The sequence below is a fragment of the Arvicanthis niloticus genome, chromosome X, assembly GCF_011762505.2.
Source record: "Arvicanthis niloticus isolate mArvNil1 chromosome X, mArvNil1.pat.X, whole genome shotgun sequence".
NCBI classification, from domain to species: Eukaryota; Metazoa; Chordata; class Mammalia; order Rodentia; family Muridae; genus Arvicanthis; species Arvicanthis niloticus.
The window spans coordinates 58,791,450-59,035,242 of record NC_047679.1 but is presented as its reverse complement, the minus strand read 5'-3'; the positions used below and the strand labels follow the sequence as shown (position 1 = coordinate 59,035,242).

Here is a 243,793-nt window from a genome sequence, read left to right as displayed (position 1 = left end):
GAAACCCCCCCAAAAAGGCTAGTCTGATTATTGGACTGCATTGTTTGAAAAGAGACTCCTCTTTTGCTATTTTAGTCCAAAACTGCAACCCTGACATCTAAGCATGACCAAAGCTGTTGCATATTTTACGAAAAATAAACAGAACAAACAAACTAAAGGGAATGAACATGTGTTGCAGAATAAATGTGGGCACAAAATTGGAAACTTCAAATTTAGAAAACTTATTTGTGATTTGCAGAGATTATGAATGAAAAATGAAATGAGGGAAAAAATGGATCTGTTGGTTTGAGATATACCCCCAATCACATCAGATAGAAGTAATGGCTGATCTGTGTGTGACAATTTCAAGTTTGTTCAATATTAAAAGAATTACATGCCAATGTCCAGTTGCTCATATACATATAAGCATCTGTAAGTATCCCTAAGGATGATGGGGTACAACTGTCTTCTAAGCACTTAGGAGAATGCAAGGTCACTGCAAGTTTGAGGCCAGCCTCAACTACATGTTGAATTGCAGTCTAGTCAGGACTGTATAGGTAGAATTTTTCTCATTCCCGTCCAACAAAAGGTAAAAATTCACATATGTGTAAGCATGTTGGCAAGCTGAATATTATACATAAAGTGTATTGAAGAGAAATCAAGAACATTATAAAATAGGAAAAAATACATTTTGGGTGGCTATAGATTAATGATTAAGAGTGTGTGTGTGTGTGGGGGGGCGGTTAGGACATAGCTCGATGACACAGTATTTACCTAACATGCACAAAGCCTTGGGTTCCAAACGGCACAAGAGTGCATGTCCTTCCTCCTCCCAAGGATGGATGTTTGGTTGAATGTGGAATTTGTGCTTTGGTTTCCTCACCCAATAAAATGCTAGGTCTGCCTACTTTGGATGGTTCAAGCATGAGATGCAGATAAAGGATCTGTATAGTGGTCGACATATAGTAAATTCTCAATACACGTAAATGGGGTGTTATTGTTTCACCAATTATGTGGAAGTAAAGAGGTCGGAACAAGAGCTCATTTTCAGGATAAAGTCAAGATACATCTTTGAGGTCAGCAGTGACTGAACTGGACCCCTCTATGAAGAGGTGGAGGGGATCAAATGACGTCGACCGCCTTAGCAACAGGCCCCCAAAGAAGGTGAATTTCCGTAGCCAATAAGACTCTGAGCTCTGGCAGAGGTAGCCAATAGATGACGGAAAGAGGAAGAGGGAGGACGCGCCAATTCTCCTGCCTGAGCCTCGGCCCAACAAAATGGCGTCGGCGTCGGCCTCGCTTTGTTTCCGTGGCTCTTGCAGCGGCAGCAGCGGTAGCAGCCTCTGAGCTGTGAGGACGATCCAGCACCAGCTGCGGTGACTACTAAGATCCCAGTACGTTTCGCTCAGCCACTGGCGCCGAGGAGCGCAGAACGGTACCCAAGGGGTTGCCGAAGCCAAGCGGCCGTCCGAGCCAAAAACATGACCGCTGAGCCCATGAGGTAAAACGCAAGCCCTTGTCACGGGCCCCGGCGTTCTGCTCCCGGGCGCCTTCCACTCGAGTGGGGTGTTTGCAAAGACGTGCGCTAGGTGCCCTAGGCCCGCGCGCGGCTTCGCGGTCAGCGGCATCGTTTTCCCTCTAGGTGAGCGGGGCTGGGGGAGCGCGGTGGGAAGCCCCAGCCGGGGCTCGGGGTGTGTGTATGTGTGTGTGTGTATATGTATATGTATGTGTGTGTGTGTGTATGTATGTATGTATGTATGTATGTATGTATGTATGTATGTATGTATGTGTGTCGGTCGGGGGTGGCATGCGGCGCGCGCGTTGCCTTCCCCGCCTCCCGTCGCTGCGGAGTCGGGAGCCCCTGTTCGGCTCACGCCTCCGTGCCCGCGGCGTCGAGGCCGGTGGGTCGCGGGGCGCTGAGGGCTTACGGTCATTCTTCCTAATCTTGGGGCCTAGCGCTTGCGTGGGGAAGGAGGGGGAGGGGGGAGAAGGGGGATGGGGGGAGGAGGAGGGGCGGCGGGAGGAAGTGAGATCCTGGGACTAGCGAACCCCAATGGTCGCTTGCATTGGAAGTCCTCCGGCTCTCCGCGGATCCCGGGAGGACAGGCGAGCTTTGGAGGTAGGAGGGCCGGCAAGGTGCCTCGGAAAGGTGTCTTAGCTTTTTCCCCGACTCCAGATCCTAGAGGGTATCTTGGGATTCCTCCTGGGCGGCGGAGGCAGAGAAGGGCAGGCTAATGCCGGCTTTTGCTTTCTGAGAACAGCGACAGATTACTTTGCAGTGAAGTCCGGTTTTTAACGGGACATCCGTTGTCCCCCGCCTCCCCTGCGGCTAGGGGCACAAGTAGTTAGATCATGTTTTTTTTTTTAATTTGTTCCACGAGAATTGGGGAGCCGGTTAACGGGGATTCACCAGAAGATTTATTACAAAGGTAGATGAGAGCCCAGGCCCTATATTACCGATCAAATTAGATTCAGGCTGTTTTTCTATGCGTTTCTGATTTGCTTCTTGACTGTGTGGAGTAGTTAATCCGAAATGTAGACTGCTTTTATGCAGATGCTTTGGTTTTTCAGGTAGTTTGATATTTGACCTTTCATCCCAAGATTGAATTAAGTGATTTTTCTACTCGGATGGGATGCAAGCTTGGTGTCTTGTGGCAAAACAAAATTACAGGTAGCGTGTATCATAATTGCATCTGTAGTTGGCAAAAATGTGCCGTTGAGTGACTAGGACAGCACTTTAGAATTTGAGAATGAGCCTATCCGATTATTTTCTACTTTAACAAACAGCGCATAGATGATCTCTTGGGGAAAATATACTTCAGTTCTTAAAATACAGGTCCTTAGTTGTGTAAAGACCATTGCCTTCCTTTAACTGACCCAAGTAAAACAAATCTTTTTTTAAATGGAATATTAAGCAGCATTGGCTTTCATGTTCATTTATTTGAATGGACCACCTTACAGGTCAATATGACTAGATTTTACTTCATTTCTTAGTTGTCTGTATTTAAAACCACAGTTTCTCCTTTGTGGCTGGTGAAGCTGAACACTGAAGGATTTGAAGCCAGCCTGACTCAAAGCTAAAAATCTCCAAACAGAAAACAGGTGTTGCCTGTATTCTCTACCTATCCGGAGGCGGAGGAAGTTCAAGACCAGCCTGGTCAACATCCTATGACTGTCTCAAAAGGAAAAATAACTTAGGTTGTATTTGGATTTTCATCTTTTCTTCCCCTCTTTTTGAGACATGTAAAGCAAACTGGCTTTGAACTGAAGGATAATCATAAATTTTCCAGAGCTGGCATGACAGGTGTCACCATGTTAGGTTTTGCTAGGTTGGAGATTGAACCCAGAACTTTTGTATTATGTTAAGCAGGCATGCTTCCAACTGAGCTATCCCCTCTTCTTTTCCATACTGTGGATCTTGTGCCGCTGAGCTAACTCACTGCTCTCCAGGGCTGCACAGCCTGCCCTCTTTTTGAAACAGTTTCACTAAATTGACCAGGCTGGCCACTGGTTCCCGTCTCACCTTTTCCAGTATCTGGGACTAAAACATAGGATTTGGCACAACTTCCTTGGGGAACTCCTCCCCGTTTTTTCAGGATGAAGAAATTATGCATATCACTTTATACTGGGTTTTTGTTTATTACTGGTCTTGTTTTTTATATCCTGGTGTTGATAATAATAAAATTCAGTACTTACGTTCCTTGCATAATTTACAGATTTTAAGGTTACATTTAGTGTGTGTGTGTGTATGAGAGAGAGAGAGAGAGAGAGAGAGAGAGAGAGAGAGAGAGAGAGAGAGATCTTCCTTTCATCATGTGGGTGCTGGGGATAGAACTCAGGCTCTCAGTCTTAGCAGCAAACACCTTTTCCCACTGAACCATCTTGCCAGTTCATTTGTATTATGCTTTATTTTATTTTTTATAGTATAGAATATAAAGTTTATTATTCAGGGCATGGGAGGTAAGAGGGTAGTAGAGGCAGAGGAGAAAGACAGGGAGAGAGAGAGAGAGAGAGAGAGAGAGAGAGAGAGAGAGAGAGAGAGAGAGAAGAGGTGCCATGAGCACGTGGAGAAGAGGGGGAAGGGAATGGGGAAGGGGCGAGGGAACAGAGTGGGAACAAAAATGCAAGAGAAAACAAGAGATAAGGGCTGTATGCTTTATTTTTAAAGGTGTCCTCTTCCATTATTGTGAAGAGTCACCATGACCACAGCTACTCTGATTTAAACGTTTGATTGGGAGCTTGCTTACAGTTTCAGAGGTTTAGTTCATTATTATCATGGCGAGGAACACCATTTCCTGTCTCCTTTCAGTGTTGTTGACCTCGGTACACATTTCTCACTTGGGCTGGTTCCATGCCTGCTCTTCAGCTTTCCTTCAAAGGTACCTCATGACTCTGGCATCTCCAACATCTTGGAGTCTTCAATAAAAGCCAGGTTTCATCTTCGCAGCTTCAACACAATTGCCTCTCTAGGTCTCCACATAGGGACACCCCTGCCACAAGCCTGGCTTCTGTGGCTTTTCTGAGTCACAAAGGAGATTCCATAATCCCTTTCTTTTATCCAGAACCTCGTGGCCAATGCTGCCAAGTTCGGCTTGATGGGGCTGGAACTTGGTCCCTTCCTTCAATTACATTTGCATCTGCTTTCTGTTGCTCCTGGTTTCCTTCTCTGCTGAGGCTTTACAATCCCTCTCAGGCATAGGAAGTTCAGCTGGGCGGAGTCTTGCCCGGAGGATTCCTTTTAGCATCAAGCTTTTCTTTAAACTTTGTATCTCTTCAGCACCAAACTGAATTCCGCTACACTTCCTGGTGTGTCCTTTCTTTTGAAAGTGTATATTTTATGTTTCTCTTTTTCCAGTTTGCTTCTTTTCATTATATATCTGCATAAGAATGATAACTATTAACCACACTAGGTCAGTCAGTATGGTCAATATTGGTTTCTCTTAAAATCTTCTCTGCCAATGGCATTAATCTAAATCTCTCCAGTTTTTCTTTGGGTTGGTTTTTAGGGCAAGGACAAAAAGTACCCACATTTTGCCAGAATGTCACAAGAATAGTTTCTAGGCCACTTACTAATATTCTTCACCACTGAAACTTTTTGACTTGTCATACAGTTCAAATCTCCCTCAGCATTAGTGGTCTTCCAAGCTCCTAATAGGGATGCCCCATTAAGCCCTGCTTAAAATGGCCAACCGATTTTCTAGTTCAAAGCCCCAAACTCTTACACAGTCCTTCAGCAAACAGCATGGTCAGGCCTGTCACAGCAATACCCAGCTCCCTTGGACTAACTTCCTTTTTTAAAAAGAAATTATTTATTTTTATTTTCTGTGCATTGATGTTTTGTATGTAAGTCTTTGTGAACACTTCTTATCCCCTGGACTGGAATTACACACAGTTGTGAGCTGTCTTTTGAGTGCTGGCAATTGAACCTGGGCCCTCTGGAAGAGAGGCCAGTGCTCTTAACTGGTGAGCTATTTTTCCAGCTAACTGGTTCCAAGTTTCGTTTTAGTCACTGTTCTGTTGCTGTGAAGAGGCACCATGAACACAGAAACTCTTAGAAAGAAAACCTTTCATTGGGAGCTTGTTTACAGTTTCAGAGGTTTAGCATAGTGCTGAAGCAATAGCTTAGAGCTACATCCTGATCTGGAGGCAGAGGGAGAGGGGAGGAGGGGGTAGGGAGAGAGGGGTAGGGAGAGGGGGGGCGGGAGTGAGAAGGGAGAGAGGGAGGGAAAGAGACAGAGACTGGCTGGGCCTGGCATGCCTTTGGAAACCTCAAAGCCCACACTCCAGAGATGCCACACCTACTCCTCAAATACTCACTTCCTAATTAAACAATCCAATACGTGAGCCTTTGTGGGCCATTCTTATTCAGATCACAAGGCCGGAAGAGGCTATTGGGTCCCTTGAAGCTAGAGTTTGAGGCAGCTGTAAACTGAACTCTGGTTTTCTACAAGAGCTCTTAAGTGCTGCACCATCTCTCCAGACCCAACTTGTACAGTTTGGATTAATTTCCAGAATACTACTTCATGTTCCCTATTTTGCAGAGAAGGAAACAGAATCTGATGGAAGTTTTACAACTTGTAAATTCTCGTCTGTCTTTCTGGTTGAGAAAAGGTCTCAGTATGTGGCCCACGATAGCCTTAAACTCAGTTGGTAGTCCCTATTCAGCTTCCCAAGTGCTGGGGTTGGAGGTATTGGCCACCACTCCTGACTTCAGTAATTGAATTCCTTTAATTAATCTAAAGTTGTGGGGTGTCTGTGTGTGTGTGTGTGTGTGTTTTTGTGTGTTTGCCTGTTGAAGCCAGAATCTGGCGATGGATCCCTTGGAATTGGAGTTATAGGTAATTGTAAGCTGTGACAAAGGTACTGGGAAACTAGGGTCCTCTGAAAGAGCAGCAAGTGCCCTTAATTGTGGAGCCATTTCCAGTACCAGAAGTTTTAACCTGAAGGAATTAGTGCCTGCCTGCCTGCCTGCCTGCCTGCCTGCCTGCCTGCCTCTCTCTCTCTCTCTCTCTCTCTCTCTCTCTCTCTCTCTTCTTCCTTCCTTCCTTCCTTTTCTTCTCCCTCCCTCCCTTGCTTTCAACAGGATTTCTCTGTGTAGCCCTGGCTGTCCTGTCCTGGAATTTATTCTGTAGACCAGGCTGACCTCAAGAGATCTGCTTGCCTCTGCCCCCTGAGTGTTGGGATTAAAGGCGTGTCTTACTCCATCTACCCTTTCTTAGTGCCCCTTTAAAGGATTTTTTAATTGTTATATGCATTGGTGTTTTGCCTGCATGTATATTTGTGTGATGGTATCAGATCCCCTGGAATTGGAGTCACAGACACTTGTGAACTGTTATATGGGTGCTGGGAATTGAACCCAGGTCCTCTGGAAGAGCAGTCAGTGCTCTTAACTGCTCAGCCATCTCTCCAGCCCTCTTAATGTCTTCTTAAGCTGCCAACTTTTGCTCACTTTATTTTAGGCTCAATTTTTTTTGATAAAAGTAGGTTTTTTCCCAGCTGTTTTTAATATATTACAATTCACCTTCTAAATTGAAATGTATAATATAGTGAGGTGGGGGCTGGAGAGATGGCTCAGTGGTTAAGAACACTGACTGCTCTTCCAGAGGTCCTGAGTTCAATTTCCAGCACCCATATGGTGGCTCACAACCATCTGTAATGGGATGCAATGTCCTCTTCTGGTATGTTTGAAGACAGCTACAGTGTACTCATATAAATAAATAAATAATATTTAAAAAAACAAAAAAATATAGTGAGGTAATCAAACATTTAATTTCAGGAATGTCTTAAAATATGTAGTACCATTCCTTGTAAATAACCATATTTATAGGCCCAATGGTGGGCTTCTGGAGGCAGTGGCAGGTGGATCTCTGAGTTTGAGACTTGGCCTGCTCTACAAAGTAAGTTCCAGACAGCCAGCTACACAGAGAAACCGTGTCTTGAGGGGTGTGGAAAGCCCCAAAAGACAAAAATCACATATATCGACGTAGGGTGTTAATAAAAAAAACTACTGCCCTGATTATTGCTGTGGACGAATTTCATGGGGGTTATTAAGGGTGAAGTGTCACTGATCTCCCTGGTCATCATAATCCCATTTATAGAAAAGAAACCAATAGGCAATGCTCGAGAGTCAAGCCAAAACCCAGTTTCTCCATTGCTCCACCCTTCCTGGCTTTTCATCTTTATAGCTTTCAATGTGAAACAGATATAATGTGTGCAGCCATACTTTATCATTCATTGTCTTTTGTGTAGTAATTCCAGATGTTTTTCTTCATTAAAATTTCTAAGTAGGAGAAAAGCTAATTTTTCACTTGTGTTTACAAAAAACCAGAAATGTTCTCGGGCTCTGTGGTAGGAAAATGCCCAATAGGCAAGAGCCAGGAAAATGTAACAGATGATCTGGCTAAATTATATGCTGAATAACCAGCTTAGATTTAAAAACTTTTCTTTTTTTAAAAAAGATTTATTTATTTTATGTATATGAGTACACTGTAGCTGTCTCCAGACACACCAGAAGAGGGCATCAGATCCCATTACAGATGGTTGTGAGCCACCATGTGGTTGCTGGGAATTGAACTCAGGACCTCTGGAAGAGCAGCAGCCAGTGCTCTTAACCGCTGAGCCATCTCTCTTATATTTTTAAGACGGAGTCTCACCTTGTTGTTTTGGTTACCTGGAACTCTTTTAGATCCTGCTCAAATGTTAGAAGATGTAAGCCACCCTACTACCCTGCTGGCCAGTTTTTTTTTTTAAAGGACTGAGTCTCACTGTGTAGCTCAGGTTGTCCTTAAGTTTTACATCCTTTGGTCTCAGCTTTAATGTAGTCGGAATTACAGACTCCACTTTTGGCTTTTAGTCTCTTTAACTTTTTTTTTGTTGTTGTTGATTTGGTTTTTGTTTTTTTTTCGAGACAGGGTTTCTTCCTGTAGTCTTGGTTCTCCTGGAACTTGCTCTGTAGACCATTCTGGCCTCGAACTCAGGTCCACCTGCCTCTATTTCCAGAGTTCGGGGATTGAAGAAATCCACCACCACCACCTGGCTAACTTTTTTTTTTTTTTTTTTAAAGATTTTTGTTATTGTTTTGGTTGACTTATGTTTTTGACATTGTGGAAAATCAACATCTGGTCACTTAGAACTTGCATTATAGAGATCTTGGTATAGAGAGAATTGATGGTACAGAGATTTGATGGGACTTCTCATTCTAATCCTTATGGCAAGTGATTATTTGAAATGCTGACAGTCGAATAATGTGTTATTCTCTTCCACCCAGTCTTGGGGACCCAGCCAAGGGTTTTGTGTATGCTAGGCAAGCACTACGACTAAGACTAAATTACATCCCAGCTGTTACAGGTCGGTTGGTCTGTCTGTCTTTCTTTCTTTTTCTTTCTGTCTTTGTTTCTTTTTTCTGTCAATAGGAAGCTTATTTAAACAAGATGCTTTATTTAAAGGAGAACTGTGTAGGATGCGTTTTCTTTTTTGTTATTTTTCTTATGTTCCTTCTGGAGCTGAGGACTAAACCCAGGGCCTAGCAAAGTAAACCTAGGACTAAACCTTGCCTAGCAAGAGCTCTACCACTGAGCTAAATCCCCAACCTCAGTTCATTTTTTTCAAGACTACTTTACCACTACTAAAAGATAGATTGCCATACATGTAACTGTTATATAAAAAAAAAGTTAGGAAATTGTCCTTGGTTTTACAGTGACAAAGAAAAACATTAGCCAGGTGATGGTATCACATGCCTTTTAGTCTCAGCACACGGGAGACAGAGGCAGGTTGGATTTCTGAGTTTGAGGTAGTCTGGTCAACAGAGCTAGTTTTAGGATAGCCAGGAATACACAAAGAAAATCTGTCTTGAAAAATTTTTTTTTCTACAGTCTAACAAGGTGTGTAAAGAGTTTTATGTTGTTGAGTTCATTTGTTCCTGCAGTATAAAGAGGAATGAGCAGGCCATTAGTGGAGAAAGGGGATATTTTCTCAGAACCAGTACCTTCCTCCAATCTCCATTTGAAGTTGGCTGAAACAGAAGACTGGCAATTCAGTTTAAAGAAGCTCACTATGCTTGTCCATGGACACCAATTTCTTTCTGTACATACAGCAAAGGAGCAGGGAAGCGGGTGGGGGGAAGAACAGAGAAACTGCTGGGACCAAGTTGTGGCTTTCTATTGGAGAATATGTTCTTGGCCTATAACACAATTTCGGGGGTAAAATAGCAATTTCCCTTTCAGTAGACAGCTCCTGTCTGCTGCTGAAATGCATGAATCTTCTGTTCATCTTCCATTTCTAACTGTGCAGTTCTGTCTGGTTCACTGATCGATTGTCCATTAGACCAGGAGCTGATCTGCCTCACTGACAAACTCTCTTGTTGCTAATAGGCTTTCATAGGGTATAGGCCTCTTACTTTTCACTGCACCACAGAAGCACCCTGCCCCAGACCACCTTCACGTTAACATAATTCTTGTTTTCAGGCTTGACTCCTTCCGTGGCTTTCTCATCTGTCTTGGGGAGAGCCACCTCACAAAAGAGGCTCAGGTCCACACTGAAGCAACGAATAAGCAGCACCAGGGTTAACAGAAGGTGGCAGCACTAGTGGACCACAAAACCTAACTTGTCTGTCTTGTCTGTCTGTCTGTCTGTCTTTTTTTTTTTTTTTTTTTTTTTTTTTTTTTTTTTTTTTTGGTTTTTCGAGACAGGGTTTCTCTGTGTAGCCCTGGCTGTCCTGGAACTTACTCTGTAGACCAGGCTGGCCTCAAGCTCAGAAATCTGCCTGCTTCTGCCTCCCAAGCACTGGGATTAAAGGCGTGCGCCACCACCGCCCGTCTGTCTGTCTGTCTGTCTGTCTGTCTCTCTCTCTCTCTCTCTCCCTCCCTCCCTCCCTCCTTTCCTCCCTCCCTCCCTCTCCCTCTTTCCTCTCTTTCCTCTTTCCTCTCTTCCTTTCCTCCTCTCCTCCTCTCTTTCCCTCCTCCCTTCCTTCCTTTCTTCCTATTTTACATTGTTACTTTTAATAATGTGCATTTGTGTATGTATGTATCACATGATGTGGGTGCTAGGATTTGAACTCAGGTCTTCTTGAAGAGCAACAAAGGATCATTTTAATGAATGAGCTATGTCTCCATGCCCATCTCCATTTTAGACAAGGTCTCCATTGTGTAACTCTGGGTGGGATAAAACTTGCTATGTAGGCTAGGTTGTTTTAAAACTCAGAGATGTGCCTGCCTCTGCTTTTCAAGTGCTGGGATTAAATGCATGTACCACCACACTGGCTAGTTTCAAAGTAGAAGTTGTCTGAATTGAGAGATGTTAGTTAGTGTCTTTGAAAGTGTCTGGTATGCTGTTATTACCAAGCAACTGTATAATAAGCCAATATTTTAAATACACTATTTGAGCAATATTTGTGTGTATGTGTGTGTGTGTGTGTGTATGTATTTCAACTGAGTGAGACCCTGCCTAAAAATGAAAAGAGTAAACAGGGCTGTGAAGATAGGGTAGTGGTATAGTCCTTGTGTAGCATGAGTGAGGAGTCTCGGGGAGTTCAGTCCTTCCTAGTATTGCAAAATATTCGTGACCCTAAGTTTTCAGACACTGGTTTCTTGTGGTCTAGGCTGGCATCAGGCTCCTTGTACTCTTAATCTGCCTTCTCCTAACAGCTGTGATTGTAGGCATTCAACTTTAACCCTGATTTTGATCAGGCTAGGTTTTGGTAACTTTTGATGTAGTTGGTCATGGAGCTGTCACTTATATATTGTAGTTTTCTGTAGGTAAGTATATGCTATATATAGATGTGACTTTTCCACTATGTGTGGTGGTGCATATCTATCTAATCCCAGTTATTTCAAGGTTGAGGCAGGAGGATTATAAATTCTAGACAAACCCGTGCAACATCTTACAAATCTGTCTCAAAAAGCAAAACAAAACAATATCTTTGGCTGAGCAATGGTGTCCCACACTTAATCCCAGCACTTGGGAGGCAGAGGCAAGCTGATCTCTCTGAGTTTGGGGCCAGCCTGATCTACAGGGTAAGTTTCAAGAAGCCAGGGCTCAACAGAGAAACCCTGCCTTGAAAAAACAAAAAGGGGGCTCTGCTTATAGAATTTCATTTTATTTGCTTTTTGGGTTGTAGGGTGAAGGGTAGTGCTGAGGGGTAGTTTACTTATTCAGTGTACATCATTTTTGCTCTGAAACTTAGAGGATTGTAAACAGATGTTTTGTTGCTGATGTGCTCGGTATCATTTATACATAAAGGGCAGACATTTGTTGGGAAGAGTAACCATTTTGCTTGAAGGTTGCTAATTTTGGCTCTAGATTTTGTTCTACTTTAGATCTATTGTATCTCTGTCTTTGTGATTGAAATGATAGCTCTGAAAAGACCTATTATGATAGCCAGTTCTTTTTGTTGGGAAAGATTTTCTTGCCCTGAAAAAAGTTCTTTGAGATTTTCCCTATAGCTACTATTTTCACATCCTGCCTCTGAGAAGTCTGGTTTGGCTTAAAATAGTCATTTCTCTTCTTGGCTTTCTTCTTGGTTTCTTATCTCTTGTTCCTCATAATGTTCCTCATAATTTTTGTTCAGGGTATTACTGGTATGATTGTAGAGTTGGCATATCAGTAACCTACACCACATTTTGGGAGAATGCCTTGTCAGTTGATCTAATACTTGAGTGTCAGTGAGGAGCAAAGCTGGGCACTGTTAGTGTGTGTAAAAGGTAATACAAATTTATGTCTTTCCCACATCCCTTCATTGCACCACTTCTCAACCCCTCACCCTCCACTCCATCCTCATTCAGCAAGATGGCTCAGCAGGTAAAGGTGCTTACATTTTGCCCCTGAAATGCCCATGGTGGAAGGAGAGAACTGATTTACAAGCCTCCATGTGTACTATAGCCCATGCCACCTCTCCAGGACTCTGCAGGATTTCCTCTGCAGAGTCAGAGGTCAGCACTCTGTGATCTAGCTACCAATTTGGGGCCCTTATTTATTTAAAATTTCTGTAAAGGTCCATTGGAACATACCCAAGCCTGCTTGTTTATTCCACCTGGCTGCTTTTGTAGCAACTACAAAAAAATCATTTTGTAGTTGCAGAGTTGAATAGTTGCCTCTTATAGTCTACAAAGCCTAATGGAAGTGTTCTCTGGCCTTTATAGAAAGCTCGCTGGTTTTCTCCACTGAGTAAATGTAGGAAGACCACACCCAGCGAGTAGAGTTCATAAAAATACATGCATAAACATGTGTTCATGCCAAACGATTATCAGCTACCTCCATTCACTAGTTCACTATGTTAGAAGCTACACCTAACTTCATCTTAACAGTTTTCCATTCAATTTCTATTTCTATTACGCAGTAATTCACAAGCTGCAAATGTTTGTTTTCAGACAGTCTTAGGGAAAGGAGGCCTGAACCTCACCTTATAAAGCCCATTCTGGCTTTAAGCATACCCTGATCCTCTTGCATTACTTCCTGTGAGTGTAAAATATGGCATATGCTATCATACCTGGCTTATGAACTGCTGTTCTTCTGAAGCCCACTTCAACAAGCAGATTTCAGGTCTGTTTTCAAGGCAGAGTGTCACACGTACTGTGTACATTTCTGGATCTTGTGTAAAATTGCTGTCATTTTGGAACTGAAGAGATGGCTCTGTAGTTAAGAGCACTCACTGGCTGCTTTTCCAGAGGACCCAGGTTCAATCCCTAGCACCCACATGACACCTCACAAGTGTCTGTAATTCTTGTTATACCTTCTTCAGGCTTCTGCAGTGTTGCTCAAGTGTGGTGCATAGACATTCATACACGTACATATACAAAACATATACATAAGATAAAGGGAAAAAGCCTGCTGTTGTTCGATCATTCCTTCTTTCTTTCTTTAGGGTCTCACTCTGTAGTTTAGCCTTCCTTCCTCATCACTTTCCACTCCCAGTTTCCTTGCTTGCTTGTTTGTTTAGACAGGGTCTCACTCTGTAGTCCAGTCTTCTTTCTTTATCATCTTCCCTTCCTGGTGCTGGGATTATAGGCATGAGCCACCACATACAGTATAACAGTATTTTCATCTTAGCACCACTACTTTCAGGAACTCATTTGTTATATTATTGGACTTATTGTAATTGTTATCCTGTAAAAAATACTGATTCATCAGGTATTTTAGGAGTATTGTGAAAATCAAGGAAATTATTGGCTATAAAGCAGATTAGTGTCAGACTCACTAATTTCTCATATTACTACTGATTATTATTGCCGTGTACCAGAAAATGTTCTAAACACACTGAACCAGATGGGTAGGAGCACTGCCCCACAGAGTTTACATTGTCCTTTTACAAATCTCTTAGGATATGCCCATCAAATTGCCATTTGAATAATTTTGTTTAATACCCACAGATTAGTGCTCCTGCCAGACCTTTCTTTTTTTTCTACCGTGAGTGATGGAAACTGTGGGCTCAAATTGTCAAGCCTGCTGGAAATCTGGAAATCAGTGAATGTTGAATGCTCAGCCTATGTGGTACGTGTATATCACTTCCTGTAAGTCTTAGAGAATATTACAGAACCGGGACAGACAGAATGTAAGAACTAGAAGTAGCTACAGCGATGACTTGCTGTTCTTTCAGAGAGTGAGCTTACATGTGCACACTTACATACACACAGGCAAACACTCATACACATAAAAAAGGCTGGAAGAAGTGGAGAGAGGTAGAACTTCTTAAGAACATATCACTGTAGCTTTAATTTTTTTCAATGCCTGCTTTTAATGATTTAATGTTCTTAAATGCTTTAACCTCCCTTCTAGCCCACTACCCACCAGAGGTAGTGGAAAAGAAGGAATATGGGGTAAGTAGGCCTGTTTAGAAAGGTTCTTTGGAGCATCAGTATTGTCCAGAAATCATCAGTTCAGTTAACAGGTTAGCAGTGGCACTTGAAACACTTCACAGATAAACTAGCAGTCCAGTTTGATGGAGTTGGGATAGCAAATGTAGATTAGCAGTGGTGATGGCACGACCTAGCAGAGACAATCAGACCTCAGCCAAATTGATACGAATCAGCAGGAGGGATGGATTAAGATCAGTAGAGATGTCAGGAGAAGTTCTCTGCTGTGCATCTCACAATAATGCGGAGATGAGCAAATAAGCCAGACTAGGAAGCATTGTAAAGCTAGCTCTACAAGCAAGCCCCTCTCACAGTCCATTGTGTCCTATTCATACTCCCTGCAAACATTGCATGTCCTCTGGGGGGCTTGTCTCACCACGTCTTGCCATATGAGTCTGTATCAATCAGCTGACATCACTCTGCCAATCCCACGTCTGAAGAAGTGGCAAGAGGCCACAAAAACTTTTCCAGAAGTTTTTGATGTGTTTCTCTATGGAGTCATGACAAATTGAGCTCAACAGTGCATGTAAGGTGAACCAATAAATGGGTGGTGTTAGTGAAGAATCCTTCATCACACATCCTTTTACATGTCTGCTTTAGCAAATCATCCTTTCAACTGTGCCTGCTTCAGGAGAACACCATCTGACACAACTGACTTTCCAAAGAACCCTTAAGTTCTCACTTCGCATCACTGTTATACTTTTTAAAAAAGGTTTATTTTTACTTATGCATATGTATGTTTTTTTGTGTGTGTATGCACTTTTGGTGGGTGCCTGTGGAGACCAGAAGAGGGCATTGGATCTCCTGGAGTTGGAGTTACAGGAGAGGATGTGAGATGCCCAATATAGATGCTAGGAATGGCTCCTGTCCTCTTGCAAGGGTAGCAAGCACTCTTAAGTTCTGAGCCATTTTTCCAGCCCTGCTGTTACATATTTGATCCCACAGGGGTTGTAATTACTGCTGTGGGATCAAGTATGTGCCTGATAGCATTATGGTTTTTTTTTGGGGGGGGGGTCGGTTAGACCTCCATGAAAATGACTGCTAGGAGAGATGAGCTCAAGAGGCACTACTCCTTGTCTGTCAATAGCCAATTAACTATCAGTGGGGGATATCTTTAGTGGTGTGTAAGTAATCCCTCACTAGGCCGGCTAAGTAAACCTAGTAAAACTTCCTGAAACTAGAAGAGGGGCTAGGTTGGAAGATGAAGGAAATCAGTGGCAACTGAAAGAGAGTAGGATCGCAATAGAGATGAATGATAAGAATATATACATATGAAACATAGACTATTATATATAATCAACATACAATAATATCAAACCTGTGCTAATATATATTTTGGCTACTAATCCAGTTCTCTGCCTGGAAAATGCTTTTGGTGTTGTTGAAAAGATATTTTAATATCCATTTATAGAAAAAAATACATTTAAATTAAAATGAGTATTTTAACTAAGGCTGGGACATGCCTGTAACCCAAGTTCTTGGGTGATAGAGGCTGGAAGACCAAGAGTTTAAGGTTAGTAGTTTCTTTTGTGCGTGCCCTAGGGATTGAGCCTTGGGCAGGGCTTCCTGTGTGCTTACCATGGGCTAACCTGCCAGTATAGAGAACGCTAGTTTTCCACCTTTTCTCTTTCTCCCTTTTCCTGTTTTGATTTACTTTTGTATGTATGTGGGTGTGTATGTGTGTGAATAGGTGGTCGATGCCTGCAGTGGCCAGAAGAGAATGGATCTGGAGTTACAGGCATTTGTGAGCTGCCTGATGGGTAGCTGGATTGTAACTCTGGTTCTCTGTAAGAGCAGCAAGTACTCTTTTTCTAAGATTTAGGTTTATTTTTATTTATGCTTCAATGTTTGTGTATATTGTGAGTGTATGCTACATGTGTATGCTACAGAGTCTAGAAGAGGGTGTTGGGTTCCCTAGAACTGGAGTTCCAGGTTGTTGTGAAACACTTGATATGGATGCTAGGGACTAAACTCAGGTCCTCTAATAGAAGAGCAGCAACTGTTTCTAACCATTGAGCCATCATCTCTCCAGTTGGAAGCAAGTACTCTTAACTGCTGAGTCATCTTACCTGGCTTCCCACCTCACCTTTGTTTTGGTGCTCCGAGTTAAACTCAGGACCTGGGACATTGTAGGGCTTCTATCCTGCCTCTGCTTTCTGAGTTCAGGCCTTCCCAGGCCAGTATGTTACAGCCCTTTCAAGAGTCTGAGCAATTGGGGCAGAATTGCACGTAATAGGTGGTATTTGCGTGGCTCAGGTAAGGATCTCATGACTTTCCTCTTCCTCTTCTTCTTCCTCCTCTTCTTCCTCCTCTTCTTCCTCTTCTTTTTCTTCTTCCTCTTCCTCCACTTCCTTGTGTTGAGATTATTATTAGTTATGTATTGCCACTCCTAGCTTTATGCACTGCTAAGAGGGAACCTAGGGCTTGGTGCATGCTACTAGGTAAGTGTTTGCCAAGAGAGCGACATCCCCAGCCCTCCTTTTTTTTGAAGACAGGTTTCTCACTGTGTAACTTTAGTTGTTCTGGAGCTTGTTTTGAACTTTCAGCTATCCTCTTTCTGCCTCCCAAGTGCTGGTATTTTCTATTTTAAAAATCAAAATTTCAACAGGTACTTACTTTTTTCTGTGTGTGGATATGTATATGCCACAGTAACTGTATGGAGGTCAACTTGTGGAAATACATTTTCTCCTTCCTTTTGGGTTCCATGGCTTGGCATCAGCACCTTTACCTGCTATCTAACTGTTCCTCTTTTTCTTTTTTAAAAATGTTGACTGTTTCATGAATTTGTGATTCATTTTTGCTGAGGCCATGTTAATCTTCCCTGCATCATTCCAGTTTTAGCATATAGGCTGCCAAAGAGCACTGAAGAAAAAAATTTTTATAGTTACTTTTGTGTGTGTGTGTGTGTGTGTGTGTGTGTGTGTGTGTGTGTGAGTGATGTACATGTCAAAGGGCAACTTGTAGGAATCTGTTTTCTTTTTTCAGTATGTTATTCTTGGGGAGAGTCAGGCATAATGGCAAGTGTCCTTAGTTATTGAGCTATTGAAATGGAAACTTCTAGTTCTTTGGAAAGTATGCCAAAGGATGTTTTGCTGGGGCACACAGGTGAAATGATATCTTGCTAAAGCAGACACATGAAAGAATGTTTTCCTGAAGCAGACACAGGTGAAAGGATGTTTGGATATAGCAGACATGTGAAAGGACGCTTGGTAAATATGGGCCCACAGACATTTGGGGATGAGCACTGAGCCTTGGTTTGGTTTGCTCTGTATGCTGTCCTTTGCTAAAGACAGGCATGTATTGGTTCGCCATCCATAGCATTGCTGAACTCAACCTGTGATACACTTCCATTGAGAGAAACTCACCCAAGAACTGTTCGTGATTCCTGTGGCAGCTTGCCTCTTCAGCAGCCTTGCCTCAGGCCAATTGGCAGGCCTGGTGGTTTCTTCAGGATTGAACTACACCTGCCTGGTATCTGCTTGTTGAAAGGACTGGACTGTAGTTGCTGGTTCATGTCTGGTGTTTGCCTGCCTAGAGGACTGGTCTGCAGCTGCTGAGTCTTGGTTTTTGTTATGGGACTGAATTGTTGCCCAAGAAGATTAAGCTCACCTCCAAAGAATTATTGCTGAACAAGTCCACTTCCCCCTATCCTAATAACCTTTCTTTTCAACTACCTCTGCTGGGCTAGGGGAGAGATTGAACCCTTATTAAAAGTAGGTTGCAAAAAATTATGCCAAGAAGCTATCTTGCTGGCATTGAGGAAGGTGTGTGTGTGTGTGTGTGTGTGTGTGTGTGTGTGTGTAAGTAAATGAAAGTAATTTATTTAAAAAAATCTGTATTAGGTGTTTTTCCTGCATGTGAATGTCTGTGTACTACATGTGTGCCTGGTACCCATGTAGGCTAGAAGATGGCATCGAATTCCCCTGAAATAGGAGTTACAGACAGTTTTGAGCCACTACAGAGAAACCAAATCTGGGTCCTCTGCAAGAGCAACCAGTGCTTTTTAACTACTGAGTCATCTCTCTAACCCGAGGAAGTAAAAATTTTAAGCTGATTCTGTTGAAGAAATTGTATAAAACAGTAACAGGCCAGAGATATGAAAATAAGTTGAAAGAAATTAAGGGGCTAAAAAATGATAGAAAACAATAAAACATCAATATAAGGCCAAGTCTGTGTGAATCATATTATTGAACCATTTATTGTTAACCTATTTCAAGACAGTAGAAAATTAATCTTTGAATTACAATTTTCTTTTCTCAACTGGGCAGTGGTGCCTCATTCTTTTAGGCCTAGCACTTGGGATGCAGAGGCAGGTGGATGGATCTCTGAGTTCCAGGCTGGCCTGGTCTATGGAGTGAGTTCCAGGCTAGTCAAGCTATGCAGAGACACCCTGACTTGAAAAACCAACCAGCGAGCCAGCCAGCCAGCCAGCCAGCAGCCAGCCAGCCAGCCAGCAGCCAGCCAACCAGCCAGCCAGCCAGCCAGCCAGCCAGCCAGCCAGCCAACCCACCAGCCCACCAACCCACCAACCCACCAACCCACCAACCCACCAACCCACCAACCCACCAACCTACCCACCCCAAGACCCAAAGCCAATTTGCTCTTTTCATTTTTGCCATTTGACCTTTCATTTTTCTCTTTTGTAGTAAAAATTATGAATTGTGGTAGATACTTAAAAAAGAAAAAAATGCGTATCTTAAAATCTGAGCCATTTTCTGTGTTTGTGTTTTTATTTATCAGACATGTGTTGGAAACAACATAGGTGCTGGATATATGGTGACCCAATAATCTCAGCATTCATGAAACTCTGACAAAAGAGGATCATGAGTTCTTATCTAGTCTGGGGAACTTTGAAATCTCTACCAAATGCATGCATTAAAAGAAACCAAGTGTGGTGGTGGTGGCACATGCCTTTAATCCTAGCACTTGGGAGGCAGAGGCGGCCTGGTTTACAGAGTGAGTTCTAGGGCCAGCCAGGACTACAAAGAGAAACTCTGCCTCAAAAAACCAACCAACCAACCAACCACTCTTCCCAAAAACACCAACAAAAAGGGAAACTAGGGCCCTGAGAGATGGCTTAGTTAATTAAGGTACCTGCTTCTAAGCCCAAGGACTTGAGTTCAATTCCCAGGACCCACATGGTAGAAGGAGCAAACCAGTTCCCACAAGTTGCCTCTGACATCCACATGCGTGGATACACACACTAAGTAAAACATAATAAAACATGGAAAAGTACTGTACTTGTTATGCAAGAGTTGTGACTCAATTCAGCCCCTAGGGGGAATGTAAAGGTAAAAGGAGAGAACTCCAGAAATTGTCCTCTGACCTCCACACATGCATTATACACACATATATACAGTAATAATGAATACTTAAAATCAATAAATTAAAACACCTGGACTCTTGAATCGTACAACTTTAAGCAGTCTCCCGACATTTTCACATGTGTTTTTCCGTAAAAATTGTTTCCGCTGGAACCTAGTGTCTCAGAGCAGCGTTTTTAGTTCTCATGTCTCCATGGTTCTTTTAGGGCATGGGCATGTTCATACCCTTTTTATTATATTTGAGAGTTTTCCACTCATATTTGTTGTAGCTTTTATATTTGCTACTTTTTTTATTAATTGCATATCACACAGAAAAAAAATTTACCATTTTTTAACCATTACACTTTTTTTGAGAGTTTCATTGATTAGTCTTGGCTCTCTTGGAAATTGTTATATAGACCAGGCTGGCCTTGAACTCGCAGCAGTCCTCCTTGCTCTCTCCAGTGCTGAGATTACAGGTGTGACTACCACAGTTAGCTATCTTAACTTTTTGTTCATTTTCATTTTCTTCTTCTTCTTCTTTTTTTTTTTTTTTTTTTTTTAGGTGGAGGTCTCACGTAGCACAACTGGCCTGGAACTTGATAATGTAGCCGTGGATGACCTTAAGCTTCTGATCCTCCTGCCTCCTTCTCCCAAGTTGGAATTACAGGTATATACCTCTATGCCCTGTTTTATTTTAGTCTTTTTTTTTTTTTTTGAGACCGACTCACTATGTAACCTTTGTCGGCCAGGAGCTCACTATGTAGACTAGGCTAGCCTCAAATTTTTAGAGATCTACTTGTCTCTGTCTCCCAAGTCCTGGGATTAATGAAATGTGCCTCCACATCTGGCTCATTTTAAGTATTTGTTATTTTGTTTCTTCGAGACAGGGTTTTTCTGTGTAGCCCTGCTGACCTGGACCTCTGTAGGCCAGGCCACAGATTTACCTGCCTCTGCCTCCCAAGTAGTCAAAGTTGCACCACCATCACCCTGCTTAAGCAGTTTTTAAAGTATATAATTTCTGGCATTAGGTATATTTCCGGGACTGGAGAGATGGCTCAGTGGTTAAGAGCACTGACTGCTCTTCCAGAGGTCCTGAGTTCAATTCCCAGCAACCACATGGTGGCTCACAACCATCTGTAATGGGGTCTGATGCCCTCTTCTGGTATGTCTGAAGACAGCTACAGTGTACTCACATAAAATAAACAATTCTTTGCGCCGGGCAGTGGTGGAGCACGCCTTTTAATCCCAGCACTTGGGAGGCAGAGGCAGGCGGATTTCTGGGTTCGAGGCCAGCCTGGTCTACAGAGTGAGTTCCAGGACTGCCAGGGCTACACAGAGAAACCCAGTCTCGAAAAAAATGTATATTTCCAAAGTTATACCACTGTTACCAATTTCCATAAAGATTTTGTTTGAAAATTGAAGCATGGCCTTGGAGAGATGGCTCAGAGGTTAAGAGCACTGACTGCTCTTCCAGAGGTTCTAAGTTTAATTCCCAGCACCCACATGGTGGCTCACAACCATCTATAATGGGATCTGATGCCCTCTTCTGGTGTGTCTGAAGACAGCAACAATGTACTCACATATAAAGTAAATCTTTTTAAAAAGGAAAGAAAGTTGAGACATTTTGAAATTTTTTTTGAAAATTGAAACATTTGAAACAGAATCTTAGTACCTGTTAGGCAATAATTTCTGAATGCACCCCCCCCACCCCCACCCCCAAGGCAAGGCCTTTGGTAGCCTCTAGTCTACTGTTCCTTTGATAATTTTTTTCTGGTATGTTTATGGGATTCATCCTCTTATTGATAGTTTTTTTTTCTGCTGCACCACATTGGAGCTTGGAGTTCAAGAGGTGGCTGGGCACATCAGGCATATTCCGTCATCTCTGAAGGGTGGGTGTGCCCTTCAGTTGTGGGCTGGTCAATTATTGATGGCCTACTTAGATCACAATGAGGTCCTGGTTAATGAGCAACGCCACTGCTGGTAGTGTCTTCTTAGCCAGGCATTCTTGGGATAGGTGGCCAGTTTTATTGCCATAGTGTTTCCTTTTTCCTGTAGTTCTTTTAACTTTAAGGAACTTCTTTTAAACTTGTTACATTTATTTATTTATTTATGAGTTTGCATACTCAATGTCCTTCACTGCATGTGAAGGTCACAGAATAGCTTGTCGGCATTAGTTTTGTCTTAACACCACGTGGGTCCTGGAAACTGAATTTAGGTCATTAGGCTTGGTGGCCATCACCTTTACCAAATGACCCATCTCACTGGCCCTTACAAATTTTTTTTGTTATTGCTTGTTTTAGAATTTGGAGATTACATTTTAATTAGCATTTTAAGTTCTTTAATTGGTGGGGCATAGGGCTTTGTTGATTAGTTTTCTCTCTCAGTTACAGGGTATTAGGCACCACACAGGTAGACAAGGAACAATTTCTTAGTGGGGTGTAAAAGATTTACTTTTATGTGCATTAGAGTTTTGCCCAGATGCATATGTATGCAAGGACACCAGATTCCCTGCTAATAGAGTTACAGACAGTTGTAGGCTATGATATAGGTGCTGGGAATTGAACCTGGGTCCTTTGGAAGAGCAATTAGTGCTCTTAACCGCTGAGCCATCTCTCCAGTCCTCACAGCCCAAGATAAAATGTAACAAGACTCCAAAGTTGCAACATTCTAGCCTCTGACACACTGAAGTCTGAAATTCTAATCAGTCAGCCTTTGCAAAGATAGCATCTGTCCACCCGCCATCTCCCCAAGACAGTGTTTCTCTGTCTTGCCCTGGCTATCCTCCTGTAGACCAGGCTAGTTTTGAATTCAGAGATCTGCCTGCTTCTTCTGGGATTAAAGGCTTGTGCCACTACTGCCAGGCCAGAAATTCTTGTTCATGCCATTTATATTTGTCAACTGTTTTTCAATACAGTATTTCTGTTAGTCATACTTACTTTACATCCTCAATCTGATAATTTCAAATTCTCCATCAAATTGGAGTTTGCTCTTGATGTTTACTTTGACTCTATAGACTGTTTTTTTTTTTTTTTAATATTTTTTGTTTTGCCCCGTAGCATGGCATGCTAGCCTCCCTTGTCTTTGTGGTTGGAAGCTAGGCATGCTGTATTTAGTAACAAACCAAGATAACCCTCTGGATTTTGTATGTGGTTTTGTTTTTTGGGTACCACTGTTGATCAAACTCAGCCTCATCTGCCACACAAGTGTTAGAACAGACTGTTGTGGGTTTGCCATGTACATGCTGGGAACTAAATAACCCGAGTGGCCCTGTCCAGCCTAAGTTTCTCATTTTGACCTTGGAAAATATTTCCTGAGTTTCATATCCACTTGGGTAAAACAGGAAGGCAAGAAAAGTCTGGGAATATTTTATTGCCTTTCCTCCAAGAAGGTAGATAATGCTTTGGGCATATTTTAATATGTTTGATATGTTGATATATTTTGATATGCTTTCCCCCATTCCTGCTCAAGGCACGAGGTTCATTCTTCAAATATTTCCAATGAGATCTTCATAAAAACAAGGTAGTTCCTTGAAAAAAAAATTCAGCAAAATATTGGTGTTCCTTCGAGACTGAGGCCACAGTGGTGGTTTCATTTTTTTCTATGACTTACAGTTGTGAGCGGCCATTGAGTGCTAGGAATCGAACCTGGGTCCTCTGGAAGAGCAACCTGTGCTCTTAACCGCTGAACCATCTCTCCAGCTGTCTCCAGCTGCTGCCACAGGGGTTTTAACTCTTCATTCAATCCGTTCTCGGCTTCCAGCAGCTTGTCAGAAGCTATTTTAAGTACTCTGTTTCAGGTAAACAATGGCTCCTTGTATTTCCTTGTCTCTAGGGTTTTTGTGGTATGTGTGTGGTGTTCTGCCCTGGACCTGAGATCTAATGGATCTAAGATAAGCTAACAATCCTCAGTTTGTTCAGTTTTCCTCCTCAATTTCCCTCGAAGAATGAATTAGAACCTGCTCCTCATAGAAGACTAAGAATCAAAGTGTTCCACAAGTATTTCAAACAAACAAGAGCCCCCCAAAAGAACGTTTTGTATAGAGCAATAGATAATAATAGATCAAAAAGCTATTGTTTTTTATTTTTATTATTATAAACTCGGGGTTGGAGAATTCTCAGTGACAAAGATCACGCTTAATGTGCTGCTTAAGGCCTTTAGTTCAATCTGCAGCTCAAAGTAAAGTTCAAGACATACAAAGCATCCCGGTGGCAGTGTATGTTTAACCCAGTTCCAGGGAATCCAGTGTTCCCCTCTGGCCTCTTCCAGCACCAGACACATACTTGGTGGAGTCCTCCATGCAGGTAAAACATCCAGAGGTTCTGATTTATTCTTTCTGTGGTGCTGAGGATTGAACTCGGGACTTCATGCACTTGTTCTTCCACTGAGCTTCATCCCCAGTTCAGGAATTGAGATGATTGTTTTAAGTGTTAGCACCCTGTCTTGTTACTATTATACTTAGTGGATAGTGTAGTATGCACAGTAGCCTTGCCTGAAAAATAAAGCTAGAGACTTAGGTAAAGTTATGTGTTTAATCTGGAGAGCTGGCTCAGAGTTAAAGAGCATTTGCTGCTCTTGTAGAGGACTCAAGTTTGGTTCCAAGCATCCACATGGCTACTCACAGCTATCTAAAACTCCAGTTTCAGGCTATTCAGCACCTTCTTCTGGCTTCTCTGGACATCACACATATATACTTCAGACAAAACACATGTATGTATGTATGTATGTATGTATGTGTATGTATATGTATATATGTGTATGTATAATAGAAATACATAAATTTGAAAAATTAAAATCAGAATTTTTTATTCATCTTTTTCATCTATATGAGTACATTGTAGCTGTCTTCAGACACACCAGAAGGGGCCACTTGATCCCATTACAGATGGTTGTGAGCCACCATGGGGTTTCTGGGATTGAACTCAGGACCTCTGGAAGAGCAGTCAGTGATCTTAACTGCTGAGCCATCTCTCCAGCCCAATCAGTGAGAATTTAAACAAGACATTAGTAAAGACAATAAAGAACATAGATTTAAAAATTGTAGAGATGAGGGCTGGAGAGATGGCCCAGCAGTTAAGAACACTGTTCTTCCAGAGGTCTTGAATTCAATTACCAGCAATAAACATCTGTAGTGTGATACAGTACTATAGTGGTTCATATCATCTATAACGTGATCTGCTACCCTTTTCTGGCATGGAGGTTAATGTGCAGATACAACACTCATATACATAAAATAAATAAACCTTAAAGAAAATCTGGAGACAAAGTAGGCATGGCAGTACTCAGTGACAGTCCTAAAGTTCAGGGGGTGGGGACATTAGGGTCAGAGGTTCTTGGTTGTTTTCATGTGCATATTCGAGTTTAAGACCAGCCTGGGGTACAGGACTCGTCTCAAATACCATCACAACATATAACAAACAAAAAAATTCCTTAGGCAAAACCCACAGACACTTTGGAAGCACTGTGCTCTATTAACTAGCTATGTGTTTGTTTTACTATATCTTTAGTCCTTTTAAGAACTTTAGCATTCAGAGTTTTGAGGATTATCTGTTAGGATAATTGCTTTTTCACTTTTTAAGAAGACATTTTTTGTGGGGTTAGTGGATTGAGCCCAGGGCCTTGTACACATTAGGTAGAGGCTCTACCAATATGCCTCACCCTCAGCCCAGTTTTTCATTAACTTTTATTAGTGACTGTTTTAAGTTTCTCCAAAGGATGCAGTATAGGATTGCATTTGATTGGAGTTGCACATACTGATTTTTTTCACTGAATAATTAAAAATGGAAACTACAATTCTCTTACTGCATTTTGTAAATAAGGGCCTCTGAGCCTTAGTTTTCTGTAATAAGACTCTTTTGGTTTTTAAATCTGATCAATGTGTATAAAATGCACATTAAAATATAGCAAGGGTTTGTGAAGAACATTCTCTAGCATCTCTTCTTTTCTTCCTACTTTCCTTTCTTTTTTTTTCTTTCTTTAGTTTTTGAGACAGAGTTTTTCTGTGTAGGCTTGGCTCTCCTAGAACTCACTCTGTAGACCAGACTGTCCTCAGACTCATGGAGATCTATCTGTCTCTGCCCTCTGAGTGCTGAGATTCTGCCACTACTGCCCTGCCAGCAGCTGGTTTTCCAGTGGTTAGTATTCAGTGGCACAGAGAAAACCTGCATAGACTTCTGCCTTATTTGGCAGCAAAAACCAAAGCATTAACAAAATCTACAGATGGGTGTGTGTGGCTGGAGGAAAGGCTTAGCAGTTAAGAGCCCTTATCCCCTCCTCTTGTAGAGGATACAATTGACTTCCCAGGAGCACCCCATCCATAACACTATCCATAACAGCAAGTTCCAGGGGATCAGTGCCTTTCTTTTGACCTCCTTGGGCACAACATGTAATAAATCTAAATAACTAAAAATTGCCATACACTTATGCCTTATTTTCTAAACTTACACAGTTAGTATCTGACAGCCATTAAAAACAATATTTTATGATGATACTTGAATAGGGAGGTTTTTGTCTTATTTTTTTATGTATGTGAGTACACCACCACAGTCCTCAGGGCATTAGATCCCATTACAGATGGTTGTGAGCTACTACCTGTGGTTGCTGGGAACTGAACTCAGGACCTCTAGAAGAGCAGTCAATGCTCTTAACCACTGAGCCATCTCTCCAGCCCCCAAAGGGAGATTTTAAAAAAAAAAAAAACACTTCTATTTCAGTGAGCTTTTCATTTCTTTAAATGATTTCTTCAGGCTCACGGTTTCAGAGTTTTCAGTCTGTCATGATGGCAAGGGTGTAAGGCAGCAGAGCAGCTCCAGAAGCAGAGAGGGAATGCTTGTGCTTTGGGACACTCATTTTAAAAAGCCCTTTTAATAATAATATTTAGGTCCTCAACATGTGGGCTGGCCTGAGCACACTGTGAGTCATTGTTTACTTAGTTAATCCTCTCTCTGCAGTCACCTTCACACCCAGCCCTGTGCTTTGCTAATCCAGGGACTTCTCAATCCAGTAATAAAGTTGACAAGCAAGATTGGTTAGTTGTTCCAGCTCTAGTGAGTATTGAACTTTTAAATAAAGCAGGGCATGACTATATTGGATTGGTGAAAAGCTGATTGTCAGCTATTGTTTAAAGTGCAGTTTATGGAGATGGACAAATGAAATCACTTTTTTTTTTACCTAGACCTGATAATTCTGAAACTACTCATATGCACATTTTTTATGAGGGGGTTTGATTTGAGACAGGGTTTCTTTATAGCTCAGATTGTCCCCAGACCCAGACATATCACAGTCTTGTGCTACTGTACTGATTGGCACACCTGTTTCCTTTCCTGCTCTATATTCCACCAAGAGCAGATCAGCATGAAAATTTTGAGGAAATATGGTCAGTAATGTTTTCAGGTTTTTATCTTAGTTTTTGACTTACACATAAAATTTTAAAAGAAAAGTAGTTGAGTTAAAGAAGGCAATAACAGATTTTCAGTCAATAAAAGGAATGTGTTCATTATAACATAAACAGGTAGGAAAAATGTCACTTGTTATCTCCCTCCCCCCATATGCTTTTTAATTTTTTTTAACTTCTTACCATGTAGATGTTCATGCCACAGCATACACATGTAAAGGCCACAGGCCAACTCTATTGTGAGGAGTTGCTCCTCCTTTTTAATGGAGTTCCAGGATTGGCCCTTAGGTCCCTAGGTTTGTGTGGCAAGCACCTTTATTCACTGAGCCATATTGTTTGCCCCCTGATCTGACAGGATCACTTTGGCCCGGAACTCACTATGTAGCCCAGAGGTTGTGTGCAAATGCATGGCTGTTTTTCTGCCTGTTTCAACCTCTTGTGTGTTAGGATTACTCTTAGGAGGGATCACACCTGGCTTGCAACCTGTGTGAACTTATTTAGGTGGCACCCACTGTTCACAAGTTTGGATATTTTATAGTAGTATATTTACATATTTTTAAAATGTAATAACTAATTATACTTTACAGATAATTTGTAGTTTGCTTGTTTTGGTTGGCCTTGTATGTAGTTCATTCAAGTTGAACATTATTCTTTCAATATTTGAAGTACTCTAGAATCTGAAGTGTTTAAAAACTCTGTTATTTTATGAGTCTGCATGGGGTTATGTGCATGTGTGCGCAGGTGCTCAGGGAGGGCAAAAGAGGACATCGAACCTTCCAGATTTGGGTTACAGATTGTTCTGAGCTACTCAATTTGGATGTTGTAAACTGAACCCAGGTTTTCTTTTCTTTCTTTCTTTTTTTTTAATTCTTTTTATCTCCATCCCCCGAACGGTTTTCTGCAAAAGCAGCAAATATTTTTAATTCCCAGCAAATTCCCATGGAGGAGATGAGAATAGCTTAATGCCCTTGTGCCAGTGGAGTAACTGCCGGGGAAGAGCTGTCTCCCAGGAAGAGAATAATCTGACAGATCTCATAGTTTACCTCACAGCATATACATCTTTCCTTGTCAGTGATCGGGGTTACTCGAGAAGAATGATCTAAGAAAGAGACACTGCAGGATGAATGTACACTTTCTCAAGCAGCAAGGGTAGGGGGAGTCAGCCTCTCAAGGACTAAGCTGGCAGCTTCCTAGAAGCATTTTTTATTGTTAATGCAAAAGGCAAAAGACACTTTCAGCCAGTTTATTTCTGAATACCAAAACTTCTGTTTTTTTTTTGTTGTTGTTGTTGTTGGTTTTTTTGAGACAGAGAATACCAAAAAACTTCTATCTGATGATCTGATTGACTTGAAGGAAACATCACCTAAGCAATTCTTATTGTCTCAGGGACTAAGTTATGCAAAGGCTCTGAGAATCCTTCAAAGGAATAACCCAGTAAAATACCAGATATCAATCACTGACGAAAGGCTACTTCCAAAGCCTGGGATTCATGTCAGATATAATGGCTCTGCTAAGATTCTGCTGGATTTCCTGGATTTTGTTTCATCTATAAAGTATAACTGTTACTTCTGAGTAAAGTTATTTACTTAGAATTATTTTCTTTGGATAGAAAAAAGGCAAACTTCTTAGGTGAAGTGTCTTGAGGCTTATTTTGAATTGTTTTATAGAAGTATGGTAAACCTTTGTCCTACAAGTAGTTACTTTCTCTAATTTTCTTTTATGTTTTATTTCACCTGTCTGTCTCTATCTGTATTCATCCTTCCTGTCTCCCTTCCAGCATGCATTTATCCATCCATCCATCCATCCATCCATCCATCCATCCATCCATCGTGTACATGCACTCGAGCCTGTGAATGTGTTTCCTGTGTGAATGTATAGGCCAGAGGACAGATACACCATGTAGGGCTTGAGGATTGAACTTAGGTCATCAGGTTTGACAGCAGGCACTTTTGTCTGCTGAGCCATTTTGTGTAACTTTTAATAGGATTTGTTACATAATATGGTATTATGTAGATCATAATTTTATTGTATTTCATTTAGTCTTTTTTTAGATGGTTTTCCCAAGTATCCCTGGCTGTCCTGGAACTTACTCTGTAGATCAGGCTAGCTTTGAACTCGGAGATAACACTTGCTTTTCTGCCTCCTAAGTGCTGGGACTAAAGGCATGTTCCACCATACCTGGCCAGAACATAACATTTTGACAAGACTTTTAGGGGTCTACAATCAGTGATCATCAGTGGTCATCTCTATGAACATTACTAAACAAAAGCGACACTCTCTTAGAAGAACAAATGTCTGCAAGGAAAAGTATTAATGCTTTAGACTTCAGCATCTGTCTTCCAATTAATTAACTGGAAACTAATTGTACTTAATTGGAAATTAAAAGTACAAGAAATTAAATGTGCTTTTAAAGATCTGATTTTTATTTATGGTGTCTGTGTGTGTATGCACATGTGCATGCAGGTGCTTGTGGGTGCCAGAAGGCAGCATCAGAACCCAGAAGCTGGAGTTAGTTATAGATGATTGTGAGCCATAGGACATGGGTACTGATTACCTACTCAGGTTCTCTGGAAGAGCAGCAGGTGCTTTTGACTACTGAGCCATCTCTTCAGCTACACATACACATTAATTGGCCAAGAGCAATGCTTGTCTTCTGACAACAACATGTGACTTCTGGGACATGGTAAAGCAATTACCAGAACTCCAAAGTCAGGGAGCACAGGTGAATTTTTATGGAGAAGAGAACTTGTCGCAAATTAAGAATGAATAAAGGAACTTGCTGTGGTCAGAGACAGATATGGCTGCTAAAGTAAGTGATAAAAGAGGTATTTTATTTTGTGTGACACCCCCCCTCCCCAGACATGTCAAGTTCTTTCCCATTCAATCTGGTACTGCTAATGCTGCTACTACTTCCTCCTCTTATTTTCCCCTTTTGCCTCTGAGACAGGGCTTCTCTGTGTAACCCTTGCTGTCCTTCCTGGAACTTGCTTTGTAGACCAGACTGGCCTTGTACTGAGAGATCTATTTGCCTCTGCTTCCCCATGCACCACCATGCAGAGATAATCTAATACTTCTTGATTTCCTAATAAAAAGGAACACAGAACATGAAAAGTTGCTTTCTAAAAGGAAACCCCCCAAAGAAAAATACATTTGCCTCTGCTTCCCCATGCACCACCATGCAGAGATAATCTAATACTTCTTGATTTCCTAATAAAAAGGAACACAGAACACAAAAAGTTGCTTTCTAAAAGGAAACCCCCCAAAGAAAAATAAGTGAGCAAATGCAGAAGTTAAGTCATATAGAGCTGGGTTTGATCATGTATACTTTTAATCCTTACACCTGAGAGGTATAGGAAGGCAACTCTCTTGAGTTTGAGGTCAACCTTGTCTGTATAGTGAGTTCCAGGACAGTTAGGGCTACACAGAGGAAAACCCTGCCTTGAAAACCAAATCCCCAAACCAGCCAACCAAAAATGTCACATAAAGCATGCTTTAAATGTAGTTGACTATATCACAGTAATAGAACATACTGTCATTTATGGGACTACTTTACATTGCTTAAATGTCAGATTTGTTTTTAGTCCTCTACACAGTGTCATGTTTATTTAAAATGATGCTATTAATACCTTTCTATGACACTAACTGCACACCAGGAAGGCCATGATAATACAATCCAAGGAGTGGAGTTCTCCAAGTTGCAATGGGAAAGAACATACGCTTCTGATTCCATACACATGAACGCCTTCGTTGCTGTAGGAAATAAATCCAAGCAGAAGGAATGGAGATGTGTAAACAGGATTCTTGAGGGGAAAAAAGTTGACACACTGCATGCGTTTAATGTTTGTCCTGTCTGCCTTACAGTCTTGTGATGCAGCATGTAGTATCTATAGTGTTTTCTCTTTTTGGGGGGTGGGGTGGGGATTGGCATAGAGTTGTTTCTAAGTAGATAGTGAGTCTTTCTGGTTTTTTGGGGAGTTTTCATTTGGTGAGTTCAGTTCAGAAACAGTCTCATCAAAAGCCACCTTAGCCAGTGTACTGACAAGAGTAAAATACAAAAAAAGTTAAAAGAGTTAGCACTAAGCAGACTAGCTTGGAGGGCCCTCCTTATGTTCTGTAACTTTGTATCCTTCTATGGCTTAAAACTTACTATTTAGACCAGATTGTTCTTTAACTCAGAGATCTACCTGCCTCTTTCTCCAAAGTGTTGAGATTAAAGGCATTTGTGATCAGATGAAGCTGAAATGGCTGTGAGTTGCCTTATAAGGATGCTGGAAACTGAATTTCAGTTCTTGGCAAGATCAGTATGTGCCATACTGAGTCATTTCTCCAGCCCCATTGCCTATTGTTTTTAATCAGATCCACCTTCCCTCCCTCCTTCCCTCCCTCCCTCCCTCCCTCCCTCCCTCCCTCCCTTTTCCTCTTTTTGGTTTCTTGAGACAGGGTTTCTCTTTGTAGCCCTGGTTGTCCTGGAACCCAGCCTGTAGACCAGGCTTGCTCAAACTCATAGAGATCTGCCTGTCTCTGCTTCCCAAATTCTGGGGTTAAAGGCACCTGCACCAGTTCCAACTTTTTTTTTTTTATCAAGAGAGAGGTTTGTGTTTCTTTTCCATTATTGATGGCTCTCCACGTAGACCTATGACCCTTGTTATACTTTTTTTCACGATTTATTTTTATTTGCAATTGTTGGTGTGTCTGTCTGTGTCTATGTGTGCACAAGAGTACAGATGCCCTCACAAGACCGAAAGGGGTGCCAGATCCCTTGGAACTGGACATAAAAGCATTTATGAGCCACTTGCTTGGGTCTGTTGCAAAATCATATAGGTGCACATGCTTAAACCACTGATCCATAGCTCCAGCCCCTGACTATTATAGGCCAGTGAGAGCAGGCTATGCTTCTCCTGGTTGGATACTTTGGTGCTATATTTGATTACAGGCCTTGTGAAAGTGGTCATGTGGTTATAGTACGAATCACTGAAGAATCTTCTTGAGCACCTAGTCTTATAGCCACAATCCCATCCCAGGGTTTCACTGTGTAGCCCTGTGGGTTCTAGAGTTTTCTCTCTCTGTTGTCCAGGTGAGCCTTGAACTCACATGCATGCTAAAAACAAGAGCCCTAGGAGTTCCTTTGTCTTTTTTTGTCCTGGTACATAAATATTTATTTCTTTATGTAAGTTTTTATGCTAGTGTCCTTAAATTTTAGTTGTGGATATTTTTGAAGATATATGTTCAATTTTCTTTTTTATGTTTCTAATAGGTGTGTATTTTCTTGAATTTCTGTCCTGACTTGGGCCATTTTTTTTACTGAGATGAAATTCACATAGCATAAAACACCATTTTAGCTATTTAAAAATATACAAAGTTCAGTGTTTAAATAAACTGAAAATACTTTGCAATCTAGTTTAAAGAGTTTATTTATTTATTTATTTTTGAGGTAGGATCTCATGTATCCCAGACTGGTTTTAAACTCACCATGTAGACAAGAATGACCTTGAGCTTCTGGTCTTCTAGCTTCCGAATGTAGCACCTTATCCAGTTTTATGGTCTTTTATGGTGCTTGGGATAGAACTTAGGGCTTTGTGCATAGAAGGCAAACAGTTTATCAACCAAGCTACATGCTTAACCTCTAAAATTTTTTTCTCATCATAAAAGGGTTTCCTTGTATCTTCCAATTCTCCTTCTACTCATCTCCTAGCAACTGGTGATTTACTTCTTGTCTCAATGAACTCGCCCATTTTGGGTGTGTAAATAGAGAAATTCAGTCTTACAACATGTGTTGTATCTGCCTTTTTTATTTAAAATTGCCACTTTTAAGGGTCACTTAACATATTTTAAGAGTGCTTAACATATTGCTATTTCATCCTGTTTTATTGGGTGGTACTACATTTTATTGGATGATACTACATTTTATTTACCCATTTGTCTATTGGTGCATATATGAGTACTTTCTACTTCTGGAAATTATGAATTTTGTTGCTATCGTAATTATGAAATAAAGGTGGATGAATTTTTTTTTGAGACAGGGTTTCTCTGTATAGCCATGGCTGTCCTGGAACTCACTCTGTAGACTAGGCTGGCCTCAAACTTGCAGAAATCCACCTGCCTCTGCTTCCCAAGTGCTGGGGTCAAAGGCGTGTACCACTATCAATCACTGTGCCTGGCAAAAGGTGGATAAAATTTAAACATGAATATATTTGTGCCTTTTATGACCCCAGTTTTTTGTTTAAACTAATTTGTGGTTTTTAAATTTTCTGTGATTTTAAAAAATTAGGCGATAGGGTTTTTTGTGTGTGGGGGTAGGAAATGCTGGAAATTAAACTTGGGGCCTTGTGCATGTAAGGTAAATATTTTCTATGTCCGTATCCATTTCTACTGCTTTATGGTAAGATTTACTTTGTGTTGAATTATTTTAAATGTAACTTACATTTAAACATACCATATTTAGCACATTGAAAGATTTAAATATCTTGGAAATGTTAATAGTGTCAGCATTTTTCTTAAGTGATAATTTGAGCCTGTCCATGAGCATATGGGTAGATTGTGTTATTTATATATTCATATACTCAGCAAAATAAAATTCATTGCCTTTAATTTTGACTTTGAGCATGAATATCCTCAAGACTAATAAGACTACAAGATAGGCTTCACTGTTTGTTAGAGATTTATATTTATTGTAAGGACATTGTTAAAATTTTGTTTTGATAGTGAAAGCAAGTTGAATACATTGGTGCAGAAGCTTCATGACTTCTTAGCACATTCATCAGAAGAATCTGAGGAAACCTGTTCTTCTCCACGACTTGTCATGAACCAAAGCACAGGTAATTTAAATCTGACTGTGACGTATGTTGTCCTATTTTATTTATTTCTATTCATTTATTTTAAAGATTGATTTATGTGTGTGATGTGTGTGAGGCTTCCTGACTTTGTGTGCACCATATGTCTGCTGCTGTCTATGAGGCCTGAGGACTGGATTCCTCTGTAACACACTTCCAGATTCCCTAGAACTGGACTTAGAGGTGGTTGTGAGCCACTCGATGAGGGTGCTGGGAACCGAATCTGGGTCCTCTGCAAGAGCAGCAATCATTCTTAATTGCTGAGCCATCTGTCCAGGCACCCCACTTATTATCCTAGTATGGAGCAGCTATTCTAGAAAGTTGGATTAGCAAGCTTATAGAAGAAGTCTTTATAGGGTGTGTTTGCTACTATCTGCTCTAAGAGTTTAATTTTGGAAAGGAAAAATAGAAAGTTGTAAACTGATGTAAACTAATGGATGCTTAGAGAGTGAATGAAACACTTAATAGTGTTTGATATGTAATGGGAGTTTCTGCTGGAGGAGGTAAATAAGAATTAGGAGAGGGATGAGCAGTGTAGGTTTCTTGTGATAGAACTCAGGCCATTAAGCATTCAGGTCACATGTTCTATAACTGTATCTCTAACCAAGAGTAGAAACATTTTACTCCAGTGGCTACTTGTGTATTAGAATTTAAATTGTTATGTGGCTTAAAGATAGCACTCAATAAAGTTGGACATGCTGTGTCATAAGCAAAGTTCCAGCTCTTGGTAGACAAGTAGGCTATGACAGGATGGTAGCTGTGAGTTCAAGGCCAGGAGGTATTACAAAGTAAGTTTTAGTGTAGTCTGGCTGCAGTCAAATTTTATAAACAACAACAATAAAACTAAACCAAATGAAAACAAAAACAAAACATTAAAAGAAAGAATTTGGTGAATATATTTTTATAAAACAGATTGACATTTTTTCCTCCTTCATTTAAAGAAACATTGTTTAGACAGGATATTGCTATACATCACAGGTTGTCTTTGAACTTGTGATCATCCTGCCTAAGCCTCTTGAATGCTGATATTATAATAGAAAATTTCTTTAAAAATATCCTATATCCTGTAATGATTGGTTACTACATATAGCAAATACAACATCAAAGCTTGTGCATGCATATACAATGTGAAAAATAAAAAGTAGCAAGATCATTGTTAAAAGTTCAGCCATATGTTAGAGTATCAACTCACTGGCTAAGCATTTTCTAAAAATTTAGAGTAGCAAGCCACAGATTCAAGAGGTTCTGATAGGATTCATAGAAGCAGAAAAGCTACACTAGGACCAGGCAGATTTTGGTGCCTGTGAAAGCCGGATCCCTGGAACTCAGTTAAATTGGACAGTGAGACCTAGTTCCAGAGTTACCCTCTGACTTTGCACATGTGTTCCATGGCACACATACCCACTCAGGCACTCTACCCCACCGCACAAACACGCTTTTGCAAAAGGAAAATTATAGTTAGTCCTTATTAGATTTTATTTATTTATTTTTGAGACAGGGTCTCAGTGTGTAACCCTGCCTGGGTGACCTGGAAATTTGCTTTATAAACTAGCGTTGAACATTTTTCTACCATTTGCTTCTGGAGTGTTGAGACTAGAGGCATGGGCCATCAGCTAATAGTCAAACTGTTTTAAAGAGGGGAATCTAAGAGAAAAAAATTATAATCTTCCCAGAAGAAAAATGGCATTACTTCCAAAGGAACACCACTAATACTGTAGTTCTTCCCAGATGACCATGACAAGTTAAATAAATAAGTAAATAAATAAATAGATAACAGGTAGATAAGTTTCTGCGCATTTTATCACAAGGCACATGGTTTCATTTATCTGTTTATTGATGATGTTATTAGGTTATTTGGTTATGTTGGTTATGTTTGTACTTTGTTGATTACTATAAAGTGAGAATTTATTCTTTTGTAACTAACAATGAGATCAGAGAGATTTTGAAATTAGTCTTTTTGTCATCAAATTTTACCTTATAAAGTGTTTTCTATTACAAATTACTATGTTAGTGGCTCAGGCAATCCATAGTTGTCATCTCAGAGTTCTTTAGGTGAGGAATCTGGTGGGCTTTGCTGAACTGTCCTCTGGTATCACAAGGTTGTCAGTGTGTCAGCAGCATGCCCTTCATTTCTGTTTAGCTCTATGCAAGACGGTGTTCCCAGACTTCTTTAAGGTTTTGGCAGTATTCAGTTCTCTGTGGTCTGAGACCCCTCTGGCTTCACTTCTTGCTGGTCAGGATCTTCCCCCGTTATTTATTTATTTATTTAATTTTTAAGGTTAACTTTACCAATTTACAAAAAACAATTGTGGTAGTGAAGCCATCATCACAGATTGGGGAACCAAGGTTTGTTGCAGGATATTTGATCACATTGTTAACCCCAAGATTGTGACTTGGAAAAACCTTGTGGTGACGTGGCTCAGCCCTAGCATATACCATTAAGCCAAGAGCTTTCTGTAAACAAGAGCTAAATAAAGTCAGTGATTGGTCAAGAGGTGGGGCAAGCAACCAGCTGACAGGGAGTGAACATAAGAAAACCCAGGAAAGAGAAAGGAGGGGCTTTGAGTTGAAGGATATTTAAGACAGTGTGGAGGGGATGTTGGTGGGGTAGGAGCTGGGTGCTTTCTTTCTCTGCCTCTCTGAGCTAGCATCTCGCTCCCGAGTCTTTATTTAGTAAATCGAACCTTTGGGATTTTGGTTTTAAAAATCCATAGAGGTTATGGAATCTTGTTGGCCATTCCTAGAAAGTTTGTTCTATCACAAAGTCTGTTCATTGCCTGATTAAACTACTTGCTGCCTTTATTGGTTGAAGTATTACTAAGATAGGAATTTATGATTTATCCTTTATGCATTTATTAGTATATCCAAATTCTTTATATTTCCTACGAACATTGTCACTATCATTCATTTAAACTTTTATTATATTTAGTTTTCATATGTGTTTGTGCATGAATGTACATATACTTGTTTGCTAGAGCACGCCCGTGGAGGTCAGAGGACAATTTGTAGGGGTCAGTTTTCTTTTTCCCCTCTTTGGCACCTCAGAAATTGAATTTAGGTTGTTAGACCTGGCAGCAAACACCTCTACCCACTGAGTTATCTTACCAATCCTTGTTTATTCTTTTTTTCTTTTTTAAAATTTTAATTAAAAACTTATTCATTATATAGTGTTCTGTATTGCAGGCCAGAAGAGGGCACCAGATCTCATTATAAATGGTCATGGACCACCATGTGGTTGCTGGAAATTGAACTCAGGACCTCTGGAAGAGCAGTCAGTGCTCTTAGCTGCTGAGCCATCTCTCCAGCCTTCCTTGTTATTTTTCTTTTGACATTCAAATTGTACCAATTTCATGCTATCTGGATGATCAAGATGTTTAAGACTTACAACATATAAAAGTGTGTATGATGTGCTCATTGTCACCAGGAAGCCTTTGCTTCCTTTTACAGGGAAAGCTAGTATATATGTGTTAAATTTTTATGAGTTGCCATCAGCACTTGTAATTTGATACCACTTGTCTTTCCAGTCTTCTTTTGTATTTACAGCTGGGTTTCTCTAACAGGACATTGGGCTCCCCTCATCTTCAACATTTATAGTCATTTGCCTAGACTTCTTTGTACTCACAGTTACATTATAGTTGCTAATCACAGAAATGTAAGTGGACTTTAGTATTTGTTTGAAATTATCCATCTATCCAGCTTTGTTTTAAGATAAGGCTTCTCGTGGTAGACCTTGCTATCCTGCAATTCACTGTGTAAACTGGGCTGACCTTGAACTCAGAGATCTGCCTGCCTCTACCTCCTGACTGCTGGGATTAAAGGAAAGTACCACCACTCTGGATTTTTGTTGTGCCAAGTTCTCTCCTAGCCCAGGTTGCTTTTTAACTGGTAAGCAATCTTCCTGTTTCAGTTTCCTAAATGCTGGCATTATAGGCATGAACCATGCTCAACCGTTTATTCATTTAACTGACATATTTTTAAGACAGGGTCTCAACTTAGAGACTTAAGTACAATCCCCAGCTTTTTTTTTGTTGTTTTTTGGATGAAATTTATTGCCAGAATCCTGTGTTCACTAATTGTTTGAGTTGGGCACATTAAGAGTCTGCTTCTCCTAGTGGCAGTGTGCGACCCTAGTTGGACTAATCGTCATTACTCACAAATATCAAGTACTATATGTATTGTGGGCAGCACAGATAGGGAGTTAGACATAGATAGGTAGTCACAACAATGGAAGGGAAGAAGTTATAAAGTAAGTAAAGTGAGCCAGGGACTCTCACCTTGAAGAGAGCTATCAAGTGAGACAGTTCAAAATTGGCAAAAATGAAAATCCTCAAGCAGAAAAGAAGACCTACCCACATATTCTTCTGAATGAATTGTCTAAGTGGATCTTAGTCTAAGCAGTGGGGCCAGGACTGAAAGGACAGAACGAATTTCTGCTATCCCCTTTGTATAGAGCTTGCTTTTGATTTCGGATGAGTTAACTATTCACCACACAGTTAGCATCTCTTTTCAGGATTTTTCATGTGCTGGAATTACAGATGTGTGCTGTCTGGGGAGAGAAGATAACTGCACAGGGGATCCCTTTAAAACACTAAAAGAATGAGAATGCTTAATAGGATAGCTGGAGACATTCTTAACCTTGGGCTTTTCTATATAAGAATACTAATACACATTCTTGTTATATTTTAACCTAAATATATTGGGGGTTTTACTTTTCTAAGTTCTTTAAAAATTTCATTTGTTTGTTTGTCTTTAAAGAATTATTTATTTACTTTACCTATCTGAGTACACTATAGCTGTCTTCTGACACACCAGAAGAGGACATGGGATCCCATTATTGATGGTTGTGACTCACCATGTGGTTGCTGAGAGTTCAACTCAGAACCTCTGGAAGAGCAGTCAGTGCTCTTAACTGCTGAGCCATCTCTCTACTTGTTTGTTTATTTTTTAAGACAGGGTTTCTCTGTATAGCACTTGCTGTCCTGGACCTTACTCTGTAGACCAGGACCAAGCTGGCCTCAAACTCAGAGATCCAACTATCTCTGTCCCCTGAGTACTAGGATTAAAGGTGTAGGTTACCACCACTCAGCTTTTTTTTTTTTTTAATTAGATTTAATTAATTTTTAAATGTGAGTGTTTTGCTTGCGTATATGTATACCACTCGCATGCCTGGTACCACTTGCATGAGGTCAGAAGATAGTATCAAATGTTCTGGAACCGGAGATAAGGATAGATGTGAACCACCATGTTGGTGCTGGGAATCAAACCCAGGACCTCTCAAAGCAATAGATGTGCTTAACTGCTGAGCCATCTCCACCCCTTCTCATTGAGATGGTAAAATGGGGCATCTGATGGCTGTGTTGCTAGGCTAGTACATGATCCTCCAGTTTTAGTCTCCCAAGTATGACAGTCACTGCTTAGCGTATGCATCTATTTTAAAGTATCTATTGTTTTAAAATGTTTAGGATCTCACTTGACATTTCTTTCTTGGGTTTTTTTGTTTTTTGGTGGAGAGGGGTTTGGTTTTTCGAGACAGGGTTTCTCTGTGTAGCCCTGGCTGTCCTGGAACTCACTCTGTAGACCAGGCTGGCCTCGAACTCAGAAATCCACCTGCCTCTGCCTCCCAAGTGCTGGGATTAAAGGCGTGCGCCACCACCGCCTGGCTGATATAGAGGTTTTTAAATATTTTGTTGAAAGTTTTTATATCACTACTTATAAGTAATAATAATAATGTGTAGTTTCCTCTTTTGTAATATCTTACTTTAATTTGATATCAGGGTAATAATGGGTCCATAAAATGAGTTAAGAAGTATCCTCTCCTATTTTTAGAGGAATTCACAAAGAATTTGCATCCATTTTACATGTTTGTTATGATTAGTGGTTAAAACATCTGGACTTAATGCTTTTCTTTGTGCGTCATTTTTGGTGACTAATCTGTTCCATGTTTTAATTTTTCAAAACCCAAGTTCATTAGTTTGTTTTCTTGTCACACAGCATATGGTTCATAGAATTTATTTATAATCTTTTTATTTTGTTAAGGGTTGGTAGTAGTAATCTCTTTTACTTGTAAATCAGACTATCATAAAGTTTATTCCATTTTCTTGGAACAGTTACTTTTTGGCTTCTTTAATTTTTTCCATTCCCTGTTTCATTAATTTCTATTCTTCTGTTTGCTTTTGTTTTAGTTTACTCTTATGTCTCCAGTATTTTAGTTTTAATATGTGTATCAATATTTCGCCTTACATGGCTATGCACCACTTGCATGCTCAGTCAGTGCCCATGGGCATCTAATCAACTGGAACTGTAGCTGTGGGTGGTTGTGAGCTGCCTTGTAGGTGGTGGTAGTCACCTGGGTTCTTCTATAAGAGCAGTGAATGTTCTTGCTAGCTAACCCATTTCTCCAGCTTCTGTTGCCAACATTTTATAATGAGATGAAATATAGCTTATTAATAGGCATCTTATATGCAGAGTCGGAGGCAGGTAGATGTTGAGTTCAAGACCATCTTGGTCTATATAGTGAGTTCCATGACAGCCAGAGCTCCACAGAGAAACCCTGTCTTAGAACCAAAAAATAAGTCTATTACCAATATCACTGGTAGCTTTAAAATGGGCTTGGGAGACTGTGGGCATACATATTTTTCTTTTGTTTGTTTATATATTTATATTTATTTAATTTACTGAGACAGTAACCCCTCCTCTGTAATCCTTGCTGACCTTGGATCTGCTATGTAGGCCAGATTGGCCTCAAATTTGTGTTCATCTGCCTGCCCCTGCCTCATGAGTACTTGAATTACAGGCATGTGCCACATTGCTTTTGGTGTTTAATATGTTGAAGACATGATAAGTATTCTTTATTCTGGGGGCTAGAGAGATAGCTCAGTGGTTAAGAGCACTGAATACTCTTCCAGAGGTCCTGAGTTCAGTTCCCAGCAGTCACGTGGCAGCTCACAACCATCTGTAATGGGATCTCATGCTCTCTTCTGGAGTGTCTAAAGACAGCTATAGTGTACTCATATACATAAAATAAATACATCTTTAAAAAACATATATATATATATTCTTCCTTCCTTTTTTTAGATAAAATCAGTGGTTCTGGACTTAATTCTGATATGATGGAAAATAGCAAGGAAGAGGTAAGTAGAATTTTGAAGCATTTTAAAGATGTTTACTTATTAACAGTATTTGTTTTTAGTGCTTCCAATGTTCTACCGTTTAAGGCTACTGTTGTATGCACTTATTGTTATGAAACTTCCGTTTGTTTATTGTTTAATTTGTGGAGGTGCCCATTTTTATCATGCAGTTCACCTTAGCATGATACTTGAGGTCAGAAAAGGGTTGCTAATTAAGAAGGTATTTAAACACCATTATATTTTATCATTTTGAGGTACCCATTGTGGAAAAGGCTCTAGAATTTTTTTCTTGGGCAGACTCTCTGTATCCCTGGCTACCTGCTTCTGCCTCTCGGACTAAGGGCATTGCCACCATGCCCTGCTGGTTTTAAGATTTTCCAAAGCATGCTATCCATAGTTTCTAAGCATTATCCTAATCACATACACTGAAGTCCTTCATCTTTCACACAGGCCTACTTTTTAAGACAAGCTATTTTGTGCCATTTATTAGAGAATAGTACCTTTTGAAATCCTTAAAAACCTCCTGTCATAAACCTCTTTAGTTCTGCTCCTTTCTTTTGGGTTTGTTGGCTATTAGACAGATCATTGTAAACATTGTATTCTTTCTCACATTCTTAGCTGGTAAATATAATAATTTGAGAATTAGCTTAGTGATAGAGTGAGAATAAGCTCAGTGATGAAGTGCTTTCGTAGCCACACACACTCCAATACCATAAACAAAAAATCCAGAAGGATCAGGCATGGGTGCAGCCCTAGTACTCAGGAGCTAGAGGCAGGTGGGGCTCTGAGTTTAAGGACAGCCTGGTCTTCATAGCAAGTTCTAGGCCAGCTGGAGGTACATAGTAAGATCCTGTCTCAAAATCAAACAAAACTCAACAGCAGTAAAAAGAAAACGGAAGAGCTAGGGTGTAGTTCAGTGTTAGAACACATGCTAAAGGTGGGCCCTTGGGCCACTCCCCTAGTAGCGATGGAAATTTGATTTGCTAGCTTGATATTGTGCCGGTGATCACAGCTACTATATTAGTAAATATATGAAATTATTAAATGTTTGAAACTTTCAAAGAACAAAAGAAATCTTAATAAATAGAACACATGCTAGGTGTCTTGGTTTAAATCTCTATAATCCCTTCACTTCCCCCAAAAGAGACAAATTGAATCTTCAGTCAAGGAAACTCAATCACGATGAGAATTAGTGGCTTTATGGGTGGGGATGGGGATGGGGTTGGTGGCTTGGTGATGTTTGGGCTGAACCCAGGACTTTACAGCTTTACCACTGAGGTACGTTCTCAGCCTCAGAATTTGATTTTTAAGGCTTTTGAAAGAAAAAGCCTTGGGCATAAAAATAATATTGTTTTATTACTGGACAAAAGGTCCTATAGAGGTATTGGGACAATTTTACTCACCTTTGTGTTTGTTCTTTGTTCTTATGTTTAGGGAGCTAGTACTTCAGAAAAATACAAATCTTCAGGTTCATCAAGATCAAAGAGGTAGGTTGATGTTGAAAGGAATAAAATGTTTTCTTTTTTGGTTATTTTGTTTAGTATTTCTAAAAACACAATCTGTTTTATGAACTTGCCAATTGTTTTAAATAAACCATTTTTGAGATGCTTAAAGATGAATACTGTAGTGTAATAAATTCCATTAGATTTGTTGTATTGAGGTTTCAGTTGAAAGGGAATTTTACAAAAGGATTTATATAATTAGTGATATTTGTGATATATAGTGCTTTACAAAGAAGAGAAAGGAGAAATGTTGAATTTCTCTTACAACAATGTGGGTTTTTAAGAGTTTTAAGAGTTATCTGATGTATGGGAGGGAAGAAGTCATTGCAGTTGTACATTGTAGGAAGTCTTTTTTTCTTTTGAATTCTCAAACAATTCATAAGGACAGGAATTATTTCCAGGTATACCTAAGACTCATTATTCCATGGGCAGGCAGTTCTTTCTAGAAAATTTCTTGCTTTGGCCATCCTTATATAATAGAACTACTACCTCTTATTAAAAAACAATTTGCTTATTATTGATTTATTCTCTAATTTCCTTAAGAATGTACCTGCTATCAGAATAAAGTGTGTGTTCAGTTAGAATCTTTAGTGACTCTGATGGTATTCTGATAGTTATGGTCTTGGTATATTGCTCCAATGGTCAAAAATGTCCATAATGCTATAACCTTAACTTTTTTTTATAGGAAACCTTCAATTGTGACAAAATATGTAGAATCTGATGATGAAAAACCCACGGATGAGAATGTAAATGAAAAAGCTGCTACTGAGAATTCAGAAAATGATATTACTATGCAAAGTTTGCCAAAAGGTAATCTGTATTGATTTTTCACATTAATTTAAATGGAAATATATTTTATTATGACCATTGTTATACATTGCTAGTGGTCTGGAAATAATGTATATTTGGGGAATGAAAGCATATGTTATTTAGTTAGGTGAGATAATTCAGTTAGTTTAGAAAAGAACAAAATTTAACATTTTTTCATTAATTTTTTTTTTTAATAAGAGGATGACAAACTTTCCAAATTACATTTGAGTATGGAAGTAGGCTTAAGGGCTTAAAATACTAAGTGTTGATTTTAATGTCAGTGATCTTGCCTATTTAAAAATGCAATGGCTCTTCCTGAAAACAGAGCATTTTGAAGTCTACTTCAATCGTAGTGAATTTGTTTTTGTGTAGTGCTGAACCTTATGCCCTTGGCCTTTTGCATGCTAGGCAAGTAATTCTGCCTGTTGTCTTTCTGAATTCTGATATTCCCTAAGAATGTTAACTGTTCAATAGATTTAGGGGAGATTTCTTTGAAGTTCCTCTCTACACAAGCGTTGTCACAGACCTTTTGACTGGTAGTCCTACCTGTGAAGTGTCATTGATTAGATTGGAGAGAAAAACAAATGCCAACTGGAAACCTTGGGCTCTTTGTTCAAGAGTGAGAGCAATGTGATTAGATGATAAGAGAATGATAAAGGTCTTGCTGATTTTATGGTGTTTCAATTCGGAACTTTTGTTTTCCTTTGTTAAATAATATGTTCTAGTCTCTTGGCAGATGTTTTAAAGCTGTATTTACTAAACCTCTGTTTATATGTATGCTTTGACTTCTCAGTTATGGAAGTTTGTTGAATGTGAGTATGAGAGATTGGGCTTCACTTAACTAGGCTAAGCTAGGATAATTTGGAATTATAAGATGAAGAAAAATGAATAAAATGAAATGAGAATGATGGAAAGAAGAAAAGGTAGAAGGAATTGCCGATGACTATAATTTACCTGGTTTTTACACATTGTCTTTAACAATTTCATGTATTTGTTTTGGTGGCTGACAGCAGAAACCACTAATGTAGGAGTTTGAGTCCTAATGGCGGTTACTCACTTCTGAGTCTTGTTGTCACTGGGAGTGCTTTGGTTGTACGGAAGAACTAGGAATCTAAACATCTCTTTTAATGGGACTGTAGCCGGAAGTTGGTATATGATGTTACCAACCTGAGCTAAGCTTAATTCTCATATTCAAATACCAAGAACTGTTTCATAAGCTTACATGTGGGTGATTATTTTCATTGTTACTCTTTGAATATGCATACATAGCTTACTGTCAATTAATTACCTCATTTAATCCTGTAAATCAGTGGTTCTCAACCTTCTTAGTGTTTTCACTCATTAATACAGTTCCTCATATTGTAGTGACCCCAACCATGAATTTATTTTTGTTGTTGCTTCATAACTGTAATTTTGCCACTGTTATGAGTTGTAATATAAATATCTGTATTTTCCAATGGTCTTAGGCAACCCCTGTGAAAGTGTCATTTGACCCCCAGAGGGGTGGTGAATCACAGGTTGAGAACCACTGTTCTAAACAGTACAATATAGTAGTTATTGTTTCTATACTGTTAGAAGTTGAGGATCAAATTCAGAGCTGAAGAGATTTTTTTTCTTTCTGTGAAGCACAGATTTTAGCTCAGGCCTATCTTAATCCAGTGCTAATGGATCCTCTTTATACCACAGCTTTGCTTTCATTTATAACAATTGTTAGGAAGGAACACTAATTATTTTTAAATCTTGAGAGCTCTTTTTAAATGCTGGGGCTTCTCTGAAAGTATATACATGAAATGATTGTCATTTACAATTTGCATTGTCATTTACAACTATCATTTTGGAATGTGAGTCTTTAAGCTTACTGCAGTATACTGTGATCAGTCCTCTGCCCTCCCAGCCTTTTTTATACTCTCCTTGTTTCAATATTAATACCAACTAGATGGCAATAACTTGCTAAAATCTACTTGGTGCTTTTACGTATCTCTGTGTTTCATATGGAACTCTGACAACTTGCATTGATTTTAATTGTTCTTAGTAATGGCCAATTTAGTACTAAGCCCAGTAACGTACATAAATGTTGAGGCTTGGGCCTTTTAGATCATGCTTGTTTTATTTGTTTTCTCCACAGCCTGGAGGTTTTAGAGTTGTGGAAGGATAGTCTTAAAACATTTTAATAGCTGTCAACAAATGAGCTCTACAGTTAATTGGTTGACTACTGCAGTTCAAGTATCTTAAAGTGACCCTCAGTTTAAAAGGCTTCAAGGACTTTGCTATGGAAGCTTTGTACTATGGTGGAAATTGTGTAGACTAGGTACAGCAGCAGTAGAAGGAGCGTCACTGTTTCCTACCCTCCATAAGCCCCTTCCCCCAAAGAAAGGTTGAAAAACTCTTAAAAATCTTTAAAATTCTTTTTCTAATTTGAACTGTGAGAAAAATAGGATGTCTTTCTCCTTCTGCCAGTTCCTTTAGGGGACTTAGCAGGAATGTTCATTTCCTAAGAGCTTTTGTCATAGGCACTAGAAACATTGTGAGCTGGGCTGAGGCTTTCTATTTGACTGACACATTTCTTTTAGTTCATAATACCTCCCTCCTGTTTATGAACTAAACTTCAACAAGTAATTTGATTGCTGCCACTTGGCCCTTTTACTACTACCTTGTGGTCCTTATACAAGTACTAAAAGCTTGACAGAAACAAACTATGTACCAGCAATGTTGGCTTTATCTGAAATGAAGTCTTGCACTTCACTTGCACATTTAATATGTGTAATTGGTTTTTTAAATGAAATCATTCTAGGTACAGTGATTGTACAACCAGAGCCAGTGCTGAATGAAGACAAAGATGATTTTAAAGGGCCTGAATTTAGAAGCAGAAGTAAAATGAAAACTGAAAATCTCAAAAAACGCGGAGGTAAATACAAGTGAAAATGAAACATGAGTTGAAATTGCTGTCTATGACCATATTGGAAAATCTCATATGCTTACCAAAAATACCTCCACTTTTCTGCCCATTGTTTATTAAAAGCACTACTTAAAAATAATTTCTGTTTCTCTTTGCACTCTGAAGCAGAAAAGGTTAAAGTCAATTTCTCAAAAACACCTTTGCCTTCAGTGGCTACTAATTGTTGCTCAGCACCTCTTCTCCACCTACTGGTTCTAGAGGACATATACGCCAGAGAAGCGTGAGTGTGCCTCCAGTGGAAGCAATTTCAAATTGTGCAAAACTTTGCCTGGGGCCTCTTCCAGGTAACTTCATCCGTACTCTGAATAATGCTATGGACAGTGATAGAGCAGTGCGTAGGTGTTCCTTGGAGTGCTTATTTAAAATACCAACCCCTTCATTCCTGACAAGGTAGGATTTCTGGATGAGCTCAAGAATGTGCCCCAGTTTGTTCTTCATGGACGCCATAGACCTCATTGCAACAATAAGTAGAGGAGATGGGAGCTGGAGCAATGAACTCCTTCCATCTTTCAGTTCTTCCATTCTTGGTTTCCCCTCATACACAGCCAGAGTGTCTAGCTATCTGTAGAAAGAGCATTGGGAGAATTTACTTAGAAATCTCTTACAGTTGAGTTTCTGCCCCACTTTTTTGTGTGTGATTTTTAAATAGTGCCTATATATACTTTTTGGGCAGAATAACAGAGTCAGAATCTGTAAGTATAAGAAGAATGACTCTCAAAAGTAGACATGACCTACATCTCCAAGTAAACGTGTTATGGAAGTGTCCCTTTAATATTGTTTATAGTACATAATTATGAATTATATTGATTTTTGTAGAAAACTTTAGGTTTTTATTTTATGGTATGCTTATCTCAATAGAGCTAGTAAATATTTTCTGTACTTAAGATAATATCAATTTATTAAGTAATTTGTTAGGTTGCAGGTGAAATCAAGGGATTGTTGTTTAGTCTTTTGTCCACAAGAGGGTGTTGCACCCCTTTTGAACATAAAGATTATAATCAGATTCCTCAAATTTGTAGTAGGAAAGCTGCCGTTTCAACGACAAAGCTAAGGTACTGTTTTTCAACCTTTATCTCCATATAAATAGTAACTGGTAAGGATCAGTAGCACTTTATTTCTTTTGTTGATCCATCCGGTAGTAAAGTCAAATAACTGTGGACAGCATTGTATTAAGATTAATGTTTGGTAGTGTCTTTTGGTAAGGCACATTAGATCAGTGTCTGAAATGTGGAAACAGCTTGATGGCCGAATGAAAGAAGGAACCACTGTTGCTGAAGAGTGAATTCCTAGTGCCATTTTGGTATGCTGTGGTACTTGGGTTTAGCAGACGTGTTGCTGGAATTTTATTGGATATTCATTGTAAGAATATCTACCTCATGCTTAAGGGTCTGTTTATTTTGTAGTGATATGGTCATACCTAAATATTTTATGTTTATTTTCATCTCAGTGATTTATATGTCTAAGCTGTCAGAAATCTCAGGAGATATAATCTTAGGATTGCTAATACATTTATGTATGAATAAACTAGTAGTTTGAGGTTAAGGATGACTATAATTAGTGTTCAGGACATTCTGGCAGATTAGTTCCCAAATGGAACAGGAATTTATAAAACTGAGAATGTAAACTATATCAAACAATTTTAAATTAATTTGGAACAAAATTATGGCACAATAGCAAAGCAAAAGTACATTTAAGGAACTTAATCTTAGCCTGTTTTAATATACTTTTCCCAGTTAAATTGTTTAAAGTATTTATTATATAATCTTTCTACATGGCAAACATATTTTATTTTTTTTAAAACCAGTAAAATATGTTAAGCTAATAAATGCAAGTGCCTTTTACGTTTATTCAGTTACACTCTTTAAGATACTTTATCATTAAAAATAAACTTTTGCCGGGCAGTGGTGGCGTACACCTTTAATCCCGGCACTTGGGAGGCAGAGGCAAGTGGATTTCTGAGTTTGAGGCCCCCCTGGTCTACAGAGTGAGTTCCAGGACAGCCAGGGCTACACAGAGAAACCCTGTCTTGAAAAAAAAAACAAAATAAAACAAAACAAAACAACACAAACCAAAACAAAAACAAAAAAAAAAAACCAAAGCCTTTCAACTACATTCACAGAAACAAGTGCATAAAGTAACATTTGAACATTTTACCATATTTGCTTCAAATCTCACTTAAATACTCAGTCTTATTCTCATCCATTTTCCTTTTTTCCTATCCCCCAGGTAATGATTATCTTAAATTTTTATGCATGTGCATCTATATATATGCATGACTTTTTATATCTCAATGTGAGTCAAAAACAATTTTCATAAAAGGCAGTATGCTGTTTCTATGCTTTGGAGCATTGTTTTTTTCCCTGAAATTTATTCATGCCAATAACTGCATGGGTTTCCTTTCACTGTCCATGCAATGCTGTACTAGTATAGTTCTCAATAGGAAACAGTGCTTATTCTCAGGACCACCAAGTTAAAAAAAAATTCACGTGTAATATATACACAAGAGTACCTGGATGTTTAATGAATAGAATTTAACATTAGATGAATTTTCAAACTGGAGCTTTTATTTATCTTCTTTGTCTTAAATCAGTATTTAAAATGAAGTACATGTATGTTTTTTAAAAAACACAACAGATTATAAGCATCTAAGATGAAAACTATTGATATAACAAACTGACTCATAAAATATTAGCAGCATATATAGTAAAGTCTCTGAAAAAGTGTTACTGTGTTCCTATACTTTAAAAATTTAAAACACCAACAAATAAAGATACAGTAATATTTGGGTTCATGGTACTTTGAACCTCAGAACTAACAAAAAGACATAACAGAATTAAATGACGAGAAATATACATGGTATTTTGTCTGTTATTGAGGGATAGAGACAGTCACTCATGACCATTTGCCTCTTTTCCATTTTTAATGTATACATTTACACTGATTTATTTTGAAGGGTAGTCACACTGTGATTTGGATCAAGGTCTTGATTGCATTTCAAGATCATCTGTAAATACTTGTCTTAAGAGATTTAAACGTAGTGTTTAGATGTGGGAATTGCTGTCTGTTGTCTGACCCTCTGTTTCTTCACTTTCTCTGTTTCTTTCTGTCTCTGTGTATCTGTGTATCTGTCTCTGTCTGTCTGTCTCTGTCTGTCTGTCTCTGTCTGTCTGTCTGTCTGTCTGTCTGTCTCTCTCTCCCTCTCTCCCTCTCTCTCTCCCTCTCTTTCTCTCTCTCTCTCCCTCTCTCTCTCCCTCTCTCCAGGGCATCACTATGTAGCTCATGTTAGGCTCAAATTCCTGGGCTCAAGTGATCCTCCTTTCTCAGCTGTCCAAGTTGCTGAGATTCCAGGTCTGTGCCTGTTTTTGTTTTGTTTTATTTTTAAAATTTCTTGCAATGATTTGGTATTCTCAGAATGAGAAGGACTGCCTTGGCATAACCAGGGATTAAGAGTGAAGCAGGAGGGGCCAGAGCGATAGCTCAGTGGTTAAAAGCACTGGTTGCTCTTCAAGAGTATCCATGTGGTTCACAAGGGATTTGATACCTTCTTTTGGCCTCTGAGACTACAGTACAGGCAAACATTCTATACACATAAATAATAATAAAAAGCTTATAAGAAAATATGAGGCGACTGAGGTTTTCTGCTTCTTATTTTCTTGAATAAGTTGTCTTCAACCTGTTTTCTTACAGTAAATATAAAATAGAGCTGACCTCTCCCACCTCTCAGATATTCTGCTTGCTGCTAAAAAGATGTCATGTTTGCATTTGTCACAATGTCATGTTTGCAAATAGTATACATTATTGATAAGGTAAAGGTTATCAAGTAATAGAAGGAAGTAATTGGTGATTAATAATGTTGAAGTAAATTTTGGGAATTGGTAAACCCAGTTTTTATGTTCCATACTGATAGGATCTGTGCCAACAATTGTATTTCAGAAGCCAAATCTTCATGGCCTGTCTAACTGAACTGTAAGAATGAAAAAGAATTGGTTTCTCCTTTGCTATTTACTTTTCCATTCCCTAGGAACTGATATTGAATTTGTTTGCAAGGCAATGGCAGATGACAGAGCTCTTGAGTCTGGGTGTGGTGGCATATGCCTATAATCTCAATATTGCGGAGACTGAGGTGGGAGGGCTGCTGTGAGTTTAGACCAGCATGGGGCTACATTTCAAGTATCAGGCCAGCAGGGCTACTTAGCAAGAACCTGTCTTGAAAAACAAAGAGCGTTTGATTTTTATTTTAAGGAATTTTTCATGGTGTTTCTTTAGATTATGTCAACGTGTAATAAGTGAGTTTTGCATCTGTATGATGAATGTAGTTAGCATTCATCTCAGAATCAGTCAAGATTGTTATGGTCTTTTAAAAGGTTAGTAAGATTACCCTTTTAACCTGTATCTAAAACATTTTCCCAAGGATTATAAACTCTTATCATTTTCTAATACCATCTGAGTGTAAATATGTGAGTCATGATCACTCTTTGCTCCTAGAAGATGGACTTCATGGGATCGTGAGTTGCACAGCTTGTGGACAACAGGTCAATCATTTTCAAAAAGATTCCATTTATAGACATCCTTCACTGAAAGTCCTTATTTGTAAGGTATGTATGGATTTGTTGATAAGGGGTTTTGCCCTTTGAAGGGCTCACAGTGTATGAGAAATGAAAATGGCCATTATGTAAAAGGTATTGTACTCATGGGCTTATAAGGAGCTTGTATCATTAGAATTTATGAGATATAAATTGATACCTAAGATATGGGTAAGAATTAGTTTGGTTAAGTGTGATTACTTTGTTGTAGATGGTTGGCATGGTGTTCAGAGGTTAGGAGGTGAAGGGGAGACTTACTATATTTAAAACCTATTGTTTCTTGTATGTGCATATGTGTGGTTTCTAACTTTCTGTTATGCATATCCCTTCTCTATATCTCCATGTCAACCATATCTTTAATATGATTAGGAAATAAAAGATTTTAAACTGTTTTATATATGTTAATTATAGCTTTAACGGTATTTGTGTATTTTTTTTTATTAAGAAAAACCTGGATTTGGTTTCAGGTATATCTATGATAGCAAGGTTATAGGATCTCCAGCTCATGTTGGATTATGTTAGCTTCTTTCCCAATAAAAACACACCCCTTCAGCCAGGACTGATGATACATACCTTAATCCTAACATTTAGGAGGCAGAGGCAGGTAGATCTCTGTGGATTCCATCCCAGAGTGGGTTACATAGTGACTTCCAGGACAGCCAGAAGTCCTTAGCGAGACCCCATTTTCAAAAAAGAAGAAGAAAAAAAGAAAAAAAAAGCTACCTTTGAAATGCAGAAGAAAGCCATAAGCAAACATGACAGATGTTTTTGGGTATGAATGTTTGATAGATGCTGACCTTTTCAGCTCTACCAAGCTTCATTTTGTTCCTTACACGGTTTCCCCTTTTCCCCCTTTCTTGAATTCATTTGATTGAGAATCCCATTCAAAGTACCATTTGTGTAGTGTTCAGTTTTAATTTCTGACAGTCACATCTTCTATCCCTGGGTTTGCTACTTGCTCTCTTTCCCTATATTCTTGACCATTTCTATCCCATGGGGCCTGTGTATTGAATACTGACATGTCACTAATAACATGTCATTTCTCTTTCCTAGTCCCACTGAAAAGGAATTGGGTTAATGAGACTTCAATTTGATACTTTCTTTGCCTCTAATTCAGTCACATTAATTATTGGACATTACTTACCTGTTAATGAACCTCAGACTTCCCCATGTTGTTAATTGTTTAGCTGTAGATATAGTGTTTATATATGCTAACTGTTAACCGTTTTAAGTAGCAGAAACATAGTTTTATTTAGAACTTTGGTAGCTAGTCGTATGAAATTAGAAATGTGTTTACTAAATAGATTGTCTTTTGTATACTTTAATATAAAGAGTAGTGGTTCTTGATGACGAGAATTCCATTTCAGGGCTTCAAGGAGCCAGTTTTTTGAAATAGTCCTATGTTTAAAGTATTGGGTAGTACAGTGTTTTTGCTTTTATCACTTAAAACATGCACAACCCTTTCACATTTTAATTGCTTCAAAGTAAGATTTGTGACTTGTATATTTTGAATAAATTTCCCCTTCTCTTTCCTTTGAATAGAACTGCTTTAAGTATTATATGAGTGACGATATTAGCCGTGACTCAGATGGAATGGATGAACAATGTAGGTAGGTATTAACTTCTCATTCAATATTAATTGTTGTCTACTTTGGGGTTATTATCAACTTCATTAGATGTTTGTTTTTCTCCCCTTAGACATGATTTTTTTCTGTGTGTGTAACAGTCCTTGCAGTCCTGGAACTTGCTTTGTAGACTGGGCTGGCTTTGAACTCACAAAAATCAACCTGCCTCTGATTCCCAAGTGTTGTCATTAAAGGCATGCACTGTCAAGTCTTGTTAGATTCATCACTTAAATTTTATTTGAAAAATACTTTTAAAATCATGTGTCTTCATGCATGTGTGTCTGTGTGTATTTATGTGCAGTTGTGTACAGTTACCCTTGGAAATCAGAGGTAGAATTCTAGTCACTAATGAGCTGTCTGATAGGGGTGCTGGGATCCAGACTTCTTCTCCTGCAAGAGTACTGTGTTCTCTTAACTTCTGAGCTATCTATCTAACCTTAGTAGATACATGTTTTGTAGAATTTTCATTGCCGTGTTTAGTTGTTGGTTGTTTTTTCCCACAAAAACTTGTTTAGTTTTACATTTCAAATAAAAGTAAGCAGATCATCTAAATTACTACTTTAAAAATGCTGGTAGGAAATTTTAATTACCAACAAAGGCATTAAAATTACTTTCACTAGAAATAACATTTTAATCCTTAAACCATTTCAGATGGTGTGCAGAAGGTGGGAACTTGATTTGTTGCGACTTTTGCCATAATGCCTTCTGTAAGAAATGCATCCTGCGCAACCTTGGTCGAAAGGAGTTATCTACAATAATGGATGAAAACAATCAATGGTATTGCTATATTTGTCAACCAGAACCTCTATTGGACTTGGTTACTGCGTGTAACAGCGTATTTGAGAATTTAGAACAGTTGTTGCAACAAAATAAAAAGAAGATAAAAGTTGACAGTGAGAAGAGTAGTAAAGTATGTGAGCAAACATCCAAATTTTCTCCAAAGAAGAATAGTTCCAGTTGTAACGGAGAAGAAAAGAAATTAGAAGAGTCCTGTTCTGGTTCTGTAACGTCCACTTCCTCAGCACTAACTATTCCCAATGAGATGATTAAGAAGACAAAAAAACTGATTGAGACTACATCCAATATGAGCTCCAGTTACATTAAGTTTCTAAAGCAGGCAGCAGATAATTCAGAAATGAGTCCTGCCCTGAAGTTATGTCAACTTCGGGCTTTTAAATCTGTGTTGGCTGATATTAAGAAGGCTCATCTTGCATTAGAAGAAGATTTGAATTCAGAGATCCGAGCTTTGGATGCTGTACACAAAGAAAAAAATACCAAAGAGCTTAAAATCACAGATGCTAAGTCTGAAACAAAAATCCGAAAAGGAGAAAAATCCTATAATTCAGAAAAGAAAGATTTATTAAAGGTAGATGCTAGAGCATCAGGAAAGGCCATAGATGGTGAGTACATCTCAGAAGAGCACAAAGCTCATAAAAGTACTAGTGGGGAACATAAGGGTTCCAGTAGGAAAGATGGCCCTCAGTACGAACCCACTAACACTTCTGAGGACTTAGATATGGATATTGTGTCTGTTCCTTCCTCAGTTCCAGAAGACATTTTCGAGAGCCTCGAGAGTGCTATGGAAGTTCAGAGTTCAGCTGATTATCAAGGAGATGGCAACAGTGGGACTGAGCCAGAAATGGAGAGCTCATCTGTCAAATTAAATGCTTCTTCAAAAGACAGCAGAGGAAATATTAAGTCGAAAGCCCCAACGAAAGTAAGAAAAGAATTATATGTTAAACTCACCCCAGTTTCCCTTTCTAATTCCCCAATTAAAGGTGTTGACTGTCAGGAAGTTCCACAAGAGAAGAATGGTCGTAAAAGTTCTGGGGTGGCCCGCAGCTCAGAGAAATGTAGACCCAGAGAGGAAAGTAGTGATAACGAGCATTCAGTTGAAAACGATGTCACACTACTTTTAGAAGACTCTGATCTTCGAAGATCCCCACGTGTAAAAACTACACCCTTGAGGCGACAGACAGAAAGCAACCCTGCAATGTCGAATTCAGATGAAGAAAGTAATGAAACTATGAAGGAGAAACAAAAGCTGTCAGGTCCAATAAGAAAAAAGGATAAGCGAAACTCATCTGACTGTGCTACCAATAACCCTAAACCTCATAAGGTACCCAAAGCTAAGCGACCAGTGATTGAGGATCAGAATTCAGATTCTGATGAAATGCTAGCAGTCCTCAAAGAGGCAAGTCAGATGGGTCACAGTTCTTCCTCAGACACTGACATTAATGAACCACAGATAAATCATAGAAGTCAAACAGGGAAAGATGATAATGGAAAAAGGAAACGGAAAAATTCTACTTCTGGGTCAGATTTTGACACTAAAGAAGGAAAAACAACCGAAACCTCTATTATCTCTAAAAAGAAACGCCAAAACTATTCAGAGTCCTCTAACTATGACTCAGAGTTAGAAAGAGAGATAAAAACCATGAGCAGAATTGGGGCTGCCAGAAAAAGTGTTTCAGATAAAAAAGAACATGACTTTTCTGAAGATGAAAAACAAAGCAAAAAAGGAGTGGATAACAGAGGGCGTGAGAGGGCGAAGATGTCTGCCGATGACACTGGTGATGCTGAAGGCAGGCAAGGAGGGAGTTGCTCTGCAGCAGAAGGCTCTTTTGAGAAAGGCAGGAGTGGAGTGGAATTCCAAGAGATGCTTTGTAAGAGGCTGCAGCCTGGTGTTTCCTCCGATGGGGCTGAAAAGCGTTCAGGGAAAGAGGAGAATGTCACTTCTGAAGACAGAAGAGGTGCTAAAACTAAAGAAAAGACTAAACATCTGAGAAGCAGAACAGGTAGACAAGTAAAGAGTGCTCCATCTGATGTCACTGATAAAGTTATAAAGAAAGAGCAGAGTGATGAGTCTTCTGAAGGCGAAAAGAAGCAGAGCAGACAGAGAACTGGAATAGAAGGAAAGAAAACTCCAGACTTAAAGGAAGAAACAGTGAAGAGAGAGCAGGAGTCTGAGTCTTCCTCTGATGGGACTGAGAGATTCCCTGAGGGAGAAGAAAGTGGTCTATTCTCTGAAGGCATAAAGCAAAATAAAAATGACACAGCTGATGGAGAAAAGAAAGGCAAAAAATGGAAAAATAAATCAAGTGAAAAAAAGGAAGAATTATCTGAGAGTGTTGATAAATTTCCAGGAAAAGGAGATAGTTGTGACTCTTCCGAAGATAAGAAGACCAGAAATAGAGTGTCTCTGAGAGAGAAGAAACAATTCAGCTTGCCTGCAAAGAGTTTAGGGAAGAGGCCAGAGTGTTCCTCATCAGATACTGAGAGATCCCTGAAAGGAGAGCGTTGCGACTCCACTGAAAAGAGATCGAAAAGAATTGATTTGAGAGACAGAAGAAACTCCAATTCAAGGAGAAATACCAAGGAAGTAAAGAGTGCTTCATCATCTTCTGATGCTGAGGGAAGTTCAGAAGATAAGAAAAAGCAGAAGAAACAGAGAACTCCAGCCAAAAAGAAGACAGGCAATACAAAGGAGAAAAAAAGAAACTCCTCAAGAGTAACTCCTAAAAGGAAGCAAGCAGACATTACTTCATCATCTTCTGATATAGGAGATGATGATCAGAATTCTGCAGTCGAGGAAAGCAGCGATGAACAGAAAATCAAACCCGTGACTGAAAATCTAGTGCTGCCTTCACACACTGGATTTTGCCAATCTTCAGGTATGCAAGAATAAATTTCAACTTTAGAATTTATAATCTGACATTTTTTAGAATTTCATATTGTTGGTTTTTCCCCTGGGCTGAAATGCAGAGTTACTGTTGAAGAGAAGCCCATTTAAAATGTGTGTAGACATTTACTGTAGATGTTTATTTATTTGGTCGCCATCATTGGAGGGCATTTCAAGCATCGTCAGTTCCACCAAATTGTTGGGGAAGCATCAGAAACACTGTTAGTGTTGAATGTGTTTCTTTGGAATAATGTGCAGTAGATTCTAAAGGTTAATGAAGTTGATGCTGTTACCCAACCTGGGGTATCCCAAGAAGCCAAGTTTTGCTATCTGTTGTTTTCCAGGGGCCGTCTAAAACAGCCAAATTTATAGTAAAAAAATCCTACTTTTTTAATGATGAAATATGAACGTTTATATTTAGCCACCAACTAAGCATATTGTCAAGGTATTTTTTAGCCATGTTTTGTCTTCTGAAGTGAGATTAAGGTTTAACTCACTGTTGTCCTAGCAGTTAGGCTTTAGTCAGGCGCTTTTGTTTGTTTGTTTGTTTTTAAGGTATGGAATGCCTCATGAATTTGTGTGTGTCATCCTCATTCAGGGGCAATGCTGATTTTCTCTGTATGAGAACCTACTTGTTGTTATGCCAGGTTCCTAGAGCCAAGTCCTCTTTACGGCTAGCTCCAGGGTCCCAGCCTTTTCCTTGTTCTAGATTCCCAGGGAAGTTGGTGATTCCTGGGGGAAATTGACATTTCTTGGATCTAGTTTTCAGTAGTCTGCTTGAGGGCCACTTTCCATTTTCATTCTTCCAGGCTGGTTATAATGTCAGCGATGGTGAGTGCTTGGTACTGATATAACATGCCATATAAAACTTTTGGCTGCTTTGCTCTGAGATTTTGTTTTTTAAGTCAAAAAAGATAATTTTATGTACCATCAAATTCCCTAAACCTTTTTTTTCCCCTTAAAGTTGCACTCATGTGAACAGCCAGTCTGGAACTCAGTCTGACTAACCAAGTTATTAACTGAAGCTGGTCACTTCTCTGAAGTAATTTGGGTATACTAGACAAATGTTTTAACACTGCGATTTACTTTATTATAATCCTTTCCTCATCAACTTGTATCTAATGATATGAACAGATGTTTCTCTTTTTAAAACACTATCAAAATCAAGGAAGAAATAAATCCCCAAATTATCCCACCCTGATGAATTAGAACTGGATCAACCTGTCCTTAATACCAAGAAAAATCGTTTTTAGTACTTAATTTTTATTATAGCTTCAAGAAAATCACTTAAATAGTATATATGCCCTGTTTGATTGTCTTGAATTAACGAAGAATATTTCAAATTATTAAATATGTAAGTAGGCTTCATAGAAAACTGTTTCCAGTCTAGGCAAAAAATTAGAAGAAATTTTTTTGTACCTTATGAGTTTCTCATTTATCCCAGTTTTTTAAATGGAACTAACTTAGTTATGTTTTTTGAAAAAAAAAAAAGAACAAACCTTAAATTGTGAGCATTTAATAAACTTCTGGAGAGGTATCATATAATGCCACAAAAATCAGAGAGTGTTCCACTATGAAATATTTGAGTGCTCACACTCAGAAACTATCACTAAAGATCAGGTTTTCCTATCAAATGAGTTTTGTTTTTGTTTTTTCAGCATCAAAATTGTAGCTTAAGAATGGTGTCTTTGTATTAGAAATAGACCTAGGGGCTGGAAAGATGGAGTAGAGATCAATGCCAGGGGTCCAATTGAGTAGATCCCAAACTCCCAAACATCTGGTACTCTGTGCCAGGACATTTACACACAGGTGCACATACTTGTACTACAGGCATGTATACACATAGTTAAAAAACACCAAGGTATCATTGTTACTTTGATAGAAAATGTTTTAGTTATTAGGTTAGCTGGGAAAAACCTATTAAAGATTAGAATGTAAAAATGAAAAGTTATTATTATTTATCAATGTATATAGTGTTACTGTTAGGAAATCATAGGTAAGTGATCTGATCTTAAACACTCAGAAGCTTATCTTCTGTGATTAAATGGCTTCCCTGGTGAATTCTGCATATTCAATTAGAAATATATTGATTTTCATTTCCTAAAAAAGGCTTCTCTGTTTAGTTCTGTCTCCCTGTTTGTCAGTCTGTCTGTCTCCCTGTCTGTCTGTCTGTCACTCTGTGTGTTTGCGTGTTCCTGTGTGTACTCACATGCAGGTCTGGGTCTGAAACGGTGGCTCATTCCTGCAATCCTAGCTCTTGCGAAGATGAGGCAGATGGAATCCTTTGAGTCAGTGGCCAGCCTGACTACATACTAAGTTTCAGGAAAGCCTAAGTCACAGAATGAGACCTTGGCTTTTAGAAACCAAAGCAAACAAAAATAAAATTGAGAAAGCTACAGAGGGGCTGTAAATGAACCATTTAAATATTTTAGGGGAAAACTTGGAAAAGCATGTAGCAAATAAACTTGATTTTGAAGTTTAGGACAGTAAAGGATAGCTGTGCTGGCCTGGTGGAAATGCTTATAATCCCAGCACTCTAGAGAGTGAGGTAGGAGGCTCACTTCAAGTGATCTGAAGTTGTTTTGGGTTACATTGCAAATTGTTGATTGAGCAGGGCTAAATGTGAGACCTTTCTCAGAAAAAGAGGGATCGTGGGTAATCTAATTAGTAATATGCTAGTTCAGTATTGTTCTGTTCAAATGGGATGTTTTACTGGGATACTCTGAGGGTTCTTTTGACTTTTGGCACTTAGCACATTTCTATCCAGAATCTGTTAGGTATTCACTGCTCCTAGCACCTCAGTGCTCCGCTTCAGACCTGTTGCCTTGCATGCACTGAGCTACATTCCTCAGCCCAGTGTCTGTGATCTTTGTATAGATGTTTTCTTCCATTTTCTGCTATCATTTTGTAATGCAAAAAAAATGGCAACTAAAAAGGGGGAGAGGGTCTCAGTTACTCACCCGTGGTAACTTGTTTAACTAATACAGTGTTAAATCCAGGACACTAAAGATTTATTTAGATTTAGTAGGTTCTAAAAAATTGTTAATTTATGTGTATGTTTGTGTGTCTGTGCACTTGTGTGAGTGCCCACAGATCTGAAGGGTGGGGTTTGAATTCCCCTGGAGCTGCAGTTAACAGGTAGTTGTGAACTGCCTGACAAGGGTGCTGGGAACTAAACTCAGATCCTGTTAATGGACAGCAAGAACCCTTAACCACTGAGCCACCTCTCCAGCCCCTTCAGTATTTGTTTTCTTTCTTTTTGGTTTTTTCGAGACAGGGTTTCTCTGTATAACCTTGGCTGTCCTGGAACTCACTCTGTAGACCAGGCTGGCCTCGAACTCAGAAATCCACCTGCCTCTGCCCCCCCAAGTGCCAGGATTAAAGGTGTGCACCACCACTGCCCAGCATTTGTTTGTTTTCTTGAGATAGGTCTCACTGTGTAACCCTACTTGGCCTGGAACTTACTATGTAGACCACTTTGGTTTTGAATTCAGACTTTCTCCTGTGTCTGCTTCCTGAGTGTTAGCCTTTAAGGAATGTACTACCATGCCCGGCCTTTTGATAGCCCAAGCTGGCCTCAATTTTTTGATCTCTGTTTCTGCCTGTCTGGTGTTGAGATTACTGGTATAAACCACCCTTCCTGGCTTGAATTTAGTATTGTATGTGCATTCATTCTCCATCTCCCAGCATACTATGTGCCTGAGAGTGAGAGAGACAGAGGGAGACAGAGACAGTGTATATGCAGGTTTATCTAGTGTGTAGCACAAGTATGTCCAAATGTTTACTTATTATGAGCCGCTCTTCACTGTATTCTCCTTTCTTTGTCTTCATTACTAATTAATGGCAGCTAGTAATTGCTTTTTGTTAGTTTGAGTTTGGTCTTTGTAATTTTAGAATTCATAGTGAGCATCAACGTAAGCAACCATTTGTATACTTTGACCTGCATCATATTAACTGGAGTTTAATATTTACATTGTTCATTTGAGGTAAACTTTTTGTACAGTGAAATGCACAAGTTCCAGTCCTCCTACCTTGCCTGTCTTTTTTCTGGGTTGGGGACAGTATCTGAGGCCTTGTAAATATTAGGCTAGTGCTCTATCTCAGCCATCTCCTTAGATCTTAAATAAAAAGAATAGCACTTTTAAAAAGGAAGTAAGGTTTAGTGCACTTGAGCGTCTTTCTAGCTACTTCAAGTCACAGATTTTGTATGGATTCAAGTGTGTTTTTCAATTACTTGGTACTACCAAAATGGGAGAAGCAGTATTTTTGTTATTCTTAAGTGATACCAGAAAAAAGTAGACCCCTGTTAACTTCAAACTTTTAGGAAATCAATACAGTTGTTTTAACAAGATAACACTGGGAATGATGGCAATTAATAATAGTTTCTGAAAATGCTTGCCTTTAAATAAAATTATTGTGCTTTGGAAGAACCCTGGGGGACATGTAAGAGTTAACTGTTAACTGCTGGTCCTTCATAAATTTCTCTTGTACTTATTTTAGATTTCAACGGTTTTATAGAGAACCTACTCGTTTGCGCTAGCATTGTTGTATTTAAGTTTTATCTTTATATAGTTTTACTTGCATAGACAACTCAAAGCTAATTTTAAGTACACTTTTCCCCCCCAAGGAGATGAAGCCTTATCTAAATCAGTGCCTGTCACAGTGGATGATGACGACGACGACAATGATCCTGAGAATAGGTATGATTCCATCCGTAAGGAACTTAAGATTATAACACACCCTAGGCGTGGGCGCAAACAGCAACAACGCAACAACAACCAGGTTATAAAAACCAGGAGTTCCTGCTTTAGAAAGCCTCGCGCACAGTCTTCTTGCAAGTCTGAAAGAAAGGCCAGAAAATGGGCTAAAGCTCAGAAACCTTAAGAGAAAGTAAATATCAATATTAACACACCTAGCATAGGGTGTGGTATAAACAAAGAACTGTCAATTTGTTTCCATGTAAACTGTGATAAGCTTTTGAGACTTTCAATTTTGACAGATTACTTTTTAATGCAAGTAAATCATAATAAATGACAACAGACATCTCTCTTTGATTATTGTTTTGTCATTCAACATGGTAGTCCTATTTATGAAGACCTGTGAAGAGTAAATAAAGATGATTCATATACTTAAGATTGGGAAATTGCTTTCAAACTAAGTATCAGTTGATAAGTTATCTAGAGAAATTCATATTCTAATCTTTATTTCCCAAATAAAATGGAAATAGGTAATATGACATTATTAACTTCAGTAAGACTTAAACAATTACTTTAAATGTAAACAGTGAAGCCTATATAGTTTTAATCTAAGGGATGGCTGAGAGAAGGAAAGAAAGACACCTCTGTCACAGCATGTCAACATGGTTCTATATACATTTTAATCACTTCTTAACCTTTAGGATAGTAGTTATACACAATGAGAAGATAGCATAATATGTATAGTGGATTCTAAACCTTTTAATGATCTCGGGCTGGAAACTTTAACTTCCTTTGCCATATTTTTAATCTCTAATATTGAAAACTTGATAGTATTTTCTCTAGTTAGTTCAGGTACCAAAATATGTGATAGCCTGGAAATGATCTTTGCAAAGAACACTAAAATGGCCATCTATTTTTAATAGTTTTAAGAAACTAAAATAATATGTGCTTGCTGTCATAATTTTGAGAGATGAACCAAGTGCGCTAAGCACATTTATCCTCTGACCCTATTTTATGTCTTGCTGATACTGACAGGTTTCTGTAGCCATTGGTATTCTGTTAGTAGACAGAATACTCTAATTAGGGTGAAAGGTCATATTTACTTTTGCAGTTAATTAGAGCTCATGTGTAAACCCAAAGACTCAGCCTCTGCTTTCCTATTTACTTTTTTGCTTACAAATGTCTGTCCAAGTTATTTGCTGGGATAATATAGATGAGCCGTACAGTGGAATGTTGAAAGCATACAATGTTTAGTCAGGAATTTTAGTATACTATCATTGCTAGATTATGAAAACATTTAGATCTTGTCTTTTAGAATGCTTTCATTTTTCACTTACACAAGCTACTGTTTCCTATGAATCACAAGTCTTCCAATGTTACTAGTTGTTACTCCTACTTTTTTAATGATGAAATATGAACGTTTATATTTAGCCACCAACTAAGCATATTGTCAAGGTATAATTTTTGTTATACTTATCAAAAATTAAGTAACCTTTTTTCCTTTAAAATAAGTGGATTCTATCTCTCTGTAACTGATAGCTATTTTATTGGGTAATTTTGTTAATTCAATTTTGTATTTGTGATTTTTTTTTTAAAAATGCAATCCTGGTGGTTATTTTGGAGAGGAATTGAATTTTATTTTCAGCATGTCTTTATACTCATTTTAATGTGCTTTTATAAAACTTAAAATTTATAATTTGTTTAATAGCCACTATACCAAAGAAGGATCTTAGTATGCATGGTATCTCTCACTGATATCACTGATGGGAATACAGATACCTCTTTGCACTATTTTAGTACAGAAAAAAAATATGTGAGCATATTTAAATATGCACTAACCAACTTTTAAAAATTTGTTTGCAGATCATAATTAAATCTTGGCATTTTTTTAATTTCATATTTTTTGAGTGAGATGTATCTTGGTTGAGAGCATATTGTAAATGTAAATTTGTACACAATTGTATCATTGTGTGTAAATTGTGTATAAATTTTATATGCTTTGCTTTTTTTGGTAGTATTGTTAACACATGTCCAGTGTTGGTGATTATGAAGAGGTAAATAGTGTATTGTTTCAAATGCTTAACTTTGGATGCAATAAATTTTTGTTAAACATTTTCTTGTTCAAGCATTTAATTTTAATTATGTATCCTTCATAAAAGTTCATAAGACTTTGTGAAAAGAAAGTTATATGGCCAAAGAAGCTTTCTCATTTCTGAAATTAAGGCAGTCAGTACTTTAGATATCTAAAACACATATGCTTATGTTTTTGTGAAGGCTTAACAAAAAGTTCCTTTTTTTTTGTTTTTGGTTTTTTTTTTTTTTTACATTTTCTCTTTTAAAACTGTGATATTAAGAAAACGATAAGGGTTTTGAGGTCATTGTCTTCAACCTGGTGTATGGATCGAATTTCAGGACAGCCAAGCTACACAGAAAAACCTTGTCTTGAGAATCAAAACCAAAAATAATAAAGTGCCCCATCTTCCATGTTTTACTGTAAATAGATAACTTCTTATTAAACATTTAAAAATATATGTATTACCATTGTGAGAAGGGTCCTATTTATAAATTTCTATTTAGGTGACCAAGTATAGTTTGTTGGAACAGATAGCTGTCTTTTTTTTAAAGAAAAAATTAGTGATCTTATAATTTGAAATTTATGCAACTGAGAATTTACCTCATATTTTTCATGTTAAGCTTATGTATTTTTAAAGAGACAGTATAATAATAGTGATAATAATAATAATGATACCAAATACTATGTGTTCCCTTTTTTGAGACAGGGTTTCACTTTATATAGACTGGGATATATATATATATATATATCCCCCTCTGCTTCCTAAGTTCTGGGATTAAAGGAATGTGTTACCCACTGCTTGTCAGAGTTTCTTAAGTTTTAATTTATGTCAGTTGTGTGAATGTGCCATTATGTTAAGGTTTCATTTGCTTTTAGGATAGTTTAGAGTTATGGGGGGTGTGTGTGTGTGTGTGTGTGTGTGTGTTTGCAAGATTTATTTATTTTGTATACTGTGTTATGCCCGCAGGCCAGAAGAGGGCACCAGATCTCTATAGATGTTTATTAGTTACCATGTGTTTGCTGGAATTGAACTCAGCATTTCTCAAAGGGCAGATAATGCTCTTAACCTGTGAGCCATCTCTCCAGTCCCCGGATGGTTTAGTTTTAAATTGCTCCTTGCTTTGAGGAGAGAGTGTGCATTGAAAGAAAAATTTGGTTTACAATGCTTAGCCAAAGTTCTCTGGAGCAGAAGTATTTCAGAATTTGAAGTTTTTATAAGATGTTGTTTATATTTGCCTAGGCTTCACTGTTTGAGTAGTCCAGATTTACTAATCCAATGATTTTCAGAGCATATCAGATTTGGGGCATTAGGAGTGTTCAGTGTATACATACATTGTGATTTCTTTATGTTTTCATCATTATATCTGGAGACTTTGTAACCAAACATTTCTCATTGTATATATTTTAAAACTTATACTGTCATTGGGCCTCCGTAATATTATGTGTGTTCACAATCACATATATTCTTAGTTTATTCTTCAAGAAGATGTACATGGTTTTAGTAATATTGTACTTTGTTCTCAGATTTTCTCTGGATGACACTAAATTAATTTTTCTATAAATGCAAATCATGGTGTGGCGATTAATTGATAAAAGTTTTACTATACTTAGAGAATGAGACCCTTGTTTCATTTGGCCATAGGTTTTTGCTTTTAAACTAGAAAATAGACAAATTATTTTTACTTCTTTTTGTATAAAGTGGATATTCTACTAGTGAAGATGTTGTACTGTTAATACAGCTTAATTACTTGGAAAGAGACTAATGATTCTCAGATATTGATCATATAATGAAGATATTTAATGGTATTCATGTGATTTTAGTAGTTAGTGAAGTAAGTGTATCACAAGTCCTTAATATGGATTTATTTGAAATACATTTCCAGATGACCCCCTCCTATATGTGTGCTTATTCTCTATACAAATTTGATAAATCTAGAATTTTTTTCCTGTGGGTTTTTGAGTTCAATGGTAATTTTTTGGTTAGTAAAAGTATCTTGAATTTTTATTGCACTTAAAAAACAGGCTGCATTTGAAGTAAAGAGTTTTGTTTCTTTTTCTGTTGGAGTAAAAAAAGTTTTAAGTATTTAGGGGTTCTAAGTTAATTCTTTTCATTCATTTGTTGATATGGTTCTGGTAAGTATAGTCAATTAAGTCTAATGGAGGTGTCAAAAGCTTTAGGTAGGACTCGATGGCTGATGTCTAAACTGAATGGTGTCACCAACTTTCTTTTTTCACTAGACAGTTCACCAAAGAAAGAAATAGTATTGGTACCATTCTTATTCTGTGGGTAGAGCTTAGATATTATACTAAATAGACTTTCTTGTTTGGTAATATTAGGACTTTGAGCAATTGAGAAATAGTCTGCCAAGAAAGTCTGTAAGTTAGTGTTAGCAAATATAACTCGTTTTTCTGACTTAATATCCTTTGTTTTTAAGTTTGATATTTTAAAATTAATGCCTTTTAATTTAATTCTGTTTTTATTTTTCAGTATAAGAATATTGAATAAAGAATGAATTCTTTAATATGACTAATTGTCCTGTATTGATGTTAATATATTTTTTCTTAATAAAATTCCTCTAAAAGCTTAGATTTTTAAAAACATTTATTTATTCATTTTATGTATATGAGTGCTCTATCTGCATGCACACCTGCATGGCAGAAGAGGGCATCAGATCCCAGGATAGATGGTTGTGAACCACTATGTGGTTATTGGGAATTGAACTCAAGACCTCTGGAAGAGCAGACTGTGCTCTTAACCTCTGAGACATCTCTCTAGCCCCCTAATTTTTCTTAAATAAAGCCAGGAAATACTCTTTTTCTTACTTTTCTTTTCTCTTAATTTTTTTGTTTATGAAGATTGGTATGTGTGTGTATCCTTGGCTGTCTTGGAACTTGCTCATCAGGTTAGTCTCGAACTGCCTGTCTCTGCCTCCCTTGTGCTGGGGTTAAAGGTGTGCTCCACCTTGCTTAGCTGAAAAACTCATTTTCTTTCTTTCTTTTTTTTAAAATATTTATTTACTTTTATATGTATGAGTACACTGTAGCTGTCTTCAGACACGCAAGAAGACACACACATCAGACCCTATTACAGATGGTTGTGAGCCACCATGTGGTTGCTGGGAATTGAACTTAGGACCTCTGGAAGAACAGTCAGTGCTCTTAACTTCTGAGCCATCTCTCCAGCCCGAAAAACTTAATTTTCTAATTTGTTTGTTTTAAGCTGAATAGCCCATCAACCATGCTTTCTTGTTTTTGTTGTTCTTTTTCTTAAACACTTCTTAAGACCCGAAGCTCACTGTTTAGACCAGGCTGGCCTTGTACTCAAAGCTCCACCTGCCTCTGCTGCTGGAGTAAGTCATCAGTGTGCCACTCACTATCTTAGGCCCTAACTGTGAGTTTACACAGCTAGTCTTGATTTTTTTCTTTTAGAAAATAATAGTTTTGTCATTAATTTTCCTTGTACTCTCAACAAAAACGGAAACTAGACTGCTTGTCTCTGAATACAGAGTTTATAGGACATGTGATTGAAGAGTTATTAGAACTGTTTATTTAGCCTTTGATTATTTACTGAATTATTCATGATTTTTGGTCATTTTTGTCTATAGATCTTCATGCATTAGTTACTGTTTTGTATAAAACTTCCTATCAAGGAATTTTGAACCTTAATTAAAACAATATACTAATATAAAAATTTAAAAATCCCTATAATTTATGAAATTAAAAAAATGTAACCTTTGAAGAACATGACATCTATTAAAATAGTGACTTACACTGTTCTGAAAGGATTTGTGTTCACCATTGTTTGCTCAGTAAAAATAATAAACATCCCATAGCTTTTTGCCTCTGAATTGTTTTACAAATAAACTTGGGAGGTATAATGTCATATTTTTGTATTTCATTTACTTAGAAACTATGTTGTCTAAATAACATGCATTTAAGCCAATGATCTTTCTTATGTTGTTAATTGCATATTCTATTGTGATGCGTTATCCAGGCACAAACAGTTGTTAATACATTTTGTTGCTTTTGTATGCAGATAAAAAATTCATTGGCCTTATAAAAATGTAATTTTAATTTGACAGTTTTCTTAAACCTGGTTTTAGAGATTTAAGTTGTAAAATATTAGTTCCAGGATACATTATTTGATATCTTGTCACTCTTATTTTAGAGATATAGCCATTCATGGAGTGTAGGTGCTTAGAACTCTTCTTTTAAAAATGAAAAAAAAATTAAAAGTCAAAACTTGGGATCTTTTATTTATAAAGACATAAAAATTGAATATCCCTGAAATGAATATATGTCCAGACACACGTGTACATGAACACGTGTGTGCGCCTGCATAAACCCCTTTTAGAATGACATTGATGTGTCTGTCCAGGGTAGCATTAGCACAGAAGTAGTTAATGACTAGAGAGAATAGCATTAGCACTGTGAACCTGAATGGGATATAGGATCTTAGGCCCTCTTCTTGGCTTTGTCACACTATGTTTGTTTATTTGGTGATGTCATTTGTTGTCTTTAACTGGAATGTAAGGTCTTGGCTTCTGGCTCTAACATTCTGTGCCACCTTTGTTATAGCTTTCTCTAAAGCTCTATGGTGTAGGAGATACTTCTTTGTTAAAAAATGTACTGTTTTCAGCTATTGATTTACATACCAGGAAGAGAGAGTTTTCTTCCCTTTCCTGTTTGAGCACTTTAATAAGGCATTCATTACTCATTTCGTTTCTAGATAGGATCATAATGTCTAACAGGTTTTTTTTGGCTTTTTAATTTTGTTTCTTTGATTGCTTGTTATTAGGCTTATTTCCTATTTTTGCTTTCTTTTTAGTAGATGAAGTGTAATAAGGCATTATCTTAGTGTTCACTGGGTAATTTAGGAGAATTAGTTTGTATGTATTTCGGGATCCTATTATTCTCTCATGCACCAGCCTGATTGTTTGTGGGGTTTTACTCTCCCTCCCATATTGTTGTGCTTTCTCCCCTTTCCCTTCCCTCCCTTTCAGGAAATTGGAGGCTCTTTTTACCTTGGCCTCTGCCCAGGTTTGCCTCCACAAGAGTGGCATAGCCTATGCCTTTAATGCTTCTGATAAGAGTCCTGATTGCTTTGGATGCTCTACCTTTCCCAAGATATAATTTTGATCATTGAGATTCCAGGGGCAGTACCTTGTTGCCTGGATGAGTTTCCCAGAAACGTCCTGGAAAGCCTCAAGAAAGGAAACTTCAGAGCAAACAGAATCAACTAGGGATCATGACTATACATCCATCACATGCATACCAGCATGGGTTCAGCCAAGGCCTCCAAAATGATGCTTTGCCAGCCTCAGCTGGTTCTCAAGTGATGATGTCTTTGAAGTCTCTGTGGCCCGTGACTCCAGAGTTAAGGTAGTGGAGTTTCCCTTTAAAGCATCTCACAGCAGGCTTTGTAGGTGGGACAAATCTCACCTTGGCATGCTTGCTGACTACTCAGGTTGAAGGTTGGCCTCAGCCCTTAGGTCCTTTAAATTATAATTTAGGCATATAGCAGGTTCTGTTATAGGTCAGGATTATAGCCATCATTCATTATTGATTTTTTGCCTTTGAAATGTACTTTTAATTATGTATATATCTGTATGGGTATGTGTATATGAGTGCGGGTCTTCACAGAGGTCAGGGATGTTGGATGCTCCTGGTGCTAGAGTTCCATATGGTTGTGAGCTTCTTGATGTTGGTGCTTGGGATTAAATTCAGGTCCTATGGATGAGCAATACCTGAGCCTAATCACTATCTCACTTCTTCAGTTCTCCATCAGTTTTAATTGATGGGAAATGAACCAGCTTTATTAGTAACCTTGGCTATAAATAAGATTTTCCTTTGCTAAAATAATGAGTCTCCACTAGTCTAGATTTAACTAGTGATGGAGAAAAACAACCATTCTCTGAAATTTGTGGTTTGTTTGCTTCTAAAGTGACTGTAGTTATCTCCCATATTGCATATAGCATTACTGAAGGTTGTTGGCAGGTTGCAATATATGGATTTGATTTTATTCTCTGTTATTTATTGTATGGTTTATTAGGTAATATCGTGTCATATTATTTACATTAATATTCATTAGGCCATGAGCGCTAATTAGGTAGATTTATATATTCTGACTTCCCAGTTAGACATATTCTTAAGAATCTAGAATTTGAAAGAAGAAAACTTATGTGGTTGCTTACAATTAACAGTGAGGTTTTATTGTTAGGATTGAACTTAATAGTTTTGAATTTGTGGTTACAAACTGTAGTCAGATGACTGTATTGACATTTATAGTAAGTAGATTCAGAATGTAGTTCTGTTGCCTCTGTAATGTCTTATCCAAATGATGTTACAAATCTTGTAGCTTATAGTGAAATACAGTTTCTATTTCTAATCTAAAACTCAACAGTTCATGTACAAGCTTTATACATATAGACTCATTTATCCAGAATGCATTACCTAGTTTAACTGGAAAAAGATATTCCTGGTTCATGAGGAGTACTGTTATAGTATGTAACTTTTCTATATAAATCCTTTCATTCGGTTTTAATGGAGTTCCCTTTACTCTGTAATCGCTAACTTTCTTAAGGAGGAAAGTGTATCAGATAGTCTGTATTTTATGACCTGATCAGATTAAATGATATTTGTTACCTTTCACACTGTCAAAATAAGATATTGCAACCTTTAGTTAGTCTACTGTTAGTAAAATGCTTCCTATATGCAATCCAAGCCAACACCACTCAGCTACATGTACAACAGCAAAGCTTGTTTATCAACTTTAGTTGAGAGTGTCTGTACTTAATCAAACACAAACAGAGCAGAAACCACCAGAAAAGCAAAGTCATGTTCATCTATATCATTTTTTGTGACGTCTTAGGAAAAAGTACAAAATAACATATAATAAGCTTTTGTGGAAGTGATTCTCTATTTTGCTTCAGCCTGTTTTTTCCAGTGTGTTTGCTCTGCATTTTGATTGTAAATATCTTGTCTGTCAAAACAGAGGCCTTACTATATATCTGTATATTACTACTTCTTACCATGAGGTGAATTCTTGATTGAAATGAAACTGCATGCTAAGAAAAGGAGAGAAGGGTTTTTTTCTTTCCATTTATTTGTTTGCTTATTTATTTATTGCATATGAGTACACTGTCACTGTCTTCAGACACATAAGAAGAGGACATTAAATCCCATTACAGATGGTTGTGAGCCACCATATGGTTGCTGGGGGTTGAACTCAGGACCTCTGAAAGAATAGTCAGTGCTCTTAACTGCCAAGTCATCTCTCCCGCCTTGAGAGAAGGCGGGAGAGAAATAACAGACATGTCCAGGCCTTGTAGCTTATACCTTTAATTCAACCATTTAGGAGGCAGAGGCAGGCCTTTGCGAATTTAAAGCCAGCCAGGGTTATATAGTGAGTGATACCCTGTCTTAAAAAACAACAACAGAAACAAAAACCAAAGCAAACCAACAACATAACAACAGGAAAAAAAGCCAACAAAGGTTCCATAGACCCAACGATATCATCATTACTGGATTGCTCAGTCTTGATTGCCAAGTATATGCTTATCTCACAGTTGACAAATCCTGACAAGCTGTCTGGATCTTGCCACCTTCTTTGTGAGTTTATCAGAGTTTCTTCTTATTAGTTACTATGATTTATAAATTCATGGTAAAACGGTACTAAGACTGATCCATGACCATGCCTTTTACAAAACTTCATTATTGCTTTAATTTTACATTTTGAGGTAATTTTCTTTAGTGCAAACTTGGAAATTTCCTTGGAGTTTATTTTAAGTATAATAGTAAAAGTTGTATTTTCTCCTTAAGCAAATTTTTATTAGCAAATTAGTTGAGACGGATTTTGAGAAATTGTGTGAGCAAAGGTATTGTGCTATATTTTTTTCTGAAACTTACAATTCATTTATGATAATTTGTGTTCTTTGACCATGTAATAAGGAGCACTCATATCCTTTCTCTGCCTCAGCTTGACTATTATTTACTAATGTTTGATGGTTGCTTCAGTACTTCGTATTATGGTGTAAGTGAAATTAAAGTCCAAACATACTCTGTAGTTGGATATGCTGTTTCCTATTAGAGAGTGGTTTGTAACACATTGATTTTTTTTTTCTGAGATTTTTTTTTCTGTTCAATAAAACCTCTCCTTTGGCGTTTTATCTTGGAATGCCATTTGTATAGATAAATAAATTTATTGTTGTTAGCCTATCTCCCCATGGTAGTTTCTGGAGGATGGCAGTATCAACTTTCAACTGGTCAAAATAATAAAATATATCCCTGAAAGTTTTCAGTATATTGAAGATTTGTATGGAATTGAAATGAGTGCAGTGAACATTTTTGTTTATTGGCAGCTTATGTTAAAACATGGTTTTTCCAGTTTCTTGTGTATAAAGTCTGTTGATAACATTTATTCCTATTTTTATACAGAGATTTTTTTTTAATTCAGTGTACTTCAGACCCCCAAATATAGCTTTATATTGTTTTTTTTCCTCTAAAGAATTGCCAAGAAGATGCTTTTAGAAGAAATTAAAGCTAATCTTTCCTCTGATGAGGATGGATCTTCAGATGATGAACCTGATGGAGGAGAGAAAAAAAGAATTGAAAAACAGAGTGAAGAAACACCAGGCGATGATGGTGAGCTCCCCAAAGAGAAGTTATGTATTGGAATTGTAGTTTAATTTATTAGCCATTTAGTCTTTGCAGAATGTGTGAGAAGTCATTTTAGAAAATGCCATTTAAGTTTTTTTTTTTTAAAGATTTATTTATTAATTATATATGAGTACACTGTAGCTGTCTTCAGACACACCAGAAGAGGTTATCAGATCTTATTACAGATGGTTGTGAGCCACCATGTGGTTGCTGGGATTTGAACTCAGGACCTCTGGAAGTGCAGTCAGTGCTCTTAACCACTGAGCTATCTCTCCAGCCCGCCATTTAAGTTTTAAAAAAAGATCAAAACTTTATTATCCCAACTCATTTGAGTATCTTATGACAACTATGTACGTTATTGTAGTTGTTTCAGTTCCTGTCAATAAAGTGTAAGGAAAACTTTTCATGCTTTAAATGATACACACTGGTAGTAGCCCATATTCAGTAACCAAGGCTGTTTTCACTCGTGATACCAAGGAGATTTTCTATAAAGTATGGCGATTGCAAATATGCAGAATAGTTTTTAAAAAGCATTTAAAAGGTAGTCTTTTGAAAGAGTGCTTCTTTAATGTATTTTCTTTATTTAAAAGCCCCCAATCAAGTCAATTCTGAATCAGATTCAGATTCTGAAGAATCTAAGAAGCCAAGATACAGACATAGACTTTTGAGGCATAAACTGACTTTGAGTGATGGAGAATCTGGAGAAGAGAAAACTACAAAGCCTAAAGAGCATAAAGAAGCCAAAGCAAGAAATAGAAGGAAGGGTAAGACATTTTAATTGTGAACATCAAGAAAATAATGGTTTTGTCAGTGAGTTCTAGTATTGAAATTTGAGTATATTTGCTTAGACACTGAATCATTGCTCCTAAGAGAATATTATTACATTGGTGATTTCCTACTGAAAGATGATAGAACATTAATTTAATTTGATTAGGTTTGTGGGTTTATATGTAAAACATCTCAGATTATGTTTTCTTTGTTTTTTTTTAAAGATTTATTTATTTACTTTATGTGAGTACATCATTGTCTTCAAACACACCAGAAGAGGGCATCAGATCCCATTACAGATGGTCACGAGCCACCATGTGGTTGCTGGGAATTGAACTCAGGACCTCTGGAAGAGCAGTCAGTGCTCTTAACTGCGGAGTCATCTCTCCAGCCCTTATGTTTTCTTTGTATTGGACATCTGACTCTTTTGTTTTATTTCTGTTTTTAAGGCAGAGTCTTACACCATAGCCCAGTGTGACATCAAATTGATGACCCTCTGAATACTGAGATTATGGTTTATGTCAGTCTGCCCTGTATGAATGAATCTCGCATTTCAAGTGGTTACCTGTGCCTAGGCCCATATTAAGTATTGTGAATAAAAAAACGAATACAAAAATAATTGGCATAATAGTTTTCTGTTTGGACCAACATGGAGAATACTGAAATACATGAAACTGGAGCACATTGTTGTGGATGAGATAAGCCAGACAGAGAATAAAGTATTTCATATTCTCATTTAGAAGCTAAGGTTTTGATTTCATAAAGTTGAAAGTAGACGTGTGGTCATTAAAGGTTAGAAAGGGGAGAGTGGAACAAACCTCGGCTGAAAGAGCATTTTCTATTCTACTGCACAGCAGTTTGACTATACTAATTGATGATAAGGTTTATAATGATCTGCAAGAGGCAGGTTGACTTTTCCCAGCTGAAGTAAGTGATCAATATTTACAAACACACACAGAATTGTGAATTGCTTTGATCATTCTGCATCGAGTTGGCTTCTGTGTCCTTTTCATTGTTTGGACACACTTTACTTTCTGGCTTTGTAATATGATCCAAGGTCATCTTACTTTTCTTGCCCTATATGCCCTGCCAGAAAGATTGTCCTTCTGGAATTCTGTTTCTATTCTGACAGTTGTCATAGAGAAATGAAAGAGGAGTAGCACTAGAGGTACCCTCCACAATCAATCATCATATCTGATCTCCTGTTTGGTCCCAGTGCATGACTAGAAAACTATAATATTTTTGCCATCAATTTCTGTAGCTTTGGAATTCAGCCTGTCTTCCACTCAAAACCCAGAGTGTCTTAATGGTTTCTATTGCTGTGGTAACACTATGACCAAAAACAAGTTGGGAAGGAAAGGATTTCTTTCTCTTTCTTTCACTTTTTTTGGGGGATTTCTTTCTCTTTCTTTCACTTTTTTTGGGGGAGGGGGGTTGTTTTTCGAGACAGTGTTTGTCTGTTTAGCCCTGGCTGTCCTAGAACACACTAGACAAGGCTGGCATTGAACTCAGAAATCCACCTACTTCTGCCTCCCAAGTGCTGGGATTAAAGGCGTGCGCCACCACTGCCTGGCTGGAAAGGGTTTATTTCATTGTACAACTTGAACTCAGGTCACTTCCATCACTGAGGGAAGATGTGCAGGAAGCTGGAGGTTGGGACTCAAGTAGAGTTCATAGAGAGATGTTTACTGGCTTACTTATTCCTCCTGGTTTGCTCAACCTGCTTTCTTATGCAATTCACAATGGCTGCCTAAGGGCAGCACCTTCTGCAATGGGCTGATCTCCCCTCCCAAGCAATCAAGAAATGCTCTACTGTTTACCCACAGGCCAGTCTAGTGGGGAGATTTTCTCAGTTGAAGTTCTCTCTTCCTAAGTGACTCAAACTTATGTCAAGTTGGCAAACAAATCAAACAAATAATCAATCAAAAGACTAACTAGAACTAAAAGACAGGGAAAAAATGACCCATGACACTCACCTGCTGTTCTGTGTTGTCTTCCTCCCCTTATAGAGGAGTCATTCTTTAAGTCTTGATTTCAACCTCCCATCCACGGGTTATTGCTTTACTTTTAGAGTTCTTAGGTCATTGCTTTGTATGTCCTGCAGATGTTTTGTAATTATCCTCATTAGCAGAGAGTTTATAATCATCTTATTCATCTCCAGCAGCATACTTTACTTGTTTTCAATAGCCACACTTATTTTTGATGAATTTCCCTTTGGTTACCACTTACATATTTTATGTATGGCTAATTCTTGTTTTGTTAATCCATATACTACCAAATACTTGCATTTTACTTTAGAGGACGTTTTATAATTAATGCCTGGAAGGAATGTATACATACAGATTTAGTATACCTTATCTGCTATGGTTAGTACCAGAAATGCTTAGGTTTAGAGAGTGAGCAAGGGGCGGGGAGGGACAGTGTGTGTGTGTTTGTTCGAGCACCTGTGTTTGTGAAACACTGATATGTACATAATAAGATCTTGGGGAAGGGACCCATGTCAAAACACAACCCTGGATTTATGTGTCATCTAGACCTCATGTACTTAACTTAAAGGGAGTTTTCACTCATGGAACGTCTTGATAGTCATAGGCTTCAGATTTTGGAACATTTTACTTCTTCTGATCAGACACACAGAGAGAGACATACACACAGGGTTTCTCTGTGTAGCCGCGGCTGTCCTGGTACTCACTCTGTAGAGCATACCGGTCTTGAACTCATGTCTGCATACCTCTGCTTCCTGAGTGCTGCAATTAAAGGTGTGTGCCACTGTAGTGTATTTGAATGGTGCTTATTATCTTTTGTAATAAGCATTCATTCTCCTCCCCTTCCTGGTGGTCTTTATATAATTCTCTAGTGTTTAAATGTGAAATTACTAAGTGGAGTTTGTTTCTTTTGAAAACTATTTAGTGATTTATTCTTTTCTAACTTTAAGTGAGCAGTGAGGATTCGGAAGACACTGACTTCCAGGAGTCAGGAGTTAGTGAAGAAGTCAGTGAATCTGAGGATGATCAGCGGCCTAGAACAAGGTTAGTATTACAGGGGTTTTTTGTTGTTGTTTGTTTTGCTTTATTTTTCAGTGTTAGAAATTAGGCCATTGGGAGATGGCTCAGTAAGTAAAGCTGCCCATTGCTGAGATTGATGACTAGAGCTTGTTCCTTAGGTCTTACATGGTGAATGGAGACAAGTAATTCCTGCTGTTTTCTCTCTTATCTCTGCATACTTGCTGTGGCCCTGCCTTCTACATAATGTTAGGAATTAACATAAACTGACTAGACTTTTAAATTGTTTGAAAGATAGCTACAGGTGCAAATAAAGTTTAGTAAACACAATATAATATTTTGATTTGAAATTAATTCATAAAAGAGGAAGAGGTGCCAGTGAGAAAGCTCACTGGGCAAAGATGCTTGCTGATAAGGCTGATCCTTGGGACTGCTTGGATGGAAAGAGAGAATTGATTCTTGCATGTGCACGTTTGCACACACAAACACAGTAAAGTCAGAAAAAGGATGGGGAATAAATTTGGTCAGAGTACATAATATGCTTGAATAAAAATGTCTCAATGAAATGAAATCCATAACATTGAACAAATGAATATATATTAATAAACATTGAGAAAACAAGTAGTTATACTTAGTCTCTAGAACTCAGGGCCTTGTATGTTCTTTGAAAAGACTGCCCTTTGAGATACACATCCAGGCTTCCCTCCTTCCCTCCTTCCCTCCTTCCCTCCTTCCCTCCCCTCCCCTCCCCTCCCCTCCCCTCCCCTCCCCTCCCCTCCCCTCCCCTCCCCTCCCCTCCCCTCCCCTCCCTCCCTCTCTTCCTGTTTCATATAGTTTGGCCTGCTGGCCCTGAACTTAGTATGTTGTCATGATGACCTTGAATTTCATTACTCTTATTTTCAGTTCTTGGGTAGTGAGATGACAGATGTTTACTACTATACCCAGTGTATGCTGTGGCAGGCGTTGGACCTATGGCTCTGTGTCTTGTAGTTATACTACATACACTATACTCCTAATCCCTCATTACTTTTTTAATTGCTTGATTTTGTAGTGCTGGGAATGAAAGCCCATGATCTTACACATGCTGTGCACATGCTGTATGTATTGAGCAGTTCCCAGATGGTCAGTGTTATTAACACTACTAAATTATACACTTAGAAAATGTTAAGATGGTACATGTTGTGCTTTGTGCATTTTATCATTACTAAAATATTGCCATGGCCTATATCTGTGCTTCCTACTCAGTACCATAGCGTGTGTGCAGCATGCAGTTTGATCCTGGCATGTACTATTTCCAAAGTAGTGCATAGCTCACTTGAGGAAACTCATGGAAGCACTTTATCTTACATTTCAAATTTTCTTCAGGTCTGCAAAGAAAGCAGAATTGGAAGAAAATCAGCGGAGTTATAAACAAAAGAAGAAACGACGGCGCATTAAGGTTCAAGAGGATTCCTCCAGTGAAAATAAGGCAAGAATGACGTTTAGTGTTTGCTTCAATTATAATTCACATGCTTAGTAGTAGTAATTCACTACTTTCTCTTTGAATTTAATAATTACATTTGATTTATTTAACTTTAAAACTTGTAGAAAGAGTCTATTTTTCTTTCTTGATGTTTTTTTCTTTAGCCTCACAGTCCTTAATGGCTTATTTTCTTTTTAATTGTTTTGAGTCATGAGATTATGAAAAGACCATGTTTGTTTTTGGTATGTCTACAAGTTGTGATTGCTGGGCCATAGAAATAATTACATTACATGCTAAAGGATTTTCACCTACTTTTTTCTATATTGGTTCCATCATTTAGCATTCTTAAAAGCTCTGTACCACCTCACATTTAGTTTTTTACATTTTCATTTTTTATTTAATAACAGCAGGGTAGAGTATAAAATGGTATTGTATTACAGTCTTGAAGTTTTTTTTTTTTTTTCCTTCGGTGACCTGGACTTCTTTTCATGTTTTTGTTTTCCTTCTGTACATTTTAAAAATACCCATTTGATTCCTTTGCCCTGATTGTTTCTTTATTTCTAGATATAATTAATAAAGCTTTTCTTCTACCTCCTGTTGGCGCATTACATATACAACATGAAGTGAATGCAGAACAACATTTTTACTCTTGTTTCTGTGTTTAAATTTCACAGAGCCATTCTGAGGAAGAAAAAAAGGAAGAAGAAGATGAGGAGGAGGAGGAAGAGGAGGAGGAGGATGAAAATGATGATTCTAAGTCACCTGGAAAAGGCAGAAAGAAAATTCGGAAGATTCTTAAAGACGATAAACTAAGAACCGAAACACAGAATGCCCTTAAAGAAGAGGAAGAGAGGCGAAAACGTATTGCAGAGAGGGAACGTGAAAGAGAGAAATTGCGAGAGGTAATCAACCTTCCAGTCTTCTATATGTCTTTCGTAGACTTGTGTCACAGATGCATACAGATTTTCAAGAGTTGAATGTCTTAATAAACTACAGATTTCTTTTACACCAGTGCTTTATGCTTTGCTTTTTAGTCTGTGTATAATTAGGTACTTGGAAACACTTGAGACTCTTGTATGATCACCAGAATTATCGTATAGTTAGTTAAGAAAATAATTCCTTTTTAAATTTTTCTTTTAATTTTTAGAATTGTATGTATAGTTGTCCATTTGTGCGGTGGCACCCATATATGTATCCGAGGGCACTTTGTGATTAGTCACCTCCTCTTGCCTTTATGTGGGTCCTGAGGGTCTAACTTAGCTTGTATAGAGATACCTTTTTCTACTGGGCTATCTAGCCATCCCTGAAACTCATTTATTCATTTATTAAATATTTCTGTTTTTGTTTTGACACAGGGTTTCTCTGTGTAGCCTTGGCTGTCCTGGACTCACTTTGTAGTCCAGGCTGGCCTCGAACTCAGAAATCCACCTGCCTCTGCCTCCCAAGTGCTGGGATTAAAGGTGTGCACCACCACCGCCCGGCAAGTTTTGTTTTTTTATGTTAGAGATTTGAACACATTTTCGTGGTATATGTTAGCCACATTCTCTACTAGCAAACCACACCTCAGTCTGACACATTTGAAATCAAGAATATTTCTTTCTTTTTTCTGCATCAAACAATAAAACTGTTGACAAACATTTGTTAAAACAGTATTAGTATTGCTTAATATCACGGGCTATATATGGAAGCACTTCTCTAGGTCTAAATCTATCCCTTCGTTCCCATCTATAAATTGTCAATTTGAATTAGCAAATACAGGTAAATGTATATCCATACTTGTGCTTGTGTATGTTTGTCTATTTATTTTTTGTTAGTGTATATTTGTGTGTGTGAGCTACATATGTATGTTAGAGGCCAGAACTCAGCCTTGAGTGTCATTCCTTAGGAACCATCAACCTTAGTTTTGAGACAGAGACTCAAAACTGAGAGAGCTAGCCACGTAGGCTATGTAGGTTAGCCACGGAGTCATAGGAGCCTACTGTTGCTTTTTTTCTCCTTTCCTTCTTGCCTCACCCCCCTCCAATCTCCCTCCCTCTCCCCCCCCCTTTGCCCTTTCCTGCCTTCCTTTCCTTTCATGCATTGTTCCCATTTCATGTATTGTTCTCAGGTCCATATGTATGCACAGCAAGTACTGTACTGACTGAGAGAACTGTTTACTCAAAATTCTGCCTAATAGAACTGTATTGGTGATACACTGGCTCAAAGGTCCTTTCTTGTTTTACTATAGTGATTTCAAGTCTATATAAAGTTTTTCATCTGGGAAACATAAATCTGGACTTTCTCATTTCGGATGTCTTCTGTAGGAATAGTTGAGTCTGTATTTTGTAAAATCTGTCTTAAGATTGATATACCATCATTGCTTGAAAGAAATTTATGAGCTTAACTATCAATGACTCCCTTTTTTATTTTTTTGTAGGTGATAGAAATTGAGGATGCTTCACCTACCAAGTGTCCCATAACAACCAAATTGGTTTTAGATGAAGATGAAGAAACCAAAGAACCCTTAGTGCAGGTTCATAGAAACATGGTTATAAAATTGAAACCCCATCAAGTAGATGGTAAGAAGCTATTAAATGATTCCATCACTTTTAGCTGAATTTTACCTATATTTTGTTTTCTTCTTTTTTGCCTATTGTTTTCCCAGTCACTGGAGATACATTGTTGAACAAAACTAATATGCTTCCAGCTGTTATAGATATCACAAAGAAGTAAGGAAGAACAAGTTTGGGTATCTGCAAGAGTAGTGTTTTAAGTAGGCCAGAGGTACTACTTAGAAGTGGGAATCTGTCTAGCAAAGTGGAGTTCTACCACATAGTGCTTGGCTAGAGCACTTAGGTATAAGCACAGTTAACCAAAAGCTTTCTTTGGGAAATGAAATTTCAACATTTTCAAGTAAGTGTTTAGTTGCTTTTCCTGCATTAGTATCACAAAGTTAGTCAACTGCCTTACTCTCTGCTGCCCTACTTACTGAAGTAGTTTTAAATGTGTATGTGAAGTGCTCCATAAGGGAAATAAAACAGTTCCTGCTTCTTGGATTACTGACCCTTCTTACTGTTCAGTTTCTACACCTGGACAGTTTCTATTTTCAAGTATTCTTTTGCCTCCATCAGCCATCCTGAGGTATAGGGAAATGTAGTGTGATAGTTTATAATAACCGAACACACCCTTATCTTGTCTGCCTGTGTTTTATTTCTGATTTATTTAAGAAGAACAAACAATTCTAATTGCATTTAAGAATTTATTTTTAGCTCCAAGTGTGTTTTCAATCTTGTTTCTTGGGTGCTGTACAGATGACTCAGTTGCTCAGAATACTTAGAATAAATCTTCAAAAACAAAATAAAACTCTGCTGATTCTTGGAAGATTTGGTTTCTCATTCTTAGGTGTTCAGTTTATGTGGGATTGCTGCTGTGAGTCTGTGAAAAAGACAAAGAAGTCTCCAGGTTCAGGATGTATTCTTGCCCACTGCATGGGCCTTGGTAAGACCCTCCAGGTAAGAGCTATAGGAAATAAACCTATCCATTTTTGTACATATATTGGATTGTGCTGTGTTTTGGGTAGATTGTGGAGATTCAGCAATAAAGAAGAATGAGAAGATTTCTTCTCAAGTATTGAATTTTGTGTTGGAGAATGAAATTTTAAAAATGCACTTTCTGATACTGTGTTTAAAGGGGAGGACTTGAGAGGGCAAGCGTCTTTAAAGAGGTTGGCGATTGTATGTGCACATACATATTGTCTGTAATAACAATGGGGAAAAGGCCATGAATTGGAAAGAGAGCAAGGTAAGGTATATGTGAAAATATAGAGGGTGGATAGGGAAGGAGGAAATGATATAAGTGTATTATAATGTCAAATAAAAGAAAAAAACCCACAGACATTCCTAACAGCATTATAAAAATAGTGATGTCTGTGCAAAGATGCTGATGTAGGTGAAGCAGTACAGTTGCAGGTATGGCTTCTCACCACTTCAGCGATACATGCATTTAATTTATTTTTCAATTTTTATTATTCTGTGATAGTAACAGGAATGCAAAGTCTTTTTTTTTTTTTTTTTTACTATTAAAACTGCTTCATTTCTTGGTCTGGGTTTAATATTATATTTTCTTTACTTGGATTTCCTGTGTGTTGGAGTCTTTAAAAGTATGGTTTTTAGTTGGCTGGCTTAGTGTTTAAAGTAAAACATATTAAGTCATGATTGCTTGATTGCTTTTTAAAAATTTTTTTGTGGATATTTCAATGAAAATGTCACTTTTTTGGTTCCTTTATAGGTGGTCAGTTTTCTTCACACAGTTCTTTTGTGTGACAAATTGGATTTCAGTACAGCTTTAGTGGTTTGTCCTCTGAACACTGCTTTGAATTGGATGAATGAATTTGAGAAGTGGCAGGAGGGATTAAATGACGATGAGAAGCTTGAGGTAACATTTAGTAATGTCTCCTATTGAAACCGTAGCACGAGAGTCACAGAAAGAAGACTCTTAATTTCTAATGCATATTTTAATGGTAATATTTAGAACTTTATTTTTAAAGGTCTCTGAATTAGCAACTGTGAAACGTCCTCAGGAGAGAAGTTATATGCTACAGAGATGGCAAGAAGATGGTGGTGTTATGATTATAGGGTATGAAATGTACAGAAATCTTGCTCAAGGAAGGAATGTGAAGAGTCGGAAACTTAAAGAAATATTTAATAAAGCATTAGTTGATCCAGGTAAGTACATTACTACCAGTCCTGACATTATGAAGCTAGTTGAAAATTTATGTTTGTCTTTAAGAGTTTCTAATTGAGCCAGGCATTCTGGCACATACCTTTAATCTCAGCACTGTGGAAGCAGAAGTGGGCAAATCTCTGAGTTTGATGCCAGCTTCACCTACAGAACAAGTTTCAGGACAGCTAGAGCCAGCTAGAGAAATCTTGTGTTAAACAAACTGATAAAAAAGTTAACAAATAATTGAACATATACTAATAACTAATAACTAGCTGCTGCTAGTTTTCTTTGTCCTTGAGGTTTTATTTTTATTATTAATACTGATAATTTTGCTCCTAGTGGTGCATTTTAGCTAACAGTATAGGGATTAATTCATTTAACTTCTAAGTAAGTCCTACCTTTGTCGCCACTTTGTCAGTACCTCTTCTTGGATTTTTGTTTTCTTAGTCACTGAAGGCATCACTTCACTTTTAAATAAGAAGGCAGATCTAAGAGAAGGCACCTAAAGGATTCAGGAACAAGACTTAGTATTATGTGACTGAGACTTGAGGTCAAGAGACAGATCAACATAAAGTAAAGATTAAAAAAAAAATTCTAGGAGAAGCTAGTAGCACTTCAGAAGACAGCCAGAGTTCTTAGGGGCCCGGAAGCAGGGAAGCACTGGTTAGCCATGTAAATGCCCTTAAGTCTAAGCCTTCTATAAGTTAAATATGTCACTATTTAGCTTCACAGAGAATAGTTCCAGGCACCATTTTAGCCAGGCTAGGTGTATAGTATCCAGCTTGATCTGAAATGAATATTGGTTTGTTTTTTGGTTAGTTTGTTGTTGGGGACCGCACTAGCCCCAAGTTGGGGCGGCCAAAATAAATGTTGCAGCCCAGGCAAAATGTTGAGGCCCGGGCCGACCCACATTTGGGCGGCCACTGTATCCCGGCCCAAGCTGCTGCTTCCGTCTGCAGGTCGGACTTCAGCAAGAGCAAGGGTGACGGCAGATTCTACCTAATGTCTGAGATTTGTCTCTGATGATCCCTCTATAGTCTCTGATCTCCGTCTATATTCTCTGATCTCTGGTTCTGTCTTCTATAGTCTGACTAATGTCTTCTATCGTCTCAATTCTGATCTGTTCTGTCTCTGCCTTTTATATGTCTCACTTCTAAGCCACACCTCTAAGTTACACCTTTAATCATGCCCTTAGGTCTTGTCTCTAACTCTGATCTCTATACCTCTAAGTATACTATTAAGTCACACACCTTTAATCTCACACACCTTTAATCTCAAGGTATCTAAACCAAGATTATCAGAGTGTGCTCAGCTGTTGTAGGCTATTGTAATCCAAGTCTCATGTCAGGGTATATGGCTCAAGATGGCTGCAAAGCTGATAGCTGCTTTCTGCTAAAAGTCGGCCCCCAACAGTTTGTTTGCTTGTTTTTGTTTTTGATGTAGCCTAAATCTAAGTAATGGTGAATCTTAATAAAATTCTAGATATCGTTTTATCTGATACGATGCGGATCTTATTTTCAAAATGTACTTATTTAGTTTAATTTTAAAGTTAACTTTTTAAAAAAAGTTTTAGGTAAGTGTTTTGTGTGCTTGTACATCTATCTGTTCACCATGTGTGTGCCTGAAGAGGCCTAAAGATCAATTAGATCTCCCATAAGTGAAATTATAGATAGCTATGACCTGCCATATAGGTTCTAGGAATTGTACCTAGGTCATTCGTGAAAGCAGCATGTGCTCTTATCCTTTGAGCCATCTCTTCAGTCTTCTTGTTCATTAATTTTAAAAATTATATACCAAAATTATGTTCATTATGACTTCAACAATACTTTGGTCTCTCCATTATTGTTTTGTTATATGTATTTGTTTGTGACAAGGTGTTTCTATGTTGCCTAGGCTGGTCTTGAATGCTTGATCCTGCCTCCATTCCTGTCACCTATCATTAGAGATAGTTTGAAGTCTACAACTATTTGTGTTGAAATGAGTATCTTACAATGTCAACTATAACACATACCAAGAGTAATGTATTAAAGCATAAGATCTAAGATTCAGTGGTAGTAATAATTTATATGTAAATTCCTTTTCCATTAATATGTTCTAAATTTCTGTCAATAGGTTCTACATTTATTAGAAGAGAAATGGGAAATAATAATTTCTTTTTTTTTCCTCAAGTGATTTCTATGGTGTGATGTAAATTGGTTGCACCAAAGATATATATGTCAGCTGAATATTTGAAAACTTGGTTTGTATAATATAAAAGAAATATCCTAATTCAAGCCTAGGGTAAAGATATATAGACAAGCTGCTTTGAGGTGTCATAGTCTTAGACAAGAGGTTGCAAAGTAGGAGCTTGTCAGGTCAGAATCTGGAAAGTTGGGAAGATTTTGGTATGACAAGTATGACAAGTATGGAGTAGTTAGTAATACATCCTGATTTTAGCTCCTCTGGCTTTGTATTGGTACTTAATCATTTCTACAAGTGGCACAGAGTGATTATAGTCGTTTATGAATTGCCTTTGATGGTGAGAATTGAACCTAGGGGCACTTTGCCACTGTGCTACATCACTAGTGTTGGCTCTCATTTTTCAAAATAGTACCAATAGGTGGCATTGTAACATTTTGAAAAAGAAACACCTTAGAATGATACATATATTTGGCCCTTAAGTGTCTCTGAAAAGTGTTTTCCTATTTACTTAAATTGGTCTGGCAGAGTTCTCTTACTTTAGTGATTTTAGAAGAATACTTTTAAGATTTTTAGCTTCAGAAAACAAAAATCTGTGTGTATATATGTGAACAATATTCAAAGCATTGTTGTATTTTAGTAATACTGTCTGCTTCCTTTATTTTTAATAATTCCTTGGAAAGACACAGGAAAACCTGAAGTCTTTACACTAATGCTTATGGCTTCTTATACTGAAATAATCCAAATTAGGGTTAACAACATGAAAAGACACACAGGTCAGAATTCAGGAACTTCTGGGTTGGGCAGGTAGTTATCTCCTAGAAGAGTCATTCAATGAGAGGTAGCTTCTTCCAGTATGGATGTATAAGTATTATCAGCCTTCTGGCTTGCTTTGGACTTGGTTAAGTCTCCAGTTCCTATAGATGTCTAAGAGATTCTTAGCCCTCTTACCATAAACAGCATTTTAGAATAGATTGTCTGATAAAACACACTTATCATGCCACATAGAGTATTATTTTCCTTTTTCAAAATTAATTAATCTCAATATTTCCTACCCCAACCCTAAGCGTGCATATGTATACATACATTTTAACAGAGGAGTAGTATAGATAGATGCCTTCCTGCCAATTTGAGGTTTTTAAAAGCAAATGACTTTCATAATGTAAATAGCTACAGACTTTTGGTTTTTATTGGGCTCATTTTCTTTCTGACTTGATGACTGAAAGTTCAGTAGGAACTGTTCTTCAAATTTAGAAATTCAATTTTTGGGGGCTCCTTTTGCCTAAAAGTACAAAATTCAACACTGGGTTCAGTTGCATATATCTACAATCTGAGAACTTGGGAGGGGGAGGCAGGGGGACCAGTAATCAAGGTCATTCTCCTTTATTTAGTGGATTCCAAGCCAGCTTTGGTATATATGAGATTTTATTTTATATTCTGCTCGAGGTGGAACTTCGATCCTATGGAAGAGCAGCACGTTCTTATAACCACTGAGCCCCGTCTTCTTTCAGCCCCTATATTATATCTTACAGCATTTCATATTTTTCTTCTCATGTATATTTCAACTCTTTTGTGTCTTACCCAATAATTTTAATGTAATCTAATGCCACAGTATTGTTTTTAGAGATATTTTTCTTCTAATTGTTATAAATGCTATTCTATAATCATTCTAACATATCTTAGTTCTAAAAGTTATTCTTTTAATCTCTTAAAAGATACTTCTTGTATGAAATACCCAAATCTGTTAAGGATAATCTTCACTAGTATTTCATTATCCTTTTTGTATTTGTTTTTTGATACAGACTTTCTCTTTGTAGCCCTGGGTCTCCTAGAACCCTGTAGAACAGGTCTGCTCCTGTTTCCTTAAGTGCTAAGACTAAGGGTTTGTGCCACCATGCTTGGCTGTTTTGGTAAAATTTTTAAGCATTATTCTTCACAGGGTTTGTAGATCTTAGTAGTACTTTAATATTTGGTTATGGGGACTTGATTAATAACTAATTAATGCCATTTCAGTCATGCACAGTGGCACATAAAATATGAATGTGCTTCTAATGATACTGCTTTATCTTCTTTCTAGATAAGCAGTCTAAAATGATGAACCATATATTTCCATGAGCGACCTTTTTAGTTTTATTGTTTCTTTTAGTTTCATTTTATTTTAATTAAGTGTTGTTTTTATGTCTATTTTTATAGGTCCTGATTTTGTTGTTTGTGATGAAGGCCATATTCTAAAAAATGAAGCATCTGCTGTTTCAAAGGCTATGAACTCTATAAAATCGAGGAGGAGGATTATTTTAACAGGAACACCACTTCAAAATAACCTAATTGAGTGTGAGTTAATATTATGTCATTCTTCTGTAGAATGTTGCCATTGACCCATATATTTTTGTACATTTGGCCATTTCCTCCTTCTGTTTGTTGTAGTCTGTGACCATAATGTATAGTTGATTCTTTTGTAAAAGAACAACGTGCTTTTCAAGTGGAATGCTTTGTAAATTGGAGTAGCAAACTACTGTCAAGACATGCCATTGTCATTGTTTAGATATAACTAAGTGAATAGAAATACTTAAAAAGTATCAGAATTCTTTAGTGATTGCTTCAAAATATACAAAATGTATATGTGCTATTGAGGTCTAATAGGGATATATATCCAGTTTGAAGGAGGCACCAGCAAGGAAAGAAAGACTCCGGTTTTGACAGTGTATACCTCTAATTCCAGCACTGAGGAGGCAAAGGCAGGTAAATCTCTGTAAGTTCAAGAATAGCCAGTAATACATAGTGAGACTTTGTGTCCCCCTGCAAAAATCAAAATAGAAAAGAAATGCCAATTGTGAACATTTTGGAAAATGGAGATGAGAAAAAAGGAACTTTCAGCAAATCTTTCCCAGAGTAGCATCTGCTCAGACTGAAGAAAAGAGTGAAATCCTTGGAGAAGTGCCTTGTGATGTTCCCTCCCTGTCATGTGATGGGGCGGGGCTTATTTAACAAATTGCATTTGGCATCATAGAGTTCCACATTTTCTTGTATGTTAGGCTTTTAATTCGTTCATTTTTTTTTTCTGTTTCTCTTCTATTCTCCTTTAACAACAGAAATGCTAGTTTACATTGTCATTGTGTTTCAGATAGGACAATTGATGGTACCTTTAAAGACTTTTGCAGCTGAATCAAGAACTGAATTAGCTATATAACTTAGCCACAGTAGCCTGTCCTCTATTTGTATTATTTTTATGTGGTACTTAATATTTTATTTGCAAGATGTTCTCACTGACCATAAAATCATCATTGCAGTTATATACACATTACAGTATTATACTTGTTTTATATTTTACATGTTATGAATAGTAATTTAGAATCAACTGCTTTGTAACAAAATAGGTCTAGGATTTATGGATGATCGCTTTTCGTTTCTTACATCATTTATCTAGTTGTAGGTCAGATCTACAACCCGTTTTTATCCTAAGCTTACATTTCCCCTGTTGCCTTCTTTACTACCTCCACTTGCCTTTCTGAGAATACTTCTAGGAGATGAGCATTTGGCATTAAGAATATTTTGTAGCGTTTTTCTGGGTCTTTCTATTATTAACGTTATTAATGAATTAATATCTTGTCTCTTAGATCATTGCATGGTTAACTTTATCAAGGAAAATTTGCTTGGATCCATCAAGGAATTCAGAAATAGATTTATAAATCCAATCCAAAACGGACAGTGTGCAGATTCTACCATGGTAGATGTGAGAGTGATGAAAAAACGTGCTCATATTCTCTATGAGATGTTAGCCGGATGTGTTCAGGTACAGAGATGTTCCACAGTACCAGAGATAATGGAGTCCCAAATCAGTTTTTGACTTTAGGCTTGAGCTACATTGTCTCATTTGCTTCTTTTTTAGTTTTATAATTATATCTCTTTGCATTGATTTAAGGATTCACCAGTTATTCACATTTGTAATATTTTTCACAGTTTAAGAACATAGTTGATCTATACACTTTCTTCATATTTTGCTTTGTTCATGCATGTTTCGATTCACATTCTTACAGCAAGGGCTTTTTAAGAAGAGCACAGCTGTTCTGATTAAGAAATTCTTATGTATGCTTTACATGGTATTCAGAACCTCACTGTTTGAATAGCTAGTATGACTTAGAGGAACAATTCTTAAAGTAAATGTTACACAGTTTTAGGGGCTGGCAAGATTGTTTAGTGGCTAAAAGCTCTTTGCTACACAAGCCTGGCAACCCAAGTTTAATTTCTGGAATCCATGTAAAGTTGGAAAGAGAAAAACCTGCTCCAACAGAGTTGGCCTCTGGTCTCTACATGGGTGCTGTTACACACATCATTCATTCATTCATTCATTCATTCAAACTTTCTTCATATGGCCTTTCACAGACTCATACATACACCAGTTTTATTACTTTCGGGTATATACTGAACAGGTTAATAACGTTATTAAAATAAGACTGTCGGTGAATTTAAATGCATAGATAGGTAAGTATGTAGAGATGGAGCTGTCAATTCAGAGATTTCAAGATCTATATTCTCTCCTAAGACACTAGATGCTAAAGGTAGCTACAGAATTGTTCTACTAGGACAAAAAAGGCTATCCTTAATATAGCTAGAATGCTATTATAGCAGATAATCCTGTTTGATCATGTTGGCTATCTGTACTATTGAGCACTTCTTACTATTACTACCCTAACAGTAAGTTAGTTTTTCTGTTTAAGTAGTTATTTGTATTTAATAATTATTAGTGTGTGTGGGTTTTTTCCTGTCCCTCTAATAAAATTGTTTCATTAGTGTTTTATACATGTCTTATTTTTTAGATGGTACAAACATTGCTTCAGAACTTATTGTTTGGCATACAACTCAGATTGCATTACAGTTTGGATTTTGTGGGGTTTTATTTCTTTTTTTTCTGTTTTGTGATGGGTTTTCTTGATGTATCCTAGGCTGGCCTGGAACCCTTGATGTTTCTGCCTCAGCCTCTCAAGTGTTGGCATCCCAGGCATGTACTTTAGCACTTTGATTCCTATGATTTTCTATGTGAAAACCAAGTTACTTTTGACAGTATTGTTTTTCACATGATTCTGTGATGTCACCAATTTGTGCTACTTTTTTTTAAAATACAGAGATGACCATCTTTATAACTTGTATTTTGTTAAGTGATCATATGAGCACTTGAATTTAAAACCTGATGAGCATGTTGCAGTATCTTTTTGACTTATATACCATATTATTTAGTTACATGAAACGTATTAAGTATAATCATGTGATCTGTGTTATGATTTGAAAGAGAAAATATTGACTATGTATCTTTCAACTCTAGAAACCCACAGGTCTTCAAGCAGTTCATTCTGGTTATATATTTAGATCATTGATTTGCATCCTTTGTTTTGTTAATTGCAGAGGAAAGATTATACAGCGTTAACAAAGTTCTTGCCTCCAAAGCATGAATATGTGTTAGCTGTGAGGATGACTGCTATTCAGTGCAAGCTCTATCAATACTACCTAGATCACTTAACAGGTAACATTCCCCCGTTTTAATCTTCTCTAGAAACATGTTCTTTTTCTGAAGAATATGGGCTAAGTAGTTTTCCATGTTTTTTTCTGTTTAGTTTTCTGTTTGAACAAAATATGCTTAAAATTGCAATGTTTATAATTAAAAATTGCTATCAATGCTAAACTCAAGGGACAAACTTAAAGCAAAAATGTTTTTTGATTCATTGCTTTGTTTTTTGAGACAGAGTTTCTTTGTGTAGCCCTCGCTGCATTACCACCCACTGGCTAATGAAATAATGTTTAGTAGAAGTGCCCTTACCTTGATTTTTCAGTACCCCCCCCTCCAAATACACAAAAGAATCCCCAGAAATCTCTGTATATCACATGTAATTAAGCCTTTAATTTGTTAAGAGTAATTTATGGGTGGTGGATAGTTTAGTCGTTAAGAGTACTGGCAGTTCTTTTCAGAGGACCCAGGTTCAATTCCCAGCACCTACATGGCAGCCAACTGTCTGTAATTTTAGTAAATTCTAGAGAATCTGACACCCTCACAGACATGTCTGTAGTCAGAACACCAATGTGGATAAAATAAAAAATAAATACATTATTTTTTAAAAAATGAAAAGAGCTAGTTTATGCCAAGTATGTTGGTACAGGTCTTAGTTCTAGCACTCCTTAGACAGAGGCAGATGGCTCTCTGAATTAAAGGCCAGCCTACTCTACACAGTGAGTCCAGGACAGCCAGGCCTATACAGAGACACCCTGTCTTGAACAAAAGTACTGCTGAAGCTTAGGCAATAGAGGAAGCATACAATTCTAGAGTAGTTTTTAAAATCTTCAGCTACATTGGTTTCGAAAGATATATAGACACAGGTGAGAATCTCACCCAAATACCCATGCCACTGGGCCCATTTTTAATGCCCTTCATTTTTTTCTTCTTCAGCCAGTAATGCTCAAGAAACACAAAAGGATGTAGTGGTGTCTAAAATACCTAATCAGGGTATTAGTGGACTTAAATAACTTGAACCACATTATAAACTAGACTTAAGACACCCTTTATTGAACACTGTCCAACATCTGTTGATATGCATGTAACATTGTCCAAAATAGACACACAGACACACACACACACACACACACACACACACACACACACACACACGAAATTAGAGAATATGACAAGCTTCATTAAGTTTAAAGGCTAAAATGACACAAAACATTTTTATTGTATATATTTAATATGTGCAATATATTTGATGTTTCTAGCTACATAGCAGGATTATTAATATAGCTGATCAAGTGAACCTATCTTTTTCTTATAGGCTTTGTGTAGGTCAAAGTACTTAAAATGTACTCAGCGTTTTACAATATGCAGTATATTTTAAACTATACTACTTCTGCTCATTATTACGTCTGTGGAGTATTTATCCTTCATGACTGAAATTCTGTACCTGTTGCCCTTCATTTCTTCATTTCTTCACCACCCCCTGCTTCTGGCAGTTATTCTGCATTTGTATGGATTTCAAGTCTTTTTATTTTACTTCCATTGTAGAAAGATCATTATTTATCTGTGTGTCTGGCATATTCTCTTCTACTTCCTTCACATACACTTTGTACATCAAAAGCATAAATTTTGCAAAACTCTTTACGAGTCATCATACTTGGAATGAATTGCTACAAGTCTATCTGTATGCAGCAAGGCTTCATTTCTCTGTAATCGATGAAGGGACCATGGATACAATTTAGGAGATTTCAAAAATCTAAGGAAAAAAATATCTATTTTTTTGTGACCTTTACTTAAAATGACAGATTATACAGGTATTAATAATTATGACATTGTTGTGACTAAAATCAGAAAATATTTTATATATGTTACTGAGATCTTCAAGTGTACTTGCTGTATTTTATTGCTTAATCCACCACTTTTTAAAAAAAGATTTATTATTGCCTACCTGTATGCATGCAGGCCACAAGAGGGCGCCAGATCTCATTATAGGTGGTTATGAGCTACCATGTAGTTGCTGGGAATTGAACTCAGGACCTCTGGAAGAGCACCCTCTTAACCCCTGAGCCACCTCTCCATTAAAAGTACATATATTTCTGAGTGTGGCAGTACACACTTATATTCTCAGCACTTGGTGTTGGAAGTAGGAGGATCCGGAGTTGAAGGCAACTTAGACCACATGAAGTTCTGTCCATAGAAAGAAACAAGTCATACATATTTCTTTACCATATATTCTTTAATATACTAATCATTTCTGTAAACTGGGTTCCTCCTACAATCTTACTTACTTCATGTGTTTCAAAATATTAATAGTAAGAAATAAGATTTTATAAGCCTTTCCAGACTTTGAAAAGGTGTGTGTGTCGTAGATAATCTAATACAGAATCAGCATGATGGAAATGGAGATTTCTTGTGTGTTCAGCTATAGTTTCTTTTGGTCAGGTGTAGGCAATAACACTGAAGGTGGAAGAGGCAAGGCAGGTGCAAAGCTCTTCCAAGATTTCCAGATGTTAAGTAGAATCTGGACTCATCCTTGGTGTTTGCAACTGGACTACATTAGCAAAGAAAATAAGGTAAATCAAGTACCTCGAATTGTTTAAATGTTACTTTTTATATTCTTTATATGTGAATCAACTTTTTATTTCAATAATTCAGCTTCTTTTTGTTGTCATTGAGATGGGTATTTACTCTATATTCCTGGATGGCATGAAACTTACTGTGTAGTCCAGGTTAACCTCCAGCTTTTGGACTTCCTCTTCCTTTTGCCTTCTGAGTGTTGGCATTATAGGTGTATGTCGCCATGCCTAGCTTAGTTCTGTAACTTGAAGGAATTATGTTTATAGGTTCATTAAATGTTTGTGAGGTGCCTGGATTTAAACCCAATGGGCCTGCAACCTAAATTCTAAATGTTCTTGTATTGAGCCCCTTTAACTTTTCCAAGGGGTGGTGTCGTACGTCTCACTAATTGAATGCTTGACTAATAAGCATAAGAGCCTTAGTTTTGATTCCCAGTGACTTGAGAGCACACACTGAAAATAAAATAAAAATTTAAAAATTGGACTAGAGATGCAGCTGAGGTATAGTGTCCAGCATGCATGATATACTGACATGATTTCCAGGACCATACAAGCCAGGCAGGGGCCATGCATCTGTAATCCCAGCACTTGGGGGTAGGAGTAGGAGGATCTGAATTTCGAAGTCATCCTTGGCTACCATAGGGAGTTCACTGGCAGTCCATACTACAAGAGACCGGGGCTCCACCAACAAAAGCCTTGCTGGGTGTGTTGACACACATTTGAAATCTCAGCACTTGGAAGGCTGAAGCATCCAGCATTGGGAGGCCAGCCTTGGCTGAGAACTTGTCTTAAGTATTCCTTTAGTTTGATGTAATTTTATGATGATAGTTCATTCATACTTTAATTCAGTTTCTCCAAATGTTAATATTATGTATAGTCATAGTAACTTGTCAGAGCCAAGAGATTTACTTTGCTCCAATACAACAAACTGTTTGCATTGCTTCATTTTTACATTTTCTTCCTCCCATCTAAGACCTCCTGTTTAATAATCCTGTTAATTTGCCATTGTTTCCTTCAGTCTTCTATAGTTCCTTAGTCTTTATTTATTTTGTATCACTGAAAGTGAAATGAAATGTTTGACTTTCCAATATATGTTGAAATGGGCTACTAAAACATGTCTTCTTTTGTCTAGGGTTATTTTGATGAAGATAGTATGGATGAATTTATAGCTTCAGATTCTGATGAAACCTCTATGAGTTTAAGCTCAGATGAGTATGCAAAGTAAATTGAGTACTTTTGTTACCTATGCTGGTACACTTAACAGCCTGTACTTGTGGGTGGTCTTCTGATAATTGGCTTTATAGCCTTACTTAATATGCTTTCCTACCACAAAGTTCTCTCTCCCTCCCTCCCTCCCTCCCTCCCTCCCTCCCTCCCTTCATTCCTCCCTCTCCCCCTATCTATCTTCCTCCCCTCCCACCCTCCATTTTAGAAAGAAGAAAACAAAGGGGAAGAAGGGGAAAAAGGATAGCAGCTCAAGTGGAAGTGGCAGTGACAATGATGTTGAAGTCATCAAAGTCTGGAACTCAAGATCTAGAGGAGGTGGAGAAGGAAATGTGGATGACACAGGAAACAACCCTTCAGTTTCTCTGAAGCTAGAGGAAAGTGAGTGTGCTGAACATTTATTGTGCAACATTGGCTGAGAGCATACCAGGTTGTCCGTGTTTGTTTTTGTCCTGTTATTCTAGAGAGTTGATGCAAAGGAATTGCTTTGCTTAAGTATTAAGAGATGCAGAGTTAGAGCAAATCACTAATGTTTAATTGTAGGCAAGTCAGTTTGCTCTATCTAGTAATTTGGAGGAAAGAAAAAGGAAAGCTAATTATTTATTTAAATGTATATGCCTGCACCCAACAATTCTGACTTCATGTATAGCTTTTAAGTGTAGTTCTTAAGTGATAATTGAAGTCAAGTTACTAAATTTAGTTTTATAAATGAATGTTAGAACTGGAATTCATGCTAGAATATGTCTAATCTAAAGGCCTCTGTAGGATTTTCACCTATCTACATAGGAAAAGTGTAAGCTTTTCAGTTAGTGAATTGTATACATTAGAATGAATTTTAATCATTGAGACTTTTTTCTTTCTAATTCTTCATAATCTATAATTATGTGCTTTGGTTCCCCCTATAACATGTACAGTTCATTTTTCTGTTTTCTCTCCTTTATATGAAAGTAAGAGTTTACTGTCCAGTGGCTTTAGTTTTTCTCCCCTTATATATGCTTAAGAGTTAGTGCTTAGCCATTCTGTATTTTTAGTACAAGCTGACTGTGTTTAGGAGCTTTAAAGCTGGGACCAGATATCAGAATATTTCAAATATCTTACTTCTAACTGGCTCTAAATATTTGGCACGGGGACTTACAGAGCAAACCAGTTAAACACCTGTGAGGAGGAAAGCAATGTGGGTGGCAGCTGAATGATCTTGTGATCAGATAAGCTTGATTAAGCTCAGGTCTGCAGCTGACTAACATAGTGATTCCTCTATAAACGCTTCTCTTTTCAGTACCTCTGTGGCGTAGACAGGTGGCAGCCTAACCACAAACCCTGGATTCTCCAAATCAGGGGAGTCATGACATTTAAACTACAAAATTTCCCTCTTCCTTCTTCTCTTCGGCTACTCCATCCATTAAAGCGGCTTTATCAGCATTCATCTTCCAAGTAGAATTAAAGAGTATTTTCATCAACACAGCAAAAACTGTGATTATAGAGTTAAAGCAATGAAAAGCCTATGCTATCTCCTACTGTGCTCTCTTCTTCCACTCTCTCTACTTACAGTTCTGCAGTCTCTCCCTATATGTGTGTGTTCCCGGGAAGAATATTATTGAAATAGTCTTATTGAACTTCTTTTCTTCTGTTAGGGCTGAAAAGAAAGAATTGTTCAGTGCTTTAAATGAATTACATGCAAGTCAGAGGAATGGGGAGGAGTTGAAGGGGAGGCAATAGGGTGTAGATTTGATGCATGGATGAACTTCTCAAGGAATAAAATACTAATTTTAAAATTTGGCTAATATCCTTTTTACTGGCAGGAAGTGCAGATGGCATGTGTACTGGATTGCTTCTAGAAATATCTAGCTGCTTCCATTTTTTTTCCGGTATGCTTTCTATAGTATCTTCGGTTGTGATACTATGAAGGGCTTAGAAAGCACTGGGCTAAGGTGTAGATGGTTGCATGTTGTGCTTGAAATAGGACAGAAAAAGTCATGTGTTCCAAAAGACAAGCTCTGACTGCCTATCTAGGGCTTTGGCTTTTAAAGTTTCTGTGAATTAAAGTACAAGTTATTTATATGTAAATATTTTTTAAAGTTATATACATGCAGAGTTTATCAGAAACATTCTCTTGAGTAGATGGTATAAAAAACCAATTTTGTTCTTTAGATTTAAATTCTTTCCATTTAAGAATATATTATATTGGAGGCTAAAGAAATTGCTCAGTGGCACTGTTTTAGACCAGAGTTTCCCAGCAACCACATAGTGGCTCACAGCTATCTGCAATCTCAGTTTCAGGTCATCCAAAGCCCTCCTTAGGCACTACACGTACACCACCACCACCATTACGTACACACACACACACACACACACACACACACACACACAAGCATGATACAGATAAAATATACACATAAAATAAACATAACTTTTTTTAAATAAAGAATATGCCATATGAACTTACCTAGCTGTCACTGAGTAACTAAAATGAAATTTCTTTCTTAGAATGGTACATTAATCAGTCAGAATGTTGCTGCACGTGGAATTTTAGGTGGATATTAAGTATAATTTTCTTGTAGTTTTTTAAAATAGCATCATACTTGAATAAGTTGTTTAGGTTACAGCATCATCATTTTGTATTTTATTAGTAGGAAAGTTTATGGTAAAGAATAGCTATATAATATAAAGATTACTGACTTATCATTAGTTTTTTAAAGTATACCTCATCCATGAATTTCTATATGTTATATTTCCTTAGTTTGGTTGAGTGGTAGATTTTTCAAGACAAGTTTTACTTTGAAGCTCAGGCCTAGAAATCATCTTATAGCCTCAGATTTTTGGTAATCCTTCTGCCTCATCTTCCTGACATATTTTTAAATGTATCCCATTTCAGATATGAATATAAACTTTGTGATAGAATTCTCATATTTGATGTAAGGATGTATATTATTAGCACAAATATACCATCTTTTTTTCATTCAACAAATGCATTTGAGTGCTTGTTATGTGCTAGGGTACTATTTCAAACAAAAAAAATTCATTGAAGGAGTGTACTATTTGTCCTAGTCCAACCGATTACATAGTCTATAAAGGAAAAAGTATATTTGAGCTCACACTTCTAGTCACTGAGTACCCCATGTCTGGGTGTCTGTATGTAGTGGGGGGCCTTGTGCTGTTCACCTTGTAGGAAATAAGAGGACAAAGCACAAGTGGGCTTCTCATAAATATTCTCACATTTCTCTTCCTGTTAGTTCCCTCAGTTTTGTAGGTATTCACCATTATTCTCCCTTAACAACCTAATCATCTCTTGAGAATCAAAACTTAACATGAATTTTAGTGAAGAGAAACCATGTTCCAATTCACAGTACCACACTGCTTTTACTTTGCTTCCCCTACACACACACACACACACACACACACACACACACACACACACTTCACACACTTTTTGTTTCTCTCCCCTCCCTCTGTCATTTATCTTGTGTATAGGTGTTTGCAAACATGTTAGGCTTTTTCCCCTTTAAAATTTACACTTTATGTTATTCCAAATGCAGCAGTGGTCCATTTGTTTAAATATAGAAGACATCAAGTTTTAAGTGAGTGTATTGCTTTCTAATTGTATCATCTTGTGTTTTCTAAGATTCTTGTTGGGTTCAGAATGTATATAAAGTAGTAGTTGGATGCATTTAGTTGCTGTTAACATACACGGCACAGAATTGCAACAGAATTTATAATTATGGATGATAAATTCAGAAAAATCAGCATAAATATTTGTTTATAAATTTTAATATCATACACTGCTAAGGATTTTTTTCAGACAAGGTCTCTGTGTAGTCAATACTAGTCTTGAACTAAATATGTAATACCGGTTGGCCTTAAGCTTGAGATAGACTTTCATTAGCCTCCCTACTCCTGGGATTGTAGACATGGTCCACCAGCCTGGCTAGAATATATAGTAATTGAAGTAGCCCATAGGTTTCTCGATTATTTATTTTAAAGAAAGGTTCTTCTGTAGTCCAGATTGTTAACATACATACACACACACACACACACACACACACACCTAGTAAGATTGAACTTCTGATCTTCTGATCCTCCTATTTCTACTTCAGAGTGTTAGGATTATAGATGTATCCCACAATACTTTGCTCTTTCAGTGTTGGGGATAGAATCCAGAGTTCATGCTAGAGAAGCATTCTACCAGATGAGCTACAGTCCCATAGTTTGCTCTTTTAGATTTTACTGTAAGGTGTTGTTATTTTACTTAGTAGGATCAAAATTAGAATGGAAGGGCTAAAGTCGTATGTTTTTGGTAGGCCACATATTTAGCATTTAGGATTTGATTCCTCAGCCATGCACTATTATGTTTGCAAAGAAAATATCATTTATTCTTAGCTTGGACATTTCCTATTTAACCTCACATTTTTATTCTCTGTTAACATTTTTTAGCTTTGATATTTTCATGTTAGATTATTATTATTATTATTAATGTTTTTACAAGGGTTTCTCTTTGTAGCTTTGGCTATCCTGAAACTCTTCCTGTAGACCAGATGGGGCTCAGTTTTAGAGATCTGCCTGCCTCTGCCTCCAGAGTGCTGGGATTAAAGACGTGCACCACCACTGTCCAGTCATGCCAGGTGACTAATTATAAAAGATTTAGTTAGCATTTGTAGTAAGTTATGTGCCAGGATCCTCAAGATCATGTTCAAGCTAGTAATTGACTGGAAAGAATCAGATGTTCCAGGGTATAGTCATAATCAAGACTAAGTTTTATTATAGCCAAAAGTTATAACCCAGAGTCAACAAAGAGAAAAGGCACGTGGAGTAAAGTCCAAAGGAAACTTCTAAAAGACACTACGTGTGGCGACCTCTAGAATACACTTCTCTAGAATCAATTCACCACATGTACAAAGTATTGTCTAGTTAGAGAAGCCTATTAGAGATTCATTGCACAAGGGTTTTATTGTGAGCTGGTTACTATATTTTAGATTTCCATAAAGAGCAGCTGTTGTTGTTATTTTCGGTAAATTGCCTGTGTATGATGAGTTGTGGTTACCAGGGAATGTTTTCATGTTAGTGAAGAGGACTATTTACCATTCATGTTCCCGGACTAGCTAAGGGCCAATAATTTGAGGCAAACCTTTCTGAAATGAAAGGAATCAGGAATGAAATGAAAGGTGTGAAAAGAGTTTGCCTACTAAGAGAGGAGGAGAATATCCTATAAAATACTATACAGCCAAAAGTGATAGTATATTCCTATAATCCCAGCACTCAGGATAATGATGATAAGCTCAGAGAATCATTGTTTTAGTCTAGCCTTGGCTATATGGTGTATTTGAGGTCAGCCTAGGCTACAGAGTAATACCTTGTCCCCACAAAAATAAAGATATTTAGGGAAAGATGGAGTTTTATAAGAATGTGGAGTTTTATAAGAATGCCTAAATAATAGTTTATGAGGTTTCTATGCAAATGCACAGTGAGTTCTAACCACCAGGGACAAGGCACAAATAGGACCTTGTTAAATCTAAAAAGCAAGTTCAAGAATATGTAAAATAGAAGCTGTAGTGATATTCTAGTCTTGCTTCAGGCTAGCAGCTTTGGGTTTATTTGCTTTTTTTGGTCTTCCTACTAAGGGGCAGAGTAATACAAGTCTTTGAGTCTTCTGTATTTTTTTGAATTTTTAGATTAGTTTCTCAAATTTGAATCCCCTTAAAGGGTACACATTTTGTAAGTAAATGGTATGCCTCCTCCCCCAGCTACCCACCCAACTGAAAAAAAAAAACTTGCCAGTTAATATGAGAATATTATCAGAAGCTTGTATGTTTCAGCTTTGGCATTTGGGTAGTAAAGTTGTTTTATTAACGTCATAGAATTGGCTTGAAAAGCCAGATATGGTGGCACATGGCTGTAATCCCAGCTGGAATCAGAAGGATCAGAAGTTCAGAGCCACCCTTGGCTACATAGTAAATTGAAGGAAAGCTTGCCGTGGGGCGGGGTGTGTACATGAAACCTTGTTCAGAAGCAAAACAAAATAAAATAAAGTCATTCTGTGTTAGTGATCCTTTGGGGTAACCTACAAAAGCACATATAGAATCAACCTGTGTGCATTCAACTTGGTCATGTTGACAGATTTCAGCCACACTGAAGATGAAATGATACTGAAAAAGTAGACAGGCCTCTACTACAGTGAATAGTGGCAGATGCAGAGACTTGTGGCTGCCTAAAATGCAGGAAATGATAGAAGAGGGACCTGGACTGATGATGTAAGAGTTGGGAAAAGGTAAAGGGAAATGAAACACCATTCACTGCACTCGATATTGCTACTGTAACTATTAACGTATGTAGTTACGTGCAGTGAGTGCACACCAGACCAGTGCTATTACCAGTCAGTCAAGGAAGTAGGAGAGGGATCCCAGGCTCCTACTTTTTACCTCTGTACTATTGGCAGTTATTACATTCTGAGGAGGGGAGGGACTGTCTTCGTTGTGTATGTGTCCTCGGCCCTTCCCACTACCTTCCAATTGATAGCGCCAGATCCACAATTACACAGATGACCCTGGTTAATCTTGGTGGGTCACAGTAGAAAAAGGAACACGAGAATGTGTAAGAGCGATTTTATGGGAGGTTAAGTGATGGGTAGAACTGGTAGGAAGTTGGAAGATAGGACGTATACAAAGTGTACATGTGTGATATTGGAAAAGCATAATAGGAATAATTTTTTAAATGGTTGACAAGATGGTTCAATAGGTATGCACCACAAAGGCCTGCAGACCTGAGTTTGATTGTGGGAACCCACATAAAAGTGGAAGGAGGGAAAAGACTGTACGGTTGGCATCTGTGTTCCACTTGTATGCACACCCATTATACACAGTAATTATTATTTTGAATTTTTTAAAGGCAAGATAATTGTAGAACACTAGAAACAAGCAATAGTGACAAAAAACACTAGTAAGCAGCCTGAGGAAAGTTAGCTCACAAAACAAACAACATGGTCAGATTCTCAAGAAAACAAAATTATGTAAATATTGGATAAAGTATGAAATCAGTATAGTGAATTACTGGAAAAACTTAGGTAAAATGTGTGGTAGTTAGAAAATATAGCAACAAGCATATATATCCATTGTGATGATTACATAATCATGTAGTGGTATACTACATGATTATGCAGAATTTGCAGAATATCTGAATAAATGAAAAACATGAATAATCACATTTTGAGTGAAAAACCATACTGAACAAAACTGTGCAGAATGATAGAAACAGTATGTTACTATTTCTACATGGCTTAGAATGCCATGGTCTAGTAGTTTTAGGGATGCGCTTGCAGTAAAATAGAAATGGCAAACATAAAAGTAGGGAATTAGGTCTTAGAAAAAAGAAGAGAAAATGGACCATCTTTTACACTTTACCTATGTCCAGTAGAGTTTACAGTTTCGATGAACATGATATATGAGGCACAGCTGTTCATTATACTCAATGCTACAACACTAATGTTTTAAATAATTTTCAGTGCAAGACATTTGTGAGAAAACGTAGAAGCCCATTAAGGGTATTTTTAAAAACTTTGATGCACATTATATGTTTACATTGTCTAATAGATTATTTCTTGTGTATTTTACTTTATGGTCAAAATTTTTGTTAAAGTGATAACAAAATAGTTCAGTATGATTGGGTGATTTTTTTTTTCAGGTCAGACTTCGAGTTTAGTAGCCCAGTGAAGAGATTTTCTTTCTTGATCTCTCTGTCTCTGGTTGCTTCATGTTTCTTACAGTGTATTTTCAGGGTTTTAGTTTTGTGAGGTCTGGGGGATTTGCATCTCTTTCTGGTCTCTTTCTGAGCTCCTTAGTCCCACTTGTAGGATCTGTCTTACATTCTACCAGAATCAATCTTCTGCTTGGCTGTCATCTTGTATTTCGCTGAACCTTCATGTCTCCATTCTATGCCTCCCCTCAGTGCAGAGCTCTTTGTCCTGTGATGGCATCTTTCTCTTTGTGTTCATCTGCTGTCCTTTCCCTTCCCCTGTCCTAATAGCCACCAGTCTCTTAGCTTTCTTACTCTAGCTTGTCTGTTGTCATTCAGGTTTGCCAGCTGATTATTGTACTTACTTATGCTCCATTTATTTTATTTAGGTAAAACCACTTCCACTTCTAACCCAAGTAGCCCAGCTCCAGATTGGTACAAAGATTTTGTTACAGATGCTGATGCTGAGGTTTTAGAACATTCTGGAAAAATGGTACTTCTTTTTGAAATTCTTCGAATGGCAGAAGAAATTGGAGATAAAGTGTAAGCTTCTTTAAAAATATATATCTGTTCTATAAATTAACTTTTTGGTAACCATACTACTGTTTATATAGTTTATTTCGACAAATCTGATGTTTTCTTCCAGTGATAAGTTGTAATTTGTTTGATAACAATGTCATGCCAGTACAACCAGCTACCTTCCTTATAACTGGCTGTTTCTGAGTATATAATCATGTCTTTTATTTCAGTCCTTTAAGTTTTCACTATATAGTTCAGGATGGTCTTAAACTTGGCAGTCTTTCTGCCTTTGCTTCCCAAGTACTGGGATTAATTGGTAAAAATATGGTTTGAAACAGAAACAATAGGAATTGATAGATTAAATAGAGGCAATAAATAATCGAAGAGTGACTAGTAGTTCTGCAATTTAAATGACTAGTGGATTATGGTATTAATTCCTAAAATGGGAAGGCTAAAGAGTAAACAAGTATATTGTAAATATAGCATTTTCTTTGGGCTGTGTGCTAAGTTTGAATAACATGTTATTCTTAAAAGATAAAAAGTAGGAAGTAGATATTTGAGTTTAGAGCTCCTATGCGGGGAGAAATGATTCTTACTACATATGTGTTCGTTGTTTGTTTATTTTTCTGTTATCAACTTGTACGATTTAAAATTAATTTGAGAGCTCAGGGGATGTCGGTAGCTTAGTGGTAGAGTGCTTGCCTAGTATGTACAAGGTTTGATCATTAGCACTTATTTTTTATTTGCATATCATCTTTATTAGTGATTTTCTCATACCTGATAGAAACAGCTTAAAGGGGGAGAGGTTTACTCTGGCTTATGGTTGCATCCTTCAAAAGGGGGGAAGCATGGCAGAGGGCGTGTGAAGCGGCCATTGTTCACGGACCCCCAGGAAGTAGATAAAACCCATCTACCCCAAGCAAACGGTTTCTGCAAGTATTGCTTTAAAAAGTTTCTAATTACATGTGTGTGTGTTCCCAGTGCCATGGCACATGTGGGGAAGTCACAAGAGAACTTTAGGAGTCCGTTTTCTCCTTCCACCATGTGGGACCCTGGGGTTGAATTCCAGTTGGTGGCAAGCACCTTTACCCACTGAACCATCTTGCCAGCCTTGTATTGCTTTTTATATTTTCATATGCTAATAAAGCAAGTGAAACCAAAATAGCTTATTCAGGTAAGAGATACTCTTATCAATCATTGAACAATTTTTCTTTGCTATTTGTAACTAGAAGACATTAGTATATTGACATTTGGTCATAATGACACTTAACTTCTTTGCATGAGACATAGCTCAGTGATTCCTAGACTATTGTTAATTGCTAATTGATTTAGGCTGACCTCTTTTCCAGCTTAATAGTCCAAATTCCATATCAATATCAATGAAATAGTATTTCTAGGAACTTAAAGTTCTGAAGTTTGTAGTTCAGAATTGTTTGAGTGACTTCACTGAAGTTTGTTTGTTGGATTCTAGGGAAGGCAACTGAGACACCCGAACTGTTGTTATGGCTGTGTCTAGACTGTTGCATTGATCTTCTCCTGTTCCTTCAGTGATATACTGCCATGTAGAATTGATTTGCCTTTTTGTGCTGTTTGTTTTGATTGTTGTTGTCCTGTGCCTAACATCTTACAACCAACGTGCTAATTTCTTTAAAGTATATCTTGTTGAGGCTTTTGGATTTTGTTATAAACTTTTTTGTTAAATTCATAGATAATTAGGAAAAAAATGATAACTTTACAGGATTGATCCATGAACACTAATCTTTTTTTTTTTAAGTCTTGTTTTTAGCCAGTCGCTCATATCTCTGGACTTGATTGAAGATTTTCTTGAATTGGCTAGTAGGGAGAAAACAGAAGATAAAGACAAACCTCTTATTTATAAAGGTAAGTTATAAGCATATCTATATTATAATTTTTAAAATACTGGAACATAATGAATGTTTTAAATTTAAAGATAAAGGAAACCAAAGTACTCAGTAGCTCATCACCCTGTCACATCAAAATGTCCTATATTTTCTCTTTGTATGTATCCACAGACATCTATCTGGTTAGTCTGTCTCTATATCTTGTCTCCGTTTGTGCTCCTTTCCCTCTCATTTTGAAGCAGGGCCAGGATGTTTAGCTAAGTTGGCCAAGCTCATGATCTTCTTGGCTCAACGTCATTCATGGTGTGATTACAGCAATGACTGTTGTGCTTGGCTTGGTTTCTTCTGTATACATCTTTCTTGTGTACTTTTGAGGTCTGCAGGGTGACATTATGGGAACAAATAGTAAATCAGCTACTACATTAAGTTGCATTAATGTGTCTGTCATCCTACAGTTTTGTCATTTAACAAAAACTAATAACAGACACATTATAATGACAGGCAATATAATTAAGCATTGAAATAAAGTTTATAAATACATAATTCATATCTTACACATTTTACTCAATGTGACAAATCCACTGGTTTTAGGATATTTAGATGTGTGAAACTAGTACCATAGGTAAGGATTTTAATCACTTCTGTATGAAGTCCTATATTATTTAGTTATTACTTCCCTATCACACTCCTCAGCTTCTGTTCAGCTAAGTAACAAGAAATCTACATGCCATCTATGAGTGACTTATTCTGGACTGCTTTGGGAATTTATAATACAGTCTTTAGTTGCTGGCTACTTTCACTTAAGTTAACCTATTTATGGCTGGTGTTATTATGTTACACTTTTTTATAATTTAATATCCCACTGTGTCTAATTCTACATTTTGATCAGTCAGTCATTTGACAACGGGGACGTTTTCACTGCTGGGATGTTGTAAATGGTGATCTTTTTTACTATTTTTAGTTTTCATGTATTTAAACACTAATTTTCAAATCTTTTGAATAGAATTGCACACTGTAGAGTAATTTCTATAGGGTGGTTCTCTGCTAAACACATTGAAGTGTCTGGAGATGTAGTTCAGTGATAGACTACTTAACTTGGATGTACAAAAGCCTTAAGTTTCAACCTTAGGACCACAAGAAACAGAAAACCAGCCTGCTCAGGCATAGCTGGGAGGCATCTCTGGAGGCTGAGCTCTGAGCTCAGGTCATGAGCTACCTCCTACATTTTTCTGTGCAGCCTTTCTCTTTCCTCTATGCTTTTCAGCTGGCCTGCCTACTCTTTCATAGTTCCTGATGCTTTCCCTCTCTTCTTTCTTCAGAATGAAGTCCTTGGTTGCTCTGATTCTTGCTATTTCAGAGTCAGCTTATATGTCACCATTTTACTGAGAATCCTTTGGGGGAGCTGTTCTTATTTAGTTTACTTGCCAGGTGATGATACATACCATCATATGTGCTTAGTTTCTAGTCTTCTGTTCACTAGTAAATTTCAACTGTTTTTGTTGTTACATGCTTATCAGTTTATAATTTTATAAATTGTCTTTGTCAAGCATTGGCTTTAACTACTAATGGAGTCTTTTAAGTATCTATTATTACTATTGTCAGGACTACCACTGTGTATTAGGTAAGTATCAGAATTTGGGAAAGTGTGGATTTAATTAAGGTTATCAGTCTCAGAATAGGAGTTATCATCTAGTAGTCTATGCAGTATGCCAAAATTGTGAGCACTCCCAAATCTTGAGAGTTAGGTAACCAACCTATTTGACAAAGTTCCAGGCTAGTGGAATAGAGGACAGCCTTGAGAGCCATTTTTCAGGAATTTTTTACCTTTTGTTTGAACAAGGTATTGGGATTACAGGCATGAAGCAGTGTGGTAAATCAATTCATGGTGTAAGTATCCCTTGGTTAAGAAAGGACTATTTTTCTGTGGTGTGCAATAACAGAGTCTTATAACTCTAGCACTAGAAGGCAGAAACAGGCTGAGGAGGTAACTCAGTGGTTTAGAGCCCCGACTGCTCTTCCAGAGGTCCTGAGCTCAATTCCCAGCAACCATATGGTGGCTTACAACCATCTGTAACAGGATCTGATGCCTTCTTCTGATGTGTTTGAAGACAGCTATAGTGTACTCATATACATAAAATAAATCTTTTTTAAAAAAAGGCAGAAACAAGAAGGCTCATGTGTTTAGTTGGCAGCCTTGGCTCTGGACTGAATCTGTCCCTCAAGAAAACACTGAAAAGGGGATAAGAGAATAGATTTTACCAAATGACTATGCAGATCTCATTTCTGTTTATTGTGGATGGACCCACAGGGCTTTGCAATATGCTAGAAAAGAGTTTGTTCCTGAGTTATCTCTTTAGTAGTATAACCCAGCTTTTCGTTTTGGTTTGTTTGTATGTGTGTATTTGTGCCCGTAAGTACACATGGGCCTCTGAGTACATGGAGACCAGAGATCAGCTTCATATCTCTTTCTCAGTCACATTTCATCTTATTTGGTCTCACTGAATTCAAGTTCACAGTTTCAGCTAGGCTGACAGGCTAGCGAGCCCCTGGCATCTGGTGCCTACCACTATGCTCAGTTTTTATCTGTATCCTGGGGATTTGAACCCAGGTCCTCATATTTGTAAAGCAGGCACTGAGCCATTTACCCAGAAACTAACATTTAGTTTCTGCTCCTAAATATAGAGGCTCAGCTTTACTCTATATCTGATTGTGGCCTTAAAGTTCTGATCTTCCTGCCTCTACCTCCCAAGTTTTGCCAGAATTGTGTGCATACAACGTGAACCACATTTGGTTTCATTTCATACCAAGGATCCAGGGCTCCATGCATTCTGCCAGCTGAACTACATCTCCAGCTTGTATTTTGAGTTTTCAAAATGTCTAGTTGTAGAATCCTAACCTAGCCTGGATCGTGAAATTGCCCTTCTGGTGCTGGGGTTATAGGCATGGACTGTTCCACCTGGCCTATCATCCACCTAAATGTTTTATTAAATTTAGTTATTGTGTGTGTGTGTGGGTGGGTGTTGGGGCATGTGAGTGGAGGTCAGAGAACAACTTGGGGCAGCTTTCTTTCTTTCTTCTTCTACCTCATGAGTCCTGGGGATTCAAAATCATGTTGTCAAGCTTTATTGGTGGGAACCTTTACCCCTTCAGCCATCTTACTTTTAAGTGGTACTCAGGAAAGAAAATCTACAATTATGAAAGAGCAACACATGAAATTCCTTTGAGTTTTTTTTCCCTCCATTTTCAGGTGAAGGAAAGTGGCTCCGAAATATTGACTATTACCGCTTGGACGGTTCTACTAATGCGCAGTCGAGGAAGAAGTGGGCTGAAGAATTTAATGATGAGACCAATGTGAGGTAGGAAACACTTTCTGTATGTATAGATATTTTAAATTTAGGTTCAGTAAAATTAGCTTTTTAATATATTCTCTCATTTTTAATAAATGATGTAATCAAGGCCAAAACCAGGCAAATTACAACCTTCACCCCCAAATTTACTCATGGACATTATAGCCATGGGAGTCTCACATCTATCGCTTACTAAATGTATTTGAGCGGACATGGTAACATACGCTTTAATTCCACCATTTGGGAGGCAGAGGCAAGTGGTTCTTTGTAAGGTCTGTGCCAACCTGGTCTGCATAGGAAATTGCACTACAGCCAGGGCAATACTGTAAGATTTTGTCTCAAAAATATTTATGATCTGTGCTTTTTTTTTCCTTTTTATTTTTGAGTTCTAGGGCATCATAACCATTGACTTCGGGTATTAAAATTAAAGCTATTCTAAATTTTCTTTGTTTTTGTCATCACTAATGTTTTTCTTACAGTTATGAAGTCTGAGGATCTTAAGTGCTGGTTTGTGTGATCATCTTATGTATATCTATCTGTGAGATTATCAGGTTTCCAAAATGACTCTATGGTCTTGTCTTCCAGCAGTGTAAGAAAGCTTGAGTTCTGCATTCTTCTCAGTATTTACTGTTGTCATGTTTTTATTCAAGCTAGTTGGTTTACTCATTCATTCATGTTCTTCAAAGGTGGTGCACTGTTCCTGGAGGAACTGAAATACCAGATGAGTGGAGTGGACAGAAACTGCTCCCCATCACTTAGCTCCAAAAATCCGTGTAACATACTGCCCTTGGATAGAGAGGATGCATTGGATATTACACTGATAACACACTACACTTGATTTTAGCCAAAAGACTGTGAAATAATCCTAATGTGATTTTTTTTTAATTTGCTTTTCTCCAATCATAAGTCATACAGATTCAATTCTTATATGTATATTGGTAATTTTTTAATTTAAAATAATTTTACATCTATTTTGATTATATTCTTTTCTTTCTCCAAATTCTTCTGAAGTTTAAGTCCTCTTTAATTATAAATTATTGGAGGTTTTAAAGTTAATAATACAGTTATAATTAATATAATAATTAATGCAGTTATGAGTTCCTGATTTTTTTGTTTTGGGAAGCTGATTCATCTTAAACCACTGTAGATAAAGTATGCTGTGTGTGAATACTGTTGTAATATTAAGGTCATATCATAGCTAAGCATTTATTTTATATTTTCACTTTTAGAGGGCGATTGTTTATCATTTCCACTAAAGCAGGATCTCTTGGAATTAACCTAGTAGCAGCTAATAGAGTGATTATATTCGATGCTTCTTGGAATCCATCTTATGACATCCAGAGTATATTCAGAGTTTATCGCTTTGGACAAACTAAGCCTGTTTATGTATATAGGTTCTTGGCTCAGGTAAGTTTGTCGTTTACATTTCTTTTATATTAAAATATTGGATGAAGCTAATCTTCTAGAGGTGTAGAACCTTTGAAGATGAAATTGATGAATACTGTAGACATGCACAACATAGATATCTTACAAAGAGATAGTTGAAAATATTATGTAAATTTATTTAATATTACAGAAATTTATTCTATAAATAAAAGCAGAAGTCAAGTTAGCCTTAGCAGCCAGATATGGTGGCACACAGCTGTGGTTCTAGTACATAGGATGTGTAGGCAGGAAGGTGGTAGTTTCAAGAACAGTCTTGCTTACATAGTGTGACCTTTGTTTAAAAGCAAAATCAACTCCCCTTCAGAATTCACACATAAGAAAATAAAATTGAAGAAAATTTTGCATGTCAAGTTCATTTATGTTTGTAGAGTCAAACTGTCCTTGTAACTAGTAGCATATCTGCTTTAGGAGCAGGTGTGACAGTCCTCCTGCACCTAAATCTGGTCTTTTCTCAATTACAGCCTTGGTTTAACTGGCAGATCCTTACTTGGGTCTTCCTTAGTATGGCATATGGTTGTATCTCTTTCTTGCTATTTAAATGTACAGCTTCTTTATATTTTAGTTTATAAGTAGTGAATAACTTTATGTCAATATACTAGCTTGTTCTGGGTTAAAGAAAGCAACATTTGACATAAGAGAAATTTTGGATATTGTTAGCCTTTTCTATATTTCACAAAATCTGCTTTCTTGCATTTTGATTTCAGTACACATCTAAATTTTCTTTCACATATCTTTTCTTTGTCCTGATATATGCCTGCTCTTTGACTTTCACCAAGTATAGAACTATCTCAAGGCAGCACACAGATTCATTTTGGTCAGATAATTTAGAATGACTCCCCATAGTCTAATTTTCTTAATTTAATGGTAAATTAAGATGTTAAGCACTGTCATGAATGCAGCAACACTGCTTAGGTATTCTTTATGGCAACATATGACCTTGAACTGTTACCTTTTTATATTGACCAGTAATTCGATTTATCTGAAGTTATGTTGACCAAATTTCCTTATTTGTATAATTGTTTCTTTCTTCTTCTTTTTTTTTTTTTAACAAAGGGAACCATGGAAGATAAGATTTACGATCGTCAGGTAACAAAGCAGTCACTATCTTTCCGAGTTGTTGATCAACAGCAGGTTGAACGTCATTTTACCATGAATGAGCTTACTGAACTTTATACTTTTGAGCCAGACTTATTAGATGACCCTAATTCAGAAAAGAAGAAGAAAAGGGATACCCCCATGCTGCCGAAGGTATGTTTATTCAGATTATTAGGTAAACTAACAAACCAAATGCCAACAGGGATCAAGGAAAGCTGTACTACTAAGTGAAAGTGAGTCTTCTGAAGGGCGTACTTCATAGATTTTGAGAGATTAATTTCTATTTAATAAGCTTTAATCTATATGATTACAAATGTAAGGATGCCCAGTTGCTTTTTCATAGGCATTATAAAAGGTAGTATTTCTGAAAAGCATGCTTTAGGTTAAATAACATTCCTACCTCCAAGAAAGAAATCTGAGTGGAAATCATGAAGACTATATTTTCCTATGCTTCCATTTGAGTGCATGCATATTTAATTAACTGTACTAGTAAGTTAGCTGTCTCTTCTTCACCTTCTTTTCTGTCTAGAGCAATTAAGAATCAGCAAATTGGCCTATGGAAAATTACCTATCATCCCTAGTTATGAGCGAACTATAGATCAAAAGCACAGTGAGATACTACCTTGTACCTGTTAGGTTGCTATTAAAGAACATAAAGTAGTAAGTATTGCTGAGGATGCGGATAAAGGAAACCCTTATGTACTTTTGGTCTGAGTGTATGTTAGTGCAGCCACAACTCAACACAGTATGGAGGTTCTTTTCAAAAATTAAAATACAATTACCATATACTCCAACAGTGTCATTTCTAGATATAACAAAAAGAATCCCGCGTTTGTATATTGAGCTATCTGAAATGTGTGCTTATTATTAAGCAGCATTAGTTCCAGTAACTGAGCTATGAAAGAAATCTAAATGTTTATCAGCAGTTGAGTGCATAAAAATTTACTATCAAGTGTTATACAACCTTTCAAAACAGTAACAGAATCCTATTCACAACAATATAAAGGACATTATACCAAGTAAAATAAACCAGACGTAAGATGATTCCCCTGATACGACCTTTCTAAAATATCCTGTTTTGTCCACTCCCAGAGAAATAAGTGGTAGGTGCTAGGGAAGGGTCGAAATCGGGATGTTTTGGTCAGAGGACACAAAGCTTCAGTCAGGCAAGATAAATTCCTTCTGGAGTTGTATCACACGTCATAATATCTATGTTATCAGTAGAGCAGATTTAAGTTATCTTATCACCAAAAGATGTCACCAGTAGAGGGGATGGAGCTTTTAGAACTAATGGATTATGACATTGATTCTAGTGATACTTTCTTTCATGAGTACGTCCATGTCTGCAAAGTTACTGAGTTAAATATATTAACTCTGTACAGCTTTTTTTGTACCTAATTTAGATAGGTATTTTATAAGTTCCATTCTAGTCCTCAAGAAGGTTATGTATACATACATACACCTTTTCCTATTATCTTGATTGAGACAATTGTGAAAGCAGATAGCTGGGTCCCATGCAGTACACCAGAGTAACCTCAGTCACTTGTAAAACACATTAATTCTTCATATGATTGTACACATTAAATAAACATTTAAATAAAGCAAATGGGGTTAGAAAGGAATTTTTTGTTTTTGTTTTATAAACAACAATATCTAGTCTAACATAGCATTTGGGATAATATCTATCTATTATATAAGTATATATTTATTTATAAGCACATATCTTCACATTTTTGTATTCTTTGATTTGGAGGCAGGATCTCACTATGTTGTCTTCAAACTTGCTGTATTCTTGCCTCAGCCTCCTAAGTACTGTGATACAGGAATTTAAAATGCTTTTAATATTATATATATATATATATATATATATATATATATATATATATATATATATATAAGCAACTTTGTTAGTTTTCTAATAAGAGAAACTTGAATTTAAAGTTTATTGACATAGCATTTTGGAAAGAGTTTTTTTGTTTTGTTTTGTATTCTACAGTCCAGCCTGGCCTTGAACTTGTTAAATAGCTAAGGATGACTTTGGACTCCTGATCCTCTTGCCTCTTGCCTCTACATCCCAAGAACTGTGATTAAGGTTGCAACTATGCCCATCTTTAAAGAGCTTCTGTTTGTAACAACTTCAAATTTCATGGACAAATTTCAAGTCACTTGTATGTTTAAAACATCAATTTTTAATCTATTACTTTTTATCAAATTTTAATTAAAATTTAATTAATATTTAATTCAAATATCATTGTAATCATTGTCTTCTATGTGTTATAAGAATGTGAATTTTGGGGGGGGGGTCATACAGGGTTTCTGTGTGTAGCCCTGGCTGTCCTGGAACTCTTTGTAGAACGGGCTGGCCTCAAACTCCAAGAGGTCTGCCTGGTTCTGCCTCTCAAATGCTGGGATTAAAGTGTACATCACCACTGCGAGATTGAGAATGTGAATTATATAGGAAACACGGAGAAGGGGCCCTGGGATTCTGAAAAATCAATAACTTTTTTGGTATACTTTTAATGAGACAGTTTCCCTGTGTGGCCTTGGCTATCCTGAACTAGTCAGGGAGCCCAGACAGGCCTCGAACTCTGATCCACCTGCCTAAGCCTCTCTCGTGTTGGAATTAAAGGCATGCACCACCACTGCCAGGCTTAGGATGCTTTATTTTAATAGAAAGATTTTAAAATTTAGAATACTTTCACAGTCAATAATCTCAGGAAACTCAGATTTAGAGTTTGTGTGGCCAATGAGGTTAGAGCTAACTTTGAACCTTGAAGTCACCACTCCTTTTTGACTAGAGCCCTCTGTCTGCTTTTATATACTTTAATGTATTAGACTTCAACATAAGCCCAGTAAGTGTTTTTGTCTTAGGTTAAGTGAACAGAAGAGATGTCTTGGGTTCTAGATTAGAAATCTGTACAGGCACATATGTAAAAGGACTATCCAGTTCTTTGGGAAAGTTACGGGTGAGGACTTGATTGAGGAAACCTTGAAGATAGGAGTGGCTGTTGCATTGCTGAGGCCACAGGGAGAACAGGAAAAAGAAATGTGAATAAAATGGCACAAGTTGGATCTGAAAGAAAAGAATCATACTGTAGGGTTGTAGTGGCTGTCTAGGAGGAGGAGCAGGAAGATAAGAAGAAACCACTCCAAGGTGGGTGGGGATTGGGTTAATAGAACTTAGACTAGGAATCATATTATGGCTGTACGATCTATTGAATTTTAAACAAGAAACATTTTTTATCTTAAAAGTATTTTGTGTAACTGTGGAAGATGAATTAGACAAAATAAAGTCGATGTTAAACCTTTGTTAGGATGAGAGGTGCTAGCAGGCTTAACTAAAGCACAGTGTGAACAGCAGGGGTGTACAGTCCAGTTAGGAAGCGTTACATTTGTTCCTTAGGCTCCTATTGGCCAGTTCATTTCATCTTGCCAAAACTTTGATAGGGTTTATTCTGACATTTGCAGTGAAACATTTTTTGTCATTTGAACCTGCTTTTAAAGATAGTACAACTGTGACTATAGTCTGTTTTGTCTATAATTTTATTACCCTTAAGTTTTATTAATTTTTTTCATATAATGTATTTTGATCATGGTATTCTCCCTTCCCCAACCCTGTACTCACCCAACTGTATGTTCTTTCTCTCTCCTGTTTTGTTTTGGCTTTTCTACCTTACTTTGTCTTGGTCTTTATTTTTGTAGGTTTTTTTTATTATTATCTTTAGTCAAAAATTATATATAATTCTTTTCCTCAACTTATATTTAATTATTAAGTAGCATGCCTTTTTATGTGAATTTTTCCAGAACTACTAATTTCTAACCTACCTTAATGTGATTATATATGTCTTTTTGCCTCTTTATTGTCCTCTTAATGCACGATTCTTGATTTGGTATTTGTTATTTTTTCTTTTACTTCTCACCTTTCTAATTACATTTGATGTCTCAGATGTAATTATTAGTCACTTGACTGTGCTTTTGTCTCTTATTTTTATAGCTCTTTAAAGGCAAGAACTACATTCTCCCTTTGCTCTCTTCCATAGTGAGCAGTGTAACACTAGCCTTTAAAAAATACTAGACTGTCAGTGAACTCTCATTATTCCTTAATGATGTCCTGTCATTGGGAGGTATGACTGCAGCTTATTGAGTGGTTAGGCTTGCTCTGTTAGGCTCTCAGGGTAGATTTCTGAAAGGAAGATGATTGGTTTTACGTTGTATTTGGTTTTGTCTGGATCTGTTTGTGCTTTGCACATCCTACACAAGTGCTCCTCTGCTAGGCCAGACACCAGCCCTGTATATTGCATCTTCGGCTCCTTCTTGAATCTGCCATATTTGTCAACTTTATTCGTGGCCATACATAGCATATTAATTTGTATTTTCTTAAATCTACACATAGGAATTTTTTTGTTTGTTTTTGTTTTGGTTTGTTTTGGTTTTTGGTTTTTCGAGACAGGGTTTCTCTGTATATCCCTGGCTGTCCTGGAACTTACTCTGTAGACCAGGCTGGCCTCGAACTCAGAAATCCGCCTGCCTCTGCCTCCTAAGTGCTGGGATTAAAGACGTGCGCCATCACCGCCCGGCTTACACATAGGATTCTTAATTGTTGTTGCCAGTGAAATATTTCTCCTTTTTGAAATTCAGTAGCTTCATAATCCTATGAATACTCTTTTCGTTTAGTGGATTAAATTTAAGATCTTCTGAATCGTGTCTGCTAAGTGTCTATTCATCTCTTTTGGTTTGCTTTTGGTTTTTCGATAGAGACTTGCTATATAGCTTAGATTCACCTTAAATTCACTTTGTAGCTTAGGCCATCCTTGAACGTCTAGAAGTCCTCCTGCTTCAGCATCCTGAAGGCTGGGGTTACAAGTAGGAACTGTCCATAACACCCAGCTTTCTAGTTAGGGTTTCTTTTTGTTTTTATCAATGCAAAAGCAACTTGGGGAGGAAAGGATTTATTTGGTTTATGGGTTCCAGAAGTTCATCATCAGAGGAAGTCAAATTACTGAGATATAGGAACTGAAACAGAGACTGGGTAGGAGTGCTGATTACTGGCTTACTCCCTCTGGTCCCCACCCAATTTGCTTTCTTATATACCCCTGGGCCACTTGCTTAGTAGTGGCACTACCCCAGTGGTTGGTCTCTCCCACATCAATCACCAATCAAGAAAATGCCATATAGACTAGACTTGTCTCCTGGTAGTCTAATGGAGTCATTTTCTCTATTTAGGTTCTTTGTCCCAAATAACTCTAGCTTGTGTCAAGGTGACAAAAAGACAAACAACAACAACAACAACAAAAAAAACCAAAAAGAATAACTGAGATACTAGGTTCTATTCATTCTTTTAATTTTTCAGAGTAATGTTCTTCAGTCATAAGCCTTCACCAAATCTTACTGAGTTGGTGACTGGTTCCCAACTATTTGTTTCTTAAATATTAATGTCACCTTTGTTACCATATATATAAATTTTCTTTTGAAAAAAATGCTTTTCTGGCAATAAATTTATAGATTTCATAGATTTTTAGTGATCCAGTCTTCACCAGGGCCACATTTCATAGTACACTTAAGTAGGTGTTTTGTTCCTCTTAAGTACAGTATACACAGCCTAGGTTCCGTACCCTTTATTAAGAAAACAAAAGCCAGTATAACTGGCACAGAAGTGCTTCTGCATTTCCCTTTTCCAGCACTGTACCACTTATGTCTCTTTAAATGTGGACTGCATGTTGGTAATTGTAGGGAGAACAAAATGGGGATTTACGCTAAAGTACCCTAAGTGAAGCGTTAGGTTGGCTTTCTCCACCCTGATTTTGTGTACAATTTTCTCTCCTAGTCTTTAGTCCTTTATTCAAGCTGTAATACCTCAAAGCATACTTTACTGAACAGAGGTGTTATTGTACAGTTTTATTAGCCAGCACATGATAATATAAGGCTTTACATTTGTCATTCCTAACACTAGAGTTGAATACCATTAAAATGATTGGATGTAAAGCATGGAATAGCTAATCAGCTTATTTCAGGAACTTTCTCTGAGCTTGCATACATTTGCTTTTTGAGACATAGGAACCATATGGTGGCACATGAGTCCAATTTTTCCTGGCATCTACTACTAAGAAGCCAAGTTTATAATTGAAATATGAAGTTTAATGCCCGTTGTTACTTCTCTGCCTCTTCTTTTATTATAAGTTGAGTCATCTTTTTGTTTAACAAAACAAAGCCTAATATTATTCATGCATACAGGTTTTCTGATAGAAAAACTTCCTATTATTTATCTAAATAAGAATAGAATACCAGTCTGGATGTTAGTCGTGCATGCTTTTAATCACAGCACTTGGGAGGCAGAGGCATGCAGATCTCAGTGAGTTCGAGGCCAGCCTGGTCTACAAAGTGAATTCCAGGACAGCCAGAGGAACCCTGACTAAGCTAGCCTTTAGCTCACAAAGATTTATTTATCCCTGCCTCCCACATGCTAGGATTAAAGATTTGCATGATGGCACCTGGCTTATGAAAGTTTTCAAGCCAGAAAAATGTAATATCCAGAAAACAATCAGATAGATTTGTCAATTGTTAGTATTTTGCTGTATTGGCCTCATCTATTCGAGTGAAACAATTTGCATCACAAACATTATGGTGTTTAATTTGTACATCATGGGAGAGGGCTGGTGAAATGATTCAGTTTCTAAAGTGCTTGTACAACAAGTGTAAGTGTCTGAGTTCAGATCCCCAGCACCCATGTAAAAAAGCTAGGCATGGCAGTGTGCAGCCTTAACCCTAATGCTGGGAGATGGGTGGAGAAAGAGGGATCTCTGGAACTCATTGACCAGCCAGTCCAGTTGTGAACTCTTAATTCCGTGAGAGATCTTGTCTACAGAAAGATGTTGGGATGTAGCAGTTAGGAAGACACTTGCCATCAACTTCTGTGCATATATGACTTAAGCAAGCATCTCTAAAGTGTTAAGACATTTCTCATATAGCAGCCATATTATAAAATGAATAACTTCTTAATTCTCTTACATGTAATATACAATGATTTTATTTGTATGTAACCAGTTGTTTCTGAATGCCTTATAACTACTTGTAAAACTCAAGGTCCATTCTTATTTCCTGGTAGGTGATGTGTGCATACGCCTTCTCACCCGTTTGTGTCTGTGAGTGTGCTTGCTCTTGTGTCTATCTGCCCGTGTGTGTTGACTTGTTCTTTCTCTTATATTTTCCTCAAAGTGGAACTTAGGAATTAAATCTAAAAGCTTGAGTATATTTGTGGTAGATACTTTTAGCAAGAATATTTTTAGAGGGTGCTTGGGCTGTTGTAACTCTGTAGAATTGTCCAGCATGTGCAGGCCCTAGGTTCCATCCCCAGTGCTGAAACATAAAAATAAAATAAAATAAAAGGAGAAAGTTTGTGGGTTGTATAAGAAGAGATAGCATCCCCCCCCCCAAACAGAACTAGACATATATTTATAGTTTTCTTGGAAATGATGTTAAAAGTTAGACAAACTGATAACAGTGGAATTTTCCTAGTAGCTTACCAATAGGAGGAAATACTTTGGTGAAGAGAGCACGTCAGTTCTTTCTGTTATTACTGATGGATAAGATCAGGTCCTGTCTAAGAACTTACCATTGCATATATTAACACAAAAATCATTGATAATCTGAGCCCCGTGTCAAGCTTCATATGTGGTGTTATTAATGGTAATGTTGTAGATATTGACTAGGCCCTCTTTATATACCCTGAAACTAAGGTTTAGGAGAGGTGATATGCTCAGATGTTGGGCTAGTTAAGTGATAGAAAGTAGAATTGAAATGCACTTAAGACCTTCGATCTGCACTGTCCAGTATGAGAGACTCGGGCTACATGTGACTATTTATACTAAAATGTAAAACTTGAATTCTTAACTACTACTACCATGGTTTTACATGTACGTGATTTATGTGTATGTTTCATTTAAACCTTGCCATAACTTCCATCTGAAATTCAGAAAACTAACACAGGTTTTCTTTTTATAAAGTAAGTTAATTATACAATTTTATGTCGGTATTAGTATTTCGAGCAGTTTAGCTGTGGAGCAGTAGTAGTGGTCTATTACAGAGACAAGCCTATGAAGTCTTTGCTTTTGCATTCCTAGGAGTAGAGGACATAACCCTTCATTGATACAGTGATTTCAATCGCATGGTTTCTGTGTACTAAGTAGAGTTGTTACTGTTGGCTAGCTTAACTAATTCAAAGCTGGCTCTTTGAACACAGCAGAGGATGAACAATGACAGAAATTGAAGCTGTGCCTTTTCTAGAGGAATTACTAGACTACATGGCTAAGGTTTTGTTTTTCTTATTTTGAACCCTTCAAAGAACAGAAGTTGCAGAGGAGATTGATTTCCTCAATATAAAAATTACTAGGTGACCTTACTTACATTTTTAAATGTTTTTTTTATCATTTTTAATCATCATTCTTGTCTTCTGATTGAAGATACAAGTTAAACAAGCTGTTTTCATTCCTATTCTGTATGTTACAATATATGCCTAATTTGGCTTAGAGGGTAATAATGTTTACAAAAACATAGCAGTTGATCATGGCAACTACAGATTGTTTAGGATGAAAATTGATTTCCAATTTAGTTTCTACTTGGAAAACTCTAATTGCTAGAACTATTGTGATCATAGGAAATCTGTCACAGCTCTCCATTTCACAGTATAGCACAGGTAATCATTGTAACCCATTAATTGATTTTTGAGGTTTAAATCCTAAATAGAGTGTCCAGTTTTTTAAATGTTAAAGAAAAAAACCAATCTTATCAAAAGACGTTTTTGCCCTCTGCTAATGTCAGCTTGGCAGATATAAAAGTGACAGGTTCTATGGTTGTCAATAATTCACACCAATACTCTGGGAACCTGGGCCTGTTTCTAATGCTCTTTATTTAGCATAAGTTATGTACTTCAACACAAACACAAAAGTCTGATGTTCACTCAGTAAGCTCTCTACTTACTCTATACAGTTTTTCTCCCACTTCAGTCTGGGGGGAGAAACTGGCTTCAAATGTGAAAGTAAAAGCTTTTGGACCAGGATTATTAAATTTTTTCACTAAAATACTAGACTTCTTCAAGTAATAAAAGGGACTTTCTTTCATAGCCTTTTTAGTGAGTCATATGGCAGTTAAGTATTCTAGCGACCTTTTACTTCCAGATATTATAAAACTCAAATTCAAAGTGATGGTAAGCAAAATATTTTTGAAATATAGCAAACCTCCAACCCTACCCCCGGGCAAAACCTTGATTATTTTTTAACAATTTTATTTTCAAGGTTGGACTTCAGAATTAATTAGATGGGATTTTTGTCAGCTTGCCAAATACTTTAAACTTCTAAATAAATTAATTTAAACTTTTAATTTATCATTAATTTTGTTTTATTAATTGAAGTAGTCACTTTTAAAGCTTAAACTAATTTAGGTGGTTAGCTGAAATGCAGACCACAGTTTTTTTTTTTCAGTTTGTAGGCATTTTCTTTTTAAAAAAAAAAACTTATTTAAGAAAAAGTAAAGTTTAAACAAAGACAAGTAAAGGTACACATTTGGATGTAATTTAAACCTCATTTTGATGACTGTTGGCTTAGTGATTATAGATTCTGTTCCAGTATTGTTTTCAATAATAGTGTTACTATAGCAACAAATATAAATGCTGCTTTAACGGAGGAAAACAAAACCTTTCTACTGATTGTATCTTACATGGGATGAAAACTTTAACTTTCATAGTTTATTCTGGATTTGCAAGACTGTTTTTCCTAAAGAAGTAGTCTGTGGATCCTGTTACAAATACTTTTTGGCCTTCCTAATCCCATTATTCGTTTCTTATATAGATTGAATGCTGCAGTTAATTTAAAAGCCAAAGAGATAGGAATGGTGTCTGCTGCCCTACTTCTGAGTTATATTATTTTCTATTTTTAAAGACAGGACTTAATTTGTGTGCATTGTATTTTTGTTCTTAAATAAAGAAAGAGCAGGGAGTTATATGCATCAGTTTGTGTGAGTGACAGCTCATCTGACCAGAGTTTGACACTTTGCATCTTGATTTTTTTTTTTGAAATAGGATCTCTTGCTGAACTTGGCTAACAGATTTGACTAAGCTAGCTGACCAGTGTGCCCTAGAGTTCCTCCTTCCTCAGTCTTGAGTTTACAGCAATGACTAACTCCCATCCCCTTCCTTTCTCTAAGCCTTTTTTCTTCCTTTATATTATTTTTCTTATTTATTCTTCTCTTATATATTACATCCCAAGTGCAATTTCCCCTCCCCTCTTCCCCTCCAGCTTCTCTCCCTCCTCTTTCCCTCAGATCCTCTTCCCCTCAGAAAAGAACAGGCCAATCACGGACATCACCCAAACTTGGGCTCTTATGCTTGCAAAGCAAGCATTTTACGAACTGAGCCATCCATCCCTGTAGGGTCTTAAAATGATGATTACAGCACACATATTTGTCCAAGGACTTGAGTATCAGCATAATCTATACGTGAGGAAATTATTAAAGTATATCCATTAATTCATTTTATTGCAGGTGTCATAATATTCAACACAGGCAAACAATTTTAATGTCTTAAAAGGGAACAGTTGATGAAGGTTTTCTATACAGTGTACTGACTCTCAACCTTCCTAATGCTGCTACCCTTTAATACAGTTCCTCATGTTGTGGCGACCTTCAACCATAATACTATTTTTGTTGCTACTTCGTAATAACTGTCATTTTGCTACTGTTATGAATTGTAATGAAAATATTTTTGCAGATACAGGTTTGCCAAAGGGTTGCAACTCACAGGTTGAGAACCACTAATATAATGTAAGTTCTTTGCATCTATCAAAAACAGTGGTTTGTTTTTGGTGTAAAGTGATGTTCATGCAAAGATAACAAAGGAGAAATGTAGATTTCAACTAAGTATAATGTGTTCCCATTTTTATGAAAAGCTACATCTATACATATGTGGAGGAATATATAACGTTATTCATTGTTGTCTCCAGGTTATATAGTTAGATATTAGTATTTCATTAATTTGTTTGAAAAGAGAAACTATCACATTCATTAGAAAATAATATGAGGAGTTTCTGGTTTGTTTTTGTGTTTTGGATTGATGGACTATGTTACTATGTTACTATGTTAGTAAGGCTCCAAACTGAATTAATGGTAGAAATCCAAGTTATGCGAGCTTTTCCTTAACTTACTGGTATTTCAATTGGCGATGAATCAAAGGGGACAGTATTGCTTGGACAGAGGCTGAATTGTCACCGTTACCTGACCTTAATTAGGTGATCATACTTTGTTTTGATAAAATAAGTCTTGAATCTAGAATGAAAATGATAAAATTGTACATGTCATCTTTAGTATGTGCAGGAACTAATCTTATGGTTTTTTTTTTTTTTTTTTTTTTTTTTTTGATTAAAGTAACCTTACACTGAGACTATAGAGAGATGGCACAGGCTGTTCTAAGGGACCTGGTTTTGATTCTAAGCATCCACTCACATAGTGGCTCACAACCATCTATAATTCCAGTTATAGGTAATCCATACCCTAGCCTTTGTGAGTACTAGGAACACACATGGTGCACATACATGCAGGTAAAACACCCAAATGCATAAAGTAAAAAATAAAGAAATCTTTAAAAAGTTAACATACAGTTGTTAAGGAAAAGAAAACTCAAAAAAGTTAAAAAATGTTAAAAGTAAAGAAAAATGAAAGACATTATGCTGTTTCTCTCTTGCCCAGAATCCTTCAAGGGATTATGGTTTTTACCTTAAAAAGTAGACCCAGGAAACGGAGGAGCCAAGCCTCATGAAACCAAGCATTTTCTGCAGTGTGATATAATAATAATTACTGGATAAGAGTTGGGATATTCAGTTGCTTGTCCCAGCTCGTCCCATGTGTAATTGGAAAAGTCACTTGCCTGGTCCTCAATTTCTCCTAATTTGAAGTCAGCAAGTTTGGGTTTGAAATTATAGGATGCTAAGGACTAACCTGATAAAACTCGCTGATGTCTTGGGCCTTTTTTACTGTGTGTGTAACACACATTTCTGGAAAAGCTTCTCTACAGTAATGTTTGAATTGGGTTGTGATTGAGAAATGAACATACTCAATTGCCATGGTGTTTATTTTTTAAAAAAAAAACTTACGTGTTTCTGTTTATTCTGCTATTCTTGTAACATCTTCTTCTAAGAGGTAGTCATCCATATTTAATGTCTGTTCATAGCCAGAGGTCTCAGTGGTTATCAGAGTTATTAACTCCAGATCCAGTGGTATAGAGTTCTCTTAGTCCCTAGAGTAGCTAGCCTTGTCAGAGAAATGAACTGATAGTAATTTTGGTTACAGTTATCACTTACTGCCAGGGAGAAGTAAAATATCTATATCTGTTCAGTTGTGGTTGGGGTAGTCATGGGAGTCATGTTCTCTTTTCATAGAGGAATTTATAAAGACAGGCACATCTCTTTGCTTGCTAGCCCTAGTAACAGCTATAGAGATTGAGCAAGTGATAATGAGCTTGTTAGTGGGACACAGTCCAACAACTAAGATTTGGATGGAAGATTACTACACCAGACAGTACCTTTCAAAGCATCTCTCTGTTCTACCAGGAATTTTTCTTGAAATCCTTTCTTTGTATGACCTTTTAAAAGCTTGCTCATTTCAGCAAAGGAAGTATAGCATATACTGCATGTCAAGATGAGTTATATAGTCCTAGTTACAGCTATATCTTTTTTTGGATATTTTAATTATTTACATTTCAGACGTCATCCCCATTTCCCCTCCCTAGAAACCTTCATCCCATCCCCCCTCCTTCTTTATGCTTTTATCCCATTTTAATTACATGCAAGAATTAAGGTCAGTTCTAGGTTGAGGGTCTAGCAATAGATACAAATAGTAAAGGAACAAGCAAGACAATAAACACAAATAGTCAAAGAACAAGCAAGGCATAAAATCCAATTATGTGAATACTCCCATGATCACTGTTTCTAAGGGCTTATCAGGATGACCAAAATATGTGAGCATACTTCTCTGTCCTAGCCCAAGGTCATTTTCATGTCTGAAGCCTACTTCCTTGTTCTAGCCTAAGATTTAGATTTCTACCTGAAATTACTTCTTTGTTCTAGCCTAAGATGTAGATTCTTGCCTGAAATTACTTCTTTGTTTTAGCCTAATGTCAGATTTCTACCTGAAGCCCACTTCCTTGTACTTGGCCAATGTCATATTCCTGCCAAGCAGCCCCAAAAGCTCTCTGCCTCTCCCCCTTTTTTATTTCATAAACAAGACTGAGCCTGTCTTAGGTCTTTCTGCCAAGAATGCCTTCCTCACCTGTTGTGGAATATGCATTATGAAAAGCAATGCACTTCTGTCGTAGGTTGGTAAGGCTTTGTGCAGAATCTTACCCATCCTTGGCTTGCCAGCCTATTAATTTAATAACAGCTATATCTTTAAAAAGTCAGTTCTATTTCTTTTTTGAAAGGAAGTAACTATTTTAAGTGTTTGCTACAGTAGCGAAGGTTGTTTCTGTGAGTTAGATACCACATTATATGGAATTAGTGTCCGTGTTTGCTCTTGTACAGGAAAAGGCTTAGGGCTTTATGATACGAATCTCTCATTTTGAGTTATTTAACAGACATTTTTGTTCCTACCTTTTGTGGATCATATATCTAGGTATGGTTAAATATGTGGAAGCAATGCTTTGCAAATGTTGGCTTTTTCTATGTTTAAACTTATGTGTAAGTTAAGGATTGCTAGATGCAGAGTGAGTGTGCTTTTTACATGCTGTATACCTAGCCAGCATTCATTTGACCAAGAATTTGTTCTTGCACTTATAGTCATAGTTTAAAATGTATATCCTAAGAGAACTTGTTAACAACCTTGGAAAAGCATTTTATAAAATGAATTATTTTTATATATATCTATGTATTCATGTATGGTTTTTCACAGCTTGTGGCTATTTTCACATGTTTGCTTATTACAATAGGGTTTCTTCCTTTTTTCTACTGCCCCACATTTGTGTTTGGTATGTTTTTGAGGCAAGGTCACACACTGAATTGCCCGGGTAGCCCTTGATCCTTCTGCCTCAACCTAAGCAGTGGCTGGGATTGCAGGATTGTGTCACATTGCCTGGCTACACTTTTTATTTGCAAAAGTATTATATTTGTGACATTCATATTAACCTCCCACCCTGTCTCTTTTCTACCTTGCTCTCATAGTCATAATTACAGAGCAGAACTTGGGTATTTAAATATTCAATTTTTAATGTTCAAAGATGGTCTTAGGAGTGGAGAGGTGGCTTAGCAGTTAACAGCACAAACTACCCTGTAACAGAGTTTAATCCCACAATTCACAGCTCACAAACTGCCTGTAACTCCTGCTCCAGGGGAGTCCAATGCCCAAGGGCACTGTACTTAATGCACATGCACACTTAAAAATAACTCATAAAAACGGACTCTGGTTTGGCAAAAATCACTTGGTGGGTAAAGATGGGTGGGTGCCAAACCTAATGATCTGAGTTTGAGCCCCAGGCAGGACCCATAAGATAGAAGGAGGAACTAAATGTTATTAAATTAAATTCCTGCAGGTTGTTATCTGACCTATTCTTGCATGCTCTGGTGTATGTTGTGGCTTACTTGTACACACATACACAAATATAAACAACAATAACAACAGCAACAGCAACAATAATAATAATAATAATAATAATAATAATAATAATAATAATAATAATAATAAGCAACAGCAACTACTCAGGACACCATTGTTTATAACTCTTGTAATTAATTGAAAATATGTATCAGTTTAAATTTGACTTTGTAAGTGATATCCTAGCACTTTGTAGATGGAGGCAGGAAGATGAAGAGTTCAGGGTCATCCTTTGCTACATAGCAATTAGAGGCCAGCCCTCTCTTTAAAAAAAAAAAACTCTAAATATGCTAAGTTAACATGAAATTTGGATGTGAGGTCTGTTTTCTAGGTAACTTATAGTATACATTGGGAAATATGAAAAGCAGTCAATTTCTACTTCTGTCTAGAACTATGAAGATATGTTCCAGAGGGGAAAATAATTATGATTTACCTCCAAAAAAACAGGATACCATACTTGCAGAACTTCTTCAGATACACAAAGAGCACATTGTAGGATACCATGAACATGATTCTCTTTTGGACCACAAAGAAGAAGAGGAGCTGACCGAAGAAGAAAGGAAAGCAGCTTGGGCTGAATATGAAGCAGAAAAGAAGGTATTTTGTTCAAAATGCCCTTTTCCTGGAGATAGATGTTAGGGGAAAGGGAGAAGCTTAACAGGAGTGACTATGATTGAAGTCCATTCTCTGCATGTATAAGGATGCCACAGTGAACTTTGATATTGCATCAAAGATATGCTACGTGTGTGTAAGCTATGCTAATAACTAAAAATGCGTTTGGAAGTAGGTATAGTATCTGTAGTTCCAGCTACTTGAAGGGTGGAGACAAAGAGAATATTTGTGCTCAGCATTGGGAGACTGATCTGGTTAACAAATTAGAAACAAAACCTTTTTGGTTTCTGTTTTTATGTTAGTCATTGACCAGCAGTGAAGGAAGAGAGATGTAATATTTGAAGGAAGATAAATTAATATAATTGGTCCTCAGGTACAGGCTCCCTAGTTAGGAATCTCAATTGAAGGGCTTTGGCTGTAGTAGAACAGGGAGAAGATTGTAGGTTATACTTAAAAGAAAAATACTTCTTTTTTGCTTAGTCCTTGCCGAATTCAAAGCTGTACATTTAATACCAAGCTCCGCCAGCATCTTTATTTAAAATAATTCATATCTGTTTTAAATAATAGCCCAGTTGTGCAAAAATTTGCCTGAACATAGAAACATTATCCTAGTATCTGAATCCTCTTCAAATCCCTAACTCACTGTACCAAACTTCTTTAATGTCAATATGATGTTAGGAGTCTCATTAGAATTCACTGAGTTCCCTCAGTGTGTGGGAATTACTAGGGAAAAAAAAAGAATGCACCTTTAGGGGTTAAACCTTTCCATGTAATAAGATCTTGGTTTCAGGTAAGTAGTGTGTTTTGTTTGTCTGCGGAAGACTGTTAATAATTTCCTAGATCTGAGAAAAGTAGATTCTTTGCTAAACCAGTAGGTGATGTAGAACTTCAAGTTTTTAATCACTATGTGAAAGTGCATATTTCGTTTTGTTTTAGGGACTGACCATGCGTTTCAACATACCGACTGGGACCAATTTACCCCCTGTCACTTTCACCTCTCAAACTCCTTATATTCCTTTCAATTTGGGAGCCCTGTCTACAATGAGTAATCAGCAGCTGGAGGTGAGTTATAAGGGACAAAGGTGGTTGGACATGAATTAAAGGCAGTTCCCTATGTAGGAATAGCACATTCCCTAAAAGATTACCCTGAATAGATCAAGACACTTTTCTTTTATTTGTTGACCTTTTGGACCAACCTAATATAGTAAAATGGAGGTTTTGCAGAGCACAAAGGAATCAATGTTTGAATTAATGTAGTTTGGATTATTTTAATTAAGGAATAATAGGGCAGCTGAATGGCTAGGGAAATAGCATTTCGATCACTTGAAAGAAAAGCACTTGCTTAATATTTGCAAGTAGGTTAAATATATTCATGAGTTTACTTACAATGTGGAGGTGCCATTAAGTGTATGCTGCAGTCCTTCATGGTGAAGTGTGTGTGATTTAAAACTAGAATAAAGTATGAAGTAAATAGGAAATATTGGAATATGTTATCAGTGGTTAATAATTTAACTGAATCTGTGGTTTCATTTTTAAAATTTGCTCATGGATTCATTTAAATTAATTGGTTCAATAAATCCCAAATTTGTATCTTCCTAAAAAGTCTCTTGCACGTTGAGTTTTACTTCACTTATAGATTGCTTAGGCTATAAATCAAGTGCTATAAAGTGGCAAGAGGAATGATCTGTACCCTTGAAGACTATACCATCCTTCTGCCCCGTTTCCTTATTTTTATATCCTTCTAGGACCTTATTAATCAAGGAAGAGAAAAAGTTGTAGAAGCAACGAACAGTGTGACAGCAGTGAGGATTCAGCCTCTTGAAGACATCATTTCAACTGTAGTAAGCAAACGACAGTTGTCTTATTTCAACCTCCAGTCCATGTGCATCTCACATCCTTTGCTTTAACTTCTGGTCACTCTTCTACTTTCTGTGGGAAAAATCATATAATCCTTGATTCAAAATAGTTAAGTACCAGTAAGCTGGGTAACAGTCTCAAGCTGTAATTTATCCATTTTGCATAGATGCTGACATAAAAGAGAATGGGTAAATTACAAGAATTGAGTCATCAAGCACAGAAACATATGCATTGTTTGTAGAAACACATTTTTAATGTTAACAGTTCCACAAGTTAAATCCAAATAGTTGTTCCTCCAGAGGAAGCTAACCCATATACACTAATAGACAGCTTAGTCCCTGTTCTCCTAGCATTGGCTTCTTTAGAAATGAATAAAGGAAGAAGGGAGTGGGGTTAAAAAAGCCTAACCATATTAAGCACCTTAATGGTTACTGCTCAGTTGTACAGTTATAAGGAATAAATAGAAATATCTTTCTTTTAGTGGAAGGAAAACATGAATCTCTCTGAGGCCCAAGTACAAGCACTAGCATTAAGTAGACAAGCCAGCCAGGAGCTTGACGTGAAACGAAGAGAAGCAATCTACAATGATGTATTGACAAAGCAACAGATGGTGAGAACTCTGTCTCTAGGATCTGTTGGATTTTCTTCTGTTTTTATGAGTTGGTATGAGTGGAATAAATACAAAATGAATGGTCATAGATTATTCTCAAGTTGTGCTAAAAACTAGTAGTGTTAAGAGAGATTTGGCTGAAAGAGTGATGTCACAATCTGTTCTCCCTGATGTTTTTACAGGATGTGTTTCTTTATAATTTTATTTTTAATCTCTTCTGGACATTTAGAACTGTCTTAAGACTTTGGCTTCTTCTGTCACATTCTAATATTTTCTAAAAGTAGACATTTCAGTATATTTATTTGGAGACTATGGTGTCCTGAATGATGTATAAGCACCTACTAAATTGCCTGCATGTTCTGAACACTGCCATATTCCATGATCCTTGGCCATTTTCCCCAGCACAATCTATTTCTGTGGCATGAGTTTACTAGGAAGCAGTGTAGAATCATGTGCTTTTAAATTGTCTTAGGGAATTTGAGACCTTTAGGTAGGAATTATTCCCATTAAAATGCTTTCCCCTTGGTGTTCATCACTTAAATATTTGTCTGTCATCATGTGAAATATTCAAGAGAATGGCAAAGAAAGGAGAGTTGACAAAAAGTGCTGTAACTAATACTTGAGACTAATCACAGTGCAGGACAGGTTACTATGGCAACTAACCTATATGCTGCCTGCAACACAATAGTCAAGTCATTAAGAGAATTTAGTACTAAATGGTGTTACTAACTGGTTTCTACAGTAATGGTCCTATGAATGCCATCAAATTAGTAATGGTCATAACAGTAATATGTTTTCCTTTTGGTATGGTACTCCCTTAGCAAATTGATTTTAACTCAAAACTTGAGATTTGCCTCTTTGAGGCGGGACATAACACTTGGATATATACAGTTCCCTTTTCTCTTTCCAGTTAATCAGCTGTGTTCAGCGAATACTTATGAACAGACGGCTCCAACAGCAATACAGTCAACAGCAACAGCAACAGTTGACTTATCAGCAAGCAACACTGAGTCACCTCATGATGCCAAAGCCTCCAAATTTAATCATGACTCCTTCTAACTACCAGCAGATTGATATGAGAGGAATGTATCAGTCAGTAGCTGGTGGTATGCAGCCACCACCCTTACAGCGTGCACCACCCCCAATGAGAAGCAAAAATCCAGGACCTTCCCCAGGGAAATCAATGTGATTTTGCACTAAAAGTTTAAAGGATTATTAAAATCATAGAAAGATCTTTTATTTTTTTAGGAATCAATGACTTAACAGAACTCAACTGTATAAATAGTTTGGACCCCTTAAATGCCAATCTTCCATATTAGTTTAAATTTTTTTTAAATAGGGCATACCATTTCTCTCTGACATTTGTCAGTGATATTGCCTACAATCTTCTTACACACATTGAGTACAGAAGATATTTCAAATTGTTTTCAGTGAAAACAAATCCTTCCATAACAGTAACAGTTCCACAGATTTCCTCTCTAAATTTTTATGCCTGCTTTTAGCAACCATGAAATTGTCATAAAATTAATGAATTTAGAAATTAATAAAGATTTATATATTCGCTCTTTACATATAAAAACACACAGCTGAGTTCTTAGAGTTGATTCCTCAAGTTAAAAAATACTTTTGTACTAATTCCATTTCTTGATTAGAGTGATTGAAATGGTCTTAATATTCTTTTGACTGAAGTTTGAAACTGGGCTCCTGCTAAATATTGTGTCTGTGATTCAAAGTTAGATCTAAGGATTATCTTAGACACAGAAGTGTGTGCAATATTCCTCAGAACTACTACTCTGAAGTTGGAGGAGCCTTGCAGTTATCTTAGCATTGTAGAAACAGCCTTAAGTACAGTCTTGAATATAAGAAAATTCCTTTTCTTATTTAGTCTTTCTGCCATTTTTTATTTTCAGTTGTATGTGCTGAAATAACTACTGGTAAGATTTCAGGGTTGTGGATTATCCTCTGCATACAAGTTTCCTGTATCCTGGCACTAATGGAAGTCCAATCTGTCAGCCATGGTGCCAGTGCTGGTGCTTCATCCTGTTGCTGGCAGTGGGATGCAAACTAAGAAAATCAAGTTAGAGCGCTTGAAATTGTGGTTTTAAGCTCACACCCTGTTTTATAAACAACATCAAAATGGCAGAACCTTTGCTGACTTTAAGTTCACATGAGGAATGTGCTTTAATAGTCTCTAGTACTGTCAGTATTGTGAAATAATTCCTCTTAAAGATAAGGATCACTGGCTTCTATACTCTTCTTTTTCACTCATCACCCTCTTCCCTCTTCCAAGTTCCTTTTCAGTTTAGTAAATTGTTTTCAAGTTTGATCCCCTCACCCAGTTTTGACCTGAGTTGGTTTCCTTTCTTTTCATTGTTCTTCCTCATCTTCTTCCTCCTCTTCTTCCTCCTCTTCTTCCTCTTCTTCCCTCTCCTCTCCCTCCCTTTCCATCTTCTTCTCCTCTTCTTACTCTTCCTCTTGGATAAAGTTAATTCACCTAATATTCTTAAGAGGGGATTTTTTAACTAGAAAAATCAGTGTATTTCTTTTTCTAGATCCAGGTTTGTGCAAAACAACCTATAATTTCATTCATGTTCGATCTGATTGTTTTAAGTTTCTTCAGTAAGAAGATTGTGTTTGACTATGGGAGTCAACTCATTATGGCAATATCAATTTTGAAATAATGATGGAAAACTAGTAGAAACAGCTAAAGAAAAGCTGGGTGGAGTATTTGTTCTAGGCATCACTGGACTTGATTGAGATTGAATTGAACATGAGCTGAAAACTGGTTTTAGTTGTTTGGATAATAAAAGATTTCCATTTTTATCTTGTAAGACTAGTGGCTAAAATATTCACACCCACTGGTTTTTGATCAACAATAAGTGAGGTATGGTGGCTCTACCTTCCCATGATAAAACACACTAATGAACTCCATGTATTTGGATATTGTGCCAGCCATAATCAAGCTTATTTAATTGGGGAGGGGGGCAGATGTGCATTTAGTTTGGAAGAAATGAAAGAAGCAAGACTTGTGAATTAAGTATTTGAAAGCAGTATGCTCTGGCCAACTTATCAGAATACTTTCAAACTGATTTACTAGACATGGGAATTTTTATATGGTCTAATTATTTACTCAAAGACACAGATGTGAAAATTTTAGGCAACATTATAGTCCATTTTGCCAATGGACGAAGCTATAACTTGAAAAATAGTAACTAATTAGAAGGACTAATTGGAAATCAGAGAGTTTGAAATAGATCTTGGACCACTTGCATACACTCTTCTCACTTGATATTTTAGCAACATAATATATGTACTTTGAGTATAACATCAAGTTTTAACAAATAAAGAAAAAAACACATAAGATACTAAAAGGCTCAGTTTTATATTTGTTTTAGATGTTTTAAATAGTTGCAATGGCTTAAATGATGATTTAAAAATGTTGCTTGTAATACAGTTTTGCCTGCTAAATTCTCCACATTTTGTAACCTGTTTTATTTCTTTGGGTGTAAAGCGTTTGGCCTAGAATTGTGATATTGTATATGTTTTGTCCCGGTTGTATAGTAATGTTTCAGTCCGTCATCCAGCTTTGGCTGCTGAAATCATACAGCTGTGAAGACTTGCCTTTCTTTCTGTTAGACTGCTTTTTGGTTCTGTATTGAGTATCTTAAGTACTGTAGAAAAGATGTCACTTCTTCCTTTAAGGCTGTTTTGTAATATATATAAGGACTGGAATTGTGTTCTTAAAGAAAAGCATTCAAGTATGACAATATACTCTCTGTGTTTTCACCATTCAAAGTGCTGTTTAGTAGTTGAGAAACTTAAACTATTTAATGTCATTTAATAAAGTGACCAAAATGTGTCGTGCTCTTTATTGCATTTTCACAGCTTTGAAAAATCTGTGCACATATTGTTTCCTAGGAAATGTATAGCTTTTGATGTCCTGTCTAATGGTGGTTCTTTTGCACATTTAGTTGTTTACTATTTGGGAGGTCAAGAAGTTTGGTTTTTGACTCTGTTATATACTAAATTCTGTAAAAGGAGATTAACCTCAAAAAGAATTTACATACCAGGAAGCCTTGTGTGTGTGTTGTTTCAGTTTTGGTTGTCTCTGTGTAAATGCAGCATCATTCTCTGCTTCTTCACAGCTGTGCCATTCATTTAAGTCAGGCAGGGCCGATTCCCACCCTTGATTTGGGTGATTACTGCCCAGAAGCCCTAGTGTATGCATGGAAACCATAGTATCTGACCACTAAAGAAGTCACAATTTTTTAGACTTCCTGAGCATTGTGTACTCCAACCCTGTTTTTTGTTGTATAAACTCAGTATTTTTCTTGTTTTTCCTTCAGTGCTGTTTTTTTAATTAATTTTTTATTGGATATTTTATTTACATTTCAGATGTTCTCTTTCCCCATTTTCCCCCACCCAGAAACCCCCTATCCCATTCTCCCTCCTCCTACTTCTGTGAGGATGTGCTCCCACCCACCCACCTCCCAGCCCTCAAATTCCCCCACATTGGAGCATTCAGCCTTCATGGGACCAAGGGCTTTCTTTCCCCACATATGCCCGACAGCTGGAGTCGTGGGTCCCTCCCTATGTGTTTCTAGGCTGGTGGTTTAGACCCTGGGGAGCTCTGGTTGGTTGGTATTGTTGCTCTCCTCATGGGGCCACAAACCCTTCAGTCTTCTAACTCCTACATTGGGAACCCCTTGATCAGATTAATGGTTAGCTGTGAGCATCCTCCTCTGAATATGTCAGACTCTGGCAGACCTCTAAGGAGACAGCTATATCAGGCTCCTGTCAGCATGCACTTCCTGACATCCACATCAGTGTCTACCTTTGGTGATTGTACATGGGATGGATACCCAGGTGGAGCAGTCTCTGGACAGCCCCTCCAGTTTTTGTCCTACACTTTGTCTCCATATTTGCTTCCATGAGTATTTTGTTACTCCTAAGAAGGACCGAAGCACCCACACTTTGGTCTTCCTCCTTCATGAGCTTCATGTGGTCTGTGAGTTGTATCTTAAGTATTATGAGCTTTTGGGCTAATATCCACTTATCAGTGAGTAAATACCATGTGTATTCTTTTGTGATTGGGTTACCTCACTCAGGATGATATTTTCTAGTTCCATCCATTTGCCTAAGAATTTTATGAAGTCATTATTTTTAATAGCTGAGTAATACTCCATTGTGTAAATGTACCACATTTTCTGTATCCATTCCTCTGTTGGAGAAACTTTAAAAGCAATCATCATTTGTCCTAGTAACCAGGATTTCCTCAGAAAGATAATACCACGTTTGTGATTCTTCAAGTAAAATAGATTAGTTCTTTTACTATCTGTTTCAAAGTTATATTCAGGTCATTACCCGTCCGGTATCACCAGACTCAGTCTCAAGTGACTTTTGATTGTCTTCAAAGTCAAATCTATGCTTAGAGAAGTAAATCCACCATTGCGACCCTTCTCCTAAAGTCTGTAACTGAGCCAATCCCAGAAGAGTTATCAGGTTACATAAATGCTTTCACCAGCCACACACACAACACACACACACACACACACACACACACACGAGTGTGATTTTAAAATTCTGTGCTTAACATCTGCCAAGTAATTAAACTCAGGATCAGTAGTGTTGGATCTAAGCATGTAGTAGTATGTCATTGCAAGAGTGTTTATCCTCAGTGTATGCACTGCCACAGATATTCTCAGGATACATATCCCTCTGGAATTATCTGACACCAGAGTCCTCAGTGAAGGGAATCACCCTTAGTGACCAGTCCATACATTGCTTTGTCAAGGAAGCGTAGGAATGCAGCCTTCATTCTCGGGGTACATCACCAGCTGCTCAGTGAGCCAATACATTTACAGTGTGCCTGCTGTCCTTCCCCGGCAGAGGAGCCAGGAGAAGGCAGGAGTTTGGTTGTCATCTCTGAGGGATCAGATAACTACTAAGAGACCTTTACCTGGTCTGGTGTGCCTAGTTCTAGCCCTATAGTCCTGATTAAATAGGTGTTGGCTTTCAACAACCATGGGAGAGATGGCTTATCAGATCGGGAGATGCTGGGCTTTGTTTCAGGTATATGAGGAGAAAGTGTAGTATTGAAAGAAAGGGAACAAAGGTCAGGACGGATGGAGAAAGACACAAAAGTAAATTGGAGACCTAGAGATACTGAGTAATTTAATACAGAGGATAACTAGGGTTTGTAAAGCAGGTGATATGTTCAAAGTAGTGGGTAAAGATGGAGATTTAGGGTGGGGTAATTTGAAAGGGTTAGAATGCGATGTGCAGAAAGACGGGAGACTAGATAATGAGTCCTGGTATTCAGTGACCAGACTACAGATAATCTGAAGGACAAAGGGACCCCAGCATTAAGGGGTTGTATAGGATAGACTTAAATGGTGTTTGTAAGAAAAATCTGCTACTTCCTTATCCCTGTCTGCCTAGGTAGGACTAGATGTCAGGATTCCCAACTTTGCCTGTAAGATTTTATTTATTTTTTCAAAATTACATATGTCTTTTAGCGACATCTTTTGTTCCCCTGTAGAAAACTTTACTCAAGCCAGTTGACTTTTGGTCTTTGGATACAAGACTCTTGGTCATTGGATACAGGGTCTCTGTAAATAGCCCTGGTTCGTCTCAAAACAGCAATCCTCTTGTCTCAGCCTTCCAAGTGTGAGCCGCCATGCTCAGCATCAAGCCAGTCCTTCAGAAAGCCTGATCCATTACTTTACCTGGAGGATTCAGTGTGGCATTATCTCTTGGTAATCCTCTCTCTCTCTCTCTCTCTCTCTCTCTCTCTCTCTCTCTCTCTCTCTCTCTCTCTCTGTGTGTGTGTCTCCCTCTCTCTGTCTCTCTCACACATATATGTGTGTGTTTCTTTGAAGATTTTAAAAGTACTTTGTGGTTAGTATGTGTTAACCTATGGAAGTTGTCGAGGGAGGTAATTACATAGTTTACATGACAAGCTAAAAAAATGTGACCAAAGTCAAATCCGTTGCACATAGGAAGCACAAGATACATTCCAGTTAAAGTCTCTGGGTCCTTCACGTCTCATTTGGAAAGGGGCGGGGTTATAATACCTGCCAGAAGGCAAGGGACCGAACCACGTGATTTCCCAAGTTCCTTTCAACTCTCTCAGAATTGAAGAGCAGTGAGCAAAGCATTGTGAAGCCAAAAAGGCTTTGTTTGTCTAAGGTTACAGGGTGAGTTTGTGAACAGCCTTAGAAATCCTTTCCCTTTGGCTAACCCTCTCCCCCACTAAGCTATACCTTTTCTTTTCCTCTTGTTTAGAAAAATGAGAGGTCTGACAGGCATTTTAATGACAAAGCAGATAAGTCACGTTGTAATTGGCTCTAATTACTGCTTCCACCAGCTGTAACCTCCTTTATCTTTTACCCAGAGGCACTCCTAGAGCTGTGTGGTTCTCACTAGCTCTGGAACTCATCGCAGAAAATGGAAAAAACATGTATCCAAGGGGGCTGATTCTTAGATCCTAGCTTCGTGGTTGGGATGAGTGTGAGAAAACATTGAGGTAAATATAAACCGGCCTTTGGGAAGCGGGCTTTTAGAGAAAATAATTGGTAACTTCCATTCCGTTGTTTGCAACTAAAAAAAAACAGAGTGATACATATAAGTGTTCCTGCCTGGATAAAGTTTCTAGTGAGCTGGAGGCAATGTTTACATTGATACTAACAGCATGTACTTTCTTTTGAGGTGTAGGTTCATAGTCAAATCGTGCAACAAACATGAAGCAATCTAGTAGAATGAAATAGTGATTTTTTTTTCCTGTAGATGCTTGTCCTGGCATGCCAGCAGGAAAGCAGGTAAAAGCCTGTGTTGAGCCTGCTGAATAAATTTCAATGAAAACAAAACCGAACTTAGGAAAAGGAGGCGGGAACTGTGCTTTCCATCCACCAGAGGTCTTGTTAGTTGACCCTCAGCTCTTAAGTTTACAACAATACAGCTGGGAGAGGTGGGTCTTCAAAGGCTTTAGTGAAATAGCGCTGCTTGGAGTGTATCCTTCTCGGCTAAGGAAACAATTAATTCTATTTGTACATTTCCCACCCTCGTTTCTCACCTCTTTTCTCGCCTCTTGCTCCTGGATGCATTAAGCTGAAACCAAGTGTGGGCCTCCAAGTTTTACCCTTTCCTCCTCCACACTATTTCCCCCACATGAGGCCTTCTCTTAGAATGGAAGCGTGCTGGATGAAAGAATAGTAACTCAGCCTCTCCCTTTACAAGCAGGAAAACAAAGGAAAGAAGGGAACGTGGAGCCCGCCACACCTATGTCTTTTGCCCATTGCCATTCTGTTCTTCTTTTTTTTTTTTTTTTAACTTCCTTCAGATGTGTTTACTACATTTAATTCCACTTGGTTCTTTTTTTCTTCAGGCTATCAAGACAATATTAGGTGCACTTTCAGAGTAATTCTTACTGAACTAACATTTCAAATGAGCACTGCTCTTGGGAAGTGGGAGAAAACATGAAGCAGAATGAAGGGGCAGGGGTGTGAACGGCAAACAATACACAGCATGAAGGGGGAAGACACTGGCAGATCCCCTAAGCCTTTAATTTGGCATCCAGCCCACTGGTCTCAGGATTTAGTTTCAGAGGGATACTTAATTTGTTTAAAAGGTTTTTCTTTCACCACGCTTAGCATGGGCTAAAACTGATAGGATCTAAGAGCTTTGTGCATCTCTGTTTTGGGTGCCCAGGATGGAGTCACTCAACCTTCTTCAGGCCAGGCAGGTTTCTGCAGCAAAGTACCTCAGAAATGTTGGTGTAGTTACAGGGACAAATACAGGCTCTATGTTAAGAAAAATCTCTATTGGGCTACAGAGTTGGCTCAGCCGTTAAGAACACTTGCTCTTGCCGAGGACTGGGGTTACATTCCCAGCACCCATACTATGGTTCACAATCATCTAGAACTCTAGTTCCACGTGATCCGACATCATCTTCTGATCCCTGTGGGCACCAGGCACAAGTGCTGCATATACATTCATGCAGATGAAACAGTCTACATATTAACTAAACCCCAAAATTTGAATATTAGAATATGTAGCACTCTAATCTTGTATTACAGACATGTGCTGTAATGATCATGATTAGCTTACGTATTTGGAAAGAACTTAGACTGTAAAATAATTTTAATATGCTACAATCACCCCCACCCAGTTCTACCACATCACACCTCAGAATCTTCTCTTATACCCAAGCAGGCTTTACTGAATGCTTCGAACGATCACAGGCATTATGTTCTGTTGCCTTTTGGCTTTTCTTGTTTTACAGGTGAGGAAATAGGTTTAAAATAATAGAATTCTATACACAGTGTCATGATAACTAAGGCAGGTTTCAGAGTGCATGGCTAACTTTGTGGCTGAGCAAGATAGAAATGTTTCCTGGCACTACCACCCCTGAAAGCTGTTCACAGCCCTTTACCTTCGATCTTTTATCTGTAACAAATTGGATTCTCCTTCCCTTGGGGTGTTTTCCAGGTCTTCTTGGGTTCCCTGCAAGCAGCACCTGGGGTATGTGCTGCTTTTCTCCACTTTTAGAGGTGTCTAAAAAAGCCAATAGGAAGAGTAAAATGTTTCCACATGTCACAACTTATTATTTGGGACATAGAGGTCTTATTATGTTGTCCAGGATAGCCTTGAGCTCCTGGGTTTAAGTAATCGTCCTGCCTATGTTTAATAGTTCCTCATGAACTCCATTAGTCACCATTTGAGAAGCCTAAATGGTCAAGTATTTTGAACAAATTGATTTATTCATGGTTCTTCCTGATAAAGGCCACTCTGGTGAGAGACCTGTATTCACTGTAGAGAGTAGGCTGAAACAGGATAATCATGAATTCAAAGACCAGCCTGGCTACAGAACAAAACTCAGTCCCAAAACAGAACAGACTGGACTGAAGAGATGGCTCAAAGGTTATGAGCACACATTGCTCTCACAGGAGATGTGGCTTTGTGTCCCGGTCCTCATATTGGGTGGCTTACAATGGCCTTTGAACTTTAGATGTAAGTTACTCTCTTCTGGCACCTGCACACACTGTGGCACACACACACACACACACACACACACACACACACACACATTTGTTAAAATGAATGATTTATTTCAGTTACAACGAATAAGTATTTAGCTCAAATTAGTGTAAACAAATAAAGGACATTCATAAGAGACCACCGTATGAACCCATGAAACAAAAAAGAACCTCAAAATAGACGCACACAAATGCAAAAATTAATAAAACTTCAAAAAATGGCTGGGTAGTGGTGGCACACCACTTGTGAGGCAGAGGCAGGTGGATCTCTGAGTTCCTGGACAGCTCGGGGTACACAGAGACATCCTGCCTCAAGAACCTAAATTAATTAAGAAAACAGCTAAGAAGAGGGCTTTAAGAGTGGCAGAACACTGGTCTAGCAATGCAGGCCCCCCCCTGTTCCAGTCCCACACTCCAAACAAAGACAGCCAGAGTGGCATCTAGAATAGGAACCTGCAGAGATTAAGAACAAGGGAGTCAGTAAAACAAACACAGGCAGCAAAGGACAGAACTCAGAATAGGCTTCTTCTAAAAAATGGCATATTGTATGCACAAAAGATCACAGCCCCCACCTAAGCCAATAGTTGCCACAGTCTGGCATGTGTAATTAAATGGTAGTACAGGCAGCGTGGGGCTCTACAGTGCAAGCCTACTGCACTGATATGTTACTTACAAGGCAAGAGAGAATTCAGGCTGTGCATGGGACTATGGATGCTAATCAATTGACTCTGAGATGAAGGGGAGTAGCCTAGCTTGTCTACATAGGTCCAAATAATCATAAAGGCACTTGAACATGGATGCAGACAAGTACAGAAGATAAGGATTTATTGCAGCCGGGCAGTGGTGGCGCACGCCTTTAATTCCAGCCCTTGGGAGGCAGAGGCAGGCGGATTTCTGAGTTCGAGGCCAGCCTGGTCTACAGAGTGAGTTCCAGGACAGCCAGGGCTACACAGAGAAACCCTGTCTTGAAAAACAAAAACAAAAACAAAAACAAAAAAAAAAAAAAAAAAAGGATCTATTTCAGACAACCTCTAACCTTTGTCCTATTTATCACTATTCTTTTTTTCCTATTCATGTTTGTGTATGTGGTATAAGGACATGATTAAAATTAGAGTGCAACACGATTTCCTTTTGCTTCCCCCCTTTAAATTATCCTGGGATAATCCAGTATCATTCAATATACTCATGAATCTCATTCTAAACTTTGTTATTTTTTTTAGACAAGGTCATACTATGGTGGTCAGGTCTGCTGAAATTCTCTGTGTAGCTAGCTCAAGCTAACCACAAAGATGGCAATCCTCCTGCCTAGCCTCTTTGGTGTAGGATTATAGGCATAGGCCACCACCCATGACTTTGTAGTAACATTTTAATTTTTTTCTTTTGAGACAGGACCTCACTATGTGGCCATAGCTGGCCTAATCCTCCTGTCTCTGCCTACTAAGTGCTATGATGAAAGGTCTATGCCAACACACCTGGTTGTTCTCTACAGACTCTGGAGACTGAACTCAAATCTCCTTTCTTTCAAGGCAAGTAATTTAGCAGCTGAGCTATCTACTTACTCCTTGTCTTCTTTTTCATTATTGCAATCATATATAGTACCCACATAATAAGCCAGGAGCAGTGGGGCACACTTAGTCCCAGTCCTGGGGAAGTGAAGCCATGTGGTTCCCTGGAGCTCCATTGCTAGTCAGCCTAACCTAATTGGCAAGTTCCAGATCTCCCCCTAAACAAGGCAGCTTCTCCTTTGTATGGCCTCTGTGACTTCCACTTCAGAAGGACCAGAAGATGTTAGAACAGAATTAACCTCATCTTCAGACACTTGCAAAAATATACCTCACGTTCAGCTATTGCTCAATGAGCCAGTGAATACGTGGACAGAGGGGTGGATTATTGGTTTTAATGGGTTCATGAGCCTCCAACTAAATGAAGCAGAGGAGAGTCACTCTAAAACAAAGTCAAACAATGGGTTCAGGTAGTGCTGCAAGGGGATACTGTTACTCTGCTACAGAGTTTCCAACTAGGAACCATCAAGGATGCCAGAGGTTGAGAAGATAATTCAGTGGTGTTTGTTTTGTTTTCCTTTAAGGTTTCTTCTGCTGTTATTTATTCATTTGATTTTGGTGGTTCTTATTGTTATTATCAGGTAACAATCAATGTGGTGATATTTTGTTACAATAAAAACAAACAAATGAAAGTTAGACCCACCGAGACAAGCTAGAATACTCTCCTCCATCTTTAAGTCAGCTGATTAGCAACCTGACTTCCATTTACTTCTTTTGTGCCAAGTATTTCAACTAAAGTCATCACCAGGCCTCAATGGTGATGACTGTAGCCGAAATATTCAACAAAAGGGAGATAGAACCTAGTAGAGACCACCTCCAGTAGATAGGCACAGCCTCCAGTTGAGAGATGGGGCCACCCATGCAGCTCAACATTTTAAACCCAGAAATGTTTCTGTTCAAAGGAAAAACAGAGACAAAAATTGGAACAGAGACTGAAGGAAAGGCCATCCAGAGACTGCCCTACCTAGGGATCCATCCCATCTGCAGGTACCAAACTCCAACACTATTGCTGATGCCAATAAGCATTTGCTGACAGGAGCCGGGGATGACTGTTCCCTGAGAGGTTCTACCAGCACATGACTAATACAGATGCACATACCTACACTTAACCACAGGACTGAGCCCAGGGTCCCCAATGGAAGAGTTAGGGAAGGACTGAGTGAGCTGAAGGGGTTTGCAACCCCATAGGAGAAACAACAGTATCAACCAACCAGACCCCCAAAGCTCCCAAGGACTAAACCACCAACCAAAGAGTACACATGGAGAGACCCATGGCTCCAGCTGCATATGTAGCAGAGGATGGCCTTGTCGGGCATCAATGGGAGGGGAGGCCATTGGTCCTGTGGAGGCTAGATACCCTAGCATAGGGGGATGCTAGAGCGGTGAGGCAGGAGTGGGTGAGTGGGTGGGGGAGCACCCTCATAGAAGCCCGGAGGAGGGGAAGAGGGCAGATAGAATGTGAAGGTTGTGGAGAGGTAACTGGGAAGGGGAATATCATTTGAAATGTAAATGAATAAAATAATTAATAAAAAAAAATCTCAACGTTTCTGCAGAAATTTAGAAAGGCTGGCAATAATAATGCCATGTTATGAGCCTTAAGGACGGCTGAAGTCTTTAAGGTCCCTGAAAATGGCTACAGTGTTTTTTTTTTTTTTAAGCAAAGAATGATGCTCAAGGTTAGCCTCTGACCTCCAGGAGCCCACACACAAGCACACCTCTGGATACACATGAATGCACCCCCCAACCAAACGGTGATGCTCTCAAGCCAAATAACTAAACAAACAGCATGATAACTGGTCATAGTGATAGGCCATAGCTTGCAGCTATTTTGCTGTTATTGAAAGTTAATGTGCGGTTTTATGCACAGTGTTTCAATAAGATTCTTTATAAATCTCTGCACACTCAGAGGTCGATTCACTGCTTAACAGACATAATCATTTTAAGCTTTCCCCCTCCCCTTGCCACCGTGCACAGCTTGAACTCCTACATGCTAAGTAGATGCTCTGCCACTGGTTCTATCTGCAGTCCCAAGATAAACTCTTCTCAAAGAAAGCATTTAACTGGGGGCTGGCGTACAGCTTCGTAGGCACAGTCTATTATTGTCATGGTGGGGAGTGTTGCAGCATGCAGGTAGTCACTGGACCAGTGCATATGAATATGTGTATGCATATATGTGTGCATATATATGTATATGCATATGTATGAATATATATGAACATATGTATTCATTCCAGATATGATTTTGCCTACTTAGTCTTTCATATCTTTGTTGGTTTCAAGTATTACATTAGCCTACTTCCTATCATTGTGACAAAATACCTGAGGTAAATAACTGGTAGGAAAGAAAGGTTTGAACTTAGCATGGCGCATACCTGCCATCCTAATGTTTGGGAGGTTGAGACAGGAGGAGCAGGAGTTTGAGACCAGCTTGAGCTATACAGACAAACTGTCTTGAAAAAAAAAAAGTTTCAAAAAGAGAACACCAAAACCTTTTTTTTTAATGTTATGGCAAATTGCTTCATTTTTTCATACTTTATTAATTGCTTTGGAGATTGAAGTACACATTTAAAATAAATTACATATATCCTTTGGTAAATTGTTTCTGGGCTTTGTTTTGGAACCATAGTGGCTTTTATTATAGATGTGTATGAGCCCTATATTCTACATGTTAAAAGTAACTTTTTTATTTTATGGCATATCTCACCATGTTTCTTTTGCCTTTTTGTTTTGTTACTTTTTATATTTAGAAGTGTCAAGCTTCTTAATGTTTTCTTGGTGTTTTTTATCCTTTGATGTCATATTTAGTGAGGTCTGTAATAACAAGTGTCTAAGTCGCTGTTCTTTTACTGTGAAGAGACACTGCAACTAAGGCAAGTCATATAAGGAAACATTTAACTGGGGCTGGCTTACAGTTTCAGAGGCTTAGTTCATTATCATCATGGTGGGGAGCATGGCTGCATGCATGCAGTTGCTGGAGCAGTACCTGAGAGCTATATCCTGATCTGTAGGCAACTAGAGAGAAAGTTGAACATATCATAAGGAAAGTACAAGACTTTTGTGTAGAACCAATATCTTTAAAAAAAAAAAAGAATTTTGTGTAGAAGGACAGGAAAAGGATATTGGTGTTAAGAGGAAGGGTATCTATGGCAATCATGTGCCGGGGCAAAGATACAATTATTTTTACACTCTCACGTGTATATATCTTTGGTCGGTTGAATTCTTAAAAAGGTTTATTTGTATGGTATGTATATGGGTGTTTTACCTGCATGTATACAAGAGCAGGAAATGGAGTCTTGTCCCTGTTCCACTGATTTTTGTGTGTGCTGCTGAGGATTGTGTAAATAATCTCAGGCATGCTAGGCAAATGCTCTACAATGGAGTTCTCATCATCTTGTCTATAAGGATGCCACTACTAATCAATTGGGGAAGTTTTTCAACACAAGCTGCAGAGACATCTGGATAGACACATGCACACATACAAAACAAGAAAATTGCTTCTCCACCTCACACTATATACAATGATCTACCCCAAATGATCAACAACCTGAATATTATAAAAGCAAAAAGCTAGAAGACCTTAGGTTGACTTACAGTGTCTTATATATGATACCAAAAATACAAGCCATAAAGAGAAGAAAAATAAACTAAACTTCATTAAAATTAAATCTTTTGTGTACTATATAACATTGTTAAGGCCAAGTATTATGGCTCAAACCTGTAAACCTAATACTTGAGTGGACATGACATGAAGATTACCACAAATCTGAGGCTATCCTGGTGTACATACTGAGTTCCAGGGCAGCCTGTGCTACATTGTGAGATTCCGTGTCAAGCTTCACTTCCAAAAATGACACTATCAAGAAAGTGATAGTGTTGGGGATTTAGCTCTGTGGCAAAGTGCTTGCTGGTTAGTGCAAAGCCTTGAATCTGATATGGGGTGGGGAGAAAAGGAAGAGAATGATAGGAAAGAAAGGAAGGGAAAGGACGAAAGGGAGCGAGAGAAACTGAAGAATGGGAGAAAATGTTATATATATTATACATTATATAGCTAATTATATAGCTATATAGAAATTATATAGCTAACACTGGATTTCCATGAATAGGAGACAGGTTTATACCTACTACTCTGGAGGTTGAGGCCAGAGAATTGTGAGCTCAAGGACAGGCCAGCCTACATAATGAGACCTTGTCTCAAAACCAAGACTATATAAATAACAAAAGACAAACCCACTTTAAAATGCACCAAAAGCTGAGTGGGGGTGGCACACACTTGCAATATAAGCATCAGGGACATAGGTAGGAGGGTCACAAATCTGAGCTCAGCATAGTGAAACCTTATTTTTGAAAAACCATATAAAAACCAGTAACATTTCTATATACTAATAGCAATCTAGAAAAATACCTCAGAAGATATTCCTACAAGTAACAGCAGTGAAATGTACTTGAGTATGATCATATTTAAATCATTGGTGAAAAATGAGGAAAATACAAATAAGTGTACGTATATCCTATACCCGTGGATTGAAAGAATTAATACTGTTAAACTGCCCAGTTACTCAAAGCAATCTATATATGCAATACAACCACTATCAAAATTTCACTTCTACTTTTTTTGTTTTTGAGATATGGTATTACTGTGTAGTCCTGCCTGTCTTGGAACTCACTATGTATATAGATCAGGCTGGCCACAAACTCACAGAGATTGTCCTGCTTCTGCCTCCCAAGTACTAGGACAAAATTCTCTTTTCTTTAAGAGTAAAAGAAATCCTCAGATATGTATGGAACCACAAAAAATTAAATGACAGACATAGGTTGATGGCAGGTAGGTAGGTATGATAGATGGATAGATAGATAGATAGATGGATTGATAGATGGATGGATAGATGGACTAGGGATAGAACCCAGTGCCTTGCTCATGCTAGGCAAATGCTCTACCACTGAACTACATCTCTAGTCCCTGAAGCCAAAGCAATTTTGACAAAAAGAAGAAAGTTGGAGACATAACACTCCTTGATTTCAAGATTTATTATAAGGCAAATGTAATTGAAACAGCATTGTACTGGCATAAAAACAGACATATTGACCACTGGAACAGGATTTGAAAGGCCAGGAATAAATTCATGGATTGTTGGTTAATTTGTTTTCAAAAAAGTCGCCAAGAACACATGTTGGAGAAAGGGTAATTCCTTCATAAATGGTGTTGGAGAAACTGCAGATCCACATGCAAAAGAATGAAATCTGATCTTTAGTTCACACCATCTGCAAAATCAACTCAAAGTGGCTTAAAAATTTAAATATATGACTTGAAACTGTAAAATTACTACAGGAAAACATAGAAAAAATATTTCCCATTAAACTGGGCAAGGGTTCTTTGAATATGATTTAAAAAGCATAGGATCCAAAGGGAAAAAAGAGAAAAAGAAATGAGGGGACTGTTACCCCAGCTATTGAGTCAGGTATGTCATGGGGAGGTTTGTCCCCTCCAAAACTAAAAAGTCAATAGGAGTTTAAGATCATCCCCAACTATATAGTTAGTTCAAGGACAGCTTGGGCTACTGGAGACTTCATTTACAAAAAAGAATGACAGAAAAGAAAACAAAGTGGGGAACAATGAAGGAAGGACAGGAGAAACGAAGAAAGAATAGCACTGTATGGGGTAAGAGAAAACATTTGCAAACAATTTTTCTGCTAAAAGGTTAATATGCAAAACACGTAAGGAACGCAAACAACTCAATGGGAGTAAAATAAACAATTTAATTAAAATATGAGCAAAGTGGGAGAGGGAATAGCTCAGGGATAAAATGATTGGCTATTATAGCACAAGGCTTTGGGTTTCATTTCTGGCATTGCCAAACAAAAGAAAGCAAAACAAAGGGGGAAAGGGTTGACCAGATGAACAGCAGCATCTCAGAAGACCAGAAGGTATTAGAAAATGCTGAGTTGAGCATCACTAATTGTCAGGGAATGCAAGTACTAACCTGAAAACCACAACGTATCTGGCCACAGTACAATGGCTATGAAAAAGAGTAAGTCTCCCTTAGGCCCGTGGACTCTATACCAATACAAGTGAGGTGCACTGGCTGGGATGACTTAGATATGGGTGCAAGCGTGAAAAATAAGTTTGTATCTCTAGCACCTACATTAAAAAAAAAAAACCAAACAGGCTGCCCCACCAGTAATCCCAATACTGGAGAAAGAGAGATAGGGGTTCTTTTGCCAGTCACCCTAGCCTAATTGGTGATTAGAGGTTATGTGAGAGACACTGTCTCAAAAAATAAGATGGAGAGTATCTGAGGAAGCCATCCAAAGTCACCCCTTGGCCTTCAGATGTATGTGTACACACAGGCACACACCTGTAAGAACATGCCATCCTAAGTGCTGGTGAGGATGTGATGAAAATGAGTCATTGCACATGGTACAGTATTCTATTGGTGGGAATGCACGTTAGTATAGCCATTAGAGAAAGCAGTATGCTGAAACCTTAAAACAGAGATAGAGGTGGTGGCACACACCTTTCATTCTAGCATTCAGTAAGCAGAGGCAGGCAGATCTCTGTGAGTTTGAGGCCAGCTTGATCTACATAGTGAGCTTGAGGACAGCTTGGTCTGCATAGTGAGTTTCAGGCCAGCCAGGAGTACACATTGAGACCCTGTCTCAAAACAATAACAGCAACAATTAAAATAGTATTACTGGCTGTGTGTGGTGTGCCACATTTGTAATACCAGCATATAGGAAAATATGGCAGGAAGAATATGAATTTGAGACCAGCCTAGGCTATCTGTCAAGGGTCTTTCTCAGACAGACAGACAGACAGACAGACACACACACACACACACACACACACACACACACACACACACACACACACGATAGTCAGGAATCTTACTATCAGAAATCTATCAAAGACAAACCAAAGGATGTAAAATCAATAGTCACCCTTGCACTTCTGAGTTCACTGTAGCACTAGCAGCAATAGCCAAGCTCTAGATCCACTACCAGAGGACTGGGAAGGCTGACTGCATAAAGGCACATGACGAACCTGTGCTAAGGGCAATGGGCAGGCAAAGAGAGACAAATATCAGCTGCTCTTGCTCATATGTACCATCTCGAAAGAACTCAAGCTTCAAGGTGAAGAGAGGATGACAGTTATCAGGAATGGGGGTGGGGAATTGAGGTAAGGATAGAAACATTCCAGTGGACTCTTTCAAACCTATGATACAGTAGGGCAATGATCAGAACGCTAATGTGTATTTCAGGACAGAGCTGGGGCTGGAAAGATGCTCCGAGGTAAGAGCACGCATTGCTCTTGCAGGAGACCTGCGTTGGCTTTTCTAGCACTCACATGCTGCCTCAGAACCATCCATGGCTCCAGTTCCAGGGTATCAGATGCCCTCTTTGTTCTCCTCAGGCACCAGGCACACCCATGTCATATACATACATGCATGCAGACAAACATTGATATACGTAAAATAAACCAATAGACCTAAAGACAATCAAAACAACTTCATATGCTAAGTTTCATTACAAAACAAGTGTGTCGATTAATATGTTAATGAGCTGTAGTCAATCATTCGGCATTGTGCATGCATATCAAATTATCACATTATATTCTATAAATATATGAAATTATAATTAAATTTATTAATTTATAATTAAAACTAGTACTAATTCAAAATACCATAATGAGATACTAATTCACACCTAACTAATATGATGGTGAGAAAGATGGAAAACAAGTGGTGGTTAGGCCATAGAGATGTTAGAAGCCAGCAGGGTGTGCTGGCAGAAGCCTGTAATCCTATCACTCAAAAGCTTGAGGTAGGAGGACTTTGAGTTCAAGGCCAGCCTGGGCTATATAGAGAGTTTTTTTTTTTTTTTTTTTTTTTTTTTTTTGGTTTTTCGAGACAGGTTTTCTCTGTGTAGTTCTGGCTATCCCGGAACTCACTCTGTAGACCAGGCTGGCCTCGAACTCGGAAATCTGCCTGTCTCTGCCTCCCAAGGGCTGGGATTAAAGGCGTGCGCCACCACCGCCCGGCGAGAGATCTTATTTCAAAAAAATCTTAGGGGTGAAAGAAAGTAAAAGAAAGAACTGGCTGGGCAGTGGTGGCGCACGCCTTTAATCCCAGCCCTTGGGAGGCAGAGACAGGCAGATTTCCGAGTTCGAGGCCAGCCTGGTCTACAGAGTGAGTTCCAGGACAGCCAGGGCTACACAGAGAAACCCTGTCTCAAAAAAAAAAAAAAAAAAAAAAACAAAACAAAAAAGAAGAGAAAAGAAGAAAAGAAAGAACTGGAACTCTTGTGTATTATTGGTATAAATGCAAAATGGAGCAGTCTTTCCACCAAAGCTGTTCCTCTTGGGCCGGCCATGATGAGATGTTTATCGAAAACAATGAAAGCATTCCCATACACTTGTATATAGATCTTTATAGCAACATTATTTGCCATATTCAAATAAGTAGAAACTAACCTAAATCCCTAGCAACTGGTAAAATGTGGTACATCCTTAGAAAGGAATACTATTCAAGCACAAAAAGGGATGTAGTTTTGATATGTGCTACAAAATGGGTGCACCTTCAGAACATTGTGTTACAGAGAAGTAGCCAGTCATGAAAGATTGCATATTGTAAAATTCAATTTATATGAAATATTCAGAGTTAAAAAATCCATAGAGACAGAAAGTAGATTAGGGGTTACCAGAGGCTGGCTTGAAGAAGGGGGTAATGAGGAGATATTGCTTAATGGTTTCAGAGTTTTTGCTTGGGGTGATGAAAAGCTTTTGGAAGTATCATGGCACCAGTTGCACAATACTGAAAGTATAATTAATGTTATAGAGTATATATTTTAAAGTGGTTAAAATGACAGATTTTGCTATGTATAGTTTATCCTAATATAATTATTTTTTTAATTAAAGAAAAATAAAACCAAAATACACACACACACACACACACACACACACACACACACACACACACACACTGATTGATAAGAAACTACCATTGGATGGCTTTCCTCCTCTGTGAAATGTGAGGGAGACTCATCCGCAGAGACCAGAGTTCTAATGCAGAACAGGCTGCAGCTGAGCTCAAGACAAATGGGGCTGAACTAATGTTGGGTTCACGCCCCACTCTCATGATAAGAATCACTTGGGGACTTGTTAACCAACCATCCAGATCACTGATTCTCAAAGTATTGTCCAAGGAGTCTTGAGGGTCGGTGAGGCCCTCTCTTTTCTGGTCACATAGCTCTGAAACTAGCTGGATTTTTCCTCTATATTTCAGCCAAAAGAAAAGATAGTAAGAGATTGAATTTAGGGGCAGATACAAACATCTATTCCATTCTGCCACTGTAATTTTTCAGTTAAAAAATGATGGAAGATCAAGGCTCTGTAAACTGTTGTCATGCTATGAGGTTTGGTTAAAGTGGGAACTGTCCATTTTCTGCGGAGGCCATTGCAGAACTGAGACTTGGCAGGAGGAAAGGGTGCACCCCCATGGGTGCCTCAGTTTCTCCAGCTTGTATGGCTCAGTTCTCTCTAAAGATTATATCGTATGTGGGACATTCCATCAAATGTCCAATGAGAAAAGATTTTTTAAATTAATGACATCTTTGATAATTTCACGTTGACATAATGCATTCTGGTTCTTCTCACCCCCTACCTTTTTTTTATCTTCCTCTCACCTGTCAAACCTCCTTCCTTTCCAATGACCTTTCTGTTTTGTTTTGTGGCTCACAGAGTCTAACCGGGGCCATCTAAAGCAATCATCAAAATGTTAAAAAAAAATTAAACATTAAAATATCTGTTGTGGGCCCAAGGAGGCAGCTGGCCTAGTGGGTTAGCGTGAATGCTCGGCAGGCTTAATGACTGAAGTTCAGTCTCTAGAACTTTGTAAAAAGCTCATCTTGGTGCTGTGTACTGGCAGTTCTGGTACTTCTGGGTTGAGACAGGAGGCAGACATAGAGTTAGTTGGGAGCTAGCTAGCTTGGAGCACACAATAGAAACAAGAGAGACTCTGCCCCAAAACAAGATGGAGGGAGAGAAATGACTCCTGAAAAGTAGCCTTATGCCACCTGTGTGCCTTCCCCAAAATGAATATATATATATATGAAAATATACATACACACATACATATATCACATATAAAACAATACACACACACACACACACACACACACACACACACATACACACCTCCTCATAAAGACAGACACCAAAGAGTGGAAAATGTAGACTATCACTCTCGATTGAATGTTGAGAATATGTTCACTTTATTAAATGTTACTTATATTAATGAGTATCATTTTATCATTTTATAGAAAATACAGGTATGTTCCATCACTCATACTTTTCCAAGTAATTTTTGAGGGTGCAAGGGTTTCTGAGAATGAAAACTTGAGAACTACTGGCAGAGAAAACTGATCATTTCAGTTGCTAAGAGCAAACGTGGACGTTTTGATTTAGGAGGTCTTTCCTGGGACCCTGGACTGTTTTTAGACAATTGTACCAGGTACTTACAGAGGATGCTTGGTATGTGTTGAGCCAATGTAAAGGTGTTCAAATGCTAGGAGTGTTTATGGTCACCAGATGGAAATAAAACTAGAGGAACCAGGACTGTCAGGCAGAAAATAGCTGGTCCCCTGGAGCTATTGTGTGGGCAGTAACAGTGTTTGATGAGCAGATCCTCATAGCTGTGTCAAGAACAGAAAGTGGGTACTGTAAACAACCTGGGACTCAGATGGGGCCTTTAAAGTCATCGTGTACTATACACACATGCCTGGCATTCAGGTTGTCCACTGAGAGGCCTTGGCCTGGGTTATGTGGGGGATGTGAAGAGTTCAGGCACCTCTGGTATCTGAACAGAATATCCAAAGGAGGAAAGCTGAGGAAACCTATAGGGTAGAGTTTAAGGAGAGACCAGGGAGGCATGGTGGCCTTTATGCTGATGGGACAGGGCAATGGAAGGGCACAATGCATTCCTGCAGATAAGCTCTACTACTTTCTTTTCTGAGTCACATTCCTGTCCCCTCCCTCTATGATGCGCTGGGTTCCTAATATCTTCCTAGTGGTGGGTGTTCAGCCCCTCCTGTCTGCTTCCCTTTTCTCTGCTTCCCTGGTTCTCCTTGATGCATCCGAGCTTATGAAGTGCTGGGGAAGGTTTAGTAGCCCAGCTATTTAGGAGAGGAGGAAACCAGTCCTCAAGAGCCAATCTTTTGAGGAAGAAGGAGGCTGGGGTTGCCCTCCAGACTACTTGGACCGAGCCCCAGTGACCCCTGGTCCAACTGCAAGTCCTGAGCCTGGTGTGCTCATTACTGTGCTCCCGGGGATTTAGTGGTGCACACTGCAGAGACTTGGAGGTAAGAGCGATTCATGTCCGTTTTTATATTCTTTGACTAAGTTCCTTTGGGAAGCCCCTGCCATGTGGCTCCAGTGAACTACTTGTGTCCTGGCATAGTGCTTCGGTACCTTGTTGTTTTTTGAGCATGAACAAGCCTCATGGCCGGAATGCCTCTACCGACATGTCTGTTAAACTTTAATCTCACTTTGAGATGTTAAGAAGCTATGTTGGTGTGTACTTGTCATCCCAGTAATCTAGGGACTGAGGCAGGAGGATTTAGAGTTTGAGGTCATCCTGGGCTATAACAGCAAGGGTCTTTCAAACTAACAAATGGAAGTCAAAAACTTGATCTGATTACGGTATCTGGTGGCGGTGGGTTAGGGTGAGGTGGGAGTATGGTGGTGGCAGTGGTGACATGGAGGTGATTAAGGCTAAGGAGATGTTAAGAGTAAAGCACTAATGCCATATGAAGGTGGCTTCTGTCTTGCCCTGTGATGCTCTGTGCCACTTAGGACTCTGTCTACAGTTCCTGCCAGTGAGGAGGACCTCTAGACACAGCTATCTGATTATGAATTCTTTAGCCTTTAGAACCCTGGGCCAAGTAAATGTTTATTCTTTATAAATTAGTCTCTGGTATCCAGTTATTGCAATTGAAAATAGAGCAAGAGGAGACAGAAATGGCTTAGCAGTTAAGAGCACTGGCTGCTTGTAGCTGGTCTTTGCTACTTTGTGGGTACTTCTTCCCACTTTTATCTCCCCAATTTTACCCCCATCACTAGAGAGGAGAGAAAGGATTGAAGGGAAAGAGACATATAGAGATCCCTGAATCTAATTGCATTCCTTTTGTTTCTTCTTTGAGCAGGATGACTAACTGCCACCAACCACCAGACCTGCCTCTCTGGGCCTTGCATTCATATACCCTCTGAAAAGTTTCCCTAATTCCAAACATCATACAATTGCAGAAACTCTCTGCAGCTAGCAAAACTATGCCTTTGCTTAGAGCAGAGGCAAATTATAGTCAGTTGTTGAGGACAATCCCACACCCTATATCCCACACCTGGGATTAAAACTAAAACTAAAACTAAAACTCACTCTTGTAATATTTCTGTGTTTTTAAAAGAAACCAAAATATTACAATTGTTACTACAGCTCCTCTTCCAGAGGACATGGCTTTGATTCCCAGCTCCCCACATGGTGTCTCACAACCATCTGTAACTCCAGCTCCAGGAGATCCAACACCCTCTTTGATCTCCTTGGTCACCAGGTACACACACACATGCAGGCAAAGCATCCATGTGAAAAAATTAAAAAACTAATAATTAAAAGTTGAGAGAAAAAAATCAGAGCAAGACATTAAGGACAGTGGCAGTAGGGGACAATGAAATGAGAGGAGCTGGCCTTGTCCTCCATGCCTTGTAACTTCTTGTCCTTCAGTGGACCAGACATAAGTAAGACCCATGTCTTTGGGGGTAAGCAAGCAATCATCTAAAGATTTTGTTAGCATTTTCACGCAGCATGATAGTGGCCACCAGTTCTTATGCCAGATGCTTTCTGGCTGTAGAAACACTTAAGATGGCCATCTGTAGCTCTTGAAGGATGCTTCTAGGACCAAATACACACATTCTCTCCTCCCCCCCTCTCACACACACACATATATTTCACATTATATATATATTTTTTCACATATTATTTTGGGGAGTTCAGGCCCAGGTGGTATCCTTTGGATCATCATTATAAGCCTCATGAACCCAAAGTTGGGGACCTTTGATCATCACTGTTTTCCTTAGCACATACAGCAATTGGGCAGCACTTTTAGGTTTTTATATTCTTTCTAGGACCACTGTTGGTGTTTGGGAGAATTCTGGAATCCTTGCAGAATATATAGGTGGTAAGTTAATAACCACGTCCTACCATTTATCTAGTATTTACCTTCTGTATACTAAATGACACAATATTCTTGTCAGGTGGTTGTCTAGACTCTGCTTAAACACTTACAGTGACAGGGAACTCATTTTTTCCTTGACATACTAAAGTTTATCTTAGTCCTATTCAGGTATACTTTGAACTTGACATATCACTCTAGATTATTCTGTTATATAATACCTAGATACTTCCTCATTCAGGATCTGTAGCATTTGTATGCATATATACAGATCGTATACACAATAAAGGAAACATGTATGGCTCTGACTATTCACCCAATCATTCGTTCATTCTTTCAACCAATTAGCATTTATTTAAGACTTCCCATGTGCCTGTCTTGCTTCAGAAATATTCTAACCATGGGGAAGGGATGCAAAGATGTCTAAAATGTGGTCTTCGTACATAGGTTCATCCAAAGCCGGAGCTGCAGAGCTTACTTTTCTAGAATTCTCTTTAGATTGGTGCAACATAAGGCACTGTTTTAGCACTTTGGTAATATGCTGTCAGTCTGCTGTTGATTGACATAGTGGTACTAGCTCATGTACCTAATGTCTCATTTCTAGAATTTATTTCTCTTTTTGAAAATGAGAATATTTGGGATTACTAGTCTATGTCTACGTGCCACATTGATTGCTACCCTGAGTTCCAGCAAGAGCAAGCCCCCTGCGGTGCCATTCTTCTAGTCTTGTCTCCTTTGTGGCTTTCTATCCAGAGGGAAGAAGGGCAAACTCGGCATTCAGGGTCTTTCCCTGTCTTGCTGCTATGGCATTTTTCTTGTACAACCTGCTGTGCAATAATGGTGCCTTTCCAAGCCAGAGATAATGGGCCCATTTAAATAACAGTAGACTTGCTTGCAGAGAGATGTCATTTTCTTATTGGCTACAGCAGATTTCATGCATCTCATAAGGCCTCACAAGTTGTGGCTGGGCATCAAAAGTTCTAGGTAACCAAATACTGATAGTTTAGGCAAAGTTTTGGTTTTTAAAACTAAGGTGCAGGGCCAGTGAGATAACTCAGTGGTAAAGCTACTTGTTAGCTAGCCTGACCATTTTAGTTCAATCCCCAAGCCCCACATGGAAGAATTAGAGAACTGACTCCTGCAAATTGTCCTCTGACTTCCACACATAGTACATGCATGCCTGTAGACAGACAGACAGACAGACAGACACACACATATGCATGCATGCAAACACTAAATTTAAAAAGTAATAAAAGTGAATTAAAAACAATAAAATCAAGGTGCAGCCAGCCATGATGGTGTATGCCTATAATCTCAGCACTTGTAAAATAGAGAAACGAGGGTCAAATGTTCAAAGTCATCCTTGGCCATAAATCAAATTCAAGGCAAACCTGGGCTACATAAAGACCTGCCTCAAGAAAACCAAATCAAACCTAACCTAACAACCAAAACCAATAACAAAAATCATAATTATGAAGGTGTAAAATTGGGTGTTGTATTTCACATCTGTAGTCTTAATGCTCAGGAGGCTGAAGATGGGAGATCATTTGAATAAAAGTGTCTGAAGGCAACATAGAAAAACCCTGTCTCAAAACAAAAATAAAAACAAAAACAAAATCAACAAAAGAAACAAAAACTCCATCAAGGTCTGATGCTCACTGCTGACATGATAATTCAGATGGGGTGGTGCACACCTATAAAATCAGCACTCAGGACGCTGATGCAGGAGGATTATGAGTTTGAAGTCAGCCTGGGATACTTAGCAAGTTTCTAGGCCAGCCTGAGATACATACAGACAACCTGTTTCAAAAGCATGTAACATTTTTTTATTATTTTGGAGAATTTTATAGACAGTGTTTTTTTTCCATAGCTCAACATAATCAATGTTTTGTTTTCCTTAATCCTATTGGTTCTTCAAAGCAGACATTATCTTTGTTGGAAAACACCCTACTAAGCCTATCCCACTGAAATGTCCACTTTAGGGATTCCCCCAATCAGCATGCTAGCCAATGATCACATGCCATGCAATTATTTATTTTTTGTTTGTTAGTTTTTGTCGTTACTTACTTATTTCTTGGAGCACTAGGAACTGAACCATGCATGGAAGACAAGTGCTCTTCCATTGAGCTACAGTCTTAGCCCTAAATTTAGCTCTCACCACAGTCTTATTTGGTATTTCAGGTAAGTATCCCCATATGTGTGACTTCTTTATTGGGTACTTAAATTGGGGTGAGTTTTTTAATAGCTCTTTTGGTTTTGCTTTTTTTTGTGGTGTTGGGGGGATGGAATGTGGGGCCTGTCCCATGCTAAGAAGCAGTTCACCATTGATCTGTATCTATACCACTGCGTTTGCTTTGCATGTGAGCTCTTGTCTGTCTGACTCACAGGTACAATGTTAGAAAAATAGTGGATGGGCAGGATGAGAAAGAACTATCCTAGATTCCAAACCTTTGCCCATCAGGCCTTCTTCATACTGTTGGTGTACTCAACAAGACTTTTTATCACTTTAATTCCAACCTCTTGCACCCCTACTTCTGGAAATACCAATCAACAGTCGATAGATTTGAAGCCAAGATACTTTAGAGCTGATCTCAGAGAGGGAGAGCTCTGAGGTATAGAACTAGTCCTTCTTCATTTTCTGGACTAACACTTAATGAAACACTAATGATATTGGCCCACCAATTCATTTATGAACCATTTAGTTGCAGGAAGCCATTAACAAAAATCTGTCATGATGTGCTTAGGGATCACATGTGACATGCTTAGGGGTTCTCCAAAAAGCTTGGTGCCATGCAAGTGCCTGGCCCTGAACCAAGTTTCTGCTGATTTCTATCCTTGAGCAGTTCCCAGGTGATGCTGCTGGACAAGAGCTGCTCTAAGGGAATGTGCTGACAGTTTCCCAGAATCCTCTAGGAGAAGCCCTCGTAAAAGATGGTGGTTACAGCCAGTAGGATGATGTCTTCTAGCAGGGAAGTTGACTGGCTCAAAAACTCCTCTCCTTGCTGACTACTATTTTAATTTGCTTCACCTTCATATGTGAAATAAAGATCCAGTGATTAGGTCTCTGCTCTTAGAGCTGTGGGCCCTTGAGTCCCCAAGAAAGTTAGTTGAGATCTTCCTAAAGCTCCCATAAGTCATGGGACCAGAAAAGAGTACTAGGTCTTGAAGGAGGCTCCTGGATAATGCTACTGCACTAGATGATGGAGTTGTCCAGCCCAAGCTGCATGCGCCTGCCATCAGAGATTTAATTGACCTGGAGAAAAAAAAAGCTGGCCAGCTTTTTCATTCTACTGAATGTACAAAGCAATAGAATTAGACACTGGTTTTATAATATAATGACAATTTTATTGCCAAATAAAAGCCTTTAATAACTCATTTTTCCTGTTTCAGTAGGACCTTATTCTTTCTGAAGAAAATCCAGTCATAGCATCTCTCATTAAAAATAAAATTATTTTGAAATAAATAAATATATAAAATAAATAGCATATACATTTTATAAATAGTTTGTCCTTATGCACAGTATCCATGCTTACATTTTAATATCATTTCCTTACAACCTACCCTGTATCTCCCACTTCCGGTGGCAGGAAAACTGCATGTCAGGATGAATGAGAGATCTGCAGAGCCAGGGTAGGGGGATGACTTGCAGCAGGGTTGGAGCCCCTAGGATTTTCCAAGTGACACTTTCCCAACGCTCTTTAGGTAGCATCTGTGGCAGATTCCTTGGTCTTTCATTAGTATCCCATCTCAAAGTTATCTGGGTAGATTGTGAGGCAAGACAGCCCTGGCCCTCAATGGGGGCCCTTGTTCTTTGTCATGCCACCTCACGGGAAAGAACATGAGTAAAACAAAAAGTATATACAAGATTCCCTCGGAACCACCCCTCCCCCCACGTCCCTCCCCAAAATAACCCAACCTTGATATACACTTTGAACAAGGAGACAGCTGGGTCACGTTGAACAGTAAGTGCTTCTCTGTTATCTAATTGATAGGAAGGAAGGATTGAAAAGCTATGAGTATAGTGTTTGCAGAGCCAACCATGGTCACAGAGTACATGGGTCACAGAGGTGCCACCAAAGGTCCATTACCTATAGCGGAAGAGGTCTCTGGACATGGAGGGCAACTTAGAAGGATCTACTGGCCTGGGTAAAAAGTGAGTGAATTTCTGGTGTCGTTTAGTCCTGTATCCCTCCCGGGGTGAGCCGTCTTTATTCAGGGCCACATAATACTGTCTCTCCGAGTCCGAGTGTTTGTACAAGGTGGAGGCATAGGTGTTGTACCAGTTTTCTTCAAACTGTTCCCGGAAAACACATTCACGTGTGAGTTTCTTCTGTGAGGGTAAGAAAAGAAAGCAGAGCCCATTACATGACTATTCCTCCCATCCCAGCTTGCTGGTAGAGAAACCCTGAAATAGCAACAGCACATTGAGATTAGAAATTTCAGTCCTGTTTCCCTGTGTGACCAACGTATCTTTTTTTCCCCCCAAGCAGCACAAAACCCTCCTGGTTGTATCTTCTTCATCCTCCTTCAGGAGCCAAACAAAAATATTTTGTGTGTGATCATTGCTGAAGCAAAGAGATTTGGATGATCTGACCTTGGCTGGCTCTTTAAATGCTAGAATTTCTATTATGGCCTTCCAATGCCCCTCTGGCACCCAGTGAGCTTGCTTCCTATTTAGGGCTAATAATGTTTGAATGCATTGAGATTACAGTCACCCACATCAACTGGCAGGCAAAGGCCATGGGTCTATATAAAGCTGCATGGGAGGTGAGTTGTGATCTCTCTTAATGAGCAGCCTGTCAGTTGGAAAGCTCAGAAAAGATCTGCTTGAAACGCTCCTCCAATCTGGCTACTTCAAGCTGGCAGCTCCTGGGTCTTCTGTTTCTGGCCCTTCTCATAGTTGATCGGGCCGCCATACTGTTTACTGGGGGTGCCCGATACTGAGTGCTGAGGACAGGCCTATCTCCCAGGTGTCAGGGAAAAATGTGTTCTGATTTCATGGGGTGTAGCCAGCCAGAAAGCATGCTATGTGACTCAAAAGTCCGAGCCAAAATACTGGGATCCCTGAAAGGGTTAAGGCCAGGGAAGTTATGCCCCAGTGCCGGGCTAGCTTCCAGAACACAGAAAATGTATCACAGCCAGCCCATTCCTTGCTAGGGGTTTGGGCTGTCACTAGTCCCTGGAACCCTCATTCTTCATTTGTTGGTGTTATTTGGCCTTTGGGGCTCAGTTGAAGCAATCTGGAAAGCAGGGGCTGGGTTATTAACTTCAGAATCTTTACTGGAAAGCTGGCTCTTTCACTCTGTTATTTCGTGCCTACTCATCAGCTCCAGCTCATGGGTACCATTAAAACTAAGATGTGCTCTTTAGATGAGTTCATGTCCCAAACCCTGAGAGCATCTACTGACAAGCCAGCATGGCTTCCTCTTATCACAGCACTAGCAGACCCTCTAATAGAAAATGTGAAAGCAAACTTATCCCAGAAAACCTTGTTTGGATGGAGGGCTGAACAAGTGAAGGAGTATAATGGAACAAGGCCCTGAACAGCCAGCAACAAGAAGACTCCAAACCTTTACCGTCATAAAAGGGCTCTCAAGTGCTTGAGAAACAATTTTATCCTTTGCCTTAGGCTGTCCAGACATTAGTGGTCATAGCCTCTGATAAATAGAAAGGCTGGGACATACCGATCCATACAGCTCTCCTCGCTCATTCATTCCTAGGTACAGGCCAGAGTCCACTCCCCGGATGCTGATCAGGCCCACAGCCAAGCTGATAAATTCCAGAATTCCTGGGACAAAAAAGTAGAACAGCATTCTGTTACTAACATGGAGCGAGGGGCGGGAGCTGTTCAGGTGACATAAGCTACCGGTTATTTACCCCCAACTCCATAGAGAATCATCTGATGAACCCGTCTTCTGCAGTGAGAAATGAAAACCTCAGAGAAAGTGCTCAGTCTTTCCATGCCTCCGTTTTTCCATGTATTAAACTGAAGAAACAGCCCCGTCCTCCACTTAATACTCTTAGATGTGTGATTTTCTGCTTTCTTTTGTGGTGCTAGTGTGCAAATGTGGGGTCCTGAGCATGCTAGGAAAGAGCTCTGCCACTAGGCTGTACCACCAAGCCTCTTAGGCATAGGAGGGTGAAGAAACCTTCGAAGGCTTTCTACCAAATGGTCCATAATTACGGCACCAGTGTGGTGGAAGACCACATGTTTCAAGAAATGGTAAAGCAGTGTTCTCCACGCCAAGTCATCCTGTCCCTCCCTAGCACCCACCTGCATTCCCTTGCTGTCCTCTAGGCTGAACATGTTTCTCAACCTCTCAGCTCTTGTGTTCTTAAAAACCACACGAGGCTGTCAACTGCCTGTAGCTGACTCTAACTAATGCCACCCAGGCCATTCTCTGTTCCTTCACCTCGTTTATGGTCAGAGGGAAAGGTTGACCTGAAATGTGTTCTCAGCTTGCTCAGCCCCAAACTGACAAGTCTGTCACTCTCCCGCTTTCTCTTGAGAATTTAAAGTTGAGCCACAGCTGAGTTGGCAGGTAGTGTTGGACTCCATACTGATTTGAGATGTTGCAACTTTAAGGGGAAAGGGAAGAAATTAGAAATGTCCTTTTAACTGACAAGGTGAGAGGTGAAGATTTGAAAATGTTTTCATTTACCCCATGAGGGGAAAACAATCAATTACAAAGAGGGTAAAAGGGACAGGAAAACTAAATCGTGGTAGTACTGAAGACTTCACGATTTTGAAAATAGTACATCTATTATCTAGAGAGATGTTAACAGTCAATTAGATTCTTCTTTGAGATTCCCCCCTCTAACCACAATTTCAGCAGAGATGGAAAACTTGCTACAACTGTCTGAAACCATACACTGTGCTCACACGCCTAGCTGTCTTTCATGCCAAAATTAGAATTATTAAGGGTAATATTTTGAATATTCTACCTAGGAGGTCGACCTTAGTCACTGAGCCATCTTGCCAGTCCTACCTTACTCTAAAAATTACTTACATTTTATTTCTTTAGTGTGTGAGAGAGACAGGAAGTGGGGCGGTTGTTGGGAGAGAAAGATAGAGAATGAGGGGGAATTCAAGGCTGTTGGGTGGCGCAGAGGGTAGTAAAGGCACTCGGCACCGTGCCTGATGGTTTGAGTTTGATATCTGGGACCCACCTGGTAGAGGAAGAGAACTGACTCCTGCAAGCTGTCCTTCATATGTGTGCCATGGTACATGCATCATATAGAATCTCTCTCACTCCTCTCTCTCTGTCTCTCTTTCACACACACACACACACACACACACACACACACACACACACACACACACACAGAGAGAGAGAGAGAGAGAGAGAGAGAGAGAGAGAGAGAGAGAGAGAGATTCATAAATCTAATAAAGATTTTTAAAAACACCGGCGGGAAAGTCTCTGGCAATCCATCCCGCAAGTACTAAAGTCAAAACTTCCAAGCACTTCATTCTGCAATCAGGTTGAAAAATCAGGAGGTCAGAAAGTGCAATGGGAAGGTTTCTAGGAAGCTCAATGGCTGGCAGGCAATGGGGAGGCATTGGATCATGATAGCAGCTTTGGGGCTATGTGTTCGGATGGCTCACTCGGATCTATCTGAAGGATCTACAGTCCTGCTACTAGTCTATGGGACCTTTGAGGGTTGGTCTTTTGGTTTTCGCATTCAGATCCTCTGAGTCTTATCTTGATTCTGACTGCTAGTAACTTTAAAAAAATTTATTATTGTTGTTGTTATTGATGTGCCATGCATGGCACATATGCAGAGATCAGAGGACAATGTTAGTGAACAACTTCTCTGTCTTTATCATGGCTTCCAGGGACTGACCTCTAGTTTGCAGGCATGGGGAGTAAGTGCTTTGACTTCCGGGCCATCTAGCTCACCGAGCTAGAAGCTCTTCTAGGACAGTGTAGATGATATCAGGAAGAGAATTCCATACGATGGGAAGGAAGGGGCAGACAGTGGTGATGGGGGCTAATCAACCATTGACTTGATGAATGCAAATCTTCAATTGTCTGAAGGAGGTTCTGCCCCATAAACATTTTAGTCAACAACTCATAAGAGGATGCAGGAGCCCAGCTCCCCTTAGCTCCAGAAGACACATAGCTGAGAGGGATGATAGTCAAGATCCAAATAGGTTTCAAAAGGTTGGGAAATGGGCTGGTTCCAATATGCTTATGGGAATAAACATAATTATAGACAATAGGAAGTATTGCACCTTGGTCCCCCAAACCAGCTTCACAAGATGTTTGTGTTTTTTGTTGAGGGACAGACAGCTAACGGCACTCCTTCATTTGCTTTGTTTGAGGACTTTTCCATCACCCTTCTCTCTTTATAGCTCCGTATCCTAACCCCATAACCCCCCCCCCCAACTCAGAGCCTTGAACATGCTAGGTAAGTCATCTACCAATATACTATGTTCTACCCTAACCCCTGTGTATTTTCTTGAGACTGCGTGCCCTTTTGTATTTTTTAAAGTGTCCTTAAAAAAGTTGGTTTTGGTGCTGGAGATTGAACCCAGTACCCAGAATATGCTGTGTGTATTTTAATTATATGTAAGTCTGCCAGTCTCTAAAACGGGGAAATATGGCCTGGTGAAACTTAAATAGCAATGGCTTCTGGGATTTCACTGAGCAGTTAGCTCATTATGGAGGTGATTAGCAGGATTATTGAAAGGCTAATGTAGGGTTGACAAGTGGCTCAGCAAGTAAAGGCACCTGATTTAAGCCTGCCTACTTGAATTCAATTCCAGGGACCCATGAGGTAGAAGGTAAGAACTTCCCTGAGCTGTCATTTTGACCTTCACACACGTGCGTACTGCTGTGGGGGGTAAATATGCCTTGTCCAACACCCCCAATTTTCTCTCTCCCTCTCTCTCTTCTTTCTCTCAACATACCCCCTCATTCTCTATCTTTCTCGCCCAACAACCACTCCACTCTCTGTCTCTCTCACACACTAAAGAAATAAAATGTAATTTTAAAAGAGTAAGGTAGGACTGGCAAGATGGCTCAGTGAATAAGGTCGATGACTGCCTAGCCTCCAATCTGAGTTTGATTCCTTGGGATTCACATGATGGAAAAAGAGAACTGACTGCTGAAAGTTGTCAAAAAGCTAATATAAGTCAGGTCACCATTATCTGGATGCAGAGGCTATGTAGAGGTGTCTGTACTACGAATACACAGGCATCTGAGGCAGGAAGATGACAGATAATTCACAGCCAGCCTGGGATACACAGGGTGGCCCTGTCTGGAAAACAAAATAAAAGAACACACACAGAGACCAGGTAAATCGATACAGAGCTGTAATCCCAAGAGTTGGGATGTTGAAAGAGGAGGATCCCAAGTTTGAGGCCAGCCTGGGCTACACAGTGAAACACCACCTTTAATTGTTTTTGAGGCAGGATCTTACGTAGTTCAGGCTGGCCTTGGAAACTGAACTCTGTATGCAGCTATGGATGGATGACCTTGAACTCTTGATCTTCTTGATTCCATCTTCTAGGTGTTGGGGTTACTTTGATGCCTTTTTAAAAATTAAAATAACTTAAAACCTAGTATAAAAATAGAAAGGAAAGTGGGGCTAGGCTGTAGTCAGAGTTACTAACACAAGAGAAGGAACTGGCCTACCACTCTGCCAGGTCCTGGCAAGATCATGCTGGGATTGGTTCCGTGTCTGGTTCTACTGTGTCCAGAGAGGGCTGTGGAAAAACAGAAGCATGCTCAAAGTAGCATGTCTGGCAAGCAGATCCCACACCATGCCTCGATTCTGTTCTGGGTGCTAAACTCAGATGGACATCAATCCCTGTTACTAAAGGTCTTTGCTTTTCCAGGGCAGGTTACCTCTGAGCCTCCAGTCACAGCGGGTCCCCTTTTCCCTAATTATCCCGTATCTCAAAATACTCTGAGCTCATTAGGTAGCAGAGGGCAGCCTGTGATTTCACTTTGAAAGACCTGGTACGAGAACAAAATCATGAAACTCAAGAGGTGTGGCCATTTGAGTCACCACCGTTTTTTCTCCAACTCTCTGTGAACCCTGATGCCAAAGGACAGATCATACAGGATGTCGCTTGGGTTGTGTCCAGTAACAGGGGTCTCCAACAGCTGGAATCATCCCTGCCCAGCTGTCTTTGGGCATCATTTGCCTTTGCCAACTTTCCTATTAGTTGGATTCAGACTGTGGGAACCTGGTGGCACATGATGATAGAACAGATATTTCTAAACCTTCTCCTGAATCCTGGCCAGCGTGAGAGGGGAGAGAAAACAAGCCATTTTCATATTTTCCCAGCTACAGCTGGACAGGGGTGTTAACAGAAAAGCGTTGAGGCAAAGTATTAAGTAGACAAAGTTTGTCATCAGTTCTCTCAGCCCTTTCGAGGCCCAGGACCTCCATCTCCTCTGCCTCATCTTGACCTGCCCACCTCATGCTCTGGCATTTTTCTTGACAGTTTCCAGACTCTTCTCTTCTTACACCTCTCTCCCCAGGGCCTCAATCAAAACGGATCTGTCCTGGGCCCCACTGTTTCAGAACCTAGCTAGATGACTGGCTAATGTGTCATTTAATCTGCTTCCCTCAGCCATCCTGTCAGACCTTCGGGGCCAAGACAGTGCTGCTCTGGCCCTTTGCCAAATAAGAACCAGATCGCTCCAAACCCAAAGCAGCTGCCGCAGCCTGCGCTATCCCACCTGACAGGAGGCCTCTCCTCCAGTCTGGCTCTCAAGCCCTGCTCTGTCAGTCCACAGGTGCCCCTCAGGAATGTCAGGCTCCCTGTGAACCTCAAGTAAATGCCACCAGCCAGGCGGGGACTGAACCACTCCTGGCTACCGACTGCAGATGGAGAGCAGGGAGCATGTGCGGTGCCAACAGGTTATTATTTGGAGTCGGGGCTGCACTTGGGCTCAGCCTGACTTGTTTAGAACACATGGATTCCAGGGTAATCCCCCCCCCCCCCCGCTCTCCAATTACAACAAATAGCTATTTACTTTACATGGCCTTCGGAGACTCCCTCCTCCCCCCAAGCAGAGATCTATAATATTTTATATCTTAAGTCTGGCCTACTTTACCCTGCTGGAATGTTGACTGCTAAAGCACTTATGGAATGTTAAAGTTTCGATTTATTGAATACTCTGGCTGATTAACTCAAATGTGGAGGGCGGAGAGTGTGAGCAAACTCAAACACCACCTCGTCCTGTGCCAAAAGCTAAACTGAGCAAGAGTGTGTTTGCAAGTTGGCAGGGAAGGTTACGAAGAGACAGCTTTGACCGGTTATCATTTCCTTTACAGGAAATGCACAGAACTGCCAAGAAATCAGGGAAGGAGGAACGGGAAAAGGAGATGTGGAAGGGGGTCTTGGGCAGCTTTTTTTTTTTTTTCTAAAAGGCCAAACCCAAACTGAAGCAAGCCTGTTAAGCAGCAATGCAAACATCCTCTGCCAGCTTTGCTTCCTTTGGTTTCTCCTTAAACTTAACACCCTTAGCAGGTCTGGGAGATGAAAAGAAAGCAAGATGTGTCTTTAGGGAGGCAATTAAAGACCACGCATCCCAAGAGCCTATTACTGATTTATGTTGACCTTGTAGATTATTGGTCTCCGCTCAGGCACAGAAGCAGACAAACACTTGTAGCATGGGGGGGGGGCAGTGCACAGTTTCACCGCCCCCACCCCACATCTCACTATCATTTCATGACTTTGCTTTTATATACATCCGTATAAGTGCACACACATATATGTGTCTTTTATACATGGACCCGTCCAATATCTTTAGGCCATTTCTGGGAGCCTCTGAGTTCACGATGGGGGAGTCCCAATCCTTATGAAGAGGAACAAAAGGGGACTGCGAAATCGCAAGTGATGGAAGGGAAAGAAGCCAAGTTAACACCCCCTCTCCTCCCACCCCACCTCATCACCCTTTTGAGGACCTGCTGCAAGTTTATACAGACACCTGCAACCCTCCATTACCCCTCCCAACCTACTGTACTCCAGCTCTGTTTGAGTGCATTTTTCCAAGATGACATAGACCTCATTAGGGTTCCTGCCTGCTCCCAGCAAGGAAGGCCAACCCTGGTCCTAGTTGTTTGCTAGGCTTGGCCTTAAGCTGCCCGTGTCTGCCCCCTCCTCCCCCTTTTTCTTTCATTCTTTTCTCTCTCTCTTCCTTTCTTTCCTTTCTTTCTTCTTTCTTTCCTTTTTTCTTTTTACTGAGTATTCCAAATGCAGCTCTAGAAAAGCATGTAGAATGGGAAGATGGGAAGGATAGGAAAAAATGAAGCATGTCCTGCTTGAGGGTAGGCAGAGCTTCGCACTGGCTTGGGGGTATTAAGTGCCCTTCGGGCTTTACAAGGACCTTGGGGGAGGGAAGCAGAGCACACCGAGACAGAGGAGAAAGGCTAGCTGTCACAGCACCTGTTTGACGGCTTAATAATGAATAGGAAATTGAAAATTAAAAAAAATGACAAATTACTGAAGAGGGAACACATTTGCTTAGAAGTCTAAAGATTTCCGTCCCAGATCAATGTTTATATTAATGGTGTAATTAGTTTTGTATAGTGACGCAGGCAGCTGGGTGCTCTGAACAATCTGTATAGTTGTAGGCTGGCAGAGGCAATCCTGCCTGGAGATTAGACATTTCCTGTCCTGTTTCTGGGGCTGGCAGTGGGTTCGGGACAGTTTCCTCACGTGGGCAAGGAGTAAGTCCTGGGCAAACTATGCCCAAGACTTGTTCGTACGCGTACGCAATGGGCACCGCGAGGTTTTCCTAGATTCTCAGCTACTCGGCTCATGCCATGCTGCCTGGATTGACTCCTACCCTGGTCAGAGCCACCCCGAGGATGACCAGTGCCATGACTGCCGGGTCCCCGCCAGATAAAAGCGATTCGGGTGCGGGCCGCTGGCCCACCCCGCCCGTGGCCCATGAAGGCTCCTGCTCTGGGCGATCAGTCGCGACAGGGTCTGCCACCCTCAAGGCTCCTCTGGCCGCGGTCCCCTGCCTCCCAGGCGAGGACTCCTGCTCCTCTCCCGACTCCACCTGCTTCCCTCGGAGGCCCGACGTTGGTCTCTCACGGGGAGCCCCTAGCTCCGGGAGGAGGGAGGGTGGAGCGGCTGGAAGAGGCCCCACCGCGAGGCGCCTCCGCCCCCTCCGGGGAACGTCCCGGGGGCGCAGGGGGCCACTGGGTCCCCGCGAGGCTTAGGGCCCTGCCACTGCATCCCGCCCCGACGGGCCCGGACGGCACCCGGTGCGGGAAGGTTCCGGGGACCCCTGCAGGACAGCCTTGCGCCGACGGCTCCCCAGTACGCGGTCCGCCCGCCTCCCTCTCCCCTCAGCACCCCCACGGCCGGGTCCTCACCGAAGCGGCTGTGGTCGTGGCGGGTGCCGTGCACCGTGCCGTTGGGGAAGATCTCAAGGTGGAAGCCCGTGCGGCAGTAGAGCTGGCGGCGCCGCAGGATCCCCTTCAGGTGGGCGAAGTCTGTGGGCGAGCCGCGCTGCAGCTTCCCCTCGATCTGGCCCAGGCGCTCGTTCAGGAAACCCGGGGAGTCAGCTAAGGGCACGTTCCCCAGAGAGGAGGAGAAGCCGTGCAGGTCCCAGTCCAAGGAGGCAAAGACGCCCCCGACCTCCGCCATGGCGGGGCCGGCGGCGGCGCGGGCCGAGCCGGGGCCCCGGGGCGCGAACTGCCTCTCCTCCGGCGCCGGCGGGCGGGCGGGCGGGCGGGTCGGCGGCGCTCGCTAGCTCACTGCTCCGCTCCGCGCTCTGCCCAGCCGCAGCACACGTCTGTTCGCGTCCAAAGAACTTCTCAGTGGCGGGGAGCGTGGGGCAGCGCGCTCCTGACCTTGCTCTCAGTTAAAGTGCGGCTTCCCCTCCGCATCCATCTCTCCTGGCCTCTCATAGCTGGCTTCGTGGAGCTATCAGATGCAAATGGCACTTTATATACGTACCCACTCCCCTTCCATTGACATATTGGATATTTAAATACAAGCCACACCTCACTGGCATCCCCTCAGAGATTGGTGTGTGGGTTCTTTCCTTTTTTCCCCCCTTCTCGTATCCATTTGGCTTCTTTTGGGAGAGGGGGGTGAAGGGGGGGAGCGAGTGAGCGAGCTTCACTCCCTCTTTTATTATGAAAAAAAAATGGCAGGAAAAAGCTACACATTGCAGTGAGGCATAACTGCTTTTGGCAGGTTTTCTTAAACTGCTGATGAAATAACGGAGCCCAGTACGTGGAGGCCATCGGCGACCACGGCCACGCAGGCCAGTTCCTCGGGGGTCTGCCTGTTGGTCTGTTGCAAGGGCCACCCCCACCTCCCACGCATCCTCCCGTTGCTCCCCTCTGGAAAGTGCCGGGGACCGGGGGCTGGGGGAGGGCGTCCTCGTGCTGCTGAGCTCCTCTTCTCTGGCCCAAAAGAGGCTGCGGAAGGGGTGTCTGGCACCGGACAGGGGTGCTCCGGTTCCTTTGTTCTGCTGTCCCCTAGTCCCACTCCCCACCTGTAGGTCCACAGGGGATCTGAGGAAGCGAAAAAACGATCTGGAAGCCAAACGCAGTTGCAGCTGTAAGGACTGAGAGGTGGTGGAGGTCCCTGCAGACACCAAAGGGTGGGGGCGCTTAAGGGGTCTGGGAGGAGCGGGAAATCCCAGAGGGGAAAGAAGACTTAAAAAGGGACTTTGTGGCTTAGGAATACAGGGGTGGAGGCTAAGACATAGAAAGCGATCCTTTTTGAAAACTGATCTCCATGGCTTTCTGGGCACGCTTTTACAAGGCTCAGGAGAGCAAGTTCCATGAGAGGCCATTGGAAGCCTGGTGGGGGTTCCCCCCCATACACCTCTTTTCTTGTTGGAAACAGGTGTTTCCTCGCTCTGTCCTGTGCCCTGTTCCAAGATACTCTATCAGGAAGAGCGGCAGTCAGGGGTGGGAACTGACGGCTGCCAGGAAGGGAGGCTGGGGGAGCAGACCTGGCGAGCAGGTGCCTGCCCCGCACCTGAACCCCAGGGTCCCTTTGGGCCTCTGGCGCTCGCCTCCTTCTTGCTTATTAAATGGAGTTGTTGCTTGCAGTTTTCACACGCAGCAGGCGCTGGCCGCCTTCCCAGGTTCTGGAAGTGACTGAACCCCCAATCCTACCCTTCCGCGCCTTTACTGCGCCTCCTGCTGGAGACCCCGCCAAGCCGCAAGTTCAAATTCAGGGTTACCATAAAATGAGTAAACAAGCTTCTCCACAACTCAATGCAATTCCGGGCTCTTAGGCTCCCATGTGCACCCTGTGCTCACTTCCTGGACCCGTAACAATTCTTAGTTTGGAACAACATTGTGGCTTGTTCCTGCTGTGCTTCTTTAGCTCAGAGGGAACCTCCAGGGCCAAGCACAATGCCTAACACATGTAGGCACCCAAAAGTAATATGCTTTCAGCAGCAGAAAACACAGATGCAAGTCATCATCCAGTTGTACTGGACCCACATATGCAAACGGTGGAATCTAGAGGCTGGAGAGCTCAGCGCTGAAGATTGAGTAGCTCTCTTTTAGAGGATCCAAATTCTGTTCCTACCACCCACATTGGCTCACATATGCCTGTAATTCCTGCACCAGGGGATTTGATGCCATCTTCTGGTATCCACAGGAATCCACACACACACACACACACACACACACACACACACACACACACACACACGTGTACATATCACATCATTTTTAAAAATTAAAAAAATCTTCAAAGGGTGGAGTCCTTATTAGAATATGCATTAATGAAGCCACATACTGTCTTGGATTTTAAAAGTATCCAAAGAGCAAGCCCATTGTGCTGGCACTCACCTGTAATTCCAGCACTTGGAGGATTGAGAGTGTGAACCCAACCTAAATTACACAGGAAGTGAGGGATTGAACAAGCAAGTAAGAAATTATCCGCAGTGCCTCACACTGGCAGTCTCAACACTTTGGATGTGGAGGCAGGGGATCAGGAGTTCAGGATTAGACTGAACTTCATGAGATCCTGTCTCAACAACAACAAAACAAAGGCTTATGGTAATGTGTGGGTTCATGATCTAGGTAGAGGTCCTGGATCCATTCTGGGCTAAGGTGACTTTTGTTTTTGTAATGGATGTGCCCTGAGGCAAAGATGGAAAGAATTTTTTTTCCACGATCAGAAGGTTCACTTCCAAAAGGAGAAAATAGTAACTAAAAAAAAAAAGGAACACTTCTAATTGTTAAAGTCTAATTCTTTTAATGAAAGTCAAAGGAAAAAAGGTAGAGGAAACCATTTTAAGAAGCAGATACTATAAAGGGTGTAGATGCCTATGATGAAATAAATTTCACCTGCTTCTTTTTATTTTTACTTTTTTCTTATTGATCATAGATTGTTTCCTCATACAGTATAATCTGATTATAGTTTCCCCTTCTTCTACTCCTCTGTTTCTCCTCCTCTCGTCTCCAGATCTGGTCTCTTTCTGTCTCTCAATAGAAAAGAACAGGCGCCGGGCAGTGGTGGTGACGCACGCCTTTAATCCCAGCACTTGGGAGGCAGAGGCAGGTGGATTTCTGAGTTCAAGGCCAGCCTGGTCTACAGAGTGAGTTCCAGGACAGCCAGGGCTACACAGAGAAACCCTGTCTCGAAAAACAAAACAAAACAAAACAAAACAAAACAAAAAAAACCCCCCCAAAAAAAAAAAGAAAGAAAGAAAAAAAGAAAAAAAAAAAGAAAAGAACAGGCTTCTAAGATAACAAAACATGACAAAATAAAATATAAGATGAAGCAGAAACTATCATATCAAAGTTGGATATAGCAACCCAAAAGGAGAAAAAGAGCTCCAAGAGCAGACAAAAGAGCCAAAGACTTACTTGTTCTCATAGTCAGGTGTCCATAAAATACTAAGCTAACAGCTGTAATATATGCTCAGACCTGGTACAGACCTATATGGATCCTGTGCTTGCTGCTTCTGTGAGCACATATGCACTCTGCTTAGTTGATTCAAAGGGCCTTGTTCTGGTGTCTTCTATCCCCTCTGATTCTTACAGTCTTTCCACCTCCTCTTCCACAGGATTCCCTTAGCTCTGAGGGGAAGGATTTGATGGAGACCTCCCATTTAGACCCTCTTTTTGCATAATGTCTGGCTATGGGTCTTGGCATCTTCTCCCATCTGCTGCCAGAGGAAACATCTCTGATGATGATTGGATATGTATCAGAATATCATTAGGAACTATTTTATTGATTTCCAAAGTGGCTATACAAGTTTGCACTCCCACAAGCAATGGAGGAGAGTGTTCTCCTTGCTCTACATTCTCGACAGCATGAACTGTGTTACTGATCTTAGATGACAGCCATTCTGACAGGTGTAAGGTGGAATCTCAAAGTAGTTTTGATTTGCATTTCTCTGATGACTAAGGAAGTGCTTAGTCCTTTTTAAGTGCTTCTCAGCCATTTGAGATTCCTCAACTGAGAATTGTTTAGATTTGTTTCTCATTTAAACAAAATTTTAAATAATTTATTTATTTTTATTTTACATACACTGGTGCTCTGCCTGAATGTATGCATGTGTGAAGGTGTCAGATTCCCTGGAACTGAACTTACAGTAGTGAGCTGCCATGTGGGTGCTGGAAATTGAACCCGGGTCCTTTAGTAACCAGTACTCTTAACTGCTGAGCCATTCCCCATATTTAAATTGGGCTATCTGACTTTTTGGTATCTAGCTTCTTGAGTTCTTTGTATATTTTGAATATTAGTTCTCTATTGGATGTGGAGTTGGTAAAAAAAAATATTTTCCCATTCTATAGGCTGCCACTTTGTCCAAATGATGGTGTCCAATGCTTTACAGAGCCTTTTTGGTTTCACGAGGTCTCATTTATTATTGTAGATCTTAGTGCCTGTGTTATCAGGATTCTGTTCAGGAAATTGTCTCCTGTGCCAATGTGTTCAAGGGTATTCCCCATATTCTACACTGTCTCTTTTATCAGGCTCAGTGTGTCTGGTTTTACGTTGAGGTCTTTGATCCACTCGGACTTGTTTTATGCAGGTGATAAATATGGAACTATTTGCATTCTTCTACATACTGACACCCAGTTTGTTGAAGATGCTAGATTTTTTTCCAATGTGTATTTCTGGCTTCTTTATCACAAATTAGGTATCCATATGTATATGGACTTATTTCTGGGTCTTCACCACAATTCCATTGATCAGCATGTCTGTTTTTATGCCAATTCCATGAGGCTTGTATTACTATAGCTCTGCAGAACAGCTTGAAATCAAGGATGGTGATACCTCTGGAAGTTCTTTTGTATAGGATTGTTTTTATCTCTCCTGGTTCTTTTGTTTTTCCATATGAAGTTGACAATTGTCCTTTCAAGATCTGAAAAGAATTGTATTGACATTTTGATGAGGATTGCTTTTAAATCTGTAAATTGCTTTTAGTAGAATGGGAGATCTTTCTATCTTCTGATATCTTCTTCAATTTCTTTCTTCAAAGACTTGAAGTTTTTTATCAGACAGGTCTTTGAATTGCTTGGTTAGAGTTACTCCAAAAGATTCATTCATATTATTCGAGGCTACTGTGAAATGTGTTGCTTCCCTGATTTCTCTCTCAGTCCATTTGTCATTTGTATGTAGGAGGACTACTGATTTTTGTGAGTTAATTCTGTATCCAACTACTTTGCTGAAATTGTTTATCAGCTGTAGGAGTTCCCCTGGTGGAATTTTTAGGGTCACTTATGTATGCTATCATATCATCTGCAAATAAAGTACATTGATTTTTCCCTTTTTCAAATTAGTATTCCCTTGATCTCTTTCAATTGTCTTCTTGCTTTAGATAAGACTTCAAGTACTATATTGAATAGGGATGGAAAAAGTGAACAATTTCTGTCTTTTATTCTTATTATTCTTAGGTTTGGTCTTTTCATAGTATCCCAGATTTTCTTGATATTATATATAAGGATTCCTTTTAGATTTGGCACATTCTTTGACTGATCTATCCATTTTTTCTTATCACATCTTCAATGGCTGAGATCTTTATTCTAGCTCTTATATTCTGTTGGTGAAGCTTGCTTATATATTCTTATTTGAAATCCCACATTTTCACTTCCATAATTCCCTCAGTTTGTGTTTTCTTTATTGCTTCTATTTCCAATTTCATGTCTTGAACAGTTTTATTCATTTCCTTACACTATTTGTTTGTGTTTTCCTGGATTTCTTTAAGGGATTTATTCCTTTCCTCTTTAAGGATCTTTTTTATATTCATAAAAGTGGTTTTAAGGAGCTTTTCTTTCAGGTATGTTGGAATATTCAGGGCCTGTGGTGGTAGGATAGTTGGGCTCTGGTGGAGATATATTGCCCTGGCTATTACTGATTGTGTTTTTACACCAGTGTCTCAGCATCTGGGTTTGGGATAATTATAGTCCAGGTGCTGATTTCTGGGTTTGACTTTCTTGGGTAGGTATTTTGTTGGTTTCCCGTTCCTCTCTGGATGTTCATAGAGTGTAATGGCTGTGTGTTGTCTGTTTTCCTAGCCTGTTCAGCTGGTGTGTTCACAGGGAATGCCTGCCGGTGTTAGATGCTGAGTAATTGGGATGAGTTAGGGAAGGAAGGCTGGAGAAGGTCTTTGCAATCCTTTAGGGGTGAGATAGAGGAAAGGGAGACTACAGCATGTTTTCAGCTACACAGCTGGAGATGAGACTGGGGTGAATTTAGTCTGAGAGGCAGCAGGAGAGGTGGAGGTCTGACTTCAGCCTACTTGTGGCCTGGGGAAGAGCTGCACTTGGGTTAGCAGGGGGTATCTTCTGGAGATGGGAACTGGGATACATCGACTAGAGGGAAGAGGTAGGTTAAGAGGAGATGGACTGTGGGCAGAGAGGAGAGAAGGCTGAAGCTGGTGTTCTGTTGCAGAGCTAAGGATGAGGCTAGGGCACTGAGTCTAGGGGAAAGAAACCACTCATTTCAACAAGGGTTTGTATTATTTATCCTTCACCATTCTTTTTTTTTTTTTTTTTTTTTAATTTTCAAGTCAGACAGGGTTTCTCTGTGTAGCTCTTGTTGCCCTGGAACTTACTCTGTAGACCAGGCTGGCCTCAAACCCAGAAATCTGCCTGCTTCTGCCTCCAGAGGGCTGGGATTAAAGACACGAACCACCATACACAGACAGTCCTTCAGCATTTTCAGTGTCACCAACTGTTTTTGAACATGGAGGTCACAACCTGTGTTCCAAGTCAGGTCACACCACCCATCCTTAATAAGCCAATTAAAAGGACCAAATTAAAAGTAGAAAACAGAAGGGCTGGAGGGATGGCTCCCTGCTTAAGCATGTTGGTTGCTCTTTCAGAGGACTATATCTTTCAGAGGATAACTGTCACTCCAGTCCCAGGGGATCCGACACCCTCTTCTGGCCTCCAGTGGCACTGCATGCACATGGTACATAAACATACAAGCAGGCAGAACACTCGTACACATGAAATAAATGTAAAGGATAAAACAATTAATGGGGAGCAGAGAAAGGAGATTTACTCAGTATGGCCATGTATGCTAGCTCTCTCTCACATTCTTCCCAATGTGCCAACATCCAATAAATCTCTACCTGGTTCCTATGGGTTTTTTTTTTCCAAGAAAAGTTCTCATTTTCCAGTCCTCTGGCTGTCCTGGAAATCACTCTGCAGACCAGGCTGACCTGGAACTCATAGAGATCTGCCTGCCTCTGCCTCTTGAGTGTTGGGATTAAAGGCATGCACCACCCTGTCTGGCTTCTAGTTTCCACTTTTAATTTGGCTCTTCTAATTGACTTATTGAGATGGGTGGTTGGACCTGACTTGGAACACAGGCTGTTATCCCCAAGTTCAATAACACAACCACAATTGTCAGACCTGCAGCCTTAACTGATTGAAGTTCAGAGACTGATGCTCCATTTGGGATTCTTATGTGATTAAGGTGACTGATGCTATTTTAAGAAATAATTTTTAGACAATACTTATTATTATTATTATTGTGTGTGTGCATGTGTGTGTGTGTGTGTGTGTGTGTGCGCACAAAACACACATGGAGGTCAGTGTGTAACGAGGAGTTGATTCTATCCTTTCCATGTTACATGGGTCCTGGGACTTGAACTCAGTGTGTGTGCACAACACACACATGGAGGTCAGTGTGTAACGTGGAGTTGGTTCTATCCTTTCCATGTTACATGGGTCCTGAGACTTGAACTCAGGTCATCAAGTGTTTGAAGTGATCACTTTACCCATTGAGCCAACCATTTGCTGTCCAAATAATATTCTATGGGCAGAATTTTCGTGAAAGTGTTCTCACAACCTTTTGGAGTAGGAGGCACCACTTTACTTCAGAAGTGAGGAAACTGAGGGGGAGGTCAGGTGAGTAGCACACCACTCCTAAGTAGCAGAGTAAGAATCTGATCTCAGATCCATTAGGGACTGATTACTTTCAATTTATGGATTTGGTCATACAGAAATGGTTATTTTTGGTTATTTTGGGTTATACAGAAATGGCTACATTTCAGCCCAGTGAAATTTCACATTAAGCCACTTTATAGGAAACGCTCACTAGGACACAGCATTAGGGTAGTGCTGGGCTAGATGAACAGGGTGCAAAGAAAATGAACATTAAAAAAAGAAGCCATCAGGTTTGGTGGCACAGGCTAGTAACACCAGCTACTCTGGAAGCAGAGGTTGGGTAATTTCAAATGTAGGGGTTGTCTTTCCTGCAGACTAAGTGCAAAGGAAACCTGGGCAACTTAGTGAGGAGCAAGCAACATTTATGAAAAGAAGGGAGGCTCTGGATGTAGCATGCACAAGGGCCCCAAGGTTCAATTCCCAAAGGGTGAGGGTGTTGGGGCCCAAAGAACACAAACCTTCACCAGACTCATGGCATCATTTATAACATGCTGAGAAGTGCATATATTACAAGAAGCTGGATGATGGAAAGTGTACAGCATGGTCCAGCACATGGAAAACTTTCCATTTTCTTTCTTTCTTAGTATCTCCCAAGCCTGAAGCAATTGCTGTGAAAAGAACATAGAAAAACAGCCCTGTAAGTTCAGTGTGCGAGAATTGCCACATCAAGGCCAGCCTAGGCTACAAAACAAGGGCCCTGTCATAAATGAAGGGAAAAAAGCAGGTCTTTCTTTTTTTCTTTGCACCTATGGGATTGAACCCAGGACCTTGCCTGTGCCACATTCCCACTGAGTTATACTCACAACCCACAAAGGAAGGTTCTGACTTGCACTCTAAGAGAAGCTGGAAGTGGGGCTGGAAACAGCCTGCCAGCCTCTGTTCCTGGAGGAAGGAGAAGGTGTTGCTGGAAAAAAAAAAAGCTGGTCTCAGCAGCCCATCATACACAGACCTCCACTCTGGAAGTAGGAAAACATGTCTAACACTATTACCCTACCCAGCTCTTCCTTTTCTCAACAACTCATCAATGTTTTCTCCTTCCGGTTTAAGTTTCCCTGAGAAGGGTCAAAAAGAGCTGCTAGGGGAAAGGGCCACCAAGGACATAAAAGGCTACTGTTTAGAGACCATGTGTTAAGTACTGGTCTGGATGATTTGCATATATTATCTCCAGTGAGTCTTATCACAACCATAAGAAATAGTTTGATTTCCATTTTATATATAAGAGCTAAAGGGACTCAACACCTAGTAGCAGAGATAAGATCTAAATCCAGGTGTATTTCTTTTGGGGGGGGCTGGAGATTGAACTGAGGGTGTCACACATGAAAGGCAAGAGCTCTATCATTGACCACCCACAGGCAACTCAGTGAACTCTGAATTGTGATTTGAACTGAATACTTGACCAAAATGCTAGAACACTTCAGTTTACTTCAAAAACAACTTGTGTTGCTTCTTGGCCCCCAGGCCTGCCTCTTCCCCCTCTTTTTCAAGGACAGCAGAATAGCACAGTATGTGAACACTCCATTTTGTGTGTCAGGCTGCCTAGCTTCATAGGCACCGCACTATGTCATTCTAAGAGTTGGAACCTCAGTTCCTCTTCTCTAGGATAAGAATGGCAGGAATTGCTGTAAAATTTAAATGAAGTAATATGCAGCATGTACTTAAAACTATGCCTAGCACATATTAAGATTTATCTATTTATCTATCTATCTATCTATCTATCTAAGGTACACACACGAGTGTGTGTGCAAGCATGTGTGCATGTATGTGTGTGAATATGTGCATGTGTGCACTCCAGTATGTGTCTGCATGTGAGTGTGTGCATGTGAGTGTGTGTGTGTGTGTTTGTGTGTGTGTGCGCGCGCGCGCGTGCATGCGCACGCGCAAGATTTAGAGGGCAGACTTTAGGAGTTGGTTCCACCCTTTGGATCCCAGGGATTACACTCAAGTTCTCAGGCTTGGTGGAAAGTGTCTTTACCTGCTGAGACATCTCTCTGACTCTCATTATTTATCCTTTTCCCAGCTTCAAATATGTTTCTTTTGTTTTAGTCTTTTAAATGGGGCAGGAAGTCTCCAAGAGCCCTGCCCACTCTTTGAGAGGACCTGGGCTGTATCCTCAGCACTAAAGGCCAACAGCTCACAACCTCCAGGGAGATCTGATGCCTCCAGCCACTAGACAGACACCTTATACTCACATACCGACACATAATAAAAATAGTAAAAACAAATATTTAAAAATGACATTCTGAGCTGGGAAGTGGTGGCGCATGCCTTTAATCCCAGCACTGTGGAGGCAGAGGCAGGCAGATCTCTGAGTTCTGACTTCGATGCCAACCTAGTCTACAGAGCGAGTTCCAGGACAGCTAAGGCTACACAGAGAAACCCTCTCTCCAAAACCAAAACGAAATAAAACAAACACAAACCCCCAAACAAAATCAAACCAAAACGACATTCAACATTCTGCATTTTGCACCTAGGCAACAGGTGAAGTACAGAAGAAAGTTGACTTCTGGTGGGGTCACTCTGGTGGGGTCACTCTGAAGCAAGCAGCTCTGGCCTTGCTCATCTTTCCATGGTACTGAGTTGCTCTTTCTTATTCTCTCTGGGCTTTAGAAGACCTGTCTTTCAGGAACAGGGAGATCACACTGTCAATCCTGGCTGGGCAAGCAAATAGGAAGAAAGTGGAGGCCGGTGGAATTGGGAGTTGTTCATTTGTAGAATTCACTGATTGAGCGTCCTAAGCTCTAGGCACTTTTCCAAGTGCCTTACATTTAAATCATGTTGTCACACCGTGAAGTTGATGCTTTTATTATTTTGATTTTTTAACATATGTTAAAACTGGGTGTGGAGAGGTTAAAGTCACTTGCTTAAAGTCATATGGTGGGGGTGCAATTTTGACCTGGAATCTTGGCATTAGTGATAGCTATTGATAAAGCCACTATCTGTACAAGGTTGAGGCTTTATTCAAAAGAGGAAGTATCATCCTGACAAGGACGGACACAATTTAAAACATTGGCCCTTGGTGGAGTGTGACTCAGTGGCAGACTACTTGCTTGGCGTGCTTGATACTGGGTTCCATTCCCAGCACTGCAATAAAGCAGGCAATATTAATCCCTTCCCCTCCCTCTCTCCCCTCCCCTGTCCTCCCCTCTCTCCCCTTCCTCCCCTCCTCTCCTCTTTTTCTTTTGTCCTAGGTACCCTGAGCTTGAGAAATCTTCAAAAAGTCAAACTACCTTCAATCTCCCTGCCCCCAATACTAGGGTCCAGAGAAGAAAGAAAATCCCTCTAGTTGAGATGAGCCTCGCATCTTACCTTTCTGCTCAGACTCCTTCAGTGACACTGAGGAACAAGTCTCCTTTGTCTCCGCTGTCATTTTCCCGTGGGCCTACCTGTAATAGGGGAGGTAATGGACCATTTATTCTGCCTGTAACTTGACATTAGTCGGCAGGTGATGACATCTCTGTGAACCGATCTGTTAGTTCTCTGAGAGGAACGGGACACTATGGAATGTGGTTCTAAAGCTGGGTACCTGCACCACATCTCAGGCTGGTGTGCGTGTGACTCTGAATGTGACTATCAATGGTGGCTGTGTGCTTGTGGCGCTGGGTGTTGAGGGAGAAGTGTGGACAGAGACAATGCTTTGCTCTCCCCAACATGAAGTGGACGTCTGTTTATCCTTGTGACAGTATGCAGACATTTGCATGTGGCTGTGTAAAGTCAAGAGTTGTAAGTTTTAAGGCATTCATAGTGTACGTATGTAAGTCTGAATTTGGGGAAGCCTCTGCTAATTTGAACGAAAAATAGACATGATGGTTGTAAAGCTGACAGAGGCAAAGGAGATTTGTTCCTCAGTGTCACTGCAGGAGACTGGGCAGAAAGGTGAGATGTGAGCTCATCTCAGCCAGAGAGATTTTCTTTCCTCTCTGGACCCTTGAATAGGGGGTCAGGAGACTGAAGGTAGTTTGACTTTATTAATTCCAGGTCTCTCCTTGCAACCTTGAACACAGTCTTTCTGTGTGGCCCTAACTGTCCTGAAACTATGCATACCAGGCTGTATCTCCTGCCTCTGTCTCTTTGAGAGCTGATTATTTTAGCCTAACAGTATGAGGGGGACAGAGATGCCAGAGATACATCTCAGAATTAACATGTTTACTCACAGCACTTGATGCTATAGAAAGGAACCTGGGTGTGTCCCCTGTCCTCAGAGCTCCTGAGCCACAGCTTCCCCTCAGGACAGGTTGTAAGACTCTCAGCAAAGCAAACAAGGCCAAAACCAGACAAGAGTCAGCAATGGCATACAGGACAACTAGCTAAGAAGAAACTGCCGTTCTGCTAGAGGTGGCTTATAGTTCTAGCTGTTGCTGCCAAAGCCCTATTTGTGGCTTTGGCTGAATTATTTATTACCTGTCAGCCCCTGCTCTTCTACCTGTGAAAACAGAAGCTTGAGCTAGACCAGTCTATTTCAAGCTTGCTTTATTTATTTATTTATTTATTTATTTATTTATTTTAGCTGATGCAACCAAAAATGGAATCTCCAGAGCCTGGTGTGTAATCCCAGTTCTTGGAGGCTGAAACAGAAAGACTGCAACAAATTCCAGAGCAGCTTGGGCTATTGGGTGAAACTCTGTCTCAGAATACAAACGCAAGGGCTGGGGAGATGGCTCAATGGGAAAAGTGCCTGCCAGGCAAGTATGGGGACCTGAGCTTGGACCTGAAGCATGAATATAAAAACCTGGCTCCTGAGAGAACGAGACTGGCTGTTCGCTGGAACTCACTGGCCAGCCAACCTTCTAAGTGGTGAGCTCCAAGTACAGTGAGAGACTATGTCTCAAAATAACACAGAAATGAGAGCTGGAGAGATGGCTCAGAAGTTAAGAGAACTTGCTGCTCTTGTACAGGACACAGGTCTGGTTCCCAGCACTCATGTGATGGCTCCCAAAGGGCTGTAATTCCAGTGCTAGGAGCATCCAATGGACTCTTCTGGCCTCCTATGCATTTCAAATATACAATCAAAACACTCATATGTATAGAATCTTACAAAAGTAGGAGAGCCTGGGTTAAAAAAAGACACATGATGTTGATCTCTGGCCTCCATATACATGTGCACATATGTGAATGTTTGTTAGCATACACCCACATGAACACACACAAACACCACAGACACAAACAAACAAAAATAAAAAATTATCTATTTTAGATAGAGGAGCAGGTAACCTAAAGCGGTAAGTGTATTAGAGGGCTCATCCTTTATCCTAAAACCACACCTAAAGCTTGCATTCTCTTTCATGATGTAGCTGTATTTGTTTTTAATATTGAAATATTCTAAAATTTCTTATATTGGAGTAAAACAAAAGTTCACTGCATTTTCTAAGTGCCCTCCCCAAAAGGTCAAGTATGATTAGTATTAGAATCAATAATATGCTGTCTCAAGTAGCTTGAGAGGCTCAGAGTTGATCAGATCAGGTAAGTTACTAGTGCTGCAGGAGGTAGAGAAGGACCCTGAAGTGTTTCCTTGAAGAGGTGTAACTCAGGTTGGACAAGGACTTGAAATCCTTTAGGCCTCAGCTTCCAAATGCTGGGAGTGCAGGTGTACACCCCTGAATTGGCTAATTGGTCTCCTCACCCACTGCATCTTTGCAGATGGAGCCTGAGGCACCAAGTCTGCTAGGTAACCTTGCCTTCAGCCCTCTTTTAGTAGTCAATTGTGAGGATAGCTGAACCCTGTCTTTCTGTTTGTCTGTGGAGCTGCTCTCTAGACAAGGCTGGACTGGAACTCTTTTTTTATTTTTTAAAGATTTATTTATTTTACTTATATGACACTGTAGCTGTCCTCAGACACACCAGAAGAGGGCATTGAATCCCATTACAGATGGTTGTGAGCCACCATGTGGTTGCTAGGAATTGAACTCAGGACCTCTGGAAGAACAGTCAGTGCTCTTAACCGCTGAGCCATCTCTCCAGCCTGACCTGGAACTCTTACTGAACCTTCTGCCTCCTGCTGAGATTAAAGGCATGCACCACTCTTTTTAGGGAGTAGAAAATCCCTTCAACAAAATAAAACAGCTTTCAAAAGGAGATTTGGGGGAGGAGATAGTGGACAAAATAAAGTATCACAAAGGCCCTAAATGCTGGCATCTGATCTAGTCTGTGACTGGATGCAGATGAATTATGTAAGTGATTGGATTTCTGGTATTCTGTGTGTATGCTCTTTCCTCTGGTTTTCTCTAACTCTTTGCTAGAAGTGTATTTTTCCAGGAATGATGGGGTACCCCTATGTCTTAGTTATGATTTTACTGCTGTGAACAGATACCATGACCAAGGCAACTCTTATAAGGACATTTAACTGAGGCTGGCTTACAGGTTCAGAGGTTCAGTCTATTATCATCAAGACAGAAACATGACAGCATCCAGGCAGGCATGGTACAGGAGGAACTGTGAGTTCTACATCTTCATCTGAAGGCTGCTAGCAGAAAACTGACTTCCATGCAGATACAGTGAGGGTCTTATAGCCCACACCCACAGGGCCACACCTAATAGCGCCACTATGGGCAGAACATATACAAACCATCACTCCCTATAATCTCAGCACTAGGGAGGCTAAGCCAGGAGGATTTCAAATTTGAGGCCAGCCTGGGCAGCACAGCAAGGCCTTCTATAGAGAGTCAGAGGGAGAGAGAGAGAGAGAGAGAGAGAGAGAGAGAGAGAGAGAGAGAGAGAGAGAGAGAGAGAATATGAATCTTCAAACCAAACAACCAATAACAAATTTCCTCAAACTCTAATTTCCTCCAAGAGGAAAAGGAAATCTTGGGAGCACACTTGGTTAAGAGTGTCAATGTGTGCTCCTGGCTGCTTGGCAACATGATGTCCAAAATGCCTTATAACAGGTGGCATCTAAGGAGCTTCTCACCGATAGGGAACAGAGACAATGAACTCCCAGGACAAGTCACTCCTAGGCCAGCAGTGATTCTTCGATTCGATAGTTTCTGGGAAGGAGAACAATGCTTGTGGGGATCTAGCAGCTGACTGGAGACAAGCATCTAGGAAGGGAAGTGGCCCAGGGCAGAGCAGCAGGGTATGGTATCAGGATGTTAGAAATGGGCCAAGTGAGAACAGTGAAGAAGAGACTTAATAGAAAGCATTAGCATGCAAGAAGCAAGGGCACAAGTCCTGATGTCAAAAGAGAAAGAGGAAGAGGGGGAGGAGGGGGAAGAAGGAGGAAAAAAGCAAAGATAGAAATAGAGAGGAGACAACAGGAGAAGAGGCAGGAAATGGATGGGTGCTGATCACCTTTATCCTACAGGAAACCAACAAGTAGTGTTTGAAAATGAAATGTATACAAATTTAAAATCCCAAAAGACTCTGCCATAAAGTTCCTAATTGAATGTGGATTGGAGGGGGTTTGCAGGAAAGCCTTCCTCTGCCCTCTGGACAAATTTGGGTATGTAAGAAACTGTACAAGGAAGGTCTCCATTACTGAGGGAGTCAGATGAGAACCCAATTATAAGGACCACATGGGGACACATCCATGAAGGAAGGAACAAGAGCTCAGCTACTGGAACTGAAATGGTTTTATTTTTGTTTTTTGTTTTTCCTTTGAGACAGCATCTTATCATGCAGTTCTTGCTGGCCAAGAAATGCTCTATGTAGACCAGGCTGGTCTCACAAAGATCCACCTGCCTTTGCCTACCAAGTGCTGAGACTGAAAGTATGCACCGCCATGCCTGGCTGACCCTAAAGATCAACTCAGAGCTGGCAGCAGGGGGTTTGCCTAGCATGAATAAAGATTGGGGTTGTTGATCTCTAGCACCAAAATGAAATTTAAAAAAAATTCTGATTAACTAAACAATATTAGTCTTACTTAGTTGGTGAGCTGAATGGGAGAGCTCAGATTTCCCTCTGGGTTGTTTGTTTGTTTGTTTGTTTGTTTTGTTTTGTTTTGAGATAGAGTTTCTCTATGTAACAGAGCCTTGGCTGTCCTGGACTTGCCTTGTAGACCAGGCTGGTCTTGAACTCACAGAGATCTGCCTGCCTCTGCCTCTAAGTGCTGGGACTAAATGTGTGTACCACCACACCCAGCCCCTCCCTCTGATTCTTAAAAGAACACCTCCAAAGGCTATAGTTTGGCTTGTCAACGTCTCCCAAAGGCTCATGTGCTGCAGGGAAGTGGTAGAGACTAGTTAGAAGAAGGTAGGTTATTGGTGGTATACCCTTGAAGGGAACAGTGGGACTTCAGTGGCCCTGCCATGTGATTTCTGGTTCTTTCTAGATTTACCTTATTATTGTTACTGTTTGTGTGTGTAGGTCAGAGGACAACTTTCAGGAGTCAGTTTGGTTTTGATGTGGAATCTCTCATGTTTCTCTGATGCTGAGTACAGACAAGGTACTCAGAGAGCTTCTGGGTGATGCTCCTGTTTCTGCCTTCCATCTCTTCACACACATGCTGGAATTACAGATGTACACTACTATATCTGGGTTTTTCTGTAGGCTCTTAGAATTGGACTCAGATTACTAGGTTTGTAGGGAAGGCGCTTTGACCTACTGAAGTCATCTTGCCTACCCGCTTTTTTAATTAAAATATTTTTATTTTAAGATAATATTTTTACTTCTTTGTGTGGACATATGTGTGCCATGGTGTGCATATGGAGGTCAGAGGACAAGTTTCCAGAGTTGGGGGTCTCTCCTTCCACTATGTGTGTGCCAGCTAGTTTTATGTCAATTTGACACGAGTTGGCGTTATCTGAATGTAGGGAACCACAGTTAAGTAAATGCCTATATATATTCCTGCTGTAGGGTGTTTTGTTAACTAGAGGTTGATGTGGAAGGGCTCAGCCCATTGTGGGTGGTGCCATTCTTGGGCTGGTGGTCCTGTATTCTATAAGAAATCAAATTGAGCAAGCCATGAGGAACAAGCCAGTAAGCAGCACCACTACATGGCCTCTGCATCAGCTCCCGCTTCCAGGTTCCTGCCCTGCTTGAGTTCCTGTCCTGACTGCCTTCAGTAATGGACAGTGATATGAAAGTGTAAGCCAAATAAACCCTTTCTTCCCTATGTTGTCTTGGCCACGGTGTTCCATCACAGCAATAGACAGTGTGGGTTACAGGGATCAAATTTGGATCATCTGGTTTGGCATCAAGAGCCCTTATTTGTTGAGCCATCCTGCCATCCATGACTTCTGACTCTTCATGAGATGGGAGGGTTCACACCACCAAGTGCTTCATGCCATTGCCATTTGTCACCCACACCAAAATCCAAAAAGCTATGAGTCTGCCTGGTCATGGACTGGAACGTCTCAAACAGTAAGCCAAACTAGTCAACAGCTAACTTGCAGGCATTCTGTTGTACTGAGGGAAGCTTGATAGACACACCAGAGTCTGGGGTTTGTAAAGAAGGAGAATGTTAGTAGTGATAGGTGGCCTTAGGTCAACGGGACAGTTTGCCTGACAAATCATCACAGGGCCACCAAACCGGTGCCCATAGGCACACTGTTGCTTCAATTCACCATAGCAGAATTCTGAAGGGTACATTTCCTCAGTTTCCTGGTCTTCCTCATACTCCCAGAAAGGGAATAGAAAGCTGTCCTTTCAGGGCGTTAACTTCACTGGATCTTGACTGGACCTCTCCAAGCCCAGGCCTTTCTTGATTAGCATCTGAGGCCCACAGTGGAGGATGAGGTCAGCCTGGTGTGAGATGAGATGACAGTGTCACGACTTGGCTGCCCATAAAACAACTGTTTAAAGCTAAATTTTGTAATCTCATTGTTTTCCTAAGGGGTTATGTAACACAAAGCCTTGACCATGAAGCTATTTGTAAAACTGCGACTTTCTTCTGAACTGAGTGTGGAGCATGGGATGGTTGGGCCCTCGACAGGCAAGCATGGTATCAAGGTGGTACGAAAACTGAAGGTCTTTCTTAATGTGACAGCGGTCAAATCTTCTGCAGAGAGAAAAAGCTGTGTCTTCTCAAGATTTCTAAAGTAGATGGTGCTTAACCTACTGACCTCGACCTGGAAAAAATAGAAAAAAGAGAGAGAGAGAGGGAGAGAGAAAACCCCAGTGGAACTTGCTCAGCTTCTTAAACCATAACTGAGGCCAGCTGGCTGCTTACTTGGGGGTGGGATAACTTACCCTCCAGCAAGAGTTTGGAGCTTGGCCATCGAAAGGAGTGACAGTCATGGAATCAGATACCATAATTGGTATACCTCAGGCTCTCTTGGAGTCCACAGAGAATTTGTAGAAGGCTTTATGTATCAGATAAAGGCTCGATAAGCGCTGGATGTGGCATGCTTGTAGGCTTGGCTACTTGGGAGGCAGGGGGAGGAGGATCTCTAGAGCCCAGGAATTTGAGACTAGCCTGGGCAACACAGTGAGACCTATCCCAGCTCAAACAACAACAATAACAGGGACAATGAAGAAATCAGGCCAGGTCCTGTGATGCATGTCTATAATCCTGGCACATGGAGTCAAAGGTGGGAGGCTCAAGAGTCCAAAGCCATCCTGTCTACATAGTAAGACCCTGTCTCAAAAAACAAAACAAAGAGATGCTGGACAGATCTCAGTGTGGATCTATCACTCATTAGCTGTGTGACTTTAGGCAAATCACCGAATCCTTCCAATTGTGTCTCTTTGGCTGTAAAATTGAAACAATAATTCAAGTTAACTCATAGGTGATTGCAAGGTTTAAATATGATGATATATGATATATATGTTATATGGACCATAAAAGCTGCATACAAGATTTGGCACCCTTACAGTGAGTAAATAATAATGTAGAGACCAGAAAAGGGTGTTGGATCCCCTGGGACTGGAATTTACCAAGTTACCACGGTGTAGGTACTGAAAGTCAAAACCACCAGTGCTCTTAATTGCTGAGCCATCTCTCCAACAACTCCATTTCTTTTTAGACAAGGTCCTGCTATTGACAGAGTCCTTTGATTCTTTTTCATTCCCATATTTGCTCAAGATAAGGAAGTAGAAGCTTTGTTTGTTGAAACAGGATCTCTTTACTTAGCCCAGGTTGACCTCAAATTAGCAGTCCTGATTCTGCCTCCCAAATGCTGGCATTCTAGACATGCATCATGCCAGGTTTCTGACACACTTCTTGAAAGTGTGGTCTGTCCTTTTGTTTCTAGTTTCTCCCTAACCCTTGTTCACACATAGGATCCTCTTTTGGGGAATGCTATCTGAATCTGCCCCATCCTGTTTTTTCTTTCTTTCTTTCTTTTTTTTTTTTTAGAAAATCCCATGTCCCTTTGGCTCGGAGTCATACTGATGCCATGCTAAATCCCACTACATGTGCCTAACCATGTTGCTCTTCCTTTCCTGGCTTGGGATATGAGCTAGCCTCTTGATTGGCTGACAATGCTGAGAGCAGGTGTTGGAATGGCTCAGTCTCCCTTTAACCCAGAATTCCTTTCCCTTTTGCACACAAATGAGCCTTTCTCCTTCTTTTGCACCTCAGTGTCACTGCCTCTTTTTCATCGGCAACTGTCTCTTCTGAGGGGAACAGTTCTTCCCTTCCTGTTCTCTTCCATATCTTCAACCTACCTGTGATCACTTCTTTACGGAGAACTGCAGGAGTTTCCTTTTTTTTTTTTTTTTCTGAGTCAGAATCTTGCTATGTAGTGAAATCTGGCCTTACATTTGTGATTCTCTTGCTTCAGTCTCCTGATGCCCGGAAGGCATGGGACCACCATGTCCAGCTGCAGGAGTGTCTTTTAATTTGTTTTAAGTTTATTTATTTTATGGGTATGAGTAGGTTGCCTGCACATATGTATTGTGTACCATGCGTGTGCCTTGTGCCTGCAGAAGAATACATGCTTGAGCACGTGGCAATTTCATCCATTGCTTGCCACAATGGAGCAGCACAAATGACAGGGAGTGTGATGATATATTCTATTTCATTCCATTCCTGAACATCATCCAAGCTGCTAGAGATATCAGGCACCGCAGCCTAGGATAGAATTCTGCCTCAAGAAGATCTTCCTTGGGGAGTAATGCTGGGGATTGATGGATTTCAGTCAGCTGCAGTGTTTTGAGTCATTAACTGTGTAATCAGTCTCTGTGCTTGGGGACCAAGATCCAGGGCAAAAGGACATAAAGTTGTAGGAAATAGGACATCTCTCTGCCTTTGTAATGTTTCTAATTTTGCATTTATGAAATATGCTCTTGCTGTAGAGCTCAGGCTGGCCTTGAGTTTACCATGCTCTTGCCTCATCTCTGGAATGTTGCTAGCACTATAAGAGTGTACCCCTCAGTTGGCTTCTATTTTCGGAATATCTCTTTTACTGTGAGACTCTCCTTTGGTGAGGCCAATGAACACCTATTAGCTACTGAGTTGCCCTTTTGTGACAGAGAAAGACATTGAACAGGACCTGGGGTTTAATATTAAGGACACACACACACACACACACACACACACACACACACACACACGGTCGTGGAGAACTTGCTGTTATGAATTTTGAATTTTATGTGTACATGTATATTTCATATATGAAGTTTCTTTTTTCTTTTGCGATAACATTTCATATAGCCTAGGCTGGCTTTAAACTTACTATATGGCTAAACACTTATATGGTTTATTTGAGAGTAACAGAGCCTTTCTCAGCTTTTGGTGAGTTTAAGCCAGCAAACTGTGGCGCCAAGTGGTCATGGCTGCCAAAGCCACCCCAAAACTGGTTTCTTGGGTTCACCCAAAAAGAAGGAAAGAAGAGAGGTGGAAGGAAGAGAAGAGTGTCATCTTTAAAGGAACTCTGAGGTTTTTAATCATCATGGCCAGTGGAAATGGTGATAGTGAAGGGGCCTAGCTCATCTCATTGGGTGACAGGTCTTGATTAAGGTAACAGACTGTACACTAAAACAGTCATTTGGAGTACCATTACCTGAGTTCTGGCCATGACCCAGCCCTGGGTCCATCTGCTCACCCACATTAAGAGAAGATGTCATAATACGGATGAGAGTGGAAACCTGCGGACAGTTTTGAACAGATCTGGGGAGCGAGAAATGCTCGGATGGTCTCTGATCTTCCCTTAGCAGTGTTACTATTTATGGAAAAGATGTTAACAATTAGAAAAAATACCTTGGAATATACATATGGAAATTTAGATGTTGGTTCCTTCATGGAACTGAGAGGTGAGTGTTTCTCCTGACCAGAGGAACATTTTCACCCCCAGCACAGGACTTCCTATAGGTAACCTAACTCCAAGAGGCCCTTACAATGTCAACTTGACACAAGTTATAGTCATTTGAGAGGAAGGAACCTCACTTGATAAAATGCTGTAAGATTGCCAGCCTGTAGAAAGAGCATTTTTAAAATATTGATCCACTGGGAAGGGCCCAGCACATTGTGGGTGGTGCCATCCCTGGCCTGGTGGTCCTGGATTCTATAAGAAAGCAGGCTGAGCAAGCCATGGAGAGCAAGCCAGTAAGTAACATCCCTCCATGGCCTCTGCATCAGCTCCTGTCTCCAGATTCCTGCCCTGTGTGAGTTCCAGTCCTGACTTTCTTTGGTGATGAACAGTACTGTGGAAGTGTAAGCCAAATAAATCCCCTTCCCCCCCCCCCCAAGTTACTCTGGTCATCATGTTTCATTACAGCAATAGTAACCATGCCAAGAGTCACTCTGTCTCAGGAAGCTTTTTGAGACATGTTCTTTTTACGTAGGCCAGCTCTAGTATCTTGGTAATTACAGCTATTATACAAGGTATCTCGTTCTGGTGATCCTGGGGATCAAGAGTTGAAGAACCAGAAGTTGCTTATCTCTCTCTCTCTCTCTCTCTCTCTCTCTCTCTCTCTCTCTCTCTCTCTCTCTTCTCTCTCTCTCTCTCTTCTCTCTCTCTCTCTTCTCTCTCTCTCTGTCTCTCTCTCTGTCTCTCTCTCTGTCTCTCTCTGTCTCTCTCTCTTTCTCTCTCTCTCTCTCTCTCTCTCTCTCTCTCTCTCTCTCTCTCTCTCTCTCTGTCTCTCTCTCTCCCCCTCAGAATTTTGTTGTGTTGCACCCTGGCCTTGAACTCCTGGGCTTATGTGATCTTCCTGAATCACAGCAGCTGGGGCCTCAGGTACTCACCTTTCTCTAAGTGTCAAGAGTAAAAGAGTAAGGTCGAATCAGCCCTGTTGAGGCTGCTGGAGTGTGCCCTCCCCACCAGAGCCACTCTAAACAGAGTGTGAGCGCCTTTGGCTTTCCTGAGGCTCCTTGGCTACTATAGTGGGTTTTCTTCCCCCAAAGACAACTGCTGCTCAGTATGTAGACAGTTTCTGGAATGTTACATACTCTATGGTTGGGCTCTGCTATAATTAATGATTTCTTACCTCTGAGGCTTCTCCTCTAGAGAATGGGGTCTGACATGGGTGGAGTCCCCAAATGCCAGATGTCTTGTGGTGACAAATGTTGGCGTCTGATTTCTTGAGAACTGAGTTTCACACTTCAACTAAAAGGCGGTGGCGGGGGTGGGGAGGTGCGGGGGGGGGGACGTGTATGTTCTCAAGTGCAGTTCAAGACTCCAGGAATATCTCCAAGATGGAATAGTTCTGTTGAGCCTGCGTCTCCTAATTCTGCAGCTTCTTCAGTATGTTTTGGACCCCCCCGCCCCTGCCTGAGTCCCCTCTTCACTATGCTCTGCTCCAAGAAATACAAGTAAACCCAGAGAAATTAGAGAAGGCCAGCTGTGGTGTGTGTGTGTGTGTGTGTGTGTGTGTGTGTGTTGTACACCTCCAGAGGTCAGAGGACAACTAATTCAGTTGTTAAGTAGCCAGGCTTGCAGTGTAAGTGCTTTTATCCACTCAACCATCTCCTCACTTCCCCACTGTACTATCGTTTTGTAAGGTGTTATTATCATTAGAGACACTGGGAAACTGTAATAGAAATGTATGGCTTTTTCTTTGTGTGTATGTGCAGATGTGTGTGCATGTTCCTGTGTTGATGTGCTGCTGGAGGCCAGAGGTCAACCTCTGGCGATGTTCCTCAGGAGCTTTCCACCTTGGTTTTTGAGACTCAGTCTCTCATTGGGACCTAAGGCTTGTAGATTAGGCTAGGCAGCTGGCTGCCCCAGAGATCTGACTGTCCTTATCTCCTCAACACTAGGATAACAAGTGCTAGTTAGCCACCATGCCTAGCTTTATATGTGGGTGCTGGGAATCAAATCTATTGCCTCAATCCTCTCTCTCTCTCTCTTTTTTTTCTTTCTTTCTTTCTTTCTTTCTTTCTTTCTTTCTTTCTTTCTTTCTTTCTTTCTTTCTTTCTTTCTCCCTGACACAAGATCTCATTGTGTAGTCCTGGTTGTCCTGGAACTCACTAAGTAGATCAAGCTGGTCTGGAACGCACAGAGACCCACCTGCCTCTGCTTCCCCAAGTGCTGGGATTAAAGGTGTGCAGTACCATACCTGGCCCTTGTACATTTTTCTTATAAATGTCTAGGAATCTACAAGTGCTAAAATTAAAATGTTACTTACAAATGAGTGATTGTGAGGCTAGAGAGCACTCACTGTTCTTCTGGAGATTCTGAGTTAAGTTCCCTGCACTCAGGTCTATCAGCTTACAGCCATATATAACTCCAGCTCCAAGGGATCTCATGCCTTCTCTGGGTGCTGGCACACACACACAGACACACAGAAGCACATATTCATTAAGTGCGTTTGTATGTGCCTTAGTGTATATATGTGTACTATATGTGTGCAGGAGCCCATGGAGGTCAGAGAGGCACTGGATTCCCTGGATACTGGAGCAACAGGAATGTGCTGGGAATGGAACCTGGGTCTTCTGCAAGAACAATAAGAGGCATGTGAAATACATGTTCATAAATCTATTATTTTTATTTTTTAATTAAAAAAGTTTCAAGCAATACATTTTTGTCATATTCTTTCCCTTCCTCCAACTCCTCCCACATCTACCCCCAATCCCACATACCAAACTTTGCTTTTTCTCTCTCTAAACAAAACCAAAACAAATATTTTTAAAAGTGCACACACACACACACACACACACACACACACACACACACACACACACATTCTCCAAACATGGAGTCTGTTTTGTGTTGGCTTACTACTGGTGAGCATGAGATCTGTCCTGAGTAGTTGATATACTCAGGGTTACTCCATTGGAGAAGTCTGACCTTCCCTCTCCCAGCAACTACTAATTGCAAATAGCTCACTGGTTTGGGCTGAGGCTCTGTGTTCATTTTCCCCTCTCACTGCTGAAGTTTTGCTTGCTTTGAACCTGTTCAGGTCTTGTTGGTGTTTCACAGTATCTGTGAGCTCACTTGAGCATCACCAGCCCGTTGTCTAAGGAAGACACTTTCATTTCCTCAGTCACCTACCACCTCCAGCTCTTACTCTCTTTCGCCTTCTTTTCTGCAGAGATGCATGAGTATCGAGGAGAGTGGTTTTATAAAGGCATACCATTTAGGACTGAATGCTCCAAAATTTTCCACTCTTTGCTCATTGTCCATTTGTGGACCTCTTTGTTAAGTAACAGCTACTTAAAAAAAAGGAAGCTTCTGTGATGAGGGCTGACTGATGCACTGATTGGAAGCTCTGGTTGGAACTCTTAAGTCAGACTCCAGGCAGTCCCAGATCAGTAGAGTGGGAGGGTGAGTATCAGACTAGCACGGGAGTGTACTTCTATCCTAGCAATATGGTCTTCTAGTTCAGGAACACAGACCTCCATTAAGTTGTCTTTTTTTTTTTAAAAAGTGGGCTCAAGGATCGTCAAAGATCCATACTAAATAGCACAAGGTGAGTGAGTTAGTTCCTGGCCTACCACGTAACCTTGATGGTGGACTACAAGCCATACCTTCTTAAGTCTTTTGTAGTTCCTGTTCTTGAGCCAATCCTGCAGGGAGAGGAGGCACCTCAGCTGCTTCAGGCCCCTGGAGACTGCCTGGAGAATAAAAGATGCTCCTCTCACTATGTGGTCCACTTGGTCTGCTGGCCCTCTTCCTCTCTGCTTGGACTAAGGTCTGCTGGTCAGGGTCTGCATTTCTTCCTAGCAAGACAAATTCCTCCTTTGGAAACAATGGCTGAGGCACAGCTGTAAATGGGACTTTTACAGCCATATGTTTAATTTGGAGAAATTTGGCTGCCTGCCACCTAAATTCTCTGGCTGTGATGGCAGGTGGCAGCCACTGTGCCTGCCTGCCGTCTGAGGGCCTGCATCCCTAGTCCTGATGCCTGAGCTGCATATTACTACTAGTCAAGGTGCATTTTTCTATGATGGCACTTCTTCCTTCAGGGCCCAGTCAAAGTGATCATGACAGTAACTCAACTCCATGTCTCCTAGCAATTGACATCACTTTCCTCCCTACTCATCGCTATGATGTGGTTCAAGTCCAGACACACTGAAGTGATAGTGAAAGTAGCAACCCTATCAGCTTGTCTTTACAGCAGGGACCACATCCAGGAATTGCATGCTGAGCCTGGTGGGTCTGGATGGGCTTTTGATAAATGGGGCTCAGGATTCAGGAATAAAAATGCAGGCTCTCAGACAGCTGGGTGAGGAGTAGTGTCTATGGACAGTCTTCCTCAGTTACCTATCTTCTAAGGGAAGTATCTGATGCTTTTGTTAAGAATTTACAAAAGGAGTTGGGGCCGTGTCTCAGTAATAGATGCAGCACGTGTCTACCAGGCAGGGGGAGACACTAGGGTCTAGGTACAGCCCCTCCCCATCACCTAAAAAATGACAGAAAAATCCCCAGTGACTTGACCACCCATCCTGGAAGAATCTCTTGTCTGAGGTAGCCATTTCCACAGAGACAAGCCTGGTGCTCTAAATCCTGCCCCACGCTGCTGTAGTCCTACCTATGGGCTACTTAGGATGCACTAAAATATACTAGTGTCTGCTCTGTCATGTCTGATGAATTCACAAGAGCTGAGTTTAACTTAGTAGAACTTAAGGGGGAAAATGTCCTGTAATTTAATTTAACTAGTCAAATGGCCACATCACTAGAACTCACTATCCTGAAGTTAATAGTCAAGCTGGAAGAATAATTGAGAGAAATTGACCATGCCCTGGAGGAGACCACTGGGATTACTGGGTCTGCAAGATTTGATACTTTTCTCATTGCTAAGCAAACTGCTCCCTACTTGACTATAGGGATGGAGCCTCCACAGTATGAAGAGGCCTTTGATTGATAGAGGTCTTTGATTATCTTTGATTCACTGTCAACATCTACAACATGGCCATCAGCATTTCTGACTCATAGTTTGATAACTTTTTATGATTGTAGAAATAGCAAACCCATTTGTAAGGATTTAGTCTCAAGTAAAAAAAAAATAGATCTTTGAAAATTCCTCTATGAATAAAGCCTGCAATGCTTGGTGTAAATGCTGACATCCACTGAGCCTTCCTAGAGGCCTTTCCCCTCTTCTACTTTGTGGTGGTGGGGATTAAACCTAGGTCTCAAACATACTAGGCAAGCATTTTCCCACTGAGCTAGACACATAATCCTAGCTTAGTAGTCCAGGTTGCCCGCAAATTTGTGGAAATCCTCTAGTTTCTGCTTCCTGAGGAGCTGGGATTACAGTGGGAGCCACCACACCCAGCTTTCTTCTTTGTTTTCAGGTTTGTTCCAGATCTGAGTTTTCCAGAGAAATTTATTTCAGACTAGTGAATTGTGGTTCAATTAAATTCCACAAGTTTTTCTTGGTGGTTTGGGTTTTTTTTTTTTTTTGCTTCTGGGACCGGTAAAGCCCACTGCTATCATGGTTAGAGGTGTGTGCATGTGTGCATGTATTAGTTAAGTTGTAGAGGTTTAGGCTGAGTTATAGCCAGACTGTTTTAGTAGTTCTGTGCTCTAAGGAACAGATGGCATCTAACAAGAGGCATCATTTTGTTGTGGCAGTGGGTGGATAGGAAAGTCATGGGATATGTCATTTTCCTCACTGAATATAAGGAGACCACTTGAAATAGATATTTTCCTGCTATCTTTGCTTAGGTTCTGTAAGGAATGGCAGACGGAACAAACATCTGTTAAATATATTGGTCAGAAAACATATAGGTTGAACTGGCTCAGAAATGTTTTCAAAACAGTTGAAGTCCACAGACTTTGGAACCCAAGACAGACACCTGGGAAGAAAAAAAGGGTGATCCTAAGGAGGGACAAAGAAAGAGCCCTATCTTCTCTTGGGGCACCAATTCATCCTGTGATGGCATCTTACTCATTTTCAAATACCAGGCCATCTTTCCTCCATCCAAATATTTGTCCCTGCTTCTTCCTCTTTCTCATGTCACATTTTCCCCCACCTCTCTGTCAACCTAGTGAGAAACATGTGCCCAGTACTGGAGCAGTATCTTTGAAAGCAGGTCCTGTAGCTGCCTTTCCAGCTCCGCTTGCAGAGCCTTCCTGTTCATTTTGGGAGGGCGAATGAAAGCTCACAGACCACAGCCCTCTCCTCTGATAACCCTGTTTCTCTGCACTTTCGCTGACTCACTGGGGAGAATCACACATCTTTTTGGATGGAGCTCTTGGCTGTAGTCAGAAGGCCTGGATCATGCGCTCAAAAGTGATGCTAATTAGAACACTTGGGCTTCTAAGGTTTTGCCTCTCACATCCCCCATCCTTTCCCACCTCTGCTCCTCTGGCATCAGTTAACTGACAAGCCACACCCAAGGCTATCATCTTAGCAGAGGAGCTAAGTTATTGCTTCATTTCTTAAAATAAGAGTTACATAGAGTCCCCAAGAAAGAAAAGGGTGTGTGTGTGCTGGGGTATAGAATATTGTGGAATTAGGTAAATACCCTGTCCCTCCGCTTTCTCAAGTCCTTCCACGGAAACTATGATGGTGCTTGGAATACCAAGAAGCAGCCTGCATGGCAGCAGGTGGTAGGCAGGGGAGCCTTCATTTTGCCAGTCTTCCCTTAAGGTTGAGCACCTAGCAGCTCCAGTCCAGCTTGCTTTGTCTTGTCCAAGTGAGAAAGGTGCAAGGGTGCGAGCAAGCTGTGTGGAGGTCCCAGCTGCCTTCCAAGGAATGCCTGGGATATCTGGGAACATGGAGGCTGAGTCATAGTTTGGGAGAGAATTGTGTTTTTATACCCGCAATGTAGGGTGTTGCCATAATATTAATCATTATTATGGTCAAAAACAAATAAACTCACCCCACAGTTATGACAAATCTGGGTCTTGGCTCTTTCTTGTTCCTACACTGTCCTTCTCTTAGCTTCTGCCTTTGGGAACCACAGTTTAACTCCATATTGTCAGAATGGGCAGTGTTTTTTCTTTTAGTAAAATAAAAAAAATTAACAGCATCTTACTATATGACTTAGGCTGGCCCGAGTCTCCTAATTGTTTTACTTCATCTTCCCAAGTGGCTTGGACACAGGTGTGCGACCACACCCTGTAGCCAACTGTCTAATATCATTTTAAGGATGCAGGCAAAGTATCCAATTTTATTTTGTTTTTATTCTATTTTTGTCGTGCAGAAGATAGAACCCAAATGCTTCACTTATACTAGGTAAGTATTTGGCCACGAGATATATCCCCATTCCAAAGTACCTAATTTATTTCTTAAATTATTATTATTACTTTTATTTTTCTGTGTATGGGTGTTTTGCCTGCATGCATGTCTGTATACTACATGTATACCAAAAGAGGGGACTAGATCCTCTGGAACTGGAGTTACAGATGGTTGTTAACCACTGTGTGTGTGCCTGCCTGGTACCTATGGAGGCCAGTAAAGCCGTTGAACCCTCTAGAACTGGAATTACCAATGATTGTAATCCATCATGTAGGTACTTGGAATAAAACCTGGGTCCTTTGGAAGAACTGTCAGTACTCTTAACTATTGCACCATTTCTCCAGCTGGGAAGTACCTATTTTAAGAAAGTGAGGGGTGAGGGTGGGGCTAGGCAGCAGGGTACGATGATGCTTGTAATCCCAGTACCCAGGACAGTGGGGAAAGAGGATGATGAATTTGAGGTCAGTGTCTGATACACAGCAAGACATGTCTCAAACCCAAAGTAAACTAAACCATGTAGACCCAAACATATATACACCTACAATACTAGTTCCTAGGAGCAGAGAGTTCAAGGCCAGCTTCAGCAACATAGCAGCAACACCTTGTCTCATTCTCCTCATCTTGCCCTCCCCTTAAACCAATAAACCCAAAACGACCTTCCATATCTGCTCAGTAAGACCTAAAGTTCCACCTAGTCAATCCACAAATGCTCCACAAACCTTATTATTCACTTTGGTCTTTTGTTTGCTTCTTTAGGGACAAGGAACACGTAGCTCAGTCTGGCCTTGAGTTCTCCATCTTTTTGTCTCAACCTCTTACTAGGATTATAGGCATGCATTCTCATTAGCTACTTCCATCTTCATATTAATGAGCTGTTATGATTATTTCTTCCAGAGAAAAAGACTACGGGGTGAACATAAAGACAACACGAATGCAGCACACATAACCATTAGAAAATAGCATCCTCGAGGAAGAGAAGGCCACAGAGAGGTACTGCCAGGACAGAAGACAACCTAATGGTTTTGCCATAAAGCAATTTTGGACCTATGCTACCGTTACAGGTGCGGTTGCTGTAGGGTTAGGGGTCGGGTAATGAAGGGAGTAGTAAAATGAAGAGTCACTGGAAAAGCGTTTGAAACCAGAGTTTCTTTCTGTAGTTCAGGCTGGCTTTGAACTTGAGAGCCTTCTGATTCAGTCTCCTGTGTGTTGCGATTACAGGTGAGACTTATACAAGGCAAGTTACTGAAATTTAATGAACCATGTTCCAGCATGAGGCTCAAGTCCTGACTGTAGAACAGGCATCTGAGTTTAAAAAAGAGATAGATGGGGGCTGGGGAGATGGCTCAACTGTTAAGACCACAGACTGCTCTTGCAGAAGACTCCAGTTCAATTCCCGGCACCCACATGGCAGTTCAGAACTCTCTGTAACAACAGTTCTAGGGGATCTGATTCTGTCCCACAGAAATAAAACATGCAAAACGCCAATGCACATAAAATAAAAATAAATAAAACATTTTAAGAGAGGGGGGCTGTCTGTTCATTTCAGGCAGAGCTACAGGGGCTAGCCTTGGATGCAAGGTTTTTGGGTCCTACAGGGCCAGGAAGCTGAGGAGTTGTAGGTTACTCTTGTGAGAGGCCTGAATTCTAAGGACCAAGTGTGCCCTTAGATAGTACGTATTCTGCCAGGCAAGGCCCCACACTAAGTAATCTTATCTAGTGATCCAGAAATAATTTTCCTCTTTTCTGGACCCCACTGTATCTTGACCAAATCAGAAAACAGGGCAAAATGTTGCTCAATTTGTCCTTTACCCGGGCTTAGAGCAAAGCAGATAAAACAGCAGAAAAATCCCTAGTTATGTTCTCCGCATCTATCACTATTTGAGTTATGACTAAAATGATACCTCAGAGGGTGTCCTCTCTCCCTTGTTAGATGTCTAACATCTTCGACCACAGCCACTGTTTGTTGTCATCACGAAACCTGTCACTGCCTCAGCTTGGATTTACTCATTATTTTTTTTTCCCATGCCCCTGTCCTACGTGAGCTCCATGAGAAAAGCCCCTCACTTTAAACTCTCTGGCCGGAATGTGGCAGCACTGGGCAAGCCCTTTCTCTGCCTTCACTTTGAATCTTTGTTCAGAGTATTCCCCACCCTGTGCTGCCTTCTGGCCTGTCCATCTCCTCCTCCTTGTCCTGCAATGCTCAGTATTGCTCCCCTGAGGAAGGTCTTCGGATGATATCAGCCCAGAATTGTCTTCTTTAACAACAGCTTCATTGTCTATGCTTTGGAGTTTGCCCTCCATCCCTGCCTCCTCCCTTCCTTCCTTTGTTTCTCCTCCATTTTGTTTCTCTTTTCTTTTCCACCTTCTGCACCCTTCCTTCCTTCCTTTTTTTTCTCCTGCCCCCAAGACAGGATTTCACTACATATCCCAAGCTGGCCTGGAACTAACTATATAGGTCAAGGCTGGCCGGCACTTGTGGCAACTACCCTGCCTGAGTGTCAGAATTCTGGGAGCCATGGAGTCAGGAGGTGACATATGCATTTTAAATTAGATGCTTCTGAGCCAACAAAGCTTGAAAGCCTGGCTCAGCCCCTCCCCAGCCCCTCATTCGCTCCCTTGTTCTTGCCAGAATTCTGCTTCCTTATAGGTAAGATGAAGAGGTTGGGCAATGTGACCTCTTAGCTTTCAACCTTGGCAAGTTTATGTTCCGGAAAGTCTTGGAAGATAATGTCTTTGGCTTGTCTAACTTAGAATCTCTACTGCAGCCTATTCAAGAATAGTGTCTTCAATGTACTGGTGCTTAATGGGTGACTGAGTGGATGGAATGAGTAGTCAAAAGGGCAAGGGTTACAGAAGGCCCGCTCACAACAAGCCAGAGACAATAGAGAGTGGTCAGCCACACTGCACAGGCCTGGGTTAGAATCCCAGTCTCTGCCAAGTTGGAGCTCTCCAAAGCTTCCTCAATCTGTCAAGCTGCTGCGTTACTGGTACTTACTGCTTTGGGCTACTGGAGGACAAAATGAGATAATGTCTACAAAAAAGTCTGGCACACAATTTTCCCTCACCTTTCTTTTTAATTAGGTCATGCCAATAAGGAACAAATGGTTCGCTTTCAATACCACAGAAGCTGAACTTCAATCACGAGTGCTTGGAAGCCTGGCTGGCCTGATTTAGGGATTGGCAACAGGGTGAGGGTGTCTTAGAGCACGTTCTCTGTAGCCACTGGCTGGGAAAACCAGTGTGGAGGCCTGTGAAGCTTGTCAGCAGGGGTGAGGCGAGCATCTGGAGAGTCCCTCTTTTCAAGCCTCAGCTGCTGCAGCAAGACTCCCCCACTTCCACATTCTCACGTGGAGGTCTTTGCCTCCTCTGGTTACTGCTTGCTGAGGGTCACCTGCAGTACATTCGGTGCCTTGAAAGTGATGCTGTTAACCACCTCTGTATCCTGGACAAAGAGCTTACTGCCCAAGTGGAGCAGGGGTCTCAGAAGTGTTTGTTTGTAAAGTGAAATAATGCACTGATTAGCTTTGGGAAAGTCAATTAACCTCTGCAGGCCCAGGTGCCATTTCTGAGGACTCACCCGGGTTACTGAGAGGATCAAGCCCTCTGTTATCTCTAAGAGAATCCTTGCTGCCGCTTTCAGGCTTCTTGCTTTACCTAAACCTATTTACCATCTCTTTCAGTACTGGACTTTCTGTTCTCTAGGCTATTTTGTCACCAAAGCTGGAAAAAGGAATCCGTGCAGATGTGTTAATAGGTGTTAATTGGACGATGTATTTACATTTCAACAGGGAGCTTTCCCAGGGTGGGCAGGAATGAGTAATGGTGGAGGCCAGGTGCTTGGGCGGGGAGTGTGGGGGGGAGGCAGGGTTTGTTGTTGAGGAGGGAGGGGGCTTCTGAAGCTATTTCTCAAATTGCTCTTGTAGGGGCCCTGTGCTCTTTAATCCAGGCAGCAGGCACAGTGAATTTACATTCAGGAATTGCCTGAGGCTTTGGGAGCCGCACTGAAGGCTTCATCCTGCTTGGCCTCCAAGAGCAAAAGGAAGGCTTGCTAAGAATTTACCTGCTTCCTCCCTGAGCCCTGAGCCCTGGACTCAACAGGCCCGAGGAGCTTGTTCCGGCCTTGGAGACCAGTCCTGGGGCCCACAAAAGCCACTATCCTGGAAAGATTATTTCTGCTAATCCCCCTAGGCAGACCCTGAGGTTTTTCACATGCTCACAGAGCCTGGGGCCTTTGCTGGAGTCCAGTGTTAAATGTCTTTGGAAAGAGGTGTAATTCTAGGTTAAAAGTTTCTCTGGTGCTATTAATGTTGAACAGGAATAAGTTCTGTGCCTGAAATATCAATGCATGTGTTGAAAATGGGGGAGGGGAAGGGATGGGTTTACCTGCTGCTAAAGCTAAGTTGGAATTTACAGTTGTGGGCAGAGGCACACGTGAACATGGACATGTGAGCACTGCGTGGTCTGTGGGCACGAGTATGTCTCCGAATGTGTGTGCTCTGTGTGTGCATGCTCTGTAATTTGTCTTTTGGATCTTTTTTGGAGTTGGTTGTGGAAGTATCCTGTTTTCTCCCTGTGGCATTCAGGATGCAATCTAGTTCTTTATACTTGCTAAGCAAATGCTCTGTCACTGGGCTCCTTTCTAGCCCTGGTTATGAACATTGCTTTTCTTTGTGGCCTGACATGTCAATAAAGCTACCACCTAGGCTCCCCCAAACATTCTCCCTGATTCTGTGGAGGCTTGGACCACTCAGAGCATGCTACAGGCACTCTGTTCTTCATTCAGAAGAGAATGATCTTGAATACATTCTGAGACTTACTCCTCATTTATCCCTGTGTCTCTTGCTCACTGCTCCAGAAGAAATGTGAAGAGGACGAACCTCATGCTCCTGCAATTTGAAAATGATTTGTTTCTCAGCTTTTGTAGGTAAGGTCAACGCCAGGGGTTCAAATGAAGCTCCTGCTCATAAGTACTTGGGAATGTCCACTTTATGAGAGACCCAGATGGATCTGGTCTCTGAATGAGCTGTGTAAGGAGCTGGTCCTTAACAGAGCTGACTCCATATTGTAATAGGAAAGAAAACAAGTCTCAACAAGTCCAGAAAACAAGTTTGGACATGTTTTAAAGTATTATGATAGCCAAAAGTCCACCTGCAATGAAGTCATAGCCCACAGATCACCAGACACATCTGGTTATCTGCTGTGTACATCAGAAGTAACCCCAATTCAAGCATAAAAGAGGAGCCTCCGGCCGGAGCACTTCATCACACTGGTAGCCATAGCTGGCTTGCGTGATCCTCCGTTCAGGCCTCTTCTGCAGCCGAGAGACCAAACACTCTGCAGCATGGATCATCAAAGCAGCAGACGAGAGACCGACGACCCTATCTTCCTGGTCAGGCACTCTCTGGACCTGAGCTGCTGGAAACTACAGTCATAAGGACTCAGGTCGTATAACTCATGAATAATGATGTACTTATTGCTATACTTATTTCTTTGGTAATTAGCAATTTATTATTTGTGTTTAACTGTGCTGACATTGATAGAGGCAATGCATAGGAAATGTGGCAATACCTCGTTGTTACAATAGCTTTAGCATTGGTGATAATATGTTGTTTGCTGTGCATTATTAAAGACCAATTAAATATCAAACCTCCGTCTCTGGCATACTCTCTCCCCTCTCGTGGAACTGACCACCTCACAGTCAATCCTGTATACGATTCCTGAGTGGAGAGGACCTGTCGCTCCTCTCCCCACGGGGACCCTAAAACCTTATCACAACCTGCTCACGACAGATAACATACTGGGCTCTTGACAGGCTGGCTTCACAGATAAACACAGCTACTGAAGCTGAGCAGTGCCCAGTAGGTGATTAACAGATTTGTTTTTAGTCCAGTAGAACTGCAAGCAAATTCCTTGTTGGGTCTACCCGTCAGAGCAGCTACACTTGAGCACCTTTGGCAAGTGGGGTGGAGGGCAAGCAGAGAGAAGCAGGTCTCCTTGGGGATGGTAGTAGAAGCTGCCAAGTGGGGCCCAGAAGGCTCAGTCCAGCATTCACACCCTGTGTGACCTATAGTGTTTTGAAACATTTTGCTTTGGCTGCCCACATGTTAAAAACTCAGAACACTGAAAATAGTAGGATCAGATAACACTGGGAAAGTTGCCTGCTTCGCAATGATGAGGATCAGGTCTCCTGAATAGCGACTGCCACACTGAGGCAGGATCTGCACTCACATATGCCACAGACCCCACATCCCATGCTTGCCATTTTATACACTACATATTTCCCTCGTGTTGACTATCTGACTTCTTTGGGCTGGGTTGTATCCCTGGGCTTTCAACATTTCTCCTGGTAGGATAGGCCCTAGGCAGAGGTTCTGCTGCAGAGGATAGGAGACCAACTGGTTAGTAGGGTCTAATAGGCAAGAAGCCCAAGAGAAGCAGCCCAAGGTCCTCAGCGGTGATCCTGTCTGGCATAGGCATCGGAGCAATAATGAACCTGGATTTCAGCACTCAGTGAAGACCCAGAGAGGAGTCTTGGTGAGCAGGGAATTAGATAAGTTGGAGGGTATGGCAGACTGTGGAGGTTAAGTGACCATGTCAAAGTCATACTCAAACTATCAGCACCTCTCTAGTGTGTGTGTGTGTGTGTGTGTGTTATTATGAAAACGAACAAAGAGCTTTATGGTGGCTAACAAGATGCTGGCCTAGTTTGCCCTGGCAAGGCTAAACTTCATCTTGAGCCATGTGCACTTGGAAAAGCAACAATAATCAAGAAGCTCCCTACCTTTGTGTGAGGCCACCTGCAAAGAACTGCTTTGTGTTTATAACTGAAGGCAAGAGCCCTTTCCAAAGCACCATGTTTGATGGACCACACACCTGTAATCTTAGTACCTGCAAGGATGAGGCAGGAGGATGTTGTGGCTGTGATAAACACAATGATCAAAAGCAACTTGTGGAGGAAACGGTTTATGTGATATATCCAGGTCACACAGTCCATCATCGGGGGAAGTTGAGGCAGGAGTTCAAGGAGAAACTGGAGCAGAAACCATGGAGGCAACATTACTTATTGGCTTGCTCTCCTTGGCTTGCTTGCTTAGCTAATATCTATCTCTATCTCTATATCTATCTCTATCTCTATCTATCTCTATCTCTATCTCTATCTCTATCTCTATCTCTATCTATCTCTTTATCTCCAGGGCCCACCTGCCTAGGGCTGGCACTGCCTCCAGTGGGCAGGGCCCTCTGAAATCAATTAGCAACTAGGAAAATAGATCACAAACATCCTAATATATGACCAGTGGAGACTCTCTCAGATATCTCTCAAAGTGGATTTGAAGTCAGTCAGCCTGGCTGTAAAGTAAGACCCCGACTCAAAAGACCAAACAAACTCAACCAACCAAATAAACAAACTTCCAAATGGAAAATAACAAAGAAAAAAAAACCCCACAACAATAACAAAAGCCATGCCCACTAAAAAGAGAAGAGTGAGTTTTAGAATTCTGTGTTTCTACTTGTTCCATGAATAGCATTTCAGAACCAAAGCCACAAGTTCCTCCATTTTCCTGCTGCCGACAGGTGACGAGCTTAGCTGAACGTCACACAGTAATTGAATCATTTAGTGCATTTCCAGGGGAAAAGGTCATGAGAACCAATTAGGGAGATGCTTTCTGAAGCCAATTACTAAATACCCTTCAGTCTGGCTGTGCCTGCCACCTTCATGCTAGCACAGGGGTGTTAGCAGTATATGAAATTCCTTGTTGGTTTTTTTTACCAAAACCAAAACCAAAACAAAAATCTAAAGCCAAAACCAAAACCAAAACCATGAAACAGGCATTGGTAGAAGGAAATGAGTTTATTTATAGTTTGAGCTACAAGTGAGAAAAAAAAAAAAAAAAAAAAAAAAAAAAAAAAAAAAAAAAAAAAAAAAACCTCTTAGCTGTTTCCATTTTGCCTGTTAGCGATGTTACAATTTGTAGAACACAGCCAGCAAAGATGTATCTGTAGACTTGGCTGTAAGGTATCAGAATTGTGAAATTATTCTTTTCCTAGGGGATGGTACCTCCGTTGGCAGATCTTCCTGGAAGAAACTTCCAGGAATTTCCTGGAGAATTTTCTTTTGGGTTCCTGTGGCACCATTGTAGATGATGAGGAGTTGTTTCCTAGGATCTGCAGGGCTGGGCTGGGCAGTGTCAGGGATGGAGAAGACAGCTTTGGTCTTTGCTCTTTGGTCTGTTTTGCCCATGATGTTTGTCTTGGCAGTGAAAGCCTGTCTCTGCTCCACATCATCTACACACCTCCATGAACTCTTCCATAAACTGGATGCATCTGAACCCAGATGACAGCCAGCTGTATTTCCTGTTCTGGCTGAGGTCTCTACATGCTCAGCCACTAGGTCCGAGAACAACATACAGTGGCATGAGCAGTAGGTCTGCAGCCAAATGTGACTTTGCCAGGTTTCCACTCTTGCTCCCATCCTCCCCCTCCCCCGTCTCCGTTTAAAGGCTTCTCTTCTCTTAGATCAGTGGTTCTCAACCTTCCTAATGTGGTGACCTTTAAAAACACTTCTTCATGTTGTGGTGACTCCCAACCATAAAGTTATTTTGTCACTACTTCCTAACTGTAAATATGCTACTGTTACGAATCATAATGTAAATATCTGATATTCAGGATATCTGCTATGTGACCCCTGTGAAAGGGTCATTCAACCTCCAGGTTGAGAACTACTGTCTTAGACCTTCTAGGCTGCTGAGTGGCAGAAAGTGAGCAGCTCTTCACAAGGATGACTGGCCTTTGATGTTGATATTTCTTTTTAGAAAAAATGGCCTGCTTTCAGCCATTTTTTCTAAAAATGCTGAAATCACTGCTTTCAGCAAACTGCTCAGAACAGTCACTGGTATCATCTTAGAACACGGCTATAGGGCGATGTCTCTGAGGCAAAGTGGTGGTGGTGTGGAAGGGGGACGTTCAGCATCCAGCTAGTATGGCTATACAAAATTGATCCTTGGCTTTTAAAGGTATCACAGTCTGAAGGGAAAAGAATCATGTAAAGTGTCAGTCCGTTGGGAGATCCAGCAGATCGTGTGCGCATACACACTGCAGACATTTGCATTTCCCCAGCAGAGGCTGTGTTTTTGAGAAGGACATAGGTAATGAGTAAGGCTTAATCCCAGGCAGAAGTTGGCTTTCCAGGCTGGTAATATAGCTCAGTGGTAGAGGGCTTGCCAGTATCTAAGAGGTTGCCCAAGGACTCAGGTTTGATCACCAGTGTTGCAGAAAAGGAGTTGACTGTTCTATTTACCTGTGGTTTAGGATATGTGGCAGGCTGCCAGATCAGCTAGCAGGCCCTTGCTTGCACCACTGGTGTGAAAATAGCCATGGTTTTCCTGTTGAGGAGCCCCACTCCCACCAGAATCAGAGCCATTTTCAAATGTAAATGTTGGCAGTGGCTAAGCCCCTTGTAGTCTCACTGTATGTCCATTGTCCTTGAGGTCCTAGACATTATCTAAGAAATCTGCATCTCACACTGTCCCCTTTTTGTATTCTACCTTTTCTGCTAAGTAGAAACTTGAATTTTTTTTTTTTTAGTTTGGGATCTTGGATTAGTTATTCCCCATTTAATGTCTCATGCAGTGATATCAAGTACATCACCCATGAGTGGGAAGAAGATTTTATTTCAATCTGATGCATCCATCTGAGGATTGGGTCACTCCTCACTGCACTTCTTGTAGAGTATGTGCTGGCCTTACCTTGAATAATAAGGTAAAATGAAGAGAGAAGATGGCCAGACTCACCCTACATCCAGCCTGGGCTGCCAGGGTCTGGGTTAAGTAGCATTCATTTTCTAACAATCTGCAGAGAAGGAGCAGATAGGAACAAGGCCAGGTCCCAAGAAGCAGTCTTCTCCTTAGGGAAGCCTTTGGTGCCACTGGCTAGAAATAGGCTGTCTCTTGGACAATCAGCTCCTTCAGCTGCATCTTGAGAGATTATCAAAGTCCATGTCAAAAGCGAACTGCTAGTAGGGCATGGTAGTGTATACTTTTAGTCCTAGTACTTGGGAGGCTGATGTAGGTATATCTCTGAGTTCAAGACCAGCCTGGTCAACATAGTGAAGCTCCAGGCTAGCCACTGTTACATAGTGAGACTCTGTCCCCAAAAGGCAAGCCAAACTAAACCAAAAATAGAAAACAAGAAGAGTGAAGAGCTTTTTGGACATCGGCTCATATGTCAGGTCACAGTACTAGTCCAGGCAGGGCTAAGCCAGTGCTTCCTGCACTGGGAACCACTTGCTGGGTTTGAAGATTAACATCGTGTTCAGCAAGTTAAGAGCTTTGGAGTCAGATTGAGGGAAAATCTTGGCCTAGGATACCTTGCTGTTAGAGGGCACAGATTGTGGGTAGTTTGGAGTCTCCATGTTGATGATACAAATTTATGTCATCCTGGGATAGAGAATCCATGATACATAGAATGTGATTAAACTAATCCAGTTAAGCCTTGCCAGAAAGATGGACCAGTAGGAAAGCATCTCAGCCAGAATGCTACCCTCAGACCAGATGCTGATGGACTTAGTAGAGCCCTTGGAGTTAAGTGTGATCTCTGACTCTGGGTACTAACATGTAGCTGCACACCATCAGAAAGCCAATGAGATCATATTCAGGGTCAGGCTAAATCTTAAGGTTGTAGGTGATGTGGATGATCAGATTGGAGGTCTTCAGGTTCCTGTGGCAAACTTTAGGTAAATGTGTATTAGAGACCCTGAAGGATCTGGTAGAGGAAGTAGGAGATGTGTTCATTGCTCAACTGCTAGCTCTTGAGTTTGTGCAGGTTTGCCTCTGTTGTGTCCTGAGTGATGTAAACATTCCTGATGGCTTTCAGGGTTGGTGCTTGAAGAATGTCTCTCATGCCTAAGATACTGTCATAGTGGGGTCTCAGCAAGATCTAACTCACCATTACTGTTTGCGTCCTGGTGCTTGAAGGGCTAATATCTTGATGGCCATTGGTGTCTTGTGTACATGGTTATAAGGAGAAATGAGCATGCATATATGCCCTTGCTGCACATGTCCTGCAGCTTTGTGAAGTGCTGCTGGTCTACTGGAAGGGTTGCACCTTCACTACCTCCCTCAAGGTCCCAGGGACAACCCCATTGGCTCCACACAGCTCCCCATACCTGTCCCCTCAAAGCCACTCTTACCTTGAATATCTTAGTGTAGAGGCTGGTAATCTAGGAGCTTCTGTAAGGCTAGTCAGCAGACTAGAAATCTAAGAATTCTAGGTAGAAGGTTGTTGTAGAAGCCATAGCCAAACAGGGTTCCAGAAGTTTTCCCACACAGCACAATGCATTTATTTGTATCTTAGCAAGTGACTCCATCCACTTAGAGATGAATGAAACTGTGTTTTCAGAAAACTTCCAGACCTTTGGATTCACCAAAGTCTGTTGTGGAAAAGTTTGATTGAGTCTGAATATGCAATGGAAGATGTTAAAAGTTGAATATTAACCCTCCCATAAGGCACTTCTGAGCAAATATGGAGTCCTTATTTATAATTGGGTATGTGGTGATAATGAAGTAAAATCTGTGTGCTTTCTTGCTGGTTCTGCCTAGGACAGTGACTCTATTCTACACAATTACTAAAGTTAATTCTGTGGACTGTAAATCAAAGCCTTGTGTTTTAGTTTCATTCTGTTGCTGTGATAAAACACGGACCAAAAGCAACACTGAAGCAAAAAGGGCTGGTTTGGCTTACACTTCCAGGTCACAATCTGTCAGGACAGGAACTTAAGCAAGGACTTAAAGTGGATGCTTGCTGGCTGGCTTTGTGGCTCACTCAGAGGTTAATGCTTAGCTAGCTTTCTTATATGGCACAGGATCTAGGATCTTTCTTATATGGCCTAGAATGGTGCCACCCACAATGGGCATTAATTAACAATCAAGACAATCTCTCACTGACACTTTCTCAGGTCAACTTGATATAGGTCATTCCACAATTGAAGCTTGCCTGAGATGACTCTAGGCTGTGCCAATTTGATAGTTAAAGCTAACTATAATGCCTCATAAATTTCAAAGCATTATGAAAATGGAAATAAGATATTATCATCCTGGTATGTGGAGATCATTTTTTGGTATTATATTTAAACAATTTAAATGGTTTATTAACATATATTTATAGTTGATAATGGGATTATTATGATTCCATACGTGCATATGATGTATATGAGTGGGAAAGAAAGACACTGCCAAACTCAAAGGTGAAAGCAGCTAGTGGCTCAGCCAGTGAAACATATAGGGAAAAGTAACCCTGCCTGGTTTCTGGGAGTAGTTTTTATCCATTGAGAATAATCCTGGAGTTTGACAGTTGGAGGTCAGCTTGGACCATCTATCTGTCACTCATGGATAGAGAACCCCAAGTCTCTGTAGCTCCAGAAGTCTACTTGACAGTCATAGCTGCATCCTTTCAACAGGGTGATTAATATTTTCAAGGTCTCAAAATGAAGACAGGTCCTCTGTTCATGTCAATTTTAGTGCCTTGATTGCTTCTCACTTGGGAGACACCTGCAGGTAGAACATTAGCAAACCCAAGGAGCTTCAGGAGGGAAAGAGAAACTGCCTAACTCACAGGCTGTAAAACTAACTGTGCAGGGCAGAGGCCCTTGGTATGGAAAGAAAGTGAAGACAACTCTGGCGGACATTGGATAGGTCAGTACAGGTACAAAACCAGTGTGTTCCATAGGAGAGCAAGAGCCCATGACCCCTCAGCATGTCCTGTACATGTAATGTACATGCCAGCGTCAACATTTCATCATCTTTTCTCTGTCCCTTGTGCTTCTTCCTGCTTTTCTTTTTATTACACTGCCAATGGTATTTCTGTGTTACTGGATTAAAACTAGGTTTTTAGGGGGCCAAAAAGAGTGGCTCAGTAGTTAAAGAGCACTTGCTGCTCTTGCAGAGGACCCAGGTTCAGTTCCTAGCACTCACAGGGTCAGTCATGTAACTCCACTTCTAGAGGATCCAGTGCCCCACTCTGGCCTCTGCAGGCACTAGGCATGAATGGTCTGCACACATATACATGCGCACAAAACATCTGTACACGTAAAAAATCTTTAAAATATGTTTTTAGGTTTTAGTCTTTTCCACACATTCATATGAGTTTATTTATGCATTTTCTCATTACTGGTTAATCTTTCTTCTTTTCCTTGTAGGGTCTTCACCAGAGAAGGCTGCTCAGCCCTCTGTTTCAGCGAAAAGAAAGTCTTCATTAGCAGGCCAGCTACTACACCTGGGTATTCAGGATCCCAGTGCAGCCCCAAACCTTTCTCAGGGTGAGCTTTTAAGCACAAAACCCATGCCCTGGGTTGACATACTTCAGTTAACAAGAACAGTTATCCAGAAGCAGACCTACAGAAGTCAAAAAGCAAGGTTAGTACATTTAGAGACTTTCCCAGAACTATGGACTTTGATGGATTAAGCCTTTGTTTTCATTTTGGCAGGTGGTGCTGTCTATGTACTGAGTTTCCAGCCTGAATGGCTTTCATCATCATGGAGTCCTGGTAAGTTCTGGGGTCCTGTTACACTTTTCTTTATTCCCTATGTTTTCTTATTTTATTATTCTTTTAGTTGTAGTGTGACTTTATCTTATCAGGCTTTTGGCTTTGTTTGCTTAAAACACCTTAAAAACCCCAACAGTCTCATCATGTAGCCCAGGCTGGCCTTAAATTACTATGTAGCTGAATCTGGTCTTGACCTGTTGGTCTTCCTGCCTCACCACCCCAAGTGTTACTCACCACCCCATGTGTGTGCCATTATGCCTAGCTAAAATCTCGGATTTTGTTCTCTTTTTAAAATTTTATTTATTTATTTTTATTGGTTATTTTATTTATTTACATTTCAAATGTTATCCCCTTTCACAGTTTCCCCTCTGCAAATCCCCTATCCATCCTCCCTCTCCCTGATTCTGTGAGGGTGCTCCCCCCCCACTCCTACCTCCCCGCTGGTATTCCTTTACATTGGGTCATCGAGCCTTCACAGGACCAAGGGTCTCCCCTCCTATTGATGCCCGACAAAGCCATCCTCTGCTACATATGCATCTGGAGCCATGGGTCCCTCCATGTGTACTTTTTGGTTGGTGGTTTAGTCCCTGGGAGCTTTGGGGGGTCTGGTTGGTTGATATTGTTGTTCTTCCTATGGGGTTGCAAACCTGTTCAGCTCCTTCAGTCCTTCCCCTAACTCCTCTATTACCCCCCCCAGTAGATTTTGTTTTCTTATTCTCCCTTTTACATTTACCTAATTTTGTTTTCAAACTTTCTCATTATTGAGAAATCGTTTCTTTTGAACATTTCTTTCTTTCTTTTTTATTTTTAAAGATTTATTGCTGGGCAGTAGTGGCACAGGCATTTAATCTCAGCACTCTGGAGGTAGAAGCAGGAGGATCTCTGAGTTCGAAGCCAGCCTGGTCTACAGAATGAGTTCTCGGACAGCCAAGGCAACACAGAGAAGTCCCATCTCAAAAAACTAAACAAACAAACAAAAACACAAACAAAAATAACCAACAAAATCTTTTTTTAAAAAAATATGGATAAGTGTTTTGCCTGCTTGTATGTGTGTTCACATTATGTGTGCCTAGTGCCTGCAGAGGCCAGAAAGACTGCATCATATCCCCTGGAACTGGAGTTACAGAGGGTTGTAAACTGCCATGTGGGTGCTGAAAACTGAACTTTGGGAGTCATCTCTGCAGCTCCATTATTTTTCCTTTATCTTTTGTAATTTCTTGATTTTTTTTCACTCCCTAACATTTTCACTCCTTTACTCCTTTGGTTTTTTTTTTTTTTTAAACAGTATTTCATTAATTACTTGAGAATTCCACACAATGTATCTTGACCATATTCACTCCTTTCCCAGATAATCTTCTTTGTCTCTTCACTGCTTTAGCCTTGGTTCTCCTCTGTTTCTACCCTCTTCTTCCTTCTTTATCTAGCTTGCTCATTTCTTATGTCCACTTTAACCCTAAATGATTTCTTCTCATGATGTTCTTCACATTCTGCAGTGTAGTGTTTCCACTTGCTGGGGAGTGGGCATTGGTGATCAGTAGCCTTTAATCAATTTTAAGTACATTTCCCTCTATTATAAAGGTGGATGAGCCATGGCCTTAAGGTTGATACAAACAGATTAATTCAATCTAGGACCCAGCAAGGAAAGTCAGTAACATAGAAAAAAAGTTAAGAAAATAGATGCAAATATCAACAGTAGGGATGAAAATATCATCAAACTTGGAAGAAAAATTTCTACAATAAGAATGAAAACAGTAACCTGGAAGAGAAAAAAATAAAAAAAAATGGAGATTTTGGAAAAACTCCTAGAAATGTTGGGAATAAATAAATAAACTCACTGAACTAAATAAAAATAAAACAGTAAAAAGCATTACTAATAGACTTGACCAAGCAGAAGAAAGACCATCTACACTCAAACATCAATGAAGGAAATAGAAAGAGGAAAACACACAAACAAAATACTGATTAGGAGTAAATCATCTGTGATACCAAACCTAAGAGTTCACAGGATAAAAGAAGGAGCTGAGATAACAGCTAAGTGAACGACAAATCTACTCAATGAAATTAGAGCCTGGAATTTCTCAAATCTAGAGAAAGAAATGGATATCCAGGTTTACGAGGTATTTGAAGCCCCTAATAGACACAAGCAGAGAAGCCCCCTTATATCATTGTTAAGATGTCAAAAATATAAGCAAACAATATCAAAAAGCTGAAAGAGGGGAAAGCCAACCTACTTACAAAATATCTACTATCACCAAGCTCATCATGCTGCAAAAGGTACTTAATGGAACACTAGATATGGAGAAGGAAAGAATGTTATCTCAGTCACGAGAGCACAAGAATGAATACATTTAATGAGAGGGACAGATGAACAAACAGAGCGATAGGAAGGAATGCATCATGTGCAAAATAGTAAACCAGCAAACCCCTAATAGTGATGGGAGAGACAGTAAAGAGCGAAGAGTAGTCCAACTAACAATAAAATCACAGGAATTGATGAACAGCTATCAACAATAACATTGAGTATGAGTAGGCTCAAGTCACCAACAAAGTGTTGACTAGTTTATTGGATCAAAAAACCAAATCCAGCTATCTGTTGTCTCCAGGAAACACAAACTGATAGCTAAAGTCAGTCTATCAAGTGAACCAGAAACAAGCTGTTATTTATGATATCTGAGAAAGCAGCCTTTACATGACATTAGACAGAAGATAAGGAAGGGCACTATATAATGAGATAAACATTCCATCAAGAAGATACAATTGCAAATATCTGTGTACTAGGTGTTGTTATAAATAGACACTGATGAATATAAAAAGTCTAAGAGATCCTAATACATGTATAGTGGCTGACTTCAATATTGCAAACTGCAACTCGACAAAGAAACAGCAGAATTAAAATGAACCTAACAAATATCTACAGAATATTCCACCCAAAAAATGTACACATTTTATCAATAGCCCATGGGACTTTCTCTCTAAAACTGATCACATTATAGGCCTCAAAGCAAGCCTTAAAAATATCACAGAATCAAAGTAATTCTTTGTATCTTTTTGGATCACAGTACAATAAAACTAGAAATTGATAGCAAGAGAAATTACACAAATGCTTAGAGACTGAACAATATACTCTTGAAACTAGAGAGGAGATTAAAAATTCTTAGAATCAAATGAAAACAAAACACAACTTACCAGAACATTTTCTCTTTCTTTTTAAATTTTTTTTTGCATTTATTCATTTGACTTTATTGCTTTGTTAACTTTTTGTTGTTGGTACCTTTTGCCATATATTTCACAATTTTTCTAATAATTGTTTTCATTAATTTATTTATTCACTTTTCATCCTGATTGCATCCCCTTTAAGATATAGTTAAAACAGTTCTTTTAAAAAAAACCTGGTATTATTTTATTTATTATTATGATGTATATGTGTGTATGATTATGTGTGGAGGGTGCACACATGGCATGCACAGCATTCATGTGGAGCTCTCGGGGCTGTGGAATCGGTTCCCCCTTTCACCTTCACATTCTAGGCACTGAACTGGGCTTACTGGGCTTCCATGACAAGTGCTTTGTCTGCCAAGCCATCTTGTGGGACCCCCATACTCCCACCCTTTTAAACTAAGGCTTTTGTAAGAGGAAAGTTTGTAGCCATGAGTAACTACATTGACAAATTAGAGAGCTATAAAATAACAGTGATGCAGCTCAGGTCTTAGAAAAACAAGGGCAAGACAAGTCCCAAAGCACCAGGGAGCAGGAAACAATAAAGACTGGCATGGAAATTAGTATAGTGGAGAGTAAAGCAGATGCATAGAATCTATTAAAGAAAAAGTTGGTTGTTGTAAAAGATAAATAAGATTGACAACCTCCTAGCCAAGCAGACCTCAGATGAAAGGAAAGAGAAAACTCAAATTAATAAAATTGGGAATAAAAAGGGGGAAAGTCACAACAAATTCCAACAAAATCTAGAGGAATTTTGGGGAACAAAATGTCTAGACACATCTAACATGGCAAAATCAACAAACAGACTCAGGACAAGCAATGACACTAAGGCAGTAATAAAAGTCTCTGTAGAAGAAAAAGCCTAGAGTATTCTACATTTTTATGAAAGAGCTAACACTAGCACTACTTGAAGTATTGCACAAGACATAAAGGGGAAGAGCATTTATGATGATGGTATTATCCTTATGTCAGGATCAGATAAGAGTACAAGAACATCAACAACAAAGAAAGTCATACATCAATTTCACTGACAAACATAGACAGAAACATGCTCAATAAAATTCTTGAAAATTGCATTCAAGAATACATTAAGAAGTCCATGACCAAGTTTTTTCGTATCAGGAATGCAAGGTTGTATCTATACATGAAAATTAATAATTATAAGCCAGTGTGTAATTAGACTTAATTTCAGAAATCATATGGTCACTTTAATAGATTCAGGAAAAGCCTTTGGCAAAGTTCAACATTACTTAATGATAAATGCCTTGAAAAAAAAACAGGAATAGAAGGAACATATCTCAACACAAGAAATCCATCACAACAACCCTATAACCAATGATACTGAATGAGGAAAAAACCCATGAAAACAATTCCCCTAAGATCAAGAGCAAAGCAAGGGTGCTATGATGTTAACTTGACACAAGCTAGAGTTATTTTGGATGTGGGAATCTCAATTGAAAAAAAATGTCTCTACTAGATTGGCTCATGGGCAAACTATGGTGTGTTCTCTGATAATAGATGTGGGAGGGCCCGGCCCACTGTGGGCAGGGCCATCTCTGGGATGTTGGTCCCGGAAAGAAAGCAGGCTGAGCAAGCCAGTAAGAAGCATTCCTTCATGGCTTCTTTATCAGTTCTTGCACAGAGTTCCTGCCCACAGGAGAAAGTCCCATGGGCTATTGAGAAAATGTGTACTTTTCTTTTGAGTGGAATATTCTGTAGCTGTTTGTCAGGTTCATTTTAATTCTACTTCCTTTGATGTGAGATTGCAAATGAAATAAACTCTTTCCTTTCCAAAGTTGCTTTTGGCCATGGTATTTTATTGCAGCAATAGAAATCCTAATTAAGGCAGATTTCACTTTCAGCAGTGTTATTCAATATGGTTCTTGAAGTTTTAGCTAGAGTACAAAATACAAGGGATTAAATTCAGAATATAGAAACAAACAAACCTATAACAACTAGAGGCTGAACCATTAAGTGAAATCTCCTTAGGGCTGGATGATTCACTGCCGAATTATACCAAACTTCCACAAAGACCTGATAGTATACCTCTCATACTTTTCCACAAAACAGAAAAGGAAGGAACACTCCAAAACCATTCTACAAAGCCGGTATTAATTACCCTGATACCAAAATGGAATAAAGACACTACAACAAATAAAAACTAATTTCCACATTGAACATAGTCACAAAATCATTAAAACATAAACTTAAAACACAAGAATCTATGCATGTAAGTTTAACCTCAATGAAGCTGTCACAAAGAAAAAAGAAAATCAAAACAGGAATTAGTAATGTAGCTTGGTGCTAGAATGCGTGTCCAGTGCTCCCAAGACCAAAGGTTTGACCCTTAGCATTGTGGTAAAGAAAAGAGGTGGGACTGGAGAAATGGTTCAGGAGTTAAGAGTTCCTGCTGCTCTTGCAGAGGACCCAAATGTAGTTTCCAGCATCCATAAGAGGTAGCCTGTAACTCCAGCTCTAGGGGATCTTCTGGCCTCTGTGGGTACCCACACATAAGCTGTATATACATACACAGCAACACACATATATACATAAATAGAATAAACATCTTTTAAAAATTGGTTGAAGTAAGAGGTTAAGGTAATACATGCCTTTAATTCCAGTACTTGGAAGGTAGAGGCAGGCTTAAATTCTATGAGTTTACAGTCAATCTGGTCTACATAGTGAGTTCCAGGCTAGCCAGGGCAACATAGTGAGATCCTGTTTCAAAACAAAACAAATCCCCCCCCCTAACAAACAAACAATAGAAAAAGAAGTTTCTTTAAGGGTTCTAAATCAAACCAAACTATGCATGGTGCTGCACACCTGAAATCCCTGGACTTAGGAGGCTGGTAGGGGAAGTTCAGTGATAGAGATGGTAAGGCATTGTCTACAAAATTATAAGAGAAAGATGGGCCTAAGAATTTTATATAGTGTCTAGATACTTATTTGAATATAAAAGCAATTGGCAGATGGACTGCCAAAAAAGCTGCTCAAGGATAGAATGTAGTCAAATAATGATGTGGAAATTTCTGGTTTCTTTGGAGACTTAGTTATGTCATGTGATGTTTTGTTGAAGCAAACACAGGTGAGAGGATGTTTTGCTGAAACGGACATAGGTGAGGATGTTTTGCTGAAGCAGACACATTAAAGAATGTGTGATAATTAGAAAGAATATAAATATAACCCCACAGACAGAGTAATGAGGTTTTTGCATTGGTTCACTTTGCACCATGTCACTGATCTTCACTTGTAATGACTTCATAGGGAGTAGCTTGCCAAGGAACTTCTTGTGATATTCTGGCTGCTTCTTGCCACTTTTGCAGATTCATGCCAATTGGTGGAACCTCTCAGTTTCTTCTGGATTGAACTGCTGTTGCTGATTTGTGTTTAGTGTTTGCTGAGTAGACCAGACTACAGCTGCTAACTCACGTTGGTGTTTTGCTTGAGGACTGGACTGCTGACAACAAAGATTAGAATAGCCCCAAAGAACTATTTCTAAACAGGTCCACAACCTCCATTTCCTATTAACTTTTCTTTTTCCCTACCTCTGGTAGGTGAGCTAGAAGGGAGGTTGGATGGTTAAAGAACCCTAATTAAAGTAGGTTTTTGAAAAATCTAAGCCTACAAAATAATAAAGATTTAAATGAACTCTACAATGGAAACTTCAGGAGGAAAGGACAAGTTAGAATCAGAGTCAACTTAAACACAAGCCAAGATCAAGCCATGTCTGTGGGGTTATATTTATATTCTTTCATGGACAACATGTTTCAAAACAAAACACAAGCAGAAACTGAGGAAGATAATAATCTCTTTTGTTTTAAAGACAAGGGGTGTGTGAAGCTTCCTTCGCCCCCACCTCTTCCTGCTGACTTGGTTGTCTCTATTTCTGGTGTTAGGATAGGTGCTAACACTGCTATTCAGGAACAAAACTCCAAAATCCTAGCAGTTCAGTAGTACAAATTATCCTCGTGCATGACATGTGTCTAACACAGATTTTCCAGGATTCATTTCAGTCCTCTTGGAATCCAGCCATTATAGGGGACCTTTTTGCAGCCACGATCACAGGGATACCTGGTCCTCACTGCTCTGAAGGTTTTGATCCAAGGGATTCAAGGCCAGACTGATGCACAGATTGTTGGAGGTTCACAGTGCTAACAAGAGTTTTAGCCCCAGAAGTAAGCCTTCTCACTTTCTAACAAATTGCAGTGTCTTAACTGCAAGGTGGCAAGAAAGCATAATCTTTTAATGTCTCTGACAAAGATCTAGATGTAGCTGGGCTCTAGAAGGTTTTGCTGTGGTAAGAGCCTGGAAACATGCTACTCTATACTCCCTAAATGGGAAGCTCATTATTTAAGTGTAAGAGATCAGGAAAGGTTGGGTTCTTGTGCCTTTAATGGTGTTGAAAAGACTCCCAGTGTTTCAGAGTACTAAGCCAGCAGCACAGAGCCAGTGGGGTGAGCTTTGTAGTCTTGGGTGCATTATAGAAAACCTTGTTCTCAAAGGACCTAAAAAGACACAGTGCCTTTAAAAATAATGTGATCAACACACTAGGAATCACTCCATGGAAGAAAACGGACTTTCCCTTACCCAGCAACAATCAAATGCCAATAGCTTTTTATCTAGGAGTGGGAGTTTGTGTTTCCCTCACATCCTCCACGACAAGACTGTGGAAAGACACAGTGTTTTGCCACTGTTCTCCACATCTGCCTATAGATAGATGCCTACCTACATTGATTTCAGTTTAGGCTCAACTGACTCCATTGATGTGGGGCTGTGGAGGCAGAATCTTGGGAAAGGGGCTAGCTATGTGGTATAGAGAAACAACTCACAAAATGACAGACAGGAAAGTGGGAAGGAGAGAGCAGTTTGGTACTTTTGGTTTGCCCTACTAAATAGCCATACCTTTCTGATTTATCAGTGTTAAATATAGGTGTACATTTAAACTTTGTTACTTTATTTATATAGTTATTATGTGTATGCTATGGTGCTCATGGAACGGTCAGAGGACAACTTGTGGCAGCTGGTTCTCTCCTGCTATCATGGGGGTTCTGAGAATTGAACTCAGGTTACTAGGTTTGGCAGCAGGCTCCTTTACCTGATGGGCCATTTCACTGGCCCTAGTATACATTTTTATTCTGCTTTAGTGAGTGTTCTTTAAAAAGTCAATGTAAACGTACTTATTAAATAACTGATCATGGCTGTAGATTGCATTTCTCATGTCCCTTGAATGCCTACATGTTAAAAATTTGGTCTTCACCTAGAGTGTCATTTGGAGGTGTTGAGACCTTTAGGAGGTGGGGCCTAGAAATGAAGTAAGGTCCCTGAAAGCATGCTCTGGAAGCTCATGCTAGTCTAGAGCTTATTATGTAGCCCAGGCTGCCCTTGAAGCTGTGACCATCCTTCTGCTTCATCCTCTCAAGTTCTGGGATTACAGGGGTGAGCCTCTACATGTGCCTTTGCTTTTCTCTTCTTCTCTCCCCTGCCCCCCGCACCCCCTTTTAAGACAGTGGTTTGCTATGTTGCCCAGTCTGGTCTTCTGCATGCAAATGGTCCTTTAGTCTTAGGTTCATGAGTAGCTGGGACAAAAGGCATAAGCAAGTTACCATCTCAGGAATTTAAAATACATTCTTATATAAGATGGAAGGTTTCTAATATTGTAGTTCTTTTACAAAACTGAGGAATTATTTCAGTTCATAAATCATTAAAATAGTTTTTGAGACAGGATTTCACAATGTAGTATGTGCTGACCTCAAATTTACCATCTTCCTGTCTTACCCTCTTGATACCGAGATTACAGGCATTTGTTACCATGCGTGACTATTGTTAACCCTTTAAAAGTGTCCTTTCTCCAAGTGTTCTTAACCAGAAGGCAGCATAGACAGATGACAAAGGTCGTTTGGTTCACAAGAAGACTGTATGTTTCTAAGCCTAAGTGACTGATTGTCTGGCAGGGAGAAGGGTAGAGAAAGTTATCCGGTGGTTAGTGGTTCATCTTCACTGTCAGCTTTACTAGACTTGAAATCACCTAGGAGACACACCCCTGGGCATGTCTGTGAGGCTATTTCTGGAGAGGTCTAACTGCGATGGAAATGCCTACTGTCAGCATGAGCTGCATGCCCAGGCTGGATGAAAGTGGGAAAAGGAGCAGGAGAGCCTGAGGAACAGCAGCTGCAGTCTTTCCCTGACTCTTGATCTGCCCCAAATGTGAGGAGTCCTAGCTATGTGCTCCTGCCACCATGAGACCTGCTGTTGTTTCCCATTCATGATGGGAAACCTATCCCATACCTCTTAAACTATAAGCCAAGCTAAGTCCTCTCTCCCTCAAGTTGCTTTTGTCAAAGCAGTAGAAAAGTAACTAATACAGTTCTTCATACATGCCAGGTGACTGTTGTACCACTGAGTTATACCTCCAGGCTCTGACATTGGTCTTGCTCCTCACATCCACTTCTACGTAGGAGTCCTTTAGACAGTTCAACTCAACCTTGTCTTGACTCACAAGTCATTTCTTCAAGTCTATGGGTGTCTCCTTCCACCAGTACAGGTGCATGCTATTGAAAGGCAGAGCCTGGATTCCTCCTCTGTCTTTACACACTGGAACTAAGCTAAGATCAGAATGTAAAGATTGGGTCTCATCTTTATAGATGTCACAGCGAAGGCTGCTCTTGCTGCAGGAATGAGTTAATAGCAGGTACAAAAGAGGTCTGGGTGAGGCTGAGTACTGCTGTGCTTTGTATCTGGATATGATTCACACACACTGGGCCCTCTAGCCCTGTGCTCTTGGCACCCCTAGCCTTCCTACTCCAGTGCTTGCTCATACACATATGGACTCATGCCCAGACCTTTCTCCTGTCTGCTGGAGAACCACCCCCCTGCCCACATTCTTTACATGCCTCCCCCATCAGCTTCAATTGAGATAACCTCCAGACTCAGGGAGCAAAGTATTGGATGGGGCCTGGGAAGACAATGTGTGTGTGTGTGTGTGTGTGTGTGTGTGTGTGTGTACATTCGTGTGCACACACGCACGAGTATGTTTGTGTGGAACCCAGAGCCTCATGTGTACTATGCAGGTCCTCTACCACCACCCTTTCATTTGTTTTTAGATAAGGTGTTTTCATTTGTCGTGCAAAACTCTATGGAGGCTGGCAGGGAAGTCATCATTATTCTTGTTTTCTAGATGAGCAAACTTGGGCTTCAAATGAGGAAAAGGTGAGTGTAGAGTCTTGGATAGCTCATTTCTGGCTCAGAGATCTTGCCATTGCCTGGCATGTCTAAGCCAAGAATCACTTTCTAGGAGGTCCTGGTTTCTAGGTCAGGTAAGCAGCCAGCACTTCAGGGAGACGTTGCTGGGTGGCTGAGCTAGGATTCAGTTTGCTTTGCTTAGGAAACAGTGGGGCAGTCAGAGAGCAGAGGCCTATGAACTGCCGTGAGAAGGGAAGGAGGGACGTTGTTTTGCAGCCCAGGAATTCCAGTCAGGAATGAAAACCTTTCCACCTGCTGCTGCCCAAAGCGCCTAACGCCATCATGGAATTTGCGTGCAGACAGTTAGGTCGGACTTTGGAAACAGAGGATGAAAAACGAGTTTCCTTCTCTGTGTTCACAGAGGCCAGCCAAGAGCCAGATCCAGAGCTGGAGCCAGGCCTCAGATCATAAAGTGAACAACAGAACCAGTCAGTTATTGGTTTCAAGTCTGACTGCCTCTACTTTGGAACTTGGAGAGGCTCCCCTATGCTCTATAAACTAGCAAAAAACGAGACTCAGGGTTGTCAAGACCCCTGGTTGAACAGCAGACACACTCAAAGGTGGAGTGGGAGGCTTGAAATGCTCCTCAGAATCTGGTTAGAAAACTGGTTAGTCTACTCCTTCCATTGTGTCTAGGAAGAACTGTCCAGTTAAGGCCTGATTTGTGGACTAGAGGTGGTGTTAGGTAAGCAGTATTTACATACTAGGAACCTTAGAAGTGGGGACTGAGAGCTTTAAAAGATACAACGTCCCTAGAACCTGGGGCCAGTCCATAGTTTACTTCATAAGAATGCTATGATTTGTGTTTTAGTTACTCGTATCTAATGTTGGGAGCTAATTGCTATTGTCAAGGTATTGGGGTGTGTTCCTTTGGGAGATGCATGGGTCATAAGGAATCCACTGTCATGAGTAGACCTGTAGAGTGGGTTTGGCCCCTCTTGCTTTTTTTCATACAGACTTTTTCTGCCTGTATGTCTTAGTTAGGGTTTAATTGCTGTGAAGAGACACCATGACCAAGGCAACTCTTATAAAGGAAAACATTTAATTGGGGCTGGCTTATAGTTTCAGAGGTTTAGTCTATTATTATCATGGTGGGAAGCATGGCAGCGAGCAGGCAGCCAGGAGGAGGCTCTCTTCCAAACTGAGTGGAGCCTGAGTATGAGGCCTCAAAGCTCACCTACACAGTGACACACTTCCTCCAATAAGGCCACAACTCCTAACAGTGTCACTTCCTATGGCCAAGCCTTCAAACACAATCTGTAGGGGCCAAACCTATTCAAACCACCACACCTTCTATCGAGTAATGCTACGAAAGGCCTCACCAGATTCTGCCCCCCAGTCTTGGACATCCCTGCCTCTAGCACCATGAGTCAATATATTTCTTTCTTTATTATTTTGATCTTGGAAGTAGTTTTATGGGCCCCTACTTAAACATTTTGTTTCTTTAAATATGATCTTTGTATTAATTCCTTAAGACATATTTTGACTATATTCACTTTCATTCCTTCCCCTAAATCTTCCCAGATTAACTTCTAATCCCTCACATCTTACATAGCACCCCCACCTTTATAACCCACTGAATCCAGTTTGTGCCGCATGTGTATTCATTGGTGCTGGGTCATCCACTGGAGAATGATAACCTACCAGGAGCCACAGCCTTAGAGAAAACTGGCTAACACTCTCCTAGAAGCTATCAACTGTCAAAGGCTCCTAATTAGAAGTCGGGGGGGGGGGAGGCGTGTGAGCCTTCCCTCTCCATGCCAGAATGTTGATGGGCTTGATCTTGTGGAACTAATATATTTCTGTTTGCTATAAATTGTCCAGTCTGTAAAGGTTCCATCACAGCAGAAACTACATGTCCCAGGACACTGGTCCTCTAATCCAGTCTTGACCTCATGGGAGCCAAAAATATACCATGAAGTCTCAACAAATCACTTATTTTTACTCTTGGCTTTTCTACCAATGAATTATGGGACGAAAGGCATGCCTGGCTCTGCTTTTGGTTCTCAATTGCCTTGTCTGTTAAATGGACATACTGCTAATACACACCACAGAGCTGCCAGGAGGGTGAAAATGTTTTATAAATCATAAAGCCTGGTGCAGACATGAGGATTTAATGTCATTATCACCATGTGATCTTCTGGCTCTAGAGAGAGCAAGAAAATGCCAATATAGAGGGGAGATCCAAAGATGTTTATTTTAGTCTAGATGATCTCTAAGGAGGAGAAATGTATGGTAGGGGGAGGCAGACCGCTCTCAATGATGTATAGTCTCCTGGGTGTATGTTCCCTTGTCCTCTGGGTGGGGGTGCCAAGTCAGCCCGTCAGCTTTGGTCATAACTCCTGTTGGATGTCATCCGCAGTTGTTTGATTGCCTGGTTGGAATTTGAATAGGCAAATAAAACTAAGTTCAGGAGGTAGAGTCCCATCAGAAACAGGTCAGCTTTACATCAGAATGAAGATAGAATCCATAAATACTGGCAAAGCCAACAATCAGCTTAGCTATAGAAGCAATGCAGAGACCAGAAGAAGTGTTTGACTAAGAATCAAATAAGCAGCTCTGGGTTGGCTCTACTCCTGACTAGCCAGGACATCTTGCATGAGTCTCAGGGTTTTATGTTCATTATCAAATGAGAGTATGTGAAAAGCTCTTCTAACACATAAGGCAGTGCATATATGGAGCATATTATTTATGTTGTTTAACGGCCCATACCCCCAAATTGTTATTTCTTCAAAATTGAAACATTTGCCTCAGGAAGGAGCAGCAGGCTCCGGAGCCTCAGCTGGTAGACAGTGGGTAAGCAAAAGGTCACATGTCCAAGAACAGACTCTGGGAAGATTCTTAGGCCCCTACCAGCAGTATAAAAGAGAGTCAGAGTTGTTGGATGGGGAGACTCTGACTAGCCAAACTGCAGAAAGAAAGATGTTCTAACTGCAATCTGGAGCTCTCCAGGCTGCTGGTAGTTCAGAGGTGCAATTTTCCAGAATCGTCTGGAGTAGGCTTTCTGATAATGGGTCTGCTTTTGAGTTATCCCTGCCCCTTGTAAGTAACTTGTATATATTCCTGTTAGTAACAATAATAAGAACTCACAGAGTCACAAAATTGGATATTGATGCAATGGCCACTTTGATCTGGACTCCCTTTATGGGGTGAATAGATGGGTGACAGACATCTCCCCAAGATGTGTTCCACACAACAACAGTATGATGCATTTTAGTGTGGACAATTGTTATAATATTTGTTATTCTGTTCTAATATGTGATTTCTTTTTTAGTTGTAAAGGGGATCAAGTGTATGTCATTCCACTTATTAGATAAACAATTGGAAATGAAAGATCTGTTGTTTTTTAATCAGTTTATGTTTTTATCTGGTTACATACTCACTTTTGAAGAACTGGCTTATTCAGTAGGAGAGGAACTCAAAATCTCTGCTCTGGTACTGATTTTTCTTTTTAGTGTGATAGAAATGTTCTAGAATTAGTGGCTGCTGATGATTGTAAAAAGTATAATTATTTTAAAAACACTGAAAAGCTGTAAATGGTCAAATTTATCTGAATTAAACAAATTCAAATGGATAACTTCACAAACAAGTTCTGATTGGAAGTCAAGCTGACAATTATGGAGTGACAACAGGCCTTGGGAGTGCAGAGAACTATCAGTGTGTAGGGTCAGGGGAGGGAGAGGGAAATGGGAAGAGAAGAGAATCAAAGCAACGGAACTTTGCAGAAGTACTCAAGGTATAATAATGTGGTAAAAATTCCCAGGGCACTTGTTTTGGAATCTCAGCTGAAGGTCTCCACTGATGAGTATGTGAGGGGCAGGACAACCAGATATAGCTGCAAACAGAGACTTAGGGTGGTCAAGCATTTTGTTTGCTGAAGACTAAGATGTACTTTCAATATGAAAAGGTAGAAATGTCCTGGGCAAGCCAGGTTGCCCTAAAATTGGCACCCCTGCAGTAGAGAGGGGAGAGGAGATGGAGTATTGTGTCACAATCTTGTGATTTAGGTGATAGTGAAATACTGCCCTTAGACCATGAGAAGGAAAGACAGAAAGAAAAACAAAAGTGTGTCTGAGGTGTACCTGACACTGAAAGCCATTGTTAGGAGGTTGGTTATACTTGCTACTCTTCCAATTACTGTGATAAAATACCCTGACCAAAGCACCTTAAGGAAAGAAAGACATATTTTGGCTCATAGTTTGAAGGTGAGTCTATTATGCGGGAGAATGCAAGATGGCAGGAGCTTGAAGTAGCTGGTGAAATTGTGTCCACAGTAGAGAGCAATGAATGTATGTGCTCAGCTGGCTTTCTCCTTTTTCTGTAGTCTGAGACTCAAGGCCATGGAGTGCTGCCTCCAAATAGGGTGGGTTCCTGACCCCTTGACTAATCTAGTTAAAGTAAACTCTCCTAGGCCTGCCCCAGGAGGCTATCCTAATCCAGATAATCCCTGAGGGGTGTCACCCAGAGGCTTGTTTCAGTGCTTCTAGATCCTGCCAATCTAAGTTATCACACTAGTGAATAGAAAGAAAACCAGAAGAATGACAGAGAAGGTCATTTGGTGTACATCTAGGACCTTAGAAGTGACAAAGAGTGCCAACCTCAGAGGACATAACTCTCAGCAGCAGTGGCAGCTTTGAAGCAAAGCTCAGGAGTGCGCATGTAAACCAGGACCTGGGAAACAGGGAAAGTTGGGTTTTGGCTCTGTTGTTTGGTGACTCAGTTGTTTGGTGGCTGACAGGTTATTACACTCAAATCTCAAATGCCAACTGTAGTTGCTTTGCTTTGGGACTTGAGTTCAAGATAAGACATTGATTCCAATGTTTACTGAATAGCTACCTTGAACTAAGTTATGTGCTAGAATATGTTAGAGATGAAGTGGTGAACAGGGTTGACTTAACCTCTGTGCTCACTGGATATGGGAGAATCTAGGTGGGACAATTTACCTGGCCCTGGGAGTCAGTCCAGAGGAAGAGAGCTATTAAGTCTAGGTCTGGAGGATAAATAAGAACTTGCAGGGTGGCAGACAACAATTTCAGGATTAGGGAACAAATAGCAAATACAGAAGACAGCATTTGGAGAATGTGCTCCAATACACTTAGAATGGGCTCCAGTTCCCCCAGTGTGGTGCACAGGCCATCTCTATTTTAGTTATCCAGGTTGCTTCTTTAAAAAAATGAAGATTTTTCCATGCTGGCTCAAAGGTTAAGAGTGAGTGTCATGCCGGAGTCATGGAGCCATCTTCTGACCTCTGTTGGCACTGGCACAATATGCGAGCACAGAAAAAGAGGAGCAAAAGACAGAGAGGTTTATTTAGGAGCTAAATAGATTAGAGGGGCATCCAATTTTTGAAAGACCTAATTCCAATTTTTTTCCCACAAGGTGAAAGATTGCTTTTTCTATGTCCCAGGTCTCAGCTCCAGAGCTGAGTGGCTCAGTGTCAGGAGATACTTGTTACCTCTTGAGGGAACACTGATTGGGAAGTGGTCCACTGAAAGGCTTTGGCCAGAAAGTGACTTGAGCTGAACTGTCCTTTAGGAAAGTTACGAAGTCTTATAGCTAATTGTTGAATCCTAGTGAAAGCCCCCATCTCCAGAACCAAGGTGGATGGCTCCTGAGGAAAAACACCTGTGGTTTAATGCTGCCCTCTCCGCACCACCTGCATATTCCGGTGCACTTGCACACACCTGAATATACTCAGGCACGTATATGTGTACTCCCAAGTACACTTGAACACATACGCACATGCTCACTTTCTGCGTCTCTCTCTCTCTCTCTCTCTCTCTCTCTCTCTCTCTCTCTCTCTCTCTCTCTCACAATGATTGTGATGAAAGACTAATTTTCAAAGTTAAAAGGTTGTAATTTGGAAGGGAAGTTCAACACAGTGTGATTATTTCCTTCTTTGGGTGCCTCTAGGACCTCAGGAGACCCACCTTGGTGAGTGTGTAAGCTAAGGTCATGGTTCCCGAGGTGAAGCGCAAAGGAAGAAATCAGGAAGATGCTAATTGGCACATTCTTCTCAGGAAGTTGAGCATGACTGACAATGGAGAGCAAGGGCCATGAGGTAAGTGGGGTACATTCTGGGTGACACCTCACTCACCCTGACAGTCCCTTGTGACCCACTCCTTGCCTTCTAGGGATGGTAACGTAAACTAAGGTGATCTGAAGGGCATCAAGGAATCCACAGAGCAATGATTATGAACCTAGGGATTTGCTAAGCTATTATCTAAGAAGCATTTTTCATTTGGGTGAGGGACTGACTCATTCGGGGAGGAACCTGGATCTCGGAGATGTGTGGTGTGGCCTGACCTTCTAGGGTCAGCATGACTTGCTCAGGGTCTGGCCTCCCACTCTAATTGAGATGTTTGCTGCAGGTAAAAGAAACAGCTGCTGCTGTCCAGAATAAAATAGTCACAAAGAAACCTGCTCCTCATTCTGTCTCCCAGCTTCCCAGAAATGTCTGAAGCCCAGCCTTGGAGCTGGTATGTACTTTTAATTATTTCAAGAACTGGCATCGCTTGCCTCATAGTAAAAGTGTCATGAAATTACTGTAAAGTTGCATGAGTTTGGGCCATAAATCTTATTCACTTCAGCTACATCTCATACCTTAATTCACTGGAGTATAAAATGCCATTTACACTAGTTCTTAGTTCACTTAATCATAATTAAATGACCTCAGAGGGCAGTAATTCGTTGAGGCCTTGGCTTTGATGTGACATAAATAACAAACTTGCTTTGCCATGTGGATGGGTTCCTCCACACTTTTACGTTGACCACAGACCTCATGGAGCATAGACTGCAGGCTTTTTTGGGGTGGGCATGTGCTCTGGTTACACAGAACATCTGGGCCACAGATGTGGTTGAGGGGATTGTCTAAATGGTCCCCTTTGGAGTTTTTTGCACCCTCTTTAGGCCCTTTCTTGATCCTTTCAATTCTCCAAAGGAAGAGTCCTGTTGAGCCCAGGGAAGAGGGGATGCAGGCTCACCCTTCTGGAGCTTCTCATCCTTGTGTTGTTCTTTACCTAAAAGATCCCCTCAAAGGGAGAAGTTGCTAAAGGACTTTCAGACTTCATGACCAGGTACATGTCTTGAATATATGACTTGGCTCCTGGGATCTAGCCCCTGAAGACCATCAGCTCTGGAACCACTGCCATTTGGTCATACCTTGTCTTTCAAACAAATGGCTTCCTCTCACTTAATCCACCATCATCAGTGGTACTACCACCCTCTTGGGTTTCTAAGTTCTAACACTTAAAGCTTATGTAGGTAGAGTACATATTGCTGAATCCCCAGAGATATCCACATTCTAATCTCTAGGGGACCTGGCAAAGAGGAATTAAAGCTGCAGGTAGAATTAAGGTTGCCAATAATCTAAAGTTGAGGGGTTGAATATATAGCTCAACGACTGAGCAATTTCCAAGCGTGCTCAGGCTCTGGTTCTATCTTCAGCACTGCAACAACTAATTAGCTAATTAAAGTTGCTTACGATTTAAATAGGAAAATTTCTCAGCTTTTTCCACTGGATTCAATGAAATAACAAGGAAGGAGGAAGGCAAAAGGGAAAGAAGAGGGAAAAAGAAGAAGAAGGGGGAGAAGAGAGGTTAAGCTTTCTGAGTTTGAAGGAGGAAGATGATCAAGGAAGATCACACGTCAGAGGCCAGCCTAAGGTACACAAGGAGTAAAAGTCTAGCCTGGGTTACAGACTGAGACCCTGTCTCAAAAAAATGGGGAGGACAAGGAGTATAATACAGGCAGTTACTGTGATAAAAGAACATTATCTGCCAGTATGAAAATTACATATCAAAACACCTTTCTTTATAAAATCAATACAGACAAAAAAACAAAACAAAACAAAACAAAACACCCCGAAACAAACAAACAAAAAAACCTTAAAATGCTGCTGGCCCCAAGTAGTTTGGATAAAAGGCTCACAACCTGTATTTTTCAAGTACTACCAGTTGTGTAGATTTTAATGTGATTATTTTTCTTCTTCTTCCTCTTCTTACCCTTATAAAGGGATACTTCCCGATTTAGTAATTTATTGTTGTTTGGAAAACCCACACCAAAACTCAATGAGCTGAACTATCAATTTACTGTTTCTTATGCTATTGGTCTGACTGAGCAGTTCTGGGCTGGGTGACTCAATAACATTTTTTGGGTTTCTTCTGTGGTCACAGTTCAGCTGGTGACTCCAAGGCCACATGTCTATCATCATAGCACTATAGAGATTAGTTTCACTGCTGTAAAGATACACTGCCTATGGATCCTTGTCTCCTGTCCCAAGATCCCTGGCTACATATATCTTTTTACTGTCTCTATAGTTTTGCCTTTTCTGTAATGTCAGGTGCTGAGAATTACAAAGGGCAACTTTTGCAGACTAGCTTCTTTCACTTAGCAAGGAATTTCCCTTTCCTTTCTGTTGGCTTTGGTGGCATAAGCAGGCTAAAGATAGACCTAACTTTATCCTTGGGGCCTTTTCCCTCTTGGGATTTCCTCTAGGCATTGTGTTTGGAAGGCATTTGAATAAATTTCACGAGTAACCCAGACAGGATGAGAAAATAAACAGACAATTGTGCCAGCTATTGGATGTGTCTGGCTAAATTCTGAAAAACAGCTGTGGTAGATCGTTAAAGTAATTGTCCCTAATGAGTCATGCCTCCTAGGATCTGCCTGCTTTAATGGTTCCCTCCCTCTTCAACTCTTGGCTAAGTAACTTGCTTTGGCCACTGAAACATTAGCAAATGTGACACAAACAGAAGCTTGAAAACCTCTTGTGCATTGGGGCCATCCTCTTGCTTCTGGGAAGTCAGTGTGCCACATATGAAAGACATGAGGCTGGCCACTCTGAGGAGGGGATGCCACACTGAGGGAGAGAGACCTGCTAACCAGCCAGTGTTGACTGTCCCACACATGAGTGAGGACATCCATCCAGCTCCAGTAAAGCTAGTGGATTCCTATAGCCACTTGAGTTGACCTAAGGCAGTGCAGACCAACTTCTTACCCATTTCCTAAGTGCCTGTGAGAATTATAGACTGGTTATTTTCTGCCACTAAATTTCCCTTTATTTGAGACCATGTCTTGCCCAGACTGACCTGGAACAGTTTTTTTTTTTTTTTTTTTTTTTTTTTTTGCCTTAGTTCTTAGGTGCAGGCATACTCAGCTTCTGCCACTAGGTTATGAGGTAGTGTGTGAATACTGTAATAACTGGTTACTACAGTAGTCATTCGCAGTGTACACTTGAGTTACCTGTTATGGGATATTTCCTGAGACCAATGTGCCTGGAAATGTGCTGCTAGGATCTGCCAAGTGTAGAGAAGAATCATTTAAACACACCAAGAGAACAACAACAACAACAACAACATCAAACTATTATTCTTAAACTGAGAATAATCTTAAAGACATGTCAGGTGCATTCACGTGTGTATGTGTGTGTGTGCGTGCGTGATTGTGTGGGGGTGGGGTGGGGTGGAGTGTGTGCATGCTCATGTATGAGCGTGAGCACACACATTATTTGTTACGGAACGCTGGACCTCATGTGTGCCATGTCAGGGCTTCACCACTAAGCTACACCACAACCTCATCCCTGTTCTCACAGATGCATCTTGAAAATGCCATAGTATAAAGGGTGGGTTGAAGACTACTCAGATGAGAGTAGAAGTTAGCTAGGTTTCCTAATCCAACTGATTGCCTTAACCACTGCATATGCTGTTTGCTCTCTCCCTTGCCAAGGGGTCTGAAAAACAGCTATCTGTGGGAAATTAACTTCCTCTAGTGGCACTCAAAAATTTATATTCTTCACTTGTCATTCAAAGGGTATGGAGCAAGATGCCAGAGTTGTGAGACAGGTGGGGAACATGGAGGAGCTAGGGACCATCAGCTGGGAAGATCCAGGGCCAGGTGAAGCCTAGCTTTGGCCAGAAGGGAGGTCAGTGGAAAAATAGGCTTGGAAGCTGAAAAGGAAGAATTCGAACACTGGAGAAAAATATCTACCTCATTGCTCAGCAAACGCTGAGACCACCCTCTGTGCTGGTGGATAAAACCCAAACACTGGCAGATTTTCTTCTCATCAGAGGCAGACTTGAGTACCCGAGATAACTTAATATACTGCAATAATGCAATTAAGCAGGCTCCTCAGGCCCAGCTTCCAGTCTCACTCACTCTAACAAATATAATTTGGGTGACATCATGAAAAACAACATTCTTCTTGTGAGTGGATGTAGATTACAAGAAAAATGATCACATGGCTTAGCCTTGGCGAGCAGAGAGAAAGCACTAAATTTGGCCCTTAAGAAAATGTGTTCTGTAAATGTCTAGTGCTTACACAAGTGACAGGGTTTGTTTAAAACCGTGTGTGTGTGTGTGTGTGTGTGTGTGTGTGTGTGTGTGTGTGTATGTGTATGTGTGTATGCATCTGCACATGTCTGTGACTTTGACCATCATTTCTAAATTTAGTTTATAGATGACAGTTCAGCTATCAACACAACATTATTTATCTAAGGTTTTTGGTTCACACACAAATGGTAAAAAGCAAGATTGAGAAGCAGGCATTGATGTATCCAAGGTCACACAACACATTCATGACATAAGTGTTCAGGGAATGCCAGCCTCTACTCCCCCTACCCCTCTCACTCAGTATGGGTCTGAAGTAAGTGGAAGCCACTTCAGCCAACCTTGGTCATGCCTCTATAAAGAGTTACCTTTTCCTGGTTTCAGTACACACTTGTAATCCCAACCAACAGGTGGCTGAGACCAGCCTGGGCTACATAGGGAAAACCTGTCTCAAAAAACCTCCAAACAGAAATGAACCAAACCAAACTAAACCAAAAATAATATATTTCTTTTCTTTGCTTCCAATGGTAGCTTTTGTCTGTTGTCCTTGAAATAATGTCTTTCACCACAGCAACAGGGACTTCCTGGAGCCTGAAGCTGGTTTGTACTTAGCTGCAAAAGCCTCTACTATCCTGTAGAGGCCGCAGGTTGACAGGGGGAACAGTCTGTGTTTGGCTATAAGAGGTCATGTGATGACAAGCTCCAAACAAAATCATTTGCTTTGAAAGTGACAGAAAGGGGCTTTGAGGTGACCATTGTGCCTGATTTATTAACTTTCAACATTATGGTGGCTACTTCGGTGTTGGAAGAATACAGTAGTCTTCAGCACCTGGCTGTTCAACTCAAATTCTACCTAGAACACTTGCTAGAAATGAGATCTTGGAGGAGTCATATTGACGACCTGAATCTTGGTTTCATCATCTATTAAATAAAGTGGGACAAAAGTACCTAACTTGCTCTGTAGTTGGGTAGACTTTATTAATATTAATAATATAATAAATATTATTGCTGTTAATATTAGTATTGGCTTTGTGAGACAGAGTCTCATAATAGCTCATATTGACTTTGAATTTGCTATGTAGCAAATGATGATCTTGACTTCTGATCACCAGGCTTCTCTCTCCTGAGTGCTGGGATTACAGGCCTGTGCTACCATGCCCAACTTTTATTAATTTATTTTTATTAATCTATTCATTGACAGTTTCATACATGTCTGCAATATCTTCTGATCACACTCATCTTTCTATCCTCTTTTATCTGCCTTCCATTCTCATCAGACATATATTTTTGAGACATAGTCTTACTATGTAGCTCAGGCTGGCCATGACCTTGTGAACCTTCTGCCTCTGATTTCTGAATGCCAGGATCACAGGAGCCCTTTCTCAAAAGCAAAAACTAGACCAAAACAACAACAACAACAACAACAACAACAAACCAACTCAAACTCCCCAAATCAAAAACCTCAAACTAAATCTGGCCACCAGTGTTAAGGACAGTTTGGCTAAAAAGTAGGAGCTGAGCTATGTACTCATGCCACTCTTGTCTATTTTCATAGCTTTGAACCCCTTGACTCTCCTTATCTGTGGTAAATATCACTCATTTTCTGGGCAACATCTTTCCTTAACTTCTTTTTTAAAATTTAGTTTCTTCTAGTTTTCCATAGCACTATGTATCAAGCTCAGGACCCCATGCTTATGTTCTTCTGTACTAACCTTCCTACCCACAAGGATGGCCTTTTTAGAGACACAGAGTCACTGGAACTGCTGTTGGGAGCCTCTGCCATCAGGGGAGTCCACCATCAATAGGAATTTTGCTGCAGGGTCATTTTTCATGCAGGTGTGCTAATTGACTTTAGTGGTGGTGGTGGTGAGAAGGGTAGGGGATGAAAGGTGTGGCTGAGGTCTTGCCATGCCCAACAGTGAGAGAGAGGCTCATTGCTTGAAGCATCTTGATGCTAAAACTAAGGATAGAAAGAGCAGAGTATTATCAGAGCTGTCGGGTTGTGGTCCTGCTATTACTGTTAAAGACCCAGATGTTTTCTGAGGTGACTCAGGGCCTCAGACAGTGGGGTGCTAGTAATAGATGCCCGCTTTTGGCCTAGCATTGTTTTCATGGTTCTAAACATATAATCTATAGCTGAAAGCCCCTAGTGGCTGGGGAAAGACCACAGAAAGGATGTGGGAACTGAGATACTGGGTACATCCAGATAACGTATTGCCAGATGTCATCAGAATTAGAAATTAGCAGTTGGGTGTGGTGGTGCACACCTGTAATTCCAGCACTCTGGAGGCAGTGGCTGGTGGAAAACTGTAATCTATGTGAGGCCAGTCTGGGCTACAGAGGGAGATCCAGGGTAGCCAGAGCTCCATAGTAAGACTCTGTCTTCAAATAAGCAAACAAATAATAATCATCATAAAAATGAGCAATTAGAGGATGTCTCATACAGTGCATATGGGGAGGTAGTTGTGGGGAGTGAGATAAAGTTATTCTAGGTTGACTGGAAAACATCGAGGAAAGCACAGGCAGTATATATGATCTTGCAGGGTGATCTGGCTTTACTCACTCTGGAAACTTTAGTAGAACTGCAAGGAGCTTCACTAAGCTTTGGAGTCTTTTCTTGGGATTGACAATCTCTTAGTTCTAGGCATTGTGCAAAGCACATGACATCACCTCCCACCGCATTCCAAACAATCAGTGGCCTGGCCTCTTCTTACATTTATAAGAAGAGCCACATTCCATACTATGATGTTAAAAAAGATTTTGCAGGTACTATTTGTAGCACTTTTGTAAATGTTCTTGGAAGAGAGGCACCGAGGTGCTGGAGTCAGATTCTAGGAAATACTGACTGAAAAAGCAGATGGTTATGCTTAGCAATGTTTATACTTGATTAGCTATTTGGGTTAGAGACTTGGCTCAGTGGTTAAGATGACTTGTTCTTGCAGAGGACCAGGGTTCAGTTCCCAGAACCGACATGGTGGCTCACTACCATGTTCCAGAGGGATCTGATGACCTCTTCTGTCTTCCAAGAGCACCAGGCACACATACAGTGCACATACATGCATATAGGCAAAATATGCACACAGGTAAGATTAAATAAATGAATCTGAAAAAATTAGACCTGGTTTAGCAAGCTGATGGCTTGTGAGAATTACAGAAGGGGATCAGTCATTGGGAGCTGTCTTGCTAAAGGGAACCACACTCTTCCCCAGGTGTGATTACCAGAGACTTAAGGACAAGGAGAATACTTTGTCCAAGGTGCACACTGATTTTTTTCCCTACAATATCTTTATGGATAGAGATCAGGGATATACAGTAGCACATTACAAGATTCAGAACTTAATCCAAAAGATAGCTAATTCAAGTTTTGTATCAGCCTAAAGCAACCTCTAAGCACATCACTGGATTTGGTCTCTTTTCAGTTAGCACTTTTGGTTTTTTCTTTGAGACTTTTCTTTGTCTTGTAGCTTTATCTGACCCAGAACTCTGGATCCCTCTGCCTCAGTCTCCCAAGTGCTGAAACTACAGACATGTGCCATCATGCTTAGGGTCCTGATTCACATTTTTATCTTTTTTATTATTATTGAGAATTTTATAAATCAATTTTTACCATATTTACTATTTCCCCCACTCCTCTCAGATCCATCCCTGCTTCTCTATCCATTCAACTTAGTGTCTCCTCCTCCTCTGCTCCTTGTTCTTGTTGTTCTTCTTGTTCTTTTTCCTCTTCTTCCCCCTCCTCTTCCTCTTCCCTTTGAGAGTACATTTTGTGTTGCCCATATACTCCAGAATGTGTGGCCTTCACTGGAGGGCAGTCAACCACTAAGACTCCTCACCTCTAAAGAAAACTGCCTCCTTCTCCAAGCAACTATCAACAGCCAATAGCTCTTTAGTTAGGGGTTGGACATTGGGCTCACTCCCCATCTCCATGCTGGATTTTGTTTGGCCCAAGTCTGTATAGGTCTTGTACATGCTGTCTCAACTACTATGAATTCATGTGTTCAATTTTCCTGCTTTGCCCATAAAACACTGTTGGTTTGTAGTCACCCACTGCCTCTGTCACTTAAAAATTATCACCCCATCTTCGATAATGATGCCTGAGATTTAGGGGTAGAAGGTAAGTTATAATTGTCCAATTTATAGTTGAGCATTCTGAAGTTTCTTATTCTTTGTATGCTGATCAGTTCTGGGTCTCCGTGTTAATCACTATTTACTGCATATAGAAGCTTCTCTGGTGAGGGTTGAGAGAGAAACTAATATATAGGTAGTACTTTCCCTTTTAATTCCTGATTTCTTTGCTTGTATTTCTCATTATTTAATTCTCCCTGGCTGATGGTATTTGTGAGTGTCCTACAGACATACAAACACATATCATACAGACAGACACACACACATACACACACACAATTAGTCAATCCTTGACTTTTAAAGCTGTACTGTCTTTCGACATGTTTGTCTGGGGACAGCAGTTCATGTAGTGTCTGCCCCGGAGAGGATGGGAGCACATTATCTGGTAAGGATTATTCTATCCTGCACTGTCTGTGAGAGCCAGTAGGCTAGATGAAAAGCCTGAAAGCTGCCCAGATGCTCTTCTTCAGTACATAACTAAGCTGGTGGGCAGGGGAATGTTCCTGGATAAAGGAATTTGATCTGTTCAATAAAAGCCCAGCAGTGAAAGCATGCTAATGGGAAGTGTCAGCAAAGAGAGGCTGGCTCCCACTCTCTGGGAATGTCAAACTCCTCAGGAGTCTATTTTAGAGGGGTGAAAAGAACACACATTTATACAGATGAGAACCTTTCTCCTCTTTATGACTATTTTGGCAGCCAGGGGTTCCCTGGCAAGCTACACAGCACACCTCCCCTAGGATTCTGTGAAGGTGAGGCTTTGTGGCCAAGAAAGGTGGGAAAGTCTGCAATGTGTTTAGTGTTACTTGGAACATCCCTTCTCTCACACAGATGTACAGTTACTCTCCCAACTTCCCCTTGGAAAATTGTGATCAGCACCCTTATTTCATTGGCCATCTCTCCACTTCCAAGGATTGAAATACCTGGGAATGTTTCCCCTTAACTGCCCCTCAAAGGAGATGCTAAGGGGATTCCTTATATTCTTTAGGAAGAATGACTGAGACTGAAGTAAAGGGTGATGACCTGGAGGCTTCCACACAAATTTGGATACGGGAGCTACTGTATCTTCTGGTTGTAAACATTATGAAAGTCAAATATTTTTAAATAACAAGGAAACAATAAAATATTAAAATATTACCACTCAGAGAAAATAACCACTAACTTCAGAGTGAACTTCCTTTCAAATACCTCCTTTTATATAAATGTAAACACACATTTATAATTTCGTGCATGGGAAAGGCCTTTGTCTTAAGGAGCCACACCTGAATCTCCCAGAGAAGGCTTCCTCTTCCATCCCCTCCATATTTAAGAGCTCACTCTGAATCAGACTGGTATTGCCTGACCTGGGCTCTGCCTTCCGCTTCCTCTGCCTTCTACTTCCTCTCTGGTGTGTGGATGCCCTGAGGAGAAGCATGGCTCAGGGACACCCATTCCTGACTCGCAGCTGTACGAAAGCCGGCAGCGGCAGAGGCTCCAGGGTACACAGGAGATGCAGAGCCACAGCAGTCATTGGAGACTCCGCTGTTTCCCCTTCCCCGTTGGTGAAGAAAACATGTCCCGTGGACCACTTGGGTTGGACTTTGTTCTGTCATCTCCTGGTGGTATTCTGGTTACTCCATTGAAGAAACAGGGCATGACATTAATTTATGTTGAAGTCCATGATCCAGGCTGCTCCCCAAAACCATGTTGAAGTATATAATCTGTGTTGCTGCCAGCTGCTATGGGCTAGGAAGCTTACTTTGTAGCTGTATCTGGCTGCAAACTCAAAACTGAGAATGAGATATATTGAGGCCTTCTTGTGACAACCTCCCCCCAAATAAACAAAGAAAGAAAGAAGTAAGCAAACAGTCCAGACAGGAAGCTATTGAAGAAAGTTCTTAAAAACTGTGACAAAGATGTTGAAGTGTAGTTTTTTATAGTTGTTGGAGTCTGGTGAGGAAGGGCAGGTTGGGGAAGGACTCAGTTTTCTTTAAGGGGCTGGCCACTGGGAGTTTGACCATGTTCTAATAAATATATGGGCAACACACATTGGACTTGTTATGTTTAGGGGGAGTAAGGTTGGGGAGAGTGCAAGGGTGAGAGAGTGGACCTGGGAGGAATAGGAAGCAAGTGTGATTGGGATGCATTGTGTGAAATTCCCAAATAATTAATGAAAATACTATGTTGGAGAAAAATGTTTGGCCTGGCTGAGGGTGCTATAGGAGGGGGATAGTTAGAGAGTTTACTAAAGACTGACAGTTTTTCTTTCTCTGTGTGATTATTTTTTTTTAATTTTTTGAGAATTTCATTCAATATATTTTGATCATACTCTTTCTTTTCCTCCGGATCGTCTCAGATCCTCTCTGACATCCCTACCCACTCAACTTCATGTTCCTTCTCTCTTTGGTATTTCTTTTATTTTTTAATATAATATGATTAGATCATTTCTTCCTTCCCTTTATCTTCCTCCAAACTCTTCCATATACCTTTCTTGCTCTGTTCCAAACTCATGGTCTCCTTTTAAATTAGTTCATGTTACATGCACATATGAATATTCATATATGCATACATTCCTAAATATAACCTGCTCATTCTGTGTGTTACTCATATGTATGTTTTCAGGGCTATTTGGTATTGGCTAACAAATTGGTGTGTTCTTCTCTGTGGAAGACTGTTTCTCCCACTCTTGTCATTCCTCAGTTGTTTTAGTTCTTTGTGTAGGGTTGAGGTCTTCAGAATTTTTTCCCATTTCCATTGGCATGTCCATTGGTGTTGCCCTTGTTCATTTCCTGCTTAGGCATTAATGTTGGTGAGAACTTATGGGTATTCCTCAGAAGTTACATTACTGGGAGACACAGTCTTACAGCGATTCTCTGGTTCTTGCAATCTTTTCTCACCTTTGTTACTAATGTTTTCTGAGTCTTAGGTGCAGGGCCTGCTGTTTTGTAGATGTATCCATTTGGATTGGGTTCCACAACTTTGCATTGTGATTGGTTGTAGTTTTCTGTAGTTGTCTCAGTCTGTTGCAAATGGAAGTTTCCTTGATGAGGAGGTAAAGACTATACCCATCTGTTGGTATAAGGACAAATGTTTATGGATTGTCATTAGAGATTGTGTTGGTTTAGTAATGTGGTAGCTAGTTATATGTTCTCCAAGATACATGACTTCACTAGCTCTGGATAGTTGGCTAGGTTTTCAGTATCAGGCATGGTTTTCCTCCCATTGAAAGGGTTATATGTTCAAATAGAGAGTGAATGGTTACACCAAGATATGTGTGCCACTACTTCACTCTTAGGGTTATTGTGTCATGCTGCTCATTGTCATTCATACACATCATAGCTGGTAGGACTGTTGGTTACTTCCCTCCTTTGGAAGCTTTTGTGGTGCCTATCTTAGTTAGGGTTTCATTGCTATGAAGAGACACCATGAGCAAGGCAACTCATTAAGGACAACATTTAATTGGGGCTGATCTACATGTTCAGAGGTTCAGTCCATTATCATCATGGTAGGAAGCATGGCAGCCTCCAGGCAGGCATGGGTCTGGAGGAGCTGAGAGTTCTACTACATATTCAGAAGGCAAACAGAAGACTAACTTCCACACAGCTAGGAGGAGGGTCTCAAAACCCACCCTCACAATGACATACTTCCTCAACAAGGACACACCTACTCCAACAAGGCCACACCTTCTAATAGTGCCACTTTGTATACAAACATATTCAAACCACCACAGTGCCTTCTGGTGAGTTCAGGTCAGTTCTAGCTCAGGACCTTCTTGGCCCTATGTCTGAAGTGCATAGTGTCTTCAGCAATAGAGACCTATTTTGCACCTTTGGGGGCAAACACAGGCAGCAACAATACTCTGTAGTACTTCATTCTTGACTGCATTTACTTTCTTGGTACAAAAGAAGACCATATTATTGACAAAAAGTGAAGATAGGGATTTGAGATTTAAAGACAGTCATATAGAAAATATTTATGACTGAAAGAATAAATGAACTAAGGAAATGTAGCAAAACTGCTGGACTTTCTCAAGGCCACTGATTCTAAACCTATTAGACTGTGACTGCTTCATAACATAGGTTTTCATGGGGATGAAAGACATGATCTCGCTATGTAATCATGTTAAGCTTGAATTCACGGTTTTCCTCACTTACACGTTTTAGGTTTGGGATTACAGGCATGCACCACCATGGCCAACAGTCAGGATTTGCATTTTGGACAATTCCAGGAAGTATGAAGGACAACATCCTGATTTATTAAATTCTTAAAACCCTAGAAGCCAAATATGGTGGCACATGTCTATTATCATAGCACTTGGGAGGCTGAGGCAAAAGATTGGCATGACTCATGTTCTTTCTCTTACACACACACACACACACACACACACACACACACACACACACACCATGGAGTCTGATTTATGTTGGCCAAGTACTTCTGAGCATGGGGTGTGATTGATATACACACTGACACTCTGTTGGAGAAAACTGATTTTCCTTTGCCTGCAGGTATCATTTGCAAATATCATCTTGGCTAAGGGTAAGAGTTTGTGTTTACTTTCCCTTCTTAGTGCTGGGGTTTTGCCTGGCTTGAGTTTGTCCAGGTCCTGTGCTTGCTGTCACAGTCTCTGTGAGTTCATATGTGCATCAGCCCTGTTGTGTCTGGAAGATGCTATTTCCTGGGAGTCATCCACTACCTCTGGCTTTTTACAGTCTATCCACCTCCTCTTTTGTATAGATCTCCATGCCTCTTAAATGTCAGTTAATGCTCATATTTTCAGTATGGTGCTTCCCCCTTTTTCTGTACCCACAGTGTCTAGATCAGGGGCTTCTGTAGATCAATTGTCTTTGAAGAAATTTTCGGTATTCCACCAGAGTGAGGAAATTTTATTTATTTATTTATTTATTGCTAAGCAGGGTAAGGTTAGGGCCTCAAAATGATTATTTGCATCTTGTACACATATGTGCAAACATGGAAAGAATCACTGAAACTTTAATAATGATTCTGGCAGAGGCATGGCATAGAAGGGAGAATGGTAAATATATTAATTTTGCTTTACAAAACTTTGTATTTGAATTGTTTCAGGTAATATGCATTGTTTTGACCACTCAAATGGCAATATACCTCACAAAACAAAATGAAAAACCTACAATACCTTAAACTCCCATATACTTAAAAAATAGTATAGGGGTAGTAGCATAGTTCAGTGTAGATTCAAAAGGCATAATTTATGATCGAAAAAGTAGAAGTTAATACAGATATCTAATGATAAAGACTGTTTATACGGTAGACTACCATGTGCCCATTTTAATAATATTTTAAAACACCTTTGTGTTTTGAGAGTATCTCTGTATGTAGCTCAGCCTGTTTTCAAACTTGTGATCCTCTGGCTCCTTCCTTGAATGTTCTGGGATTACCAGCATGACCCACTGTGCCAGGATTAAATACATTTTAACCATATGAGAAAATAACAAGTAATGAAGAGTTAAAAAATGGAGGATGGGAAATAGTGTGTGCATCGTGACCCCAAGACTATAATTGAGAGACATATACATACCAAAGACCATTTTGTGCTGCACAACAAACCATCCTCAAAGGTAGTGACCTAAAACACCGGCAGTCACTTATGACTCTCAGCACTCTCAGAGTTACCTGTAACAAGTCACAGGGTTCTCCTTGAGCCTGCACACAGTTGGAGCCACACAATGGCTTCCTCATCCACATGTCTGGGAGTTGATGCTGCTTGCTCATGAGGAACCTGGCTGCAACAGTCAGCTGGAATGCCTACATGTGGCCTGGGGTTCCTTATAGCATGACAGCTGGGTTCCAAGAACAAGTGTCCCGAGAGAGTGAGCCAGGTGGAAGCAGTGCTGGTTTTATGATGTGCTGGGAACCATGCTGCATCACCTTCCCTGCATCCTCTCTGTTGGACAAAGTTGTGAAGACCAGCTCATCTCTGTTCCAGCAGCTAGGAATAAATTTGTAAAGTTTTATTTATTTATTTATTTATTTATTTATTTATTTATTTATATTTTTTACTTATTCACTTTACATCCCACTCAGTGCCCCCTCCCAGTCACCTCTCCCACAATCCTTCCCCCTTCTCCTCCCTTTCTCCTCTGAGTGGGTGGGCCCTCCCCTCGGTATCCCCTTACCTTGGCATTTTAAATCTCTGTGAGGCTAGGTGCTTCCTCTCCCACTGAGGCCAGACAAGGCAGCCCAGCTAGAAGAACTTATCCTACATGCAGACAACAGCTGTTGGGATAGCCCCTGTTCCAGTTGTTCGGGACCCACAGGAAGACCAAGCTGCACATCTGCTACATATGTGCAGGGAAGCCTAGGTCCAGCCTGTATATGTTCTTTGGTGGTGTTCCAGACTTTGAGAGCCCCAAGGGTCTAGGTTAGTTGACTCTGTTGGTCTTCCTGGGGAGTTCCTATCCCCTTTGAGCCACAATCCTTCCAGTGGAGCAATAGAGACACCAATTTATCCTGTCTACAAAAAATTCAGGGAACAGAGTCTGAGGGAACAGCCAACTAATACTGCCCAACTTGAGGCCCATCCCATGGGTAAGCACCAATCCCTGATAATATTAATGATATTCTGTTATGCTTACAGACAGGAGCATGTTGTCCTCTGAGAGGCTCCACCCAGCAGCTGACTCAGAGAGATACAGACACCCATAGCCAAACAGTGGATGGAGCTTGGGGACTCTTATGGAAGAGTAGGAGGAAAGTTGTTTTTAAAAACTACCACCCATGTTGAAATGTTTTCAGTTAGTGGGAAGATTAAGGTTTCAAATTAATTTTTCTTTTTGGAGTTGTCCAAATTATGTACAGAAAACATATATGGCTTTTAAACAAAAGAAGGAAATGTAGCCAAGTGCCATTGAATAGACAAAGCACTCGCCTTGAAGTTTAGTTTCAAGTAAGTCCCTGTGAACCTGGATAAGTTTCTTCCTCTTTTGGGGATTCTTTTTGTCCTGACTGCTACAATCAAAGGTTTAGACTATGGGATCTCAAGGCTTCTTCAGTCTCTGAAGTTTTGAGGATGTTCTTCCTTTTATGACATCACTGGGTTCTGCCTCTTAATTCCCATTTTCCTCCGTGCACGCCATTTAGAGCTCCTTGGGGCTCCACACTGAAGCTAGAAACCTCATTTCAGTAAGTTTCTCATTTCTATTGCTGTATCTGCCCTGTAGATCCACAGCTCAGGGTGAGTTCAAGTTCCCACCGCTTCTCTGTCCAGTACTCAGGCTGTTGGAAATAAAATGATCACAGTTATGAAGTTTAGAGCCAACACAAATTTATGGTTTCCTGTTCTTAGCTAGGTCGTCAAATGGGCAGCCCAGCAACCCATCTGTATCTCCCTAGGTAGCTATTTCTTGGATTTCTTAATTTCTTCCCTCCCTCTCTCTTTCCTTCTTGTCTTCCCCTTCCCCCCTTCGAGACAAGTTCGTACGATCTTGCTTGTCTGATCTTGAACTCATGATTCTTCTGCCTTACCCTCCACAGTAGATGGGATTATAGGCACAGACGATCATGCCAATCTAATTCTTGAATTTCTCTTTCTATTTATATTGAGAGAGTCTCATTACACACACCCTCAAAGCTGGAATTGCAGGCATGTGCCACCATGCTTGTACCCTGCTTTTCCTCTTAATTTTACTTTCGCTGTCTCTCTCTTATCTATTAGGTTTTCTCTTTTATTTATTTCTCTATTATTATTTTCACCATCTCTTGATTCAGCCTCTGATTTAACTGAAACCCTGAAAATAGGCATGGCACCTCTTCCCTAGTTTCCTCTTTTAGTACATTTAAACTTAATCCTTTCTGGATGCAATATTTCCTCAGTTTCTTTTGTTCCAACGGAACAAGTATGGTCTTCCCTGTGTAGAGCATACCATACACCCAGACTTTGGATTCCTCTTTCTCTTTTTCCTCAGACATTTTGTTTTTACACAGGCTCTCCCTATATAACCCTGGCTGGTCTGGAACTTACTATGTAGAACAGGCTGTCCTCCAACTCACAGAGATCCACCCAATTCTGCCTCCCAAATGCTGCAATGAAAGGCATAGGTCACCATGCCCAGAAAATCCTCAGAGATTTTTTTTTTATGGCCAAATACTATTACATTCATCTAATAAAGGACACTTGCTGTTTAGGCTCTGCTTTCTTGCCAGTAGCAGCATTCACAACCAGTGAATCCTGGGAGCAGAAGCCAGGCAGGTTGGCCAGGAGCTAAGAGACCACAGGCAGTAGTGAGCTCAGTGAAAACAGATTCAGGGATAACAGGGAGGCAGCTTCAGTGAGAGCTCATTTAATGAGGGTGGGGGGGGTGGGTGGAACAAAGACTATTTAAGCCTTTATGGGGGTAAGTAGGGACTATAGGGGTAAGTGTACATCATTGGCTGGGTGTAGCGTGCTGGAGATACCTCATTTCCATAAGGAGGGATTCTAGGTGCTACTGGACATGACATTATAAGGGGAGAGGAAATTTAACCTGGCTACTGGGCTACTTGACCTTCTCCTGTGGGGGCCAAGTGGCGACACAGGGCTAAGTGCACTGGGACATACACGCCCAGAGAGGATGGGGAACAATCCTACTTCTGACTATATCAGGATGAGTTTTCCAGTGTTGGACTCTGCTTGATCCCACTCCTGCTCCAGGCCTGTTCCATACTCTTCTCCCTCAGCTCCACAGACACTGGGTTGCTTCAACCTTTCGACTATAAGTCTTGCACTCCCACCATCATCCATGAGACTTCTGATTTCTTTGTTTTGAAATTTTAGATAAAATGACTGTTGTAATTAAGCCACAAATAAAAATATCACCACTGAGTAATCCACTCAAACACTTGCACAGCCTCAAACTCCATATATGGCAGTAAACTTCTTTATGGCTGGAATGGACATTCTGAAGCCATGGAGCTATCAGTCACATTATTTATTTAGTTTTTAATGATTCTTGCCACTTCAGTATCTAGAAAGTTGAATTCATTTATTCACCATGAATGAACAAAGAATCAAACTTATAAAGGAGTTGAAACCAGATAAAGTAGCTTTGGAACCTCTCTTGACTTGTGTTCTTTTGCCTACCTCCTGCCCTCATTACCTGATATTACCCTCTTTTGTTATACTAAACTCACACTTCTACTTGTTTCCATGCACAGGTATACATTACAGGTTAGGATCAACACAGGAGGGAGAAGAGTACTTTTCTTTCTGAGTTTGGGTACTAATATTGTACTTTCCAAGTCCACCTATTTTCCTGAAGATTTCATGTGTTTTATTTTATTTTTTTACAGCTGAATAGTACTCCATTTTGTATATGCTCCAAATTTTTATTATCCATTCATCTGTTGATGATCATCTGGGCTAGTCATAAATAGAGCAATAGGCTGGAGGCAGGGACCTACAACATCTTACATGCAGACGTGCGGATTCCTGTGTAATTTGGGGGAACTGCATTAACATAAGTAGCATTCGACCAAATCCACAACAACTGTAAGGCTCAGAATGGAAAACTGTGTGTCTACAATAAAAGCACCGCAGTTCATAACATACAATAGTCTCGGACCTGAGAGGAGGTGTTTCAGAACTCATTTGCTGGTTTTGCAGGACATGATATTATGTGCAGTATCAAGTGCATCATGGTGTGTGCAGAACCCAGGGCTGCAGTATAGCTAGCACTGCCAGAAATACCTTAGATTTACTAAATATTTGACTTCAAGTTAATATTTGGTGCTGTATTCAGTAAGGTTTCACTTCTTGTGTTTCCCCATAGAGATTTTGTGTACCTGTTGGGATAGGCCTCTCTTAATGGTTTGATCTGTCTGTCTGTCTGTCTGTCTGTCTGTCTGTCTGTCTGTCTTTCTCTGTCTCACTCCCCTGTGCACACACACGTGTGTGTGTGTGTGTGTGTGTGTGTGTGTGTATCTGTATATCTGTCTTGTCAATAGGCTTCTATTGAGGTTTTAATCCTAAAACTCAGAAGAAAGAAAAAAAAAAAAAGAATAGCATAAACAAAGCCAGATATTTAAATACAGTAACTCGGTTCGGAACAGCAACTGCACAAGCAGTAAGAATTAAAAAGAAAGACTGTACGATGACACAAACTAGGAAGTTAAAGTTAATAGTTAGACGCATTTAACAATAAAGCAATACAAGGGGGAACCAGAAAAGGGAAAAAGAGAAACAAGACACAGTGGAGGAAAATCCTACGACATTGTGAAAACTGCCCACAGAAGCAAAACAAGAGGGCAAACACAGTCACTCATAGTCTGTCCTTGCTGAGGCCTAGTGGGTGGGAGTGCTGCAGATTTTTCTCTTCAGGCCTCTCATTTTGAAGTTCAGTAGGTGTGTGGTAGGTGTTATGAGGCCCTTTCTTTCTCAGGTCCTGACAGGTAGAACCAGAAAGGGCTGTATAGGGGCTGGCCCTGCCCTTCCTTGCTTGCCAGGGCATGCAAGCTAACACAATGTCCTCTGCTGGCTTAACTCGCTCCATTAGTCTCTGTACACAGGTCCAGCAATTTAGAAAGTGCAAGAGTTGCCCTCATACTACCCTCTGCGCCCCTCCCCCCCCATTGTCCAGGTCTGTGGACTCCCCAATTGCACGTGCATTCAAACGAGAAGGGCTCTACCAGTGTAAGAGTGGGTGGCAGTGAGAGATGCTCCTCGGTGGCCCACTTTCTCTGAATGTCCCCATGACTCCGAGAATAGGCAAGTGATCAAGTCAAAGCAATCTATGCTGGGGTGGGGCGGGGAGGAGCAGGGGGCGCTGGGCGATCCTTGCCTGCTCCAGCTGTGCTGCCTACACAGTTGGTTTAAAATCTCTATCTAGAGATTGGACTACGGTTCCCAAAGGGAAATGCACCCCCCGACCCCCCGCAGTAGTCTGCACCTCTTCATGGAGTTGTGTCCTTAAATCTATGTTCAAATCATAGCCAATTTCCTGCCCCCACCCCCATGATCAGTCACTTAATTAGTGGAGTGGAGAGGGCTTCTGTGAATCTCAAGTGCTTCTGATCCTCCCCAGTTGTTAAGATTTGGTGTTGGAATTGGTCTTAAGATAGTTCATTGCCACAGCACCAGTGTGCAAGCTAGGAAGTTTATGGAACCACTGTGAGTTTGGCTATGTGGATCACAGATCTCCCATTCAAACTTCATTTTCTTCAGTGTGCCAAATTCTGTCCCTGGGATACTTGCTGAGGTTAAGCATCAATCTTTCACTCAGGGCTCTGTTGGGGTTCTTCACGTTCCTTCTATCCATGTTGCTGCACTCAGGGGTTCCCGATGTTACCCTTTCTGTTTGTTTCTTTTACAAATCTACGGGCTGCTATCTGTGGATATTAGCTGATCTCCGATCTCCGTGCCTATTGTTGACTGTTGTTCTCAGGCCTGGTTTCCCTTCACCTCACCTCTACCTATAGTCAGGTACTTGTTGTTTTAGTCTTGGGGGATTCAGGATTGTGCTGGGTGTCTCTAACTTCCGGCTCTGATGTTTTCTAAGCTTTTTGATTTTATCTAGATCACCTAATTTTTAACATGATTATTTATACTATTTTCTTATAGTATTCTGTTCGTATGGGATTGAGCATCATGGCTCTACCTACATTTTTTAAATTTTAGTTGTGTCTTCTTTCTCTTCAGTCTAGCTAGAGATTGAACTAACTTCTTGTCTTTTCCAAAGAAACAGCTTTTGGCTTCCTTGACTGTGTTTATGGATTCCTTTGTTCTAGTATCTGTCATTTCCTTCCTTTTGCTAGGTATAGATTTAGTGTGTTTTTCTTATTTTTCAGTGTATAAAGTTGGGTTATGCACTTGTTATCTGTTTTATGTTTTGAGATTTTAAGTGTATTTCACGTGTTTGTATTTTGCCTACATGTATGTATATGTATCATGTGTGTGCCTGGTGCCTGGGTATGTCAGAAGAGGGCATCAGATCGCCTGGAACTGGAATCATGGATGGTTGTGAGCCTCTTTGTGGGTGCTGGGAACTGAACCTTGGTCCTCTGCAAGAGCAACATGTATTCTTAACTGCTGAGCCATCTCTCCAGCCTCTCATTTGTCCATTATTTTTCTGTTTTCTTTTCTTTT

General features: G+C 40.1%; 2 protein-coding genes, 1 long non-coding RNA gene, 3 other non-coding genes and 2 pseudogenes across 13 annotated transcripts; 3 read left to right on the top strand and 5 right to left on the bottom strand.

Moving 5' to 3' along the window:
• Positions 1-1,218: 1,218 nt before the first annotated feature.
• Atrx (ATRX chromatin remodeler) lies at positions 1,219-130,518 on the top strand. 8 transcript variants are annotated; one of them, XM_034486304.2, is made up of 36 exons: positions 1,219-1,480; positions 33,723-33,835; positions 40,925-40,980; positions 42,412-42,464; positions 43,165-43,289; positions 46,081-46,194; positions 50,731-50,840; positions 52,371-52,438; positions 53,105-53,853; positions 53,998-56,127; positions 60,763-60,835; positions 71,413-71,549; positions 72,155-72,328; positions 75,268-75,361; positions 76,700-76,802; positions 77,471-77,698; positions 79,213-79,354; positions 80,178-80,287; positions 81,063-81,209; positions 81,322-81,499; positions 85,869-86,006; positions 87,290-87,465; positions 89,073-89,190; positions 91,612-91,742; positions 92,878-92,966; positions 93,178-93,350; positions 101,078-101,231; positions 102,982-103,088; positions 106,317-106,425; positions 107,646-107,823; positions 108,916-109,110; positions 124,030-124,179; positions 125,131-125,256; positions 125,940-126,035; positions 126,533-126,661; positions 127,572-130,518. In XM_034486304.2, exons 1-36 carry the CDS (start codon positions 1,461-1,463, stop codon positions 127,848-127,850), a joined length of 7,272 nt encoding a protein of 2,423 aa, XP_034342195.1. In that variant the 5' UTR covers positions 1,219-1,460; the 3' UTR covers positions 127,851-130,518. The 8 variants fall into 8 exon arrangements, with proteins under 8 accessions (XP_034342195.1, XP_034342193.1, XP_034342192.1 ...); XM_034486302.2 differs by adding an exon at positions 23,242-23,426 and having other exon boundaries at positions 53,105-56,127; XM_034486301.2 differs by adding an exon at positions 23,242-23,426 and having other exon boundaries at positions 1,219-1,621; positions 53,105-56,127.
• Positions 2,013-19,031, top strand: LOC143435610 (uncharacterized). Its single transcript, XR_013106087.1, has 2 exons — positions 2,013-2,098; positions 18,593-19,031. It is a non-coding gene; the product is annotated as an uncharacterized LOC143435610 (long non-coding RNA).
• Positions 17,085-17,187, bottom strand: LOC117695551 (U6 spliceosomal RNA). Its single transcript, XR_004604617.1, has one exon. It is a non-coding gene; the product is annotated as a U6 spliceosomal RNA (small nuclear RNA).
• On the bottom strand, positions 56,687-56,793 carry LOC117695566 (U6 spliceosomal RNA). The gene has a single exon (XR_004604624.1). It is a non-coding gene; the product is annotated as a U6 spliceosomal RNA (small nuclear RNA).
• On the bottom strand, positions 107,101-107,280 carry LOC117695678 (U2 spliceosomal RNA; annotated as a pseudogene).
• Positions 130,519-139,779: 9,261 nt separating the features above from the next.
• LOC117695598 (small nucleolar RNA SNORA33) lies at positions 139,780-139,901 on the top strand. The gene has a single exon (XR_004604650.1). It is a non-coding gene; the product is annotated as a small nucleolar RNA SNORA33 (small nucleolar RNA).
• A 14,897-nt stretch (positions 139,902-154,798) lies between these two features.
• Positions 154,799-165,147, bottom strand: Fgf16 (fibroblast growth factor 16). Its single transcript, XM_034485682.2, has 3 exons — positions 164,826-165,147; positions 157,160-157,263; positions 154,799-155,805 (listed from the first exon to the last, which is right to left on the bottom strand). Exons 1-3 carry the CDS (start codon positions 165,097-165,099, stop codon positions 155,560-155,562), a joined length of 624 nt encoding a protein of 207 aa, XP_034341573.1. The 5' UTR covers positions 165,100-165,147; the 3' UTR covers positions 154,799-155,559.
• Positions 165,148-203,526: 38,379 nt separating this feature from the next.
• Positions 203,527-204,307, bottom strand: LOC117695400 (mitogen-activated protein kinase 3 pseudogene; annotated as a pseudogene).
• Positions 204,308-243,793: the final 39,486 nt, after the last annotated feature.

Coding starts and splice junctions, on each gene's coding strand:
- Atrx (XM_034486297.2), top strand. CDS start 1,461: ATGACCGCTGAGCCCATGAG. Junction 50,841..52,370: donor TGAAAGTCCTTATTTGTAAG/GTATGTATGGAT, acceptor TCCTTTGAATAG/AACTGCTTTAAGTATTATAT. Junction 75,362..76,699: donor GATCAGCGGCCTAGAACAAG/GTTAGTATTACA, acceptor AATTTTCTTCAG/GTCTGCAAAGAAAGCAGAAT.
- Fgf16 (XM_034485682.2), bottom strand. CDS start 165,099: ATGGCGGAGGTCGGGGGCGTCTTTGCCTCCTTGGACTGGGACCTGCAC. Junction 157,264..164,825: donor CCACGACCACAGCCGCTTCG/GTGAGGACCCGG, acceptor TTTTTGTCCCAG/GAATTCTGGAATTTATCAGC. Junction 155,806..157,159: donor GAGGAGAGCTGTATGGATCG/GTATGTCCCAGC, acceptor TTACCCTCACAG/AAGAAACTCACACGTGAATG.